The sequence below is a fragment of the Oryctolagus cuniculus genome, chromosome 13 (assembly GCF_964237555.1).
Source record: "Oryctolagus cuniculus chromosome 13, mOryCun1.1, whole genome shotgun sequence".
NCBI lineage: Eukaryota > Metazoa > Chordata > Mammalia > Lagomorpha > Leporidae > Oryctolagus > Oryctolagus cuniculus.
The window spans coordinates 41,576,520-41,864,877 of record NC_091444.1 but is presented as its reverse complement, the minus strand read 5'-3'; the positions used below and the strand labels follow the sequence as shown (position 1 = coordinate 41,864,877).

The following is a 288,358-nucleotide window of genomic DNA, read 5'->3' as shown; positions in this document are numbered from 1 at the left end:
TATCCCATGGAGGTCAAAGCCAATGCAATAATGAAGTAAAAAAAATAAACAAAATAAAATAGAAAATAATTAGAGGGGCTGGTGCAATGGCTTAGTAGGTTGACTCTCTGCCTGCAGCGCTGGTATCCCATATGGGCACCAGTACATGTCCTAGGTGCTCTTCTGATCCAGCTCTCTGATAATGGCCTGGGAAAACAGTGGAAGACATTCCAATTGGTTGGACCTCTGCACCTGCATGGGAGACCCATAAGAAGCTCCTGGATCCTGGTTCAGATCAGCGCAGTCTGGCCATTGTGGCCATTTGGGGAGTGAGCCAGTGGATCGAAGACCTCTCCCTCTCTCTCTCTCTCTCTCTCTCTGATTGTAACTCTGCCTCTCAAATAAATAAATCCTTCAAAATAATTGGGAAAAAAAGTCAAAATGAGTTATTCATGGGTAACAAGATTCATAGGTAATATATAAAATATCTATACATTTAGAATTCGTAAGTCAATGAATATCAGTTATTCACTGAAAACAAGATCAATATACAAAAAATTATAAAATTGGCTATTAGAAAATTTATTCTAAAACTTTTACTTTGAAGTCATTGTCATTTCCCAGAGCTACAAAAAAAAAAAAAAAAAAAAAAAAAAAAAAAAAACCTCCAAATACCTAGAAACAGATTCAGTGAAAGAGGTTCAAGTTCCTGTATTGAAAACTAGAAGGGGCTGGTGCTGTGGCGCAGTGGGTTAAAGCCCTGGCCTAAAGCACTGGCATCCCATATGGGTACCGGTTCTAGTCCCGGCTGCTGCACTCCCCATCCAGCTCTCTGCTATGGCCTGGGAAAACAATAGAAGATGGCCCAAGTCCTTGGGTCCCTCCACCCACATGGGAGACCTGGAAGAAGCTCCTGGCTCCTGGCTTCAGATCAGCGCAGCTCCTGCTGTTGCAGCCATCTGGGGAGTGAACCAGCAGATGGAAGACCTCTCATTCTGTAACTCTTTCAAATAAATAAAATAAATCTTTAAAAAAAATTACTGAGACAAAGCAGTAAATAAATGGGTGAACAAAAAATACTTAGATTTGAAGGCTCAATACTATCAAAAATCATTTCTTCCCAAATTGAGATTTCAGTTTGCCAAAATCGTAATCAAAGTCTCAAGTTTTTAATTTGTGAATTTGATAAGCTGATTTTTTAATTAATATGGAAAGTGAAAGGGATTGAAAGTAGTCAATTTCATCTTGAAATAGAAAAAAACAAATTTAGAGGATTTAATGTGTTGAACTTCAAGATCATTTGTAAAACTACAGTAATTATATCTGGTATTCATACAAGAATAGAAAGCTAAGAAAATGAAACAAAATAGTTCAGAAAGAGACACACTTGATTTTCAACAGACTATAATTAAATAAGAGGATAGTCTTGTTAATAAATAGTGTTTATTCATCTTTATTTGAAAATAATGGACCTTGGGCCAGAGTTGTGGCACAGCAGGTTAAATCATCTCCTGCAATGCCAGCATCCCATATGGGTGCCGTTTCCAGTCCTGAATGCGTTCTGAGGTGCATTAGCGGAGAGCTGGATTGGAAATAGAGCAGTGGGAGATGGCCCAAGTACCTGGGCCCCTGCACCCATGTGGGAGACCTGGGTAGAATTCTGGCTCCTGGCTTCTGCCCATTGTGGCCATTTAGGGAGTGAACAGAAAATAGATCTGTCTCTCCCTCTCTGTAACTGTGTCTTTCAAATAAATAAATCTTTTTTTTAAAAAAATGGAAAAGAAAATAATGAGCCTTAAATCCCACCTCCCTTCATACCCGACATTACTTCAAAATGAATAACAGACTCAATGTGAAAACTGTAAGCCTGCGGCGCCAGCACCCTGGGTTCTAGTCCCGGTTGGGGCTCTGGATTCTGTCCCGGTTGCTCCTCTTCCAGTCCAGCTCTCTGCTGTGGCCCGGGAAGGCAGTGGAGGATGGCCCAAGTGCTTGGGCCCCTGCACCCCATGGGAGACCAGGAGAAGCACTTGGCTCCTGCCTTTGCATCAGCGAGCTGTGCCAGCCACAGCAGCTATGTTGGGGGTGAACCAATGGAAAGAAGACCTTTCTCCTCTCTAACTCTGCCTGTCAAATAAAAAAAGAAAGAAAGAAAACTAAGCCTCTAGAAGTGAACATAGATAATATTTTGTCACTTGCAATAGTCAAAAGTTTTCTTAAAAGACCTACCCAATTTAATAGATTGATAAATTAGAGTTTTCTAAGAATTGCTCATCAAAAGAGAATACAAAGGCAATACAAAGACCAGAAAAAAAATGCCTGTGCTACATACATGATAAAAGATTTTTATCCAGAACATATAAACTCCTCTAAGTCAAAAAGAAAAAGGCAACCAAATTCAAAGATGGATGAGACTTGGATTGGTATTTCACAAAAACAGAAGCTCCATATGATCTATAAGCATTGAAATGGCATTCAACTTTATTAGCCATCAAGGAAATGCAAATTAAAACTACAATGAGATACCACTACACTTTTTTTTTTTTTTTTTTTTTTTTTGACAGGCAGAGTGGACAGGGGGAGAGAGAGACAGAGAGAAAGGTCTTCCTTTGCCGTTGGTTCACCCTCCAATGGCTATCGCGGCCGGCGCACCGCGCTGATCCGATGGCAGGAGCCAGGTGCTTCTCCTGGTCTCCCACACGGGTGCAGGGCCCAAGGACCTGGGCCATCCTCCACTGCACTCCCTGGCCACAGCAGAGAGCTGGCCTGAAAGGGGGCAACCGGGACAGAATCCAGTGCCCCGACCAGGACTAGAACCCGGTGTGCCAGCGCTGCAAGGTGGAGGATTAGCCTAGTGAGCCGCGGCACCAGCCCTACCACTACACTTTAATTCATTTTAGTTCAATCAAATGAACTAAAATGACTAATAATATAAAGTGTTGGCAACAATGAGGAAAACTAGAACTCACATATAGCTGATGGAAACATAATTTGATGGAATCCATTAGGAAAATCTATTCATCAATATTTAATGAAGTATATTCAACTATACTATGATTTAGCCATTTCCTTTGGGATTCACCAAAAGTCACATACAAAAACATTCAATGCAGTTTTCTTTATAATAACCCCAAGCTGGAAACAAAGATCTATTAACATATCCTCTGGTAAATAAGCTGTGTTAAGTATTCATACAATGGATAATTTCATATTAATGAGAAAAGATTAATTTGATGTACACAACTCATGGAAGAATTTCACAAATGTTATTTTGAGTGTGCAAAAGCCTGTTAGAAAAAAAGTGCATGTGATTCTAGTTATTTGAAAGTCAAGAACAGGCAACACTGATCTATGATGATAGAAGCCAGAAGAGTAGTTGCCTTCCCAAGTGGTACTGACTGGCTGAAGAGTGTTGCAGGAGCCTCCCAGGAGGGCTTTCCCCATCACTATCTGGGTATATACATGCACACAAATCCTTCCACTCCACCCTGAAGATTTAGCACTTTTCTGCACAAATTATCCCTTCTATAAGTGATCCACACACTGCTAACAACCGTGCATGGGGAAAGGTGGCATCAAGACTGAAGTGAGGCATCAAGAGGAAAATGGCAGTGCACTTGGCTTTGAGTTCTTCACATTACGTCTTCATAATCTGCAGTAAATTCAATCTGATGGTGAGTTCCTGCTCTAACCAATGTTACTAATTTTAATATCCACAACCTCAAGGATGTTCAGTTTTTCAACATTTGCTCCTCCTTCATGAATGGATTTTCTCTGTGTACTTTTTCATCCAGTAGATCTTTCCTGAACTATTCCTGTGTCAGATTCTGCTCTAGGCACCCATTGTATATCAGTAAATAATTTAAAAGAAAATTCCTGTTATTATACATGTTACATTCTATTTGGGGGCAATAGATAATCATAATAAGTAGATTGTATTGGAAGTTCTACAATAAATACAATGAGAAAATGCCGAAAGGGGTGAGGCAGAGTAGATGTGGAAATGTAAGAGGAAGGAGAAGAGACGCAGAAAGTAGAGGAAACACTGAGGGTATCACTGACGAGACTTTCTGGTGGGAGAAGATTCCAAGATTCATCAACCCAGCTGTTCAACAACGCCACCAAGCAACCGAGTTCTTTGCTTCTCCCTTTGCCTCATCCTATCTGCTTTGTGTTCTGGTGAATTCTCACCTAGTTGCCAGATGTCTACCATTGCTCACACCCAGTGGTGACTGCCTCCAGCAGACAAAGACAGAGATGCAGCGAGACAGTGCATCTTTTCCTATGCATCTCTTTTAAGGGGAAGGACGACTTTCCTGGAAGCTTCCCAGCTGATTTCCTTTCATGTTTCACTGGCTAGAACTGAGCAAAGTTCTAAACCTAAAGCAACTGTAGACAAAAAGAACTGAGTCTGGGGGAGGGGGTAACTTAGACTTATCAGAAGTTACAGTACATTGCCACCAAGGTCATCATTTCTAAGGAACGGACAACTAACGCAGGTAGGATTCTGTTAACAAGGCAGAAAGAAGAACTAAATGGAGCGTAGTCAGTAGGGAGACCCTCTACCACAGTCCCAGGTCAAGTTCTCTCCTGCTCAGAGCTTGATGTGGGATGTACCCTCCAGGGCACTCTCTTCTCAGGTTCTAACAAGGAGTATGCAGAAACAGGCATTTAACCCAGTGTCCCATATCAGTGCCTGGGTTCAATTCCTGGCTCTGGGAGGCAGCGATGATGACTCGAAAGCAAAATCCATGTATAGTATGCATTTCCCATGAGCTTTCTGAAGGTTTCCTCATACTTCATCATGCTAAAAACAATCATGCAAATGTAAACTAGCTGCAGGGGCTAAGAGATGGTTTGTGGGCAACTCTGCCTTCAAGAATCCCTTCTGAAACAAGCCTGTGTGCGTGTCTGGACAAGGAGAAATGTGAGGGAAACAGAGTATCTGGCTGTGCTGAAGGAATACTCAAACAGGAAAGATGCACCAAGGAAAACGAATAGCAGAGAAAAAAAAAAATAAGACACTTGCGCATGTGGGCCCGTGGCTTGACTGGCATTCCTTTCTCAGGCTTTCTAATTACCGACACCATGGTTTCCTGTTGTGTCTGAGTCAGTAATGGGCTTGCCCTCACAACCCTTTATGCTTCCTTGTTTTACGGTGGAGGTACCTGAAGTTTTTCAAAGATGAAGTTAACACCCAGAACCACACAATCTGACCATGGCAGTGCTTAGAAGCAAGGCCGGCTTGATACTTCTGTGACTCCCAGAGGTGCCAAGCCCTGAGAACACTCAAGGTCACCCACACTGTCCAAGATCCAATGGCCTTGCACAACACAGCACAGAAGACCAGGAGCCGTCTCAAGGCTGCCCACTTGCTGCCAGTATGGATTCCAGTGACTTACCTAAATGCCAAGTCCCTTTCATACTGAAAATCTTATTCTCAAGAATTTGTTGAACATTGCTGTAAATATTAAATAAAATATTAAAGATAAAACATTGTAACCACATATGGATACTTCAAAAGCTTCATGTGAAAATGGAATTAAAAGATAATGTGTACTTTCCACAAACTTTTTGAAGCCCTGGCATATTAATCAACAAAAATTTGTCCTCTCTGCTCACTTCTTGTCCATGAAGATCAAACAGGGAAAACACAGTACCTAGCAAACACTTCTATATGTGTACCAAATTTGTCCAAGCCCAGAGTCTAAAAAAAGTATACATTTTATGAAAAAAAAAATGCATGGCTCACTTCTAAATTATATATTTTTTAATGCATCAGGTTATATAATTTAAAACAAATCTCTAAGCATTAAAAACATTCTCTTCCATGAAAGCATTTTGATCTGATTATGACTAACAGTACAAATACTTTTTTCACTGTGTTCCAAGTCAGAATTACTACTAACCATCTCTATTGAAGAGTGCTAACTGCTTCTATCAGCACAATGGTTAGATTATGCAATGTTTTCTTTCCTGTCAATCGGTCTTCTTTTCTTGTTCACACTAACTGATGTTACATATTAAATCAACTGACTAATTCTAAATACTGTATGTGAAAAAGAAAAACTGAGCAAGTCCCAGCTGTTTCATTTAATTAAATTAAAAATTTTTGTCTATAAATACAGATACAATCTTATTAAAATGTAATAGGGGAATAGTATAATGTTGTGTCAACAATATACTGCTCTGGATAAACCAAACAAAACAGTGTGTCTTTTTACTGTCTACATTTGCTTATAGTCATATTTGCTTACTGCTATACTCTTTTTTTAAAGAAAAGATTTTTTTTTATCTGTTTTTTTATTTGAAAGGCAGAGTGACAGAGAGAGAGGGAAAGAGAGATCTTCCATCTATTAATTCACTCCCCAAATGACTACAATTCCCAGTGCTGAGCCAGGTTGGAGCAAGGAGCCTGGAATGCCATCTGGGTCTCCCTGAGAGGTGGCAGGGGCTGAGGTACTTGAACCATCGATCTGCTGCCTTCTAGGTGCATTAGCAGGAAGCTGAATTGGAAGCAGAATAGCCAAGGCTCATACTGATGTGGGCACCCCAAGTGAAGGCTTAACTCTCTGCCCCACTACATCCACCACTGAACTTTTTTATCTACTTTGATACTTTGTATCTACTTGTTTCTATAATTCTAAGAAAGTTGGTACTATCTTCTCATGTGAGAGGGTCCCACAATCCTAACAAATCCACAGCATTTTTTTAAAAAAGATTTATTTATTTGAAAGTCAGAGTTACAATGAGAGAGAGAGAGAGAGAGAGAGAGAGAGAGAGAGAGATAGGGGAGAGATCTTCGATCTACTGGTTTATGCTCCAAATGGCAAAACAACCAGGGCTGGACCAGGCTGAAGACAGGAGTTTTCTCCAAGGCTCCCCTGTGGGTGCAGGGGCCCAAGCACTTGGGCCATCCCCCACTGTTTTCCCAGGAACATCAACAGGAGCTGAATTGGAAGTGGAACAGCCAGGACTTGAACTAAAATCGGACAAGACTCCCTAAAATTTACACTGAAATTCACTAGAAATGCTATCCTCGGCGCCACATGTGCTACCGATTTCACCACGGGCTTATTACTAAATCCCCGATATTAATAAGCCCAAGAGGGTTCTTGCCTAATACTTAGAGAATTCTAAATACCGGCACAGATAAACGAGGCAGCATGGTACGTTTTAAGCTTTTATTTAGTGAGAAAGATGCACAGGAGAGTGAGAGCTTTATTTAAGAGAGAGAGGTAATTGGGGGTTCATACCAAGCACCAGGAACCAGCCACGTATAAGAGCATCTAGGCCAGGAAGCCTAGAGCACATGGCCCAAAGGCCATGCGCCCTCTAGGCACAGGGCTACAGCAAGCCCTTTCCTAGCAAGGGGGGGGGGGGGGCTTTTAACCCACTTCCAAAGAGGGTTAAAAGTGGCCCAGCTTTTAACCCACTTCCAAAGGGGAGTGGTTAATTAGCCTGATTGGCTGGTGGGCGCCCAGGTGTGGCCAGGTAGGGGCATGAGGCCACACAGGGGCGTGGCGAAGGCGTGGTCTTCCAGTTCACAAATCTGATCAATTTTAACCTGTATGCCTGCCTACTTCAGAACCATTACCATATGAGATGCTGATGCTGCGGATGACAGCTTAACCAGCTGTGCCACAGTGCTGACCCCACACAGTATTTTTTTTTTTTTTTTTGCAAAAGCTTAGAGCTTGGAGTCAACATGGTGGGCAGCTGTAAGGACAGAGGAGACTCCTACCACTCACCGGCTAGGTCACCTTGGAGCAGTTACTAGGACTCTATACTCTTCTCTTCACCCGCAAATTGGGCTGTTGTGAGCTTTCTGAATGTTGTGGATGAATTTCCTGGCTCAAAGTATTCAGTAAGTGGTAGATACAATCATAATGAGCAATTATCAGCTCACTTGCCTATCAGTAACTCAGTATTCTGATGAAAAAATCCTACTCTTACCAACTATGATGTATGTTGTGGGGTGGGGAATACTACCTCTCTTTAGGGGAGATGGTTCATGTCTCAGCCAGTTTTTCACCACAGAACACAGACTACTCATTAAGCAAGGGGGATTTATTTAGCAGTTTGGGGGGCTGCAAGTCCAAACAGCATGATGCATTCTGGCAAAATCCCTGTGGCAGATTGCAGGAGCACACACAGGGGAAGCCTTGCATCTCAAACTCTGAAGAAGAGAGAAAGGGAGGGGCAGGCTTTTGTTCTTTTAATTGCAACCCTGTTGAGAACTCCCCAAGGGTCACAAGACTCCTTTACATCTCCAATGACCTGAGGAATGCTCCCTGGGCCACACCTCTGAAAGAGCACCTACCAAAATAGCACTGCACCTGAGCCCTTGGGGGATACCCAAACACTATCTAACACAAAACAGAATGTAAAAATACTCATATACTATGCACTAGACAGAAAACTGACTATATTTTAAATACTCAAGCTCTCAAACTGAAAGGAGCAGCCGAGAGCCGCCATAAAATGGCCTTAATAAAACAGTCCTGGGAAATGGGGAGTAAACTAAGTTCACAGAGAAAGCAGATAGCTACTATCCAGAGATAAGGGCTACTACCCAGAGATAAGGGCTACTACCCAGAGATAAGGGCTACTACCCAGAGATAAGGGCGACAGAACATCCTGGTATGCACATAAGCCCCCTCCCCTGTGCTTGTTCAAGCTTAACAAAGAAACCATGAGGCACGTAGGGCACGTAGCCACCCCTTTCTGCTCTTCAAGGACAACCTCCCCTTGTCCAAGCTTAGACACGTAGGGCACGTAGCCCCCGTTTCTCCTCCTCCTCAACGACCTCCTCCCCTTGTAGTTACCCAATAAACTTACGCCACCCTATGGTATGTTAATTTTGTGGTTTTGCCCCTTAAAAGCTGTGTGAGATAGCTGCTCGGGGCTCCTCTCTGCCCCCGCTGCTTGCGGCAGCAAGAAGAGGGCCCATTTGCGCAAATGAAATAAAATTGCCTCCTGCCTTTTGCATCGTCTGGTCTGGAGTCTGTGTTTCTGGGGTCGTCACAAAAGGACACCGCTTTTGGGGTCCTACAAAACAATCTACCTTTTCATGCAACAGGGAAAATGTGGTGACAGTTTCTGGCAGATTCCTACCCAGGGGTTTCCGACCTTACTTACAAAGCTAAGAAACCACAAAAAGCATTGGGCTTTGCAAAAGCAGCAAAGAGACCTTATTTACATCTGTAGGTCTAGCAGCAAAGCTGGGACTCACCAGTGGTGTGTTGGATTGATATGCAATATAATACTTACTTGTCACCCACTACAATCTTCATTTACTGACAAAGGGGGATTTTGTGAACTGTTTTTTCTCTTCAACCCTGTGTTTTCCCCAGTTGTCATCAGTACATGCAATGTGGACTATAACCCCAGGATAAGAGATGAATATGGAAGGAAGGAAAGAACACACAAAGATGTAACTGAAGAGAGCTCCCAGACTCCAAACAACATGACATTGGGTGGCCCAAACCAACCTTCACTGGTGACAGTTGAGCTGGGTTGGTTGCAAGATTAGGTGAAAATTCTGGCACAGGTGCGGAAAAGATTGCCTTGGGCTGAAGGGTGCTGCCTCCCTCCTCATTTCCAGCCAAACCTGGAAGGGGTGGCTGCGGGAATTTCTACTCACTTGGAAGCAGGAATCAGGGAGGCCTTGGAGGTGACTCTTGCAGTGAGGAATCGAGGCCAGCTCATGCTGGCCCAGGAGCTAAATGTCTCAGGAGGACGCTGTGGAGAGGGTGAAGGTCAGCAGGAGGCACAGGATGCAGACCTTAGTTCAATATTGTTAAGAAGAAAAGGTACAATCACCTGGATGGGCAGGATCAGGGGTACCTACGAGCCAAAGCCAGTTAGCCCCACAGGGCTAAGACACAGGATGGAGGAACTTCCAAACAGCAGGCAGGAGGGGGACACCCAGAAAGAGGCCGAGGGGACCTGACAGAGCTTCGGTGGCACCCCCAGAACAGATAAAAGAGTAACAACTAGAGGGTAAGGCTCCCAGCCAGGCCCTAGTAAGAGGCACGGTGCAGGCTCACTAGGGCCAGGCGAGACTGACAAACAGGGAGGCCATGGTCTTCAAGGCCCAGGAGGCAAGAGGTCTATTACTTCTGGAATCAGCGCCCTGCCACCTAGACCTACAATATTCTAGGTGGTTCTCCCAGCTCAACTCTGCTTCTGTTTCACCAGCCTTTGTCCAAGGATGAGCGCAAGAGCTGCCATCTTCATGCCAGTGAGAAAGCACATCTTCTTCGCACCAGGCCCACCCTCCCTGAAGCTGAGTGAGCAAAGAACCAAGACAGATGCTGCCCTAGATGGTGTGCGTTTCCCATGGTGAGGAGCCTCAGACACCACATGTGTGGGTGCACCCCGAAGCCCCACTGAACAAGCAGGAGTGTTGGAAGAGGAGCGCCAGGGTGGCTGAGAAGCCTGTGTGTTCCAGAGTTCCAGGCGAGCTCTCTGGGGGTCAGTCAGCTCAGGCGCCGGGGACCTGTGCAGGAGCCCCCTCGGCACATGCTGAACAAGGTCCTCACGTGCCTCCTTGCCAGCACCTGAGAGCCCAATGAAGCGAGAGTATGTATGGTGGCACTGTGCCCACCAGGAATCGCAGCGACGGCCTATGGAGAGAGGATGGCCAGGCCTCCAAGTTGTAGAAAGGACACATGCCACCACAGTGCTGGAGTCTGGTGCCACCCACCGTCGTTTCTGGCCTGGACTGTTGCAGAAAGTGTCTTCGCTTGTGTCCTGGCTTCCAACCTTCCCCCCCACAGGCCCTCTGCAGCACACACACAGTGAGAACTTACTAAACTGCAGGTGGGATCGTGTCGCCATCCTGCTCAAGGTCACCCCCATTGGCTGCTTTGACGCCTCTTCACCCACTCACCCCCCAGTTGCTCTCCTACTTTATTTCTGGTAACACTTTGCAAAGCCACTCATATTCCAGCCACAACCATCTCCGAGGTTCCTCAAATCACCACGCTTGCTCCTGCCTCAGGGCCTTTGCCCTTGCTTTCCCTCCACTCAAAACTCTATCCAGCCATTCCAAGGTTCACCCATTATCTCTTTCATAGTTTTTCTCCTAAGTGTCAGCTTCTAAACAAGCCTACCCTTGACCACACAATCGAAAGTTTAACCTCTCCTCCCTTTCCCTCTCTCTGTCTCCCTCTCCTCCTCCCTTTCCCTCTCTCTCCCTCTCTCCTCCTCCCTTTCCCTCTCTCTGTCTCCCTCTCCTCCTCCCTTTCTCTTTCTCTCTCTCTCCCTCTCCTCCTCCCTTTCCCTCTCTCTCTCTCTCCCCCTCTCCTCCTCCCTTTCTCTCTCTCTCTCCTCCTCCCTTTGCCTCTCTCTCTCTCCCTCTCCTCCTCCCTTTCCCTCTCTCTCTCCCCCTCTCCTCCTCCCTTTCCCTCTCTCTCTCCTTCTTGTCCCTTTCCCTCTCTCTCTTCTTCTCCTCCCTTTCCCTCTCTCTCTCTCCCACTCCTCCCTTTCCCCTCCCTCTCCCTGTCCTCCTCCCTTTCCCTCTCTCTCTCTCTCTCTCCCCCTCTCCTCCTCCCTTTCCCTCTCTCTCTCTCTTCTTCTCCTCCCTTTCCCTCTCTCTCTCTCCCTCTCTTCCTCCCTTTCCCTCTCTCTCTCTCCCTCTCTTCCCCCCATTCCTTCTCTCTCTCTCTCCCTCTCCTCCTCCCTTTCTCTCTCTCTCTCTCTCCCCCACTTCACCTTTTAAATAAACAGGTAAGAGGCCTGCACCACGGCTCACCAGGCTAATCCTCCACCTGTGGTGCCAGCACACCTGGTTCTAGTCCTGGTCGGGTAGCCAGATTCTGTCCCGGTCACTCCTCTTCCAGTCCAGCTCTCTGCTGTGGCCCGGGAAGGCAGTGGAGGATGGCCCAAGTCCTTCGGCCCTGCACCCGCATGGGAGACCAGGAGAAGCACCTGGCTCCTGGCTTCAGATCAGCGCGGTGTGCCGGCCATAGCGGCCATTTTGGGGGTGAACCAACGGAAGGAAGACCTTTCTCTCTGTCTCTAACTCTGCCTGTCAAAAAAATAAATAAATAAAAAAATAAACAGATAAGAAAGAATCCAGGCCAGCGCCGCGGCTCAATAGGCTAATCCTTTGCCTTGTAGCGCCAGCACACCGGGTTCTAGTCCCGGTCGGGGTGCCGGATTCTGTCCCGGTTGCCCCTCTTCCAGGCCAGCTCTCTGCTGTGGCCCAGGAGTGCAGAGGAGAATGGCCCAAGTGCTTGGGCCCTGCACCCCGTGGGAGACCAGGAGAAGCACCTGGCTCCTGGCTTCAGAACAGCGCGGTGCGCCAGCCGCAGTGGCCATTGGAGGGTGAACCAACGGTAAAGGAAGACCTTTCTCTCTGTATCTGTCTCTCTCTCTCACTGTCCACTCTGCCTGTAAAAAAAAAAAAAAAGAAAGAAAGAAAGAAAAAGAATCCAGTGTCACTACCCGCCCCCAATTAAATTTAAAATAAAGACTTTGAGACTTATTCACACCATTAAGTGAGCAAACATTTGCACTGTGGTCATTCCAGGAGAAGAAAAAAGACATAGAAAACTTATTCAATGAAATAATTGCTGAAAAATTTCCAAATCTTGGGAAACATATAAGCATCTAGGTCCAGGAAACTTAAAGAACCTATAGCAAGTTAAACCAAAAGATTCTTTCCAGGGCGTATTGTACTCAAACTGTCATTAAAAAGAAAGTGCTCTGACCTCAGAATCAGCCCTTAAGTATTCTGGTCTGGCTAAAAAGCCCATGAGAGCATTTCAGGCATGGAAAGCCAAGACACTGTGGCAAAAAATGTTCTACATGAAAGATCTCTGTGAGTGAAACCCCAGCGGAAAGAAGGGGCCATCAAAGAAGGAGGTACTTTTCTCTGAAGGGAGGAGATAACTTCCACTTTGCTTATGGCCTTGTCTAAATACTGACAGAGCTTGTGGACTCAAAAGGCTTCCATGGCCTTGACAGTTCATGACAAGAGCCTTAAGTGATCACTGATGTCATAAATAAGACTGTCAATTGTTAAACCAACAACAGGAGTCACTGTGCACTTGCTCCGCATGTAGGACCTCTGTGCTTAATAAATTATACTATGAGAATGAACTATAAAACTCGTTTTCAAACAGTACTTTATACTTTGTGTGTCTGTGTGTGTGCAAACTGTAGAAAGTATAGAGTTGGTCTCTGTATATGAAGTTAATTAAAAATGAATCTTAGTGAAGAATGCGATGAGAGAAGGAGTAGGAGGTGAGATGGGAGTGGGGGTGGGAGGGTAGGTATGGGGGAAAGAACCACTATATTCCTAAAGCTGTACCTATAAAATTTGTATTCATTGAATAAAAGCTTTCTTTCTATTTATTTATTTGACAGAGTTAGACAGTGAGAGAGAGAGAGAGACAGAGAGAAAGGTGTTCCTTCCGTTGGTTCACCTCCCAAATGGCTGCTACACCGATCTGAAGCCTGGAGCCAGGTGATTCTTCCTGGTCTCCCACGCAGGTGCAGGTGCCCAAGCACTTGGGCCATCCTCCACTGCCCTCCCAGGCCACAGCAGAGAGCTGGACTGGAAAAGGAGCAACCAGGACTAGAACCCGGCGCCCATATGGGATGCTGGCACCGCAGGTGGAGGATTAACCAAGTGAACCACAGTGCCAGTCCCAAAAGCTTTAAAAATAAAAAAAGACCAAAAAAAAAAAAAAAGGCAAAGAGTTCTAACAGCAAGAGAAAAGCATCAAGGGCCTTGTAAGGGAATCCTCATTAGATGAATGGCAGACTGCTGGGCTTGACTCCAGCTGGCCAGCAGAGAATGGGACAGATGATTCAAAGTCCTGAGAGAAAAAATTCCAGTCAAGAATACTATATCCAGTAGAGGTATCCTTCATAAATGAAGATTTTCCATGTCAAAAACTGAAGGAATTCATCCCCACCAAACTAGCCCTATAAGAGACACTTAACAGGAGTCCCCACATTAGAAGTGGGGGGACAACTGCCATTGTTAAAATTTATGAAAGTATAAATATTAATATGAGAGAAGATACAGGAGAAAGGAGCAAAATCTAATGATTCATATTTTATTTTTACTTTTTATGTAGCTGATTTGCTATATATTTAGTTGGGATTTTTTTCACCTGTGTTAATTGGGACTATAGTTCTATAAAAAAACATAATATGTACTGGGGAAAAATTAAAGATTTTATTTATTTGAAAGTCAGAGTTACACAGAGAGAGGAGAGGCCAAGAGAGAGGTTTTCCATCCACTGATTCACTCCCCAAATGGCCACAACGGCTGGAGCTGCACCGATCTGAAGCCAGGAGCTTCTGCCTGGTTTCCCACATGGGTGCAGGGGCCCAAGCGCTTGGGCCATCTTCTACTGCTTTCCAAGGCCATAGCAGAGAGCTGGACTGGAAGAGGAGCAGCTGGGACTAGAACCGGCGCCTATATGGGATACCGGCGCTGCAGGCAGAGGATTAACCTACTGAGCCACAGCAATGGCCCCCATATTATGTTTTGATATTGGAGTTACGTTGATCTCTTAAAATGAGTTGGAGAGCATTTGATTCCTCTGCATTTTCTGAAAAAAGCATTATTGTGTTATTATTTTTTCTTCAAATATTTAGAATTCACCAGTGAAACTATTTAAGCATTCCCCAATGATAAATAAAGGATTTTTAAAGTTAACTTAATTTCTTAAATACATTTGGCAGGCACTATTCAAAATTTTTTTACTTTCCATGTCAATTATATGAATTTGTGTTTTTGAATAAATATGTACATTTCACTTAAATTAACAATACTGTTAGCATAAAGATGTTCAGCATTCATTAAAAAAAATTAGAACTATGCTACGTTGCAGTCACGTCACTACTGGGTATATATCCACAAGAAATGAAATCAGCCTGTCACCTGTTGCAAGACTAGTCCCAAGGACCAAGATATGGAATCAACCCAAGTGACTGTAAAGATATGAAGAAAATATGATGCATATGTAATGGAATACTACCCAACCATAAAACATTGAAATCTTGTCATTTGCAACAACATGGATAGAACCTAGGGGACATTATGTTAGGTAGGAATACCCTGGCACAGAAAGACAAACACTGCTTGATCAAATGTAAACTCTAAAAACCCGGATCTCATTGGAATGGAGAGTAGAGCAGTGGGTACTAGAGGGTGGGAAGGAGAGGTGGACACTGTGATTCAGTTCAATAGGAAGAACAAGTTCTGGTTTTCTACTGCAAATAAAATGGCTACACTTAACAATAATGCATTTTTCAAAATAGCTAGGAGAGGTTTTTTTTTTTTTTTTTTTTTTTTTTTTTTTTTTTTTTGACAGGCAGAGTGGACAGTGAGAGAGAGACAGAGAGAGAAAGGTCTTCCTTTTGCCGTTGGTTCACCCTCCAATGGCCGCCGCTGCAGCCAGCGCACCGCGCTGATCGATGGCAGGAGCCAGGATCCAGGTGCTTTTCCTGGTCTCCCATGGGGTGCAGGGCCCAAGCACCTGGGCCATCCTCCACTGCACTCCCTGGCCATAGCAGAGAGCTGGCCTGGAAGAGGGGCAACCGGGACAGAATCCGGTGCCCCGACCGGGACTAGAACCCGGTGTGCCGGTGCCGCAAGGTGGAGGATTAGCCTATTGAGCCACGGCGCCGGCTACTAGGAGAGGTTTTTTATGCTCTTATCACAAAAAATGTTTACGGTGATGGATATACTAAGTATTCTAATTTGATCATTATACAATGTATACATGTATCAGAATGTCACATTTTATCCTATAATTATATATGTATCAATTAAAATAGATAAATTTGTAAGTCAAGGAATTGGAAAGGGAATTGGAAAAAGTATAGTTTAAGTTGATAGTTGAGAAAAAATCATAAAACTATCCACAGAGCTGTGACTACATAATCAACTAGTTTTCTGAATGCTGGGTTCCTAGCAAAGGTTGCATAATGGCTTTCTATTAGGCCTATGATCTTTATTTGTATGTCAAAGAATAAATATAATTGAAATTATAGTATGAATACCAAAGGTACTATAAGAATGAAGAAACCTTCCCAGGCTGGATGGATCATTGGGACGACCAGAAGTTTCAAGCAGCCTTGCCTGCACATTTGACAGCTGGTCTTGGCTGCCAGCTGGGACCTCAGCTTAGGATACATCCAGGGTTCTCCGTTCTTTTCTAAGTGAACTTTACATAGCTGCTGATGCTTAGCCACAGCCCAGGAGTGGGATTCTAGAAAGGACTATTCCAAGAGGACAAGTCCCAAAGTGTTAAGTGCTGCTTGGCTTCACCTGTGTATCTGTTGATGTTCTCTTGGCCACGTTTAGACACACAAAAATCTCAGTCAGTGTGGGAGGGGGCTACACCTGGATGTGAGCACAGGCAGTACAGGTCACTGGGGTGAGTGACAGGTCACCACACCCATCTCAGAGGGAGTCTGCTTCATAAGCTCAAACTTACTGCTTAATCCACACATGAACTAATTCAGACGATCATTTCACAGGAACTAACTTTGCAAAAATCTAACTTATCAATGAAATTCAAAAACCACCTATGTACATGCACCCGGTCCTAGGGGTAGGATGGATCAACAAAACAAATTAGAGGTCTCTTGGGGAGCAAAGAACCACAAAAAAAAAAAAAAATGGAAACTGTTATCAAAAGGACATTTAAAGTAGGCTAAAAACGCCTGGTGTGTTAATCAGGACACCAAGTACATTTCCATCTCAATCACTTCGACTGACCTAAAAAGCCAATGTAATAGGCCCTTAGAATAATGCTAAAGAATCCAGATTTTACTTTCTATTTTATTTATTTATTTATTTATTTATTTGGTCAGGCAGAGTTAGAAAGTGAGAGAGAGAGACAGAGAGAAAGGTCTTCCTTCCATTGGTTCACCCCCCAAATGGCCGCTATGGTCGGTGCGCTGCACTGATCCGAAGCCAGGAGCCAGATTTTTCCTCCTGGTCTTCCATGCGGGTGTAGGGGCCCAGGCACTTGGGCCATCCTCCACTGCCTTCCCAGGCCACAGCAGAGAGCTGGACTGGAAGAGGAGCAACAGGGACAGAATCTGGCGCCCCAACCAGGACTAGGACCCGGGGTGCTGGTGCCACAGGTGAAGGATTAACCAAGTGAGCTGCGGCACCGGCCCAGATTTTACTTTCTAAACTTTTTTCTGAAAGACTTAATATGGTTCCAAGCAATTATTTCAAAACTAAATACCAACAAATTACCAAGGACACATCTTTCCCTAGTTTAATTTAGTGGTTTCTGGCTGAAATTCAAGGATACTGGCCTCAACAGTGAAATAGCCACATAATAACTCATAGCTGATTAGTCACCCTCATAGCTAATCACATTCAATTCTTGATGCTTCTTCTTAGCATCAGCTGTAGCAAGTGGTATTTTTGCACGACTCAAATTCATAAATGGACTGTACCCTATAAGGGCACAGAATTTGAAAAGAAGTGTTTGAAAACATCAGTATGGCATCATTCATCAGAAAGTTAGGAAAATATAGAAATACCATAGATGGAAAAATAGATCAACGATGAGGACCATGACTAGAGAGAGAGAAGGGCTGTATAAAAGCAGAGAGAAGGCCAATAGGACTTGGTTGGAGGATTGTGTTAGATATGGGGAAGGTGATTCCAGAGCGTTTATTTCAGGAATTAAGAAAATGGAAATTTAGGGAAAAATTATCCGGAATCAGATGGAAGGACTAGGATGATGAGCTATTTGTAGGATGTCTTCAATTTCAAGTGTATTTATTCATCTAACAGATATTCCTCTGAATTCTCACTATGTCATAGCCACTGTTCTAAGCTCTAGGCTCCAGTAGGGTCTAAGATAAGGCTTTTGTCCTTAGGGAGAATACATTCTACGGAGAGAAGTTGGCTACATTTATATCAGCAAAAAAGACCATTTCTAACAATAGTACATACAAAGGCTATGAAGAAAGCAAAATGAGGAAATGGTAAGAGAGGGAATGGGACTGAGAGGCGTTGGTCAGGAAATGTGACGCCTGACTAAGGAAGAAGCCAGCAGAGTGGAGTCTTGGAGGAAGGCATCCCAGGTCAAGGGAATGGCAGGTGGGAACACCCTGAAGGAGGCCCATGTTTGCCTACATGTGTGTAAATTATGCATTCATTCATTATTTTCATTTTGTTTGAAAGGCGGAGGGACAGAGGTAGATGAGAAGGAAGGGGTGGAAGGAGACACAGAGACAGAGATATAGAGACAGAGAGGGAACTTCCGTCCAGTAGTCCACTCCCCCAATGCCCATAATAGTGAGGGCTGGGTGAGGCTGAAGACAGGAGCCCAGGACTCCACCTGGGCCTCCGGACCCAAGCACTTGACTCATCAACTGCTGCTTTCTGGAATGCACATGATCAGGAAACTGGCTCAGAAGCAACAGAGCCAGGACTCGAACCAGGCACTGCAATATGGAAGATGGGTTCCCAATCATAACTTAACTGTTGTGCCCAACACTTGGCTCCAGGCTTATCTTTTTTTTTTTTTTAAAGATTTATTTATTTACTTGAAAGCCAGAATTACACAGAGAGAGGAGAGGCAGAGAGAGAGAGGTCTTCCATCTGCTGGGTCACTCCCCAATTGGCTGCAATGGCTGGTGCTGTGCCGATCTGATGCCAGGAGCCTCTTCTGGGTCTCCCACGCAGGTGCAGGGGCCCAAGGACTTGGGCCATCCTCTACTGCTTTCCCAGGCCATAGCAGAGAGCTGGACAGGAAGTGGATCAGCCGGGTCTTGAACCGGTGCCCATATGGGATGCTGGCACTTCAGGCCAGGGCATTAACTCGCTATGCCACAGCGCCAGTCCCTCCAGGCTTATCTTTCAATTCTACTTTCCCACAAACATTTTAAAGTCTCCCTCATCATACAGGGGTAGGATTTAGGTGAAAGGTTAGAATTAGAGATTTGTGACAGTTTAAACGCTCATGCATGCTTTCTCATAGACTATGCAGAGAACAGGAAGAACAAGCCAGGCAAAGGGGATATTCTACTGATAAACCAGCAGGATGGAGAGCCCTGTGATCAGAAACAAACAACAAGGGTCGGGATGGACACAAGTGGCCTGAAGCTGCACTGAGCAGGCCCTGGATCTCAGACTTTGTCCACCAGCGATGCCCATAGCAGGGCCTCGACTGTTGCATCGTCTAATCTGAAACCTTGAGATCATTTCTGAAAACTGAGGGGAAATTCCAGAGGCCTGAGTGATCCAGGAGAATGAGGGCCTGAAAAAGGCCTATCAATTTTTTGAAAGGAAACCTTGGCAACCATTGAAAATAGAATCATTAACATACCTATTAGAATGGACAAAATCCCTAACACCGACACCATCAAATGGTGGCTAGTACATGGAGCAACAGGAACTCTCATACACTGAGCGTGCAAAACGGTATAGCCACTTCGGAAGACAGTTCGGTGATTTCTTTCTTTTTTTTCTTTTCTTTTTTTTTTGGACAGAGTGGACAGAGAGAGAGAGAGAAAGGTCTTCCTTTTCCGTTGGTTCACCCTCCAATGGCTGCTGCGGCCGGCGCGCTGCAACCGGCACACTGCACTGATCCGAAGCCAGGAGCCAGGCATTTCCTCCTGATCTCCCATGCAGGTGCAGGGCCCAAGCACTTGGGCCATCCTCCACTACCCTCCAGGGCCACAGCAGAGAGCTGGCCTGGAAGAGGGGCAACTGGGACAGAATCCAGTGCCCCGACCAGGACTAGAACCCGGGGTGCCAGCACCACAGGCGGAGGATTAGCTTATTGAGCCGCGGCGCCAGCCCAGTTTGGTGATTTCTTACAAAACTGAAAATATCGGGGCTTGTGCTGTGGTGCAGCGGGTTAAAACCCTGGCCTGCAGCACTGGCATCCCATATGGGTGCCGGTTCGAGTCCCAGATGCTCTACTTCCAATCCAGCTCTCTGCTGTAACATGGGAAATCAGTGGAAGATGGCCCAAGTCCTTGGGCCCCTGCACTCACATGGGAGACCCAAAGGAAGCTCCTGGCTAATGGCTTCGGATCAGCTCGGATCTGGCTGCTGCGGTCATTTGGGGAGTAAACCAGAGGATGGAAGACCTCTCTCTCTCTCTCTCTACCTCTCTCTGTAACTGTCTTTCAAATAAATTAAAAAAAAAAAACCCTGAATATATCCTTGCCACATGATCCAGCAATCAGGTTTCTTAGTATTTACCCAAATATAGCAACAAAACTAATTGTATGATACTACAATGGTACATATATGCCTTCCATCATTGTCCAGGCTCATGGAGTATACAGCACTGAGTGTGAACCCTGATGCAAACTGACGATGGTGGTGACAATGGTGTGTCAGTACAGGTTCATCAATCCTAACACACGCGCCAATCTGGTGGGGGATGTTTGCATTAGGTGAGGTTGTATGCAGGTAGAAATAGGGAGTTATAGGAGAACTATCTATGCTTTTATCTCAGTTTTGCTATGAATCTAAAACCTAAATTTTATTAATTTTTAAAAAAGTAACATGAGTACAGTGGTACTGTAGAAGTAAATGAGGCCAGGACCCCAGCTGGAGCAATCAGTGCAATATGGATGGTTGTTGCTATCTGGTAACTAAACTCCATTCTACCAGTTTTCCAGACCAAATACCATGGCCCTGCTTTGATTCCTGTCTTCTCTCACTTCCCTCATCCAATCTATCAGCACATACTATTGGCTGTGCCTTCAAAATCTGGAAGCCACACACATCTCTCTATCCCCATGACCCAGCCCCTCGTCTTCCTACTTTTCTGCAGTAGTTTCCTAATGAGACCCCATATCGAGACCAGGAAGAAGCACGGGGCTCTTGGCTTCAGATCAGCGCAGCACGCCGGCCGTAGCAGCCATTTTGGGGGTGAACCAACAGGAAGGAAGACTTCTGTCTCTGTCTAACTCTGTCAAAAAAAAGAGAGAGACCCCCATGCCTCTCTGCTTTGAGTCCCTAGAATCTTCTCAATACAGTGAAGAACCTTAAAAATCAAACCAAGATGGAGTGACCTAAGCCAATACCATTAAAAACAAGAAGTTACCTTTGCCCCAAATAAAATTAAAGTTTAAAAATTATAGCCCTAAACTTTTTCCCCCAAAGCTAAAATTAGGTGCAGCTATAAAAATAAGGGACCCTATGCTTAGCTAGCTGCGACACTTGTGCCTGGCTGTGCTAAGACCTAACCCAGTTTGTATGCCTCCTAATACTCAAATAACGGTTTGGGAAGCGGGACGCTGCTCTCCCACCAGGGGAACAAAGGGAGCGAGACGTCATCCCCCTCAGGGTGAACAAGATGGCGCTGGCAGGGAAAGGAACTACTAAAGAAGTAAACAACAAAATGGCAACGAGGTGCATGCCTCCCCTGTGATCCCGTAGCTGATTGGATAGAAGACGCATACCCTTCACATGATCAGCTCGCGGATTGGACTGCTGTGCGCATGGACTCTATAGTGCTTTTGATTGGTTGCTGCGGGCATATAAACCATGTGGCTTTGTACTGGGGGCGCTCTCCGGACTCCCGAGTTCAGGAGGCCCGTCTGCTCAGACGCCAAATAAATCCTCTCGCTTTTGCATCAACTGGTCTGGACTCTGAGTCTTTGGGGTGTGCCTCTTGACGTGTTAGCATCCTCACTCTGAGGGTCTAACAACAGCAGCTGAGTGGTCCTGTGAAAATGTAAGCTGGGTTCTCTCAAAAGCTATATCTTTACTCCATATCTCCCAAAGGCTTCCCATCTCACTCAGTAAAACCAACATCCTACGTGGTTGAAAAGTCGCCTACTCTGGGCCTTCTCAGTCTCACCTCACCTCCTGGCCCTGCCCTAGCTCTGTCAATACCACTTCTCGGCTGCACCACCAGCCACTCACTGCGCATAGCCTGTGCTTCCAGCTCTTTCTGCCTACCACGCTCTCCCCTAGGATACCCACACGGCTCCCACCCTCATTTTCTCCAGACCTTAACACAATGCCTTGGAGTGGTGATGCCTTTCCTGTGTAAATGAGCAGCAACAGCGCTCCACCTCCACCAACCGCCAGGCAGACACTCGCCATCTCCCTTAACGAGTGTAATTTTCCTCCACAGCACTTCTTCCTGTTTGGCATTTTACGTTTATATGGTTTATTATTTTCATTGTTATTTATCATTTCTTCTCTAGAATGTAAAATTCCTGAGGTTAGGAACAATTATCAGCTCACTGCTGCATCCTTAGTGTATAGCATCGGACATCCCAGGCACCGGGAACTGTGTGTTGCGGAGTTAAGGAGCTTGTCAATAGAAGAAATTTCATATTTTTAAAAAGCAAATGTGAAAAAGAAACTGAAAAGTGAGAGATGGATGCTACGGGCGTATTTCCTAGAACAGTTGTTACCACATACTTCTAGAACAAGTGGCACATTCTACTTTTATTGATTAAGGTAGTTCTTACCACTTCTGACTATTGTGTCCTAGCTGATCAACCTGAATGTGTTCTTGCATTTACATTTGACTTTAAGCTCACTTGCTTAATGTAATCTTTATAAACTAAATTTGTTTTTAGGATATGTGGAGTTGATTATAAACTACAACAAATCCTGAATTGTAGGAGCTATTTGCCTCTCAGTTGGCTATGTCTAGACGCTTTTGCTTGCAAAAAAACCCCTTTACTTTCTCAAGGACTTGACCAGAAAACAATTGTCAAATTTATCAAATTCTGGTAAACTTTCCAAACTGCTTTTATCATCAGTTTACAGTCAAGCAGATTACAGACAGGCCAAGCAGATTTTTGCTAAGACTTCAATTTACTACCACTAAGACATTACAGCAAAACAAGAAATCACTGTCTTTTTTGCTCAAGGCTTTAAGAAAAATTGAAATAGCTTACATAACATTTACTGAGCAAACAGAAAAAAACTAGCATCTTATAGCTTTTAGTGCACATCAAAGAAAGAAAAACATCACTGCAATTAAGCAGAGCCACTGATATTTTCATTTTTATCTTTATTGTTAATACCATAGTTGATAATAAAAGGGGAAACTTGGAGTACTCCATTGAGCCACTTGAGAATGGGATTAGAATTCCAAATTTTGTGATAACCTTACACACACACACACACACACACACACTTGCAGTGGTAGCTAATTGGAATGCATTCACACATTACAACAGCAACTGTTTCCTGTCTCCGGTATTGTTATCATTGTTTTCAGTCCCTAAAACCATCTTGTTTAGCTAGAAAGTAGAATGAATTTGGAAACAAATGATCTGGGAACCTTCAGTGACAAAGAACATTAAGTGTTCAGCCTGCCTGTTGTGCTATGTAGCAACAAAACAGACAAGAGGCTAAAAGTTGTCTGTTACTGCAATCAAGAGCGTTCAAGGTTAAATCTCATTGTAGGTCTCCATGGCTGGTCTCTATGGGAACTGCAAAACACCAACACGACTTTGAACAGACTGTTCCCCTCACCAAACAGAACAAGCTACTTATAGCATGTTTGAGTTGGAGGAAATTTTTCATAGCTTCACTATTATTTATTGGCCCATTTTACTCTCATATTTCCTAAATCAGGGTTATGACTAATTAGCACTTCTGTCCATCCAGTCCTCGTACTAGAGCTGGAATCATTGGCATAGTACAATACGGTACCAGAAATAGTCAGACAAATGGTATATATTAGAAATCCTAGAAATAAGCCCCCAAGGCTGGCACTGTGGTGCTGCGGGTTAATGCCCTGGCCTGAAGCGCTGGCATCCCATATGGGTGCCGGTTCAAGACCCGGCTGCTCTACTTCTGATCTAGCTCTCTGCTACGGCCTGGGGAAGCAGAAGATGGCCCAAGTCCTTGGGCCCCTGCACCCACGTGGGAGACCCGGAAGAAGCTCCCGACTCCTGGCTTCGGATCTGCGCAGCTCCAGCCATTGCAGCCAATTGGGGAGTAAACCAGTGGATGGAAGACCTCTCTCTCTCTATCTCTTTCTCTCTCTCTGTAACTCTTTCAAATAAATAAATCTTTTTTTTTTTTTTTAAAAAGAAGCCCCAACATGTAGGTGTGTATGTACTTAATACATGGGTTTCAAATCAGAGGAAAGGACAAATTATTTAGTTTAGTGACAAACTGTATATATGAGAAAAAAAAAACAATTAGTTACATCACTACCTCATATCCTGTACTACAGTTTCTTATCCAAACGGATTCAAGGTCTTAAGAGTATTAGTGGGGCCGGCGCCGTGGCTCACTTGGTTAATCCTCTCCCTGCAGCACTGGCATCCCATATGGGTGCCAGTTCTAGTCCCGGTTACTCCTCTTCCAGTACAGCTCTCTGCTGTGGCCCAGGAAGGCAGTGGAGGATGGCCTAAGTGCTTGGGCCCTGCACCCGCATGGGAGACCAGGAGGAAGCACCTGGCTCCTGACTTGGGATTGGCACAGCGCCAGCCATGGTGGCCATTTGGGGAGTGAACCAACGGAAGGAAGACTTTTCTCTCTCTGTCTATAACTCTACCTGTCAAAAAAAATTATTGGTAAAGTTTCTAAGTGGTTGCTTATTTGGGCTTGGTATATGAAAAGATTTTCCAAGTATTATATAAAGTAGGAAAATGATAGCACTGATGCATAAAATTCTATCATTTCTGTATGTACAAAACCATAAGTAAACTAAAAAAGGAAATGAGGAACTGGAAAAAGCACACACATGTAGCTGACGAAGAATTTACATCCCTACCATACTCTAATAGGAAAATAGACTTAGCATTTAACAAGATACTCACTAATGAAACAGCTCAGTTTCCCACTTCAAAAATGGGGATAATTAGAGAGTTTAGCATTGGCCCCACAGTAAAATCTGCAATAAAAAAAAAACCTTAGTACTCTGTATATGTGCATAGCAGTGTATTCAAACAAACTCTCCTGGTTTACCTAGGAGAATTCTGAACAAAAACCCAGTATCCTGGGAAGCTGCTCAGTCCAGGGCGAACTAGCGCAGCTGGTCACTCTACTACACACATATACAGCAAAAGACTGGAAGAACGTGTGCCAAGGCCTTAATGATACTTAATTCCAGGGAGAAATTATAGACTACCTTTACTTTTTTATGCCTCATTGGATACTGTTTTAAATTTATGTGTTGGTTTTATGATAAGGAAAATATACCTTATTCAAACCTGACATTTTAAATGGAATACAGCTCTAGAATATTAGTATCTGTGAAAATCTTTTCCAGAATATAGACTGAGTCAAATTTTAGCAATTCATACTATATGAGAAAATCATCTGGACTGAAGACACAGGTATAAATTTGCCAGCACTGCAGAAATGCTCCCTGTGCCTATTTTCACGTTTTGGCAATTAGTGTGGGAAATACACCACAAATGGTTTAACCGAAGGCACTTATGCAGTTATATGAGCACACAATAGTTTTAGTGCCATCAGGAATAATTGGAGATTCTCCATGTATCTGTTTAATTCAATGGCGTTTGTGTTGTCATCATTTCAAAAACGCTAACTTACATGTTCAGACTATCCGTTGGTTGCCAGGATTATGTGATTGTGGGATGAAGTTGGCAGCATGAGAAATTTTGTGATTCATACTTAAATTGATGTTTTGAAGTTTTTACCCTTAACACTTGAAGTACTCCTCATTTATACTTTGACATATGTGTGTGCTGGGAGGGGGGGAGGCAATTCAAAAACTCTGGTGAGAACAAAAAGACTGTTCCATTATCCTTTCAGTAGCCTGGACTCATGGGAGCTACAAGCTGCATGGAAGACAGATGTGGAAGAGGAGGAAAACCATGAGGCAGCTCCCCCTCCACACAAATGTTCGTCAGCACAGTGGGATTGTCCTGCATCGTCCGACTTCATTCTGGCAAGTTGCGAATGGCTTGACTGGTCTTTCCAATTACTGTATTTGTGTATAATTCCACAAGAAATTTAGAATGTCTTAGTTAAGAGAAAAACACCATATTTTTTTTTGACAATGGAAGAATATAAGATTGTTAGACCTTCGGAGTGAGGATGCTAACACGTCGAGAGGCACAACCCAAAGACTCAGACTCCAGACCAGCTGATGCAAAAGCAAGAGGATTTATTCGGCGTCTGAGCAGACGGGCCTCCTGAACTCGGGAGTCCAGAGAACGCCCCCAGTACAAAGCCACACAGTTTATATACCCGCAGCGACCAATCAAAAGCACTATAGAGTCCATGCACACAGTAGTCCAATCCATGAGCTGATCATGGGAAGGGCACGAGTCTTCTATCCAATCAGCTACGGGATCACATGGGAGGCATGCACCTCATCGCCATTTTGTTGTTTACTTCTTTAGTAGTTCCTTTCCCTGCCAGCGCCATCTTGTTCACCCTGAGGGGGGACAACGTCTCGCTCCCTTTGTTCCCCTGGAGGGAGATCAGCGTCCCGCTTCCCACACCGTTATTTGAGTATTAGGAGGCATACAAACTGGGTTAGGTCTTAGCACAGCCAGGCACAAGTGTCGCAGCTAGCTAAGCATAGGGTCCCTTATTTTTATAGCTGCACCTAATTTTAGCTTTGGGGGAAAAAGTTTAGGGCTATAATTTTTTTTATCTTTTATTTAATGAATATAAATTTCCAAAGTACGACTCATGGGTTACAATGGCTCCCCCCCCCCATACCGTCCCTCCCACCCACAACCCTCCCCTTTCCCACTCCCTCTCCCCTTCCATTCACATCAAGATTCATTTTCGATTATCTTAATATACAGAAGATCAGCTTAGTATACCTTAAGTAAGGATTTCAACAGTTTGCTCCCACACAGAAACATAAAGTGAAAAATAATAGATGATTTTTTTTAAATGATGATGAAATCAGATCAGACCTATTGTCATGTTTAATCCCAGTGAGAGTCAAGTTGGGAATTGATAATTTCTTTCTTTTTTTTTTTTTTTTACAGAAGATCAGTTTAGTGTACATTAAGTAAAGATTTCAATCGTTTGCACCCCCATAGAAACACAAAGTGAAATATACTGTTTGAGTACTCGTTATAGCATTAAGCCTCAGTGTACAGCACATTAAGGACAGAGATCCTACATGAGGAGTAAGTGCACAGTGACTCCTGTTGTTGACTTTACAAATTGACACTCCTGTTTATGGCATCAGTAATCTCCCTATGCACCAGTCATGAGTTTCCAAGGCTATGGAAGCCCCTTGAGTTCTCCGACTCTTATCTTGTTTAGACACGGTCATAGTCAAAGTGGAGGTTCTCTCCTCCCTTCAGAGAAAGGCACCTCCCTCTTTGAAGACCTGTTCTTTCCACTGGGATCTCACTCACAGAGATCTTTTTGCCAGAGTGTCTTGGCTTTCCATGAAGGGCTATAATTTTTAAACTTTAATTTTTATTTGGGGCAAAGGTGACTTCTTGTTTTTAATGGTACTGGCTTAGGTCACTCCATCTTGGTTTGATTTTTAAGGTTCTTCAAGACAAGCTCTGATAATGTACCTCTGTTTCTTGAAGCAAAACTCCCCCCCCACTCCCCCCACACACCAGCCAGAACCCCCTAGGACAGAGATGTCACTGGGCCCTTAGCAGAAAGCCAGGCTCTCAGATTTAAATGACTCCCAGCATTACAAGAGCTCAAACTCAGCATGATTCCAGAGGCATTCAAAGTGCTTTTGAATCCAGCACAGATTTCAGCCCTTGCCATGTTATTGTCATTCCTCTCTCAAGACTTCTCTGCACTTATCAGTGGACAGTAACTGTGGAGCCCAAACCTAGCACCTGGGATCCCGTGACCACCACATCAGCGCTCCAACTTCGCCAGAGACAAAGGGTCTCCTCTTAGCCATGGCAGGGAATCAGAAACAAACGGAGATTTGGGCTTTATTGCTTTCCCAAGCCAAGTGGCACTCCAAAAAACAGCCCCCCTCTCTCAGCAAAAGCGCATCTCCTAGTTGTCTCTCCTTTCCTACTCCCTCATCCAAATCCCAACCCTTCCATCTGCAAGGGGGGATTTCTAAGAATCCACAAGAAGCGTCCTTTCACGTCCAGGGTTAGGATTTTTCCTGACGCCACCTGAGGCGTGTGCGCAACCTCAGCGTGGAGAAAAGGCAGCCGTGTGCTCACAGCCCTGCCCTGTGGCACCCACGGGAGTCCTCCGTGGCACACACGGGCTGACAGCAAGCGGCTCTGAAGGAATACAAGCAGGCACAGGGACCCACCAGCTTGCAAAACCTGTTCCCACGGGGACATGCTGGGGCTCACACCAACGTCCAGCGGCCAAGAGTAGGCCCAGGCCCAGTGGGCATGGCCAGCCGACCTCCAGGCCCAAAGCAGAGACCACGGAGTCACGATCTCCGGTTTCCCGAGTGTTGCAGCATGCCTGGAGCTTCCTTCCCTGCAATCCCAGATATTTCCTTCCTCCTAAGTCATGCAGTCATAAGACCCAACTGACTCCTCTAGTGGGCTTCTCCCCAAGCTTCCGCCTCTGCCTTCTCACACCTCAGAACTTCTCACGGGCTCCAAAGTGCTTGTGTTTAATGCTTTGGTCAAATCAAACAGATCATGTATTATGGGGATCTTGCCCATGCACTCAATTCCGCCAGTATCCAACAACCTCCAGCTCCGACTGCAAACAGCACAGCCACTCTGCTGTTAACTATGCCTCCTGCAGACCTGCCTGTGACCGAGGGAGTGGCCCACAGGGCTGCATTCTGAGTCACAGGCAGCGCCATGGCAGCAAGGAGGAAAATCCATTTCCCACTCAGGCTGCAAACAGCAAGTGAGTGCACCCACTACGGCTGTTTAAAACAATCGCAAAATACGTCAGTTGGACAAAGGGGGAACCCTGGCATTGTGGCTCAGCAAGTTAAGCTGCTAACTGCCACACTGGCATCCCATGAATAACTGCTGCTCCACTTATAATCCAGCTTCCTGCTTACGCACCTAGAAAAGCAGATGATGGCCCAAGTGCTTGGGCTCCTGCCACCCAAGTGGAAGACCTGGATGGAGTTCCTGGCTCCTGGCTTCAGCCTGGCCCAGCCCCAGCCATTGTGGCCATCTGGGGAGTGAACCAGTGAATGGAAGTTTCTCCCTCCCTTCCTCTCCGTCTCCCTCTCTTTCCTTCTCTCTTTTCCTCTCTTTACAACTCTGCCTTCAAATAAATAAATCATTTTGAGAAATGGACAAAAGGATCCTCATTGCCCACAGAGAACAAAGCCTGCAAGGAGAACCCAATCACAGTTTAATCTAGCAAAGAAAAGGGTATACAACACTGGTTTTAAAAGAATCATGGGGGCTGGTGCTGTGGTGCAGTAGGTTAATCCTCCACCTGCAGTGCCGGCATCCCATAGGGGCACCAGTTCTAGTCCTGGGTGCTCCTCTTTTGATCCAGCTCTCTGCTGTGGCCTGGGAAAGCAGTGGAAGATGGCCCAAGTGCTTGGACCCCTGCACCAACGTGGGAGACCAAGAAGTGCGTGGCTTCTGCCTTCTGATTGGCTCAGTGCCAGCCATTGCAGCCATGTGGGGAGTGAACCAGCGGATAGAAGACCTTTCTCTTACCATCTGTAACTCTACCTCTCAAATAGATAAACAAGATGTTTTAAAAAGAGAATCCATCATATTGTAGAATATATTGGGAGAAATAAAACCTTTTCCTAAAAATCAGCTGATAAAGATTCATCACTTCTGCACTCAGATTAATTACATAAGCAAAGACCAGTGACATTCTGTGCCTGGTTATATGGATTTTAGAAAGAGATAAGTAGCGGCGGAGGGGAACAGAGGTAAAGAGGGGGATAGAGTGAGAGACAGAAGAAGTCACAGCACAGCTTTTTACAGAACAAAGCCAAGGGCCTGGGAAAAGGATTCCCAACGACAGTCTCAAACCCACTCTGGTTATTGCTATTTTGTTCATGAATGAGGAAGAACTACAGATGGCTCTCACAACCCGCCATATGTTCCTTATAGTTTTGAGGGAGGAATCTGGAAAATCCACAGAGTCACACACAGCCCTCGTCGTTTCAGAGTCTTAGTTCAGTCCTTCTCACTGAATCTTCCTGTTTTGCTCTTGTAGCTCAGTCATTCTGAATAAATTACTTTGTTGCATCTGTCCCACCTCCAACCTGTGAGAGCTATGTAGGCCCTTCTTATTCATCAGGGACTCATTCTAAAGGCTCCGAGTTGCTCAGCCTATACATTTTATCTAAAATCATAGGAACCCCTGAGCCCATCACATTTATTTCTACTTTTGTAGATAGAGTACAGGAGTGATGAGCATCAGCATATTTTTAAAAAGGACTTATTTATTTGAAAGGCAGAGTTACAGAGAGAGAGGGAGAGATAGTTCTTTCATCTGCTGGTTCACTCCCCAAATAGCTACCCTGGTTGGGGTTTGTTAATGGGTTTTTAATTGTTAATGGGTTTTGTTAACTCCATCCAGATCTCCCACATGGGTGCAGAGCCCCAAGTACTTGGGCAATCTTCTGCTACTTTCTCAGGCACATTAGCAGGGAGTCGGATCAGAAGCAGGGCAACCGGACATGACCTGGCACTCATATGGGATGCTGCATCTCAGGTGGCAATTTAACACGCTGTGCCGCAGTGTTGGCCCCATTTGGCATACTTCATAGTGTGTTTATGGACTGATATTTAGACACCTTATTCCAAGGAAAAGACCAAATCAGATGCAACATGGTAGCCAAATGTATTTAGCACATTACTGTCCTCAAAGAATATATTTTTTTTAATTTGACAGGTAGAGTTATAGACAGTGAGAGAGAGAGGTTTTCCTTCTGTTGGTTCATTTCCCAAATGGCCGCTATGGCCGGTGCACTGCCCAAGCACCTAGGCCATCCTCCACTGCCCTCCAGGGCCACAGCAGAGAGCTGGACTGGAAGAGGAGCAACCGGGACTAGAACCCGGTGCCCATATGGGATGCCAGTGCTGCAGGCGGAGGATTAACCAAGTGAGCCACAGCACCAGCCCCCAGAACTAACAATTTTTAAGATGGAAGGAACAAGACAAAAATTATGAAAACTGATGCAATGATTACATAGCTCAGGACTGCTAGTAACAGATGAGAAGTCAAATGGAGACATCTCACTGGAATTAGATACTCTTCTCTTACATGAAGAAGTCAATTGTTCTCATTATGTCTTGCTGTATGTTTTGGGTCCAACCCCTTGACCTATTCCAGAACAGGAGTTTGGGTGCTAGGCATGAATCATGACTGTGGGGAGCAACTCAGACTAGACTGTTACTGGAATTAAGACTTATTCTATGCATCTGCTCTCCCACAATATGGCGCTGAGAAGGGATTAACAGCTTCTACACAGCTGCCTCCAGTTCAACCAATAAACAGCAGGACCTGCTCCTGATTGGAGGAGAGCAGCGTACTCAGCGTGTGGGTAGCAGAGTTGGGATTGGCAGAAGAGGACTATAAAGGAGGAGAGAGACAACATGCATGGGGAACATCTATCTGGAGGAACACCTGTGCAGCCCCCGAGAGAGCCAGCCGGCGGTGTGCCGCTCCCCCGCGGAAGTGGGGAAAGTGGCAGGGGGAACCGCCCTTCCATGGAGGTGGAAGGGTTGGTAGCCAACCCGGGAAGAACCAGCAGCAAACCTGGGGAGGGCCGAGCAGACGAAAGAACAATGCAGGGTCCTGTGTCGTTCCTCCGCGAAGAGGGGGAGTGACATAATGGTGCCGTGACTCGGATAGGAAACCTAGGCAGGGTTTAGTGTCATTCCTCCGTGAAGAGGGGGAGCGACATAATGGTGCCGTGACTCGGATTAGGAAACTTAGGAGGGAAGAAACAGGAAGAAGTGGGAAAATACCGGAGAGAGAGACTAGCAAAGAGCCTAGGGAAAAGCCGGATGGAAAAGGTGCCGGAAGAAGCTATTGAAAGCCTAGGCATAGACTCGGATACGGACTGTGGGAAAGAAGTTAGGATTGAAAGTGAAAGTGAAAGCAAGAAGAAACTTAGACTCGGATGCAGACTATGGCGGGGAAGCTAGGAGATTAAAAGTGAAAGTGAAAGCTAGAACAAACAGACTTGGATACGGACTGTGGGGAGAAGCCAGGAGAAATGAGAGGGGAATATTGTTGGAAGAAAAGTTAGGAAACATACCGGGTAGAGAAAAATATGTTAGGGAGGATGAAGCCACGGGGGCAGGCTGAGGCGGAGACATAAGCTAGCTTGGGATTCTTCAAGTCAGCCCGGGGAGCAAAAGACGAAAAGCTAAAACTAGAGGCGGACGTGTAAGCCAGGTTGGAATCCGTCAGATTAGCCCAGGGAGCAAAAGACGGGAAGCCAAACCGAAAGGCGCAGACGTGAGCTAGGTTGAATTCGCCAGGTTAGCCCGGGGAACTTAGACTGAATACCAGTGGCGGAAATGTGAGCTAGGCTGTGTGATTCGCGGAAGCCGCCGTGTGCAGAGAGAGCGTGTGGGGCACAAACGGGGAGAGCGCACGGGGTGCGAGTAGGAAACGCGGGGCTAGCACGAAGGCCGTGGTGCGGGCGCAAAGGGCGCAGAGACCGGGGAGCGCGCGGAGCCGGGAAGCAGCCTCGGGGCGGGCGCCGGGAAGCCGCGGGGATAAGAGAAACAGAAGTTTAGAAGTAAAATGAGAGAAATAGGAATGCTGGCAGATAGAAGTAAAATAGGAGAGATAGGAATGCCCGGAGGTAGAGAAATAGAGAAAAATAAGGCCTCCCCACAACATGGCAATGAGAGAGCTTGGATTCGGTCTGCCTGATTAGTAAGACGATAAGCACCTGCTGGCGGCTAGCAGCTTACCCGCTGCAGGTCACCGAAGACAGGCACGTTATCAACACCAATAAGTCTCCCCACAATACGGCAATGAGAAGGCTTGGATTCGGTTTGCCTGATTGGTAGGGCTTGTAAGCACCTGCAGGCAGTTCTAGCAGAGCAGAGCATGCGCTGCAGGGCACCGAACACAGGCATGCATCAGCGCCTAAAAACCTCCTCACAACATGGCGAAGAGAGGACCCGGATTCGGTTTGCCTGATTGGTAGGGCTTGTAAGCACCTGTGGGCAACTCTAGCAAGCAGAGCAGAGTGTGTGCCGTGGGGCACTGAAGACAGGTGCGTATCAACGCCAAAAATAAAAAGAAAGGGGGATCTGTGGGGAGCAACTCGGACTAGACTGTTACTGGAATTAAGACTTATTCTATGCATCTGCTCTCCCACAATATGGCGCTGGGAGAGGAGTAAACAGCTTCTACGCAGCTGCCTCTCGCCAACTTGAGTGATGACCTGCAGGAGCTGATCCTGCTCCTGATTGGAGGAGAGCAGCTTACTCGGCGTGTGGGTAGCAGAGTTGGGATTGGCAGAAGAGGACTATAAAGGAGGAGAGAGACAACATGCATGGGGAACATCTATCTGGAGGAACACCTGTGCAGCCCCTGAGAGAGCTGGCCGGCGGTGTGCCGCTCCCCCGCGGAAGTGGGGAAAGTGGCAGGGGGAACCGCCCTTCCATGGAGGTGGAAGGGTTGGTAGCCAACCCGGGAAGAACCAGCAGCAAACCCGGGGAGGGCCGAGCAGACGAAAGAACAATGCAGGGTCCTGTGTCATTCCTCCGCGAAGAGGGGGAGCAACACATGACGTCCTATCCTAGAAGGCTGGGCAGGGTGCTGGGAAAAACATAACTTGACCATTCTGACCCCTAAGCTGCAGCATCTCAAAGGAACTTAGGTCAGAACCCTGTGGAACAGCCAATGCAATCTCATCTGGGATTGGAGAAAGAGATGAGATAGAGAAAATCAGGGGCAAGAGAGGCCACCATCTAGAAGTCAAGGGAGCAGGGTAAGCGAAGAGACTTGAACCAGAGGTGGGCAGAGTCGGGGGACATTGTCCCAGTTAAAAAAATGGTACGCCATAGCTTTTGTTAATGAGGATTGCACTCTTGGGTCTTAGTGAATGAGTCATGGAAGAGGCTTGCACATGAACTTGGGTCTCACCTCCCATGGGATCAGATGCTTTACCACCAGGCAGGAAGGGTAGGCTGTATCGTCCCCTAGAACACTTCTGAGATGGGGGAAAGGTGTCCTCACCTCCTGCTCTGACCCAAACACTTCCCAGAGGCTGATGTTCCATACTGTGCCATTCCCAGAACCTCTTCCAACAGCCACTTTAGGAATTCAACATGGAGAAGGGAAGTCCGAATCTTGGACCAGTGTTAAATGGAATGCTCTGGGCTGTGAAGACCTTGAAGATAGCATCTATGGTCACCTTGGAGAGTTAGACAGAAACTGGTCTTCCAGCAGCCGCCTAGGGCAAAATGTGTCTGGAGGCGAGCCCAGATTCACAAACATCCCCCCCTCCCCCCACAACCCCCTCCCAGGGCTCAGGACCAGTCAGTGAACGCCTTATATGTATATGGTAAGAGCTTCCTTAATCCTGACCAGCTGTTTAGAGTAACATTGGTGCCAGGGATGGCAAGGGACCAGCAGGGGTGGGACAATGATTGATACCAAAGGGAGGGTTCTGGCCAGTGAACTACATGGTGAGTCATTACAATTGAATTCTGTTGCAAATACATAGAACATTTGAACATTGTCTTTTCAAGAGGAGGTGCTATTCTGGAGTTCTCACTTGGATGTGAATCGACACAATCCATATGGCTAACAATCTGTAGTCAGCAGGCAATGCACATGTGGACCCAGAGTTGGAAGGTCTAGAACATCTACTATTAGGTCTGATGACCGAATCTTCTGTGATGTTAAGACCACAGCCCAGTGGCCTCATCCTAGGGCAACCGATTCTGGTCAGGCACAGAGTTTCGGTGCATGCACGTTGTTAAAACTCAGCAAGCAACTGTGAGGCATAGCCAAGGAAGTGAACCACTGCTAGGAAAAAGAAAACTTCCTAGTTTCTAAAAGGAAAGAGGGAAACAAGCAGGAGGAAGGAAGGGAAAATAAGAATGGGAAAAAGAGCAAAATCACTTTTAAGAAATAAGAACAGCCCTTGTATAGATTGATGAGGAGCAGTTCACTTAGTTTTTTTATTCCATTCTTTTTCCTTTCTTTTTCTTTCTTGGACCAAACAGGAGAGGGAGGAGGTGGGTGGGAGCGTGATGCGGTGGGCAGAATTACTATGTTTCTAATGTTGTGTTTATGATACATACAAATAAGAAAAAGCTTCCAAAATTAGGATGCAAAACAAAGGTGAGTGTATTATACTAGGTGGTCTGATATTCTGTGGACAGTTGATTGGTGAACATGTTAGGAGGCCAGGTAACCTGTGGAGATGTTTAATGCTGAGGAAGCCTATGAAAGCAGAAGGCCTTGTTGACAGGCAGGGTGGCAGCTGTTGGTGCACCTGCACTGTGGGGCTAACAGCTATTTAGGTCTCACTTTAGAAGGGGAGAGAACAACTTCTAGTTTGTGCTAATTCCCGAAGAACACTATTATTGTCTCTCTTGGAAGAGAAGTGAGAGAACCACCATGTTGAAGATGCAATATGAATAATGTTTTAAAATATATAAGCCATCAGAGATAACCTTGTTCTGGTTGGCTTGACATAGCCAGATACATCTCCTGCTTCAAACTACAGATGGTCTCCCAACTTATGCTGGTTTGACTTAGGTTTCTTTGGCCTCACAGTGGTGGAAAAATGATATGTATTTCACAGAAATCATACTTCAAATTTTTAACCTGGATCCTGTCCCAGGCTAGGGATATGCAATGTGACCCTCTGTTGTGTTGGGGCAGCTCTGGTGGCAGCTCTCAGTCAGTCCAGTGATCATGAGAGTAAACAACCTACATATTATAATAAACTAGGACACATTGTAGGTTAGGTGTATTCAGTGTATTTTCAGTGTATAGTATTTTCAATTTATGATGGTCTTACCAGGATGTAATCCATCTTAGAGTCAAGAAACATCGTTATGTATTTCACTAAGTTAAATCAGGTTACATCATGAGGAGTAGGATCATTGCTCTTTTGACTGTACTTTAATAAACCAATAGTTTATAAATATTTTATATTGCAACAAGAGCAACCAGTGGAAACAATGGAAAAACCAGTTCAAACTGATAGCACTGGAAGGGCAGGGATGGAAGGAGTGGTGGATACCATGAAAAAGCAGAGACCTTTAAGAAGTGGGGCCACATGGCCGGTGCCGTGGCTCACTAGGCTAATCCTCCACCTGTGGAACTGGCACCCCGGGTTCTAGACCTGGTTGGGGTGCTGGATTCTGTCCCGGTTGCTCCTCTTCCAGTCCAGCTCTCTGCTGTGGCCCGGGAGTGCAGTGGAGGATGGCCCAAGTGCTTGGGCCCTGCACCCGCATGGGAGACCAAGAGGAAGCATCTGGCTCCTGGCTTCAGATCAGCGCAGCGCTCCAGCCATAGTGGCCATTTGGGGGGTGAACCAACGGAAGGAAGACCTTTCTGTCTCACCAACTGCCTGTTTAAAAATAAAAAGAAGTGGGGCCACAGAAAGTAATGTGTTGAAGACACTCAACTTCTGCTGCATGATTTACTTAGAGAAATAAAGGAAAAAAACCTTCACATCCATAATGGAGCCAGAGTACAAAGGGATTATTCACAACATTTCCTTTGCCAGTAACATATCCTGCCCATGAATATATTCTCCTTGGGACTTTGGATGGAAGAATAGATTGTCCATGGCTTTCCCCTTTGCTGACTGGTTTCCAGTAAGTAGATCATATTTCATATGAAGTTTTTGGTGCTGAATGGTCAGTTTGACTAGGAGGAAGAGGAGTTCCACTGGTTTAAGTACCTCTAAGAGGGTGAGTGGATCAGTCCATTGACATGTCCACTGCTTAGCAGCTTAACGAAAGGGCATACTGGATACAATGCCACCAAAAGTCTTTAAGGACTATACTTAATGTTCTGAATGACCCAGTGCTCAGCTGGGGTGGTGCCATGACACAGGCCAAGTATACAGGTTTGGGGTTGAGCCTTCTTGGCCAGTGCATGGCCACCCCACCCTCTTTCATGTCCTATCCTCTCTAACTTCCCTGACTGCTGCCAGGTTTGGTAAGGTTATTACACCTAAGCTATCTCTGTTCACCAAAGCTACAACGCCAAAGTTTTAGAGCCCAAAGACTTCCTGTGAGGGTGCCTCAGCAGCCCAGCTCCATTGGTCAAATGATCAGTATCAGTCAGAATAGAGGAGCACCCCAAGCAACAGAGATGGGCAAATGGGCACAAACAGTGAGTAAGGGGCTGTCATCCTTCACCCAGATCACAAAGGCATGGCTAGAAGAGCTAGATGCCAATGGCCAGAAAACTATAATAGCACCAAGCTGGCCAGAATGGTGTTCTTTCTGAGGATCACAGCGCGGGAAGAACTAGGAAGCCCAATAATGCCATGTGAGGGAACGGTCGCTGGAGTATGTTTTCCTAGGGCTCTGAAGGAGGGTGAAAGGACCAGTGGTGCTTCCCAGTGCATGGAACAAAGTGTGGGTTGTATCAGGGCAAGGGGAAGAATGCTCTCACACATAGTTACACCCGCACTGCTGGGGTATTTGCTTTAAAGCGCTTTAAAGCCTGTATCCCTGGCTTTGAGGAGGGAGAGTTGCCATGTTTTCACAGAAAACAAAATATATCTGGAAGAATTCTTAGTAGTACTATGGACCACATCCACCCTTATGAGTTTCACAGGAAGAGACACAAATGGGAGACAGACAATCGTGTTGGAGAATTTGGCAAGTGAATATGCCTGTGACTCAGTTCGGTGCAGTTTAAGTTACAGTTGTCTCCTTGAAAGTGATCCCCACATAGCCGGTAAACTCAGCCGTGGAGCAGGCAGGACTCCTACTGCTACTGAGGGAGGCATTTGGAGGGGTCTCCGGGGCTTGGAAGCAAGAGTTCAAACAGTGTCACTGAGCAAACCAAACCAGCTATTCATGGGGCTTATAAGACTGCAAAGGAAGGCTTAAGACAAGTGAGGCAAAGGACAGTATAATGGATCCCCCATCTGTGTTCTTGTGCGCGCTCTCTCTCCAGCAGATTGCAGATTCCAGAGAGCAAGGGCTTTGTCTTGTTCTGTTGCATATCCAATATATAACAACCTATGCTCAGTAACACTGCTGACTGAGGGACTGACTGATTAAAGTCAAAAGCAACCTTCCTCAAAGCCCTGACACGACATCCTGGTGGTTTAATAGGAATGAGATCTTGGGGTGTTGGTGGAGAGTAGAAACTGGAGTGTTTGGATTACTTTTTGAAACGAATTCATAAAATGGTCCCCGTCTATCTGCTTGTCCCTCTGGAAAGTGGAACTGGGGAATGGCACATTTATTTAGCACCCATACAAGGCTCAGGACCCCCTGGGAGAGGTACAGAGGCACAGTGGGGAGCATGCAAGTGATGCATCCATGACCACACTTTCCCTTCCTTGCTGAGTGAAGAGGCCGTGGGAGAGCTTGCCAAGCTGCTTAAGCTGCCTGAATTTTAACTCCCTTAGGAAAGACGCCACGTATCTCCACGTATCTCGTCCCTAGCACCTAGCATGCTGCCCGACACAGCGGTGAGCTCGGGGAATGCTTACGGGGTGCTTGTCATGCTTTCAGACAGATGGAATGGGGGACAATTTCAAGGAGCTCATGATAAGACGAAGCTAGAGTGAGCAAAGGTTACAATGAGAGGTCAGAATTCAGGGGAGAGTTTAGAGGAAAGGCAGACAATACCAATACAGGGAATAGCACGTGAAGAGGATCACTAGGAAATCGAGTGGGTGTAGGTAATGAGGCTACTCGGGGCAAGAGAGAGAACTAGCCCAACAGCGAGGACTTATCTTGCATGATATAGAATAACTGTGATATATATAACGTTATGGGGAACAAGAAATTAGGATTAGAGAAATTCAAAGAACATGGAAGGTAGACCTCTCAAGGACAAAGGAGCTTAGACACTACATTGTTTTTCACTGATGACAACCTGAGCAAGTGTCATAGTCACAACTAGTAATCTTTCAACCAGGGATTATCAACTGATAATATTTTTATATATATATATATTATATATATAAAATACCTTTAAATAATACCTACAATATAAGTATTTTATATAGCCACATTGCTCTTAAACTGGAATGTTGTAACTTAAGGACCTCACAAGTATATTTAAATTTTTTTGAGGGGCAGGCATTTGGCACAGTGGTTAAGATCCTGCTTGGGATGCCTGCATCCCATATAGGAGTGCAGGGTTCCAATCCAACTTCCTGCCAGTGCACACCCTTGATAGGCCAGGTGCTTGGGTTCCTGCTGCCCACATGGGAGTCCCTGACTTACTTCTGGGACCCTGGTGTTAGCTTGGCCCCATGGCAGCCACTGTGGGCATTTCAAGAATCAATCAGTGGATGAAAAATATTATCTTCCTGCCTTCTTTCTCTTTCTGCCTTTCAAAGAAAATCATTTTTTAGAATGGTTTTTGCCATCTTAAAACACAAATTGAATCATTTAGTACTTTCAAATGAAAAGTCCGTAAGTTACCATTTTGGATGTACAAAGAATTCTCTGGCTCTTCTCAGAAACCATCCAGCATACTCTAACAACTGTTCTATTGTTCTTGTAGGGCAATGAATCTTGCCCTTTCTGAAAACATAAATGCTTTGAGGAGCTGATGAGAGCTATGGACTCTCTCCCAAGAAAATTGTTTATATAATTCATTGCATTTTCATTGCAGATGCCTTTTAGTCATGCAAACAAAATATACAAAAAATGTATGTATCCTTATGTTTCTCATGGAAAAATGAATGTGTGCTTCCTGAAGTCAACTCTGAACTAAATTACAATTTCCATGAGAAGTGGAAATTTGTTTGCCTTGATAAGACAAAGTGACAAGGAGGCTTTTGTCACAGCAATATATGTTAAGGTCATAACCAGCATCTATTACATTTTGACTTTATGTGCTAAAACTTCCATCAAATGTAATTTTCTGTGGTAGCCAGTGAGACCCAAGTTCTGAAGCTTACTACATAGAAGAATCCAGGGTTGTTTCACCAGATTCCCCCCATCATTTCCTTTGCCCACAGAGTGACCTTAGGCAGATTATGAATCCTTAAAGTTGTCCCTGATGACAACACTAGATGAGTCATAAGCAGAGACTTTACAGCCTGTGATGTTAGAAGTCGGTGACTTTCTCATCCTCGGCTTGCTAGTGCTCCTGTCCGCCTCTTGGTCCTCTCTCATTCCATGCCCAAGTCCCTACCTATTTCCACCCATCAACAACCTTCCCTAGACCACTCTCACCATGGCCAGCAAAGGAGGACAGCAAGCCAAGTGTGAAGTCTGAACCACTCCCCCAGGAAGTGCCTTTCACGCTGGGGTTGGGCTTTGTGCTCTACTGTTCTGTTATTAAGGCTGCTGGGAGCAAACCAGGTAGGAACAAATATGATTGTCAAGAAGTCAGCCTATCAGAAAATGTGTTTCAAATTCCCCCAAACCCATAAAAATAGACTTTTGGAATGCAACCTGTTCACAACCCAGACTCTGCTTGCCTGTGTTATAATCAAACTCGACATGAGTTTCACCCTCTTTGATTTTGATAGAAGAGCGAGACAACTATATTGAATTCCTAAGGGAATATATTTTTGGCACACGTGATACAGAGAGATATAGTCATTATGTTGAAAGAAATAAAAGTGCTGGGGCCGGCGCTGTGGCGCAGCGGGTTAACACCCTGGCCTGAAGCGCTGGCATCCCTTATGGGTGCTGGTTCTAGTCCCGGCTGCTCCTCTTCCAATCCATCTCTCTGCTATGGCCTGGGAAAGCAGTAGAAGATGGCCTAAGTCCTTGGGCCCCTGCACCTGCATAGGAGACCCGGAAGAAACTCCTGATCGAATCAGCGCAGCTCCAGCCATTGCTGCCAATTGGGGAGTGAACCATCTTTCTCTCTGCCTCTCTGTGTAAATCTGACTTTCAAATAAATCTTAAAAAAAATTAAAGAAATAAAAATGCATGTTGCCACTACTGGACAACCCTCTGTTTTCTTAGTATTTTGTTTTAAGAGCACAGTAGAAATCTACCATTTTCACTATGCGTTTCTTCAGAGCCATCTGGGGCCAGCAGAGCTAATAGGGAAAATGAAAACATAATGGAATGTCTCAGATTAACGAGCTAACTCCTCTCCAGACTATCTTCCCAATTTGGTAAAAGTTGAGCCTGAGTGTGCTTCATCTCACTGTATTCTTGATTAGCCTTGGCCTTCTGTCCTGCATAAGCTAAGTCTCCATGAAACATTAAATTGGACATGGAAGGAATGTTCTCGGATGTTTGCACACTCTTAGGTAGAATGCAACCTCCCATGCATTTGGAAGTGCCAATCACATCACCGTTATTTTCACTCTTAGTTACTAGTCATTGAGAATGAAGTTGTGCTTTCAAATCTAGTGAGCAATGTGTAAGTTGAACACATGTAGGCTGACGTCTTCTCTCACATTATCATAATGTCCTTCAGCCCCAGTAAAAGCACAGACCTTCTCACAGCAAGTGCTCTGGGTTTGTGATGGCAAACCTCCAAAACAGTGTTGTTTGGCAAAAAGAGGGGTGTTTTTAGCAACAAAATCCAAGGGCATTGTTTGCTACACTCTGAAACCAGTGTATGGTGAGCCAATTAACTGAGCATCTGTTACATCTGGCCCGACTACTGACTCGCAGTCCTGATTGTCTTCACATGTGAAACGGAGGAGTCACTGGCTAGGCATATGGTAGTATATTTATTTCATTTTTTCAAGGAAGTAAGAGATTCACATTTATTTGCAAATGTTCTCTGAATATTTGAATTCCTTGCAATAATTTAGATTTAAAAAAAACTTTGTGGGGCTGGTTGTGTACCAGGTGAAGCCGCGGTCTGCAGTGCATCCCATTTGGGCACCAGTTCTAGTCTTGGCTGCTTCATTTCCAATCCAGCTCCCTGATAATGTGCCTGGGAAAGCAGCAGAGGATGACCTAATTACCTGGGCCCCTGAACCCATACGGGAAACCTGGAAGAAGCTCCTGGTTCTCGGCTTCAGCCTGGCCGAGCTCTGGCCATTGCTGCCATTTGGGAAATAAACCAGCGGATGGAAGACTGCTCTCTCTGCCTCTGCCTCTCTAAATACCTTTCAAATAAATAAATCTTTGAAAAAGAGAGATGGGGGTTTCACTGATTGACAAAGTTCTCAATCAGAACCAAAATTCTGTTGATAAAGCCTGCCCTCTTAAAAGAAAAATTGTGTGTGAAAATTAGTTTTTAAAAAATCCAATTATTTATTTAGAGTTTGTATGCCTAATACATAACCGATCGTTCTCAGGTTGAATGATTTTTCTGAAACTAAAAGTAACTTCAATGTGACTTATCCAATAATGATTTTTTTAAAAAAGATTTATTTGAAAGAGTTACAGAGAGGCAGAGATAGAGAGGTCTTCCATCTGCTGGTTCACTCCCCAGGTGGCAACAATGGCTGGAACCGGGTTGATACAAAGCCAAGAGCTTTTTCTGGGTCTCCCACATGGGTATAGGGGCCCAAGGACTTGGGCCATCTTCTACTGTGGCCATGTGGGACGCCGGCACTGCAGGAGGTGGCTTTACCGGCTACACCATAGTGCTGGTCCCCAGTAATGAATATTTACGACTCACCTCACTGAAAAGCCCAGAAGTGAGCAAGGAAGACGTTTGGTGTGGTCCAGCTACAACTCTTGCTCCATTTATGTGTACTCGTCTCAGTTCCGTCCTCTTGCATGCTAGCTGGCAGCGGCCATGAGGGTTATGTACTTCCCCCTTCCCACAAGAAAATACTCACATGCCACCAGTTCTAGTCCTGTGGCTATTTAAACCTAAACTGGAGCTATTTGCATGCCAGGCACTGATTGGTTTCTGCCCAGGGCACTAACCTTGTTTCTACCAATCACTGTGGCCAGAAGGATGACACATATTTTTTGGCTTATGACAAGCAGAGACTGCCCATGGAGTTGATAGTAGGTCTGTCTCACCTGAGCCACCTGGAGCCTCTGTAATGAGGGAAGGAGAAAAGAGGGGAAGAAGATCTTCAGGATAGAAATAGGAAAGGGAAGCGTCAGGTGCTATATGAGCAACCACTCAGAATCAACGGTACCATTTTCTTTTAAAAAATAACTACTTTTTAAAGAAGTTTGATAAGGATATGTTACTGATATTTTTTAAAGCAGCATCCATTTTTTAGAGTGGAAAGAGAAGGAAATAGGACAGGGTCTATCTACCTGACAGAGCACTTTTATCAATATTGTAGTGGTTAGACATCACAGTGCTCTGGAGTCTGAGCCCTTGGATTTAAATTGGCTCTCTACCACTTACTACGGGCATGGCATTGGATAAGTCAGGGGGTGTTTCTGGTTCTCGGTGAGGACAACAATGTGCCTACTTCATAAGGACCAAATTAAATCATCCACACAAATGTCTTGTAGAGTGCTAAGTGCTCCATGGTTGTTCCCAGATGTTGAAATGTGACTTCTCATGGGCAGGGATTTCACCTGCCTTACTCACTGCGATGGCCCCAGTGGCTGGTATTTAAGAGGTGGATGATAGACCCTGGCGTGAAGGATGAATGGTTTCCCTTTCCTCCATCTCTAACCCTCAAAGTGAGAGGAAAGAGTTAAGGAGAGCAGAGGGCCAGCACAGCTGGAGCAAGTTCTTGGTGCAAGGCCAGCACTAAAATCCAGGAGGGCCAGGCTTTGGAGCTGGAGATCTGCTCTGAGTGCTATTGGAACAGTGCAGCTGACAAGGTCTGGAGGAGAAGACATAGAAGTGTTTGTTAAATCCCACAGCATGGGCAGTTTTTCATTTATTTTTTTTATTTTATTTTTTTTTTTTTAAGCATGGGAAGCAAAGGATCGAGATGGATCATCTGGTGCAGTCACATAATCTTAAAATGAAAAATCTGGGTGTGTTTCTCTGTGGGAAAAGAGAGAAGAGGATTCAAAAGAAAAAAAAAACACAATAGAGGGTTTAATCCAAAACATCTAAAAGCAAATGTTGTTTTCAGGGACTCTTAGGGAGAAAGACTGAGTGCCAACGGGGAGAGGGAACTAACTGGAGCGGTATCAGATATGGGCGCCGCACCTCCATCTCTCACAGATGCAGCGGGACTCCCTCACTCAAGCAGGTCAGTGTGATCAATTTTCAGAAGCTCCCTGGCTCCCGCCAGTCTTCCTTATTTCCTGGGCTTCTGCCAACGTGCAGCAGAACTCTGACCGCCAGAATGGGTCCCGCTCAGCAAAGAAACGGCCACAGCAGCAACAACTCTGCTCCCAAGATCAAGCCATGGCCATTCTCTTCAGAACGTTCAGAGAGAGAAATATTACAGATAGGTCCCGTGGAAGGTACGACAGATAGGCAATGCAGCATTTGTGCTTTCAACATTTTACCATAACAATTTTAGATTTACAGAGGAATTGAAAAACATGGTAGTTGGTCCTGTAAGTCCATGGGTTCCACATCTGTGGATTTAACCAACCTCAGATTGAAAATGCAGGCTAAAAAATTTATGTCTGGGGGCTGGTGCTGTGGCATACATAGTAGGTTAAGCCTCCGCCTGTGGCACAGGTATCCCATATGGACGCAGGTTTGTGAGCCAGCTGCTCCTCTTCCAAACCACGTATCTGCTAATGGCCTGGGAAAACAGTGGAGAATGGCTCAAGTGCTTGGGCCCCTGAACCCACGTGGGAGACCCAAAAGAAGCTTCTGGCTCCTGCCTTTGGATCAGCCCAACTCCAACCAGTGCCCATGTGGGAAGCTGGCACCCTATGCTGAGGCTTAGCCTACCATGCCACATTGCCGAGCCTTATAAGTAAATCTTTATAAAGAAAAAATTTGTGTCTGAAGTGAGCATGTCTTGTCATTATCCTTCAGACAACACAGTCTAGCGGCATCTATACTATGTACTCTAGAGAGAGATGTTCAAAGCATCTGGGAAGGTAATGCAAATATGCCATTTTATATAAAGGACTTGGGCATCCCCAGAGTTGGGTATCCATGGGGTCCTGGAACCAACCCCACGACATTGAAGGTACCAGTAGCTTCCCCAAGTATCCTGCACCCAATATTCCCTGTTGTTAGTACCCTATGAGACATTTGGCGCATACATTTGCTATCATTAATTCACTATTACTGTCATTATTGCTAGTTAACACATCATTATGTACCAAAGCTCAGGCCTCATTCAGATGTCTTTGGTCTCTTTCCTGTTCTGACTCTGTCCCATTTTCCATGTCACATCTAATCACCAGGGTTCCTGACGGATTTTTTTGGACTTTGCTTATTTTTGATGACTTTGACAGTTTTGGGGAAGACTGGCCAGATATTTTGTAGAGTGTTTCTCAAATTGTGTTTGTCTGTTATGTTTCTTTCTCTCTCTCTCTCTCTCTCTCTTTTTTTTTTTTTTTTTGACAGGCAGAGTTAGACAATGAGAGAGAGAGACAGAGAGAAAGGTCTTCCTTCCGTTGGTTCACCCCCAAAGTGGCCGCTACAGCCGGCGCGCTAGACCAATCCAAAGCCGGGAGCCAGGTGCTTCTCCTGGTCTCCCATGGGGTGCAGGGCCCAAGCACTTGGGTCATCCTCCATTGCCCTCCCGGGCCACTGCAGAGAGCTGGACTGGAAGAGGAGCAACCGGGACAGAGTCTGGTGCCCCAACCAGGACTAGAACCCGAGGTGCCGGTGCCGCAGGTGGAGGATTAGCCAAGTGAGCTGCGGCGCCGGCCTGATATGTTTCTCTTGATTCCATCTGGGCTCCAGGTTTGGGAGAGGCAGACAGGAGATGTACAATACTAGTCCCACCACGATGTCTCCGGGTATGTGATTGACGTGACATCCCTAATGTTAATCTTTGTCACTTCACTGCCTTTCTCTCTGGAAGGAAGTCACCATGTAGCTCCATCTTCTTGAGGGAGAAGTAGCTACATAGATTTTTTTTTAATTCTTCTATATTGGGATTTGTCTCTTATTTATCAAAAATGTTTATTTGTTTTACTTGTTTAAAATAGAGACAGAGAGAAGGAGTATGAGAGAGATCTTCCATGTGCTGATTCACTTCCTAAATGCTCACAAGAGCCACAGCTAGGCCATGGAAACTGGGAGCCTGAAACTCCATCCAGGTCCCTCATGTAGAGGACTGGGGGGTCAACCATTGGAGCCATCACCTGCTGCCTCCCAGGGTATGCATTAGCAGGAAACTGGAGTCATGAGAAGAGCCAAGAATTGAACCCAAGCACTTTCATTATGGGATGCAGTTGTCCCAAGTAGCATCTTAATTGCTGTGCCAAATGCTCACACCTGTTTGTTTATTTATCTATTCAGTGGCTCATTTATATAAAGATGGACTTCTGGGTAATTATTTCATATTTCAGTTTATAACCCAGTACTACCTTTTATTATGAGCTCTTCCAGTTGACTCCTGCAACCCTTTGACATACCCCCACCAATGTGTTCCTTGGGCCCTCCTTTATTTTCTGCATTATAGGACACACTAGGTTACACTTGTCTGTTACCTGCCCCATCCCTAAAATAAGCCAGTTCTCCAAGGGCCCTGGTTCCTTTCATTTCAGAATGGTGTTAGAAACCAAGTTCTGGGTCCTGCTGTGCTTGCTGTTACTGGTATGTTGTTGCCCCTCGCTCTCAGAGGAGTAAGCTTCGATTTAAAACTGATGATGACTTTTCAGTCTGATGGTGGTGCCTTGCCCCAAGCCTAAGAAACAGAAACAAGAAATGGAAAAAGCTGATGGACATTGTGATTTACTCTCAGGTTTCACCACTTATCAGACATACAACCTCTTGCAAGTTGCTTAATCTCATCAAGCCAAGGACTCGTTTTGAAAATGGGAATAATTAAAAATATACTAAAAGTGACTATGTATAAGGGTAAAGTTAAGAAGCAAACCTATGACCGACAAATAGTAGTAACCACTTAGGAAAAAGGGTCACCCCCTCTTTCTGCACTTTAGACCTTTCATGTAAGAGAGAATTGCTTTGGGAAACATTTTTCTCCATATGTGAAATCCAATGCAGGGCCAGTGCTGTGGTGCAGTGGGTAAAGACTGCCTGCTGTGCTGGCATCCAATACAGGTGCTGGTTCGAGTCTTGGCAGTTCCACTTTTTTTTTTTTTGGACAGGCAGAGTTAGACAGTGAGAGAGAGAAAGAGACAGAGAGAAAGGTCTTCCTTCTGTTGGTTCACTCCCCAAATGGCCAATATGGCAGGCATGCTGCACCAATCCGAAGCCAGGAGCCAGGTGCCTCCTCTTGGTCTCCCATGCGGGTACAGGGCCAAGGACTTGGGCCATCCTCCACTGCCTTCCCAGGCCTCAGCAGAGAGCTGGACTGGAAGAGGAGCAACCGGGACAGAATCTGGCGCCCCGACCTGGATTAGAACCTAGTGTGCCGGCGCCACAGGTGGAGGATTAGCCTAGTGAGCCGCGGCACCAGCCAGCAGTTCCACTTTTGAACCAGCTCTCTGCTATGGTCTGGGAAAGCAATGGAAGCTGGCCCAAGTGTTTGGGCCCCTGCACCCACATGGGAGACCTGGAAGAAGCTCCTGGCTTTGGATTGGCACAGCTCCGGCCATTGCAGCCATCTGGGGAGTGAATCAGTGGATGGCAGACTTTCTCTTTCTCTCTCTCCCTCTGCCTCTGCCTCTGCATCTCTGAAACTCTGCCTTTCAAATAAATAAATCAATTTGTAAAAAATTAAAAAAAATTTTAAAAATCCAATGCAAAGTCAGTTGAATTATTGAGTTTCTCGCCTATTTCAAAGCAACTGTTGCACAATTTTATGTGGGTATATGGATATTTGAATTCAAAATATCTGAAGCTAAATTATTTTCATTAAACCAAGTCCTACATCAGATTCTCCAATTTCTTGTGGAAGCATGGTAACTCATTCAAATTATCCAGATTTAAACTTTTTAACTCTGGCAATGCCAACTGTATATTTCAGAAGAATACTTCTGCTGAGAACAACTAAAATATTCACAGTTCTACAATATTCTTAAAAGCATTGGAGCATTGGTAAGCCACTAAAGAATTGTAGGGACAATCTCTAAAAGAAAGGAGCTCAGAGTTAAGAGTAAATATTTGGAGCTATTTTTCCCTGGAAAAGTCTTCTTACACTTTGAATGAAGTGAAATCTTTGGAGGAGGTGGAGGTGGGGAGGGCTTGCAGAACCACAGAGAGAAAAACTGTAACCCTCGTCTTGCAGGGATTCGATGACAAACACCCTACACTTAGGTTGGAGACCTCCACAGGTCTATAATCTAAGGACAAATTAGAAATTACCTGGCTCTGCCAACAACTGAAGCCCAACTATCCCAATCTCTGTGCATTGATGAAATTCACTGGACTCAGTCAGAAATCAGTGTTTAACTCTCTGGATGAAGATCGCACCATTCTAAGCCTCAAATTACTGTATAAATGTTCATGTATGTATGAACTCTAACATTAAACATTTTTGTGAGAGGCACACATGACGCCCACACTAGACACAATAATAGGCACAACCTTTAGATAGCTCTGAAAATACTTAATGAAATAAAAACAATTCTGAGAATTTTGGTAGAAAACCAGAAACTATAAAAATGAAATAACCCATGGAAATTCTGTAACTTAAGGATGCAACAATCAAAATTTAGGACTTGATGGACTGACAACAAATTAGTCACAATTGTTATCAGCAGAACTGGGAGATCAATCAGAAAAAATATTGAGATTAAACATGTAGATTTGGGGCCGGTGTGCTGCAGTGGGTTAAGCTACTACCTGTGACACCATCATCCCACACTGGAGGGCTGGTTTGGGTCCTGGCTGCTCTGCTTCCATTCCAGATTCTTGTTTATGTGCCTGGGATGGCAGCAGAAGATGGCCGGGTATCAGGGCCCCTGCCACCCATGTGGGAGAACTGGACAGAATTTCTGGCTCCTGGCTTCTACCTGGCTTAGTCCTGGCTGTTTTTGCCATCTGGGGTGTGAACCAGAGGATGGGAGATCTCTCTGTCTCTCTTTCTCTGTCTTATACTCTCCCTTTTCTAATAAATGAATCTTTAACACACATTTCAAGTGATTAAAAAATTAACTTTAAAATGTGTAGTTGGGATTCATATTTGTTGAAAGAAACAATGAATAAATAAATCAACAAAATTAGGAAGGTAAGTGAGGTTGAGTGGGATATAGGCTTTGCATAGATGACAGGGAACTCTGATTTGGTGTCCACCAATAGTTAGGAAATATTAAGTATTGTTTTTATGAGAAACTCTCTTCTTTGCTTGCTCCCTCCCTCCCTCTCCTTTTCCTTCTCTCCTGTCTCTTTTTTTAAATTTTTTTAAAATTACACATAAGGATTTGCAAAGCCACTATAAGAAAACTCTTAATGTGAGAGAGACCAAGTCATTATTTGGAAACTTTTAAATGAAAAATACTGTAAGAGTCCATTTGTAAGGGTCATTTAAATTATTGTTAGGCTGAACCATTGTTCACGAGGAAGACTTACCATTCATGGAAAATCCCACACCCTTGATGGGCTCCCAGACGCTAGAGGGCAGTCGGAGACATCCTTGCAGCGCGACGCAGAGAGGAGTAAGCACAGCCACCAGCCTGGAGTTTGAAACACACTCACCCTGTCGCTCCACGTGCTAGGGCCTTCATCGCCCTCTTCCTCGGCGACTTTCCCAGCTCTTTGCGGGAGATGTTCGGTGTTCTCCTACAGTCTGGTAGCCTCCCCAGGGGCTGAATGAAGGATCCTGTGGTGTCCTCAGGAGGCCAGAGCCGCCTGCTACCCAGAATCTGCACCCATTGCTGCTGCTGCCTCAGCACTGTGCTCACAGGAGACCTCTGCTTTCAGTCCTGGCGATGGCAGGAGCCGGGAGAATGCCACTCTTCCCATTCTAAGTGCCCACTGTTCCAAGGACCACAGTGGCCCGGCGCCGCCTTCAACCCCAGTGGAGATTTAGAGGAAGAAAAAAGTCCCTTGAATATATTCCTATACCTCCGTTTTGCACTGGACTGAAACATGAGCCCTTGGGGAGTTGGGGTCCCCAATTCTTCCAGACTCTGCATTTATGACTAAGAAGGTGTGAGCTCCCTCATCCCTCCCCCCCCATCACCACCCAACTATCAGATCACTTCAGTCAACAGTCACTAAAACACCCACTCCATCAACCAATCAGATGTGTGTAGGTTTTCCAGGATTCTAGAGTGAGCGAACTGGCCCTAATTAACACCCGCAAATAATGCAAGTTCCTGAGCATAAGTTCAACTCCCCCAGGGGCTCAGAATCTCAGGAAGAGTTATCCCCAGTGCCAGTGCTCAGCAGTCACCTTCCCTTTAGAGGAAGGGTTGTTCTATTTGTTTTTATTTTTGTTCAAGGCAGAGCTGCTTTTAAAGGCTGATTCTAAAAAGAGATCAAGTTGGAGTCTGGTTCTGGCTAGTGGGAATTTTCCTTCGGCTGAACCGACTGCAGGCTGCACTTGAACTTCTGCCAGTACGGGGGCCAATGCCGCAGCACTTTTCACTTAGAAGTGGCTAATAAAATCATGACGGGAAATCATAAAAGAGAATTACAAACAAAATCATCAAAAAGGAAAAAAATAATTTTGCTATGATGAAATTCAGCCTCCAGGGACCAGAATAGAAAATTTGCAGACATAAGCTTATGTCAGCAGAGACACTTGAGGGATTTCAAAGTTGTTTCCGCTCAGTGAGTTTAAGAAACCAGTTTCTACCAATTGGTTGCTTTTACTACTGCAGGAAACCTGAGGACAGTTGGACAAAAGAAAAATCTGCAATCACCCAAAATACAAAAGACTGAGGAACTACCTTCCCATTCTGGCGCATTTATTTTAAAATAAATTTATTTTTATTTATTTTTAAAGGGGCTTTAAGAACACATTACTTTCACATTTGCTCATTCTATGAATGGCTTAGTGAGCATACTGAAAGTGTGGTTATCTTAATGAAATAATCATGTCAGTACTCTCATACCTCTTGATTTTTATTTTTTTATTTTTTTTTAACTTTTATTTAATGAATATAAATTTCCAAAGTACGGCTTATGGATTACAATGGCTTCCCCCCCATAACGTCCCTCCCACCCCATACCTCTTGATTTTAAGGGATAGTCATAGTTATTCATTTAGTGAAACCGATGAAATCATAATCAGAAAAATAATTGGCCATTAAGTCATAAATATATTTCATTAACAAGTATGTGCTCACTGCTTCAATGCAGTGAATTCTGTGAATCCCTATTTTTAAGTATTTTGCACATGTCTACAGCGCAGGGATAATTTTTTTCCTGTGGTGTTCTTTACTTGTTTATTTTTGGAACGTGGGGCCAAATCTGTTCCATCTTTGACCTTTGGGTTCTTTTCTTTTTCTTTTTAGGGAAACAGCCATGTGTACCTTTCCCAGTATGAAACATACACACACACTTGCATGCACGATAAACACTGCCCAGACTGGCTTTTCTGACAGATAAATCAGTGCTTGTAGTTCTTTAAAATGTCAAGCTTCTCATCCGGCATGAGACCTGTCACTGTCCATGTGTTTCTCTGATGATACCCCAGATCTTACTGATTGGCAGGCTTCCCAAATGTCAGGAGTGCTGAAATGTACAAGACACCCGTTCAGACTCACCCCTTCCCTGCAATGACCAGAACCGGAGTGGGGGTTGTGTGTGTGTGTGTTTCTGGCTGTTTGGAAGATTTGCTACTCTCCCAGGCACGTGGCCTCCCAGAGAAGCCAAAGAGCCTTGAGTTCATTGCTTTTCTCCACTCTTAGGATACCAAGGTGCCACCAGATGTTTCCCCATGCTTTTTAGAAAAGTACACCGCTGCTTTATGCTACCACTCCAGTGCTGCTCACAGGCATGACCAAGAATAGTTTAGCGCATCTAGAAAAGTGACTTCTCCTTATTATCATAGCTTAAAAAAGTATTCTGTATAGACTGAACAGCATGAGAAACCAGCAACTGACAGGCCTGGGTACAACTGTAGCAATTACTTGCTCTGTGAGCATGCACCTCCTTGCCTATTAATGTCTTTGCATGTAAAGTGAAAATATGAAGACTATACAAAGGTTTAAGTCAAGAATAAATCACGACTATATCCAATCATGTGACAATAAGTAGAATTCTTTTCCCCTTACCTAGCCTATCTTGGACAAAAAGAATAAAAAGCTAAGGAATACGTCAGAGAAGCAAGCAGTGGGGAAAAACACCATGTACGCTGGAACTGGGCTGTCCTGTGAGAATCAAAGCATAGTGTAACACGAGGGACACTCAAAAGCTTGTGGAAAATGGAATTGAAAGGTAAGTTTAGTTTGATGTAAGAAAATGTTTGAGGGGTTATCCCAGTGGTGTACCAGGCTAAGCCTCCGCCTGCAGTGCTGGCATCCTATGTGGGCACTGGTTTATGTCCTGGCAGCTCCTCTTCCGATCCAGTTCTCTGCTACGACCTGGGAAAGCAGTAGAAGATGGCCCAAGTGCTTGGGCTATTGCACCCACGTGGGAGACCTGGAAGAAGCTCCTGGCTCCTAGCTTTGGATTGGCCCAACTCTGGCTGTTGCAACCATTTAGGGAGTCAATTCATGGATGGAAGACCTTTCTCTCTACCTCTCTTTCTCTATCTGTAGCTCTGCCTTTCAAATAAATAAATAAATAAATCTTTAAAACAGTGTTTGAAATCCATGCAGTTTCCATAACGCACATTTCCATTTTATATGAATGGATTTCAATGTTTATTTGCACCAGAATAAGCTTATCTTTTGGTTGCATTTTCTAAGAGCGTTTTGAAGTGCCCTCGTGCACAGCTGGTTTTGTCCAGTCAGTCATGATATGGGTCAGGATCGTGTCTAGGGTCACGCCATTGCTTTCTACCTACGTAGACATTTCACATAAACCTGTGGCTTGCCTGCAGTATGATAACTTCCCCAATTGCAAGCATGCCATGTCAGGAAATGATTGACTTGTTCTTCCCTAGCCTCAGCGTCCCTGACAGCTCCAAGCATTCCCACGTGTAGGCCACATGTGCATCCTGCATTGGAACATACAGCGGAGACCCTCACTTTCATTAACAATTGCCACCTGATGCGAGTAGCGGACCGTGTGCTCCATACAGATGGACTTTTGGACTGGGATAGAAAGTCTTAGATCATCTACTCTTCAGTCCTTATCTGGGAAAGAGTGATCCAGTTAGGAAATTATCCAGACGTGATGATTTGCCAGGGAAGCTTCTGATAAGTTATTTATTTTTAGTATTTTTATGGGAACAAGACGAGTGAAGACATCAAGTTCAAATCAGTCTACCAAGTGGGTTCTGATGTAAGGGAAATGAGAAAGCCTGGCTTTTTGGTACTGATCCCAGGCTAGTAACACACAGTCCACAGGGCCAGCATCTCATCCACCCCCACTTCCCAAACCTGCTCACCCTGCCCCCACTGCGGCTTGTCATCCTTGTCTTCGGAGTAGAAGCTTCACACTCACTGCAGGCTCTTTCCTCTGTCACCGTGCTGGCCCACCGCCCTGTCTCTTACTTTTCCCACCTCCCCTTCCTTCCTTCCGATGACCAGATTGGGTCTTGATGACCCAATGCATTGAGGCAAACAGGTTCTTTGCTTTCTCTTCCTTTCAACAAGTAGCTTCCCACTGCCATCTCGGCCACCCTGGCCGTGAAACTTGAATCCCTGTGGGCTTGTCCTGTCTCTGCTCTAGAACTGGCTTCCTTTGTCTCCCTAAACGTTCTTCTCATTAAGACTCCGCCAGAGAGCCATCCAGCCCCATTTCTCACCACTCCCTAACCAATCCCTTTTATTCCATTCAATCCCAGCCTTTGTGTCTTTAATACTTTCCTTCCACCTCTCCTACCACAATTCCCAAGTCTGAGCCTCCTGTTCAAATTCCTGCTAAGTGTACATCTGCCACTAAAACACCTTAGAACACCTGGGAACCTGGGGACGCAAAGATAACAGCTTTACCCTGCCTGCGACTTTCACCTTCCAGCCAAGCTGTGCATTTAGAGCAAAACCCTCGCCCTACATGGATCATGGCTTGAGGTGGCACTGGCGAGACCCAGCTGGTCCTGGAGATGCGATGGCAAAAGAAATCCAGGCAGCCGGAACAGGCGCCGGGCGCCAAGCCGCCCGGGAGGCTCCGGTGTCCCGGGAGTGGCCAGCTCCGGCCCGCAGCCCGGGGACCCGCCGCTAGGAGGCGCCGCGAGCTCGCCAGCCCCGCGCCCGCTGCGGGAGGAGGGCGAGCGCGCGGATCCCCTGGGCCAGCCCCCCGAGCCGGCGGGACGGGCTGGCGGGAGCAGACGCGGGGACTGTCACTGAGGACGCGCCGCACACACCGGCCCCGGGACCGTCTGGGGACCGCCAGACGCCATCCTCGTCTTTTGCCCCATCGGGCTTCTCAGCTGCCGGTCCCCGGTGATCAGTCGCCGGAGGCGCAGGGCAATGTCTGCCGGGGAGCGCCGCCGTCCCAGAGGGAGACTGGCGCAGCGGCTCGCGAGCCTCTGGTGCTTCTCGGCCGCGCTGGGGATGCTGTGGTCCCCCGCCTCGCAGGCGTTCAACTTGGACGTGGAGAAGCTCACGGTGTACGGAGGCCCCGAGGGCAGCTACTTCGGCTACGCTGTGGACTTCCACATACCTGACGCTCGCACGTAAGTCACTCGGCCGCGGGAAGCCGCGCGCGTGGGCGAACCGGCTCGCAGGTCTGGTACCTGCCCCTCTGCCAGCAGCCGGATGGCAGTGGCGGTCTGGCATTCCAAGTCCCTTCCCGCTCCCGCCCCCAGCCCCCTCGCATGTTGCATGTGCCTTGCAAACTTTGAACTGGAGACAAGCCACTTGCATGGAACGCGGAGTCCGGGCAGCTCCCGGGCACAAAGACCGGTGCTTCCTACAAAGCAGAGAAAGGGAACCAATCGACCCGAGCTGTTAGCAAGGACCCCGATATCTGTTGGCCCACGGTGTGGGCTACAAGCAGCCGGGTTCCGTCCTCTGCGACCCCTTGCCCCCCTCCTGTCATCTCGCTGTAGCCACAGAGCTCCACCTAGAGAGGAGTTGGGGCTGTTGGCACCCTCTCCGAGACCAGGTTTCCAAGAGGAAATTAGGTTTGACAGTCTCCTCTCGGTAGATGGGCTGCTGCCTGCCACCCCCGCTCTCGTCTCAGCTCGCAGGCCGCCGCTGAGGCTGGCTGGCGTGCGCGCCGTGCGGTGATCTCCCCGCGAGTGACCTTCTGCAACCCCTTTCGCAGAGCCAGCGTCTTGGTGGGGGCGCCCAAAGCCAACACCAGCCAGCCCGACATCGTGGAAGGGGGAGCCGTCTATTACTGCCCTTGGCCGGCCGAGGGGGCTGCGCAGTGCAAGCAGATACCGTTCGACACCACCAGTAAGTGATGTTTGTCGCTCCGGACTGTGCGCCCTGGTTGGAAGGAACCAGAGCCGTACTGGAGTCACCTCCCCCTTTCTTTGTGCCTGTGCTGTGGGCTGCCCAGATCCCTAGAGAAATCCGCTCTTTCAACTCCGGGCGAAGGCGAGGGAAACCTTTAGTGTGCCTTGGGGAAGGGAGCATGCTCCTGTTTGGTCCGTGTGTGCTTGATGCATCCCGGGAACTTCTGTTGCCTTTCTGTCTGGAGATCAGGGCGAGCGGACGCTCCGCAGGAGTAGAAAAATGACACCGTCACTGACTACGGAGAGCCTTTGGTTGCTTTCCCAGGATAAACCTAGGAAAAGAGTGGTCCTTGGCGCTTGCTGTGCCCACACTCCAGAGGGAGACCCAGACATCACTCCATGGTGCTGTTTAATTCTTTACAGAAAGAAAGAATTTTCTTTCAAAATATTGGACATTGGATGCAAACTAGTACAGGCAGAGTGTGGATGGGTTACATTGATTTCTAAAATCCCCAGACAGATGTTTCTTATTTAATTAAAGGGAAAATACATTTTAAACAGTTCAGTCTGGTTATGTTTCCTCTGGTGTTTTCTCTTTGGGTCCTGAGAAAATAATTTAAATGTAATGCTTTCAAAAACATTAACACTGAGTGTTTTAATCTATAGCATGAAAACTTTAGGAACTTAAAAGGTATGCATTATTGGAGAACAAATAATCTTTTCTCAGAACAATGTGAGTATGCCAGCTCAAATAATGGCCTTTGATGGGCAACCCATTTACAATGCCTTTTTTTTTTTAATTTTTTAATTTTTTTTTTTTTTTGACAGGCAGAGTGGACAGTGAGAGAGAGACAGAGAGAAAGGTCTTCCTTTGCCGTTGGTTCACCCTCCAATGGCCGCCGCGGCCAGCGCGATGTGACCGGCGCACCGCGCTGATCCGATGGCAGGAGCCAGGAGCCAGGTGCTTTTCCTGGTCTCCCATGGGGTGCAGGGCCCAAGCACCTGGGCCATCCTCCACTGCACTCTCGGGCCACAGCAGAGAGCTGGCCTGGAAGAGGGGCAACCGGGACAGAATCCGGCGCCCCGACCGGGACTAGAACCCGGTGTGCCGGCGCCGCTAGGCGGAGGATTAGCCTAGTGAGCCGCGGCGCCGGCCTTACAATGCCTTTTAAGCACCACTAATTTTACAACATTGTACTCGATTTCTTTGTATTTTAATTATTGTGATATTAGCATTTACGTATCCATTTCTGCAGAGTTCGATGAAGGCTAGGTGATATCTACCTGTTACTTTGTCCTTTTATGTTAAAAATAAAATAATTTCAGTTTTATGCATATGTAAATCATTTCAAAGAAAAAGTCCTATGCCAACCTTCCTTGATTTATGAACAACTTAGGAAAATATTTGATAAAAGCATTTGAAAATGCTCCTTATGTCTGTCTATATGTGCTCACAATAGTCTACTCACCATTCTTTGAAATAAGTCAGTTATTTTCCACCAATTTTTAGTATCGGTAATTGGAAAAATTATACTTTTTGATGTTTATTTGTGACAAGTTTTAAGTAGTTGTTTATATCAGGATTTGAGATGCCTTCAAGTTACTGCTCTCTAGTTTCAGATAAACTTTCCAAATCAGAAGTTATGCATTTAAGCATAAAATTCCTTCCATTTAAATTATTCATGTCTAACTCATTTGCATTGTAAAAATACTTTAAATTCAGACCTTGAGAAATAAAGGTATTGGATGTACGTTACGGAAAGGAGCATTTATATTTTGAGACATACTTGATGTGTTTTCAGCAAGAAGCTGACCATAACATGGAAGTGAATTTAATAACCTTCTAGGACATGTCTGTCATCTATCAAACCAAGGCCTGGTTAGTGTATTTTTTTCCTTGATAAAAGAAGAATCACTGGTGGTACAGGGAAGTTGCATCTGAGTACCTTTGTAAGTACTGGTCCTGGTGAATGTCTTGGCTCAGCAGATAGAAGCCACAGTGATACAGATAGAAATAGGAACTTTTGAAAAGCAACCACACCTAACCCCAAGTTTCCAACGTTAAACTGTAGTAGGTTGCATTTTCCAAAGCTCATTTTAAAGCAATTGTTTGAAGCTTTGAATTCACTTTCCCATAGAGAACTAATGCTGAAAAATTGTGCTTTGGTTTCCAGAGTAGCCCACAGGAATGCACTTAACCCTTATTGTAGTGGAACGATATTTCCAATGAAACATCAGGGAACAAACTAGTGCAATTTTGCCTGTTAAATAAATGGGAAAATAACGTCGAGGCACGCTGATTGTGAGTTGCAGAAAGACGAGGGCCTCTTTCGTGCCTGTTCTGAGGAAGGCAGATGTGTGCCTCTGAGGGCTCTCGAGGGGGATGGGGCTGGCTCGACACTGTCTTACTTTTAAGTGTACCAGGTTTCTCCCGATAGGTGTGTGAACCCAGCCTACTGTTTGCTTATCAAGCGTGATCACAGTCATTTAAGCCTTCGTCGATGGAAGCAAGCAAGGGAAGAAAGAGGGAGGGGAATGAATGGTCCTGAGATTTCTGAGCAGGAAACTTTTCTAAAATGCAAGGCAGCAGAGGCTGCAATTTGCCAGGAAGGAGTGGTCCAGACTCGTGGATTTATTTAGAAGATGAGACTGGCTGGGAAAAGAAAGTTCCTCTTGTCAGCCATCAGGGGGTACTGTGGGTCCAGAAACTTTGTTTAGGACTAGGACTGGCCTGGAAATGGGTGGGGAAAGGAGCCAGAGGCCCCCCAGCTCCAGTGCTTGCTCCTCATCCAGTGGGTGCTGAGGACCCTCCTTCGCCTGTGCCCGTGACCTTGTGCAGGTGCCCCCAGACAGCGGAATAGGCAGTAGCTGCCATTTGCTAAGAAGGTACAGCAGAAGCCAGTGTAGCTATTTCTCATTTGTGTGTCTGATTTGTGAGCAGAGTGGACTCAGGTGGGAGCAGGCAGCATGGCTGCCTCTGGGTCCTGCAGTCAGCGCTGCCAGATGGATTGTATTTATTGATCACTACTGTGTATCAATCATTTTATGGACGTTGTTTCTAATCCATAGCAAAAACAATGATGTAAAACTCACTGCATGCAGAAGGAAACCAGCCTCCAAAACTGTGCCCAAGCCCGCAGCCTGGTCAGCATTGCAGACAGGATTGGAACGGAGGCCTGCTGTGCTCCAAAGCCCGACTCTTGTCTCTGTCTTCCTTCCAGCAATGGGGAGAGGACTGGTCCTCGTGGAGAGCAAGTTCAGGATCACGAAGGGTTCCCACGGAGCCCTGAAAGGCACTGTTTGCCTTTCTGTGTCTCCTGTTCCCCCACCCCAGTGTTAGCTTCGTATGTGCCAAAGACAGCCACCCTGCAGAGAGGAGCCAGAAGGGAAGAGCAGCTTTGGTTGAAGGGCTGTAGGCATCAGGGGTGTGGAAGCGGCTCCTGTCTTGGCAGGAACTGCGGGTCGGAAATGCTTCTGGTTTTCTGAGGCTCCCTGCAGGATGAGAGGCCCCCCTCACATCCCCCAGTTAGCTGCCCCTGAGTTACTCTCTGCCCTTTGCCAGAAATCGACGACTGCCCCACACAAGGGAAAAAGATGTCTTTGCCGGATGAGGTGGTGGCTCGGAGTGCCGGACACCCACACACTAACATCCACGCACCTGGGTGCTGTGTCAGGCGTGAGTGCGTGCCTGCTGTAAAGGTACCTGCGACTCTCCCTGTCTACTTTTAGATCTGAATTCATCCTAAGTAAATTTGACTTTTTTTTTATATTTATAAAGCTTACTTATTTGAAAGGCAGAGTTACAGAAAGGGAGACAGAGAGAGAATGATTTTCCATCTGCTGGCTCACTCCCCAATTGGCTGCCATGGCAGGGCTGGGCCAGGCTGAAGCCATCAGCCCAGAGCTCGCCCGGGGTCTCCAAGTGGGTGGCAGGGGCCCAAGCACTCAGGCCATTCTCCACTGCCTTCCCAGGTGCATTAGCAGGAAGCTGGAGCAGAAATGGAGCATCAGGCTGGCGCCGCGGCTCACTAGGCTAATCCTCCGCCTTGCGGCGCCGGCACACCGGGTTCTAGTCCCTGTCAGGGCACCAGATTCTGTCCCGGTTGCCCCTCTTCCAGGCCAGCTCTCTGCTGTAGCCTGGGAGTGCAGTGGAGGATGGCCCAAGTGTTTGGGCCCTGCACCCCATGGGAGACCAGGAGAAGCACCTGGCTCCTGCCATCAGATCAGCGCGGTGCGCCGGCCGCGGCGGCCATTGGAGGGTGAACCAACGGCAAAGGAAGACCTTTCTCTCTGTCTCTCTCACTGTCCACTCTGCCTGTTAAAAAAAAAAAAAAGAAAAGAAAAGAAACGGAGCATCAGGGATTCCAGCTAGCACTCATGTGGGCTGTTGGTGTCATAGGTAGCAGCTTATCCACTGCACCACAGTGCCAGCCCGAAATCGGACCTCTGAATGAAGTTCTTTCATCCTCTGCAGGACCCTGGGATATCTAATAGTGTTCTGCTGTAGTAACCCACCACGTTTCTCAACCTAGACACAGAGGGAGATTGGCATGTAATCTAGTTACTGAACCCAATTGTGATCCTGGACCTCAATTATTTTTTAAATGCTTTTTTTTTTTAATTAAGCTACCTTCCAGAGTTTTTTTTTCATTAAATAATCATTATTCATTTTTCTTCTATCAGGTCAAATAACTTAGATTTTTTTTTCTTTTGCTACTTCTCACGATAAATGCAAGGACAGAGGAAGCGTAGGCTAGCCCAGCACTTCAAATGCCTGAATACCATTCAACTCTGTGGTCCTTTCAAGTCCAGAAAAGGAAACTTGAGGGACACATATGGTGGGGGGGAGGGGCAAAGAGCAGATAATTTTCCTGCTCTGTACAAAATCAAGTGGTTCCAAAAAAAAAAAAAAAAAGGCTTCTCTCCTCTCCCTTCTGTCTTTCCCTCTTACTTCAACAGCATACAATTTTCCCCATCACTAAATTGACTTCTTTCACTTCTGCCTCAGGAACTCTCTCAAGTACGTCCCCAAGTCTTAACTTAAAACATCACATCTGCCAAACCCAAGCCTCTCGTTGCCCAGTCTACTTCAAGGTTCATTTCTTCTTTTTCCTACATTTTTTCCAAATCAATGTGTGGCTTAAATAAGGATTGTCAGATTAAACCCTCTCTGCCAAAGCGGAGGATGAATGAAACAGGGGAACAGCCAGCTCACCTGTGGAATCATGAAAGGGCGAACTGGAGCAACAAGAACAGGAACGGAGTACGCAGATCTCTGTTTCCCATACTGTGTAAATGAAAGGAGGGAGATAAGGGCATGTGCTAATTGGTGATGATCATCCTGCTGGCACTAACAGTAACAGAGAGACATACAGCTGGGAACCACTCACAATTAGGGACCCACATGAAAAGGGAACAGGAAGAGGTGGGTGGTGCCATTGAGATTTGGAAGTCATCTGCCTGGCCTTAATTTAGTATTTTTTTTTTTTAAGCACAAAAAACTTTTATAAATGGAGGACCATTCGGTTAGGATATTTCAAAGCTCCAGAATGGCAAGATTTTTGTCAGAATCGTGTTTCAGCCTGGAGACCAGAAGAAGCCTTTGTTTTGGGGGCTCTGTTTTATTTTGTGTTGAGTGAACCCACAATAAGAAGCAGCTTCAGGCGTCTGGCTCTGGGACTGGACTGGCACAGGGTGTTTTGTGTGTGATAGTGTTGGGTTGGGCGTGTCCCTTTTCTCATGTGAGAGTTGTGAAACATATTGGTCACATAAGTCTTACTGTGCTAACTTCCCCAGAAAGGAATCCGTTTTTGTTCAGGAACAAAGAAAAGAAAAAAAAAAATGTAGGTTAGAGCTCCCCAAGTCAATGCTGGAGGACTTAACACATATATAGCAGTCAGGGACAGCAGAAAGCTGGGCTGCCATGGGTTCAATTGGAAGTAGACAAAGGAAGAAGGAAATCCAAAGATAACCTACTCCTTATAAGAATTAATAATGCCATAAAAATGCCATAATCAGATTAAGGTTTGCTACTCATGAAAAAATACACACATACACAGTCACACACACACACAAGGGAACTTTAAAATGTTCATGGAAAATGGAATTAAAAGCTACATTAAAACTTTGGTGCAAAAAGAATTGAAAACCATGCATACAAAGGGGTCTTGTAGGGGTGGTCACTGTGGTACAGTGGCTTAAAGCTGCCACTTGGGAGGTCCATGTCCCATACTGGCGTGCCAGTTTGAGTCTTGGCCCCTCTGCTTCCAATCCAGCTTCCTGCTAACGCCCCTGGGAGGCAGTGGATAATGACTCAAGGACTTGGGTTCCTGCCACTCAATGTTGGAGACTTGAAAGGAGATCTGGACATTGGCCTGGCCTGGGCCCTTCTGGCTGTTACTATTAGGAGCATTTGGAGAGTGAACCAGCTTGATGGAAAAATCTCTCTCTCTCTCTCTCTCTGCCTTTCAAATAAATAAATACATCTTTTTTTAAAAAAAAAGACATCATAGAAATTGCATATGATGGGAAAATTATGCATGGATTTCAAAAATTTTTGCACCAAAATAAATCTACGTTTTCATCCCATTTTTCCATAGACTTTTTGCAGTCCGATTGCGTGTATTACTAGGGAACTTCCTCTGCTAAGGGCTGCTCCCAGTGAGCCGTCAAGGGTGCTTTAGGTGGATGCCATCTTTTCTGGAGCGATTCCCTTCAGCCACTATGCCCGGTTACACTGGCCTGGCGGAGGCAGCCACCTTTCCTGAATCTCTATGGGCTCAGACTCCCACATGACGAGCGCAAGTCAGCCCTGATGTGAGAAGGGAGGAGGCAGCGGTCCCTACCACACATAGCAACCAAGGAAGCAGTTAGAAAAAAGGAAGTCCTTGAAACTCCAGCTAGAAATGGGAAACAGATCTGCTGTATGGCTAGTGGAGTAGTAGGAACATTAGGCGCCTGTTGCTTAATCTGCAAAATTCTTTCAAGAAGCTAGAAGTCTGTGTGAGGGAACAGCCGTGCAGGTCCTTGGCAGGAATACCTCGTGCAGCGGCTGCAGCCTTCTGCGAGCATTGTCTGACACGGTCCTGAAGTTATTCTGAAGTTAATCTAAGGGACCTTTGAGCTGACCGGTTGAGAGGTACACACTGCAGCTTTACTTGCTGTGTATAGAGAGGCTCTGCTCATGTTGATGACAACAGCTCCTGACCCTGCCGAGAGCTCAACTCAGGGGTACCCTGCCTGCCCCATCCATATCCAGGAACATGGAGACTAGAGGCAGATGCATCAAAGGCTAACTGATTGTATTCCAAGGACCCATTCATTCTCGGACCAGCAAGCATGCTTAGGACATTTACAATTAACGCTTCAGTTTAAGTACATATTATCAAAATGTGTTTATTGCACAAACTATATTTGCAGAATGAAACATTAAAATTGATTTCAAATAGTGTCAATTCTAGGGTATGTTAGAAGGATATTTAAGATATGAAAGCAAATTGTGATTCATTGGCAGGTGATTTAAACTCCAAACATTCTACCAATACAGCCATCGCAGGCTGCTGTGGGATTTGGGTGGGCAGCTCTCAGACAGAGGCCACCAGACATTCTGGAAGGAGCAGACCTCAACCTCAACCACACAGAAAGGCCAGGACTTGGACTACAAATATGTCGGGGATCACCGCAGGGCTCTGCTGAATGAGAGACTTCTCTAAATACATAAACATTGATGGAAGTGGTCTTTGCTCTTTTGATGATATTAGAAAAAATAAGACATAGGTTTGAGAAAGTAAGTATAGAAATAACTGCTGGGCACTGGAGGAGGGGGGATTGACTCTAGAGGAGTTTGGGGGGTGATGGACTCTGTGTGCTGATTGTGGGGGTGGATACTTGACTGTACTGAAATGTATTCATCAAAACCCATACAACTATATATCACAGAGTGAATTTTTCTGTAAACAAAAAACACTCTGCCCCCATGAATGGTACCAAAACCCTTACAGAAAATGCAAGAGAGCTGTATATTTGATAGGATTCAATTTGGTTTTGTGGCCATTGCTATGTACATGGCGGGCATTCAGTTCTTAGCACTATGGGTACGTCTGCTCTGATTACACCTGGAAGTGCAAGGGCACCTATTAATCCTGAAGAGTGTAGTATACTGCCTCTAGATGAGGCTGAATGATTAGATCATTGTGTCAGAGGTACTGTATCATTCCATCAATTTAGAGACCTTTGTTCAGAATGGGTTTGGTGAGAGGACTGTGAACTCAAAGATGTTGAGTCAGAATGCATCCGTGCAATCAAGCGCCATGCTTATCTAATTCCCTTACCCTTAGGAAATGTAGGCCTAGGACCCCTCCCCTGAGGGCCACTAAACTAGAGATGTCACTTCAAACAGACGGTTGTAGTTGTCCAGATTAGTACAAGCACCCTACAGGACACTGCTTGTTAACATTAGGTCGATGTTCCTCCTCGCTTGTCCTGTTTGATCCAGGAAGGCCTCTGTGTTAATCTGCCCTTATTTCCAGGACATGACAAGGGCAGAAGAGAGAGGGCACACTGAGGCATTCTGGGTAGGTAAGAAATAGGCACGAGGTCATGGGCCCAAGGTGGGTGGGGACGTGGTGTATGTGATGGGCGCTTGCTGGGTTTGAGGGATGCACTGTTTACTGTGATATACTATGATAAGTGGAAAGTCATGTAAGCAGGGTGGCAAGAGGGGCTGCCTTAGACTGCGTACGTCATGGGAGGTGACAACAGAGACAGCTGAAAAGGAGCCAAGACTTGGCTATTGAAGGTTGGCTTCCACTGCCACACCTGGGGGGAGATTCTGTGGATCGTACTGGGTCTGTGCTTAAGATTTCCTAATACTTATTTTCATGAACTTTTTGAAGACCCCTAATATGCATGGGTTTCAAAAGTTTTGCACCAAAATAAACTTATTCTTTAATGCCGTGTTTCATGAACTTGTTGAAGTACCCTCCTATTTCTGGATATTCATTCTACAGTTGCTGCAGATCTATTTCTGGAAGAAAACAGGCATAACATTTAAAAACTGTGGTGTTTTGAATAGCTTAAATACATATGGGTTAGGGCTTAAACCACACAAACATTATGTGACCATAAAAATGAAGTCTACAAGGAATCAGTATAGGAAGACACTTTTGTTTGTTAAGGGAAAGTCATAGTGTTTAAGATTATGTCTATGGCTTTTGGAGTGTATAAAAAGGGAGACACAATGAGAGGTCATTTTTGGGAAATGTGATTAAAACTGTATTTCCCCCCTCCTTTTGCTAATACATTTTTTCTTGTCTTCAAACCGTGAAAAGGTGTTTATTGATGACCAGGAAAAATAATGATAAAAATAAACATGGAAAACATTCTAGGTGAGATAACTGGATGCACTGAGTGATGTGAAGATGCACAACGAACGCTCACAATGAACGCTCTGTATTGGAGAAAGACCATCTCAGTTGCTCCCACGTTGTCTTGGGTGTTAGCAGAAGGGTGGCTTGGAAATGTGTTCCTTTGTGTGTGGGTGCTTGTGTTTCAAAGTACTGAAGACCAAGGATATTTTCACTAATAAGAATATGTGTAAAAACAAAATGCAGTTGTGGGTCTCACCTGTTTTTCATTCTGGGTTGTCTTTAAATCAATAGAAATATGAGAGTACTTCAAAAAGCTAAAAAATTTTGAAATCCATGCACAGTTTTTTCATAATATGCATTTCCACGAACTTTCTGAAGACCCTGGGTATATAGGATTTCAAACAATTTTTACAGCAAAACAAACTTATCATTTAATCCCACTTCCCTGAACCCCTTTGAAATACCTGCATAGGCTTCATAGTCTGACGTGTCAGGTTCTATAGCCTTTTGGAACAAGAAAGGTGGTTTTGTGAGTAGAACTGCTTTTGAAAATGGGAAAGACAAGCCAGAGGAAGTTAATTCACAATCTTTCTAAATAGTGGCCCATTCACAGAACATGTTATAAAAGACCATTGGAGAAAATCAGAGTGGCTGTAGTTCCAATAACCCTGTGAACCTTAGAAAATGGAAGGCATTTGACAGAGTCGAAATAGCCAGGTAAACTCATGAAGCAGGATTCAGTTTTACAACGTGAGTTGATATTTTGTTCTTAATCTGTTACATATAGTAAGGCTTTTCTCCCTTTAAAACATCCTCAGTGTGTCAAGGACGAGCTATAAAATCTGGAGCATTTCTTTGAGGGCACATTCTTCTTCTACTCAGTCTCGAGTAAGGTGTGTCTGTATTCTGTAGGCTTACACAACTTTTTAACCTACGTTAGGAGTGCTTCAACATACTTGTGAACAATACTGGTTGAGCACACAAGAGTGAGAAGTCAGCATGGGGTACGAGGGGACTGACAAAGTAGACTGGAGCAGCTGATTCCAAAATCTCCTTACATGAGTCTTTGGAGTGAGTACAGAAAAATGAGTTTCCACGAAAAATGAATTTGAAAATGGCGGAATTCACTTTGCTTCTGTGAGAGTCACAGTGCATATTCTCTTAGGAAAGGCAGTAAGAATTCATGAACTAAAGAAATCTACTAGTGTCACAGAATAGGACATTCATAACTTCTCCTCACCTTTATTAGTCTGAAGCATGCCCAGGTATTGCTGTAGACAGAGACGATCCCCAGCCTCTAGCTTAGCGCAACCACGGCTTATTTGCTCACGGCGTGTGTTCAATGTGAGTTGATGGGGAGGCTCTGCCTCTTCAAGCCACCCACGGACCCAGAACCACTGAGGCTCCTGATTGAGACAAGTATCCAAGATCACCCTAACCCTAATCAGAAAGGGGATGTGGCAGATTGCACACTCGATTCAGTCAGATTGACATTCATTTCCTAGGCCAAAGGAAGCCTAGGAAGTTGGTGATGCCAACTTAATTAAATAACAAGTGTTACCCACACCTGTCAAAATGCTATCTATAGGCCGGCGCCTTGGCTCAATAGGCTAATCCTCCGCCTGCAATGCCGGCACACTGGGTTCTAGTCCCGGTCGGGGAGCCGGATTCTGTCCTGGCTGCCCCTCTTCCAGGCCAGCTCTCTCTGTGGCCAGGGAGTGCAGTGGAGGATGGCCCAAGTGCTTGGGCCCTGCACCCCATGGGAGACCAGGATAAGAATCTGACTCCTGCCATCGGATCAGCGCAGTGCACCGGCCACAGCGCGCCAGCTGCAGCAGCCATTGGGGAACCAATGGAAAAGGAAGACCTTTCTCTCTGTCTCTCTCTCTCTCACTGTCCACTCTGACTGTCAAATAAATAAATAAACTTTTTTAAAAAAGCAAAAAAAATTGCTATCTATAGCCCATAAAAGAGCATGACAATTGGAGTAAGGTGTTTCTGTCAACAGATTGGAAGACATGAGTGGGACGTTTGTACCCACCATCAGTCCCCAACCTGTTCCACGCTGTCCCTGTCCTCTACCACAGGTATCATCTCCAAGGCTGGGTGCCTGCCTCCTGTCACCCCGGCTCCACAGTGACTTGCAGTTGTATCATCCAGACTTTTGCCCTGGAGTCATGAGTTAACCTTCATACACTCTAACTTATAAGAATATTGCATAAGGGAAACAGTACAGTTAAAAATAAAGCCTTAGTGTTAGCAGACAGGAAGCTTAAGTCTCAGTGACTAGTGTTAGTGACTTCTATCAGGAGATAGTTCTAGCACTGGAGTATGGCCAAGAACAAAGCCCAAGACCTTGCCCTTGTGGGGTTTATAGTGAGCAGCCAGTGACAAGCTGAAAAACCAATAAGGTAAGATGGAGGTACAGAGAGTGGTGTGTGTGTGTATGTATTCACATTTATTTTAAACTAGGTAAGGCTTTAGATTTCCATTGCTGCTAATACAGACTACCACACACTTAGTAGTTTTATATAACTTGATGACCCAACCAGTTCTGGAAGCCAACGTCTGTAATCTGTCTCCCTGGGCAGCTCTGTTCCTTTTGGAAACCCTGGGGGAACTGCTTCTTCTCCTTTTCTAGCTTCTGCAGCTACTCACGTGCCTTGGCTCCTGGACCTTTTCCATTTTCAAATCGAGCAAATCTGGGCTGAATCCTCCCCCTGCTTCCTCTCTGTTTCTGCCTTCTTCGCCCACTTAAAAGCACCCGTGTTACATTAGGCCCACCTGCAGAGCCCAGGTTAATCTCCCTATTTTAAGGTCAACTGATTGGCAGCCTTCATCCACCTGCAAACTTAATTCCTCTTTGCTGTGTGACCTACTTACAGGTTTCAGAGGTTATGATGTAGGTCTTTTGGGTGCTCACAGTGGGTGCACCTACCACAGGTGCACAAAGAAGGTCTCATTGAGGAGGTGATATCTGAGCAAGGGCTTAAATTTGACGAGGGAAGGAATCCCAAAATCTCCAGGGAGGAGTGTTCTAGGATGTAAGAAAGTCTGCAGATGACACTGTGCTTGGGCTACAGCTAAAGTCCATTAGGCTACAGGGAAGTGAGTCAGGGAAAAGGGGACAGAAAATTGGGCAAGGGAGCAAGATATAGGATTATAAGAATGTCTTATAATGTAAGATGTAAGATTATCTAGTACTTTAATGTCCAGAGTCAGGATTTGGGATTTTATTCTAAGAGTGATGGGCAGAAAATGTTGGTCTTTGAGTAGACAAGTCACATTATTTACATCATGTTTCCAGAAGGCTCATTTCAGCTTCTGTAGGAATAGTTGACTGTAGGAAAACCAAAACAGGAGCAAGGAGGCTATGAAGGATCTCATTCCCCTTGTCCAGTGAAAAAGAAGTACAGACTTGAATTCTGTGACAGGCAGGAGGGCTGAGAAATGGTTGGAGTTTGGATTTATTTGAAACTACATGTAGTAGGATATAAGCATGGATGAGATGAAGAGCGTGTAAGAAAGAGGAAATTTTGACCTGAGTTATTAGAGGAATGGCATTGAGACAGGGAACAGTGGGAAAGGAGGAAACATCAAAGAGTTGAATGCAGATATGTGTAATGTGAGATGCTTCTTAGACATCCAAGTGGGTGTCAAATGAGCACTTGGATAAATAAACCCAGCACTCAGGCAAAATGTCTGAAGATTTAAATTTGGAATAAGTGTGTAGAAGACATTTAAGGCCATGGCTCAGGGAGTGAGTGTTGGGTGAAGAGGAGAGAAGCAGTCAGAAGATCAGATAAGTGATGAGATCAAGGTTGAGATCAAGTCTTGAAGCACTCTGACCTTTAGGGAAATAGAGGACAGTTGAGGACAATGTGTGACAAAACACCAAGGGGGAGTGGCCAATTAGGTTCAAGAAAAGGCATGAAGCCTATGAAGAAAATCTGATGAAGTATAGTGAAACTCGGACTGAAATTCGGACATTTGATTTGGCAACTGAAAAAAGGGGTGGCAGTGGAATATGTCAGGAGCAAATGGAGATGGCGGTCTGGAGGCAGCGGGCATTGTGGCCACTTTTTTTTCTAGGAGTTTTCCTATAAATGGGACCAGATCAATGTAACAGCCAACAAGATACTCTGCCGGTTTCTAGTCTAATAGGAATGCTCACGGTGAAAGGGGACAATGATGAGTGAGAGGTGCGCATGCAGGTGCAGCTTCTTGCATGGGTGAGAATGGATGGGACCCTTGCATACGATGGGGGAAGTTGTAAGGGAATCTGAGTGAAGGTTGGCAAGTTTGTTGGGAGGAGCAAGAAAGAGATCCTTTTTCATGTTATTTATTTTGTCTGTGAAATGAGAAGCAAGGTTGTCAGCTGAGAGTGCAGGAGGGTGAGTAGAGGAGAAAGCTGGGGGAAACAAGTGCGAACTGTCGTGGCAGAATGGCAGAACAAATTGGACAATACACAGGAATGAATACGCTTTTACCTTGGCTTGTCCAACACCATTGTCCTATCTGTTGAGGGTACAATTTCTTTTAGGAAAGTATTTATTTACTTAATGTGAGAGACAAAGACAGACAGACAGAGGGCTGGGCCAGCCTGAAACCTGGAGCTTGGAACACCACCCAGGTCTCCCACATGGGTGGCAGGAGCCCAACAGCTGAGCCATCACATGCTGTCTCTCAAGGTCTGCATTAGCAAGAAGCTGGAATCAGGACTGGAGCCAGGACTCAAATTCAGGCACTGTGACATGCGCTGTTGGCATCTCAAGCAGTGTCTTAGCTGCTAGGCAAGGTCAGATTTCAAGATTTAAGATCTCATAGAGAATGATTTCTTCTGAAGTACTAATCTTCCAAAAGGATGAGCTGCAGACATAGAGTTTGAATTCTGCAGTGCCTAGTGCATATAGAACCACAGTATGAACTGTTTTGCTTGTAAATGGCTGAGACCCTTTCTACTACAAGAGATGTGGGATCCTGGGGAATACACAACCATACGACAGGAGGGAGTGTAAATATATCTTCAAGGGCTATTGGGAGACAAGGTTACACAGCCTTCATCCTACATCCAATCATATCCTGTATCCAAAAGTGTTCCTTTGAGGTCATATTGAAGAAATTTGTGTCAGTTACCCAGCTTCCTGAGATTCCAATGCTGAGAGGTTTTCATTACTTCTTGAAGCAAATCAATGACTGGGCACTAAACAGAATCATGCCGTGCTCCTGACAATGGGCAGGTGACATCTAAGCCCTGTGGAGAACTCTCAGTTCCCCAGCTGTGCCTGTGACCAAGATGCGTGATCCTAGGTGTTATTCCAGGTGTGAGAAAATCTAGAGATAAGAAAAAGACATGAAAATTCAGGGAGCTGAAAGAAAAGCTCTATGGTTGGGAATGACTAGAGTGATCTTGGCAAGGCCAGCATTCTTAGAGCCAGATTTTGCCTTTAATAAAGAACTCTGGCTTCAGGATGGAGACTGGATTTAAAGTGGCAAGCCTGGAGCAGAATCTGGCTTGGCTAATAGGCCACCATTATGTTAAGTAAAAATAGTGAACAAAACAGACATTGTCTCTGACATTACAGGAATCAAGCCGGATGGAAGACTAGTACCTGACAGTAATTTTTAAAATTTTTACCTATTTATTCTCATTATATTTGAAAGACACCCCAAATACCCACGACAGCCAAGACTTGGTGAGGCTGAAACCAGGAGCTCACAATTCAGTCTGGGTCTCCTACATGGGTGGCAAGGAGCCAAGCACCTGAGCTATCCCCTGCTGCCTCCCAGGGTGCATCCTGGCAGGAAGTTGGATTGAAAGCTGAGTAGCCAGGACTTGAACTGGGCACTTCAGTATGAGATTTGGGCATCTTTTTTTATTTTATTTTATTTTTTGACAGGCAGAGTGGACAGTGAGAGAGAGAGAGAGAAAGGTCTTCCTTTGCTGTTGGTTCACCCTCCAATGGCTGCCGCAGCCGGCACTGGCAGGAGCCAGGTGCCTCTCCTGGTCTCCCATGGGGTGCAGGGCCCAAGTACTTGGGCCCTCCTCCACTGCACTCCTGGGCCACAGCAGAGAGCTGGCCTGGACGAGGGGCAACCGGGACAGAATCCGGCGCCCCGACCGGGACTAGAACCCAGTGTGCCAATGCCACAATGTGGAGGATTAGCCTAGTGAGCCGCGGCGCCGGCCAAGATTTGGGCATCTTAAATGTGTCTTAACCACTGCACCAAACACTTGCACCATGCCCAGCAGCTTTTTTCCCATCATAAATGCTGTAAGAGGAGAAAAGTGAAGAAGGTTTTAGGTGTGCAAAAGCAGGACTCCTATGTGTGTCTGAAGGAGGTGCTTGTTGTGTGTCAGGGACGGCTCTTCAGAGAGGACAGTACTAAGAGGTCAGAACTGAAGAGTGCTGTGTGTGTGTGTATGTATGCATGCACATGTGTGTGTGTCTCTCTGGGATGAGCAGGAGAGAGAGAACACTGTTCTAGCCAATGTGGATGCAGAGGCATGAGTCACAGAGGATGAGGTCACAGCGGATGTCTCAATCAATACAACCCAACTGCGGACAACTCTGTGCCATCCTTGAGAGGTTTGACTTCATCCTAATCTGCCACAGATGGCTTCCCATGTCCATTGGAGAGACAAGCCTTTCCTTGATCCTCTCCCTGCACCATGTAAGTTAGCGTGATACCCCAAAACCCACTGGCCTCGTACCAGCAGAAATCCATATTTCAGGACAAACCCTACATCAGATCTTAGTCAAGTTACACATGGAAAAACATATTAAGTAATAGTATATGATGTAGCAAACTCATTAATTTTTTATTACTAAACAAACCTCCAAAGAACACTGGTTAGGCACAGTCATGATTCAAAACAGGAAGTTAGAAACATGATCTTTGTTCTGGGGAAGACCATCTAGACATGGAAATAATTATAGCAGGAAATTTATATTCTCATCCAGAGCAGGAAAACTGTGTAATAGGAAAACTGTAATACAGTCTATTGCTTTTCTACACCTGTATTTAAGAGCATTACTCTTAGGGCCAGCGCCGCGGCTCACTAGGCTAATCCTCCACCTGCGGCGCCAGTACTCTAGGTTCTAGTCCCAGTTGGGGTGCCAGTTCTGTCCCGGTTGCTCCTCTTCCAGGCCAGCTCTCTGCTGTGGCCTGGGAGTGCAGTGGAGGATGGCCCAAGTCCTTGGGCCCTGCACCCTCATGGGAGACCAGGAGAAGCACCTGGCTCCTGGCTCCTGGCTCCGGATCAGCGCAGCGTGCCACCCATAGCGGCCATTTTGGGGGTGAACCAACGGTAAATGAAGACCTTTCTCTCTCTCTTCACTGTCTAACTCTGCCTGTCAAAAAAAAAAAAAAAAAAAAAAAGAGCATTACTTTTAAAACTCTAAAGGCATACATTAAGCTCCTTTACATTAATTAATATGTTGTTATATATGAAATGGAACATTTAAATAGTGCTATGAGCAAGCAATTTAAAAGAAAAGCCTTGTGATTTCTATAAGATAATAGCTTATTTTTCTAAGAACAAGAGGAATGAACTAGAAGTCTCTTAAATTCTGAATGGCTACATGAGTTTACCAAACTCAACAGCAGCCATGTCTAGGGAGTTGGATTCTAATAAAATTTCACTTGCTACATTCTATAATTCTCTATACAAATTTTGTTATTTTGTATTACCTAAAAAAATGAAAACAATAATCTGAAAGAATTTGTGAAAAAGAAAAAAAAAAGAGCTTTGAGCACTACATTTGGGAATAGAGTTTTAAGGAAGTGACTTAGCAAACAAGGAAGAGCCTCACAAGAGAAATGTCTGAGAGAAGGGCTTGGGGTGACAGGACCGGGGACAGAGGGAAGTCACCTCCCGGAAAGGGAAGCCCTGCCCTGGACGCCAGGCTCAGGCTCAAGGTCCTCACGCGTGTGTGTCGGGACATTTAGATTGGACCTAATTACAAGAAAATTATGTAGTGTGTGTGCATGCAACTATTTGTATACAGTAGGCATACATGCTACAGATCCCAAATCCCAGTTATATAGAAATCATTTAATCAGAATAATACATTTTGAACATAATAAGGAAAAAATGAATTGGTAGGTTATTTTCTTAAGTACCTGAAGGTTCGCAAGAGTAGGAAGACTACAGAGGTGTTCTTTCCTGGTGCTTGCCAATGGCTTTGGAGTATGGGGAGTCAAACAATTAGGAATTTAATTTTCCATGATATAAAAATCAGCCCAGTTTTTTTCCTCAGGTTTGTTTCTTCTAGACAAGGAACACTCTGGCCACAGCTGTCTTATTTTGAATTTTACATATGAGTATTCTCTGTCCTCAGATACATTGTCTCTACTAGGTGTAATTTTTACAGCAGAGATGTGACTGTGGTATAGATTATGAACAAACATTTCAAGATTTCTTCTGCCCTTTCCTGATGGGTAGTGTCTGCACAGCTCCTGCAGCAGTTTTAACGAAGTCCTGAGGGGGATGGACTTGGTGTTTGAAGGTGATAGGGAAACCTACTGTTTTCCAGTTCAAGGTTGAAAGCTTTATGACTAGTTTTCAAAAACTTACCCTGACTGCCAAAATGTTTGGTCACACCTGTGTTGGTGTGACTCGTCTTCCCCCTCTCCCACGGTGATCCATCTTCACTTATAATTCTTCCCAGTTTACTAAGCTACAAGATTAGAAAAATCTGTTTGTAGCCCATATGTGCACCATAGCTTACATTCCCTGATGTCTGCTCTGAAATGCATTTTCCTGTGAATCAAGAAACTCAAAGCTAGCAGGCTCACCAGCCACTGGGATATCTACCCGGATTGCCCGGAGACCAAAGCTGCCAGTTTCAGGGAGATGGCTTCACAGCCCAGAAACAGAGGATGCACCCACTTAATTTTATTGCTTCTACCTCATCTAAATTTCCCAGGTTGGTTCATAGATCTTTTGGTATCTCAGGTTTTCTATTTTTCAGATCACAGATGTAACAATGATTACAGTAAAAATTCAAAAAAAAAGATTAAAAAAACACTGGAGCATATATACTGTCTACTTTCAAGATAACCATCATCCACAGTTTAGTGTCTAAACACACACACACACACCTGTACACAGAATGTTTGACTTTTAAATAAAAATGGGGTCCTACTGAACAATGTACCCTAGATAAAGTTCTGAACAAATAGATGGGAGCTTGCTCATTCATTCAACAGATGCTTAGTGAAGACCTACTGTGTGCCAGGCTCAGTTCTAGAAGAGGGAAGTAAAGAGGTGAAGCAGAGGGCATGTCTGTTCATGGAATTCATGTGCATTTGCAAAGGAATAGTTAGTAAGCATGCAAATTAATACTGTCTGCTCTGAATGCATGATAGGTGCTATGAAAATGGGCAATGAGAGAAGGAATGACAGAGAGTAGACTGACGTGGCCGTTCGGGGACTGCGTCTCTGAAGGAACATTCTTGAAGGAGCCGTCCAGGCAGCGGGCAGTGTGAAAGCAATGGCCAGACAGAGAAAGCTGGGCATGTCTGCAGCCCAGGCATCATGGGAAGGCGGGAGAGGCCAGATCCCATTGGCCACTGAGATCATGTCAGGAGTTATTGTTGCAGAGGCGGAACTACAAATCCCTGAGAAAAGAGATGGCTCGTTGGAACCACTGGCTTGAAACAAGATATCTCTGCCGTATTATATACAATAAATTCCAGATGCACAACAATCCTCATAGTTACAAGATGAGGGAAAAAAAACTGGGAGAATATACTTGCATCATATATATGGAAAAAAGAATCAATGCCCAAAACATGTGATGAATTCTTACTAATTAATGAAATGAATAATCAAATGAAAAATGAGCAAAGGATAGAGATCGACAGTTCAGAGAAGAAAATAAGCGAGGGTCCATCAGCATGAAAGATGATCAGACTTGCTAAAAGCCAAGGGAATGTAAATGAAGCAGAGTGAGATACCATTTTGTACTCACTGGGGTTGGGAAAAACTCCTCCAGTAACAAGTGCTGATGGTTCCTCTGTCGTGTTCTGAGGTGGGCGTGGGCAGGGACACCTTGGAGTTCAGCTGGGGTATCTGATGATTGGATATGCTCTTTCTCTGACCCAGAAATGTCATTTCTAATCCACTACAGAGAGAATCCTTGTATCTATGCAGATGGACATGGAGATGCTATGCTCAGAGCTAGTAGAAAATCAAAAAACCTAAAGTTTCATACTTAAATGGAGTAAATAAAGTTTTATTTATTAATTTGAAAAGCAGAATAACAGAGAGAGAGAGAGAGAGCACACACTTCGATCTGCAGTTTGACTTCCCAAATGGCCAAATGGCTGGGGCTGGGCCAGAGCACAACAGGAACCTGGAACTCCATCCAGCTACCCCTTTGTGAGTGGCAGGATCCCCAAGCACTTGGGCCATCTTCTGCTGCTTTCCCAGGTGCATTAACAGGGAGCTGGATCAGAAGCAGAGCAGCCAGCCCCAGAATAGATGAATAAAAATTGGTGATTATTCAGTGGGTTACGATATGCAGGAATTAAAAAGGATGAACCAGGCCGGTGCCGCGGCTCACTAGGCTAATTCTCCGCTTTGCAGTGCCAGCATACCGGGTTCTAGTCCCAGTCGGGGCGCCGGATTCTGTCCCGGTTGCCCCTCTTCCAGGCCAGCTCTCTGCTGTGGCCAGGGAGTGCAGTGGAGGATGGCCCAAGTGCTTGGGCCCTGCACCCCATGGGAGACCAGGAGAAGCACCTGGCTCCTGCCATCGGATCAGCGCAGTGCGCCGGCGCAGAGTGCCAGCCGCGGCGGCCATTGGAGGGTGAACCAACGGCAAAGGAAGACCTTTCTCTCTCTCTCTCTCTCTCTTACTGTCCACTCTGCCTGTCAAAAAATAAAAAAAAAAAAAAATAAAAAAATAAAAAAGGATGAACCAGATCTATGTGTCTGTTCATCCATTCACTGACACATTCATTTAGGTTCCTATACATCGATGTATTTATCTAGTTAGTTGGCTGGTTAGCTAGCTGTCTATAGATTTCTCTTGAAAACATAAACAATTAAACATAAAACACAAGTACAGACTGCTACGTACTAATGCCATTTATTTTTAGTTAAAAGGAACAGACTAAAGCGTATGCTGTCATTTGTTGGCAAACTACAACTAAATCTGGTCTGCCTCCTGTTTTTGTACAGCCTATATGCTAAAAGTTGTTTTTACATTTTTAAATGGCTAGAAAAAATTTTTAAAGAATGATGTTTCATGACACATGAGAATTAAATGAAACTCAAATTTCTGTGTCTACAAACACAATTTTATGGGAACACAGCCCAGCCTGTTTTTTTTTAACATACAGACTGCAGGCTGCTTTTGCTACAAGGGCAGCATTGAGTGGTTATGACAAAAAGTCCACAGAAACTGCAAAGTCGCACACAGTCGTTATTTGGTCCTCTACAGAGGAGTTTGGCATTCCTCTACTCCATACTGTTTGTAGATGTTATTTTTAGATTATCAGAAGCACACACAGTGCATTTATTTGGTGGCAAAGTGAAAGGGATTGGTACTGGGGATAGATAACAGATAGACATGTTTGTGAATGTGAAAAAACTTCACCGTTGTCAGCCTGTCCAGTGCGAATGCAAGTGTTGGTTATATTAAGTCTTTGTACTTTTTAAAAATCATCAGAAAAAAGCTAAAAATGGATTTCTTAGTATATTTTACTATGAATATTTAAGTTGTTCCAGTTTTTGATACCATTAACAATAGAGCAGTATCTTCACATTGGGTCCTTATGTTGGTATTTCCTAAGAGAATTTTTCAGTGAAAAGAAAATGTATGTGTAAGATTTTGATCCAGGACTCCCAATGGCCATTTCAAATACTGCGTGGAATTCTTACCTTGAACACAGAATGAATATGGCTATTGTTTGACAGGTAGGTAACAAATGTGAGATCATTATTATGTTAATTTGCGGCTCATGCCATCTCCCTGAATTTAAAGGCTACAGGATTTATTTCTACCTGCCATGCCTGTTCAAGTCCTTAAATTTTTTCTGTGGAACTTTAGCCTTTTTCTTAGTGATTTCAGAGCTCTTTCATAGTATTAAACATTGATCCTGTTCTTGAACATTTTCTTAATTGGAATTCTATTTATTTATTAACTTTGTTAATGGTCTGCAATCACCATGAAGTTCTTCTAGCTTCAGGCTTTGTTTTCTGTGTAGTTTGTGATACACTCAGGAGGGAGCTGCTGAGACATCTAACAGGATCCACCTTCTCCCAGCCCATGGGGCCTGGGAAGAGCTCTGTTTGGGTGGCTGTGCCCCAGGTACCCTGCTGCCTTCCTGCTGCCCCAGAGGACACGTGGTCCGCTTCAAATGTCACTCCCATCAGTGCATCCATCAGGATTTGGGTCTGGATTGGAAAACAGAAGCCGAATGAGGGATGAATTCCCTACAGAGGCTTGGGAAAAGCAGGAATGGGAAGGTCAAGGAAGTTGCTGGCTAGGGACCAAGGAAACTGGAAGTCTGGGCTTCGCAGGACTTCAGCTCAGCACCACAGGCATGATTTTTCTGGAGATCTCTGGGAGCTGCTGGCAACATCATATCTGTCACGCCTGAGCCCAGAGGGCAGCCTGCAGTTACCACCAGAAAAAAAAAAAAAATGGCTTCTCTCTCTTTCCCTCTCCCAGATCTCCCATGAGCCTCTTGTTCATCCAGAATCCTGCTCAGAGGAGAGCCTGGAGGATGTGGTTCTCAGGTTTTCTGCCCTTGGCATACAGAGGAGTGCTTAGCGGGGCAGAAGTGGTGCTGGAGGTCACTTTCAGTAGAGGTCAGATCAAGGTCAATCAAACATCCTGCTGTGCAACATGAGACACTGTGCTCACTTGCAACACATCAAGGAATCTTGTTCGGAAATTAGGGAAATGGCACCTTCACAGGCAACCCAATTCCATCTTAGTTGACATTTCATCAACTTATAATGTCAGATTTACAGTCAGAGAGTTTATTTAAAAAAAAAAAAACCAGAATGGTAAAAAGATGATTTTTTTTTTTTTTACTTGTAAGATCAATGAAAAGATTATGCACCTAGACTGGAATCATCTCTGTCAGACCTGGGATTAGTCATCTGTTGTGTACCTGGGACTAGATTTGGAACTAACAAAGTCCATTCATTTGTACTCTTGGCTCAGAAGAAATTTGCTGCTGAAATACAACCCACAGTTCACACTTTCAGTCTGTTTTTTACCCAGTCCAACCCATATTGGCAGAAAACATGCATCAGGAGCCATTTTATCTAGCGAGGCAAGACCCAGCTTGGAATTGGTATTGTTTTCCCCATAATTCATTGCCTTCCTCAGAGAAGCTTGCTTTTCTAAAATTCTTCTGGAATCTCCTTTGACCGTGTGGGAATTTTTGAGGTGCCAGTGTTCTTCTTTCCAGCAATTTAGAAATCCCACAGCGACCGCAGCACTTTTCTCTTGTGGTTGATCAAAGCCACATTGATCGTCTCGTGAGGTGTCACTCATTTCATTCCCAAGTGCTACAAATCACAAATAACACATTATTCTTGTGTTTCTGTGGCATTCTCTCCAATTCTTAGGCTAAGATGACTTTCCAGGTTTCCAATTACAAGATTTTCTTTTTTTAAAGTTATGGACGTTTAGGGGAAGGCATTGTGGCACAGTAGGTTAAGCCTATCAGAATGCCTGGTTTGGGTCCCAACACTCTGCTTCCAATCCAGCTTCCCACTAGTACGCCTGGGAGGCAGCAGGTGATGGGGCAGGTGCTTGGGTCCCTACTCCATGCTGGGAGACTAGGATAGTTTCTGACTCCGGTCTTCTGCACTGTCCAGCCCTGAATGTTGTGGTCATTTGGGGAGTGAACCAGCGGATGGAACTTTCTGTCCCCCACCCCTTTCTCTCTGTCACTCTGCTCTCACATTAAGAGATCTTAAAAAAAAAAAGAAAGAAATGAATAAAGTCCTGGCCTTCAGTTGCACTGTGGGATTTCTGCAGAATGTGCCCTCCCAGTTTGTAAGGAGCATTCAGTTTATCTCATGTGGCCTCAGTGACTTTACGATCACCTGTGGATGGGATTGAGGAAAAGTATTCTCCGCCTCACTTTTACAGAAAAAAATTAAGCTCCAGAAGATTAATTCAGTTGCCCAAGGTCATTTAGTCAGTGATGGTGACTTTGGCTCTGAGTTCTATAATTAAGCTCCTAGACACAAATAGAAATGTTTATATTTTCCAGAGCAAGCTGTAAGATGCTCTAATTCTTTGCCAGTTATATGCACTTTGGGTGAGGATTTCCAGAGCTTTTTTTTTTCCTAAAAATAAATTCCAGAAATATCAAAACCATAAGATTTTTAAGAAGAAAATTTGGGGGCTTGTGCTGTGTCGTGGCAGGTAAAGCCGCTGCCTGCAGAGTTGGCATCCCATATGGGCACTAGTTTAAGTCACAGCTGCTCCACCTCCGATCCAGCTCTCTGCTATGGCGTATGAAAGTAGTAAAAGATGGCCCAAGTCCTTGGGCCCCTGCATCTGTGTGGGACCCAGAAGAAGCTCCTGGCTCCTGGCTTCAGATTGGCCCAGCTCTGGCCGTTGTGGCCATCTGGGGAGTAACCAGTGGATGGAAGACCTCTTTCTCTCTCTCTCTGCCTCTCTGTAAATCTGCCTTTCAAATAAATAAATAAATCTTTAAAAAAAGAAGAAAATTCATGATTTCTGCCACTGTGTCAAAATGTACATTTTAGGTTAAGATTAAATATATATAATTTGTTCTTCTATAAAAATTCGGTCATCTAAAGTAAACTCAATTGAAGGTTTAATTACATATTTATTTTGGATTTACTTATTAGGAGTTAAAAGTTCATTTTGTCAGGTACTTATTATAGTTAAGAAAGGAAATAAAATTCATATCCAAGGAAACATACAAATAAGATGTCCCAGTACAAATATCTGTAGAAATTCCTTCACTATTACTGACATAGCACAGGTTAGAACTGTGCAGTTAGAACCAGAAGGAAATAAGAGTGATAGAAAAGATATATGCATTTTCTTAAGGCCTAAAATTTAAAAAATAATGTATACTTGAATATTGCTTGGGGCCAGCGCTGTGGCACAATAGGTTAATCCTCTGCCTGCAGCACCAGCATCCCATATGGGCACCAGTTCTAGTACCAACTGTTCCTCTTCTGATCTAGCTCTCTGCTATGGCCCGGGAAAGCAGTGGAAGATGGCCCAAGTCCTTGGATCCCTGCACCAGTGTAGGAGGCCAGGAAGAAGCACCTGGCTCCTGGCTTCGGATCAGCTCAGCTCCAGCCATTGCGGCCATTTGGGGAGTGAAACAATGGAGGGAAGACCTTTCTCTCTGTCTCTCCCTCTCACTGTCTGTAACTCTACCTTTCAAATAAATAAATAAAAAAAAGAAAAGAAAATTGCTAAGAGAACAGATTTTAAATGTTTTTAACTGCACATAGGAAGAAAGATAATTATGTTAAGAGATGAATATCTTAATTGACTTGATTGCATCATTTTACAGTTTATACATATGGTAAAACATGTTAACATCATAAAGATATACAATTTGTATTTGTCAGTTGAAACCTATTTGTATACATGTGAATTTCTCTTGATAAGTTTGAGGAGGACATTTAAATAAATGCAAAATGGCAACATATTTGAACATAACATTTCTAAAATTTTTTTTAAAAAGTTTTATTTTATTTGAAAGGCAAAGTTACAGAGAGGCAGAGGCAGAGAGATGGGGGGAGAGAGAGAGAGAGAAATAGAAAGAGAGAAAGAGAGGTCTTCCATCTGCTGGTTCACTCCCCAGATGGCTACAACTGCCGATGCTGTGCTGATTCGAAGCAAAGAGCCAGGAACTTCTGGGTCTCCCACGTGGGTAGCACAGGGGCCAAGGACTTGGTCATCTTCTACTGCTTTCTCAGGCCATAGCAGAGAGCTGGATCGGAAGAGGAGCAGTTGGTACTAGAACTGGTGCCCATATGGGATGCTGGTGCTGCAGGCAGAGGATTAACCTATTGCGCCACAGCGCTGGCCCCAAGCAATATTCAAGTATACATTATTTTCTAAATTTTATTTTTATGTATTTATTTGACATGCACACACACACACACACACAGATAGTGAGAGAGAGAGAGAGAGAGAGAGAGAGAGAGAGAGAGAGCCCTCATGCACTGGTTCACTCTTCTAATGCCTACAGTGGCTGGGGATAGGCTGCAGCCAAAGCCAGGAGCCAGGAATGCAATACAGGTCTCCCTTGTGGATAGCAGGAACTAAATTGCATGAGCCAAACCTTTGTCTTCTGAATTAACAGGAAGCTAGAGTCAGGAGCAAAACCAGGAACTGAACGCAGGCACTCCCATGTGGGACGCATGCACCCTAACCAGCATCTTCGACAGCTGCTTCCTATTATCATGTATTGTCACCATGTGATGCAATAGGTCTCCAGAACTTAGTTCTCCAAATGGAAATGTTGTGCCTTTCTGACCAGCACCTCCTGGTCTTCCACCCCTACCTCCCGGCAACCCTGTAAGCACCTTCTGCTGTGTTCCCATGAGATCAGCTTTCTTAGAATCAAACAAGTGAGATCAACGCAGTATTTGTCTTTCTGTGCCTGGCTTATTTCACTTAGCACCGTGTCCCTCAGGTTTATCTCTGCTGTTGCAAATTACAGAATTTCCTCGTTTTTTAAGGCTAACTCCTATTCCATGTCGTATGTATACCGCGTTTCCTGTATTCATTCATCCTCTGATGGACACTTCAGATGAGCCCATATCTCGGGCTGCCGTGAACATGGAACCTGAGATACCTCTTCAGCATACTAAGCTCGCTTCCTTTGGGTATATAACCAGAAGTGGGATTGCTGCAGCATGTGTTGGTTCTATTTTTAGATTTTGAAGAACTTTTATACTATTTCCCATGATGGCTGTACTAGTTTACATTTCCAAGAGTGTGCAAAGGTTCTTTTTCTTCTCATTCTTCTCAATACTTATTATCTTTTTGATAACAGCTCTTCTAATAGATGTGAAGTGATATCTTATAGCAGTTCCAATTTGCATTTTTCTGATGATGAGTTATGTGGAATTTCTTTCCCCATATATCTGTTGTCCATTTGTGTGTCTTCTATTGAAAAATACCTATTAAGGTCCTTTGCACAGTTTTTAATTAGGTTATTTGTTTTCTTGCTGTTGAGTTTTTGAGTTCCTTATATATTTTATATATTAAAATATTTATCAGATGTTTAATTTGGAAGCATTTCCTCTTACTCCATATGTAGCCTTTTTCATTTGTTGATATTTTTCTTTGCTGTGCAAAAGCATTTTAAATTGAAGTAATCTCACTTGTATATCTTTGCTGTTGTTGTCTTTGCTTTTGGGGTTATATCTGAAAAGTTTTTGCCAAGACTAACAAACACCAAAAGCTTTTTCCTTTTGTTTTGTTTTCTAGTGCTTTTTTTTTTTTTTTTAATTTGACAGGCAGAGTCAGACAGTGAGAGAAAGAGACAGAGAGAAAGGTCTTCCTTCCATTGGTTCACCCCCAAAATGGCCAGAAGCCAGGAGCCAGGTGCTTCCTTCTGGTCTCCCATGTGTGTGCAGGGGCCCAAGCACCTGGGCCATCCTCCAGTGCCTTCCCAGGCCACAGCAGAGAGCTGGACTGGAAGAAGAGCAACCGGAACTAGAAACTGGTACCCATATGGGATGCCGGCGCCACAGGCGGAGGATTAACCAAGTGAGCCATGGCGCTGGCCCCTCTAGTACTCTTAAAGTTTCCAGTCTTATGTCTTTAATCCATTTTGTGATGCTTTTGGTATGCTGAGAGAAATAAGAATCCAATTCCATTCTTCTGCAGGTGGATGTCCAGTTTTCCTAACCTCATTTATTGGAAAGACTGTTCTCTGCCGCTGTGTGTTGTTGGTACCTTACTGGAAGTTCAGTAGACTGTAAGCTGTGCATTCATCTCTGGGTAGTCTTTTCTGTTCCACTGGTCAAGGTGTTTTTGTGTTCTTTTTATTGTTATGTGTTTGTGGTATATTGTATTTTGGAGTCAGATAGTGGTGATGCTTCCACCTTTGTTATTTTAGCTCAGAATTGCTCTAGATATTTCTCTATTAATATAAATTTTAGAATTTTCTATTTTTCTGAAAAATAACTGGAATTTTCATAGATTGCATTAAACCCGTGGATTGCTTTGGGTAGCATGGACAGTTTATCAATGTAAATTCTTCCAGTCCATTAATCTGGGGTATCTTTTCATTTACTTATGTTTCTTTCATAGTGTTTTAGGTTTCACATTTTTGGCTAAATTTATTCCTCAGTATTTTTTCATGTTTTTATAAATGGGGTTGCTTTCCTGATTTCTATACCAGGTAGTTTGTTGTTCCTGGACAGAAACAGTGCTGAATTTTGCATATTAATTTTGTATCCTTCAGTTTTACTGAATTATTTTTTCCAACAATTTTTTTTGTTAGAGTTTACAATGTGAAAATCAATCATGTCATCTGCAAAAAAAAATTAGAGCCAATTTAACTTCTTCCTTCTCAGTTTGGATGCCTTTTATATTTCCTTGGGACTTTCAATAATATGTTGAATAGAAGTGGTGATAGTGGGCATCCTTTTCTCATTCCAGATCTTAGAGGAACATATTTCATTTTTCACAACCACGTATGATGACAGCTGTGGGCTTGTGATATATGGTATTTACTGTAGTTAGATATTTTACTTCTATATCAAGCTTGTTGAGTTTTGCTTTTGTTTGTTTGATTTTTAAAGACTTATTTAAAAGTCAGAGCTACAGAGAGAGAGAGTGAAAGACATAGAGAGAGGTTTTCCATCTGCTGGTTCATTCCTCAAATGGCCACAACGGCTGGGGCTGGGGCAGACCTAAGCCATGGACCAGGAGCTTCTTCTAGGTCTCCCATGTGGGTGCAGGGGCCCAAGGACTTGGGCCATCTTCTACTGCTTCCACGGGCACATTAGCAGGGAACTGGAATGGAAGTGGGGCAGCCAGGACACGAACCAGCACCCATATAGGATGCTGGCATGGCAGTCGGCAGCTTAACCTGCTACACCATGACACCGGCCCTTGGGTTCTGTTTTTTATAGTGAAAGGTATGAATTTTTTAAGATGTTTCTTCTGCAACTGTTGAGATGATGATGACATTTTGGCCCATGTTTTTGTGTAAATTTTGTCGTTCTGTTAATGTGGTGTATTATGTTGACTGATCTTTTGCCTATGTTGAATCATCCCTGCTTCCCACAGGTAGATCCCACTTGTTCTTGCTGAGTAATCCTTTTAATGTGCTGTTGAATTCAGATTGCTGGTCTCTGCTTATCAGAGCTATGGGCCTGGATATTGGAAACTATCTTTGCTTTTTATGTCCTTGTCTAGTTTTGGTGTCAGAATGATGCTGGCTGTTGGAAGAACTCCATACAGTTAGATTTTTACAAGGTGTTTACAGAGGATTGGTATTAATTCCTCATGTAGTTTACTGTATGGATTTATTGCTATGTATTTCAATTGGCAACCATATTGACAACTTATTTATAACTCATATCCTCCTTGTCAGACAACAGAAAGATCAGAGTTAATGGATCCAAAGAACCTATCGAGTTTAAGTCGAATCAGTGGTTTGGAGCGACGGTGAAGGCACACAAGGGGAAGGTGGTGGTGAGTACGACTGTGTCCTGTAGTGCAACTGAGCAGTGCCACGTGTGCCGAAATGTTCTAAAGCCGATTTTCAGAAAAATTCATTCATATAAGAGTAGGTTAGACTTCCATAGATTAGCATATCGGCATTTTAAAAGAAATGGCTTAAAATTAAAGAATTGATTTTTAGTTGTTCAAAGATATAGAAAATAAAGCTTGTTTTCCAGATCAGTTACTTTCAAATATTTCAAAAATCACAAAGAAAGAAAAGTAAAAGGTAATCTACAGAAGTGAAATTGACAGTTTGTGATGTGATGATTTTTAATAGCTCTGTCTAAACTATTGAGGAACCATGTTTTTTTTTTTTTTTCTCTTCATACTATTTGTTTAACTCTTTACTTAGTGTAAGGTTAATCTTATGAGTATAAAGTAAACTGAAAATAGATATTTGTAAAAAATAAAAATGGGAATAGGAAAGGGAAGAGGAAGAAGGGTAAGAGTGTGGGCAGGAGGGAGAGTAGGGTGAGAAGTATCTCTATGTGCCTGAATCTGTATATAGGAAGTATATGAAATTTGTATACCTTAAATAAAATTTTTAAAAAATAAATGAAACAAAAAGCTAAATCTTAAAGAGGCAAATACTTTATTACGAAAGATAACTTAAAATACTGACTAAAATTTGATCAGAAGGAAAGGACTATTAACTCTAAGGATGCTTTAAAAGTTAAACTACTGTGGTATCATGATCCTTTCAGAAATAAAGGAAATGTTTTCTTCAATAATTAAAAAAAAATGGCTGGGGCATCCCATATCAGAATGCTAGTTCAAGTCCCACCTGCTCCACTTCTGATCCAGCTCCCTGCTAATGTGCCTAGGAAGTCAGTGGAAGATGGCCCACGTGCTTGGGCCCCTGCCACTCACAAGGGAGAGCAGGATGGAATTCGTGATTCCAGGCTTCATCCTAACCCAGCCCCAACAACTGTGGCCATTTGGGGAAAGCATGAGAGATCCCCCTTCCTCTCCTTCTCTCTTTGTCTCCATCTCTCCCTCTGCCACTGTCTTTCAAACAAATTTTAAATATTTAATTTATAAAACCTGTTAAATGCATGATTCTTTGTGTTCATTTAATACCTTCAAGACACTCTCAAATAGGTTTATTGCAGTCTTTAAGTCCTGTGGCTTTATACATAATTAGATCCTCTTGTTCTAAGCAGTGACATGTGTCTAAATGATTGAGAAATAAATGACTAGTCAGTGTTCTGGAAGGTTCTTTTTCTTTCTTTTTTTTTCCCACTGTTTGGGGACTGTCTTAACCTATTGGCTTTGATTTCCTTAAAATAATAAAGAAATAACTTTGGCTTTTAGGATTTGTTTAAATCTATTTGGAGTATGATTTAATAAGTATCTAAAGGAAATGCCTGGCTTTATTTAGTCTATGTTTAACCCCCCTTTTCAAAAAAATTTTTTGACATAAAACAGGTAATGTATAAAATATAGATAGCTCCCTCTGGTTAGAAACATTTACAGTATATTCCCTGTAGAACTGCATTTACATTAATGCAGTTTTCACATTTGAGAATTAGTAAGAACTTTTCTATCCTGTTGTGGTAAATGACAAGGGAATTAGTATTGAAAAACAAGCCCTATATATTAACTCTTTGGGATTAAAAAGTCTTTTGAGTGAAATATTAATTCTTTCAAATTTTAAAAATTTATAGCATATCATTGTTGCACATTTAATATTTGTAAAAATACTTTAAAAATTGAGAATAAAATAATTGAATTTTGTTCATAATAATAATGGCAAGATTTTGAAATGCTTACATTTTCTAAATTGTACAATGAGAAATAGGATGATATAAAGGATATTACTGTGGTCCTTTCATGACTTTGTGATCAGATCTTATAACATGGCTAAAATAAACATAAGATGCTATCTTTTACCTTCAGGTTTACCATGAATTGAAAGTATTAAATAAAAAATAAAGCAAGAAAGATAGATAAGAGGGGAATTTGTCCAGGTTAAATTCGTTTAAAAAAGTAATACAAATTCAGTGATAAACGAGGCGAATCCACAAAACTGATGTTTACAAATTTGATTGCATCCTTTGATTTGAAAGTCCTCTTTTTATAAAGCAACAATTACACAAAGAAAGGAGCTAGTCCTCAATGTCAGACATCACACTGAATCCTTCATTGTTTGAATTATCATTGGTTTTTATGTAGGTCCAACTTTTTTGAAACAAGAAAAGAAAATATGAGTTCATTGCTTTTAAGGAAGTATTTTCTTTTGCTAGGTTACTTGAATTTAAAATTATATGAGGCTTGTCATTAATTGTATATGTTTAATTTTGTAAATTCTATGGTATAATTATGTCATTGTGGGAGCTAAAATTAAAAAAGAGCAGAAAATGAAAAAAAACACCTGTATCAGTATTGCTATACATACAGTTTTTTTAAAAAATATTTATTTATTTATTTGAAAGTCAGAGTTACACAGAGAGAGTAGAGGCAGAGAGAGAGGGGGGTCTTCCATCCGATGGTTCACTTCCCAATTGGCCACAATGGCTGGAGCTGTGCCGATCCGAATCCCGGAGCCAGGAGTTTCTTCCAGGTCTCCCACGTGAGTGCAGGGGCCCAAGGACCTGGGCCATCTTCTACTGCTTTTCCAGGCCATAGCAGAGAGCTTGATCAGAAGAGGAGCAGCCGGTACTAGAACTGGCGCCCATAAAGGATTTCAAGCACTTCAGGCCCAGGCGTTAACCCACAGCACCACAGCGCCAGCCCCCTATACGTATAGTTTTGTCAAACTTTGTTTTATATCATTATCAATCCAATTTTAAGAATGACATACTATAGTTTTAATGATCTGTGATTATTTTAAAATTTACTGTATATGAATGAAATGGTTATATTTTCATTTGCTTCTTGAATATAGCCCTCATCTATATTCCTGCTGAACTAGGGTCTTTTTACTTGTTGAATTCCTTATTTGTGGAGCATTAAGCCTTTGATTTAATTTGTAAATTAAAAATATGCTATCTCAAAAATTAGAAAAGACAAGGAAGGCAGGGAGGCAGGGAGGCAGGAAAGAAGAGTGAAGGGGTAAGGTGGTATAATTATGTTAGAATTATGTCTGTGAGCTAAAGTGACTCTGTTCTCTTTGTATTAATATCACATTAACATGAGAATTATGTTGTAGTAGTTATCATGCATTTGCTGTGAACCCTGAGGCTCTAATTTATTAATAAATTGCTTAAATAAAAAAAGAAACAAAACAACAACAACAAAAAATCCAGGCTTTGGAAGTTTGATGTATTCTGACTACCAGTAATCATTAGCCTGCAAGAGGCTGATTAGTAAACCTACTAATTTAACATAGTTGTCATGAATTTAGGTATACTATTCAATCATTCAAACCAAACTGCATAATGAGAAAACTGCATCAAAAAAAATGTTACTGTCCTTGCTGTTTCCTAGGCCTGTGCTCCTTTATATCACTGGCGAACTCTCAAGTCGACACCAGAAAAGGATCCAGTTGGCACCTGCTATGTAGCCATTCAGAATTTCAGTGCCTACGCCGAGTACTCTCCTTGCCGGAACAGTAAGTTACTTCTATTCCTCAGAGCTGAACTTTAGCCCTTGTAGACAGCAATGCAGATAAGCGCAGAATGCCACTGGTGCGTAATAGCATCACAGGAAATAAGTGATAAAGATTTTTGACAGCCTTATGGTGAGTCTTCATGTGACAACAGACCAGGCCTCTTCTGCGGAGCTCCTCTGTGTCTTTAGATATCTGTGGTGGGATTGATTGGTTTCTTTAGGCCTGAAGCCGTCAATAGCTACTCAGAATCACTCTGCACTGGAGAATGCTGACCACCTGCTTTACTCAGTGGCAGGCGTGGTGTTAAGGTGGCGTGTCCTGGCTGGGGATATATGTGCACTAAGCTTTCTCTGGCCTCTGTTCTCGAAGGCTGTTGCTTTCCTGGGCAGCTGTGTCATGCAATACCTGCATGGTTGGCTTTTCTGCTTCAGGTGTTTAACTCCCCTCCCCCCAACCCAAAACACTGGAAACCTACAGTCCACATCTCTAGTAGTTCTAGAATCTTCTGGCAAAGCATCCTTTCCAGCAGCCCTGTGAGTGCCATCTTTGGAACATTGCTATATGATTAATTCCCCTGGTGGCAAACCCAAGAACTTTGGGATAACATGATTAATTGATTGATCCATTTACTCTGAATCCTTTTTGTCCACCCTTCCAATTTCCTATGGGTTAGACAGATTACGAGAATCTGTGGACAAGCAATCGATAGGTCTTCATTCTGATTCTTAATAATTCATAAGATCACATTAGGGGGAGACATATCCTTAACAAGACCATCCTAGTGTCTCATTTCAAGATAGTTTTTTTTTTTTAAATGCAATCCCAAATCAGTTTCATTCCTAAAACTGTAAGTAAATATTCCCCACTTTGTAAGAATATTTTTAAAATTCAAGATTAACTGAGGTAAGACAATGGGCAAATATGAAGTAAAACAGTGAAAGTTAAGGAGGGATCAGCATATTAGAGGGTTAACAAAGAGGCCACTGAGATAAAGAACTGTAAGTGAAGCATTTTAACTCTGATGGTTTGGGCCGGAAGTTTCTGGCAAGAAGATTATGACTTTCTGTTTAAAAATACTGAAATAAATCAGACATTTCTTCACATTACAACAGTTGTCAGCTGAATGAATTATCTATGAAATAAGGGTTTTATTTTAAACAGCTTTAAACATGGCGGATCTTTGTAGATAATGAGATGATTATTCATTTAACACGTGCCTGTTGAGCACTAATGACTCTGTGTCTAGGAAATTCTGCAAAGAGCACGAGAATACAAGTCCCTGTGCTCAAGGCAGTGACTTCTAGGCGGAAAGACAAACAGATGGATAAAGAAGTCTGTGATACCATGTCAGGGAGTGAAGAGAGCCACAAATAACAATATAGCAAGACAAGAGAAGAGGCAGAAGCCAGGGCCTGGGTCAGGAGCGTAGGGAGTGCTTTTAGACAGGGTGTTAGGCAGGGATTCCTTTAGCAAGTGAGGTAAGGAGGGGAACAGCTTCCTGGGCACGTGAACAGCCAGTAAGAGGCATAGTTTGTATCATGTTCCATTCAAGTGCAGTGCCCCTGGGTTGGGTAAGAGACCAGCATTATATGCTAACGATAAAATTCAGCTAACAGCTAAAATCCAAAAGTTACTCAGAAAACTAATGGATGAGCTGAGATTCACCAGTGAACCTGTTTTCTCAGCATTTGCACTGGTCTATACCACAGTTTTCATGATTTGCTAATGCCGCTCTGCCACAACAGCGAACCATCATGAACACAAAGACAAACCCATCCTTCACCCGCTCTGCCTCCCAGAGTGTCACGTTCTTCCAGCTAGCATCAAGAAAGATCGTTATAAAACCCATCACTGCTTCTTGCTCTGCCTTTTGGCCTGACAGGGGCAGGATGTGAGAGCTCAGATGAAAAGACAGCACATGGAATCTTGACGAGTGGGGCAAAAGTTTCCGTGTGAGTTGGAACCATTGTCTAAACATGTAAATCTTCGGTCTCCCATCTTGAGTTACCTGGGCATATTATGATGGCAAAGAATCTACTGTTTATTCTTCTAAATACAGGAGCAGCTCAGCCCCTGGTAAAAATAGAGCTCGTATTGAATTGCAGAATAGCTAAGGAAATTGCCAAGAATTCTTCCAGGGCTAGTGCACAGCCACAGCGCTCACATCCTCATGGCCTTCCCGTTCACACTTGGACTTCTTCCGCCTCACATCAGCCAACAGGCAGATTTCCTGTCATGGCTGAGAAGTTCACAGTTCATTAACACAAAGCCAGCTTGTTCATGAGCATATGGCCCATGTCACAGAACAGAGACTTCAGTGATACGACTGTCCAAAGGGAATTTAAAGAAGCTTCATGTTCATTCTGCACCACGAAACCCTTCCACTGATCCTGTGAGTAGGACGGGAGTGCACCTGCTCATTCGTATTAGTGAGGAGCCTGTGGCTCTTCTGGTCATTCATGATTCAGGTGGGGATGGGTCGCACACACCCTTTCCTTTGTCTTCGGGAGCCAGCAGACAGCAGTGTGTGATCAGCATGCTTCCCAGGATTTGAGTTCACTCTGGGACGTGACTGCCAAGTTCACGGACCCTCTGTCGTTCTGGAAAGGAAGTGCTCTTCAGCTCTCGTATATTATGATTCAACAAGAAAAAACTGCTAAGGGGGTGAACCTCACTCTCTGCTATGATTGCTACCAGTATTTGAAGCTGGTTGTGAAGTGAATTGTGTGAAAAATAATATTCTCAGTGAAAAATTTTTATTTACCCTTTTCAGTTTTCTGTTTTAAAGCAAAATTATTTCAAAGAATGGTCATTTTTTTTCCATTTTGAGTAATTGAAAAGATTAAAAACAAAAACCGAGTTGATTTTTGAAAGTTTTTAAAGATATATGCATTTAAAAGTACATGTCTTAAATATCACATAGTAATATTCATATGTTTCTGGATGCATATAAATATTTATACCCATGAACTTCTAGAAAACTCATCCCTAGACATTTGAGGTTATATAGATGAGCTTTTAGGGGGCTTTATAGGATTCATAACCATAAACCACAAAATATAGTTGTAAAAGAAATAACTAATTGTGTTAAAATAGTGTATGAAGTAGAAAAATATTTTAAAAAATAAAGAAAGCATCTGGAAAGAATTGATGACAATGCTAAAATTAGCAAAGTACTGACAAAAGAAAAGAAAAAAAAAACAAAGCCTCACAGAAGACATTCTAGAGAAAGCTGGAAAGGACAGATCCATTTCAGGAGTTTCTGAAACCAGCCATGCTCAGCCTGCAATTGTTCCTTATGATGGTGTATATTTCCTTTCAGTCCTTCTTACTTTAATTTCCATTCAGGAATTTCTTGATAAGGTAGGAGCAATTATTTGCATATTCATATTTAACTGTGAGGGTGATTTAAAACATTTGTGGATGTTTATAGCCCTTATCTATACTCTTGAGCAACAGTGGTTTTTCTCTGTACTACTTGTTGTATTCTTTGTTTAGTGGAGGGTTAAGCTTCTGATTATAAAGAAAACTGAAAATATGTCATTGTAAGAATTAAAAGAAAAATATGAAAAGAAGGGAGGGCAGGATTGAGGGAGGGAGGAGAGAGTAGGGTGGGAAGAATCATTATGCTTTTAAAACAGTATATATGAAACTTGTTCCCTTTTTTATAAATCAAAAATTTAAAAAAATAAGTCTAGGAGGGCTGGTGCCACAACTCAATAGGCTAATCCTCTGCCTGCGGCGCCAGCACACCAGGTTCTAGTCCCAGTCGGGGCACCGGATCCTGTCCCGGTTGCCCCTCTTTCAGTCCAGCTCTCTGCTGTGGCCTGGAGTGCAGTGGAGGATGGCCCAAGTCCTTGGGCTCGGCACCTGCATGAGAGACCAGGAAAAGCACCTGGCTCCTGGCTTTGGATCAGCGCGGTGTGCTGGCCACACCACACTGGCTGCAGCAGCCATTGGAGGGTGAACCAACGGTAAAGGAAGACCTTTTTCTCTCTCTCTCTCACTGTCCACTCTGCCTGTCAAAAAAAAAAAAAAAAGTCTAGGGGTGGATTTGTGGTACAGGCCATTAAGCTGCCCCTTAGGACACCTGCATCCCATATTAGAGAGCCTGATTAGAGAGAGTCCCTCTTGCTCTGCTTCCGCTCCTGCTCCCTGCTAATGTGCCTGGCAGGCAGCAGCTGAGCCTTGAAGGGCAGAGTTAGAGAGAGAGAGGGAGAGAGAGTAAGAGACAGAGAGAGATCTTCCATCCACTGGTTCACTCCATGAAGCCGTGAGCTTCATTCAGGTCTCCCACATGAGTGTAGGGGCCTAAGGACTTGGGGCATCTTCCACTGCTTTCCCAGGTGCCTTAATAGGGAGCTGGATCAGAAGCAGAACAACCAGGAATTGAACCGACATCCATATGGGATGCTAGCGCTGTAGTTGGTGACTCAACCCATTATGCCACAACAACAGCACACCAGTCCCGGTTTTTACAGGCATTGGGAGACTGAACCAGCAGATGGAATATCTTAATCTCCCTCTCTCCCCGACACTCTGACTTTCAAATAGATAAGTAAATCTAAAACAAAATCTTAAATAATTTTGGTTGCGAAAAATCTTGAAATCTATGCTTTAAGGGGTCTCCAAAAAGTTCATGGAAAGTGTATACTCTGAAAAACAATGCATGATTTCAAAAGCCTTTTGCACTCAAATAAACTTACTAATTTCATTTTTGAAGTCCTCTCATAGGTAATTATTGAAATTCTCTCTACTTATCTATGTTTTAGCTATAATTTAAACAATGGAAATGTGTTTCATATAGCACTTTAGAGGTTGTAGATTTATTTATTTGAGAGGCAGAGTTACAGAGAGAGAGAGGGAGAGACAGAGGGGTCTTCCATTACTGGTTTGTTCCCCAAATGGGTGCGGTAGGCTGGAACTGGGCCAGTATGGAGCCAGGAGCCTCCTCTGGGTCCCCCTTGTGGGTGCAGGGGCCCAAGCACTCGAGCCACCTTAGTAGCTTTCCCAGACCATCAGCAGGGAGCTGGATCTGAGGAGGAGCAGCTGGGACGTGAACCTGTTTCCTCATGGGATGCTGGCAGTGCAGGCAGAGGTTTAAGCTACTATGCCACAGCGCCAGCCCCCTGTCGAAATTACTTTAAAGGATAAGTTATACGCATTAAAATCATGATTCTAATGCACTGGAGATTTTTGAGAACAATATTCTGTGAATTCACCTGCTGGCCGGCATAGAGTTTACAAACCTGCACTGTACAATGAGATCTTACTGGACATCCAGCTAGTGAGTTAAATTGAACAAGACAGAAAATAAACCATTTCTAGAGAGTTTTCTCTTCTGTGAACACCAGCATTGCAATCTCAATCCCTTTGAGATTCACTGCAACCAGCAATGCAGTTTCCCAATTTACCTAACTTATCATAATGGAATAATTTACAGTTCACTTCCTGTTAAAAAGCACAGAAATGGAAATCCTGGTTGGCACCCAGCAGAAAGCATCGCACAGGCGGTCTTGTTTAGCTCCCCTTCTCCAGGGCATGGAATGTTAGGAATGGAAATTTGCCTGCTTTCTCTCGGACTGAGTGGGGGGAGCATGGCAGCCACTGCCATGTGGGGATGTGGAACAATGAAAGGTTTTATTTCTTCATGAACATGAGTTGTAAAACTAAATATAAAAAGCCAGAGACACGTGGTCCTGTTGATCTTACCATAGAATCACAGTGATATTTGTGATTAGGAAATAGAAAGATGTTTAATAGAGTTCTTAGAATGAATTTTTTAAAAATATATAAAATATATTGATGTTTTAATATATAAATCTATAGAGATAACGGAATACCTTGACTTGGTCATTAAAATATATCTTGGGAATGATGACATCATAACATTTATATATTTTGATCAACCCAGGCAACGCTGATCCTGAAGGCCAGGGTTACTGCCAAGCAGGATTTAGTCTGGATTTTTATAAGGTAAATTATTTTAGTCTTGTAGCTTCTAAAATGTAATGTTTGATTCTTTTTACAATCCTATGCCTCTCATTCCCACACCCCCAAACAACAACCAAAGAACTTTTAGACACATATTCATCATCATATCTGACAACTTTACATCTTTTTGTTTGCTCTTAATTTCTTTTCTTTCCAAGTAACCTATGTGCATGACAACCTTATCAGTCCAGAAGTACACGCGATGAAAAGCAACAGTCTTTCTTTCTACCCTTTGTAGCAACCATTCTCACATGAAAATCGCCAAAACACAGTAAAAAAAAAAAAAAAAGCCCATGGGCTGGCGCTGTGACATAGTTGGTAAAGCCACCACCTGCAGTGGCAGCATCCCATGTGGGTGCTGGTTCAAGCCCTGGCTGCTCCACTTCCGATCCAGCTCTCTGCTATGGCCTGGGTAGGCAGTGGAAGATGGCATAAGTCCTTGTGCCCCTGCACTTATGTGGGAGACCTGGAAGAAGCTCCTGGCTCCTAGCTTCGGATTGGCACAGCTCCAGCCATAATGGTCAATTGGGGAGTGAACCGGCTCTCTCTCTCTCTCTCTAACTCTTTCAAATAAATAAATGTTTTTTAAAAAGTCTGTTTCTAAAAAATCATAAGAACCTACAAATTGTTTGCTCTCTTGACTTAATGCACCAATGAGATTTAATATTTGGATTAAAATTCGCATATCCTCTTATAAAATTAAAAACAGAGATGTCCAGTATGTGTATAATGGACCAAGACTCCATGGTTTTGAAAACAGTATAGAAAAATTTCATAGACATCTGAACTGTTTTATTGTCTATCATGGCATTTTTTTAATCATGGCTGTTTTGTTTGTTGCCTCTGCATGTTCAAGATGTAGAGTACAGATGGTGGGGTTGTAAGTAGATGGGGAAAGTTTTCTATTTTCTAGTCTGGAGTTTTCATTCTTCCTTCTGAGAATGAGGGCAACTTGCAGATGTCTGAAAAAAAGAGCTATTACTATGGCATTGAAAGAAATTAAAACAGAATTTTTCTTTTTATCACCAAGGTTCAAAAAACCAGATCTGCCACATGGCACCATATTAAACATGTAGCTATTTCGCTTACCAGAGGTAGTGCCAAAAAACTGAATTTATATATTCTCAAAGGAGAGGGTTCTACTTAATTGAGTTAATTTAAAATTACTTGATACACTAAATAATTGAAAGTTAAGAATAGGAAAGAAAATGACCTGCAGGCCTCATATATAAGGGCCTCTTTGAAGAATCTCTTTTTTATGTGTAACAAATTGTTAGAGCAGTGCTTATTATTAACCATGATCTATCATCCTTTACAAAATGTCAACATTTCTTTTCAATTGTTACTGGTATTCTTTCTGTTTTGCAGAATGGAGACCTCATAGTAGGAGGACCTGGAAGTTTCTACTGGCAAGGTATGTTCTATTGGCAGGAGAGGAAGCAGAAGTAAATTGAGATGTTCACTTTTTATTCTGTGAATGGTATAGCCCCATTCATAGTTTCTGGGATAGAGCATCCTTTCAATCTGCAGCTTGTTATATGAATGGTATTTGAAAATCCTCTTGCAACTGAAGTCATTTCTCCACCAACAACTTATTGAGGCTGTACCAGTCCTTGTACCAGATGCCACAGATACAGTAGTGAATCAAAATAGGGTTCCTATCTGGGTAGAGATATAGGCAGTGACAGAATATTCACCTGAGAACCTGAGAAATGTCAAGCAGGACGCACACTCCAATGGAAGGGAATGTCGTGATGGTGCCATGAGACCCTGGGGGTCCTCTCCACAGTGGCAGTGCACAGGTGTGCTGGAATACCATCTGTGCCTTGCCATGAACATAGAGGCACATGCACAGAGAGGATGGCTTCTTCTAAGGCTTACGATGGCATGGCTTAGGCCAGCAGCAGCCCAGGAGTGCAGAGCCAGTGGGATGAAGGGAAGTCAGGGTGACCAGAGTTAAGAGAACCTGGGAACAGCTGGATCAGTGGTATGGAGTGGCCTTACCTGCCACACAGGGCTTTCAGGTCAGGGTAGACAGTTTTGTCTTTATTCCACAAACAGTGGGAAACTGCTATGGATTTCTCAGGATTTAAGTGGATGCTGTTAGCTAGAGTAAGAAGGAGTTATCTGTCCTAAGGGTAATGGAAACCATTAGGAAAATGTAGCCATGGATGCTATGATCAAACGCTGGGGGCCAGCATTGTGGCACAGATGGTTAAGCCACAGTCTGCTTGCTGGCGTCCCATATCAGATTGCCAGTGCATGTCCCAGCTGCTCTGCTTCTGATCCAGTGTCCTCCTAATGCACCTGGGAAGGCAGCACAGGATGGCCAGGGTGCTCAGGCCTTTGCCACCCACATGAGAGACTTGGATGGAGTTCCTGACTCCTGGCTTCAACCTGGCTCAACCCTGGTCGTTGTAGCCATTTGTGAAGGGAATCAGCAGGTGGAGAATTCTCTCTCCACACCACTGCTTCAAGTAAATAAATAAATCTTAAAAAAAAAAAAGAGACCGCTCCGGCTGCAAATGGAAAATGGATTGGAAATTGGCCAAGGTGAAATATCAAAAAGCTAGTTATGAGATTGTAAACTAAATAAGGCCAAGGAGCTATAAGGCTCAGGTAACAATGTTTCCTTCATAGGGTGGTGATGGCACAGATTTTAAAAGAGGAGAAATCTGAGACACTCTTTAGAGGCAAAATAAGCAGCCTAAGTGGTGGACTGACTACTTGGGCAGGCGTAAGGGGAAGGTGTCAAGGCTGTGTTTCTGACTTTTGCCCCCGAATGGATGTAACTGGGTTGCACTGAGATAGAGGACACTGGGTTTGGGGTGCGCTGGTTAGAGATGGTGAGCTGGCTTTTGATTATGTTGGGTATGGAAATGTTTGAGCTATCCAATAGCTCCAGCGTAAATATTTAGATGTATTGGCCTGTGCTCAGAGAAGATACCCAGGTTGAAATACTTTTATTTTTTTTAATTTTTTTTTTTTATTTTTTTTTGACAGGCAGAGTGGACAGTGAGAGAGAGAGACAGAGAGAAAGGTCTTCCTTTTGCCGTTGGTTCACCCTCCAATGGCCGCCGCGGCCGGTGCACCGCGCTGATCCGATGGCAGGAGCCAGGAGCCAGGTGCTTTTCCTGGTCTCCCATGGGGTGCAGGGCCCAAGCACCTGGGCCATCCTCCACTGCACTCCCTGGCCACAGCAGAGGGCTGGCCTGGAAGAGGGGCAACCAGGACAGAATCCGGCGCCCCGACCGGGACTAGAACCCGGTGTGCCGGCGCCGCTAGGCGGAGGATTAGCCTATTGAGCCGCGGCGCCGGCCTCCCAGGTTGAAATACAAATTCACATCACATGCGTATTGGTGATAAATGAAGCCCTGGGTATGGATGGTACCTATACAGAGAAGACAGATTGCATGTTGGCTGTTAGGTTTAGGATAGTGGTAGAAGAAAATCTGACACCTATGAATAATTGAGGGAGACTTTTTTTTCCAATGGAATAGACTTGATTGGGTTTAGAAGTCATTAGGAAAGGCCAAAAGAGATGGATTCATGATAAAATTTTATATGAATTTACTGTTAAGCTTAATTCATGTGTAAACAATTATCAACATCAAATACTTAACATTTTATATCTAAAATTACATTGCAAAGTGAAAATATATTGCATACAACAGATGATATAAAATTTAAAAAATGTTTTAAAATGTGTCCTTTAATTCATTTGGCTAATTTAATGTATTTCATTCCTTTCTTTATATTGTAAAAAAAAATTCCTATACAAATGATTTGCTGAAAATGATCCATGCCAAGGGCATGTAGAAGCACTTGACTGAGATGTAGTTGTATACTTTAAAAGTCCATCCCAACTTAAGATTGTAATGTCAGGGGCCAGCGCTGTGGCATAGGGGTAAAGCTGCTGCTTGTCATGCTGGCATCCCATATGGGCACCTGTTCAAGTCCTGGCTGCTCCACTTCCGATCCAGCTCTCTGCTATGGCCTGGGAAAGCAGTAGAAGATGGCCCAAGTCCTTGGGCCCCTGAACCCACATGAGAGATGTGGAAGAAGCTCCTGTCTCCTGATCAGCACAGCTCTGGCCATTGTGGCCATCTGGGGAGTGGGCCAGCAGATGGAAGACCCCTGTCTCTCTCTCTCTCTCTCTTTCTCTCTCTGCAACTCTGCCTTTCAAATAAAATATAATAAATATTTTTAAAAAGATTGTAATGTTTATAGATAAAATTGAAGGAGACAACCAAAGGCTCTGGGTGTGTATGTGTGTGTGTGTGTGGTGTGTATGGGGTATTTATCTTTAATCCAGAGAAAATTAGCCAATTCTGCTGACATTATTCATGGACTCCTATGTAAACACCATTGTCTTAGTATTGAAACAATTATTTCAGTCTCAATCACTTGAAAATATTTATGACCTGGTTGGACAGTTTTACTCCTTTTTGGACTTTAAACAGACTATGGGAATTATGTGAATTCCCAAAGAATAATTTGTCTTTAAAATTAACATTAAATGTTTAAACAGTTTTCTCTCCAAGTATGAGATCATGCTGTTGCCTCAGATGCCCTTTATAAATATGGGAATGCATAGAAATTGCAGCAGAAAATTGCTGGCTGCCTTTTAGAGACTTATCACCCTGATAAAATCATATTCTGAGATTTCTGAGATTAGCCAAAGTGCTTACATCAGTGTTGTGGCAATGGTTCTTTCTGCTGAAATTGCGGATCTCAGTGGACCTGGCTGCCTCCCATTATAACAGTTTTATGTTTTTCTTCAATATATTTTAGTAGCACAAGTAAGTGGCTCAAAGACTATGGAATACCTTTGTTTAATTTAGCTGATATATTTATAGTCTATTACTTGGATAAGTGATTTAGATTTAATATAGCATCCATACTTTTCTTTCTTTTTTAAAGATTTATTTATTTGAAAGGAAGAGCCATAGAAAGGCAGAGGCAGAGGCAGAGGCAGAGAGAAATGGATCCTCCATTAACTGGTTCACTCCCCAAATAGCTGCAATGGCCGGAGCTGGGCTGATCCGAAACCAGGAGCCAAGAGCTTCTTCCGGGTCTCCCACATGGGTGCAGGGGCCCAAGGACCTGGGCCATCTCCACAGCTTTCCCAGGTGCACCAGCAGAAAGCTGGATTGGAAGCAGAGCAGCCAGGACTTGAACCAGTCTGCATATGGGATGCCTGCACTGCAGGTGGTGGCTTTACCCACCATGCCCCAGCCCCACCCCCAAGATTTAATGTGGCATCCATACTTTTCTTTTTTTTTTCTTTTTTCTTTTTTTTTGACAGGCAGAGTGGACAGTGAGAGAGAGAGACAGAGAGAAAGGTCTTCCTTTTGCCGTTGGTTCACCCTCCAATGGCCGCCGCGGCCGGTGCACCGCGCTGATCCGATGGCAGGAGCCAGGAGCCAGGTGCTTTTCCTGGTCTCCCCTGGGGTGCAGGGCCCAAGCACCTGGGCCATCCTCCACTGCACTCCCTGGCCACGGCAGAGAGCTGGCCTGGAAGAGGGGCAACCAGGACAGAATCCGGCGCCCCAACCGGGACTAGAACCCGGTGTGCCGGTGCCGCTAGGCGGAGGATTAGCCTAGTGAGCCGCGGCACCGGCCATGCATCCATACTTTTCAAAAACACAGTTTTGTAGGAATGCCAAGGTGACCTTGCTTGTCACACCAGCTGCCCAACAAGCAAAACCAGGTGACCTTAGAGAACACATTCGAGCTCTGGCCTTCAGCTTCCCCACCTACAAGATGCCATGTTTGGCTAGATGGTCTTAAAATTTCCTTCTACCTAGAAGATTCTAGATTTTCTTGTAAAATCACATAAATTTTGTCTATGTCTCCACTCTTAGATTCCTTTATCAGTTGGAGAAGATAGAACTAGGCATGCTTAGTGCAGCAGGAACATAGATAAAATACTCTTATTAATCTGCGGTCTCCTACCCAGCTGTAACCAACCCTCGCAGGCAGTTCTTGTGGCAGGCAGGAAAATCCACCATCATACATGCAAGCAAGTCCATGAAAGCTTTCAAGGGACTGTGTGTCTTTCTGCTTTTGCGGGGGCTGGGGGAGGGGGGAGTGCTGCCTCTTGAATTCATTCAGTTAATGAATTAATCCGTTTAAACACAGGTCAGGTGATCACTGCCAGTATTGCAGATATCATTGCAAATTACTCATTCAAGGATATTCTACGGAAACTGGCTGGAGAAAAGCAGACAGAAGTGGCTCCAGCTTCCTACGATGATAGTTACCTTGGTAAGCGCCACTGCTCAAGATATTCATGGTTTCTCAAAAGACAAGCATGTTAAGTGTAGATGCAAATGTTGTTCCTGACTAGTGTGATGTTATTTGGCATCTTATAAAAATGTTCTCTTCTTATTAGAGTGGTCTCTTCATCTGAAGTAGGACTGGTTTTTCAGCCTTGATGCATAACCTACATAATTAGAGCAGCTATTTCATAGGTGCCCCAAGTCTCCCCCACATAAAATATTTTGCTGATGTAGACCCTATGTATTAGCGAGGTTGCTACCAGTGCTACAGGAGCAACATATGGGCAGCCCTTTGCAGTTTCTAGGGCTGCAGCCAAAGACTTTCAATTTCTAGAATATCCTGAAAATGCACCGTGTGCAAACACACGACCTCATTTCATCAATAGTCTTTCCCACCGTTAGTATCACGGTGGCATTTTGATTGCTTGGTGAATTTGAAAAAAAAAAAAAAAGTAGTGGTTGTGTTTTGTATGTTTTGTGATTATAGCTGAGACCTCACTTTTAGAGCTAAGTGAAACTTGTGGAAAACGATCATGAAAGGAGTTGGAAGATCTTGCTGGTGATCAGAAAAAGCAAGTCCTGAGCACCAAGCGTGTCTTTCAGAGGATCCCACCTGATCATGATGAAGAGCAGGCAGCTCTTAGAATGTCAGGCCCTGTCCCTGCACTGAGCAGATGGATTATGAAGACTTCATGCTTGAAAATGGACCTCAGACTATGATTTTATTTCCATGCTCCTACTTAGGAGCAATCGTAACAGATCAATCATGCTTCCCGGGTTTAGCATGAAAGTTTTGAAATTGTTGGGATTAATTTTCTTCTTGAAAGAATCCTTAAGTTTTATTTTATAATGTTTGTAGAGACTTCTAGACAAAGAAATTCTATGGTAATTCTTTCATTTTCTTCTAGATAGAGCTCATTTGTTAAGTCATCAAGTGTGACCCATCCGCTCCTTTTTTTCAAACAGGATACTCAGTTGCTGCTGGGGAATTCACCGGAGACTCTCAGCAAGGTGAGAGGATCATTGATCTTATGTCACTTACAAAGCAGGAAGGAAAGTTAAAAGGACATTAACAAAGTCCTTTTCTAAATGTGCTTTTCTTTGTTATACAGAATGCAAATAAATGTGACGCCAGAATGTATAGGTTCATATTTTGTAGAAAAAATTACACTTGGTACAAATTTTAAATGCGAAGAGTTTCATTAAAAACTAATCTTTATAAAATCTATTTACGGGGCCGGTGCTGTGGCACAGAGGGTTAAGCCCCATTTGCAGTGCTGGCATCCCGAATGGGCACCAGTTCGAGTCCCAGCTGCTCCACTACCAATCCAGCTCCCTGCTAACGGACTGGGAAAAGCAGCAGCAGATGGCTCAAGTGCTTACCACGCCCTCCCCACCTCTGCACCCACATGGGAGACTCAGATTAAATTCCTGGCTTTGGCCTGGCCCACCCCCAGCTGTTGTGGCCATCTGGAGAGTGAACCAGGGGATGAAAGATACCTTTTTATGACTCTCCCTCTCTCTCTATAATTCTTTCAAATAGGTAAATAAATAAATCTTTAAAAAAATCTATTTAAAACAATTTAAAAAATTAGGGTAGCAGTCCAATGTCATGAGTGAAAATATAGAGATGATTAAATGACTTCAGCAAAAGCCATGCTACTGGTGACAGATGAAATTTGGTAAATCGAGATTTATTTTCTTTCTTTAATTTCATACTGAACAGATCTAAAACTATATTCTCTCCAATCCCAATGCAAATTTCAACTTTTTTTTTTTTTCTCCCTGTAAACATGCTCAAACCCCAAATAACAGATTGATCCCTATTCTCAGATATGCCCCTGCTCTCTTGTCTTCTGTACTTTGGCTGTCGTCTCTGTTTTCAATCCTCCGATTCTGTGTCCATCCTCATCTTCAGAGATCAAATGCTTCTTTCCCCTTTGGAGGCCAATTTCAAATGTCATCTTCTCCAGAACCCCTTCTTCAGTGTCTTTTTGTGAACTCCTGTGTCATCTCATGTTTCCTCTTTCCTGAGGCCTTTACCAATTCCTCACCTGGCAAACTGTTGTGTGCTTGCTGCGTGCCAGGCTCTGTTAGGTGGGGAGCGTGCAGGGTAACCAATGGTCCTTAATATCAGAGTTTACAGTCTACCGGGGCTGACAGACCTTAAGCAATGCACCAAAATGTCTAAATAAAATTGGGGGCGGGGGCAGATGTTTGGCACAGTGATTATGACATCCCTCCAGATACCCACATCTCATAGAAGAGTGCCTGGCTTTGAGTCCTGGTTCCCTTCTAAATTCTGGGTTCCTGCCAATGCAATCCCAGGAGGCAACGCCAAGGAGTAAATGTAATCAAGTTATGCTTGTGATAAAAAGAGAGAAAGAAGAAGGAAGGGAAGGGAAGGAAAAGGAGCCAGGAGTCACACTGGCTTCTCAAGTCAGTTGTGTTGGGATGTGAGTGGGGAAGAGTGGTGTCATGTGTAGTCCTTTTGGGTTCATGTCCGGCTCCTGGAAGGCGAGATCTACGCATTGTTCGTATTTATCTCTTGCACAAAGGTAGATGGCATTTTACTCATAATAGACTGATAGAAGGCATCTCGATAGAAATAGTTGAATCTGTAGGCTCACCATCTTCCACACAGGCTCAGGTTTTGGCCTCACTGGCTCCATTCCTCAGGATATGGCAATCTCTCTGATTCGCACTTTCTTATCTTTGACTAACATGAACACTGCCTGACTCACAATATTGTCCTAATCACTGAAATGATCATGAAATGCTTATCATTTAAGCAGTAGCTTTTACTTTATAGTGATATTTATCAGATGAGTTGGATTACATCATCCATCAAGAGTTGCCATTTTCTGACTTCTTTCATATCAACATTAACTGCTTTTCACTAATATAAGTGTTTTAACTAATTCACAAATAATTAAGAATAGATGAAATATTGCATTACTTGGAATCATTATAGGTCTTTTAATGGTTTCATGTTGACAAAATATGCAAAGTAGAAATTTATAAAGAATTTTTTTGCAGTTCATTAGAGGTTGAAAATAATCAGGATTTATTTCTTTAAAAGAACTTTTTCTTTTAAATATGAGCCAATTATTTTAATTGTGGGAGGGGAAAGGGAAATAGAGAAACACTTCTATCTACTGGTTCATTTCTCAAGTGCCCATGATGGCTAGGGCTGGGGTTGGCCAAAGCCAGGAGCCAGGATCTGCGTCTCTCTTGTGAGTGGCAGGAAATTGACACTTGAGCCACCGCCACTGCCTCCCAGAGTCTGCATTAGCAGGCAGCTGGAGTTTGGAGCTGGAACATCAAACCCAGGCACTCCACCCGTATAAGAATAGTCATCTTAACTGTGGTCTTAGCCACTAGGCTAAATGCCCATACCAAGCTAATTCTTTAAGGACCTCTTTTTCCATAACCTTTTCTTTGAGCAGTGTATTGTAGTGCTTAAGGAGCCTAGACTTCAGGGGCCAGCATTGTGGCATAGTCAGTTGGGCCCCCGCCTGCAATGCCAGCGTCCCATATGGGCACCAGTTTGAGTCTCAGCTGCTCTACTTCTGATCCAGCTCCATTCCAACGTGCCTTGGAAATCAGCAGAGGGTGGCCCAAGTGCTTGGGTCCTTGCCACCCATGTGGAAGACCTAGATGAAGCTCCCGGCTCCTGGTTCTGGCCTGTCCCAACCCCACCCCAGCCATTGTGGCAATTTGGGGAGTGAACCAGCAGATGGAAGATTTCCTTTTCTCTGTCTCTCCCTATCTCTCTGTAGGTCTGCCTTCCAGATAAATAAACAAATCTTAAAAAAAAAAAAATAGAGCATAGATTTCAGAGCCTCTTGGGTTTAAATCCTGATTAAATCAATTTTAGAGGATTTTATTTGAGAGATAGAATTACAGACAGAGAGAGGGAGAGGCAGAGAGAAAGGTCTTTCATCTTCTGGTTCATTCTCCAAATGGCTGCAATGGTTGGAGTTGGGCTGATCCAAAGCTAGGAGCCAGGAGCTTCTTTTGGGTCTCCCATGCAGGTGCAGTGGCTCAAGTACTTGTGCCATCTTCTACTGCTTTCCCAGGCCACAGCAGAGAGCTGGATAACAAAAGGAGCATCCAGGACACAAACTGGTGCCCCAATGGGATGCTGACACTGCAGGCAGAGGCTTAGCCTACAACGCCACAGCACAGGCCCACCCTGATTAAATCTTGATGCCAGTATCTACTAGCTTTGTGAACCTGGAAAAATTAGCCAACATCTGCATTTCCTTATTCTTCATCTACCTCACAGGTAGACCTTATAGTCTCATCTGCTTCATAGAATGCTTCTGAGGGTTAAATGAGTTGATTCTCTGTATTCAGAAAACAGTGCAGTACCTAATAAGCAGTAGGTACTGTTAGCTGTAAGAAGAAACAACCATTGAGTTAGGAGCCATCAGAGAGAGAATTGAATAGCAGGTACCTTTTTAAAAATATCAAATCTTACACTCACTCACTTAGAAAATAATAGTGATTTTCCATGGGATATCAGAAATATCTAGAAAGTAGCTCCACATTTTAAGTGACCTGAGAATATCTAAAGTAAGGACGTTGTCAAAAAAGACCCTCATGATTAATTCATTAGATCACTAAAACCTCCAGTGCTGTGCTTCTCCTGCTTGCTTAGACAAGAGGGAGAGAGAATTCTCTGACAAAGAGCAAGCAGCTTAGAAACCTCCACTGAGGAATCATTACTGTGCCATCATTGCACTGCGAAGTGGTACACTGATGGGCTTCACTGGATTTGAAGCCTTAGTTCCATAACTGTCTTCCAATTTTCCATGTGTTCCTGACTCATAAAACGTCGAAAGCCTGTGTTCTCGTGTTTGAGTCGGCGGTGGTGAGCTCCGTTCCCGGGACGTGAGCAGGCCCTACCCTGCTGCAGGAACATGACGGGGCCCGGAGGGAAGAACATGGGCTCTTCTGCCAGTTCTCAGCTTCTCCCACCCAACAACTCTGAGCTTGACTGTGACGACACTGTCTAACCTTCAGTTTCCACATATGTCAAAATCAGACATTAGCGCTGGGGCTGGCATTGTGGCACAGCAGGTTAAGCCACTGACTCTGGTGTCCCATATGAGAGCTCCCTGCTAATGCACAGGGGAGAGCAGTGGGAGACGGCTCAAGTACCTGGGCCTCTGCCACCCACAGGGGAGACCTGGAGGGAGCTCCCAGCTCCTGGCTTCAGCCTGGCCTTATAACTCTGCCTTTCTTTTTTTTTTTTTTTTTTTTTTTTTTACAGGCAGAGTGGAGAGTGAGAGAGAGGTCTTCCTTTTTTTGCCATTGGTTCACCCTCCAATGGCCGCCGCGGCCGGCACTGCACCGATCCAAAGCCAGGAGCCAGATGCTTCTCCTGGTCTCCCATGGGGTGCAGGGCCCAAGGACCTGGGCCATCCTCCACTGCACTCCCGGGCCATAGCAGAGAGCTTGCCTGGAAGAGGGGCAACCGGGACAGAATCCGGCGCCCCGACCAGGACTAGAACCCAGTGTGTTGGCGCCGCAAGGCAGAGGATTAGCCTACTGAGCCACAGCGCCGGCCACTCTGCCTTTCAAATAAATAAAATACATCTTTACAAAAATATACCAATGCCTTTGTACAGGTTAAAGGAAGGAAATGCTAAAAAGCACATAGTATATTGGTAGTGGATGGAATACGTTCAGTAATTCAGCCTTCTTTCTGCTTCTTGCTAATGGGGTTGATGTCCAAGTTATATATTTCCAGGTCAGAATCTAAATTTTTCCCGACTGTATTGTTGATATTAAGAAACCATGAGTTATTGGAATAGACTTAAGAAAACTCTTTTTTTTTCTTCCAAGTGAAAACTTTTATGGTTGAGTGATAGTTCTAACTTGCCCTGGACCCCAAGCAATTAAACTGTCCTGATCATTTACAAAAGACTATGAACATCATTAATCAACATTACATTTAATAACTTCTTAGTGTTGTGGTCACCTGAGGTTGCAGACTGCAAAGTTACCATGTGATGTCTAAATGTCTGTGGGATGCAAGAAGTAGTGGTTGCCATGCATTTCAAATGGCAATAATCCCCCTGGATCTGTCCTAGCCAACAGGCCTGACCCTGAAATCAGGCAACTCCATTATATCTGATTGTGGTTTCCATTCTGCGTCAGAAGATTTTAATTCAAACTCAGAGAAAAGCGTATTGAAAACTGGGCAGTGGACTACCACTCTGGCTGCTTCCCGGGCAAGCTAGCCAGATGGCTAATTTGTTCTGAACCTGGTTTTACTTATTTATTAAGATTTGTTAATTTATTTTAAAAGCAGAATTATAGAAAGAGAGGGAGAGACACAGAGAGAGATCATCCATCTGCTGGTTCACTTCCCCAATGGCTGTACCTCCCCAGATGGCTGGAACTGGGCTGATCTGAAGCCAGAAGCCAGGAAATTCATCTGGGTCTCCACACAGATGCAGGGGCCCAAGCACTTGGGCCATCCTCTGCTGCTTTTCCCAGGCACGTTAGCAGAGAGCTGGATGGGAAGTGGAGCAGCTGGCATTTGAACCAGCACCCATACGGGATGCTGACACCACAGGTGGCGGCACAACCCACTACACCACAGCACTCTTCAGTTCTTGCTTCCCCGTCTCATATAGTTGATTTTTCCCTCTCTCCTTCATCCTTCCCATCACTGTAGAAGCAAGTATTGTTTCTCCCTTTTTAAAAGGAATCTCTTCTTCCGCTTCTCCCTCCAGCACTTTTCTCTGCCCGTGTACTCCGTGGACCATTCCTTGGCTCCCTTCCCTGGAGCCCACTGCTGTTGGACTGTGCCTTGCCTCTCCAAACCTCTCTGGCCAAGCGCACCAGTGGCCTTCACGTAGCTCATTTTCCTTTACAATTAGGAGCCTTGATTCTTCACTTGACCCCAGCAGCTTTCTTTTCTTAAAACAAACAAACAAACTTACTGGGCATGCGAGATAGCCTATCCCAGTTCGTTTTCCAAATGTCCTCCATTGCTCATTTGGCCCCAGGATATCCAGGTCTCCCACCTGGGTGGCAAGGACCCAACTGCTGGAACCCTCACTGCTCCCTCCAGGGTCTGTGTGAATGGGAACTGGGGACCAGGAGCTGCATGGAGCATTGAATCCCTGTACCCCAGTGCAGGGCACAGGCATCGTGTCTGCCGCCTAAGTGGCCACCTCATGGAAGATCTTTCATTCCCTTGCCCTCACGGGTATGTCCCTTGCTAAATGCCTGGCCTGTTTGTTTACTGTTGAAGTTCCCTCCTGGTAATCTCATTCAGTTTTGTATATTTCTTTAGCTTAGACTAAATTCCAAGTCCATGTATTCAGCTTTCTACTTAACTCTTGCACTTGAATAGCTCTCTCAAATTTAATGTACTTCTAACTGAATGTCTGCTCTTCCCACCAAAATAGGAGGGCTTTGCAGAAAGTGCAGGGAAAATCTGTGCACAAATAAAACAGTACATGGATTTCAAAAAGTGTTTGCCCTAAAATGAATGGCCTTTCACCCCATTTTCCGTGAACTTGAGGTGTCCTCATGTGCTCTTCCCTCTCTCATCACCAGGGCAGTATAAATGGCAAGGCCGTGTTCCAAGTTGCTCAAGCCAAAAACCTGGGAAGTCAGTTTGGGACTGTGCTTTCTCTCAAACAGCGTATCCACGCCAACAGCAATTCTGCTAACTAAACTTGCAACATCCAACCAGAATCTGACCACTTCTCCCCTTCATCCCAGCGTCTGATCCAAGCTCCATCATCTCTCACCTACAACTACTGTAACAGCTTCTGTGCTGGTCTCCAAGCTCTCACCCTGCCCTCTCACAGTCTGTCATAAATTCAGCAGCCAAAATATTCTTTTAGACACAGAAGTCAAATCATGTAACTTCTTTGCTCTCAGTGATTTGCCAACCCACCAGCCTATAGTCCAAGTGTTCACAGTGACCTAAAAGGCCCTAATTATTTGGCCTCTGCTTGATCTGACCTCATCTCCTGCTACTTTACCCTGATGCCCTCTACCCAAACCACCCTCGATATTCCTTGAATACTGCAGATATATTACTACCTCAGGGCCTTTGCACATGCTGTTCCCTGTAGCCAGGAAGTACAGCTTCCAGATACCCACAGTATGTACTGCCTTCTTTCTTGGTCTTTCCTCCAGTGTTATCTCTCCCTAAGGTTGTCCCTGGCTGCCGCCTCAGTAAATTACAGTTCCCTCCTCAGCACTCCCTAGAAGTAGTTTACTGCTTCGCTTTTTTCACTACACTTAAGCTCTTCTATATTGCCATTTAATTGACTCTTTGTTTTTTCATTATTAACTGCTCCTCTCCACCGGATGATGCTCCGTGAGAATGGAGACTTTTGTCTGTTATGTTCATTGTCGTATCCGCCGGTCATCTATAACTATTCCCTACTGAAACATCCGGCCTCTGGCCCGAAGTGACTCCCCGTGGTTGTGAACGCTGAAAGCAAACACCCAGCTCTGCTGGAGCACAGCCGATACACTTCATGCTAGAGTTTGTGCGGTCCCTAGAGCAGCGCTATTGGAGGGCATTTGAATGGAAATCTCTTCAGCCTCTTCTGGCCTTTGTACTAAATTTTAAACCCTAACAAATGAAAAGATTCAGATTTAGGGTCTGGTGCCGTGGCATAGTAGGGTATGTCTCTGTCTCTGCCTGTGGTGCCGGCATCTCATATGGGTGTTGGTTCGAGTCCCAGCTGCTCCTCTTCCAGTTCAGTTCCCTGCTGATGGCCTGGGAAAGCAGAAGATGGCCCAAGTGCTTTGACCTCTGCACCTGTATGGGAGACTTGGAAGAAGCTTCTGGCTCCTTTGGATCAGCCCAGCTCCTGCTGTTGGACCATTTAGGGAGTGACCCAGCAGATGGAAGACCTCTCTGTCTGTCTCTCTCTCTTTCTGTCTTTAACTCTGCCTCTCAAGTAAATAAATACATCTTTAAAAATGTAGATGTAGAGAAATGAGAGCTTCAATGACTTTATTAATCAGCTCTCAATCCCCACATTACAGGTGATTGGGGAAAACTGGATTCAAGAACTCAGCTCAGGGAGACGGCAGACTAGGACCAGAACCACCGGTTTTCTGACCCTGGAGCTGGGCCCCTGACTGTTGGGCTACGTCCCCGTCTGTGGGGAGCAATCCGGACTAGACTGAGTTACTGGAATTAAGACTTATTCTAGGAGCCGGCGCCGTGGCTCAATAGGCTAATCCTCCACCTTGCGGCGCCGGCACACCGGGTTCTAGTCCCGGTCGGGGCGCCGGATTCTGTCCCGGTTGCCCCTCTTCCAGGCCAGCTCTCTGCTATGGCCAGGGAGTGCAGTGGAGGATGGCCCAGGTGCTTGGGCCCTGCACCCCATGGGAGACCAGGAAAAGCACCTGGATCCTGGCTCCTGCCATCGGATCAGCGCGGTGCGCCGGCTGCAGCGGCGACCATTGGAGGGTGAACCAACGGCAAAGGAAGACCTTTCTCTCTCTGTCTCTCTCTCACTGTCCACTCTGCCTATCAAAAAAAAAAAAAAAAGACTTATTCTATGCATCTGCTCTCCCACAATATGGCGCTGGGAGAGAAGTAAACAGCTTCTGCATAGCTGCCTCCAGTTCAACCAATAAACTGTAGGACTTGCTCCTGATTGGAGGAGAGCAGCGTACTCGGCGTGTGGGCAGCCGAGTTGGGATTGGCAGAGAAGGACTATAAAGGAGGAGAGAGACGGCATGCACCAGGAACATCTAAGGGGAACATCTAGCTGAAGGAACACCTGTGCAACCCCCGAGAAAGCCGGCCGGCGGTGTGCCGCTCCCCTGCAGAAGTGGGGAATGTTCCCCACTTCCAGGGGGAACTGCCCTTCCACGGAGGTGGAAGGGATAGTAGCCAACCCGGGAAGAACCAGCAGCAAACCCGGGGAGGGCCGAGCAGACGAAAGAACAGCGCAGGGTTTAGTGTCGCTCCTCCACGAAGAGGGGGAGCGACATAATGGTGCCGTGACTCGGATAGGAAGCCTAGGCAGGGTTTAGTGTCATTCCTCCACGAAGAGGGGGAGCGACATAATGGTGCCGTGACTCGGATATGAAGCCTAGGCAGGGTTTAGTGTCGCTCCTCCACGAAGAGGGGGAGCGACATAATGGTGCCGTGACTCGGATAGGAAACCTAGGACGGATAGGAAACCTAGGAGGGAAGAAACGGGAAGAACTGGGAAAATATCGGAGAGAGAGACTAGCAAACAGCCTAGGGAAAAGCCGGACGAAAAGGGTGCCGGAAGAAGCTATTGAAAGCCTAGGCATAGACTCGGATACGGACTACGGGGGGGAAGCTGGGAGAAATCTCTAAGGTCGAAAGCGAAAGTGAAAGCTAGAACAAACAGACTCGGACGCGGACTGTGGGGAGAGGCCAGGAGAAATGAGGGAGGAGTATTGTTGGAGGAAAGCTTGGGGAAACATACCGGGTAGAGAAAAATGTTAGGGAAATTGAAGCCGCGGGGGGCAGGCCGAGGTGGATACGAAAGCCACTTTGGGATTCTCAAGTTAGCCCGGGAATAGGGGGCGAAAAGTTAAAACCAGAAGCTGAAACGTAAGCCTGGTTGGGATCCGTCTGATTAGCCCGGGGAGCAAAGGACGGGAAGCCAAACCGTGGGGCGGAGACGTAAGCTGGGTTGAATTCGCCAGGCTAGCCCGGGGAACTTAGATTGAATGCTAGTGGCGGTCACGTAAGCTACGCTGTGTGACTCGCGGAGGCTGCCGCGCGCAGACAGAGCGTGCGGGGCTCAAGTACATAGGGAACGCGGGGCTGGCGCGAGGCCATGGTTCAGACGCGAAAGGGTTAAGTGTGAGACCGCGGAGTGTGCGCGCAAAGCCTAGCCGCGCAAAGCCGAGCCGCGCAGATGAGAGAGACGCGGGCTGAAGCGGCTCAGCCGGAAAGCCGCCGAGAAGTAGCCTCGGGGCGGAGCCTGCCAGCAGGGCGAGGCGCCGGGAAGCTGCGGGGATAAGAGAAACAGAAGTTTAGAAGTAAGATGAGAGAAATAGGAATGCTGGAAGATAGAAGTAAAATGGGAGAAATAGGAATGCCCGGAGATAGAGAAATAGAGAAGTAAGGCCTCCCCACAGCATGGCAATGAGAGAGCTTGGATTTGGTCTGCCTGATTAAGGCGGTAAGCACCAGCAAGCAGCTCGACCAGAGTATGAGCTGCAGGTCACCGAAGATAGGCATGAACCAACACTAATAAGTCTCCCCCACAATACGGCAATGAGAAAGCTTGGGTTCGGTCTGCCTGATTAAGGCGGTAAGCGCCAGCAGGCGGCTCGACCAGAGTGTGAGCCGCAGGTCACCGAACACAGGCACGCATCAGCGCCTAAAAACCTCCTCACAACATGGCGAAGAGAGGACCCGGATTCGGTTTGCCTGATTGATAGGACTTTTAAGAACCTGTGGCAACTCTAGCAAGCAGAGCAGAGTGTGTGCCACGGGGCACCGAAGACAGGCGCGTATCAACGCCAAAAATAAAAAGAAAGGGGGATCTGTGGGGAGCAATCCGGACTAGACTGAGTTACTGGAATTAAGACTTATTCTATGCATCTGCTCTCCCACAATATGGCTCTGGGAGAGAAGTAAACAGCTTCTGCACAGCTGCCTCCAGTTCAACCAATAAACTGTAGGACTTGCTCCTGATTGGAGGAGAGCAGCGTACTCGGCGTGTGGGCAGCCGAGTTGGGATTGGCAGAGAAGGACTATAAAGGAGGAGAGAGACGGCATGCACCAGGAACATCTAAGGGGAACATCTAGCTGAAGGAACACCTGTGCAACCCCCGAGAAAGCCGGCCGGCGGTGTGCCGCTCCCCTGCGGAAGTGGGGAATGTGGCCAGGGGGAACTGCCCTTCCACGGAGGTGGAAGGGATAGTAGCCAACCCGGGAAGAACCAGCAGCAAACCCGGGGAGGGCCGAGCAGACGAAAGAACAGCGCAGGGTTTAGTGTCGCTCCTCCACGAAGAGGGGGAGCGACACCCGTCCCCCAGACTTGTCTGCTCCTTTCCCTGGGCACTCTTGGCTGCCAGGCTGCCCCTAGAGCTTCTGCTGGCAAACAGTTCTGGGAACCCAGCCTCTTGTAACTTCTGACGCACCAAGTCATTTGTAACGTTATGTGACAGGAGCGGTACTTTTTATACTAGTACAAAAGATGTTACCAGAAGATCCCCATCTGCCTCTCTCTGTCTCTCTCTCTCCCTTTCAGATAAATAAACAAAAAATGTTTTTTGACAGGCAGAGTTAGACAGTGAGAGAGACAGAGAGAAAGGTCTTCCTTCCGTTGGTTCACCCCCTAAATGGCCGCTACGGCCGGCGCGCTGCGCTGATCTGAAGTCAGGAGCCAGGTGCTTCTCCTGGTCTCCCATGGGGTGCAGGGCCCAAGCACCTGGGCCATCCTCCACTGCACTCCCAGGCCACAGCAGAGAGCTGGACAGGAAGAGGGGCAACCGGGACAGAATCCAGCGCCCCGACCGGGACTAGAACCCGGGGTGCCGGCACCGCAGGCAGAGGAGTAGCCTAGTGAGCCGCGGCACCGGCCAATAAACAAAAATTTTTAAAGATGTCACCCTGGTGAAAGCTATACATATCAGAGTAAGATTTAATACACAAATCTCATGCAGACCCGAGAAGCCAGACTGACGTTCTGGAGAAAGGCATGCGTACTGGGAGGGAAGACTGGTAAACCTCAGAATAGAACTTTTGTTCTTCAGTTTCCTGTTGTCTACAGAGGCCTAAAAGCTAATGAGAAAGTAAATGAAAAACCCTGACTCCAAACTTCCAACTCTCTCTGTGGTGGTTACTCATTTAAAAGGCAGTCCTTACCACATACTTGTTATATGGCTTCTGAAAACTTATATAATATGCATAAATAATTATATAAACATAAAATTATGCATATGAAATACATATACAGTTCCCCTTATAAATGACTATTTTTATCCACAGAGTTGGTTGCTGGAGTTCCCAGAGGAGCGCAGAATTTTGGATATGTGAGTATTGGGAATGCGTTCTAGGGTGCTTTCAATTTCAGGCAACTTTGAAGTTTTTAGAGGTTTTCTCTAATAGTGAGCTCCTCCTAGTGATTCACGCTCAGTAAAACGGAAGGAAGCCATATGAGGTTAGCTCTGGTCTGATCCATGCGCAGGCTCAGCTACGTTATGAGTAAGACCTGTGCAAAATGAAAACGCAGGACGCCCTGTAACAATTATTGAAGCCTGCTGGACAGCGACAGCAGAGAATTCCACCAAAGGTGAGGCCCACCAGGCACTAGGCTCTGTCCGGCTGCACAGGTCCCACAGCTGGGAAGGCAGCCCTGCCTCTGTGCGTCATCTAGGACTCACATGGAGGAGGCCACTGTCACGAGGAACACTTTAGGAAGAGGGGTCTTCAAAAAGCCTGTGGAAAAATGGAAGCAAATGGTAAGTTTGCATTAGCACAGATAATTTTTGAAACCCATGCAGTTTTTTCATAATATTCATGTTCCATGGACTTTTTGAAGGCCCTGGATTTTAATTTTTTTACACCAAAATAAATTTAAGTTGCATTTCCCATGAACTACTTGAAACACATTCATGTCTCATGTGGCAGAAAATTTTTTAAGAAATCAGTTGTTATTTCAGTGGTGTCTGAGTGAAATGATCACCAGCTGGGTGGTTTAAACAAAAGCTGCTATTCTCCCACAGTCCCGTAGGCTAGAAGTCTGAAATCAAGGTATAATGGGGCATGCTCCCTGGAATGCCCCGAGGGAAGGGTTCCCCTTGGCTTGTTCAGCTGCCAGTGGCTCCTGGCCCTTCTAGGCTGTGGCAGTGTCAGTTCCACCTCTGTTTCTGTCGCCACAGGGGTTCTCTCCTGCTTCTGTGGGACCACTCACTGGATTGAGGGCTACCTGCGATGAGCTCATCTTAAGATCCTTATCGAGTTTCATCTGCAAAGATCCTAGTTCCAAAATAAGGGCACATGCTGAGGTTCTGGGTAGGCATGAAGGTAGGGGAGACACTGTCCAAGCCATTAGTAGGAGCTAGGACAAATGACTACCATGAAATTAGGAAAAGAACATAGATAGACTGTATAAAAAGAAAAACTTTTATTTCAAATAATGTTTGTCTTCTCACAAACATCTAAAAAACTTAACGTTTATGGGATTGGCTGGTTAGAATTATAAGGGATGTTATTGCTTTATGGATGGCATTTCTAAATTGCATTTTGTGAAAAAGAGCTATAATTATTCATTGTAATAATAACTAAAGGACAAAAATAGACAGATAAAAATCCTGATGAAATAAATTAACTAACCAACAGGTTAATTTCTGTCGGCATTCCTAAATTCAACTTTTACTTTCCCACTTGAGAATAATAAGCATGCATTTAGTTTTGAAAGCATCCCAGGCTTATGTACAAACAAAACATTTGATCAACTTTTTCCCCAGGTCATTCTTATGGGTTTGCATTTTATTTTATATAGCTAACCATTTGTCACTCTTCATAAACATTTTTGAACGATGCAAATTGTAATTTGAAAAAAGGCTCTAATTCTCTATCAAATGATATCCCTGTACAATTTGTGTGATTTCAGGTTTCAATCATTAACTCTACAGATATGACTTTTATTCACAATTTCACTGGTGAACAGGTAAATACACCTTATTTTATTTTAAATGTTTATTTGTTTTACTTTATTTGAAGACAGTGGGGGGTGGAGATCTCTTTCATCTGTTGGTTCACTCCCCACAACATGCCCCTAACAGTCATGGCTGGGCCAGACCAAAGACAGGAGCTGGAACTCAATGCAGGCTTCCCAGATGGGTGGCAGGGATTCAAGTACGTGGACCATCATCTCCCCATCATCTGCTGCCTGTCAGAATGTGTCCCAGCAGGAAGCAGAAGCAAAGGAGTGGGAACGCAAAGCAGCACTCTGATGTGGCGTGCGGGCCCCCACGTGGTGATGACCACTGCGGCAGACACCCATCCAAAGACATTTTAATAGGGAACAATTAATGTCACTCTGCCTCCCTTCCTCTCTGTCACTACAGCCTTCCTCTGAGCCACAGTGTTTTGTGGAGTCCTGGCAAGCTATTGGCCCCTTCCTCCTAGTGACTAGATACTAGTCTAGATAGCTTCTTGCTGTCATTCCCTGGGGTCCTATAGTTAAAGGGTCAATTGTCTGAACATCGGACACTGCCGCCCTCCTGACCTGATGTGATCTAGGCCACATATCATCTGTCACCCTGGATTGTCCTATGACTTGGTGAAATGCATCAGACTGCTTTTATCACTGGATGTGGCACCGTCCTGCCAGCTAAGGGAGCCAGTGTGGGTTGCGTTTCTCTGTTCAACTGACTCTGTCTCCTCCCCACCATCCCAAGTTGCTGGGGTTCCCTAGCAAGACTCACACTTGAACCTGGCCAAGTGACACCTTGACTTTCTGGAGATCATGGTTTAAAATCCTCAACTCTTAGCTAAAGATATGAATTTTAGGCAATAGGTTTGTCCAAAAAAAGAAAAAACACCAAACTTTGACTAGCAGTATTTTTAAATGAATACAAAGCATTATTGGCATTTTTGGATTTTGCCAGAATTTGGGACTATAGTCTGTCTATTACTCTGAAATGCTCAACAAAGCATTTCACAGTCTCATGGCACTCCTAGGAAGATGGATGGATTTATAAATTTTGAGTGATTCCTAAAGTGTGGGACTTAGTGATCTAATTAATCCCCACAAGATTTCTCCTTTGTTCAGGTCAGTTTTTGTATATTTTTAATCATTTGATTTTTTAAAAAAATTGTGAAATTTGGTCATTCTGTAACTTTTTTTCTCAGTAGCACCTACTTCTGGGATCCTGAACCTTGTGCAGGCCACACACGCCACATAATAAAGTCATTACATATGGAGAAGGCACTTGCCTAGCAGTTAAGACACTAGTTAAGATGCCTGTAACCCACACAGTACTATTTGGGTTCTACTCCCCTCTCGGGATGTACACGCTGGATGGCTCAAGTAATTGGTTCCTGCCACCCACCCCACGTAAGAGACCTGGATAGTTTCTTGCTCCTAGTTTCAGCCCTGATGCATTGCAGTCACTTTACAAGTAAAGTAGCAGATGGGAGCTTTCTCTTCTTCCCTCTCAAATAAATATATTTTTAACAAAGAATTCCCATGTATGTCCTTAGAATAGAGAAAAGATGAGGAGTCAAGTGATTGTGCACCACTTGGTAACTTAGCTGATCCCTCTGCAAACAGCGTCTGGCACCTGGGACCTCCATTGGCACGAACACTGGTCAGGCAGTGCAGATGGAAGAGTGGACAAATCCCATCTGCCTTCTGTGGAGCACACTCTCTTGTGGCTTGTGTGCTGGTTGTTGGTAGATGACAGGAGCTCAAACACTGGATAGCAGACTATGGAAACAACATTGGCAAGCTAACGCTATGGGCCAGATTTTAAAAGATGATAAATCCTGTAAACATAGTTGAAAAAAATAAAAACTTCAGAGAAAAAGAAAACGTGGGAAGACGATAGTGCACTTACTTAACTCCTGGAAAACATTTAGGAGCGTTTGTTGCCTACAAGTTCAATGTAAATCGGTACTGAGATACGGGTTCCCCCCAAGTTAAGATGATTTTCACCCTTCAGTAATGTGAAGAGCCCGAAGTAGAAAATATAAATCTGACTTAATACCTCTGTGGGTGCATTGTGACTGTCATCTACCCGTAGGTTCCACAGGTGATATCTTTAAGAAGCAGGGCCTGAGAGGGTGAGCCCCGTGAAAATATATTCTTATGAGACTTCATCTGGAAGTGGAATTATTTATTCTGTGAGATACAAGGTTGCAGGACAAGGTGAGATGAGGGCCTGGAGGCTATGGAAGGGCCACATGTAGCAAAGAACCTTCTAATAGTTGCACTACCAATTCAATAGGCTGATTGTTGAACGTCTCCAGAGGATGTCCAAGCAGATGTCAGGGTTACTGTGGGGACAGTAACTTGTTGGGTCAGGAGTTAGACTAAATGACTTATCCAGAAGTCTGTGGATTCAAACACAAAAATGTACCTCAATGAGATTAATCTTTCAAGAGTAATTGAAACGGAACTATAAAAATGACTTGGGGAGCATAAAATATGTCATCTTACGGTTTGCCTTTGCAGATGGCATCGTATTTTGGATACACCGTTGTAGTGTCAGATGTTAACAATGACGGGTAAGTTTATAAGACCTTCCTCACTCACTGTATATTCTATTCACCCATAAAGATGTTATCGTTTTCCTTCACAAAATACATCCTTCCGGGCTCCTGCTACAATATAGAGGCTCTCTTGTTTAGCTTTTTTTTTGGTTCAGGACAAGAGGGTACATCTATTAAAGAATTCTCTGTCATCCTGTTTTATGGCTTCACTGAGATTTTCTACATCTGCCACTTCTAGAAGAGGACATTTTATTCAGTTTTATTTTTAATTTTATGAAGTGAATAGTCCTTGACCATTCCAAATCAATAGCTATGGAGGAATTTGTTCATCTGTCTCCCTTCTTTCCCCTGGGGGATGATACATTCATAAAACATTTGACATAAATGGATTTTTTTTCCTCCTGACACTGCTTTAACCAGTGTGCTGGTAACACTCCTGGAGAAGATTAAATAGCAGTATGTTTCGTTACACTGAGATGAAACTACAGTTGAGTTTGGGCCAAGCAGGGTGATAAATTATGTTTCACCATTGTTACTTCAAAATAAATTATCATTGAGCACCTGCCGGGTAAATGAATGAATCAAATAAGAAAGTCATTAGGTGGAGATGTAGTGATTGGCCATCCAACAAATACTGTGTTGCATATGTGCCGGGCGTTGTCATCCATGCCCAGAATACTGTGCAAAGGTGAGTAAGACAGACTGGGTCTCTGCCCTTCTGGAGCTCACATTTTCATAGAAAGCAACTTTCTGAAGAATCCTTATGATGTTCCTGAATGCAGGCTGAGCACTTTAGATACACCCTGGTAATTTCCTTTATGTATTGAGCTGTGGAACATAACTGGAGATAAATTTATTAACTTGTGTACCTTTTAGAAAACATCCTTTATTTTTTTTCATGTGTTCCTCGAGCATGTATATATTTCATTTATTTCTTGAGCATCTGCTATGCACCAGTCCTAGGTGCTGAGAAGGAAAAAAAAAGGGCAAGAGCCAAAAGCAACAAGGTGTCCTTTGGTAGGTGAGTGGATAAATAACCAGTGACACATCCAGACAAAGAGGTGGTTTTTTCAGCACTAAAAAGTAAGGAGATATCAAGCCATGAACAACATGGAGAGGCCTTAACTGCCTACCACTAAGTCAAAGAGCCAGTCTGTAAAGGCCACATACTATATGGTCCCAAGCATATTACACATTGGAAAAGACAAAACTGTGGAAACAGGAAAATGCTCCATGTATGCCAGGAGTTCTGGGGGAGGGAAAGAGGGATTAATACAAAGAGCAAAGAGGAATTTTTGCTGTGACACTATTGTATAAGATATCGTACTAAGTGGATATATGGAATCACACATTTATTTACATTCACCAAGAGTGACCTCAGCATAAGCTATACTCTTTGGTTGAGAATGAATGATGAGTGAATGCAGGTTAGCAGATCGCACCAAATGCACTACCCTGGAGGATGCCATGGTAGGACAGGCTGGCAGGAAGGGAAAAGGTGAGAACTGCGTCTTTTCTGCTCAAATACACTTGCAATCTACAACTGCCTTAAAAAGTAAAAAGTCTATTAATTAAAAATAGAAACAAGGGTTGGCATTGTGGCATAGTGGGTAAAGCTGCCACCTGTGACACCAGCATCCCATATGGATGCTGGTTCAAGTCCTGGCTGCTCCACTTCCAATCCAGCTTTCTGCTAATGTACCTGGGAAAACAGTGGAAGATAGCCCAGGTCCTTGGGTCCCCTGCACCCACATGGGAGACTTGGAAAAAGCTCCTGGCTTCCGGCTTCGGACCAACCCTGCCCTGGCCATTGAGGTTATTTGGAGAATGAACCAGCGGACAGAAGTCCACTGTCTGTCTGTGTAACTCTGCCTTTCAAATGAATAAATCTTTTACAAATAATTAAAATAAAAAAGAATATATAGAGAGAATATTAGCAAGGATTCAACTTTAAATCAGGTAAGTTGGAAAGCCTCAGGAGTAAGATTACAGTTGAGGAAACACCTAGAGAAACGAGGAGAGAAGCCATGATGCTGCGTTGGGGAGGAGTGCTCCCAATAGAACAGCCGGTGCCCAGAGGTGGAAGCTCCCTGCGTATCTGAGGCAAAGCCAAGAGGTGCGATGAGTGAGCTGTGGGGCGTGGGATGGTGCAGGTGCAGAGGCCACCAAGCCACCACACAGTGCCTCACAGGCCCTGCTGTGGGGCACGTGAGTCTATCTCCAAGAAGGACACCGTGTCCTGTGTGTTGTGGAGGATGGAGCCTGCCTAGACTGGGTCCTTGTATGTAACCTCTGCCCATCTGGTTTTCTGGGAGTCTGGTGTCAAATGCCAGGGGAGCAAAGACTGTGGACCAAAAGCCTGCAGTGGGGGATACAGGAGTAGTTGTACTCTGGGTGTATTTTGAAGGTTTAGGTGAGCACCCATATTATCCTGGGAAGCAGTTGACTTAAAATGAAATCGCCAGGGCAGGCCTTTAATCTCACAGTTAATTTGCTAGTTAAGATGCCTGCTTCCCAAAGTCCATGCGTTTGAGTCCCAGCTCTGACTGTTCCCTCCAGCTTCCTGCTAACGCAGGCTCAGGGAGGCAGCAGTGCTGGCTTAGGTCGTTGGGTCCCTGCTACACGCTGAATTGATTTCCCAGCTCCCAGCTTCAGCCCCATCCCAGCTACATCCATTGTGGTCACTTAAATAGTGAACCAGAAACCACAGTGTTTCTCTCCCTCTCATTCCCTCTCTAGTAAATAAATAAAATTTCCTTAATCTCCTTCAGTTATCTTAGTAACCATAAGAATCAACATGCAAGATTCCCAACTTAGATGCAATATAATCAAGGCTTTTTAGAAAGAAAAGCTTGAAGCTAAAACATAGGCTGCCATTTAGAATCTTCAGGCTCACTCTACAGTGAAAACATGCCTTTTACATATGCATGGACACATGGACACATGGACACATGCATGTACTCATTGACACGTATTCGTGGACACATGGACACATATACATGCACACATGGACACATATGCATGGACACATGGGCACATGCATGGACACATGGATATAGATGCATGGACATGTATGTGTGGATTCATGGACACATATGCACGCACACATGACCACCTCAATAAGCCGTCAGACAACAAACTCAAGGGCCATTTGGTTTAGGCTCCTCACAGGCCCCAGATCCACTCCATCAGTCATTCCCATTTGCAAATCCTCACAACTTTTTCCAGGCTTTACAATATGCCCTGTAGGGCACTCTTTCCTTCCTGGAAATAAGCTTATTCTCATCTGCAGCAGAGTTTTGTGACAGTGTTTATAGTACATGTTTTTGTCATGTCAAGAAAATAAGACTTTCAAGAAAAGGAATCCGTTGGCTTCCTGATGATCAAAAGGATATGGTAAAAGACACAGGAATTTTCAAATGATGATTTGTTCTCTTGATGTTCTTAAAAATTGCAATGCATAGAATTTCTTTTATAGTAGGTAGTATTTTCTGATTACTTTAGACTGCTTTAAAATGCCTGCTAACTTAATATTTCCATTCTTAAAACTGAAGTGCCCATAAGAGTCCTGGTGTCTATGTAATTTGCTGTTTTTAATTACTTAGATGCTATGAAAAGTTAAGGTTCCTATTATAAATAAGTATACTCTTGGAGCAATTGAGATTGATGAAAGAAAAGATCCAGATAAAGACATATAATGCAAGTGAAATCTGAGACTATAATAATGGTGATAGGTATATATTCTATATATATATGAATATCACCATTATATATATATTATATATATATCCTTAAGAAAATCACTTGACTAGGTGATTATTCATGGATCAGAAGTGAGGACTCCCCCCCCCAACACACACATACAGAATTCAACCAGACTTTCTCTATGCAACAAAAGTAAAATCCCTACAACTGCAGCAAAATCTAAGTCCATGGTTGAGGGTGGCATGGAGACAGTGTGATTAAGCACAGAAACCAGGGAAGCAAATTGGTGGACATTCTTCCTAGTTGGTTTCTTTTCTTTTTTTTTTTTTTTTTTGCAAAAGCTTATACCCAGTGTGCACATGCTGGTTGGTGGTTGATACTGTCAACCCTGTGACAGTTTTGAAAATATAAACAAACTGACAAAACTAACTTGGGTTTAGTTATGTTAAGACAGCCAGTACTGCAAACTCTGTCAATATAAACTTTGTTAGGAATTTCAGAAGAAGCTTGTCAGCCACTAGTGGAGAAGTGGAGGTGATATTTTTCATTTTGTGCCTAAGCAAGCAAACCTGGTTGGTTGGTTGGTTTTTTCCTTTTGGCTTCTTTTGTTTTTTTCCTCTTCACAGGCATTTATTAAGAATACGCTTCTTTTGCAGTATTTTGAAAAGTTATACTTACAAACCACTTGCATTTTCTGAATTGCAATTGACAGGTTAGACTATTTTCCTCATGATTCAGATATTAATATATTTAAAAGGTAGCCATGTCTTCCACAATCACTATTGAGTCATTAGGCTCTAAAGGGAACAATGGCCCCTGGGAAGCACTGTTTCATATGGAGACAGAGAAAGAGAGAGGCACATATTTTCCTCCCTGTCTTCAAACCAATAAAATAATTAGAATTTAAAGATAAGACATTGGCCGGTGCCACGGCTCACTAGGCTAATCCTCCGCCTGTGGCGCTGTGCCTCCGCCTGTGGCGCTGGCACTCCAGGTTCTAGTCCCAGTTGGGGCACCAGTTCTGTCCTGGTTGCTCCTCTTCCAGTCCAGCTCTCTGCTGTGGCCCGGGAAGGCAGTGGAGGATGGCCCAAGTGCTTGGGCCCTGCACCCGCATGGGAGACCAGGAAGAAGCACCTGGCTCCTGGCTTCGGATTGGTGCAGCGCGCCGGCCATAGTGGCCATTAGGGGGGTGAACCAATGGAAAAAGGAAGACCTTTCTCTCTCTAACTGCCTGTCAAAGAAAAAAAAAAAAAAGACATCAACATGACCCAAATGGCAAAGTTACTTTTAGTAAAAGCCACATGATTAATACTATTTTTCAAACATTGCTCATTTTTTAAATTAAAATATACATTCAATATCTCTCTCTATAGACATTTCTCTATGTCAGTCTGTATGTGTGTATAATAAATATGTAAACACATTCACAGAATAGCATCCAGCCTGCTGCTTATTAGAAGGTGAATGAAAAGCATTTTTACTAATATATATTTTTAAATACTGAATTGGACATAATAAAAACAGGATTTGACAGATTGTGAAATAGCTTAATGGCACACATACCCTACAGCAGTGAGTTTTCACCATTGTTGCCTCCCAGTGAGAGCACGCACACACACACAATTGAAGCCAAAGTTTTACAGAACAATATTTACCCTTATTTTGTACAGTGCATTCATTCTATTTGCTATTATTACATTATATTTCATTAAAATAAATTGGTGGTTGAGACTAATTAAATTGATTTCATAATCCAGTAATGGGTTGCAAATCAAGATTTTTAAAACACCATCCTAAACAATAGTATACAGTCTGATTTTTAAGTGATATTGCTAATATAAAATAATATTTATACTAATATTCTACAAGGCACATTCTAACAACTGAATTTAAAACAGCTATTGTGTCTCAACTCCATGGGAACATAATGATGAACTGAGAACAAACGCTTCTTTTTCTTTGCAGTTCAGCACATCTAGGGGCCTGTATTTACGTGTCTCGGGATGTGTATCTCTGAGAAAATAAGCAATGCTGCAGATTACTCCTAGAATCCAAGCATCCCATGGATGTGCTGGACTTTCCCAATGAAAAACCCATTTCCAGAACTCGCTGGTCTCAGTGAGAGATGTATTGAGCCCATTGTGTCGGTGCCCTGTCAGATTCACACCCTCAGGGGCCAATTACGTGGCCCTGTTCCTTCTCCATGAGAATAGAAAATGTCCCTACTAAGCTCTGCAGCAGGAAACCACGAACTTTAGATGCCTTACTTCGAGGCTGCCAGGCAGCCACACACACAGCTAAGTGTCACAAGTGCCTCTTGTGTTGTCATGCCGACAGCAACAATAACAGAAACCGAGGTACCTGGGTCTCTTCCAAGGTGAGGCCAGGGCCTGCAGCGCCCACAGCTGCCATCTCCTATCGGCTGGGAGCACCACAGGTGGACGAGCCGCGGGAACTGTTTTAAGTAAACATATTTGGGACATTTTTTAGCAAGACCTAAATTTAGCAAGCCAACTTACGTTTTGGAATCTGAGACCAAAATAATAGCCATTCCTCAGGTCTGTCTATCCCACAGTCCCCAGGTCCTGTGACAGTCTGGTCAATCAAAACTGGCTCCAGGTGCTTTCCCATATGTTTTGCCTCTTGCTGTGGGCAGACACCTGAGAGCATAGTCTCACAGGAGCTCTGGGCTCCAGACTATCCCAGAGTCACTTTCCACCCTGTTTCTGGCTTCCGCAATGTGGGAGAGAGAGAATGCATGTGTTTTTTTTTTTTTTTTAACAGGAACTTCTGTTTGCTTTGCTATAATACGTAAAAATATTGTATATTGTCTTCAACAGCTAATCCAATACTTTTATAATACTTATCATTTATTAAATACTACTGTTATATGAGAATATAACTTTTTTTAAAGATTTATTTTATTTGTTTGAAAGACAGAGTTACAGAGAGGTAGAGACAGAGACAGGTCTTCCATCCGCTGGTTCACTCCCCAGATGGCCACAATGGCCAGAACTGCACTGATCCAAAGCCAGGAGCTAGGAGATTCATCCAGGTCTCCCACAAGTCCTTGGGCCCTTTACTACTGCTTTCCCAGGTCATAGCTGAGAGCTGGATCCGAAGCGTAGCAGCTGGAACTCAAACCAGCGTCCATGTGGGATGCTGGTGCTTCAGGCCATGGCATTAACCCACTGTGCCACAGCGCTGGCTCTGAGAATATAACTTCTTAATTATGGCCTAGTCAATTATTAGAAGATCTAAGTTTTAAATGGAGATCAGTATGATGCCAAATTTGTTTTTCTCATCTTACCTTGTTTTGATAATCAATAGAATTTGTTTTTAGAGCAGGTTTAGGCTAACTGAACTGACCAGGAAGTGCAGAGTCCCCGTATGCTCTCCCTTCCCTTCCCACCTTAAATTCCCCACAGTTTCATCATCTTGCTTTGTGTGGTACATTTGTTACACTGGTGAACCCATTGTTTATTATCATCAACAAAAGATCCTAGTTTACATTAAACACTCTTTGTGTTACAGCCTTCTATGTTTTCTTCCAAGTGCACAGTAGCATGTGGTCACCATCACAGTAATATCCAGCACAGTTACACGGTCCTAAAAATCCCCTGTGTCTCTCCTACTCACGTCCCTCCCATCTCCCTGGCAGCCACTGCTATCTTTACGGTTTCCATTGTTCACCCTTTGCAGGATGTCCTATAGTTGGAGTCAGGTATGAGGTAGCCTTTTCATGCTGGCTTCATGCACTTAACAATAGGCACTTAAGTTCCCTCCAACTTGTTCCTTGTTTTGAGACCTCATTTCTTCTCAGTGTTGGATAATATTCCTTTGTGTGGCTTTCTTTATCCATGCACCAACTGAAAGACATCTTGATTGCACCTAAGTTTTGGCAATTGTGCTGTAATCGATGGGTGCAGGTTTTTGTGTAGACACAAGTTTTAAATTCCTTTGGGTAACTACAAAGGAGCATAATTGTGGTCATATGTAGTAGGATCATGTTAGCTCTGTAACAAACTCCTACATTGTCTTCCAAAGTGGCCATGTCTTTTTCCATCCCCACCTGCAATGAATGAGAAATTCCTGTTGTTCTTTGTTCTCCGCAGAATTTGATGACAGCATTTTGAATTTTTGCTTCTAGGAGACTTAGGGTAGCAGCTCTTTGTTTTAATTTGCAGTTCTTAATGATGGGTGGCATCGAGCCTTTTTTCATGTTCTCCATTGCTATCTCCAGCTTCTTTGATGAAATGTCTATGCAGATCTTTAATTGACTTGTTTTCTTATTGTTCTTGTAAATCATATGTATATAGATTATAACAAGAATATATAGTATTGGCCGGCGCTGCGGCTCACTTGGCTAATCCTCCGCCTTCGGCGCCAGCACCCGCCAGTTCTAGTTCCGGTTGGGGTGCCAGATTCTGTCCTGGTTGCTCCTCTTCCAGTCCAGTTCTCTGCTGTGGCCTGGGAGTGCAGTGGAGGATGGCCCAGGTGCTTGGGCCCTGCACCTGCATGCCAGACCAGGAGGAAACATCTGGCTCCTGGCTTCGGATCAGCGCAGCACGCCAGTCGTAGCAGCCATTGGGGGTGAACCAATGGCAAAGGAAGACCTTTCTCTCTGTCTCTCTCTCTGTCTAAATCTGCCTGTCTAAAAAAAATATATATGTATATATATATGTAAAGTATTAAATATTAGGAATCTTCAAAAAGTTCGTGGAAATGCATATTACGAAAAGCCTATGCACAGATTTCTAAAATATTTGCCCTCAAACTTACTTTTTAATTCTGTTTCTCATACACTTCTTGAAGTGCCCTTGCAATATTGTATAGATCAGCACTAGCATCTATACTTTATCGTTATTTGCTTATACTGTTGGGGTCTTAAGGCTTATTCTTTGTATATTTATGTATTTTACTTTTCCAATTAAATGTGTTGGATCCCCCTGGCACCAAGCCCACCTGGAACACTTGGTGCCCCTAAACTCTACGCAAGGCACTTGCCCCCACTCAGACCCCCACCCCCGACCCCGGGCATCAGCTTCCTCTAGACCCATCCAGGGCTGTTGCTGTCTCCTCCACGCAACCTTCCTGAGTTCTCTTACCCAGCTTAGTCACGGTCTGCGACCTCCAGCATTAATTTGCATCTCATATTATTTTCCCCAGATTGCCTTGTTTGCAGTTATATGAGTAGTAATGTAATATCACTTGTACATTGATTAATTAGGGACTAATTTGTTGACCTAATAGTTATTAGTGTATTCTTTAAATTGCTTATCACCATATATTAAACATAGTAGGTTCACAGGGTGTTTGTTGACTGAGGCTAAGAAGTAGCTGTTAGAGGGACACTGCTGGGAAGACAGGAAGTCAGAGAGGACAGCGTTACCCACAAGCTCAGGATGTCCTGCAGATGGCTCGAATCTTCAAGGAAGCTTCCTGCTCTCAGTAACCATTCGTATCTGATCCCTTCCTTTTGATATGAATGACATTAAAAATACATATCATATGCCACATATGCTATATTAATATGTATTTATGTCATCAATACATAAATTGATTTTATTCCATTTTGTTATATTTCAATATATCTACTGTATTAATACAGTATTCATCATCATGTATTGATGATACATAATGCTTAAATTATGTTAATGATAATATTTTAGTGGCCATCCGACTTTGCACATTTCAGCATATTACCTGACCTACATAGTCATAAAACTGGTATTTCTGTTTCAAATGGCACCTCATGTTATTATACCTGCCAGAATGGGGGGAGGGGGGTCTTCAGACACATTTCATTTTTATAGATCAAATTAGGTATTTTGGTTGGTGTGATTTAACATTTTTAAAGTAAACATCAAATAACTCAGAAGTCTCATGTTTTCTGTTCTATTCCTCTTCATGCCTACCTGGCTCTGTAAAGGAAATATCTTTAACCATCTTTCGCCATTCATATAAAGTAAGTTTTGAAATAGTCAAAAAAATCACTTAAACTGCAGCAGTACACAATTCGATTTGTTTAAGAAAGATTTAGAACAGTTTGACAAAGCACTGTTTGCAGCAAAACTGATACACACATATATTTCTCTTTTTTAACCACTTTAAAATTTTTTTCCTAGTGGTTATGTCTTCATTTGTGAATACTTTTCTTAGCCTTAAATTTTTTAACTGTAAAAATTATTAGTTCCCTACTGTAATCTACCAACACTAAAAGTGACTGAATTTTCACTTGAGATGAAAATTTTGTTTTTGATCTCTCTAGCTGGGATCATTCACCTCTTCAGCCTCTTTTTATTGTTTAAATAGAGGAAGCAAGGAGGAAAGATATAGATGAAATTTACTTTAAGCCTTACACCCATAAAGCTACATATTTTAATGAAGTTATATAAATGTGGATAAACTGATTGACTTTTAGAAAAATCTGCTTAGGCCTTGTTGATACATTTTCCTTATGTGTAACTGACTTCTGGAAATGCACTAAGAAGCTGAGAAGGGTGAAATGTCTGTGGTTTTCTTAAAGCAGTCTTTGTAACATAGTTAAAAAGTTCATTGTGATAATTGAACAAGTCTTATTTCTTAGAGCATTCTGTTTCATAGACACAAGGCCATGAAAGGAATAGGAATATTATAAAGCAACCCCTAGAAAACAAAAAATATACTGTACTTATCTAGTTGATTACAAACACACCCAAAAGAATCTCACCTGTGCCAACGTGCTGCCTTCTGTGTTCCCTGCAGACTGGATGACATACTGATTGGGGCGCCTCTCTTTATGGAGCGTGAATTTGAGAGCAACCCCAGAGAAGTCGGGCAGGTCCACCTGTACTTGCAAGTGAGCGCGCTCTTCTTCCGAGACCCGCAGATCCTCACCGGCACCGAGATTTTCGGGAGGTTCGGGAGTGCGGTAGCGCACTTGGGGGACCTCAACCAAGATGGATACAATGGTAACTTAAACTGATGTGGGGAAGTCATTTATGTGTCGTAATTCCGTATTACTGTCACCTGAAGGGAACAATGGACATCTTTCTGCATTTACAACGCTGTGTGGGGTACCGTGGTTGTGACTTTTTTTTTTTTTTTTTTTTTTTTTGACAGGCAGAGTGGACAGTGAGAGAGAGAGACAGAGAGAAAGGTCTTCCTTTTGCTGTTGGTTCACTCTCCAATGGCCGCCGCGGCCAGCACGCTGCGGCCGGCGCACCGTGCTGATCTGAAGGCAGGAGCCAGGTGCTTCTCCTGGTCTCCCATGGGGTGCAGGGCCCAAGCACTTGGGCCATCCTCCACTGCACTCCCTGGCCTGGAAGGGGGGCAAGCGGGACAGAATCCGGCGCCCCGACAGGAACTAGAACCGGTGTGCCGGTGCCACTAGGTAGAGGATTAGCCTATTGAGCCACGGCGCAGGCTGTGAGTGATTTTTAATCTCAGGCAACATTAACTCATTATAGGGTGGTTGATTTAGGATGTTCTCAGTAGTGATGACAAATATTTTTAAAATGGATGTTAAGATTTGGGGATGTGAAAAGAGCTAGAGAACCTTCTAGAGTCAAGACAAATTGTGGGGAGCAACTCAGACTAGACTAAGTTACTGGAATTAAGACTTATTCTATGCATCTGCTTTCCCACAATATGGTGCTGAGAAGGGAAACAGCTTCTACACAGCTGCCTCCAGTTCAACCAATAAACAGCAGGACCTGCTCCTGATTGAAGGAGAGCAGCGTACTCGGCGTGTGGGTAGCAGAGTTGGGATTGGTGGAAGAGGACTATAAAGGAGGAGAGAGACAACATGCACCAGGAACATCTAAGAGGAACATCTATCTGAAGGAACATCTGTGCAGCCCCTGAGAGAGCCGGCCGGTGGTGTGCCGCTCCCCTGCGGAAGTGGGGAATGTGGCCAGGGGGAACCACCCTTCCACGGAGGTGGAAGGGACGGCAGCCAACCCGGGAAGAACCAGCAGCAAACCCAGGGAGGGCCGAGCAGACAAAAGAACAACGCAGGGTCCAGTGTCGTTCCTCCATGAAGAGGGGGAGCGACATAATGGTGCCGTGACTCGGATATGAAGCCTAGGCAGGGTTTAGTGTCGTTCCTCCACGAAGAAGGGGAGCGACACAAATAAATACACTTTGATATATCGGCACACATAATGCCTTCTGATTAACCACCATACTCAATGGATAAGTTGTGCTGAATTTTCATGTCCATAAAATTGTTTGGAAGGAATTTTACTATTTGTAATAAAGTAGTATTAAAGTCGTTTAGGCTTGTGGTTCTTCAAGTTAGGTATTCTAACTACGCTCTTCCTAGAAAAACATGCGTGTTCCCACAAAATTTTGCATGCATTTTTGGAATCTTTAAGTTAAGAATCAAGATACATTATGTTTCTTGATTCAAGAATTGTTATTTTTTGCCCAGAGCAGTCACCTCAGAATAGTGTTCATAGCACCTTTGGCAAGTGTTATTGTCTTCACATAATTCCTAAAAAAAATAATTCTTAGCAATGCCTGTTAGTAACTTCTAAAGCACCTTAAAACCTAAGTCCATTAAGTTTACCCTTAACTGACTTGCCACTTTCCCAAACTGCCCCAATGAAATAAATAATACCAAATTCTGTGGACTTGTCTTTTTCATCCTATATTCTTCTATTTGCCTCTTCTCTCAAACCCTGAATAATGCAAGTGTTTGGGTCCCTGCCACCCATATGGAAGACCCGGAGGAGCCTCCTGGTTTCGGCCTGGCCCAGCCCTGGCTGTTGTCACCATCTGAGGAATGAACCAGTGGATGGAAGATCTCTCTCTCTCTTTCTCTCTCCCTCTCTCTGTAACTCTTTCAAATAAATAAATAAATAAATTTTGTAGGAAAAAAAAAAGAGCTAAATGAAGGACTTTTAATATCATAAGAGCGGTTTGTAGCCTTGTTAGGCCTGGATATTCCTGAATAGAAAGTAGGTAAAAATCTGAGAATAATCAGAGGATGAATATAAAGTCACTGACTTCATGACCATGAAGAAAATGCTCCTTTCTACTGACTGTGTGGCAATATCTCTACTTTCTACAACAACCTGAGTTTTCAGGTCATTTGTCTTTACCTCTTGGATGAAAGTAGATTCATCATCCTAATGTCCTGAGAGTTGAGTCATCATTTATTCAGTCTGATCCACAGACCTACTACGAACAATGAGAAATAAAGGACAAATGAGAGTACCAACTGTAGTCTACCCTGGGAAGCTCTTAGTGTTTTGTGTTGCTAGAATTCTTCTCCAAATACAATTCAGTGTGAATTTTTCTTATTTAGAACAATCCTGACAATCTAATGTGCAGAAGGTAAATGGTGTTTTTGAATCATCATCAGTTACTATGGGTCTGAATTCGTCACCAGGTATCCTCAACTCAACCAGAAAGTAGGTCTTGCATAGCTGATAAGACTAGGTACTCATGAAAGGACAGCACGTTTTCTTTTCTTTTTTTTTTATTCCTTTTTTGAAAACAAGAAACTCCCAGGTCCCCTACAAAGGTCCCTCACTGATCTACCTACTGATCTACCTACAAAGGTCCCTCTACTGATCTAAGCTTTGAAGTGACTCTTCCCGGCACTGAGTTCCCATTTGCATTGTCCTCCGGCTGTTGACTGTTCTTTAACTAGACCACACTCCTTCCACCTTTGGGCCTTTGCTGCCCTCACTTCTGGGCTTCACATGGTTGGTTCCTTCTTGTCCCTAGATTTCAATTTAAATGGCAGTCACTTTGCCTTTCTACTTCATACAAAAAAAAAATCTGTCATACCAACATTTTTAAGATTCTGTACATAGCATTTATTGCTTGATGCCTTCTTGATTTTTTCCTCTACTCAAATGATCTATTACCTGCACTAGAATATATACTTCTAAAAGTAGGAGTTCTGAGTTTCTGATTCACTGTTGTACACACTGCACCAGGCATGTGGTAGGTACTCAGTATGTACTCATTGGCTGGAAAAGAAGACAACAAATAATTTAGTGTTGCTGTAGAACTCAAGAATTTTCATGGAAAAACATAAGAACTTTGTTCTTTATGATATTTTTTATTTCAAAAACATTCTTCTTTATTTTTTTAAAAAAGTGCGTTTATCTGTCTCTGTTTGTAGACATTGCCATCGGTGTGCCTTTTGCCGGCAAGGACCAAAGAGGCAAAGTGCTGATTTACAATGGGAACAAGGAAGGCTTAAACACCAAGCCTTCCCAAACTCTGCAAGGAGTATGGGCCTCGCAGGCTATCCCTTCAGGATTTGGCTTTTCTTTACGTGGTGATTCAGACATAGACAAAAATGATTACCCAGGTAAGTTTCCTTTCTTTCCCCACAGGACAGTCCACTTCCTAGAAAAAGTCCATTCTCTGGAAAATGCATCTTGCCTACACAGTTCTCTACTGAGACCAAGGCTAAGCTTGAATGTGGCACGGGGGACTGGGGTTTCTGGTATGATTCCTTCATATAATTTGAAGGAAGACAAAACAAACACACCCTTTCTTGTGAAGAGACAATATTAGTAAAGTAGGATGACTTCCAACAATATTAGCAAAGGAAGCTGGCTCCCAATAATATTAGCAAAGTAAGATGGCTTCCAAAGCTGCCTTGGACATAAAATTTGTCAACTTTGCAGCCCAGATTTTCATTGGAAACCCCTTAGTAGTTTGGTCTCCATTAACAAAGAAAGCTTGCATCAGACCCTTGTCTAAGGCAATTCATCTGTAATTCCCTGTTGAGCTCATAGTTCCCATTAATTAATGTCTGAGCCTCAACATTTTTGTCATAAAGCTCATGTTTTAGAACATACATATTTCCAGTCACATTCTGGGGTTTTTCAAAGATAGACAGGATATTTTTAAGTGGAGAAAAAAGAATGGGTTCATGATCTGAATCATAAACTATTCTTGATTGCTTAATTCATGTTGAGAATGCATGAAGATCCATAAAGAAAAGATAGATAGTTCATGCTTTCTGCATGCTATATGGAAACAGGAATTTGCCTTAAAGGATTATTTCAGCAATCAGGGCTTTTAGTGGAGAACATTAGCCTTCTTAGTTTTATGGTTCAATTTTCACTTTTATGTTGGTGATTCCAAGATGAATTTAATAAATACTTAGAAGTCATTAATAGATAACTGACAGTTTCAACTCTTTATTAAAACCTTGTCTCTTTCTACCAGCTCCTCCCTAATTGGGAAGTTTCCATATGTAGAACTTTCGCTGGTTTGGGGCAACTGTCCAATAACCTGACTGCCTAAATATACATCATTAATTTCAATCCATTGGCTTTCTCTTCTCCTCTGGGTTTAAGCCAAAGAATACCAAAACATATTCTTCTAACTATGCCAGAAACCTTTCATGGCGCTAACACAGACATCAGAGGGGACTTAAATCAGCTGTGGTACTGTAGAGTATACTAACGCTTTCTACCTGCAGCAGTTTTAAGAGCATTTGAATAAATTTATTTTCTTAAATAATTTTAAAGTAGCCTAATCAATGATGGCTAGTTGATTATTGGGGGGGAGGGTCTTATACATAATATATCCTAATTTTAAATAAATTAAAGATCTAGGCTCTTTATGTGACTCCTACCCCCAAAATATGCTAGAGTGATTAATGAAACTCAACTTTTGGGTTGCACATTTAGATAAACAGTGAATTCAGAAAGTTATTGCTATTCATCATGCTTGTCATAGGCTTCCTTTTCCCACTCTAAGTACCAGGGAGCTTGACAGACCCAATGATTGTGCCTTTCAGAAGACCAAGAAAGTAAAGGTTGCAGCAATCACATAGCCAGTCTATTGACCTCCTGTGTAGGTAAAAATGTCCCAGATAAGAGTAATATAAAACAACTTCTCTCAAGGAATGTGAGAGTACTTCAAAATTAGAAGACAATGGAATTAAAAGATGTTTATATTGTTGCCAAAAATTACTGAAATCTGTACCTGAGGGGTGTTCAAAAACTACATGAAATGAGTATTATGGAAAAAAAAAAAAACTATGCATGGCTTTAACCTTTTTTGCACCAAAATAAACTAATCTTTCCATCCCATTTTTTCCTAATCTTTTTGAAGTATCCTTTTATTCCCTTTATGGAGGAATAAAAGAAGGAAGACAAGGAAGAAAAGCTAAAACAAGTTCAATGTTACTAATCGATCATGTGTCAATTATATCTTATTCATCCCCATTTTTATAATATGAAAAAGTTAATTTGAGGCCATGTACTAATCAATTTTATTTGCTGAGACTGATCCAATTTATAGTAATCAATCACATTAATACAGTGTACCCATCTGTCTCTAAATGTTCTGACTAAGGCAGGACTATTAATGGGACTTAGTTGAATTCCTATTCTTGAAGAGAGTCTTGAGGCCTTTTAGTAGACCTGAGTTCTGTTCCCAAGTCTGCCTCTCAAACAGGAATATAGATATGTAGTGATTCATGGTCCTATAATATTTTTCCCTGATCCCCACTTCTTGCAAAAAGAATGCCATGCAAAGAATTTTGCATTTTGACACCAACACCTGGGCTCTATGGAGAAAACTGCTTTATAGGCAGATGACTAGAGTCTCTTACCCAGAAGACCAGATTTGAAGTTTGTAGGCATAGTTCAACAATCAGACATGCAACATTGCTCATTTTTTTCTGTATATGAATTCCACTTTGCTCTCAACCCTCCATTTCTACCATGATGGGAAACTTTAATCTAGCAATCACTTCTAGATGCAGACTTAGCCTCATTTGAGTGAATAAGTAAATATTCATCGTATTCAAGACTCTTCCTCCTCCTTCTGTGGCCATTTTCCAAGCAGTGGAGCAGAGGGGAGTACACCTGGTATCCAGGGGTCAGAAGGGAACAGGTAGCTCAAGTGTGTCCTGTGTTAATATTGGCCTCTGGCTGCTGAGTGACTTGGTCATAGAGGTGTTGCTCGAGCTTCTGTGGCTAATCCCATAGTTCCAAGTAGTGACCTCTACTCAGAAGTTCCCTGTGTGCCAGGCCTCCCTTTTCCTGTCGTAGCCTTCTCTGGCCCACCTTTAGCAAGTGCCCCCGGGCAACTGTTGGGACTCAGATACTTACAGGCTGGGGTCTTCAGGTTTCTGGGAGGCTGTCAGGCTCCTCCACCTGGATCCTGCAGTCGTTTCTAGTTGTCACTCAGGCATCTGGTTCTAGCACATAACAGGGTTGTCATCTTCTGAGGCTTTGCCTGAGCGGTGGAGAAAGCCCTCGTTTTCCCCGAGGATAACTGTGTAGCCTGCTTTGCAGACCCAGCTTCATTTTATAAACTCTATGCGCTAGTCCTCTGTGGTTTGTCTTGTGATTTCCCAATCCAGTACTTTTTGGAACTTCAGAAGAAAAATAATTTTCTTTCTTTCACATCAAAAGACATTTGCTTTCAGATTCTAAGGCCTTCTTGAGTTTCAAAACCCATTCGACAATTGGCTTCTTCCTTGTAGGACGTCATCCTTAATCAGCACCCGTTCTCAACCTTGGCTGCACATTAAAATCACCTGGGGAGATTGAAAAATTCCCCATGCTCAGGTCCAGTTCAATCAGACGAATGCAGTCGGAATGTCTGGGCATGGACTCTGACTACAGGGGTTTGTTAAAGTGACAGGGTGATTCCAGTCGCCTGCAACCACGTTGGGAACTCGTCCCCCAGAACTGTCTTCCCCACCTTCCTGTGCATTCAGATCACCGGGCCATCTTTTGAAAGCAAAGCTCCTGATCCAGGCAGCCAGGTGCATGGGGCAGGATGCCTTTTTTCCAACAAGCTTCCAGGTGCTGCTAGTGTAGTGTTCACAACGCACCCTGCAATGAGTTTGAGAATCAGGAGCAATGGTTCTGAAACTGCGTGTACATGCCAGTCACCTGCTGAGCTTGATGCTGAAGTGGAACACATGGCAATCCTCCAAGATGTTATGACCAGCTCTGGGATGGGACTCAGGTATCTGGGATTTTACCCAGGGCCCTGCTTTGGGGAACACTACCTGGGTCTTTGGGGCTCCCACATCTACAGCAATCAGATGTGCATTTTACTTTTTCGGCAAAAATCTTTTAGATAAGCGGAGACATTTCTTTTACCCTTTACCAGGGTATCACACTGACTGGCATCACTCTCTTCTCCAGGTGGCCATTGTGGTGCTTGGGCACACCACATGCAGTGGTCTCATCTGGGGAAACTAAGGAAAGCCCAGTGGAAAATGTTGAATTTTCATGCATTTCCTGAAGGTCACTTGTGTGTTTAAAGATGCCTTATGGTGGCGGGCAGAGTTTGGCCTAATGAGACAGCACTTGGGATACCCACATTCCATAGCAGAGAGACTGGGTTTGAGTCCTAGGTCCACTCCCCATTGCAGCTCCCTGCCAATTCACACCCTGGGAACAGCAGATGGTGGCTCAGATTCTTGAGTTCCTGTCCCCCAGATTGAGCTGTCAGCTCCAGTTCCCAGCTTCCAGCTACAGCTTGGACCAGCCCCAGCTATTGCAGGCATCTGGGGAGTGAACCAGAAGATGGGAGACTGCTTTCTGTCTTATTCTCTCAAATATTTAAGACGATCAATAACTGACTTTCATTTAAAATACATCAGCACATTTGTTAAGAATTAACCTAACCTGAAGCATGAAGAGAGTTTTCATAATCAGCTTACAGGAATATCTCAAGGGAACCCAAGGGCAGGCACTCTTCAGTCTCTGGAGGAGGCTGGGACCTGAGATTGTCAGAATCAACCTTTCTCTCCCCTCCCCGCTTTCTCTGAGCATGTGGTGGACTTTCTGCCTCACAGCTCCAGGATTTACATAATGCAGTTGTGGTGAGTGTGTCCTATTAGATCCCCACTATGGCCACCCTGTAAGAGGAAATAGCGATCACAGTTTTAAAGAAGGAGGAAAATCATTTAAGGGAAAATGTAGCTTTATTTTAAAAACAAAATACTAAAAATGAACCTAAATTTGCTCAGTCCAAGCGAATCTAAATTTTCTTGGTCTTTGAGTAGCAAGATCTACAAAACAGGAATAAGACCTTCCTTCATTTAGTCAAAAAGCATGCATTAACTTCTCCTAAGTAATAAAAATTGTGCGGGAGGCTGGGGATTTGGTGGTGAACAAGGTGGACAAGCCACCTCCTCCACAGAGCCACATTCTAGGTGAGAAAGACGGTTAAGCCGAAATGACAGCAAAGTGTGAGTGTTGCCTCATTCGATAAAGTAGAGCTTGCTGTGTTAGCCAGCAGGAAGGAAGCCCATTCCTGTCTGTGGAAGACCTCTAAGCTGACCTTGTACACAACTGAGAAGCCTATAACTGTAGGGTGGTACAGATGGAGGAACAGCAGGTGTGCAAGCCCTGAGCTAAAAAGAAGGCAAGGCCTCCAAGGACAGCTGAGAAACATTCTGAATTGTCTGGTCGGTAGGCAGAGAGTGAGGTTGGAGATGGGAGTGGGATAGAAGGAAGGGCCACTTTTGCTTTGGCCTCTATAATTACGAGAAAGAGTAGGCAGTTTGGAAGTGTCATGTGGCTTCGATGTGGAGAAAGGACTGGCAGGGCGCCCTCCCAGGGTAACTTGGTTTCAGATGACAGTGAACTGAGATTCAGATAGTGGCAGTAGGGATGCAGGGCAGTGGATGGATATGAGAGCTTTGGGGAGTGGAAACCAGTTGGCTTTAGTGACTATTGTTATTTGTGGGCAGGCGGTAAGAATGAAGGGGCAGGAGGCGTCTGAAAGACTTACAGTGTGCGGGCTTCCGTGGCTGGCTGGCTGGCAAGGCCATGCACTGAAACAGGAAGTGCTTTGGAAGAGCAGACCTGTAGGGAAAATGATGATTTTTAAACATCTGGAGCCTGAGATACCTTCACCCGCCCAGGGGGATGAGGTGCGCATGGCTGGGTGGGATACTCCATGCAGTGGGAGATACGTGGCCCCACCAGGGCTCCAGGCACTGAGGGGGCAGCTGCCCTTGACACCAGCCCGTGGGGTGATTTGGATTCAGTAAGATTTCCCCGTTGTGATTTGTCATCTGTACTCGTTGCTCAAGGCTTTGCGAACCCTCTTAACGTGCTCAGCATCTTTTTTCTCAATTCCACCAAATTCTGTTTGAGATACGAAAGATGGGTTGGAGTCTTTGCACTGAGCTGATAGATAACCCTTTTTGTCTCTTGGCTAGTTTTTTAGCTTTCTCCAGGAAATCCATTAGGATATAGGAGTTTGCAAATTTATGAAATGCTTACTGGAGCCTTTTAAATGAAAATCTTCTGGAATAGATTAATAGAATTGTATCAATCAGCATTTCATCACTATCACAAATACCTGAGAGAAGCTGCTTAGGAAGGAAGTTTATTTTGGTTCCTGGTGTTGGAGGTTCATGGTGCAAGATCAGGCAGGCTCCAATGGTTTGGGTGTCTGGGGAGGCTGGGGAAGGCTCACCGGGTAAGACAGGAGGCAGAGAGAGCAGCTGGGCCTGACTCAGGCTTTGTAACCAACTCTCCTCCAACATCTACCTTCCCAGGGCATGCTCCACTAACCTACGACCTTAGCCTTACCTCCTACGCACCATAATTGCATCATCTCCACCCTCAGAAACATGATCTTACCACTCTGGGGTTTTAACCTGTGCATGAATTGGGAGCCAAATCATATTCAAGCTATAGAAATAATGCTGGAAAAAATTCATACATGGTTACCGAGATTATGCTTGTAAATTTTCAACACATTTTATGAGGAAAATATTATTAGCCTTTAGAAACTTTGTAATCATTTGGTCTTAATTAAATGTATTACAGAAGAAAATGTACAGGCTCTGGAGCTCCACAGACAAGCCCCACCAGTTGCCCTGATTACTTCCAGAACCTGAGCTAATTCTCCAGCCAGCGCTGCTGCCAATGATGTACACACAAGTTTTACCCAGCCAAGGGGCAAGTGGAGGCAGCTTTGTATTATAAGGGGGTTCTCTCCATTTGGGAAGGGGGAAAAGTAGCTTTTCAGACTCCCACCTGGACATGCAGGCTCTCAGGGGCCTGTTCCAGGACTTCCATTCTAAATAGATCAGAAGCAAAAATCCCAAACTTTGTTACTTGATCTACCTGGTCACCTGCGCAATTTATGAAAAAAAAAAAAAATGGGAAAGACAACAGATTTGAAATTCTGAATTGAAACAAGTCAAGCTCCCTGGAATGGAAGACACCTGGCAAAGTGTGTTTACCAGTTTGATGGGGTACCACGGGGTTGATTTTCCCATTCTTGAGATGAACAGTCTCTCCTCATTTTATGCACTTAGCACTTAGCAGCTAATCTCAAAGCTGAGCGAGCACCTGTTAGCTTCCCTTGGTCTTCATTGCCTACTGTACAGCCTTTCTGGAAGCCTGTTATAAAACCTGCCTATCATTTTGCAAGGGCACACACCTTGCCCCACTCACAGACAGCAAGGAGCACTCTCTGCATGTTGTTAACACGACCTGGCTGTCTTTTATGGAGAGACTGAGTAGTGCTGATGGTGTTAGTTTAAGTACACTTGCTATATGCATTATAGCCATTTCATCCTCCAAACAGACTAAAAATAAAGTTTGCGCAGTACCTGAGTAACCAAAAGCACAGACATGTAAAAGGTAGTTTGATTTCTGTTTACTCCTTTCACACGATCTCAGCTAACTGCATGTTACAGATGTTCTGCATTTCATCAGAAACACTCAGTCTTCTTGTCTTTGGAAGGAGGAAAGCTAGCAGAGAGCAGGCAGGGGGTCAATTATATTGTTAACATTCTTGCAATTATAGTAATGACTACTACTGATGATTGAGTCCAAAGCATGCTAGGCACCACATAGAAGATAAATACATGTTCCCCCACCAGCCAACCAAACCATTGGAGCCTGTCTGATCTTGAATTGTAATTTCATTGAAATATTATTTTGGAATCTCATGCATAAACACATATGCTTGCACACATACAAGGGTCCTTCAAAAATTCATGGAAAATAGAATTAAAAGATACACTTATTTTGGTGCAAAAAACTACACATGTGTAGCTTTTTCATAAACAGTATTCTCTGTGAACTTTTTGAAGTACCTTCCTATATGTGTGTCCACAGCAGGGGAGTGTAAAAGGTAGGATTCAATGGTACTCCATTTCTGTTTCCTGGGAGACATCACACCAATATAAAAATAAACCTATTAGGGTTAGCAGAGTGGCCGTGAGCCAAGGAAGGGGAATCAGACTGCCCCAATTTGGATTCCCATCCAACACTGATTAGCTTGACACTCCACAAGTTATTTGATTGCTTTGAGCTTCCACGCCTGTATCTGCACTAGGGTGATGACAATGAGAATCTAAGGAATTGAAAAAAAATGTGCAAAGGAAAACTAGACAAAACTTGGTAATGATTAGCTGTGATGGGAGATAGTAGTGAGGGGAATAAGGAATGACTGGAATTTTGATCCAGAGTACCCAAGAAAAGTACAGATCAATGGATAGACAGGGGAAGATTTAGTTATAGAAATATAGAAATAACTGGGGCTGGCAGTTAAGCTTCAGTCTATAGTGCCAGCATCTCATATGGGCATGGATTCAAGTCCTGGCTGCCCGCTTCCAGTCCAGCTCCCTGATAGTGGACTGGGAAAGCCGTGGAAGACAGCCTAAGTGCTTGGGCCCTTGTACCCATATGGGAGACCTGGAAGACACTCCTGGCTCCTGGCTCCTGGCTTCGGCCTTGCCCAGCCCCAGCCATTGCGGCCATTTGGGGAGTGAATCAGTGGGTAGAAGATCTTTCTCTCACTCTCTCAGTCTCTCTGTCTCTCCCTCTGGCTCTATAATTCTGACTTATAAGTAAATAAATCTTTAAAAATATATATAAATAATGTATGGAATAATCTAACATCTAGAATAAACTCAGGGTTTTTTTATTTCATGTTAATTTTTGTCACCAGTGCACAGACATAAAAAGGAGTCATAGTATTTTAATTTCTAGCGACAAAATTATTTTTTCTTTTCAAGGCATAGATATGTTCAGATTTCTACTTTGGTGCTCGTTGGAAAGCTAGGATTAACTAGAGAATATCTTATGTATACTAATTGAGTGAAAGCATTTCAGAGGGGAAACAGCTGGGATAGAAAGGAATCCTGAAATTCAGTGGTCAAGACTAATCCTCTTATACAAGATTGTACAACAACACCATCTGCTAAACGCGTAGCCCAGACACGAGAGGATGAAGTAGGGGAGTCCAGATTTTGCTGAGGAGCAGAAATCTTACAGGCAGTAAAAACTGGAGGAAAACATGGGCCTAACGCCAAGACTATCATCGTCTCGTTCAGGCCCCTAATATATGATGATTATATCATGGAGCTATTTCAGACGATTATGCTCAATGAAACAAAGTGGCCTAGCATCTGTTTTAATGAGTGGGGTCTGTGTGTGTGTGCATGCCCATGTATAGTGTAAGCAAACAAATGAGCACAAGAAAACCTACATGTGAGCAGAATTAAAGGGGTAACTTTCGCGAAAGGCAGTAATGCACTTTAATGAAACTTTGAGCTCCTTGAAATTGTTCATTTGAATTTTAGTTGAACTAAGTTCAAATCATATAGTCAAAGTTTATTTTGATTTCTCAAACTGCTATTCACATTTGTATGAAAAGCAAAACATTATGTCTTATTGAGCAAGATTTTCATAACTTCATTATAAACACATTAGAAATTAGAGTATTATATTTCTTGTAGGAATACCTTGTGCATTTAAATTGCTTGAATTAATTCAACTGAAAGAGTTCTGAGACTTGAATTGTGTAGTGTCGTAGAGTGGAAGTAAAACAGAGTGGAGACTCAAAGAACCACATTTCTAGAACCGGTTTTCCTAAATGTGATTTCAGTAACTCAGCCCCTCTGGGCTTGCTTTTCTCACCTGAGGGTGAAATGAGCAGATTGGTTCTCCAAGGGTCTTTTTTTTTTTTTTTTTTTTTTTTTTTTTTTTTTTTTTTTGACAGGCAGAGTTAGACAGTGAGAGAGAGAGACAGAGAGAAAGGTCTTCCTGTCGTTGGTTCACCCCCAAATGGCCGCTATGGCCAGTGCGCTGTGCTGATCCGATGCCAGGAGCCAGGTGCTTCTCCTGGTCTCCCATGTGGGTGCAGGGCCCAAGCACTTGGGCCATCCTCCACTGCACTCCCTGGCCATAGCAGAGAGCTGGCCTGGAAGAGGGTAACTGGGACAGAATCTGGTGCCCCAACCGGGACTAGAACCCGGTGTGCCAGTACCGCAGGTGGAGGATTAGCCAAGTGAGCCACGGCACCGGCCCAAGGGTCTTTTTTACTCAGATTTCTTTGATTCTCTAATCCCAGAGCTAGATTTACTGCCTCTCCAGATTGCTCTCTAACACCAGTTAGATTCTTGAAGACCTATTTTTTTTTTTATGTTAAATGATGCAAGGCTTTTGCCCTAAGTTTCTTGTTGAAAATAATTTCAGGCTCACAGAAAAAGTGCAAATTCACAATTCACCTCTAAGTTGCATCTTACACCATAGTACAATGAACTATTAAGTAATTGATAGAAGTTCTAGAGAATGTGACCCTTTGTCCTTCCAACATTCTTTTCTTCAGTCCAGAAGCCGACATCACAGTTAGTCATCATATTTTCATAGTTTCTTCCGATCTGTGACAGTCTGTTGGACTTAATTTACTGTCACATCTGTGACACTTTTGAAGAGTATTGGTCAGACATTTGAAGAATGCCCTTGAGTTTATATTTGTCTGCTGTTTGCTCATGATTGACTGCAGTTGTGTACTTTTGGCAAGAATTACACACACGCCATGCTATTCCCTTTTCAGTGCGTCATAACCAGAGGTACAGGATAACTATTCTCCTGTTTGCACTTCATCACTTGCTTAAGATATCCAGGTTTGCCCACTCTAAAATTACTATTTTTCTCCCTTTTAAAATAAAGATTTATTTATATATTTATTTATTTGAAAGGCAGAGTGACAGAGAGAATGAGGGAGATCTTCCAGCTGGTGATTCACTCCCCCAAACCCCCCCAGCAGCCAGGACAGGTGCAGACTGAAGCCAGGAGCCAGGAAGTCCATCCAAGTTCATCTCCCACCTGGGTGGCAGGAGCCCCAGTCCAGAGGCCATCATCTGCTGCCTTCCCAGGCACATTTACCAGGAGCTGGAGCAGAAGCAGAACAGCTGGGACTCCAATATGGGATTCTGGCGTCCCAAGTGGTGGCTTAGCCCACAGCACAATGGCCACCCCTATTTTTTTGCCCCTTTTAAAAATAAGTATTTTTGGAGAGATGTTTTCAGACTATGTAAATATCCTGTTTCTCATACTCTTGCCCGCTGATCTTAGTGGCCATGGATGAGTCTCGCATGCAACAGTTACTCCTGTCTACTTGTGATTTTTCTATCCTCATCATGCCCTCTCCATTTAATTGTAATTTTAATGTAAGAAAAAAAATCTCTTAATTTATTTATTGGCATGCACTCTTGGATTTTGTTTCACTTTATGGGTTATAACCCATTACTATATTTAATTTTGTTGTTGAAAAATTTCCAGTATTTGGTGACTGGGGCTGCCTTCTGGTGGGCTCCAAGGTTCTTTTGAAATTTCCCATCCTCTTATGAACATTTCCTTACTTTCTAACACCACTACACATTCCAGGTTTATCTTTTATTTTCCCTGCTCCAGCCCTGGAGTCATTCTTCACAGAAGCTGTGCATTTTTGTTTGTTTTCTTAAAGGTATATTTTGAAAGTTAAATTAGATGGTACGTATAAAGCAGGTAGCTCTGGGAATAGTATCTACTTTCAGTTCATTAAATAATAGCTCCAAATGATATATTGATACTACATTGACATAACCCATGCCCTTAAGAGGCAAAATAATCATGGACATAGAGAGCATCCAACAATTAACAAGGTGGAGCTAATAATAAGAGGTTTAATAAGGTTAAAAACAAGGGGCGGACACTTGACCTAGCAATTAAGACACCTATGTAGATGCCCATAGCCCATACTGGAGAGCTAGATTCGATCCCCCACTCTGGCTCCTGATTCCAGCTTCCTGCTAATGCATACTCTGCGAAGCAGCCATAATGTGTGAAGCAGTTGGGTCCCTGCCACCCACATGGGAGACCTGGGTTGAACTCCTGGCTCCCAGCTTCAGCTCCTGAGCTCTTGGGAGCATTTAGGGAGTGAACCAGCAGGTGGGATATTGCTCTCTGTTTCTCCCTCTCTCTATAAGGAAGCTTCATGGGGGAAGTCAGTTAAGCAGGATCCTAAGATACAGGAAGGACTGTACATGAGTCAGTGGAGAAGGCATCCCAGAAGAGGGACACAGCACGAGCAGAGGCAGGGATGTCATGGGAAGTGTTCCTCCACAACTAAAAAAACCACTAAGGGGCTTCCCAAGTGGGTGCATTGAAGGAATAGGTGATACAGTGGCAAAAGGTTCTATGTGTTTTGATCATAGCCTGTGCCATATAATTTCCTATTCTTGGAGTCTTCATTTTGTCCAGGGATACAGCATTATGAATTAATTACTTGACTCATAGTGTATGAGTGAGGAAAAGGGGACTGACACATTTATAAGGCTAAACAGTACAGCCAGGTTTTTAAAGAATTTGGCCTAAGCAATAAACTTCTGCTTCCATTTTATGTAATGAAAATGTTGCCTACTTTGCCTTGGCTAGTATGCATTGCACAATTTTTCAATTTATTTTGTGATCATGCTAAGAAATGAATTCTACACATAAACTAAAGAAAATGCTTTCTATCTTTTTTTTTTTTTTTTTTTGACAGGCAGAGTGGACAGTGAGAGAGAGAGACAGAGAGAAAGGTCTTCCTTTGCCGTTGGTTCACCCTCCAATGGCCGCCGTGGCCGGCGCGCTGCGGCCGGCGCACCGCGCTGATCCGATGGCAGGAGCCAGGAGCCAGGTGCTTTTCCTGGTCTCCCATGGGGTGCAGGGCCCAAGCACCTGTGCCATCCTCCACTGCACTCCCTGGCCACAGCAGAGAGCTGGCCTGGAAGAGGGGCAACCGGGACAGAATCCGGCGCCCCGACCGGGACTAGAACCCGGTGTGCCGGCGCCGCTAGGCAGAGGATTAGCCTAGTGAGCCATGGCGCCGGCCTGCTTTCTATCTTTTAAAAGCAGGCAATTTCAGAGATTATTTGGTCCAAGCTGGTGACAGCATAAAAGTAGACAGGTAACAGTATATTGAGGAGATATAACAAAAGCCTGAAATAGCATGTTAAATAAGTGGCGCCCCACTAGGAAAACAGTGGAAGAAGTGTGTTTTATATTTCAGAATGACACCCCAAGAACCCCTGTTTTTAGTGGTGAGCAGAATGAGTTGTAATGAGAATGTAAGTTGAGTTTGAAAGCCATTAAATCATCCCAGGGTGAAGGTAGTGCACTTCACTGGCCAGGGTGAGCACAGCACTACTGCAGGGCGGCTGGAGGCGGCCGGGAGGACGGACCCTCAGCTCCTGGGGAGGATGAGCACCTGGGTGACTCGCCAGCCTCCCGTGCATCAGAGGCCTGGTGTCTGCAGCCTGCAAATGCACCTTCACAGTCGGAGGTGTGCTGGGGGATGTTCAACCACCAGATCTGCAGGAAAAAAAGAAAGAAAGAAAAAGCCCACGTTCACAGCATTTACCAGTTTCCATGGTGTGAATATCTCCACCATGGCTGGTATCAAGCGGGACTCTCAAGCGTGTTAAGAGTTACAGGATCCCTTGGGGCCGTCGCTGTGGCAGAGTAGGTTAATGCCCTGGCCTGAAGCACCAGCATCCTATATGGGCTCTGGTTCCAGTCCCAGCTGCTCCACTTCCGATCCAGCTCTCTGCTGTGGCCTGGAAAAGCAGTGGAGGATGGCCCAGGTCTTTGGGCCCCTGCACTTGCATGGGAGACTTGGAAGAAGCTCTGGCTCCTGGGTTCGGATCAGTGCAGCTCCGGCCATTGCGGCCATCTAGGGAGTGAACCAGTGGATGGAAGACCTCTCTCTGTCTCTAAATAAATAAAATAAATCTTAAAAAAATAAATAAATAAAAAAAGTTACAGGATCCCTATAGGCACACTGAGGTGAACCTGATACGTCCTCCTACTGCTGCTCAGTCACTCACAAATCCACTGTCTCATTGTTGACATGTGTTTTCAGGGAGGAATTTGAATCTGTGAATTTGTCTTCTCATTCAGGAATTCACAGATCCAGATCAGCAAAGACTGCGATCTATGCTCCCTACTGGATTTATGAGAGAACACAACCAAGATTAGCTACAGCCATTTTCAAGTCCAAGAACATACAGAATGACTTTTTTTCTTACTTCAGCCTTAGGTTAGGATGTTAAAGCTCAGGAGCTGTCATATTGCTAAGACATATATTCCTGTTTTGTTTATTCTGGTGTGAAGACCTGTGAGTCCCTCCATCTGCCTCACCCCTGGTTCACCTTTGAAGAGGCAGCCATTATTTAAAAATTGTCCCTTCTATCCAAAGCTGTATCAGTGACCTTAAAAATGAAGAACTTCCTCACATGCCTGAAGTGCAGCCTTCCACCCACCTGAATTAGGTACTAGGATTAAACCCTTCACAAATAATAAATACCTCACCCCAAATCTGTCATAGAGCAGAGTTAAGTTATATACCACCTGTAGGCAGTAAATACTCATATGACATATTTTCTTCACTAGATAAAAGAAGTCTAACTCTGGCTATTACATTTACATGCATATGCTCCACGTCGTCTGTCAGTTTACGTTTGAACCATTCTCCTTCCACATACTCATAGACGCTGACTTCTTTCTGAAGCCAACACACCATTAATTATGATAGAATTTCATTTGTACTTGATCTTGCTTGTGAACATCTAGTTAATGAAAAACCTTGCTGTCTTGTCTTGGTGTCTGATCATGGGGGTGGGAGGAGTGGGGTGTGGAAGAACTGGAGTCCACTGCCTTGTACTTAAAACCTCATGTGATTTCTGCCCTTTCACTGCACATTCTTTGTATAAGTCATTGTTAATTTACCACTGTTCACTCTGAAGGCCATAGTTTAGTGTAATTCGCTTGATGCTTCCCTTCTGTCTCAAAGACTTTGCACATGCTGGCCATTTTCCCAGAAATTCACTTCCCACTTAGGAACTCAGGTGAAATGTCACTTCCTCAGGAAGCTTTACTGCCTGTTGTCCTTTTTCTAAAAACATTGATCTCAGATGGAAATGACAGACGTGGGAATATTCGACAAATGTCCCTTTCACCCCACTAGACTGGACACTGTATTGGTCGACGTTAGGACTGGATTTGGTTTTGGTCATCTTGGAATTCTAGTGCTCAAAGCAATGACTAACACAAAAGACACTTGGTAAATATTGAATGAATGATGTGAATATATGAATGAATGGATAAAGTAATTTCTTCACAGATACACACCTTTGCATATAAACAGTTGCCCTCCTCTCTGTTTATCTTACCATTTCTGTCAAACTCTACTAAAACCCAGCAAACTATTTCATCCCGGTGCAGAATGAGAATGGAAATGCAAGTAGAGGCCGGCGCTGCGGCTCACTAGGCTAATCCTCTGCCTTGCAGCGCCGGCACACTGGGTTCTAGTCCCTGTCAGGGCGCCGGATTCTGTCCCGGTTGCCCCTCTTCCAAGCCAGCCCTCTGCTGTGGCCCGGGAGTGCAGTGGAGGATGGCCCAAGTGCTTGGGCCCTGCACCCCATGGGAGACCAGGATAAGTACCTGGCTCCTGCCATCGGATCAGTGCAGTGCACCGGCAGCAGCGCGTCAGCCGCGGCGGCCATTGGAGGGTGAACCAACGGCACAAGGAAGACCTTTCTCTCTGTCTCTCTCTCTCACTGTCCACTCTGCCTGTCAAAAATTAAAAAAAAAAAATGCAAGTAGAAATGATTATGTCCTTTTTAAAAATGATGTATGCATGTATGCATGTATGCATGTATGTATGTATGTATTTAAAAGGCAGGGCAACAGAGAGAGAGAAAGAGAAAGTCATTTTCCATCTGCTGGTTCACTCCCCAAATGGCTGCAACAGCCAGAGTGGGCCAGGCTGCAGCCAGGAGCGAAAAACTCCATCTGGATCTTCCACATGGGCAGCAGGAGCCTCAGCACTTGAGCAGTTATCCATTGCCTTCCCAGGCCCATTAGCAGGAAACTGAATGGGAAGCAGAAGAGCTGGGACTTGAACCAGCACTCCAATATGGGATGTCGGCCTTGCGAGCCTTGCTTAACCTATTGTGCCACAATGTAAGCCCCAGTGATAATTTCCTTTGAAGTAAAATTTGGCATTCCTCTCCTGAGATCACAACAGGCCTCACTCAAATAGGCCCATTCTTGGTAAGCATTAAATGCTTATCCCTAGTTGTATCCTCACTGGACATTTAGATTACCAATTGCTCTTCAAGTGGCTAGGCCAGGAGAATCAGTAGCTAGCATGACAGAAAGAGCACCAAACCAGGAGTCAGGGGACCCATGTTCTCCTTTCTTCACCTATCATGAACCAGCCTTGTAGCCCTGGGCATACATCCATCTCTTAGCCTTAACTTATCCAGCCATAAAAGAAAGGCAATCACACCAGTCCCCCAGTACCCAAGGTTGTTGAGTAAGCAATTTGCAAACTTTAAATGTACAAACTTATACTACACCATCAATTATTCTTATTTTTTAACTCCATTGACCAAATGGAAGTGGGGAGAATGGAAACAAGTTCTAAGTGTCAAGTCCAGGTTCTTTGCCCCGAACCTTAGCCCTGTATCATAAAGTGATGACTTAGGTAATCCATGTCTAAAGCTACCTGTGAGATGATGGATTGAACGTTTTCTTTTTTTTTTATCTTTTATTTAATGAATATAAATTTCCAAAGTACGACTCATGGGTTACAATGGCTTCCCCCCCAATACCGTCCCTCCCACCCACAACCCTCCCCTTTCCTACTCCCTCTCCCCTTCCATTCACATCAAGATTCATTTTCGATTATCTTAATATACAGAAGATCAGCTTAGTATACCTTAAGTAAGGATTTCAACAGTTTGCTCCCACACAGAAACATAAAGTGAAAAATAATAGATGATTTTTTTTAAATGATGATGAAATCAGATCAGACCTATTGTCATGTTTAATCCCAGTGAGAGTCAAGTTGGGAATTGATAATTTCTTTCTTTTTTTTTTTTTTTACAGAAGATCAGTTTAGTGTACATTAAGTAAAGATTTCAATCGTTTGCACCCCCATAGAAACACAAAGTGAAATATACTGTTTGAGTACTCGTTATAGCATTAAGCCTCAGTGTACAGCACATTAAGGACAGAGATCCTACATGAGGAGTAAGTGCACAGTGACTCCTGTTGTTGACTTTACAAATTGACACTCCTGTTTATGGCATCAGTAATCTCCCTATGCACCAGTCATGAGTTTCCAAGGCTATGGAAGCCCCTTGAGTTCTCCGACTCTTATCTTGTTTAGACACGGTCATAGTCAAAGTGGAGGTGGATTGAACGTTTTCAAAATAACTAGTACATCACAAAATCCTCATCTGTCCTCCTTATTTGCAGACATTGTTCATGGGATGCTTTTCTTTCTACGTGGTAGACATTTCATATCTTCTTAACATTTTTTCTGTGTTGACATTAAGGGATGGTTACTCAACACGGTCAGTCCTGGGAGAAGTTCATGGGATGGTGAGCACACAATAGGAAGCCTGAAATCTGCCAAGTCTCAGACTAACCATGCACAAGGGGTGGCTTCTTTGGGTGATGCTCGGCTCCTCTCATCCTCAGCGCCCTCTCCTTTCTGTCCCTGAGGCCTGCTGCCCACCCGCTGCAGCAACTTTGCTGTTCCCTTTTCTCAAGTGTGTGGTGGCGAAGGATCTCATGACCTTATTCTCATCAGGATATGACTGATCCAGAAGTAGGTCCCACCCCTGGATTCAGTAGTCCTGGCCTTGGCATGGGCAGGGAAGGGTCTGTTTGCTCCCCTACTGCTGCCTACAGTCCAGTTAGGGCAGGACTTGGCTCATGGTGAATGTTCAACAAACAGTTGTGGAGTTTGGGTGGGCTACCATAGCCTGGGTGACTCAAACAGCAAGAGATGTATTCTCACCCACCGTTCTTTAGGCTGGGAGTCCAGGATCAATGTGTCTTCAAAGTTAGTTTCTTCCAAGGCCTCTCTCCTTGGCTTCACATGGTTGTCGTCTCTCTATGTCCTCACCTTGTATTCTAATTTTCTTTTATAAAAACACCAGTCCTGGGGCCAGCACTGTGGCATAGCAGGTAAAGCCACTGCCTACAGAGCCAGCATCCCATGTGGGCGCTGGTTTGAGTCCCAGCTGCTCCACTTCCAATCCAGCTCTCTGCTATGGCCTGGGAAAGCAATGGAAGATGGCCCAAGTGCTTGTGCCCCTGAACCTGCATGGGAGACCCAGAAGAAGCTCCTGGCTTTGGATGGCATAGCTCCGGCCATTGCGGCCATCTGGGGAGTGAGCCAGTGGATGAAAGATCTCTCTCTCTCTTTCTCTCCCCCCGCCCCTCAGCCTTTGCCTCTCTGTAACTCTGCCTTTCAAATAAATAAATAAATCTTTTTTTTAAAAAAAGCATACCAGTCCTAGGGTACTGGGGCCCATCCATATCACCTTATTTTAAATTAATTACCTTGTTAAAGACTGTCCTCAAATACAGTCACATTGTGAGGTCCTGGGACTTAGGGCTTCAACATAGGACTTCGGAAGAGGGGCACAGTTCAGCCCATAAAACTTCCAAAAGGTGTTTTGTTTTGTTTGTTTGTTTGTTTGTTTTTGACAGGCAGAGTGGACAGAAAGAGAGAGACAGAGAGAAAGGTCTTCCTTTGCCGTTGGTTCACCCTCCAATGGCCACCGCGGCCGGCGCACCGCGCTGATCTGAAGCCAGGAGCCAGGTGCTTCTCCTGGTCTCCCATGCAGGTGAAGGGCCAAGTACTTGGGCCATCCTCCACTGCACTCCCTAGCCACAGCAGAGAGCTGGCCTGGAAGAGGGGCAACTGGGACAGAATCCGGCGCTCCGACCGGGACTAGAACCTGGTGTGCTGGCGCCGCAGGCAGAGGATTAGCTTATTGAGCCACGGTGCCGGCCCAAAAGGTTTTAATGATAGGATTTATCAGACTGCATGTGAGGGAAGTGTCAGCAGGCTTTTCTGGAGACTGGGAACTCACTCCCAGCAGGCAACCACTTGGAAGGGACACTGGTCTTGAAGAAACAGACCACTCCAGGACTGCTTGTGACCGCATGGATGCCGGCACATTCTGTGTCAGCATGGCTACCACAGGGATCACATGAAATGCCTTTGATACAGTTACATGGAAGGCAATCAGTGGAGCCTCAAACTAGAGCAAGGGGAGAGGTGGTTCTTGCAGTCACAGGAGGCTAATATATAGAAAACTATTTTCATAAGGCAGACTCATCGTTTGATATTTCACTCATGTCTTGTGAGGTTTTTTTTTAAAAGGAAAATAAACCCTTAGTAAATTAGAATGTTGCAACCTAATACCAAGTTCCAACTCATAAATGTTTTTCTTCAGAGTTCATTTGGAAGCATTTCAGACAGATTGTTAGGATTATTACTTTCTGGGATAAAATCATGCACTTTTCAAAAAACATTTCTTCCTCAACTCATAACCTTCTTCTCAGTAACATTTTGCATGTACAATAAAAAAAGCAAGGAAGAAAGGCAGCCTCTATTTTTAGGTTAATACTTTTGCCAAGCTCAAGGAGACTTATCTAAATGTCGGCTTACCACAGACATGAGCTGTTTGTCTAGTGCCCAACATTTAAGCCAATTCCATAACCCACTTACAAGTGGATATGGCCAAATTTGCATCCAACATTTAACACAGTATCTCTAATCCTCTCGTTCCTTTTATTATCATCGTTGTATGGAAGCAAGAAAGTGGTTCCAAGTAAGCAAGTCTACCTGATGGCCCTCATTCATCTCTGAAATACTTTTGGGGGAGTGGGCATTACCTGGAGGAGTTTCTGTGAATTGAGAGCAGTGGGCAATGCCAAGGCAGGGGCCAGGAGTCCATGGGGCTGAGTCATGGTAGTGAGGTACTGGGTCTAATGAAAGTCCTCTTAAAAATCATGGGAAAAAGGAGTTAAAAGATAATGTGCATTTCCCATGAACATTTGGAAGACCCCTCATGTATCCAGGGCCAGTAAAGCAGGAAGAAACCTTGGGTGTTCCTTAGCAGACATGGCTGTGGTTTGACTTTGCCCCCAACTCATGGAGCATTTGAAAACCTCACAGTCATAAATGAGGGGTACTAAGCATGTGGAAACTTAATCCATTAATGCTGTGTAGAGGGGGGATTTAATGGAGGGCCGTAAGGTCATTGGGGGTGTGGCCTCAGAAAGCAATTCCCATGTGAGTTCCTGAGTTCTGGCAAGACGGCTGTTATGAGCCCGTCTCTGCTTCCTGGCTCACCATGGGATCCTCCTCCACACGTGCTCCATCATCCACCAGGGGCCTCTGCTCAGAACCAAAACCTCCACCATGCCTTTTGGATGTTGAACCTCTTTTCTGGATAAAGGTAGGCTGCTCAGGTTTTTTGCTACATTATGAAAAAGCTGACCAATAAAAGAGGCAAGAGCCTGTACGAGCAAAGCTGAGTTAAGACAAAAAGGAAAGTCCCAGGATGTCCATGAGAGCTTGTGAAGCAGTCGTCTGACGCCAGCAAATCCCACTGAGCCCTTGGTTTTGTCATCTGGAGGACCTTGGAACTTTACCAGTGCGTGACCATACCACCCTGCTTGTATCCCATCTCAGCTGATCTCAGCAGCTAAGCAAAGTCACACCTGGTTAGTACTTCCCTAGAGATTTGGCAGTGACTTGTCCCAGGTTGTTCAGAAGCCACTAGCAAAGTGAACTGAGATTCAGCACTCCTAGTTTCCCACCCTCCATTCAGTAATTTTCCACTTGACATACAACACTACCTTTAAAAGGACACTTCAGAAATTTTAGAGATATTCAACAAGGGACAAGGTACAAATCGAAACTGACCCACAAAAACATTTATAGAAATGAGTATGGTGACTTTCTAAAAAGTGAATAAAACTCAGGCCTCCCTTAGCTGTCAAGGGACACAGGGAATTGACATGGGAACATCTGGACTAACGGAGCTATTCCTCTATCTTGTTTGTGCCAGTGGTTCCATGCCTGGAATAATTTATCGTAGCTCTTAGATCTATACACTAAAAAGGGTGAAACTCATTATGGTAAAATATACCTTCATTAAAAATGATTTTTAAATAGAGAAAAATAGTATGTAGTTATCTCCTTGGAGGCAGTGTGGTCAGCAGGTAACAATATGTGGTCAGTATCCAGACGGGGTTTAAAACTTGACCTGACCACTTCCTATATTTAGCTTCCCTGAAGTTCATTTTTTCTCATTTTAAAATGGGGATAATAAAAATATCTTCTTCAAGAGATTGTTATAAAGATTAAAGCATGTGTAGTTGTCTCCCCTGTGTGTGCCAAGACTCCCAGTAGACTCCTGAGACTGCAGCTAATACTGAACCCTATACAAGGATACTTCAAAAACCTCACAGAAAAATAGAACTGGAAGAAAAATTTATTTTGGTACCAAAAATTTTTAAATCCATACATATTATTTTTTTTGACAGATAGAGTTATAGACAGTGAGAGAGAGACAGAGACAGAAAGAAAGGTTTTCCTTCCGTTGGTTCACTCCTCAAATGGCCGCTACGGCCAGCACTGTGCCGATCCGAAGCCAGGAGCCAGGTGCTTCTTCCTGGTCTCCCAAGCGGGTGCAGGGCCCAAGCACTTGGGCCATCCTCCACTGCCCTCCCAGGCCACAGCAGAGAGCTGGACTGGAAGAGGAGCAGCCGGGACTAGAACCCGGCGCCCCAGGTGGAGGATTAACCAGGTGAGCCACAGCGCTGGCCCCCATACATAGTTTTTTTCATAATTTGTAATTCTCATGCACTTGAACATTTTTTAATTAATTTTTTTATTTGAAAGGCAGACAGAACGAGAGTTCTCCTGTCTGCTGGTTTACTCCACAGATGCCCAAACAGCCAGTAGAGAGCCAGGAGGAAACCAGGAGCTGGGAACTCTGTCAAGGTCTCCCACATTGGTGACAGGGACACAAATAAGTGGGACATCACCTGCTGAATCCCAGGGTGCACATTAGCAGGGAACTGGAACGGCGAGTGTAGCCGGGACTCAAAGACCAGCACTCTGATACGGGATGCAGGCATCCCAAGTGGTGTATTAACCACTTTTCCTACTACCTGTCCCCCATGCACTTTTTGAAGACCTATCATATGCATAGATTTCAAATTTTTTAAACCAAAATAAACTTACCACCTTTTAATTCTATTTCCCATAAACTTTTTGAAGTACCATCATAAAGACTATTTTCCCTATATATAGATACTTATGGTAAAATTTAACTTATAAATTGGGCAAGGAAGAGATGAACAACTAATAATAAAGTACAACAATTATAACAATGTCCTATAATAAAAGTTATGTGAATGTGGTCTCTCTCAAATAATCTTATTGTGCTGTACTCATTCTTGTGATGGTGAGATGATGCAATGCTGGTGTGATGAAATGAAGTGAGATGAAGTAGGCACTGTAGCATAGCACTAGACTACTACAGAAGTGTTACTTGGACACAAACACTGCTGTACCATGACAGCTGATGGGACAGCAGAGAAGACTACGAAGTGACTAAGGGGTGGGTAGCATATACAGCCAGGACACACTGGAGAAAGGGATGATTCACACCCTGGGCAAGACAGCAATACAGTCCAAGATTTCATCATGCTACTCAGGATAGTGCACTATTTAAAATTGGTGAGTTGTTTATATATCTACAAATGTGGATATATATTATATATATAAATAATGTTTTTTAGATCAATGGTTGAGTGTAGGTTACCTGAAGGCAACCAAAAGTAGAACTGATGATAACGAGAGACTACTGTAATTATGTTTAAAATGAATAGAATGCTAGGTTTGTTTTTCTTTTCTTTTATTCATCTTTGCCCAATTGTTGATAAATTTCTAGAAATACAAATGCTAAGTGAAAGGTATGCATATCTACAAACCATGTTCCCAAAAAATCACGCTAATTTCAATTTCCACACACAAAGCGTAGGAATGATTTCCTGGTCCTCCATTCTCTATCCAACACTGCCTTCCATTAATCTTTTCATCTTTTCTAATTTGAAATGTTAAAAATATTATTTAATTGTTTCTTTCATTAGTATTCCTTTGATGACTAGTGAAGTTGAATTTCTTTTTCAGCTATTTGTTGGCCATAGGTATTTATTTTTATGTGAACTGCCTGTTTATAATAATTCTATTAGAATGTTGTAGTCTTATTAATTTGTATGAATTGGCTAATTAATATTAATTAATATTTATTTTTCACTAGTTGCCAGAGACATTCTCCTAAACTTTGAAAAATATTGACATTCAACCAAGCATATACATTGTAAATATTTTTCCCTCTTTTATTTTTCTTTCAGCTTTGCTCAGGGTTTTTTGATAAAGAATTTAAATTTTAAAATTCCTTTGTGACTGTTGCTTTTCTTGGTCATGCTTACTCCTTTTTGAGTAACTGTAATCTTTTCATACAACCATAATTTCTACATTGCCATGTTTCTTATTTATTTGAAAGTTCATTATGGTAATTCTCATTGTCCAGAATCAGTAAGTTTTTTAAAATAGTAAATTTTTAAAAATTGATAGGAAAAGGCAGTATCTGATGGCATTTTCAGAAAGAAACTTCAGCATGTTGGGCATATTTCTCAAAGAGAGGAGAGAGTGACAGGTGAGAAGGCGGCACCCAGTGAAAGGTGACAGATGAGAAGGACTGACTCAGCATATGCCGGCAGGGGCTTGAGGGCCAGAGACTTCCACGGGGTGACTCTGGGTGTCCTTTAACACTGTAGCTGCTGCTCCTCTTGTCTTCCTCTTCTTGTGTCCCCAACTCCTGGAAGTTTCCATGGACTTTGCCCTCATGCTTCCTGTCCACCTAACCCAAACCTGATGCTTGGAAATACAACTTCTTCCAGCTCTAAAATGTCCTTCCGAGATCTGTGAAATCAGACTCTGCAGTCCAAACAGCCCTTTGAAGCCTTTCCTCTTTGTTCTGCCTCGTTCATAAAACCACAGCTTTCGCAGAGTAAAGCTCAAAGCCCAGGTGCAATACATCTCCCATGAATCACATCTTTAGGGATTTGTTTTCCCCTTGTCAATTGATCCTGCATTCATGTTAATATATCCCTGCTTTGTTTTCTTAAAGGACTCAATTGTTCCATCAAAAGAAAATAAACTGTGTTTCTCCGGCAATGTGAGGCACTAACAAAGACCTCCAACATTTTGAGAACATTTTTTGATCGAGGGAAAAGAATCAATTTCAGTGGCCAGTTATTCCAGGAACAGAGAAAAAAAATCAGCTGAAATTTTCATTTGTTTACTTTCAGATCTGCCTTTAAGACATATCCAGAAGAAAGGAAAGTAAACATTACAGAATGTTTCAGGACCTGTCATGTCAAAGGAAGAGAGACACTTCCCATAGTTAGGAATGCGAATATCAGCACCAAAATTGCTTTGTTTCAGGATATCATTTAAATTTCTAAGATGGAATTATCTAATTGTTCAAAAGAATGATTTCTGCATGTATAGATACATATATATGTATATAGCAAATATACACACAAACATTTATATGCATGTGTACATGATACTTCAAAAAGTTCATGGAAAATGGGATTTTTTTAAATGATTCATTCATTTATTTGAAAGGCAGACAAAAAGAAAGAGAGAGAATCAGAGATTTCCATTTGCTGGTTCACTCCTCAAGTATCTGCAATGGCCAGGGCTGGGCCAGGCCAAAGAAGGAACCTGGAACTCCATCCAGTCTCCCATGTGGATGGCTTCTGCTGCTTACCAAGGTGCATTAGCAGGGAGCTGAATCAGAAATGGAGTAGCTGGGACTCAAACTGGTGCTCATATGGGATGCTGGCATCTCAGGTAGCAGCTTAACCCACTGCACCACAATGCTGACCCCAGAAAGTGGAATTAAAAGATAACTTTTAAAAAAATATTTGTTTCTATTTGAAAGGCAGAGTTAGAGGGGAAAGAGAGAGCGAGGTCTTCCATCTACTAGTTCACTCCCCCAAATGGCCGCAATGAGCAGGGCTGGGCCAGGCCTAAACCAGGAGCCAGGAGCTTCCTCCAGGTCTGCCACAGGGACAGCAGGGGCCCAGGGACTTTGGGCCATCTTCTGGTACTTTTCCCAGGTGTATTGTTAGGGAGCTGGGTTGGAAGTAGAGCAGCCAGGACTTGAACCAGCACCCAAATGTGATAAGGGCATTGCAGGCAGTGGCTTAACCCACTATATATCTTGCTGCAAAAAATTGAAATCCATGCATATTTTTATAATGCACACTTTCCATAAACTTCTTGGAGACCTCTCATATATATGGAACATATCTCACACACACACACACACACATACAAAGAGACTACATGGTGCTTTTCAAAACCAATCACATATTTTAGAAAGATAAATTTGTTAGAAATACAAATCACCAAAGCTGTTCTCCTCCCCTAGAGAAATCTGACCATTTTAATGTCCTCAGCATAAATGCACCTGGCTCTTTTCCAGCAGGCACAATACCAAGGTAGTGTCTCAAAGACAAACATACTTTTGTGGTAGATAACTGTTTTCCTGGCCTCTGAATAGCTGTGGTCACATTCTCGTGACGAAAATTGAGGCCTATTTTGCCAGTTATTCTATCTTTCCAGAGTAGGAAAATTCCTACCCTAAGGCACAGGAATTAAAGTTCCTAAAGGAAATCTCTTCTTTATTGCCATTAGGAGGGTGCCCCTGCCTCAGATTCTCACCTTTAATGACAAGCTAGCTGTGATGGGACCTCTACATTACTTTCTAGAATCTGGAGTGTGTGTGTGTGTATGTGTGTGTGTGTGTTTGTCTCCCAACACCCTTAAGTGTACATGAATAGATACAACAGAATTTAACCATGGGTTACACCAACCTGTCTTAAAGACTCCCTCATTCTCGTCAATTCTCCCATCTTGAGTTTGTCATGTTACTTATTCCGCCGTAATGAAGTATTGATGAAATCTCTGCTCTTTATCTGGCACTATGCCTGTTACTATGCATGCAAAGATTCTTTCTTCACTTACTCCTGCCCATACTATCATGCACTATTTGAGATGCATAAACTGAAGATTGCGCCATGGGAAGGCTTACAATCTTCTTTTCTTTTCTTTGCAATTTTCAGAGGCAGTTCTTAAAATGCATCTCTTATTTATGCAATTCATCTTGGGTGTATCAATATTTCACCTTATTTGAAGCCAAGAACAAAGCACACAATTCCCCTTGAATCATTTTTTGTAACAAAGCTGCCTAATCTGGTGTCATGTCAACAGCCGTGCATTGAGGCCAAGGGCCACCTGTGTGACACTTGTCTAAAATGGAGTCCTATGATTACATGGGAAGAATGGGGTTCACGCTTCTTCATATCAGTAGCTTTTTTTCCTTGACATAGTAAAAATGTACTGATAACTAGATGGGACAAATATATCAAAGAATATATGTGAAAATAGATGCAAAAGTTGAAATTCTGATATAATTATCAGAATTAATTTTTTTAGTTTTAAAAATTGATAGAAACTTTGGCATCTGGCTTCAAAGATTAAAACCCTTGGAAAAGAGTGTTTTATTTTGTGAGTTGGCCTAGTTGTAGCTCCTTTCTCACTGTTTAATTTCACTAATACAGAGCTCTTTATATATCTGTGTTTGACTTGAACTTAGCATATATATCATTTAAATATGGAGTTTTGGAGTCAAATCCTGAGCCTGTTACGTAAATCCAATTCTTTATAAAGCAGAAGACATCTGACTGTAGTTTTGACACTGCACATGTTTGAGTACATGTTTTAGAAATTTTAGTGCAAATTATTGTGTCAGTTTGGGTTGTTCCAGAACAAATATTAAGTTAAGGATTAGAAAACAATGTATTTGGCGTTCAAGCTGTGGCACAGTAGGTTAATCCTCCATCTGTGGTGTGGGCTTCCCATATGGATACCGGTTCTAGTCCCGGCTGCTCCTCTTCCCATCCAGCTCTCTGCTATGGCCTGGGAAAGCAGAAGATGGCCCAAACACTTGGGTCCCTGCACTCATGTGGGAGACCCGGAGGAAGTTCCTGGCTCCTGGCTCAGCTCCAGCCATTGCGGCTGTGTCTTTCCCTCTAACTGTCTGTGACTTTACCTCTCAAATAAATGAAATCTTAAAAAAGAGAGAGAGAGAGAGAGAGAAAAGAAAACAGCATATTTGAGAAAAGATTCCAAGTAAAACTATTAATTGGTGGAGGAAGAGACATGGAATGGAAGAAGATAAAGGTTTTCATCCAGCTGGTGGCCACTGTGGGCAACCAGGGCTCCTGTCTGGCTGGGGAAGTTAGGGAGACAGAGAACAAGCTTCAGTGTTACCACTGGAGTGGGAGGAAGCTGTGCTCCTTATTGTCCAGTTCTCATACATGATTGTCCAGGGGCCATTATCAAGGGACACTAGGTCCTCAGGAGAAGACTTGTAGGTGCTGAGGTCATGGCCATGTTGGCATGAACTGCAAAGATGAGCGTCAAGAGAACATGGCCGTGACTCAGCTTCCTCTGTAAAGTACATTGACCCATTTCTCTAGCCCGTTTTCTGTACGGAGAGACCAAAGAAGATTCCACTCACTCTTTTTTGTTTGAGTTCTTCTATTTTTTGTTCTCCTGTGTTCACTTCTGTTTTATTACAACTATCCAATTTTAGTCCCCATGTTGTAAGTGTTCTGTGCTCCTTATTTTCATTAAGTTTGGTTTTCTTGCACTTCATTTTTACTCTGTAGACTTTCCCATTGCCTTTTTTATTTGTGTTTGATTGATTCTTGTAGGAATGACTCTTGTAAATAAGACTAAGAAAGTCGATGTTTTTACCTATAGGAGGAGTGGAAAATGCAAAAATGGTATGCATGGATTTCAACTGTTTGCCCCAAAAAAATTTACCTTGTTTATCCCATTTTTCATGAACATTTTGAAATCACCCTCCTGTTACCCAACCATTGGCTGGTTGTGAGCTCTATTGCTGTTACCAGCTCCACCCTTTCACTACTTGTGTGAACTTGATTAAATTTATAGTTCAGCTTTGTAAGCCTCATTTATGTGCAAAATTGTGCTAATAATAGAAACTTTGTAATTTCTTGTTGGAAATCACAGTAAGTCAGAGTAATTTTTGACATACAGTAAATGTTCCATATGTGCCATTCATTATTGCTGGTGTTGCTATTTGAGATCATTATAATGATATACAAGGGTTCTTCAAACATCTATGGAAAATACATGAAGTCCTTTTATTTCATTTTTCCACAAACCATTTGAAGTTCCCTGATACTACTGACTGCTCTGCCCAAAGTATTCAGCAAGTATACCATTTGTCATGAGCAAATGTTATGTCATGATGACAATCAGAATGTCCCACTTGAGAGTAATAATCATTTTCTCATAGGATTATTATTTTTATATACGAATTTCATGTATTTCCTACAGATTCAGGATAATTTCTACCCTACCCTCTTGCCCACTCATGTTCCCACCCTTCTTCCTCCTCCCTGTCCTATTCCCATTCTTATTTTTTACAAAGATCTATTTTTAGTTAAATTTATACTTGTAAGATTAACCCTATACTAAGTAAAGAGTTCAACAAACAGTATGAAGAAAAAAAACACTGTTCCTCAATAGTCAAGACAAGGGCTATTCAAAGTCATCACATCTCCAAGTGTCAATTTCATTCTTACAGATTACCTTTTAGGTACTCTATTAGTTACCACAAATCAGGGAAAACATATGGTATTTGTCTTTTTGAGACTGGCTTATTTCACTAAGTATAATGGCTTCCAGTTGCATCCATGTTGTTGCATCCATGTTGGTAAGAGAGTTAGTTATAAGACAAGGTGTGTAGTGAGCCTGGTACCCAGGAGACACCAAGCACATGCCTTGTCCTTCTTCCTTTCCTTGTGATATCTGCCTTAAATCTAGTGTAGTATGAAAGGTGATTTTATGAAGAATTCCTTATGTATTTCTAGAAATCTGGCCTTCCTAAGTGTGGAAGGAGTTGAGATGTGCTGATGTTCATGTCTTGCTGAGCTGATTAAGATGAAGCTCCACTATTCTTTCTGAAATGTCTTAGGAAAGCTGTGACTTACTATTTTTTTTTTTTTGGCTTCTCACTGTACAGTTCAGGATGCTATATGTGTGACATGTGATTATGAGCTTAATATGAGGGTGAATATCCTTTATCCAAAAATGCTTGTGGCCAGAAATCTTTCAGATTATTTTCAGAGTTTGGAATATGAGGGCACTTCAAAATATCCATGGAAAAATAGAATTAAAAGATGTTTGTTTTAGAACAAAAAAAAAAATCCCCCTGAAATCCATGCATATGAAGTGTGCCTAAAGTTCATAGAAAAACATATTATGAAAAAATATGCATGCATTTTTAAAAACTGCACCAAAATAAACATTTTAACTCCACTTTTTCATTAGCCTTTTGAACCACTTCCATATTTGCATATATATAATACCTTAAGGATGTGATCCAAGTCTAAACACAAAATTCTTCGATGCTTTATATATACCTCACTCACATAGCCTGAAGACAATGTTGTATAATATATGTAGTAATTTTGTGCATGAAACAGTTTCACGATGTATGACCTTCCACTTTGTGGTGGTGTGCTGATTCTCAAAATGTTTGATTTTGAAGCATTTCAGATTCAGAGTTTTGAATTGGGGATGCTCAGCTTATGGGTTGTTTCCATAAAATATGTGGATATGTTTTGTGTTTTCGTCTTTTTCAGATTTAATTGTGGGAGCATTTGGAAGAGGAAAAGTAGCAGTTTACAGGTATGTAGTTGGTGATATGTAGATGTTCTCCTAATTGCTTTAAATGCATTGCTTTTAAGTTGTTAGCTTTGCCTTAAAGAGCATATTTCAACTATTTATTCTGGAGAATATTTAGATGCTCTTTTTAAAGTCTGGAAGTATTTTTACTCTCAATTTTTAATCTTTCTTCCATTCTGTATCTTTATTCTTATACTTCATGACCAAAATTCCAGCCCCTACTAACATAGCATCAAAGAAGATAAGAAATTCAGCAGAACTTATTAAATGACCCACTTTTTGGATGTTATTGTATTTGGCTTCTTCTTTCTTTGGAAATACATTGAAATGTGTACCTGTACAGAAGGGATGCAGAGTGGGAGAATCTTACTATTTACCCTGGCTTCTTCTTCTTTTTAAAAAGATTTATTTATTTATTTATTTATTTGAGAGGCAGAGTTACAAGAGATAGGAAGAGACAGAAAGAGATCTTTCATCCACTAGTTCACTCCCCAAATGGCTGCAACGGCTGGAGCTGAGCTGACCCAAAGCCAGGAACAAAGAGCTTCTTCCAGGTCTCCCACATGGGTACAGGGCCCCAAGCACTTGGGTCATCCTTCACTGCTTTCCCTGTCATTAGCATGGAGCTGAATTGGAGGTGGAGCAGCCAGGACTCGAATCGATGCTCATATGGGATGCTGGTGCCACAGGCAGAGGCTTAACCTCCTACACACAGCGCTGGCCCAATCCTGGCTTCTGTAATCAAGTATGGACACTAAGTTAGGGAATAGAACACATCATGAGTTGGATAGCCTCCAGGAAACAAATACTAAACAGCAATTCAAATGCAACAAATCTGGATTCAAAGCCTAGCCATTCACTGCTTTGTAAAGTTGGGCAAGTTCCTGTGACTGAGCCTCAGATTTTTCATCTGTCACTTGAGGACAACAATAGTTATTTTATCAGGTTACTTTTATTTAAAGGATCCAGGAAGGAAGTGCAGGAAGGTACATGGAAGAGTAACTGGTCTGATACGTGATGCTCAAAAATGTTAGGCTCTATTTAAAAAAATATATAGGGGGAGTTTGGCACAGCAGTTAAAATGTTGCTTGGGACACCCTCATCCCATACAGGAGCACCTGGGTTCTAGTTCCAGCTCTGCTTCCTCTCCAGCTTCCTGCTAATGCACACCCTGGGAGGCAGCAGGTGATGACTCAAGTAAATAGGTCCCTGCCACCCTCATGGAAGACCCAGATGAAACCTGTAATCCTGGCTTCAACCTAGCCCAGCCCCAGCTGTTGTGGGCATTTGGGGAATGAATCAGGGGATGGGAGATCTCTCTCCCTCTCTCTCTCTCTTTCTCACTGGCTCTGCCCCTTAAATAAAAAGAAGTAAATAAATAACACTGTAAAAATACATTTTTATAGGAGCTCAAGATACTACGTCAAGGTTATCAAGACAAAAGGCAAAACACATACCTAGCTGTCCTGGGAATGTAATGCTAATGTACTCAGCTCCCAGAGAGAACCTAAGAATTTTCTTCTTCATCAGTCCCAGGACACACTCAAAGAGGATTAATTTAGACCCGCTGTTCCTCACTTTAGGTTCTAGAGAGTCAGATGGTTGAAATTCCCAAGTCTCTGGAATATGGGGCTTGGGTTTGTGCTGGGCATGAAAGTGAGCCGCTAGGAGCTGCTGAAGCAAAACTGAGTCCCTAGGCGCCGAACAAGCCATTGCCTTTGTGCCAGGGCCATGTTTTTAAGGGCTGCTTCCAGCCAATGACTGGGCACACAAGGACATTTATGCAAGACTATGTTTGCAGACAAGAAACTCCTCTCATGGACGGCATAGGCTCACGGACATCGCTTTGTCCTGGCTCAAACTTTCTTACCCAGTCCAAGAACCTCTAGCCTTCCACCCCCACCCCACCATTTTCTCTTATGTATTTGCCCCAATAAGTCACTTGCATGTCTAGTCCCATTTTATCATCTGCTTTCCCAAGAACTGGAGCTAATATAATATTAACAAAGCTTAGATATATCACACTGAAGATCTTAAAACTCCCAATATGGTAACTTTGTGGTAATCACTAAATTGTTCCGAGTACGGCATTCAACAACATTCTGCTCCAAGACAGACCTTCCTACGGTCGAGGGAGACTTGTGCAACATGGCGTCGTTGCATGCTTTTTGGAAAATTTGGCTCCCAGCTCTCCTCCCTTAAAGCCAAACTTTTAAAATTGCTTGGCTTCTTTTCCTTCGTTATTTAGTCTCTTGTCCCTATCCTCACCTGGGTGGCTGGACTGGCGCTTCCTCTATATCAGTCTTTCTCCTCAATTTTGGCCTCATTAGAATCCTGTGGAGGACTTGCTTCACATTCCAATGCTTGGCCCTTACCCTGAGGTTCTGGTTCAGCTGGTGCATGCCGGGGCCTAGCATAGGATTTGTTTCAAAGCACCACAGGTGGTTACGTTATACAGTCAGGATCGAGAAACTTCTCTGGATGAAGCACAGGATCATCCTGGAAATCCACCTTCAAGTGTTGAGCCCAAAGCTCAGTTAGGAAATTACCAGTGTGGCCGGTGCCGTGGCTCAATAGGCTAATCCTATGCCTGCGGCGCCGGCACACCAGGTTCTAGTCCCAGTCAGGGCACCGGATCCTGTCCCAGTTGCCCCTCTTCCAGGCCAGCTCTCTGCTGTGGCCCGGGAGTGCAGTGGAGGATGGCCCAAGTGCTTGGGCCCTGCACCCCATGGGAGACCAGGAGAAGCACCTGGCTCCTGCCTTCAGATCAGTGTGGTGCACCGGCAGCAGCGCGCCGGCCGCGGCGGCCATTGGAGGGTGAACCAACAGCAAAAGGAAGACCTTTCTCTCTCTCTCTCTCTCTCTCTCTCACTGTCCACTCTGCCTGTCAAAAAAAAAAAAAGAAAGAAAATTACCAATGTGGCAACAAAACAAAACCTAGAAAATTCAAGGACAGACATAAGTAGCTACGCAATGAAGTATGTCCTCAAATATGGATATAGCTATTCTAGCAGGTTGCCGCACAGTGTCTCCCAGCAATATTGTCACCACAGGTTGAGCCCACTCCACAAAGGCAGGTGTGTGAATGTGACCATGCTTGCCAGACCCATGCATTCTTCTTTTGTGTTCATGTGCAACCAGACCTGTTTAGAGGTAGGTAGTGGAGTGAGGTGCCCCCCTGTTCATTCAGTGAACACAAGGCATGACACAAAAGCTGGGAACGTTGGCTCTGGCCCCTGGAACTGGTTGCTCCCTGTTCATGTGGTTCATTCAAACCTGGGTTTTCTCCCCACAGAGCAAGGCCAGTTGTGACTGTGGATGCTCACCTTCTGCTGCACCCAATGATTATCAATCTTGAAAATAAAACTTGCCAGATTCCAGACTCTATGACCTCGGTGGCCTGGTGAGTTGGTCCAGTGTTGCTCAAACTTTAGTGCACGCTCACATCACCTGGATATCTTGTGAAAAAGGCAGATTAGGGTCCAGAAATTCTGGAGTGGGGCCTGCAACTTTGCATTTCTAGAAAAAACTCCCAGAGGATGCTGCTGCTAGCCTGTGGACCAAGTTGGAGTAGCAAGGAGTTAGTCTTTTGAGAGAATCTATGACACGATGCTAGTCTTTGGCTGCCGACTTAGCTCATGAAGACTGCCTCTCCAAGCTGTAGGCTCCTTAATCTCCCTCTCTCATCTGCAGGCTTCAGTCTTCTAAAATGAGAAGCATAAAAACATTGGGGGACATTCCAAGTGAAACAAGTCTTAGAGATCTCTTTTAGATTCTTGGCACACTACAATAAATGTTAACCAAACAAATAGAGCAAAATACTTTGACTTTTGCATTTGAATGTGCTTATGGATACCACTTGGTAGACACATAAAATATCCTCTTTTTTTGATAAAAAAAGAAAGAACTTGGATTAAATGATCCAGTTTCCTTGCCAAAAACAGATATCAGTTTTGTAACTTATCACGTGCAACCAGACAGAAGGAAAACATTATAAAAAGAAACTTTTGTGTCCTAAACTGTGTTTTCATGGCACTGCTGTCACCATCAGCTGTGGAATTACAATTCCTGTGCCTCGTTTAGAACACGTCTTAGACAGCCTCTGAAAGGCTTGCTTCTGAATTCTGTCATCTGAAGGAAGCCCAACGTGGAACTGGACCGTAACACAAGTCAAGAAAATACCACCTAGTTTCTCAGTATGCAAGAACTCAAGGGTCAGAAGTCATTATATTGGGTAATGCCATTAGGATATGGCCTCTGAAAAATCAACAAATCCTTGGGGCATTTGAGGTTTCCCCTCATTTTCCAGATGTGGTTTAACACAGACAGTATGTTCAGTTCCTGAGAATGTCAGAAGCCAGAAAAAGCCAGCCTTGACCCAAAAGAAGCTATTTCCAGCCAACTATAGCATGTTGCTGAGGGCACTAAGACCAGAGTTCACATCACAGTCAGAGCTTTTGAGGTTGGAGGGTGGGCAGTAAGGAGAACCCTGAAGAATTCTTTGAAAACATCCTGGTGCTGGGAGCCCCCAGACTGGGGAGCTATGTCCTGTCCTTTAATTGCTTTTGGAAGTTGTAGATGGGAAATGCCCTCAGCACATTTTTAAATGACTTAAAACCATAAAATCGTATAATGAAAACCTGATCTGAGAAAATATGTGGACTAGCCAGTAATTCTTCTTCCAATGGCATGATTAAGTGAACATCAAATGAACTGTGAGTGCTACTTGACCACGAGTCTTAAAACCTTAGTATTCCCCCAAATAGACGTCTGCCCACACCTTCATAACTGAGCGGACTTCTAGACTAAATTCTCTCAAGTATACCTGGCCCACTCTGGTACAAAATGTTGTTCTTTTAAACTAGATAATTTTTTCTAAGGAATTTTACTTTTACAGACACTTTTGTAAGATTTAAGTGATTTTAACAGATTATGGCATCTGGTTTTGTGGAAAGAACATTATTTTTCAAGAAAAAATTGGCTTTCTTTTTCCTTGTTTCATTAAATTGTATTATGGAGACAAAATACAATCTGTCATATACACAAATGCATATATTCCTTTGCTGTTATTTATTTGATTCTATGATGTACATTTTCTGAAAGATGTTTTATTTTCACATGCAAAAGTTTCGAATGGCGCCTCAGAGTATTAGAAGACAGAAAGCTAGCTCAGGGAGGATGTGTTTTCTGGTTCTTTTAAAATTATTATTCTAGAAATTTAACTTAGTTTTTTTTTTCCAAAATGATTGAAAGAATCTTGTTGATTTTCTTTGCTGTTCTTTTTTTGCCTGTATTTGAAATAGCCTCATATTGTACATCTATAAGCAATAATATAAACTTGACTGGGCAAAAATTCTTCACTGCCATCAATACAAATTTCCGTGTCTTTCAAACAGCTGTGTAGCCTTATAAAGTATCTGCCAATGGCATTTTTAATTGGAAAAGAGCTACCTCAGTAAATGTTAATTGGTTACCTAACCAATAAGAACAAACTGTTTAGTAGAAATTTTCATTTTATAAATGTAAAAGTCAGTAACTGTGTCAGAAATGAAAGCAGGTACAAATGAGTTTAGGTAAAATTTGCTATCTGCAGTCATTGAAACAGGACTGAATTGGTAAGAATGGATAACAAGGGAGCAGGCATTTGGCCTAGTGCTCAGGAGACCCGCATCCCACATCTGAGCGCCTGAGTTCGAGTCCCAGCTCTGGCTCCTGACTCCAGCTTCCTGCTGATGCAGACCCAGGGAGCGGTGGTGGTGGCTCAGATAGTTAAGATCCGGCTATGCAGGAGGAAACAGGTGTTCCCTACTCCCAGATTCAGCCCTGTCCCAGTCCTGGCCATTGCAGGCATTTGGGGAGTGAACTAGCAGGAGACAGGAATGTGTTTTCTTTTTCTCTCTTCTCTCTCTCTTCCCTCTGTCTCTCCCTCTGCACCATATTATCTGTGGCTCAAGTAAATAAAATTAAAAAAAAATTTTTGTTCAAAGAACAATGAATCCCTTTGTACTTTTAAATCATGTTTCACATCTAGCTCATTCCCTATCCATCATGCATACCTATGAGCACATCATAAGCTCATTATTCCAACTGTATGGGGGCTGCAGCTAGTGTTAGAGTCCTGCTCTCTGATCTTGGTAGAAGCTCTATTCACAGTTTCATTTACAGCTTATGTGATGAGAGGTGTGGGTTATTTAATGATGATTTGTCCCAATCATATGTATTCAGAGACTAATTATGGACCACATTGAATGATACCATAAATTCCAGTTTGAAATTTTAATTCAGATTTAATAATAGTTCACAGCTTTCCTGAAAACCCATGTGTACTTTGTAATTAAGTATAGATCTGCAAGTAGACCTAATTCTGTGCTATATAGGACACATGATATATGTTTATATATAATATATATGTTCTTCTAAAATCAGTCTGAATATCAGTCCATTACTATAAAATGTAGAGATTTTCTTTTTATACTCTTGGGAACTTATGACTTGACAAACTGTTTTCTGCTAACGATATCTATAAACTGGCAAGTTTAAATTGGACTACCATTATCAAGAATCTTGTAAGTGGTAGCAGTTCTATGAAACTTGTATAAAGAGAGGCAAAGTCACCAGTTGCCAGTGATATTGAGGTAACAGGAAGGGGAAACAAAGAAATCTAGATTTACACTGACATATTATTCATAAATTAAGAGTAATCCTTCACTGATAATAACATCACTTATCAAATGCCTTCTCACAAAAGTTCATTTTCATACTTTTATTTCTGTTGCAAACATTTCGAATTGTTTGTATTAGAGAAGTTATTGTACTTAAATTTTAATTTATATGTGGTGCTAATTTTGTTACAAACAGGAACTTATAAAAGCAAGTGAGCTTTGCTAGGTAGTGTAATGAAGAATTAAAAAAAAAAGGGGGGGGGTCAATGGATGATTTTCACACAGCTAAATAATCCCAAACAAGTTGGATACAGAAAAATTCCATGTTTGGAAGCCTGCTCTACTACAAAATTTAAAGATATGATTAGCTAATCATCACTCTTAAATAATTCTAATTGAAGCACAAGTGGATTGGATTTGTGATTTCCTTGGGGAAGTGCTATAAACACTCATAATGGCATAGGCAGCTCAGGAAAGTTCTGGCTTAATGGTATGTGGCAAATTATATGCCCTGAAGGGAGACACGGATGGCAGTCATGGTAGACAGATGAATCCCAGATGTGACATGTCTTCATTATGTTTGACACGGGAAGCTGCCACATAACTAAAGTATGATTAGGGATCATTTACTCCTTTAGAATTCTGTAGAAGTATCAGATCATACTATAGATGTATCAGTCAAAACCTCAAGATCATCATTAAATCATACTTAAGTATTTTCTTATTTTTCTACTTTCTTACAAATTTGAAAAGACTCCATCTTTAATACTGTTAGGGCTTGGAATTTTTCAGGAGATAGGTGAGAACATTCAGTCAGGTGACGCAGAGTCAGTCGGCCATTTCTCATCCCCTCCATGGCTGCAGACCAGGGTCGAGTACAGGTCATCATACCAGCCACAGTAGGCATTGCCTTGCATTGTGGGTAGGGCGAGGTTCAAAGCAAAACTAGAAAGTGTCCCTGAGGGCATCTACCCTCCCTAACTTTCTCCATACCCCACACTGTGTCTACCCAGCTTGCCACAGCACCTTTTCAGCTCCTGTTTTCTTTCTCCCCCCAATCTCTTTCACTGTCTCTACCTTTAACTCCACACCCTTTAGCACGACTTCCGTAACTGTCCCCACCCATGAACCAAGCAAGCCTCCCCTCCTCCAAATTCCCCGTCTCTCTTGATGCTGCAGCCACATTGAATTTCTTTAAATTTCTCAAGTGGGAACACATCCTCACTCCTCTCCAGGCTTTCCTGCTAGTATTACCTTGCAATGCTGCCTAATTCTTCATTCCCCAGCACACGGAGATATGTGGAGATATATGTTTATTGAATAAAGGCAGCAAGTACTCAATTGATTACAAGTTAAATCAGGTTATTTCTAGTCCTTTCCAGTTATCACCTTGCTATATAATAATGCCATAATGGGAGATTATATGTGAAATTACATGTATAGAGAAAAAATAATATATTTATTTTACCTGGGATGAGGAAAAGGAAGATTTCTACTGCAGAGTCAAAGCTATTAACCAATTAATTTTTGACTATTATTTTTCCATAGCTTTGCTTTAAGAGTGTGTGCATCTGTAACAGGCCAGAGTATTTCAAATATCATAGGTGAGCATGTTTTACTTTTAATTTGTTTTCCACTTTCCAAGTGGGATTTTATTTTTTCTTTTTTAAGGAATTTGTGAATACAATATCCCTATACCATATTAAGAAAATTCAATGTAAGCATTTCTCCAAACAGACATTAGAAAACCAAAGAATCCATTGTCAACACCAAGATTTCTATTATGTATATGGAAACGGCTATATATAAAATATGACTTCAATAATTAGTATTGGCCGGCGCCACAGCTCAATAGGCTAATCCCCCGCCTTGCGGCGCCGGCACACCGGATTCTAGTCCCGGTCGGGGCGCCGGATTCTGTCCTGGTTGCCCCTCTTCCAGGCCAGCTCTCTGCTGTGGCCAGGGAGTGCAGTGGAGGATGGCCCAAGTACTTGGGCCCTGCACCCCATAGGAGACCAGGATAAGTACCTGACTCCTGCCATTGGATCAGTGCGGTGCGCCAGCCGCAGCGGCCATTGGAGGGTGAACCAACGGCAAGGGAAGACCTTTCTCTCTGTCTCTCTCTCTCACTGTCCACTCTGCCTGTCAAAAAAAAAAATAATAATTAGTATTAATAGTATATGTAAAAACAGATATAAATATCTGAAAAAGTGACAATGTGCATAAAAGCATTTCAAAACAATTTTAACTCTGGGAATACTCTACAAGACTTTTGTAGCTCATGCATAAGGGGTCTTCAAAGTGTTCATGGAAATGCTTAGCATGAAAAAATTATGCACCAACGCAAACATATTTTAACTCCACTTTTCTATGAGCTTTTCAAAGTACTCTCATATTGTGTTTGATCCCAAATATGAAACACCAGTTTCCCGAATAAACAACGGAAACAGGGGAATCACCTCTCTGGTAGATCACTGTGTTCATGAATGCGTTTCTCTCCTGATTACATTTTGTGATCTCTGTCCTTTAGCCCTGACGGCCGAGGTGCACTTAGATTCTCTGAAACAAAAAGGCGCCATTAAAAGAACACTCTTCCTGGAGAACCATCAGCCCCATCTCATCTTCCCTCTTGTGGTAAACCGGCAGAAATCCCTCCACTGCCAGGACTTCATCGTTTACCTTCGAGTAAGTGCTGCCGAAATGTCTGTTCTGACATCTCACGTCCAGATCCAAGATTCCAACCATTTTTCTCCATTTAACCATCATATTTGTCCACGTTAGATCCCAGTCTATTTTCATTTTCTTAGGAGGGAACTTTATTTTAAGGGCGAATGCTTTCTTTTTGACCCTGACTTCCTAATGACATGTTGTTACTAATTCCAAAGGTTTCTTTTTGTTTAGAACAAAATCTTGATAATAGCACTCAACTCAGGTGGTTTTCATTTCTTACTGCCTTCCCCCTAAAACATAAAAGTCCAACACAATTTATTTGAATTTTTATCCTATGTGAGTATGTCTTGTTAGATTTTATCAATGCACAGTTCAGAGCCAACTCAGGAAACCATTTAGGCATTCAAAGCTTTTATTGAAAATAATTTATACTTATCTTTTTAAAGGTATTTTTACAGTAATTCTAAAACCTACCATGAAACTTAAAAAGCCAAAATATTTATCACACAATTTCCATCCTTGCTAGTTGTTATGTAGTAATCACTCATTCTGACTTCTTGTCCTCCTTTAAGGGGTGTAGTTAGCAAGGGGACCTCTGGGAAGCCCCAAGGTTCACAGCGCTCGTGAAAATTTGCATACGTGACCCTGTGTCTTCACATGACCCTGACTGGCACACAGTGAAGGGTGACGTGCCCACTGCTAGGTGCTCCTCCCACCCGTCTTCATTTTTAAACATGAAGGTGTTCTGAAGTTTGTGCAAGCAACCGCTGACAGAGATGAGTCAGGAAGAGATTAGGATGTTGTCTTCCCCTAAACCTACAAATCCTGGCAACCTCCTGAAAACAAAAGTCCTAACTCATCATGGTTTGCATGACGTCTATGGCATAGAAATAGTCTTTTACTTTGTGCATTAACCAATTCTGTGTGAGCTGGTGAAGGTCTGAAGAACCTGAAGACTGCTCTAGAAGCATCTCTCAGTGAAGCCACGGCTGTAGAGGGGTTTATGATGGAACACGGATGAATTACACCAGCTACATCACGTACATCAGCATGCTTTCCAGCCTGCTGCAAGGACCATGACGCCTTCGTCCCCTTTCGGGGACGACAGTCACACGTCGCCCACTTTTGCAGCCTATCACCTTGCAGCCCATTCATGGAGCTTCTCTTTAGTCTGTGATTATTTTTCCTAGGATGAAACTGAGTTCCGAGATAAGTTATCGCCAATCAATATTAATTTGAATTACAGTTTGGATGAATCTGCCTTTACGGATGGTCTGGACGTGAAACCAATATTGAACTACTATAGGGAGAACAGTGTCAGTGAACAGGTACGTTCCTCGATGGGCTGGGACAGCGCTCGGAGGGGCTGGGAGTGCTCTCGGGACCTCCAGACCAAAAGCCACCTCCTTTTGCTCTCATTCCTGCACACAGACATGCAACATTCGGGATTTCCTCCCGGTGTGTTTCCTGAACCTCTGCAGCGCTGTGTTTCCAGAAGCCCTTTCTTTCCCTTGTGCAGCTGAGGTTTAATTGGTTCAAAGTGTGGCTGATGGAAGCGGCACAGGCTGTAATCCCAAAACCTTGCCAGAGAGCTAGATTCTTTACAGACATGTCAGAATGAGCTGGAGACGGGCTGTTCTGTAAACAAGCCTGCGCTGAGAGGCACGGTGCGACTTAGGGCTTACAGCTGGGGAGAGGCACGCGTAGTGAGACCAGAGGCTTGGTGTCATGGGTGGGATTCTCTGGGATTTTCAAGCGAAAGGGTGTGATTGGCGTTTTCCCAGATGATTCCTGATGTGTGTTTGTGTAACACAGGCTCACATCCTGGTGGACTGTGGAGAAGACAATCTGTGTATTCCCGACTTGAAGCTGGCAGCTCGACCGTAAGTTTCAACAGATAAGCGTGAGCATTATAGCTAATGGAGCTAGCTCAGGTATTCATCTGAAGCTTCCCTGCAGCACGTAGACACTCCACCACCGCCAGAAAACACGCCACGTGGCATTCTTGAGCTCGCCTACTCTTCCGGTCAGCCTGTGGTTTGGGCCATCGCTTTATCATTGGTGTCAAGTGACACACCCTAAGGTTTTGTCTAGGCCGGTTCATCTTTCAACAACAGAGGGAAAACATGTTCTTGTTAGGAGTGAACTTATCTGTGGGGAGGCTCAGGTTGTATTTATTTGCTTCAGTCAAGTGGGCCAAGGGTACAGACAGGCTGCTTCCATCAAACCTTCAATAAGCTCATTTCACACCAGCCCATGACCCCAGGGCATCCTTGTAACTATCGAAGCAAAATTAACTTTATTTCACCAAAAAGGGGCGGGGGGACCTTAAAGGCACTCTGTGGAGTAAAGGTGTCACAAACCAAGTAAGAATCAAGTGGCTCTCCCAGCTGTCAGCAGTGGAGCCTGTTCTCCAGCACTGGCTGCTGCTGCGTTACCCCAGGACGGAAATTGGCCAGGGATGCAAAACATCCTGTCGTGGATGAAGCAGACCTGTGCTCCTTCCCCTGGCGGGAGCTCTCACTGCCAGTGTTCAGGATCTGCTTGGTAACCTCTTAAAGGGAATTTGTCCAAACTGCATAATTTAACAAGTAACCAAGGAAATAGCTTTGAGTCCAGGTCCAAGTGGAAGGGGCACTTCCAAATGTTGCTTTGATTTGGAGTTCCAGTGAATTAAGTTTCCTCCAAATCCTCCGTGAGCCGTTCAGGACCTAATTTTGTCAGCCTCTCTCTTCCCTCCTATCCACTTTGCACTGTTGCCCCCTCTTGGCTCTGAACCAGCTCTCTTCCTTTGTTCCCATGACCTGTTTTCTTCCTAACGGAGGTGTTTGGCGACATGCTGGAGTTGGCTCATTCTGGCTTTCCAAGCAATGTTAAATTTGCAGAAATCTTGCTGGGGTATTGTTAAGAATGTTTGTAGCTTGCAGTCAACCACGGTGGGAGGGTTTATAGCATTGGAATCAGCAAGTGCTCTAAGGTGATGCTCTTTGTGGAGCCTTGGTTGGTAAACACCTGCCAGCACCCTGCTCCATCTCTCCCTGCCCTTCCCATCCAGACATGGTTCTCTGACTTTTCTCACCACCCCTTCACGGTGATCCACCGTTTTTGTCATAGTCTTGTTCTCACCATTTTTCCTTCTTTTCCACCTACACAGATTCTTAAATAAGATGTTCAAGGAGGCAGAGAAGTTAGCTAATAATTATTTTTAAACTGCATTTTTAGAGATAAGCATCAGGTAATCATTGGAGATGAAAATCACCTTATGCTCATAATCAATGCAAGAAACGAAGGGGAAGGAGCCTATGAAGCCGAGCTCTTTGTAATGATACCAGAAGAGGCAGATTACGTGGGGATTGAACGCAACAACAAGGTAATGCATGCAAATTATTTGAAGCAAAGAGTTGGAAAAGATTTTTGAAGTCAAGTAGGGCCACATTAGCTGAGCGTTTCTTAACAAAATGATGTATTACTTTGTTAAATCCTAATAACAGTTAACCCATAGGGGGATGGGCTTACTCAGGATTGATGACTCCTCCTCCCCGCCCCACTTTGGCCCCACTGCAAGATCAACTGGCCCAAGACTGAGATCTGAAGTAAGGCAAAGAACAAACCTGGTTGACAGTGGCGGTTTATCAGTGTGATCAGTCAGCTAAATTCCCAGGCTAACTCCTTATCCTCACTGGCTTTCCAAGCCTTGCTTTGAGTTCCTTTAAGTTGCAAGCAGGTCACAGGAGGCCTGGTTTTCATTATTGGTTAGGGAAGAAGGTCCAGCCAATCCCTGCTGAGCACTGATAATAGCCTGGACAGGCACTGGAGAGAAAACAAGTTCATTTTTCTTCCTGCTTGGTCCACCTTGTCAGGACTGTGGCCAGCACAAGCCTGGTCTTCCTCATTTGCCAGTTCTCAACGCCACTGTTTACTGAAATGACACGGCTGCTGTTTATAATCTTCCCTTTGCTCTCCGAACATGACTCTTGCAACTGCAAGCATCCTTGGGTTCCACACTATTCTTAATGACTTGCTCTAGAAAACCATTATGAACACATTACAGGACAACAGAGGGCGTAGCTCAGTGTTGGAAAGCCACAGGCTCACAATTCAGTGTAGAGAGCAAGTTTCTCCTTGCTTTCATTGGTCCCGGTGCTCTTTAAATGTTTGCTAATGGATTTGTTCATTTAACTACAATTTATTAAACATCTATGAGCTTTCAAATATTGCATCCTTAGGGGAGCTTACACATTCTGGAGCTTGAATAATTTAATGAAAACAAATTCCTCTAAAAAGATACTAACTGTTGTGATGTTGGCATTTTTAAGACTTTCAAAAACAGCAGGAATATTAAATTCTCTAGTCATACTTCTTTTTTTTTATTGTTGAATGATCTTCGCAGTTTAAAAAAAAGGATGAGTAACAAACAAGTATCTTTGCAGTCATTTAAAATCGTTATGAATTTTCTATTGAAGAAATTTATCAAAAAAATCTGAACTCATCAATGTGTCCATTAAATGTGATTAGACTTTTGTATGTCAACCATATCCCAACAAAATACTTTCTAAGAAACAGTCCCCAAATGTTCTAACTGTTCCATGTCAGCAGAGAGTTGGAAAAAAGGGAAATTATTCCAACTTTTTTCAAGAATGTTTACAGCTTCCTAGCCTGTTTTCTTCTTCTTTTTTTTTCTTATTTCAAACATGAAAATCAATTCATGCCTTGATTTCCCAGTGAATTGACTGTAATCATCCCTTTTACTTAGTTCTGTATGTGATTTTTATACTCCTCAGTTCCCTGTTAAAGTCACTTCCAGGTATTTTTAAAATGAGAACAAACAATACACACGATTTATAAAAGTGGTCCTTAGTGCTATTCTGCATTAAAAAAGTCATCTCATAATAAAATCTCCACAAGCAAAAAAGTAAGAAAGAAAAACATCACCTACAAATACTTACATGCAAATAATAAACAACTCAAAAGTGAAGCTCAAGTGTGTTGTTTTTAAAAATGGTCCAGGACTCCACTCATATTTTTATTTCAATTCCCTTCGTGTCACTCCACCCCTGACTTCATTAAACAAAGCATGTATTCTAGAGTGTTCTTTTAGCAAAACATCCAGTGCAGTGTTCACTTTGTTGCATGGAAAGCATGGGTGAGCACTTATCCTTCTATCTTTGGCTATAAACATTACGACAGACATTATCCATAATCTCAAAGGAGCCCTTCATGAATTTTCCCGCCATCAGTTTCCCTTGGGCAGACTTAACCTTACATGACCAAGCCACATTCTGATTTCTTCTTTGTGTTGTAATCAGTTTGAGATTTGTGCACATTGTTTATTTAAAATCAGTTCAAATGATGTTTAAAGCTTAGTTTCTTTCAAGAGGACACGTATTGAAACTCTGCAAGTTCGGCTGTCACTCTGTTGAGAGCATTTGTCTTGACAATGCTGTTATGTCTTGCAGAAGGTGTGGATACTCAGCATCCCTCTCTCTAGAAACGTTCATGGCAACAACTTGATATTTGCCTTTGGTGACCTTTCTCCTAAACTGCATAGGAATAAAGGCCTGAGTGCTTTGGTAGTAGTATTATAAAACATACATAGCACCAAGTTTACCACGTTAGCCATTTTGAGTGTGCAGTTTAGTGTTGTTAAATACATTCACAGTGCTGTGCAGCCATCACCATCATCCACCACCAGAACTTCCCATCATCTCACACTGAAACTCTGCACCCTCCTGTCCCCCTCTGCCCAGGCCCTGGGAGCTGCTGTTCTTCTGACTCTATGAATTGGCTCCAGAGGGACCTCATATGCATCTCCATCTGGACACCTCCCTTCATCTCTCCTTCAGCAAGTCCGGGGACTAGACTTTTCATCTCGCCACATTTGAACTCACCCCCCGCCCCCGCCTTTCCTGTCTAGGAGAATGGCGCCAGCACCCACCTTTAGAAAAAGCCTGACTTCAGTCCCAAAACTGAGGTCCACATCCTTCTCCCCACTTAACTGCCACTGCCGCCGCCTTCAGCCAGGCGGGCCCAGTCTTCTCCCAGGTTGTGGCAGAAGTCTCCCAGCTCCTCTCCAGCCTCCCTGTGTGGCGTCCCTTCCCCTCAGAGCACAGCAGACTTCCCTTCTGAAATGCAAGCCTGACCAGGTCACTCCCTTGCTTAAAACCCTCACTAGCTCCGCTTTGCTTTTGGGATCAGATCCAAATCCTTGGGATAACTCAGGAGTCCCTTAGTGCATCACCCCGCTCACCTCCTAGCCTCATTGCTACTGCTTGGTCTTTCCTTTTCCTCCACACCTTAAATTCCAGCAGGACTGACTTTCTTTTCCGTTCGCAGAACTCGTATCCACTCTGGCCGCAAACAGCTTTCTCTGGCTGTTCCTTCTCCCTGACTCCCTCACTCTACTTCTGTTCCTCTCCATCTTGCTTACTTCGTTCTTCTTATTCTTCAGGTGGTAATAATCACTGAGCCTTCTTGCATTTACTGAACAGTTGCTATGGGCTGGGTACTGCCCTGAGCTCTTGCATGCACTTAATTTACTTAGTCCTTATAACATTCTCCATTAGGGAGAAATCGCTGTCATTAACCTCATTTTATAGATAAGGAGAAATTAAGTTGCACACCCATTGCTACACAGCTATTATGTAGCAGAACCAAGATTGAAACCTTGGCATTATGTTGAAGCCCCTGTTCTTAACCACTGATCTACACTACCTGAGCAACTTAGCTGCCACTTCCTCCAGGATGCCTTCCCTGATGGCTTACATCTGTATGTATGTCCTGTATGCACTTCAATATTTATTCCCCTATCATTAAACAAACCACACTATACTGTAATGTGTTTCCAGGCTTGATACAATTGCTTGTGATTATAATTGTTACAGTTGTTATAACACTTGGGAATCCAGTGAGGACAAGGGACTTATTTAGGGGCCTGGTGAATAGCAGGGCCACAGTAAATATTTTGAGTGACTGAATAAATGAATGAATAAACACTCCAAGAGCTATAAATGGATTAGAACAAGAATGTCCCTGGATTCGCTGAGGCAAATAATCTACAAATATCTCGAAAAACAATCACTGTGTCTCTTATCACAGAGAGGAAGTAAAGGTTAAAAAAAGAAAAAGGGTGAAGGGGATGTGGGTAGGAGAAAAGATCTTTGATGTCACTGAACTATTTCTAGAAAGCTGTAAAAATGTACATTTAACTTTTAGCTTTTAGGTAAGCCCAGAATACTTACCATATAACTAAATCTTTGAATTCTAATCAAGGGGACAGATGGGCACTTCTGAACACTTTTGCTGGTGCTTTTTTTTTCCTGTTTTCTTGGTGAAGTTAATCATTTCAACACAATACATCTCTGTATAATGAGGGTTAATTGTGGGTCCTTAGACACTGAATACGAGCTAACCCTTCCTTTGTGAAAAGAAAAAGATTACCAGCTGTGGGGCAATAGGCTCCTGTCTATGAGATAACTCCCAGGTCATCCGTGGCACTGGGGAGGGAGGTATGTATGAAGTGGTGCCTGCAAATATCTGACATCCGTTAGAAGACGACTCCCAATGAGCAGCCTGCCTGGGTGACTGAGGGAGAGGACATCATGGTCCCATGCGTGTGTGCTCCTCCTCAGGAAGGAGAGGAGCTGCCTGGCTCCTTCTCCCCCCTCTCCCCCCCGCCACCTGTCACTGTTACTGAAGTAAACAGAAATGAATGGAGGGTCCTGTCTGAGACTTTAACTAGAAAAATTTGTTATTTCCTTATATAAAACTTCAATAGGGCTGATGGGTGGGTGTGTCAGCATACTGGGAACCGTCTTTCCAGTCACAAGGGCAGAAATTCCCAGATGGTGGCTCCTTGGTGAAAATCCCTATGTTGCAAGTTCATCTTTGGGGTGAGAGTGACAAGATAATACTGAAGATACTTTAGGAGTTAGAGGGGAATAATGAGAGTGTATAAGATGCTATCACGGCCGGCGCCGCGGCTCACTAGGCTAATCCTCCGCCTTGCGGCGCCGGCACACTAGGTTCTAGTCCCAGTCGGGGCGCTGGATTCTGTCCCGGTTGCCCCTCTTCCAGGCCAGCTCTCTGCTGTGGCCCGGGAGTGCAGTGGAGGATGGCCCAAGTGCTTGTGCCCTGCACCCCATGGGAGACCAGGAGAAGCACCTGAGTCCTGCCATCGGATCAGCGAGGTGCGCCAGCCGCAGCGTGCCAGCCGCAGTGTGCCAGCCGCAGCAGCCATTGGGGGGTGAACCAACGGCAAAGGAAGACCTTTCTCTCTGTTTCTCTCTCACTGTCCACTCTGTCCACTCTGCCTGTCAAAAAAAAAAAAAAAAAAAAAAAAAAGATGCTATCACTAAATGCAGAGCAGGACCACAGAACCATCAGGCTGTGAAGCATGGAGAGAAAACCGGGGCGGCCAACAAGTGGTGGCTTTCTAGGCAGCTGAGAGCAGCTCTGGGACATGAGGTGGAGCTGGGAGCAGAGGGCGGCAGTGCAAAGACAACCCTGCTTCACGTCCCCTCCCACCAGCCCAACCTTGAGACCTTGGCAGTCTGTGGCTCCAACACCCCTGCAACCCTGGGTTTGTGCAGCTACAGGCAGAAGAGGAAACAGGGAAGGAAGGAGATTGGAAGCACTGGTTAAACAGGAGAGCGTCTTCCCTCGACATCTTAGGTGTTTTGGTGGATTGAGGAACCTGCATGGCCTCATCTCCAGAGGGGACCGTGTTGTGCGGAAATCTGTGCTCAAGGCAACTCTCTTGGGCTTTTGAGACCATCAGGACATGTTTTTGCCCTTTTGTTTCCCCAAGGTTAGCACAAGGAATGAGTTTGTTTCCTCCTCTTTTAATTGTTTCTGATCTTCACGTCCAGAGTTGAACACTGACATTAGTGGAAATGGTGTAGAAAATGTTCACATAAAAGCTGCCCTTTTCTTCCCCAGTGAGCGCCAACGATGTATTTGCCAACCCCACGTGTCTTCCTAAAATGTCACTTTTTTCTCAAGTTTCTCTTCGGAGCTCAGGGTCACACATCAACGTCTGTGCACCGTAACACGCACAGGTGTGTGAAGTTCAGGGATGCTCCCGGGCCCCCTGTGCTGCTCTCTGACAGGACAGAATTTACTCTGACCCCTGAACTGCGTGCTGGTTCTTTCTCTTTTATAGGGATTGCGGCCACTGAGCTGTGAGTACAAAATGGACAACGTGACCAGGATGGTGGTGTGTGACCTTGGGAACCCTATGGTGGCTGGAACAAATGTAAGGAAAACAAAGTATTTGCTGATTTCCATTTCATTGATTTTAACAGAAAACTAATGGAAAGCTCCCCAATTAGCACTCCGTCACTCAGCTCACAGCAGCTAAAACAAATTAGGCAGGATATCCCCAGGGTGAGGGCATTTAGCGTGAGGACCCGCATTGAGTGAATCAACTCAGGTGGCAAACACACAGAAAAGCAGTTGCCCAGGCTATCTTTTTAGACACAACTCCTATGTGACTGAATTGCAACGAATCTATGAAGAATTCTTTTTACAGCAGATATTTTTTATCAAAGCTTACTAAAGATTTTTTCTTTGAATTAACAAAGAAACACGTGGAAGTAGACTTTAAAATAACTTAATAGGACAAAGATTTTTAGCCAAGAAACCCACATTAACTTTTATTTCCAATATATCTCCTGAATGAATATCATTCATAATATTTTCATATTAAAATATTACTGTAATTCAGGGTTTCTATTTATTTATTTTCACTTTTTTATTTGAAAGGCAGAGACACAGAGAGAGATCCTCCACCTGCTGGTTCACTCTCCAAATGCCTGCAATAGCCAGGTCTGCAGAGGGCTAAGGCCAGGACCCAGGAATTCCTCCAGGTCTCCCACAAGGATAGCAGAGACTAAAATACTTGAACTGTCACCTAGTGCCTCCCTAGGTTTGCATTAGCAGGAAGCTGGATTGGAAGCAGAGCTAAGATTTGAACCCAGGCACGCTGATATAGGACACAGGCATCCCAAGGAACAGTTTAACTAACCTGCCAAATGCCACCCCTATAATCCAATTTTTTAATCAGGTTTACAGAGTCTGTATTTTCTATTATCTCACTTAACTAACAAAAGAGAAAATTGTTAGTAGCAAGGGAAAGAAGAGGTTAACAGTGATTTCTGGCATGCTTGTAAAAGAACGGAAGTTGTTTTCCTCCTCCTACTACTTCTTCCTTTTATTTCCAGGTTTAGGAACTTTCCATTCAGGATTATTTATGGATAATAAATTTTATGCAATTACAGTTTAAGTATACACATAATTATCACAGTGGTGATTATTTTATGAAGTCATAAATCAGAAAAAAGTCTGCAATATGAAATACCACTTAATTAAATCTTACATAAATTATACATATGTCTAATTAAAACTAATTGTTGGGAGTATTTAGCCTAGTGGTTAAAGTGCCTGCGTCCCACACTGGAGTGTCAGGGTTCGATTCCTGGCTCAGGCTTCAGATTCCAGCTCCGTCTAATGCAGACCCTGGGAAGCATGGCAGTAGCTCAAGTGACTGGGTTCCTGCCGCCCACATGAGAGACCTGGATTGCAGTCCTGGCTCCCAGCTTCAGCCCCAACCCACCCAGTGCTCTTACGTATGTTTGGGAAATGAACTAGTGGATGGGAGCTCCCTCTGTCTGTCCATTCCTCTATCTGTCTGTCTCTGACTCTATGTTGTCCTCCTGCCTCTTACATAAATAAAAAGGTTGTAATTTAAAGAGAAATGTTTATGATTATTAAAGATATAAACTGTCTGAAAAAAAATCATGAAAAGTTGTAGTTGCACAGGTTTGTATCAGACCAACTTTCCAAAGTGTATTCCAAAGGGTGCTAATCCCTTGGCTAGCCTTTAAAAGGGAGTGCTGTGGTCCCCACTGAGTATCACATCTTCCCTGGGAGCCCCAGGTACACATTTGCATTTTTAAGATGCCAGTAAATAAAACTTTCAGCCCAATGTTTCACACATTTTCTTGAGCATTTCAAACTTTTTCTCAATATCTATTCCCAATATATAGTTTAGGATACTATGCTAGAATAATATTTGCTTTTACACTATACTGTTGCATTGATTTGGGATATTTAAAAGATGTGTCAAACTATTGTCTAGTACACAGTCATTTCATGGCTCAAAAACTAAATAATTATTTAATGAAAGTGAAATTCCTGTACCAGATAGTTACTGGTTACCATGGATTGACTGTCCTCTGTGTTACAACCACATCACTAGAGAAGGGGTGTTCTTTATGCTACTTTACTCAATTTTCAAAACCCTCCGAGTCATCTATTTCACCCATTTTGTGGATGAGGAAGCGGAGGCTCAGAGAAGTCACTTCTTTGCCCAAAGCCACGCCCACACTGACAATGAAGGAGAGAGCCAGGACTCAAACCAAGCCTGACCGCAAAGCCCAGTTCTGTCCAGCTTGCAAAATTGCAAGAGGTACTTGGATAAAAATCAATGAGTAACAGATGAGACTTTAAAACGAAGCCATGAAAGATAGACTAAGATGTCTAAATTGAGATATTCAAACATTTTTCATTATAATCCTTTTATCTAGGAGCTAATAAATCCCTTTGCAAGGTCTCAAAAATCCGACCACCTAATTTGCTGTAAAGAGGTTTATCTAAGGCCAAAGTGAAATGAATTGACATAGTATGGACAGGGTTAGCAAATGTAAGTGACCAACCTCTCATTCCTTTTTAAGTATTAAAAGTGTTAAATCTAGACTAGAAAACATCTAAGATCATCCATAACCAAGGATAACTTTGGAACAAAAACTTGCCACCAGTGTCATTCACGGTAGAGACTGAAAATGGCAGTGTGGTCTTAACCACAATGTGTTTATGTGGGGGATGTCAGTCTATGTTACCAGCAAATTGTCTGTAGAAGTCAGAGAAGTAAATTGTTTATCTTCATTTATCTCTGAAGTCTATAGTAGAAGAAACCTAATAGCTTTCTTATCTCACCCTTAATGCCCTTAAACACATCAAATTTTATTGCATTCTGTTTTGTTATAAAACAGTTTGATTTATTTACTTCTTCATTTGTTCTTTAAAAAGAATACTCTCAGTGAGTTGTAGTAAAATTCCAAATGGGAGAACTATCCTCAGTATTTTAAAAGCACCATAATTGCCAGGAACATTTATCCCAGTCCAAATGTCTTCATTTTTTTAAAAAAATATTCAATATAATATTTGGAAACTTTAATTCTGATTTGCAAATAGTAAAGTCATTTTATATGGTATCAAATTTTTTTAGCCAATAAGAATCATAACAAGTTGCAAATGTTCTCAAACAGCACAATGAAAAAATGATGTGCCAACTCTAGACTCAGTGCCCAGCGATCTGGTGGTTAGCGCACAGGGGCCTTCACCAAGTATGACACTGTGTATTGTGTCTTCATTACCGGTTGGATTGTTCTGTCATGAAGAGCAACAATAGGTAGCTTCCATTGCAACATAGTAAGATTCTCATCACTAGAAGTGTGCAAAAGGGGACACACTCTCATCATTCTTCCCACAATTCTGAATGTACCCCTTCTGCATGCCTGGTACTAAGCTAAAGTCTGACAGTATAAAGATGAAAATACACAAGTTCCATGCCCATTCATGAGAAGCTCAAAATTAGCAATATAAACAGCGAGATGGGAGAATAACCGAGGAGGAGGTAACATGAAGGGAAGAAAACTTGTACCTGGCGCAGCCTATGTGATCAGAGGATGGATGGCAGGAGGTGTTTCTTGTCCTGAACTCTGAAGCTTAAGTAGCAGTTCTGTAAGGAGAAAAGAAAGGAAAAGTTAAAAATCTTCCGACGAATGGAGAAGAGAATGTGCAGATGTCTACAGAGCATTGCACATTTGGGCTTCTAAAGGAATTCCCCATTCCTAGGGCAGAAGGGTGCATGTGCTTTATGGGTAAGACACATCCAGGGTTGAATCCAGCTTTTATACCTTGACCCAGTCACGCTGAAATGGGAAAATACCATGGAGGGCTGTTGGGAGCCGGGCAGTAATAGGAGTCATGGGAAGCCACTGGTCCAGTTCCTGGCTCATAGCCCGTTTAGCAAGGGCTAGTGAAATGATGAGTTGTGAGTGTGGTTCATGACTAACATGATCATTCATGATGCGCTCATTATTGCTGGTCCCTGTGAACATGAGTTTTCCTGGTTTCAGTCTCAGAGTGTATAGTGGCTGAGCACAGATTCTGGAGTCAGCTTCAGGGATTTACATTCCAGCTGATTTGCTGTGCACCTGGAGCAAGGCACTTACTCCCCTAATCTCCAGACTGCTACTCAACTGTAAAATGTCAAGAGAAGCAGAGCCTACCTCAGAGTGCTTGTGATTACGTGAGATAATGCACAGAAAAGCTCAGCACAGTACTTGGAAGAGCAAGTGATGTAAGCGTACATACGTACCAGTGATGATTTATGCCCTTATGTTACCACTGTCTTCTTCTCCATATTCTTATATACTTTCAAATTATGAAAACTCTAAGAACACTTTTTATGATTTAGTAAATAAAGGGATGAAAAACAGTTCATCCAACCATAACTTTAACCTACCTATCATCTACTATTCTGGGATATTTTCTTACAGTAGCTCTCCTCTCCTGTTCAATCATTGTTCCATTAATAGACTCTTGAAGTCCTAGCTAAAGCACTTTGCACACTGAACTTTGTAGCCTCAAGTCTTCACCAATCATTAGTGCATTAGCAGCGTTTTCCACGTTGTTGATTCACTTCAGAGCTATCATTTCTATGATGACGTGAACACACAGAAAAGAAAGACAGCATAGTTTTCTGAATCACTTTTCTCTCATACATTTGGTTGGTTTTCAGTTTAGCACATAAGGAAGGGTGACAGGAGATGAGGGAACCAAAACACAGATTCTCCTTATGGGCCGTCCTCTTGGCTCTAGGCCACCCAGGGGTAGAAGCAGAAAAAACCTTTAGGAATTGCTTAGGGAAGATTTTTACGCTGGGTATAGTGTCCCTCCTGTGTACTGACTTTGTGTCTTGTGGTTGCTTTTGTTTTAGTATTCTCTGGGCCTCCGATTTGCAGTTCCGCGTCTTGAGAAAACAAACGTGAGCATTAACTTCGATCTCCAAATCAGAAGGTTAGAGCTTTCAATGCCGCCTTGTCAACAGCACTCAGGAGCAGGGAGATCCGTAGTGAACTGAAAGCCACTTGTCCAACTCTTTCTTTCGAAATCAAAACCCAGACTCTTAGAGCCCGTGTATGTTTTTGTCTTTGTAAACCAGTTCAGTGTTTTCCATCTTTTTGGTTTTGAGATTATGTTCTGTCGAGCAAGCTATGGGGGAGTCCGATTTTGTCCCGTGCACTGACTCCTCTCTCCCCACCTGTTCCTCGTTTGGAGGTACCTGCCATTTTCCTCTCCCACCCCAGCCACACCCCAGGCTCCCAGCTGCTGTCAGTAATCCCTGAGAACAAAACCTCTGCCCCCAAATGCGTGGAGTTTGCCCTTTCAGTCTTACAGTTGCCTGGATTTTCATGAGTGACTGGGTCTCTGTTGCTTCACTGGGAGCGCCGTGGCCATGGCAGCATGCAGGGGGAGATGGCGCCATCTGAGGAGACTTCTAAGAGTTCATGGAGAATGCCATGAAAGGGTGTTTCTTCTGCTGCAAAATGGTGTTTGACATGCGTGCACGGTGTTTTCGTGACTCACATTTTGCAGGAACTTTTTCTGAAGATCACGTGTGTTGTGGGGCAGGGCCTCCCCTAGCAGCTATAGACTGAACCCTGTAGGTGGCTGCTTCCCCTTCCTGAGGCTGACCCTGTTTAAGGATTCCACAGCAGCTTCAGCCTTTCGCTGTCTCTTCTGTTTGTCCCTGTGTGGTGGAACATAATTGTTCAGGAGCAGGAAGGCCTGCAGGGCAGTGCCCTGGGCTTCCCAGCTGTGGGCTTCAACCCATTAGCCAGGGATGGAATCAATTTAATTACCGTAGACCCATATGAAGACAAAGAAGAATTGAATGGGATGTAATATTCATATAATGTGTAATTAATTAGTGTTGTTGGAGAAACATAGATAAATGTAAATTTGTGTAACAAGATGCCCTGTGAGATGGACATATTTTTTATGGTCTATAGATCACAAAGCTTGAGAAACTCCAATACAGATGTACCTTCTCCCATGCCTATATTCCTTACTCCCAGTTGGTATCACTAAACTCCAAGGACAAAATCCCTTCCAAAAAAAAAAGTATAGACTTTGCATTTGCAAAATTGATATCTCCTAAATTTTCAAGAATGAATGAGACATGCATTCACCAATTTGGGGCTAATCTCTAAATTTCCCTTAATATTTTGCAGAAATAAGGGTCATTAGAATATGGTAACTTTTAGAATAAATACTGTGTCACAGATGACATTTTAATATTCACATCAATAAATGGTTTAGAATGGGGTGGGCTTTGGGGCACAGAGGGTTAAGCCATTGCCTGGGATGCCCACATCCCATACGAGATTGCTGGTTAAAGACCTGGCTCCTCCATTTCCAGTCCAGCTTTTTGCCCATGCACCTAGGCAGGCAGTGGATGCTGGCCCAGTACTTGGATCTCTGCCCCCGATGTGGGAGACCCATTTGGAGTTCTTGGCTCCTGGCTTGGCCCAGCTCCAGCTGTTGCAGGTGTTTAGGTAGTGAAGAGCAGATGGATGATTTCTCCTGTCTGTGTCATTCTGTCTTTCAAATGACTAAATATTTTTAAAAGGTCTAGAATATTTAAAATGTATTTTAACTTTTAAAATATATATTAAATCATTTTAATTATTTTTATTTATTTAATTATGTTTTAAAATTATGTATATATACATAAGTATGTGTATATGTATATACATATATGTGTGTGTGTGTGTGTGTGTGTGTATTCTGTAAGAATGTAGCAGATTTTTTCAAATGAGACCTGTGTCACAAACCATTCCTCCAGACTTTGTGATACATTTCTAGGGTGGAAGGTTTTCTAACTCACCTTCCTTGTCTTTCCTGACCTTAATTAGATCTTTCTAAAATTTGACTCAGATATTTCCTGCTGAATCTTAGAAATTTTTTCTATTTTATACAAATTAGTGATAGAATGAATTCATCTCTAATAGTTCCTCTCCATAAATATTTGAAAGGCATAGAGGGCATGACATCTCAAATGATTCAGGTAGTCCTAAATATTTTTGAAATGAAAATATTTAGTTCATATTTTGAAGTTTTCAGAAAAAAAAAAAAAAAACAAGAACACATCATAGTAAAGGATCACCATCACTCCAGCCTGAAGTTTCTAGTGTCTGTGTCACTTGGGGAAAACACATCTCTCTTAAAATGTAACCACCTTTAATTAGAAAGTCTGGCACCAACATGCAAAATAAATGCATTGATATTTCCTGTTTAGTCTTGCTTGCAGTTACAAATAAGAGAATGGATACAACTAGTAGTGCATTCAGGAGGCCAAGGACACTAGATAATCTTCTGAATGCCTTCCCCAAATCCATCATTTACATGAGTTCAGAAATGAAGTTCTGAGGGCAAATAAAAATGGAGACTTTTTAATCATCTTCCTTCATACTAAAAAATTAGTCATGATTATATTCCATTTCTTCCCATAGTTGTTTTAACAGTATTCTAAAAGAACATCAAAGCACAAAAATTCAGGAAGGACTGGAACATACGTAAAACATCAAATTCCCAAAATGCACATTTTAGAGATGAAAAAGATAGAATATTTTAAAATACTTCTATGACTCAAATGCTAAGGTATTTGAGAGGTAGGCATTTATCTACATGTTTTATTGGCAGACTCCAAAGATTTAAATAAGTATTTACACGGATGGTTTTGCATTCAGTTTAAATGCTTTTAAACCAAAAATAAGTTAAATCAAATTATCTGAAGTCTAACAGCCAGATCTTGACCACCCTTTACCCCATTTGATGCCCTGTTCCACAAACAAACCTCAAGAGCGAAATAGGCTTTATAAATTAAGAAACATAAAATATTTCCTGTGATAAATGTTTGCATTAGGTGGTCTCTCTGTGCCCTAGGTCTATCTGATGTAAACAACTTCCTCCCTGGGTAGATGGGCTTTGCAGTTCTCACACACAACCAGATCTTGGTGACTGTCCTTGAAGTTGCTTCCTTGGCAGTGGTAAAATGAACACTGGATTGTCTCTGTTGGCATCCCAAAGACTACAGGGAATAATGGGAACACCAGGAATAGGAAACAGTAAGGAAAAAGAGAAGTAGCATCAGAGTAATGAAGTGGGAAACATGTTCAGCCTCAGCACATGACACAGGGGTTAGATGCAGAGAGGAAATTCATCATTGCTTGCGTAGAGTTAGCCCCGACAGTATGAATAGCTCAGCATCCAGCAGGGTGATGGATTGCTTGTTTGAACGGGGCAGCGGTGCTAGTGAGGGAGGTGTCCTTCCAGGAAAGAGGTCAGGGAAGCTTCTAAGGTGTACATCAAGCCTGGTTCCTTTCCTAACAGGAGATTTTGTCCATGCCACTGGCAGGCAGTAGTGAGTGTGACAAGCCTGTGTGACAGGTTGATCCTGATTGGTCAATCAGAAGTTCTGAATTCTTGAGACTGCCACTATTCTCCATGCTACATTTCAAAAACCTAGCATCAATCTCAGCTTTAAAAAATGATTTATGTCTTTACACATCTTTAAGGTGTTGAGAGTACTAACACTTGTGTTATTTAAGACACTCGGAAACAAAACCCAATAGAATTTTGCAATAACTTAAATCAAACTTTTTTTTTCATGATTCTAATTTCCAGTGCTGCAAAGCTGTAGTGACCTAGAAATAAAACTGTTTGGTTAATCTGTGGAAAAATTGTATTTAAATTTCTAAACTGAAGAGTTACCCATATCATTTCCATCACCATAAAATCTGTAGCAAGTACGATTTAGTTGACTTCGTATTGGCTTTGATTTGGAATCCTGCCTTTGAAAAAAAAGAAAGCTTTTTAGCTGCTGATCCTCCACAATGTGATAATAACAAATGCCTTGGAGAGTGGGGCTCACACGTTGGAGAGCAAGTCCCTGCAGCGCAGGCACAAGGTTAGCAGTGGTGCCCATTCCGGGAGACGAGCCTGGGGTCAGCCTGTTTACATCCACAATGTATGTTTGCAATGTATATACGATCAACTTAGATGTTTTAAAAGCAGTATGTGAACAATTCAGTCTCTGCCTTTTTTTTTTTTTTTTTTTTTTTTTTTTTGACAGGCAGAGTGGACAGAGAGAGAGAGACAGAGAGAAAGGTCTTCCTTTTGCCATTGGTTCACCCTCCAATGGCTGCCGCGGCCAGCGCGCTGCGGCCAGCGCACCGCGCCTATCCAAAGGCAGGAGCCAGGTGCTTCTCCTGGTCTCCCATGGGGTGCAGGGCCCAAGCACTTGGGCCATCCTCCACTGCACTCCCCGGCCACAGCAGAGAGCTGGCCTGGAAGAGGGGCAACCAGGACAGAATCCGGCGCCCCGACCGGGACTAGAACCCAGTGTGCTGACGCTGCAGGCGGATGATTAGCCAAGTGAGCCAGGGCGCCGCCCCTCTGCCTTCTTTCAAAGCATTCTTCTATCATATAGCCTTTCCAGTTCCTGCTTTTGGAACATCTTGCAAGCTGGTGGAACCTACCCCACTAGCATCGTCACAGGATTTGAGCTTGCTTGGCGAGTTCGGGAGAGGGTCAGTGATGAAGAAACAGGAGGCTTTCCCTCCTTCCGCAGACTTGACTGTAAACGTGGCCCCACCAGCGGTGATGTGGCCACATCTCAGGTTCCTAGAAGTCACCTAATGCTCTGGACGACATCAATGAGAGCACAGTAGGGCAATGAATGCTGAGAGAGCTGCATCTGAAACTCAGTGACTGGTTGAGCCTCTACTGGGGCCAGGTTTCATGTGCCTGACAGCACGGACTGCTTAACACATGCATTTTTAAAAAGTTAAGCTTCCTATCTAATTATATTTGCTCGAGTGAAATAACTGTGCCCTTGTCAAAGAAAGCACGCAGGAAGCAGGCCTCCACCTTCCCGCTTGATGTCTTTCTCAGGCTCCTGGATCCTCTCCTGTTACCTGCTCTTGAACTGCCCAGCTTCCTTGGGTCTTGCCTCCTCCCACCATCGGCTGAGCTTCTAATTCATTCCCCACTCCTTGCCCTGGTCAGCCAGTGACTATGAAGTGAATGTACACATATTTTAATAGCAATCCAAGAAATAAACTGTAAGGAACATAAGAATGCTGCCAAAACAATGTATGGTATTATGCATTCCAGAGCCAAATGCAGATACTTTTTCGATTATGTGCCGCTCTGGATTATTGATGCCAGTTCCCCTCTTGATTAGCGTGGAAAATCAGGAGTTGACTGTGCTGTCATTTCCTATTTGATGGGCAGCGAACATGATGCACAGCGATGTTAAGGAATTTGTCCAAGGTGGAAGTTGGAAAATGAACTCAGTGCAAGGTCTCTTTAGTTTAGCCATCAAAACAACAACAACAAAAATGTGTTGGCTGCTCTAGGTATCCGTTGTATTTCCAGATGAAATGGAAGGTTGCTTTGTTACCACTGATCATAAAGGTTCTTAGCATTCCCTGTACCAATGCTTATGATTCTGTAGAATAAATATACCACTGCTTTGTGAGTGATCAGGTTAGCTGTGTATGGCACTCTTGTGATATATGGAATGTATTGTGATAATATATATTGTGATAAAACCTCTGAGTTTATTTAAAGTATTTAAATTACTTGTCATTGTCTTTTAGTTCCAACAAGGACAATCCAGACAGCAATCTTGTGAGTTTGCAAATCAACATCACTGCTATAGCTCAAGTAGAAATAAGAGGGTAAGTAATATAAACAAGGGATTGTGGTAGCATAAAAAAGATTCCTGTATGTGAAGAATTGCAACATACTAGTATAAACTAGACGGACTTTTCCTAACGCATAAGAGGTCATAGTTCACTTTGTTTATCAATTTTTATTCTTTTCTACTCAACATTAGCTTCCATTGTAAAGAGAGTAAACCCTGTAAAATGAATTAATTCTTTCTTCCCCAAACTGCCAGTTCAATAATCAAACCATAAGAAGCCAGATGAAATAGACAACCATGATTGCCTGAAAAAATCTCACTCCTCCAGTGATTATTTAGCATAATGACAATTTAGCCCTCACTGTACCACAATCTGAATTTAATAAGAGGCTGACTCTTAGATGTGTGGGCCAATGGAATCCACATTTTCTATCTTGTTCCTTCGGCCCTATTGTTTGAGGAAGGTGCCAGTAAGCAATCAGATGAGAGACAGGAAAAAAGTGGTCAAGGAAAAAGGGTTGGAATGACTACCAGCTGGAAAGTCCATGCCTGGGAGGGGAAAGAAATGAGAAAAGGATTGCATGTAGTTCTTATCTTGCACAAATGTGGACTTCTGGGATGCTGTTAGTACAATTCTGGTTTTTCCAGTACAATCAAGGACTTGGCTAAAAATGTCTACTGGTGTTTCGGACCAAATATCCTTGGGGTTCCAGAAGTCCTGGTTCCGTTCCTTTCCCATAGGGCTTGAGTGGCTCACGTTCCTCCATGACCACAACTGGATTTCCACATGCAGGGCTGCTGTCACTATGGGCTCCCTTACCCATCCCGATGCTCTCCCTGGGGCCCTGCCCTGCTGTCCTGGAGCCCCGGAAGCTTCCCCTACTGGACTAAAAAAATAAGAAGAATGCCTCACATCTGGTGTTTTCAATGTGCTCCCTCATGTAATCAATCCTTGTGCAAGTGCAAGAACTGTGGCCCAGAGAGTTGCAGATTACACGGCTAGAAAACAGGGAACTATAAAGTAAATAGAACTGCTTCCTGTCTGCAGACTCCTGCTCAGAAGTGATCATGCCATCTGCCATGAGATCGTCTTTTGATCCTTATCCACTTAAAATTTCACATATGCATCTGTGATTTTTTTTATTCAAACAAGTATTTTTGAGATTCATTTATTTTAGTGCATGTGCCTGTAGTTCATTCAGTTTAATGACAGGAGAGAATTACAGGGGCTGGTGCTGTGGTGTAGGGGGTAAAGCCACCGCCTGCAGTGCCTGCATCCCTTATGGGCGCTGGCTCGAGACCTGGCTGTTCTGCTTCCGATCCAGCTCTCTGCTATGGCCTGGGAAAGCGGTAGAAGATGGCCCAAGACCTTGGGCCCCTGTACCTGCGTGGGAGACCCAGAAGAAGCTTCTGGCTCCTGGGTTTGGATCAGTACAGGTCCGGCCATTGCAGCTGTTACTAAAAAATACCAAACTCTTTTTCAAAATAGTTATGCCAAATTACTCTTCTGTGAGAAGTAGGTGGGTTTCCATTGCTCTGCATTATCTACTAACTCTCAAAATCCAGTTTTTAAGTTTGATCCAGTTTGATGGATAAGAATTAGTGTGTTTGATTTTCACTTCTCTAAATCCTAAATGAGATTAAACAGCTTTATAAAATACATTTGTTGACTCTGCATTCTTCCTAATTGGGAAAAATTTCACTTTTTATTTTTTGTACATACTTTACTGACAGGATTGGCTTTTTCTTATTAGTACATAGAAGTTCTTTTATATTCTAGTATTTAGACAGTAAACCAATATTAATTACTCACATTGCAAATATCTTTTCATAGCTCACAGAGTTTGAAGAGCTTTTTTTTTATTTTTTAAGTCAGGTTTAGGCTGGATGTTGGCATCCCATACTGGAGTGCTAGTTGAAGTCCCAGCTGCTCTGATTCCAATCCAGGTCCCTGCTAATGTGACTGGAAGACAGCCCAAGAACTTGAATTCCTGCCACCCACTGTACAGACCCAGATGGAATTCCTGGCTGCTGGCTTCGGCCTGGCCCAGACTTGGTTATTGCAGCCTTTGGGGAAGTGAACCAAATGGCGCATGCGCTCTCTCTCTCTCTTCCCCCCCATCCCCTCTCTGTTTCTGTCAATCTGCCTTTCAAATAAATAAATCAATTTTAAGGTCAGGTTTATTGAGGGATATATTACATTAAATAAAATTCACCTTTTGAGATGTCCAGTTTGAAGAGTGATGATACCACAGGAATATTCAGCAGAGAGCAGTAGCCTCACCCTAAGTAATTACTTGGGGCTCCTTTGTAGTGAACCCTTCTACCACCCCAGACTCCAGCGACCCTGATCTACTTTCTGTCACTGAAGTTTTGCCTTCTCCAGGACATCATCTTCCAGTTTTCCTTTGCTTAGTGGCTAGTGATGCTGGGCATCTCTTCAGTGCTACATCGTCATCAGTATCTCTTTTCAGGTGAAGTGTCTTTCAAATCTTACTATTGGACTTTTGTCTTTATATGATAAAGGTTCTTTCATAATCTGCTTATGAAATGATTTATCAGATATGCATCTTCCCACTATTTTCTTCCAGTTAATGGTCTAAATGTTTTGTATTTTCTTAATTGTGCTGTTGAAAGAGCAAATGTCTAAAATTTTGATGAAATTCAATTAATCTTTTATGGTGTGTGCATTGTTTGTCCTAAGGAATATTTGCCTTTCCAGTGTTACAAAGATTTTCTCCTATGTTTTCTTCAGGAAATTTTATAATTTTGGGTTTTACATTTAGGTCAAGATTAATTTTAATTTTTTTTGACAGGCAGAGTGGACAGAGAGAGAGAGACAGAGAGAAAGGTCTTCCTTTGCCGTTGGTTCACCCTCCAATGGCCGCCACGGCCGGCGCACCGCGCTGATCCGATGGCAGGAGCCAGGTACTTCTCCTGGTCTCCCATGGGGTGCAGGGCCCAAGCACCCGGGCCATCTTCCACTGCACTCCCGGGCCACAGCAGAGAACTGGCCTGGAAGAGGGGCAACCGGGACAGAATCTGGCGCCCCAACCGGGACTAGAACCTGGTGTGCCGGCGCCGCTAGGCGGAGGATTAGCCTAGTGAGCCATGGCGCCAGCCTAGGTCAAGATTAATTTTAAATTACATTTTATATTTCGTGTTGAGGTAAGAGCCTGTGTTCATTTTGCTGTGCCATTTGAGGAAAAGACGACCATTTTCCTCACTGAATTCCTTTGATACTGTTGTTGAAAAACCAGTTGCTCATATCTGAAAGTTAATTTCTTGATTTCCTATCCTGCTTTGGGGATCTATATGTACAAATCTTGAAATGCAGAGGTGTATCCGAGATACAAACTCACAAGCTGTAGTAGCTATTTTGTTTGTTGATTTCCTATGTAATTATTATGTTGTCTGTGGATGAAGACACTTTGTGTTTCTTGCTTTCCAATCTATGTGTGCAAAAGTTTGGCCCGCTAGAATGTTAGACCACCCTCACTTCTGCACCAACTGCAGCTTCAAGTGGTTCTCAAAATCAACACCAGCCAAAAATTCACAAGAACGACTTGCAGAAGCCACTGAACACTATTATACTCACAGTTACAGTTTACTACACAGAAAAGATTCAGAGTACGATCAGCCAAGGGAAGTGGTACATAAGGTGGAATACAGAGACTTGCCAAAAACAGGGCTTCCGCTGAGATCTGCTGTGATGTTAGGACATGCTGTGTTCCTGGTGTGGATGTGTGACGATATCTATAGCCTGCACCAACTAGGGAAGCTCCTGCCCGCCTTGGTGCTCACTGGGGCTCCGTTGCACCAGCATGACTGATTATCAGTCCATATAACTGATCTTACTTTCCAGCGTGGATGCTGTGATGGACCGAAGGTCCCGTCCCGAAGCGCGCCGTCCGTCTCTCTGGGGTGGACAACGCCAACCTTAAATCATATTGTTAGAATATCTACTGTGACCCAAGACCCCAGGCCAACAAAGGCATTCCTAACAGGCATAAAGTTCTGAGAGCTTGGAGAATATGCCCCCAGAAAGCGGAGACAAAAGCAAGGCCTCTTCTTGGGAAAGGTTAAATTATTTGTTATACATACTTAACATTTCTTGTTCTTATTTATTTTTCTTGCCTTATTGCATGGACTAGGACTGCCAATGCCAGACTGACTAGAAATGGTGAGAGCAGAGATCTTTGCCTTGTTTTCAATCTCAACATCATTTAATCTTTTACCATTAAGTTTAGTGTTCACTACAGGGTGTTTGCAGATGTCCATTGTCAAGTTAAGAGTGTTCCCTTTTATTTCTAGTTTTCTTGAGAACTTAACATAATTATGTGTTCAGTTTTGACAAATACTTTTTTCTGTGCCTATGAACATGATTGAGTAGTTTTCCCTCTTTTGTCCATTAAAATGGTCAATGGATTAATTTTTGGTTTTGAATTTCAAGCCAAACTTTCATTCTGGATAAGAAGCATAGCTAGTCATGACGATTATCCTTTTTGTACATTCTGGTATTCCATTTGCTAAAATTTTGTTTGTGACTTTGGAGTCTGTTTATAAGAAGTATTGATTGGTGGTTTTCTTACAATGTCCTTTTCTGCTTTGGGTGCCTGAAGAATACTGGCCCCATAAAATAAGCTGGGAGCATTTCTCCCTGTGCTCTATGCTCTGGGAACGTTTGTGTAGAATTGATCTCACCTCTTCCTTAAATATTTGGTTAAATTCACCAGTGAAGCTGTCTGAGTCTGGAGTTTGGGGGATGTTTTTATAGGAAGGTCATTAGGTAGAAGGCTCTTCATATTATCTATTTCTACTCTATTGGGCTTTAGTAGTTTTTCATTCAAGAAATTTGTCTGTTTCATCTAAGTTGTGTGTAGGACCATAAATCATAATGTTAATAATGTTTTCTCATTTTCCTTTTAACATCTATAGAAGATTTCTAATGATATCCCCTCCATTGTTTTGCTACTGACAATTTGTATCTTTCCTTTTTTTTCTGATCAGTTTATTGAGAGGTTAGTGATGTTTTTGTTCAAAGAAACAGTTTTTGGTATAATTCCTTTTTTGTTCTTTTTCTTTTTTACTTTTGTTTTTGTTATCTATTCCATTGGTTTTGTCTTTTCTTATTTTTTTAATCTCCCTCCTTCTTTCCTTATGTACATTTTTCTCTAATAGTTGTTTTAACAGCATTCCCAAATGTTGATCTGTTGGGTTTTCATTATGACTCAGTTCAAAATATCTTCTAATTTCCTTTGTGGGTTATACTTTAAATCATAAGTTGACTCAGGGTAAGTGACTTATTTGATTTACAGATCTTTGGAGCTAATATAGATGTTTTATTTTTATTGATTTCTAATTTCATTCCGCTATCTCTATCTTGATGAGAAAAACACTGCTTTAAAAAAAAACTGAAGAAGAAAACACAGCATTTTTTTTCATCATCTTATTTTTAAATGTTTTTAAAATTTGCAACTAAATGTGCATACGCTTTTGTTTCTTTCTTTAAGCTTGGTTTATCACAGTTTTGTTAACCAAAAATAAGTTGGAACTGTTTCTTAACTCCAAAACATACTCAAAATTGGGAAATGTTTTTATTCAATAAGACGTAATTCAGCTCATGGCAGCTAAGGGCTTACTCTGTTTATATTTTCACATATTCATTTTATGAGATTCATATTTTGAAATGTATTTCTGCCATCATAATAGAAAAGAAAGAAATATCTGTTTTTGCCAATAAGCAAAACAGATTATTAAAATGGTGTTTCTCATGTGGGTGCAATTATTTTAATTGCTAGATTAATGCTCAACAATTGACCACAGTTTATTCTCTAAGACAGTGTTAAAGCTCTTTTTGGCCATTTTACAGGATATAACTCTTTCCTCCAAATATGTAGCAAAAATACTGACTGCCAGATTTAATCCTGCAAAGAACAGCTACTATGTTGAAAATTCTGCATGTACAGTCTTTAGGAAAATCTCCTTGAGTCAATTGTATTTATTCAAGTTCTTATGACATACTACGTTACACAATTTATTTTTATTTTCTGTTGTTTCAAAGTTTTTCAAAAGCTAAAGTGGGTTCATTTATTTGAGTGGACAAAAATAGTAAGAATCGTTTCATCAGTTTCAAAGCTAGACAACATCAAAATTGTCCTTAAACAGATTTACATGCCATTTTCTGATACATATGATCACTTTAGCATAGTTCGTTATTTTCTATTAGAAGTAAATTTGGCCACAAGAGGCAACACCACATGTATTCAGCATAGCAAAATGGCAGCCTTTCTAAAAGAATCAGGATTTGTATTAAGAGAGACTGCAATCATGACCAACCAAGCTCTTCATAGGATACCATCTACATCAGGTGCAACCAACATTCTTCCAATATGTGATAAAGGGGAGGTGTTGATTTAGGGTTAAGAGGATGTAGAAACAAGGTTAGGAAAATAGGGTTCACACAATGCTGCCAAATCCTCAGATTTGAACTTCCTGATATAAAACAGACTTTTAACTTACCGAAAGCTCAATCTCTTTATTCCAGAAAGATGAAAATTTAAGTTGATACAAAATCTATATATGATGTTTCTAATGGCTTTATCTGCAACAGCCAAAACCCGAAAATAACACAGACCTCCTTCAGTGATGAATGCTTAATTAACATTCACATCCATACCACAGAATATCATGCAACAACAACAACAACAAAAGGAATGAACTACTGACAAATGCAACAAACTAGATGGATCCTCAGAGAAGTATGCAGAGTACGAAGTCAGTCCCCAAAAAGATTACACACTGCTGAAATAACAGTTATAGAAATGGAGACGAGAGTAATGGTTGCTAAGAATTAAGGACAGAATGGGGCACAGGGAAGTGAGTGTAGCTAAAAAGGGGATTTTTGGGTTATAGAAATATTCTGCACCTTGACTATCTATGTCAGCAGTCTTATTGTAATATTACATACAATATCACATTTTGGTTTTGTAAAATGTTATCATTGGGGAAAACTGACTAGAAGGTACTTAGCATCTCTATGTGATTTCTTATGACTACATGTGAATCTACAATTATCTCAAAATCAAGTTCATTTTTTTAAAAAATGACTCCCTTGGCCAGCACCGCGGCTCACTAGGCTAATCCTCTGCCTAGCGGCGCCGGCACACCAGGTTCTAGTCCCGGTCAGGGCGCCGGATTCTGTCCCGGTTGCCCCTCTTCCAGGCCAGCTCTCTGCTGTGGCCCGGAGTGCAGTGGAGGATGGCCCGGCCCAGGTGCTTGAGTCCTGCACCCGCATGAGAGACCAGGAGAAGCACCTGGCTCCTGCCATCGGATCAGCGCGGTGTGCCGGCCGTGGCGGCCATTGGAGGGTGAACCAACGGCAAAGGAAGACCTTTCTCTCTGTCTCTCTCACTGTCCACTCTGCCTGTCAAAAAAAAAAAAAAAAAAAAAAAAGACTCTCTTGCTTCCCCCAAACTCCCTTCCTAAAGCCTGTGGCTAGCTAGCATTGACAGGACCCCCATCTTCTAACCCGAGGGTCTATGACCCTTGCCTTAGGATGGGAGACTATTCAGTAAGGATCTGAGATTACTGCACTGGGTTCACTGGGTTTTCCCACAGAGCAAAGCAGTTGATCATGTTCTTCTTTGCTTGCCTTTTTTTTTTTTTTTTTTTTTTTTTTTTTTTTTTACAGCAGGCAGGCAGAGTTAGACAGTGAGAGAGACAGAGTAAGGTCTTCCTTCCATTGGTTCACCACCCAAGTGGCTGCTACGGCCGGCACGCTGCTGCGCCATCGATCTGAAGCCAGGAGCCAGGTGCTTCCTCCTGCTCTCCCATGCAGATGCAGGGCTACAGCAGAGAGCTGGACTGGAAGAGGAGCAACTGGGACAGAATCTGGCACCCGGACCGGGACTAGACCCCCGGGTGCCGGCACCACAGGTGGAGGATTAGCCTAGTGAGCCGCGGCGCTGGCCACGCATCTTTCTTTCTAAGACACTCCCTTTGAACTCGGTGAACAGTATTTCGCTGATTTTGTTGGGAGCCATTCTTTGTCATGGATTCTCCAGATGTGACTAAGTCTGCAACGGGGCAGTAACTGCATTTTGTGAGTCATACTTTTTGAATGATTTTGGCATGCCCTGTGCCAGATTGGAAATTTTTTTCATGGATTCCTATTTCATTTTTTGTTACAGTTCCGCATCAGGAAGTTTCAGCGGTGTTTACTAAGTATCACCAGAGTTTAGGGGCCCCGAATGCCATTACACATCAGTAGTAGAGTACATGGTACTTAGAAACCTGAGCACTAACCCTCACTAGAAGCTCCGCACTGTTTCCCTGTTCACCAGTTTTCCTTTCGTGTGTAAAAGGAAGTGTTTTGAACACACTGTCTACATACTATCTGTTAAAGTCTGAAGATTTATGATTCTGTACTCTTGGGGGATTTATGACCAGTCCTAAAGGACTGATGATCACAAGAACAAAATTTTTCAAAGAAAATGTTTTCAGCTCTTTGTTCTGTGTTCTCTGTGTTAAACCAAAAAAACACAGTTCAGTGCTGTGGTGCCAGGCTGAGAACTAAGTAAAGCTTTGGGTCATGCAGCCATTGAGACACTCAGGACTGGGAGTCCAAGGCCTCTGGACTTCGCTGTGATGAAAGCAACCTGCCATATGCTATGCCCTTCTCATGGGCCACCTGCGTCAGTCCCTGCATTTGAGTTGAACATCATGCAGTCAAATCAAGGAGGAAAAAGGGAACATGGCAGAATGTCAAGCAGCTAGGGAGGGAGAGAATTTAGAGATGTCAGCCCAGCAAAGTTGTGCCTTGCCCTTTGTATGGAAGAATTGCGCGTCAAAATGTAGGCCAAAGGCTTTGCAAGTGAGCAACATTCCTGGGTTGTCAGTTTTTAAAATGTACTTTTCCCACCCACCTCTGGAAAACAACACAGCCATGTTAACTCTGACCAAAAGCTTGTGAGATGTTTTCTAATCACTTGCAATGTACAACCTGAAGAGGTGATCGTAGTTTTCCAGAAGAAGAAATAGAGAAATGTAGACATTAAATTACTTGTTCTAGGGTCAGAATTTAACCTAATAAATTTTGCTGTCTGCTTTAGAAAAAGATTACCCAGGAGATGAGATAGAAAATAGTGTTTGAAGTTGCCAGAGGCTGTGGTATTTATCAGATGCCCTTAAAAAGGCATGTGAGGCCTCTGATTGCCCAAAAAAGATGTTTTCTGCTGAAATTGCTTTTAGCTGAAGGTATAGGAATCCTTTTCAAAATGACTTTCACCTAAAAACTGATAGAAATCATTGTTTTTTGAGAATTATCCATTTCAAGAGTTTATATAAATGACAGTTTGATTTGTAATCAGCTTTTCTTATGCAGTAATTTCATGTATTATATGTCATCCATCCAATTCTAACTTTCTAGGTGTAAGTTGAAGGGAAAAATACTCATATGTCAAGTTAATATCCTAGCTACTTGGTTAATATCCTACCTGCTCCCTCTCTTTCTCTCCATAAGACAAGTCTAGAACTCAGTTACACTTCATTTTGTTTTGGCTCAGGATCTGGCCTTGTGAAAGGCTTGACTGCGTTAATGGGAAACCAAAGAAGGCTAGGAAGGAAGAATGAATATACAGGGGTCACTTTCTACTCTGAAGTCCAACCAGAAGCTTCATTTCTTCACAATCGAACATGTAACTCATCAGAATCCTAGATTTTTCCACAAAAAAAGTCCCATTTCTTCACATATCTTAAAGCAGGGATTATACAACCTGTCCACATACATTCCTACACCCACAGGCAGTCCTACGCGTATGCACGTGCATACACACACACACACACACACAAGGATAGATGGATGGATACGTTTATAATACATGGTCAATTTTTTTGTCTCAAGAGTGGGCTCGGTTCTGCCCCCTAGTGTCTAAGAGATGAAATGCTCTGGAGGGCAGTCATTTAGAGCCTGCAACAGGTGTTTCAGACCCTTCACTATCACTTTCATTATTTTGCTTTAGCAAAACAGCATCACTTCCAGCATTTTTTCCATGTCGCCTCATCTTCTGAAATAAATTGGGCATCAGTTCAGACTAGTACAATATTCTTTACATGGGCCATCCTCAGCAATTAACACAACGTTCTCTGTTGCAGAGTCTCCCACCCTCCGCAGATCATCTTGCCCATTCATAACTGGGAACCTGAAGAGGAGCCTCACAAAGAGGAGGAAGTTGGACCACTGGTGGAACATATTTATGAGGTAGCCATTGTCCATGTGGAAGCTGTGTTAGGGGATTACTGCTATGCTGTCCCCTACTGAACTCCAAATGATATGTTTTAAGACACCAGTCCAAGCTCTGAGCTTTATATGCCGGCTAGATTTGTGCGATTATGTATCATATTGCAATGATTTCTGTTTCCTGTTAAGTAACTGCAGATATGGTCACTTGCTCCTCAGTTTATCTTGCTATGTTCTTTTTTTTAAATGTTTTTTATTTCCTGTCTTTTTAGTATTTAGACAGTCTAAGCAAAAAATGGCCAGCTCCCTAGACTTCATTTCTTCCTACATTTTCAGATTTCCTTAAAACCCTCCCATCTCTTAAACTGAAGGTCACCAACCAGAAAGTCCAGCCAGAAAATTTTATGAATTACTCAGTATTGTGCCAAAAAATGCATATATAGTATGTGAAATAGGGGGCCAGTAGACATGTAAGAATAAATTTACCTTTTATTCAAATAATCAGAATTAGGAATGAATGACTTATTCTGAGCCTGAAATAGTTCATTGATCAATAAAATATTTTCCAGAAGCAAACCAGCAACAGATGAAAAAGACCCAATGTTCCTTTCCAAATTTAAATGTTAAATTGTGCATAGGGAAAAGTTATTGACATCTCCTGAAACACTTGTATTTTTCAGTTAGAAACCAATACATAGTAATTGGTGAGTTTGGTAATTGTTGACGTTTTCATTTTTTTTTTTTAAATAAAGTCACTGTTGTCAGCACAGCACAGTTATTCCTATTCATTTCAAAGGGATCAGGAGTGGAACCTTGGTAAAACAATGGTCCGAGGCATTTTGTGTTTGAAGATCTTTCGATGAATTTCTATGTTCCTTTCCTACACAACTCATAGGACCCTTCTAATAATTCTGCTTATGACTTCACTCAAGCTACCAAGGACATGAATAGCATTCTTTAGGGTTAACAATAAAACCATTTCAAAACTGATGAGCTGTTTACATCCACAGAGAGGAAGTCTCAACTCCTGGGCCATGTTCACAGAAAAACCTCCACCATCTGCCAACCTGCAGTGCAGTTTCGGAAGCCCCATCCAAAGCTGGATCAAAGCTTTGCCTTAAGCTCGTCTGATAGCAAAAACGATAACACAGTCCCAAATCACTGGGATTATGAACCTCACTGGGGGGAAACAAACTGTCGAATAATTTATTAAAGTTTGTGTGTGCTGTTCCTGCTCAAGAATACTGAGACTTTATAAAGTTGGAAAAAAAATCGGACTCAATCATTCCCAGGGCAACCCTGCTTCTAATCTTAGCATCAGTGGATCATAAAAGTTTAGGGTAATTACCAGTCATGCCGAAAGCAATCATCAAATGCTTCCTACATATTAATGTCATGTCTCAAAATAATGTCAGGAATGTCATGCTTTTGGAAAATGTGAATTAATAGGCCACCTAATAAGCAAAAACAATTATATATTGGTTTATGGATCATTATAATTACCAGAACTGTAGGGAGAAAAAAAAAAAAAAAGAAGATCCCTGCCAACTTTGAAGTGAGTTTTTAAAAACTACAATAAATTTAAATGCGGTTAGTGTTTTGGGCAAGCTGTTTTGTGTCCCCTGAATGTGAGATTCTTGTGTGAAAAATGTCCATCTCTTTATGAGATGTGGCCTTTCTTTCCTTGAGATTTGTTGATGAGAACAGAAGGGGCCCAGCTTTGTCGCGCGCACTCAGAGTGAACTGTGCAGAGCGCAGACCAGCTTTGGCACTTGATGGATGGCCATTTCTCCAGAGGGTGAAAGAGAGTGCATCGCATATGGTTGCAATTGACAAGTCAGTAGTCAGGCAAGAGGAGGCAGATTCAACGTAAAGGGAAAAAAGCCCTAAGTCTTAAAATCATATAATTAAAATTGTATTTCTTGTACTACTCTTAATATGCATTCACAGTAAATATGACAGTTATTAGACATGGTTAATATGGACTTCACTAGGAAATCCACTCTAAGAACTTCACAAATTAAAGAGTTCTCTAAATGCCTGCACACAATACTTTTAGATCTCTTGTCTGTGTAAATTCTTTCCTATTTTCCGCAGCCATAGTCATAGTCTTAAAGGCAGCAATATGTTTTTAGAATGGATACAGAGTAAATGGAGTTTGATGTCATCTCCCTCTCTTGTGCTGTGCTAGTTTAGAGTGTGTCGTTTGCTTGCAGCTGCACAATATTGGACCGAGCACCATCAGTGACACCATCCTGGAGGTGGGCTGGCCGTTCTCTGCGCGGGATGAGTTTCTTCTCTATATTTTCCATATTCAAACTCTGGGACCTCTGAGGTGTCAAACAAATCCTGATATCAACCCACAGGATATAAAGGTAGGAGTGTGGTCTAACTAGTAGCTTTTTTTTTTTTTTTTTTTTTTATGGTAAAGAAAAAATAAAAACAATAGCTTGTTCACCAGGAAGAAAAAAAAAAAAAAAAAGCAAGGGGCAGGCAGTTGACCAGAAAGAAGAAATGCCTGAATCCCATACTGGAGTTCCTGGGTTCAAGGCCGGAATCTAGCTCTTGACTCCAGCTTCCTGCTAAGGCAGACCCTGGGAGGCAGCAGTGATGGCTCAAGTAGTTGGGTTCCTGCTACCTGTATGGGGGACCTGGATTGAATTCCCCGCTCTTGGCTTCATCCTGGCCCAGCCCCAGAATTTAGAGGTATCTGGGGAATGAACCAGATGGGAACCATCTCTCTCTCTCTTTCCTCCTGTTTCTTTCCCTCTCAAATAAAAAAAAAAAAAATTAAGCAAAATAATTATGTTACTTCAAACATCATTGATTAGACCTTTTCTTTTAGTTTTATATTTAAAATATCAAATCTAATTTAAAATATCACTGCTAGTAAAATTAAATTTCTCAGAGTGTTATTGCTTGTAGTTGTGGTGATCTTCCATTTATGTAGCCCATTTCAATATGTACTTTTTATACAAGAGCATTCAAAAAGTTTATGGAAAAGTGGAATTGACAGTACAAATTCTCCATGAACCTTTTGGATTCCTATATATGGTTCTACTAGAAATGCAACTGAACCAAAATCATAAATAGACATGTCATGTTTTTAAGCATTGGTATAAAATGCTATTTTTAAAACCTTTTTGGTATATTGCCAAAAACATGAGGATCTTTGCCAAAATGGGCTCTTCCAGCTGTTGCCAATAGCAAGTGGTGAAATGTAAGAATATGCCAAAGGCCATCTCAATGCCTGAGAAGTCCTAGACTGGAACGTTCAGGACCCCATTCTTTTGTGAACCTTACGGAGAAGCCCAGAACACTGCTACTCAAACTCTTAAATCCATCTGCATCTCAAGGCAGGTGGGGAGGGGGTGGTAGCTGTTAAAATGCAAGGTCCAAGGAGGGGCCTGAGACCCTGCCTCTGTGCAAGACCTCACCTCCTGTCCATGTGCCTGGTCTGCTGTCCACATAGTCATTCACAAGGAGCTCAAATGTCCAAGGAACTGATCCTATTCAGAGGAAAATGTACACTTGGCTTGGGTTCCCCCTGGGAAGGAAATTAATTAATTACCATAGCTCTTGGAAATGTCACATTTGTATGAAAACAAAGACAAAAGCTTGTTGATCAGATGTCATCCTCGGAGGGGAACTGCTTTCCAGAAGGGAGGTTTCCCAGGAGCTGCAAGGGCACCGGGTCTCTGTTGGGCATGGTGCCAGCAAGACTTCCTGAGACAGACACAGTCCCCAGCACGCACATCTGCCCCTGCCCCTGGCTAGTGGCACTGGGTCATCACATGCTGAAAGGCTCTGTTCACAGGGAGGAAGACTCAGATGGGGCTCAACAGTAGAGGACTTACAGGGCAACAAACCTCCTTCTTCATGGGAAAACCATAAGGAAGGCCACTTGCATTATACAATATTACTTAAAATACTTCCTTCTTGGACTTTTTCCCCCCATTTCCTCTTTCTTTGGTTCTTATTAAGATGCTTTTAATATCTTCGAGGATAGCAGCTTGTTAGAAAATAACATCTTCAAATGTTAATGTATAACATTTAAACTTAAAACTTTCCCATGTCCTGTCCTGTATCTAACATATACTAGAGATATAAATACATACACTGCATCTGACCTGTAGCACAGATTCTTGCAGCCCATGGTTATGCACAAGGTTTCTGACTCTCATGAATGCAATGTTTAGTTTGTATCTGACACTATTTATATGTATTTGTATATATTATATAACTTGTTTAATGTGCACCAAGTTGGTTGTAATTTATTTGTTTCTTTGAGGCAATTTAACAATCATTTACAGTGATGGGACAGTTCTAATAGATAATTTGCCTTAAGACCTGACAGATTCATGCTAACCCAGGGGGTCATATATAGTAAGCACCTGGCTAAGTGTGCCCTGCTACCCAGTTATACTTTTTTTTTTTTTTGTATTTTTTTTTTTTTTGACAGGCAGAGTGGACAGTGAGAGAGAGAAACAGAGAGAAAGGTCTTCCTTTGCCGTTGGTTCACCCTCCAATTGCCACCGCGGCCAGCGTGCTGCGCTGATCCGATGGCAGGAGCCAGGTGCTTCTCCTGGTCTCCCGTGGGGTGCAGGGCCCAAGGACTTGGGCCATCCTCCACTGCACTCCCTGGCCACAGCAAAGAGCTGGCCTGGAAGAGGGGCAACCAGGACAGAATCCGGTGCCCTGACCAGGACTAGAACCCGGTGTGCCAGCGCCGCAAGGCAGAGGATTAGCCTAGTGAGCTGCGGCGCCGGCGAACCCAGTTATACTTTTAATACTTGTGATACACATTGATTAAAAATCTGTCCAGAGCTAGTAATTTTTGGAAAAGATTTGTGTACTTGAAAGGCAGAGTGACAGAGAGAGAGGGAGATAAACTGATTCACTCCCCCAAATGCCTGCAACAGCTTAGGCTGGGCCAGGCAGAAGCCAGGAGCCAGGAACTCCATCCATGTCTCCCAGATCGGTGACAGGGGTCCATGTACTTGAGCCAGCTTCAGCTGCCTTCTTGGGCTCATTGGCAGGAAGCTGTGTCAGAAGCAGAGCAGCTGGGACTCAAACCTGTGCTTTATTTTTATTTATTTATTTTTTTTGACAGAGTGGACAGTGAGAGAGAGACAGAGAAAAAGGTCTTCCTTTGCCGTTGGTTCACCCTCCAATGGCTGCAGCCAGCGCATCGCATTGATCCGAAGCCAGGAGCCAGGTGCTTTTCCTGGTCTCCCATGGGGTGCAGGGCCCAAGCACCTGGGCCATCCTCCACTGCACTCCCTGGCCACAGCAGAGAGCTGGCCTGGAAGAGGGGCAACCAGGACAGAATCCGGCGCCCCGACCGGGACTAGAACCCGGTGTGCCGGTGCCGCAAGGTGGAGGATTAGCCTAGTGAGCCGCGGCGCCGGCCTCAAACCTGTGCTTTAATATGAGATGCTTGCATCAGCACTGGCAGCTTAACCCACTGTGTCATAATACTAGTCCCAGGCTAGTAATTTTTAAAATGTGATCTAATTATGTACATTTCCTAAAACTCTCCACCTATGGAAATTGTAAGATTTGACTGCAATAGGAAGTAAAAATGCCCTGAAACTAATAAAAGTTTGTAACTTCTGAGTTCATTGGAAAGTTGAAAGATTCTACTTTAAGATTCTCAAAGTACCTTAACCATGTCCCAGAGAACACAAAAGAAACTTTATCAACAGATTTTAAAAATCGACAATTAGTATTTTTACATCAGAGTCTATAAACAATTAAGAATACCTGAAGGGGCTGGAGCTGTGGTGTAACAGGCTTAAGCCTCGACCTGTGGTGCCCACATCCATGTGGGTGCCAGTTGGAGTCCTGGCTGCTCCACTTCCGATCCAGCTCTCTGCTGTGGCCTGGGAAAGCAGTGGAAGATGGCCCAAGTCCTTGGGCCCCTGCACCTGTGTGGGAGACCTGGAAGAAGCTCCTGCCTCCTGGCTTTGGATCGGCCCAGCTCCGGCTGTCACAGACATTTGGGGAGCAAACCAGCAGTTGGAAGACCTCTGTCTCTGCCTCTCAAATAAATAAATAAATCTTTTTTTTTAAAAAAAGGAACATTAAAAAAGTCCTGGAAAATAATTTTCTTTAAAAATATCCAATAATCCCTAGTGGGGGCTGGCATTGTGGCATAGGGGAAGGCGAGCAGCCGCCAGCTTTGTGCTCTGGGACTTCCAGCATCTGGAGCCCTGCGCAAAACCAAACTTATCTCCTGTCTAGATCACTCATTCTCAGGTTGTAATACCAGCAAATGGACGAAGGCAGGTCCGTTCCACACTCCCTTCACGAGGAGAGTGATGGGCAGGGAGAGCCTTTGAAGCATCCGCATCCCGAGCCGTCCGTGTTCTACCAGGCCTTCTCTGAGAAGCCCCAGGCCCTGCCCACCACGGCCTGGCGCAGGGGAACTTCCTGAAGTTGTGGGATCTGTCCCCCCACCACATGTTCCTCTTCCACTCTTCTACTGATTTCCTTTCGGTCAGATCTCTCTCATGGTCAGATAGGCTTTTTCTGCCAACTCCCTCCCTGGGGCATTCTCATTTTTGCCCCCTTACAATCAGAAGACATCTCCCTTCATGGCCTCTTCCCAACCCCCTCACACACTGCTAAGGAAGCTTACTGATAAGACAAAATTCCAAATTTCCCTAGATGCATCCATTCCAAGGAGCCAGTGCCTCTAACACTAAGGCCTTCAAAATATCCCCTGCATCCCTACAGTTGCCTCAGACTCGGCTATCTCCATCTAAGTAAACCAATTTCCACCTAAATACCAGCATTCGACGTAAAGGGCTTAACACACTGGGTTTGTTTTTGTTTTTAAATTACTCATCTGGCAAGAGTCCTGGGTATTATTATTCTTTATTACAAATACACAGTTTTATGGCATGAAAGTCATACTGAGGATTAAGTAGGTTTTTTTGCGGACTGGCTTGAGAACTCAACCACCATTTCAAACATCATTTCTAAGGAGAAATGCGTTCTGAATGCCAAGCATCTAGCCTGCAATACAGCCCCACTACAAATAGAACGTGCCTTCCAAATGCAACAGAAGCCTCCAATTTCAGTAAATGAGGTACAGTTTTCCAGGCTATGTCCTCAGAGTCTGAGGAGGGGACTGCCTTAGTCAGCCACCACCACGACCATTCTGCTACCTGCGGCTTCTTTAGGAAACGGTGGCCAAAAGCTGTCACTGACAACCACCACCTCACTCGCTGCCCAGATACAGGGCGGTGGTGACCAAACTTGGGCAGGGAAAGAGGCACACACACACACAGGTATTGCTAGAAATCAGTGCCTTTCTTCAGTACCCATACCTGCTTCTTGTCAGTTTTCGCGAGATGTACTCAGCCCGGTTTGTCGATGTTCAAATCTCAGAGGCTGGGGGTTCAGGAACAGCAGAGTGAGCCGCACAACCCCTCATCTCCCCATTCGAGGAAACCAAGCTCCCAGGGAAGTCAGCACAGGACGCGGAAGTGCCAGGCTTGTCTCCTACCTGCACTTTTGCCTCCAGGTGGAGCGGTTGCTGAGTTGGAGCTTCTGCTCCAAGATGGCTTCCCCTCCATCAAGTACGTGCACCTGTCTTCTATAGCCTGCGGGATGTAAGCAGACGCCAGCTTCCTGGGCTGGGTCAGAGGGCACAGTTTCCACTCATTCTCCCATCGAAAAGGTTTTGAAACATCAACTGTCTGCAGCATTTGAACCAATCCATGCCATCTAATTTGTTCCAGATCCTTCTTGGAATAAAATTTGAGAGCTGAGTGCAATATTGCTCAACTCTTCTAAAGGCAGTACAATAAGGATTTCAAACTATCAATTTTCTTATTTTGCTGGGCTTGGGTTTGGAGGGTCCTTCAAACAAGCTATGATCTTTAGATAAGATGAGGTTGAAAATGTAAACCCTACTCAAACCTAACGTTTCATAAAAAGCAAAAGTTTTTTTTTTTTTTTTTAATTGGCATGATTTTGTGCTAAACAGCCCAGTGTGAGATGCTGAGCGTACAGGCTATGGAATGTGGGCTGGGACCTCAAAGAAGACAACAAACGGGGTACTCAGATGCAACCTGTGCTAAGATCATGGGACAGAATTCTGGGCCTCCGTTCAGGAAACAAGAATCCTGAGGTTAAAATGAACAAGACTAGACTGGGAAGAGCTGAACACGAGAGCAACCAACCCTGTGTGTAAAATCTGTCTCTGGAGCCACGGAAAGCAGGAGGTCGCCGCCGAGAGCCAGCCTCTTGAACAAGACCAGTCCCACAGGAAGCACAAATTACAACCAGAGAGCACAAATGGGAAAAGCAGAAACACGGAACCAGCTCATTCGTCAAGGGTTGCAGTCCTGCAGGCCGGTTTTTAAGATCCACGGGCACGCAGACAGTGGCTTGGCTTGGCAAATTTGCATAGTTTCGTCTTATCCCTGAGAGTTTTTTCTTCTGTCATAACTGCCTCTGGTTGCTGGATCTCATTACTCAGGGTGTGGGGACACTCGTTATGCCTAGAACTGCAGCTCCTCTTACACACACACACACACACACACACACACACACACCTGTAAAATCAAGACATAACAAGGAAGAAAATCATTTAGTATGTCTTTCCTATTAACTGTTGATTTCTTCTTCATTCTTTTAGGAACTGTTACTTACCCCTTTAATGCTCAAACTTCTGCTATGAACTTTCCTTCCAGAAAAAAACAACCCCAGTCTTCCTATTTCAGAAGCTCTGACCAGGAGAACAGTAGCTGATACTAATTTTCTTCCTTTCCGGTGGTGATGCTTTAGTGACAACTTGCACGGGCTCCTGAACTTGGCCTTTCCGTCCTGCCAGATGTGGCTGTCTCTTACAGGGATGCGCCCTTGGAGGAATTTCATTCATCTTTTCCTCTTCTCTGTGAGATGGCTTTTTTTTTTTTTTTTTTTTTTTTTTGGACAGGCAGAGTGGACAGTGAGAGAGACAGAGAGAAAGGTCTTCCTTTTCCATTGGTTCACCCTCCAATGGCCGCCGCGGCCAGCGCGCTGTGGCCGGTGCACCGCGCTGATCCAAAGCCTGGAGCCTGGTGCTTCTCCTGGTCTCCCATGGGGTGCAGGGCCCAAGCACTTGGGCCATCCTCCACTGCACTCCCTGGCCACACAGAGAGCTGGCCTGGAAGAGGGGCAACCGGGACAGAATTCGGCGCCCCGACCAGGACTAGAACCCGGTGTGCCAGTGCCGCAGGTGGAGGATTAGCCTATTGAGCCCTGGTGCCAGCCTCTGTGAGATGGCCTTTCAGGTGCCCATTATTTTTTTCTTAAAAAGTAAATGCACTGTGTCCAGAAACTAAGGAAAGCAGAAACATCCCCATAGAGTGAGCTGATTCTTTTAGTTGTGCCTTGCATGAACATTTCAAGAAGTTTACCAAAAAAAAAAAAAAAAAGTGGGTTTTTTTCCTCTACCCACAAATCCTTAACATTTATGTCTTAAAGAAAATTACATGGTACACTGACCCCCTGGGCTTTTCTCCACTTAGATTTAATTATAGACAAAGAAGCACATAGGAATAGTTCCCGTTTCTTGTGTGCTGGGAATACCTGAAATCCAGAGAGAAATTACACACAAGAAAAAGATGGTATGCATTGCTTTTGTTTGGGTACATGTTGCCCTTTATCTTATTTAATCCAGCCTTTTTGTGCAAACGCTGTATTTCCAACTGTATTGCACATCCTGTCTGCACAGTATCCTTTTAATCCATAAATTTAAACCTAAACCAAGTAAAGAGTTTGGTGGAGAGTTATGAAAATAGAAAACTCCTGTTGGGTTCAACTTCTGAGTAGCAGCTGGAGAAAGAAACATATTTACTAACAATTATATCCTTATTGCAGAAAGAATGTGTCTGTTGTTCTGAAGATGATGGCTTGGTGTTCAGCACCAGCTTCTCCCAGCATTTAACAAATCGTGCTCTGAACTGAGTGTCTGCCTTACAAGAGTGCTCAGAGGTCAGCCTCCTGACCTGCCCCTCTAATGATTTCAGATTCGGCAAAAAAATGACCTGTAGGTTCATGGCCAGTCTAAAAAAATAGACTTCCAGTGTAGTTTACATTTCTTGGATAATTTCTTACTTGTTATTTTTTGTTTTGGTTTTTGAAAAAATTGCTGGGATGCCATCTGAGAAAACTCACTTGCCAGCTATTTGATGACTTTTTGACTGCGCTGTTTAAAAGGCAGCATTCCTCTATTTGTAAACCTGTGTTGCCAAAAGAAAGAACCAGGTTCTGTCAACCCCCTGCTTCATGATGCACTTCTTGCCTAGCTTGGAGTAATCCGGTGTTCCACTGAGAGACCACTTAGATACACCCAATGGGTGGGCTCTCTGCTTGGACACAGTCCACATCTGTGGAGAGCTCACAGGAACTGGAGAATTTTCTTCTCTTTGGACTATTGTTTTATTTTACTATTACTGCTACTACTTCTAATAATAATAGGCTGTGACTTGGGAAAAAGGTATCACTCCCAAGTTCATTCCAATACCTTTTTTTTTGTAGTTTGGTTAACTACATGAGCTTCTGTCATCTAATTATCAGCAACTTATTAAAGAAACCTCCAAGTGAAAACAACAAGTGCATACAAAAGGTGCATGCCAGGAAACACCCAGGAGATGATGGTTTCCACCATCAATCTGTGCAAGCTCAGCTCTCCACCTCGTGCCAGGAAGACTTCTCTCAGGTGCTCCCTCATTACACATCCTTAGCACTTGTTGGCTCTCCTCCTTACTGGGCTCCGGCTTGCCGTTGTCCTGGGATGTTTCCGCTTTGCCCTCTGGCTGCTCCGCCCCTGGAATGTTCCACTCAGCATCCTTGTCACCTGCAAGTCACTGTTTTCATACCCTTCTCACTCTGTGTTTCCATTAGACTTTTCCTTCCTTGGTATGAGCACTTTCCCTGAGACAGTTAACCTGCCCCACTCTCTAGACTGCCACCATATCTTCTTCCTGCCAAGCCTGGAGTCCATGAGGAGTGGCTCAAAATACCCTTAGCCTCCCCCTTTCAACAGCCTTCCAAGCCCCTGCCCGGAAAATGTCGGTCATGCACAGGTCCACGGTCCGGCTTCTCCACCCCTTGGCTGGATGGCGCCATTCATTGCTTGTGGATGGTGGAAAGCACTTCTGGGGAAGTCTCCTGATCTGATGATCTCTTCTCGCCTCCCCTTGTTGGCCTCTCCTTGCACCTCCTATCCACTCTCTCCAACATCACTGTTAGAGAAAACCTGCAAATACGAGAATCTTCAAATGATGCAATTCCCTCTCTAATCCCCTCCCCGCCCCACCTGCCTTCTGATCACCTCTCTCCATCCTCAACTCCCTCCCAACGCTTTCAGAGGAAGGAGCGTTCTTCCTCCAGCGCCAAGTGTGGCTTTGCTACATCAAGTGTCCTGTTTCCTGGATCTTCAGTCTCTTCCTCTCCCTGAGTTGCCTCCTTGGGTCCCATGAAGGTCTTCAAATTTCCTCCATCTTTGTAATCGATAGGAAGCAAAATAACTTGGCCCTATATTCTCTGCCAACAATGGGCCCCTTCCCCCCTTCCATTTATAGTCAAACTGTACTTGCTATCCCTACTGCCTTATTTCTCATTTATTCTTTTTCTCTTGTAACTTTTAAATTTAAATTTTCATATTTAAAAATGCCAAACATCCATCATAAGAATATACAAGGCAATACATACAGAAGAAAAGTTTAAAACTTTAAATCTCTAGTGTGTTACCACCAATTTAGTGTTATGTTTTCTATTTATGCATCAATTTATTTTTCCTCTTCACCCATGAGTACTGTGTGCTGCCAATAGATAAGTCTTCTCTTTCAAAATCCAAACACCATTATCCTACCTAAAAATAAATGGACAAAACATCTTGCTATCATGAAATCTCTATCACTGGAAACACTTTAATGACTACTCTTCTAGAGTTTTTTCTATTTATACTTATGCAATGTAATTATATAACAAGTTTTAATAAAAAATACAAGTTAACATATATGCTATTACATAAGCTGTCTTTTCTCCTTACTAATATCTTACATCTTTCTAAATTAAAATATAGCTTTATATTATCACTTTAAAAATGTCCATTAATCTTTTGTATTAATATAATTTATTTAACCAGTAACCTGTACAATATGCCCACAAAGTTTTAGGTTACTGCCTTTCTCTCTATCATAAGTAACATTAAAATTGTTTCTAATGTTCTTTATCTAGAAGACAAGATACATTGATCCGTGAACCATGGACAGTTATAAGGAATGATAACAAAGACATGATCATAAGTTTTCAAATAAGTGCTCATTTACCCAAACCATTCACTCTCCAGTTGCTGCAATTCAATTTTCACCTCTACCAATCCCCTATGTAGAAAAGAACATCCATAATGTCTGTTTTTGAAGAAAAAAAATCTTATTTATTATTTATTCAGGTGTATGTGGAGAGCAGAGAGAAAGAGAGACCTAGAAATATAGAAACAGTGCTTCCATCCCCTGGTTCACTCCCCAGATGCCTGCCAGAGCCAGGACTGTGCCGGCCAAAGCCAGGAGCCAGCAACACTCAATCCTGGTCTCCTGTGTGGATGGCAGGGACCCAACCACCAGAATCAGCATCTGCGGCCTCCCAGGGTACCTTTTAGCCAGGAGCTGGAATCGGAAGCAGAGCCAGGTCGAGAACACAGCAGTGAGCTATGGGGTGCAGGCATCTCGAGCGGCGTATTAGCCACAGTGCCAAACGCCTGCCCCATGCACAATGTCTTGAAAGACAAATTCGGTGAATACTTTTGGTCCTCGCCCTTCTTTTCTCCCCTGCAGGATTTGGTGCTCTTGATCACTCCTTTATCTTCCCGATGTTCTGTTCCTTGGGCTTTCCCGGATCAGCTCCTACATCTGATTTCCCATCTGAGTTTTCCTTGCTGCATCCTCTTCCTCTGCCTGCTTGCTGATAGTTCCTGGGAGCTTAGCCGTGACTCTCTGCTGCTCATTTTACGTTTTCTCTTTGGGCAGCTCAGACCAGTGAGCAGGCAGCTGTGGCTCAGCCTGAAAGGCACTGAGACAGAGGCTCGGGGAGCCAGCTGGGCAGTTGAGGAGGGGCGAGCTGTTCTGCAAGTAAGCAGGGAAGCTGAGGGTGAGGGGCTCCTGGTGAGAGCTGGAGAGCACGGAGAGCCCTGTGCGTGCCGGGGTAGGGAGTGTGGACTCGGTCTGTTTGTCCGGGCCCTTAGGACACACTGAATGCTATCATTCCTTCTTTTGTCCTACACCCTCGACTGCAATGTATGAATTTCTTTTCTCATCACAGGGAGATGAATGTACCATCATTGCTACCGTGTCTATTCAGGGAGCCTGTGAAAGAACACTTACCCCTCAGCACGGGAATGGTGGGGAGGGGTGCGGGGAGGGCGCAAAATTAGAGTTCTATATTCAATTGGTCCAAAATGAGGAATGTGAACAGGGTATTAGATGTGATTTGCTGGAACTCTCAAAGTATTTATTCAACCATCAGTGGTACCCAACGTGGAGCCTGAGGTAAAATCATCAGTTCTAGAACACTTGCAAAAGAAACGTGGGCCTGAAAACAAGCTCAGGACAGCACAGAGTGCATAATGCACGCCTTGGAGAAGTCTTTTCATTCGGAAACGGTTGTCTCCTGAGGGAGCCTTCTCCAGAGCACAGGGTGGGGGCTCAGCCGTGCACACACTGGGTTCTCCACCAACGGAGCTGTTTCCCCATGGCCGGCCCCTCACTTTTCTACACTTTGTTTAAAGATTTATTTTATTTATTTGAAAGACAGAGTTACAGAGAGAGGTAGAGACAGAGAGAGAGGTCTTCCAAACACTGGTTCCACTCCTCAGATGGCTGCAATGGCCAGAGATGCACTGATCCAAAACCAGGAGCCAGGAGCTTCCTCCAGGTCTCCCACGTGGGTGCAGGGACCCAAGGACTTGGGCCATCTTCTACTGCTTTCCCAGGCCATAGCAGAGAGCTGGATCAGAAGAGGAGCAGCCGGGACTAGAACCGGCACCCACATGGGATGCTGGCACTTCAGGCCAGGGCGTTAATCCACTGCGCCACAGTGTGGGCCCCTCTCTGTACACATTCTAACCAGCCCCACTACAGAGAGAGGGGAAAGCAATATAGAGAGAATGATAACTCAGGCCTGAAAAGGCAGCTCCATGTTTCCTATCCTTAAGGGAAAATTACTTCTCCTTAAAACCTTATCCTTGTAAGATGAACTTCCCAGGATGCATTTCCCGTACTTCATGAATTCCAGGGACAGGGTGGTGGTAAGGAGTGTCCCTCGTCAGTGCAGGTCCCTGTGCTGTTGATCATGCTGCAGGGACATCACAGCCTGTCTGAATTCTCAAGGGAATCCAATGCACTTGGACTCAAACTGCCTGCAGGGCAAGACTAGTGAAAAGGCAGCAGCTCTGTATGCCATTGTATGTGACTCCTGCCTTCTGTTTGCAGCCCGCTGCCTCCCCAGAGGACACTGCTGAGATTAGCGCCTTCCTGCGAAACTCCACCATTCCTCACCTTGTCAGGAAGAGGGATGTGCCCATGGCCCAGCTCCACAGACAGGCCCCCGCCAAAGTCCTGGTGAGTCATTCCCGTGTGCGCAGCACCGCAGGGGAGGGTCGGGTTGGACACACTTCCCAGGGGTAGGTGCTTCTCACTTCCGGTGTTGTTCTCAGTCTCCTCCAAGGCTCAGATGTGCCCAGCCTTTCCTGGCAGTGCACACTGTGAGAAAGCAGAGTCCCTTTTCCTGGAGCACTGAAGAGCACTTGCAGTGTAACCTCCCCAGTCGTCTAAGCCTGCAGTGCGGCCACTCACAGAAATGATGATGCAAACATCACATGTGACCTTTCACCCCTTTCAGAAACATACGGCTTCCATTGTTTGCTGGTCCACAGACTTTGGGCTGGTGCACCTTGGACAGGCGCCATCCTTCCAATGGGCCCAGGAAATGGTGCACATGTCCCTGAATCTCACAGTCCTCCACTTGTCCAGACAGGCAAGAATGGTGTGTTGAGGTCTCCTGGCCAACCCCCCGGCAAGTCAGAGCACTGAGCGCTGAGTAATTCTGGAAGACTGAGCCTAGCCTGCCCTCGCATTCCTGAGTCAGTGTTTTGGTATCGTTCTACTCAGACCAATGCCATTTACAGAGCTGTGTCACCTCTCTAAATATTTATCCCTTTCCCTGACAATATTGCAAAGGCTCAACGTGAGTGTTAAGGTTCAGTTCATCTGTGTTCTACAGACCAGCTCCATAAACAATTAGGAAGCTACAACCACACTCCTAACAGGTCACCTGCAAACCCAAGAACCACATGAAATGGCACCCAGAAACCTGGGGCGGGGACACACTGAGAACTCTGTGCCCCAGCACTGGGGCTGGGGTCAGCGGCCCAGCAGGTACTTCCTGCCCCAAGGCCACGGTGCAAGAGCTCAATCCAAAACGTTTTCTCACGTGGTGATGCCAAATCCAGAGCCACAACCCCAGCCAACAGGTATCCATTCCAAGAGGCAAACCGGAGGGAGCGACCTTGGGGAAACAGCACAGTATGGAAAGGAAGGCGGTGGCACCGCTGCGAGAACACCCTTAGCCAAGGAGGGCGACGCTGCTGTTTTTCCAGGGCAGCAGTCGCTGCGCTCCGTGAGTTGGGAGCCATCAAACACCCAAGCCCGTGCTGCTTTCTTGCTCTGTATATCCTGCGTTCATCCCAGAAATGTGGGATTGCTTCCAGGCTCGTCCAGGGACACCGTGCTCTGGCCTCTGGGACACTGTCTTGTTCCACTTGTCTACCAAGTGGAAAGCCAGCGGGACAGGTGGTGTGTGTGTTTGGGTTTGCTGAGCATTTTTGTCCTCCAGGCTGCAGCTCAGTGCCTGGTTCATTTGTGGACTGACTATGTGGATGATGCAGTGAATGAACTCATCAAGCTGCCTCCTAATAAGTTCCTAGAGTCACCTGCAGGCTGCCTGTGGTGCCCCAGCTGACATGTTCTTAATCTTCCTCCCTGACCCTAATGTTCTAAATCTTAAATCCAATTCTAAGCAAATGACATATTGCAAGCATTTTAAAAAATAGTGTTGAGGCTGACTGGATTCACGAGCCCACCCACCTGCTGAAGTCAGATACCATGGCTGTTGCAGTCATCTACAAGGAATAAAATTACTCTAGCCAGTTATGACGCTGAAATGATTTGAGATGGGTACAGGAACAGATCTATGCCGGAGAAACGGAATCCCTGGTTTTAGTATTTGTATGACTGAAAGGAGTAATAATAAGCTTAATTTACAAAAGAGGAGAATTGAGAGTTGGAAGGGATTGACAGAACATAAAATGCAAAATGATGATAGGAGCGAATGTTAACAATCACTTCCCCCTTTACTAAAGCAGAGGACTCAAAGAGTATCAATAGCATTCCACTCTTAGTTCAATTAATGGAAGGAGGTGTGTGGGGGTGAGGCAGAGGCAGGGAAGTTCTAATAAAAGAGGTCATACCCAGGAAAGATAGATGAAATGGGCGGATCTAGGCAGTCACAGAGCAGCCATGAAGTCATCTGCCTCACGCTAAAGAGGCACTAGGAGAGAAGAGTGCTTCATTCTGCTTCATAATCCATGGGCTTGGTACACAGTTCCAAGATCCAGATGAACACCCTCTGCCCACAGGCCCCGCCTTTCCCTGAGTGCCGAGCTCAGCTCACTTCGCCCACAGGCTCCAGTTTGAGTCATCAGATGATACAGAAAAGCGTGTAAATTTTGAGGAAGACAGATGGGATAGTTATTGGGGAAGTGGGGAAGTCCAAAATGGACTTTCCTTCTATTCTTGCACTTCTGTACCTTCTTGAATTGATTTATTAGGAAAACAAGGAGGGAGGATAGACACTGAGCCTACAGTGAAGACATTTCCCTACGATGCCCATGTGCCCTGTCGGAGTCCATGCATTTGATTCTCTGTGATGGCTCCTGACTGTATGCCCTGCTAATGCAGATGCTAGGAAGCAGGTGATGGCTTCCTGCCACCCACATGGGAGACCTGGATTGAGTTCCCAACTCAGGCCGTTATAGACCTTTGAGGAGAGAACCAGTGAGTGGGAACTCGTGTGTGTGTGAGTGTGTGTGTGTGTGTCTCAAATAAAGCATGAGAGCTTTAAAAAAACTTTAAAAAATATTTTTAAAACTCTGATAATACTAATCATTTATTTCAGTCCAATCAAAGAAGATAATGCCGCATGGCATTAATCATTGCCTGAACGTTCTAAACATGTTGCCCGCCCCATGGCTCACCTCTGCCTAGTGATAGGAAAGAGCCACCCAAAGAGAGGATGTTAGGGTGAAATAGACACAAATTTCAGTTCTGCATCTCATGGATATGGCTTTCAGGAATTAGAGTTTGAGTGTGCGAAGATGAGTAACTTCTGCAGATGGAGGCAGCAATGGTTACACAACAAGGTGAATGTATTGAATGCCCCTGATCTTTACTCTTAAAATGGTTTTATTGGTTTTTAAAAATGAATTTTGTCTTAAACAGTCTTTGACATTCACCTATGTAATTATGTAAAAAAAAAAGAGTTCAAACATAGAAATAGAAAAGTATAATCAAATCTAACTTAATCAGTTACATTTAAATCAAGTAAGGAGTGCTTCTTATGACAGAAGCCTGTAAAAATCTATGACAATTGGCAGATTATGATTCAAGTAACTGTAACTTTTATGACATAAAATATTTTCAAAACATGAGTATTAATTTATCTTCAATAAATTAATAAAAGTCTGCACATTATTATTTTTAAAGGCTCCTAAGGAACTATAGATCAGAAAACAATAATTGACATCTATCAGATTGAAAAGCCCGCAGAAGAACCAGTGTGCAAACCCATGTATAAGTGACAATTTGAGGAATCAAGATTCAGATATGTCTTTCAACCTCCACTTCAGTGTGTGTCTCATGAGTACAGTAAGGTAGTAGAGATCAATGACTAAAGTTGTTTTGAAATTATCACACTTGGATTTTAGGATTTTTTTTTTTACTTTCATTGTTTCTCAATTGAATGTTTTTGACATAATTTTTCTCCTCTTACTACTACAGAACCTTATTTTTCCGCAGATGATGCCAAGGCAATCGTTGATTTCCATATCTGACTTTCACTCAGATTTTATTTGCTTTCTCTCTCACTGGTTAAAAAATGCAAATCAAATGCCTCCCCATGTCCTCAAGTCAAAACAACTCTGGAAAGAGAGTGATTATGCAGAGTTTATTCTAAAATCAAAAGCTAAATAAGACCTCCTACAGTTTTTGTTTAGTTAAAAACAACTTACTGAATCACATTTCTGATTAGGAATTTGAAAGTGCCAAAAGCCAGCATCCTGTGTCAGGATCATAATTTCCAATTTGCATAGGAAAAATTTGTATCTGTAGCACTGAAAGATAATTCCTCCTCTGCCTAAGAATATCCCTGTCCTTCTGTCCTGGGGCCCTGCTCTTTGCCGTTGCCACCTCCATCCTCTCCTCTGCAGACTTTCCTCTTTGTCCCTGCGGGTTTACGGAGGCCTTCTCTTCCTTAACTGCTCTTCAGCATTTGACCCCATTGGCCACTTCTTGAAACTGACACATCCCTTGGCTTCCCCAGAAAACATTCTCCTGCTTCTCTTCCCACCCTTGGCCAGCCCCTTCTAGAATTTCTCATGCACTCCTCTTCTACCCACCAGTAAGTGGTCCTGCATATCTGGATTCATCTTCACCTTCCATCTTCTCTCCCCTTGACTTTGCTCTCTTCAAGGAAATTCCTTGCATGTGATCCTATCCCAGTCATTCCATCTCAGCCCTCCCTTACTGCACTCAAGATTGATTCCTCTGGATATCTGGTAGCCACCCCAGACCCAGAATACCTTTGCTCTTTGCTCCATTACCCCTCTCCCAAATGTGTCTTGTCCTGAACCTCAAAGCTCAGAAATACCAGCACCCATCCATCCAGTTCCAACCCAAAGATCTCCCTTCACCCTCCTCTTCCCTCATCCCAAAGTCCCATTAGTCACCACCAAGTAGCTATTCTACTCATTAAGCTCTAAAACTCACCCTCCTCTTTCCTTTCCCACTGTCTCAGTTCAGGCTCTCAGCATTCCTCTCTTGGCCTCTTAGCTCTAATCATCTTCATGCCCATCACTCCCCTGTATCCACTCCTCTGGACACACCATCTGTCTCCCTAGAACACTGACTTGGTCAGACTCCTAGATTTAGTCACCAGGCCCCCTGGTGACTTCTGAAAAAAACTCTCGGCTGCTTAGCACAAATGGGAAGATTCTTCTCTCCCTAGACTTTCTCTCTTTCCTGTCTGATTTCCATCTGTCTATCCCACCTCCTCATACCCTGCCCTCCCCTCCCCTGAGGACACCCTCAGGAAAGGGCGTTGTACAGGAGAACTGTGCCAGTCAGGCCATCCTGGCTGACAACGCTCAGTCTTCAAACCTCAGTCCATGCATCACCTGCTCCAGAATCTGCCAGCAGAGCCGACTACCAGGAGGTTAGCTGTTTCCCAGCTCCCCCCGTTGGCCTCAGGAAGATGGGATTTCCAGTGTCAGTGTGCAGTGTCATTCATGAAACACAGGCAAACATAACACTCCTCACAAGTGCCAGGAACTGCATAGCTTTGAGAATTCTTTTTATTTTTTATTCATATAAAGAGAACAGATATCATGTATTTCATAGAATTCTAAAAAGATAACTACACTTCCAGCTCTCCCCCTACCCCCTTTCATTTTTTCCTTTCATGTTTGTAATAACACACTTTGAATTTACTTTATATTCACAGTCTTAACAGGCACCTCAGTACCCAACTCTAGTTATCCAGAATAGCCCAGTCACCTGTATTTGGAAATGTCACAGAGAAATCTAGTCTTACAGGAATTTAGCAGATATTTATTAGCAATCACTTTGTCTTTAGAGAATTCCGAGGTTCTAGAAAAAAGTCCCCATGGTAATGTGTTCTTCAGGTTATTTTGTAGCTTGGGTTATTCATTGAAGTGAACTGCCTCAACCAACTACATCACATAGTAGCCAGGAAACTGGCTTTTACGGAGCACGTATATCCAGTGTCTGGAAACTGAGACATGAAAAATGAGTAGGCATGGTCCACAAGATAAACTCAGATCAGTGAGGGGAGTACACTTGGAGAAGTGTTTTGTGTATGGCACACAGAAAATGCTTTGTAAGGTGTTACTTCATTCCAAACTGCGATCCAACTGGAAAATACAGTTTGACAGGCAGAATGTCACCAACTTTTCTAGGACCATGGAATCACATATTAAAGGTTATCCATTATAATCTGGGAAACCCTACAGACTGGCTTAAAAACCCTACAGACTCACGACTGGAACTCAAGGAAGGACCTGTTTGGCAATCAGGTCGTAATTTGGACAAAGAGAAGAAAGCTTTGGACAAGTGTGTATCAGCAGGTCAATGACATTGGGTCTTTGCGATAATAGGTTTAGGACCCTTCCTCTGCAGCCCTTTCCAGACTGCTCTATTTGGCATCAGGTATCGTGAATGTCTTTAGGAATCTCCCAGAGTTCTGAGAAAGTGAAACAGAACCTTTCATTTACTGCTGCAGGAAGATGGTTTCGGGTTCTTAGGAAAGCGCTTACATTGTAAGCTGTTCTTTATGTTCTACTTTATCTCTATATTACCCCAAAGCTGATGCATGATTACCACTGAACTATACTTTCTCTTGATTACTTCAGTGTATTTGTTCTCCGTAATTTGTTGATAAGGCAGTAATTCCTGGGGAAATAGAATGTAAGTAAGTAGATTTTAGTGTTGATTCTCTACCACAATTCAAAGTCACTGATGTGCTGTTGCCACCGCTGTTGTTTTTTGCAGAACTGCACAAATATTGAGTGTTTGCAGATCTCCTGTGCGGTAGGACGACTGGAAGGGGGAGAAAGTGCAGTCCTGAAGGTGCGATCACGATTATGGGCTCAGACGTTCCTCCAGGTAATAAAGCACACAGAACTCCCACGCGCCACTCACAGGGCACGTCTTAACAGCTCATCAGGAAGTTTCTTTTTTTCCTAAAGGATCTTATTTTTACTTTATTATTTTTTAAATTTAAGTTACACAATTTTTAATCTTTTGTAAAGTTAAATGTTGGTGTGAGTGTTCAGCCTAGTGATGAAGACCCAGGTTAAGACACCTGTGCCCCCTATCAGAATGCGTGGGTTCATTGCCTGGCTCTGGCTCCTGACTTGAGCTTCTTACCAGTGCAGACTGGGAGTCAACAGTGAAGGCTCCAGTACTTTGGTTCCTGCCACCCACGTGGGAGACCTGATTATAATCCTGGCTCCCAGTTTTGGCCCCAGCTGGGAGCTGTTGAAGACATTTGAGGAGTGAACCAGCAGTTAAAAATTCTTTCACTATCCCTCTCTCTTTTTGTATCTCAAATAAATTTAATATTTTTCATTTTTTAAATTAAAAAGCTTTAAAAATTTTTAAAAATATTTATTTATTTACTTGAAAGTCAGAGTTAAAGAGAGGCAGAGGCAGAGGGGGGGGGGAGGTTTTCATCTGCTGGTTCACTCCCCCAGATGGCTGCAACAGCTGGAACTGTGCCCATCCAAAGCCAGGAGCTTCTTCCAGGTCTCTCAAGGAGCCCAAGGACTTGGAGCATCTTCCACTGCTTTCCCAGGCCACAGCAGAGAGCTGGATCAGAAGTGGAGGAGGTGGGACTTGAACTGGCGCCCATGTGGGATGCCAGCACTGCAGGCAGCGACTTTACCCACTACACCACAGCACCAGCCACAGCTTTAAATATTTTAAAGTAAATTTCTGTAGGGAAGTTGAGCCAAGATCAGTTGATCAACTTTCCCGGCAGGTGAGGACAATTTAGATATCTGAAGTCCCCAGGATCTGAGTCAAACATGTTTAGCTCACTGCTGTACATTCAGTGCCAGGCATGGAGTAATTCCTTAGTTAACTATTAGTCAGTGGGAAAGCAATTCAAACCATGTGTTCAGAAAAGTAAAAATAGAAATCAGTTTGGAAGGGAAATGAGAAATTGTTCTAGAAAGTTCCTCCTGTCAAGTGGTTCTGCCACCAGTGCTTCAATGAGGACTGCCTCTCAGTATGATTCATATAGTGCTGAGTGCTTTGCCTCATCTGTCCTGTGGCATCCCACCCTGTGGATAATTCGATCATTCATTGTGTGCAGCATCTTAAAAGTTGAAAATCTCTTGTACTAAGAAAATGAAAATTTCATTTTGAAAAGAACATTTCTTTAGGCATTACCATTATTGTAGCCTTATTATGTGTGGAGGATTTTTTTGGAAAGACTAAATTTAAACTTCTACCATGTCTGTGCATATGTCAACTAGAAAATGCATTTGCTTCATTGTGCCATAAAAACCAAATGGTAAAATCTTTTTAAGTGTGGCTGCTATAAATATATAAATTTGCATCTCTAGATTTTCATGTTTTCTTGATTAAAAATACTTCTATAATCTCACTTAATTTTGTTTCTAAAATAAACACAAGGAAAATTGAAGAAAAGATTGTTCTGTAGGTTTTTTTTTTTTTAACCCCAGCAGCACTAACATTTTAGCCTACAGAGTTCTTGGTCAGAAGTCATCATGTGCATTATGGAATGTTTAGTAGTAGCCTGTCCTCTCCTCAGTGGACGCCAGCAGCAGCCCTATCCCAGTTGTGACAACCAAAAATGTCTCCAAATATTGTTAATATCCCATTGGGGTCAAACTGTCCCCAGTTTTGAGCCATTGACTTAAGAATAAGCACCCAATTTATTTGATCCTTTTTGCTTTTTTTTTTTTATCCAATTATTGATTCGTTTATTCACTCAGATATTTATGGGTCACCTGCTCTGTGCTTCTGGTTACAGGTGAGTCAGCATGAGTAAAGCAGACACAGAGCTCCTTTACAGAGCCACAGTCTCAGCAGAGGGGTCAGAAAATGAGCAGATAAACAGATGCGGAAGATCTGTTGAAACAGAGATGAGTACCTGGAAGAAAGTGAGTCAGGGTAGTGGGATAAGCAGTCGGGAAGTGGGCTGCTTCTGTAGGCAGGGAGGTGACCTGGAGCTGAGCTCCACATCATGGGAAGCCCCACGGGCAGAGTCCCAGACAGAACAAGCAGCAGTGCCAAGCCTCTGAGGCCACACACTTTTGACATGCTCAAAAGAACAATGAAGACCAGCCTGTGTCGCCACAGAGGTGGCGGAGGAATACCAAGGAATTATACACCACGGCAAGGAGTCTGGATTTTAGTCTAAGTGCCATGGACAGCCACTGAGGAAATTAGTCTACAAAGACATGTGAATAAATAAACTGATGCGTAGGCTCACAAGAGAATGCTATCCAGAAATAAAAAGGAAAGAATTAGATATGCATTAACATAGATGAGTCTCAGGAACATAATGCTGATTTCAAAGGGCAAGTAAAGATGATTGAATCACATAAAATTCAAAAGCAGGCAAAACTTTATAGAGACAAATGAAATCAAAGCAGAACATTTAGCGGGGCAGTAAGTAGCCTCTTGGGGTGTTCCCAGTCAGGGAGGAGCACGGAGGGTGTCACTTTAGGCAGCCGTAGGCATGCAGATGTTCTCATCGTGTGTAACAAATGGTGACATCTACATGTTCAATAAAACAGCTGTTACAGGGTGGTACTGCGAGCACCGAGATGGCTGGGAAATTTGTGCAGTAGTCCCAAAGGATATAATGGTGGATTAAACTGGGGTGGAAGCCGGCGCCGCGGCTCACTAGGCTAATCCTCCACCTTGCGGCGCCGGCACACCGGGTTCTAGTCCCAGTCAGGGCGCCGGATTCTGTCCCGGTTGCCCCTCTTCCAGGCCAGCTCTCTGCTGTGGCCAGGGAGTGCAGTGGAGGATGGCCCAAGTGCTTGGGCCCTGCACCCCATGGGAGACCAGGAGAAGTACCTGGCTCCTGCCATCGGATCGGCACGGTGCGCTGGTTGCAGCGCGCCGGCTGCGGCGGCCATTGGAGGGTGAACCAACGCAAAGGAAGACCTTTCTCTCTGTCTCTCTCTCTCACTGTCCACTCTGCCTGTCCAAAAAAAAAAAAAAAAAAAAAAAAACTGGGGTGGGACAGTGGAGTAAGGGAGATGAGCTGAGTCAGCATTTATTTTGAAGGGCAAACCTATGTTGAATCTATTGTGAGAAACTGAGGGAAAGGGAAGAATCAAGAATGACTCCATTGTTTTTTGCTTAGATAGTTTCGGGAGAGGAAACCAAGAGTTCTTCACAGTCCTACAGTTCTGATTCTGTTACCTCCTGCTGTGTAGCAAATTTCTCTGCAACCTAGCAGCTTAGAGCAACATGCATTCATCCCATCACTCTGAGAATGAGGAATCGGGCTGTAGCTTGGCTGGGGGTTCTGGTTCACATCTCTCCTGGGGTTACAGTTGAGAGGGCGGTGGGTCTGCAGAACACCTCACAAAGGGGAGTGCGGTACTTGCTGTCAGCAGGCCTGTGTGGCCCTCTCCATGGCGAGGCTTGGTGTCCTCACACAGCCACTAGCTTCCTCCAAGCAGGCAAGCCAGGAGAGAGCAAAGTGGCAACTGTGACCTTGGAAGTCACGTTCTGCCATTTCCAGTTTCCTATTGCTTATGCACCTCAGCCCTGTATGGGAGCAGCCCACACAAGGGTGTGTGTACCTGGAGGCAGGAATCACCAGGCGGGGGCCATGATGCACTAACCACAGATGCACTAACCAATTATTTGATTTCCCTCTTTTAGAGGAAGTTTATCTCAAAGCAAACACTATAAATCCCATTTTTCTCTGGTTGGATTAAAACTAGCAAGAAAGTATATTATAATCAATAAATTATAGTTTCCTAAGGCCAATGTCATAAACTATCACAAACTGATTGTCTTAAAAAGACAGAAATTTATTCTCTCACAATTCCAAAGGCCAAAAGTCCAAAACCAAGGTGTTGGTTCCTTCTGGAGATTTGAAGGGAGAGACCATCCCACACCTGCCTCTTACCTTCCTGTATTTGCTTGTAATCCTTGGCATTCACTGGTTTTTCCATACTTCTGTCTCTCCTCCCTCTTTCTGATCTATGTCCTTGTGTCTTATCCTTTCCTGTCTCTTTGAAGGGCACTTTCATTGAGGTCAGAGCATAATCTATTCACAGTATAAACTCATCTCAAACCCTACCTTAATTACACCTGCAAAGACTCTTATTCCAAATAAGGTCAGATTCTAAAATTCTGCAGAGACATGGAGTTGGGCAGGACATGATTTCAACCCACTAAAATCAACATTGCATGCCCACTCTATTCCATTTTGCCACAGTATTGTTGTGTATTTTTTTAATCTAATAGATATGCTTCTTAAAACACTTCACTCTCCTTAGTAATATCTGGGGAAGTACCCTGAGTTTCAGATGTTTATGTTATGACTCCGTTTTCTTTCTGTTCACTACTTACTTTTTTCATCTATTCTCAGACACATCATCACTAATCTTGGGCAAAATTTTGAACCAGAACCAAGTGAGTGTAGAAGCTTCAGAAGTTCTGGTAAATATTGGCAAACGTTTATTTGTGAACATATGGGTGAGAATGTTTTTGGATTTTATATCCACCCATTCACATGTGAAGCTGCCTGTTAGGAAAGTGGCATGTAAAAAACTACAGACTCACAGTAAAATGAAGTTCTGGGAGTGACGATGTGACTTACATTAGAATCTGTAGTCTCTGTCTTTGTTGACTACCAAGTCAGGAAGCAGGAGCTTTGTTCCACTCCTGGCTGTCTGTGTTCAAGGCACCTAACTTTCAATTTCTTCATCTGTGAAATGAAGAAGATGGACTGAGTTCTCCTTTTGTATCTAAAAATTTGCAGATTCTATGAGCAATTCACATGGATCCTCTCCTAATGGGTTATTTATGATGTTTGTTCTGCTTAGCTAAACTTAGCAATAACCCAGAATGCTTTATTAATAGCCTTCTTTTGTACTGTGTTGACACTTTGGTTGACTCAAAACAGACTATGTCTAAATGGTTCTCTAAACTTAAGCAAGTCAGCCAACCTTTCTAAAGACGCCTGTCTCTCTACAAATAGCCAGGTTTGTATTGAGAAATTACTGTGTACTTAAGCAGCATGGTAAATGCTTATATATGAACTATTCATGTAATTCATATAGCAGCTCCATGAGATATGTACTGTTATTATAAACTGCATTTTTAGAGAGGAGCAAACTAAGACACAGAGGTTAAATGGTCTCCCTACGGTCACATAGACAATCTTTGAGTGTTTGTCCTATGTATACTACAATGCTATATTGCTGGAGGAGAGATTACCATATGACAACTGCCTACTGTAGATTTTATATCATAATCACTATAGTAGACATTGCTAGACTGTAAACTATATTACAGGTTATTATACTATAAAGATATTCTAAAATATTATATATTAAACCTTTACAACTCTTCAAGCACGTATAAGCTACATGACATGCTATTTCAGAATCCAGTAAGAACATTTCATAATTCTTGGGTTATATTGCCCAGTAGAGTAGTATTATCTGGATGTGGCTAAAGTATTTAAATGTAAAGAAAATTAGAAGTTCATTTCCTCATCTCCATTAATCACACTTCACAGCTCATGGCCACTCCATGAGACTGTACAAAGAGCATTTCCATCATTCAAGAAAGTTCTATTTGACGCCATGTTTTATAACTTGAGGGAAGTTTATTCCCCTTCAAAATTGCAGGATGAGATGGTATAGTTGATTTTCATATCTATGAATATAGACCTAGATTGTGTTTTATGTTAGCTTCCTGACTTTCATTATATCCCTTCAGAAAGTTAAGACGCCTCCATTTGCCTTGTGACAATGTCATTTGCCACCTCAAAAGGCCAAACCTTTATCAAGAATCCACTTTACACTAACTATAATATTACAGATTTGAATAAACACAACAGCCTCCGCTCTCTGACTAGTCAGCAAAGACAGGCACAGTGATGTGCTTTTCAGACCAAGGGGCAAAATGCATTGGCTTTATTTCAAAACTCAGATATTAGCATGTACCATCCAAGTAAACTTTTGGATTCAGAACTGCTAGATATTTAACCCACTGAAATTCTGCTATAGGCAATGAAAAAGAAAAAAGACAAAGAAACTTGTGGGGTTATGCTAGGAGTTTTTTTGTTTTTGCTTTTGGAGAAGAAAGGAGAAAGCATCCCTCACATGCATGCATGGGCTTCTTATGGGCAGGAAGAATGTTTTGTCTTGTATCTTCTGCCCGTCCTGTGCAGCAACTGGCCCCTGCCACTGCTCATGACAGTTGCAATGGATGAAACAGCTAAGACCAAATGCTAGGCTGAGCTGGTTCACACGTCTTATGTATTCGGAGTGAAACCAGCCAAACTAACCAACAAACAAAATTGCAAATTATCCCTCTTGACCTAAAAGAAGCAGATATTCTGGAAGTGTAAGTTACGATGCTGGAGAAGATATGCAAGAGGCAACTTGTGATGCCTGGAGACGCTGGCATTGCCAGCTTGGCAAAACACAGCTGGATCCGGGGCTGCTCTGCTTCTAACACTTGTGCGCCACCAGCTCATTTCCAGAAAGAGTCTTCAGTCAGGAGCTGTGGCTGCCGTTTGTTGTGAAATCGGGCTTTTCTCCTGCATCCTTGCCACCTCATCCTGCTCTCAAACCACAGGCTTTCTAGCTTAATGAGGTTAGCAATGACTTTGTGCATTTCAGGATGAGAGGAGCAGTTCTGAACAGGTTTCCCCACCTCTCTCCAACTGTATTCCTCCAGATTGAGATAACAGCAAGGTTTCCAAACTTAGAAGAGAAATTGAGTGTTTCAAGGTTGCAAAAACTTGGGCTGCTGCTCCCCGCTGAGCCACACCCAAATCCAATTCTTTTCAGTCCAATGAGGCAGATGGTTCAGGATCAGAGGACAGAGATATCCAGAGGCTCAAGTTGGTGACTACCACTAGTAGGTCTTCCTAGCATTGCTTCCAGTCTCTTCCAAAAGTGAGATGGCTTCAGAAGTCTGAGCAATGCCAGACACATCTCCTCAAAGCTGGCACACTGTATTTAGACCTAGTGGAGGGGACATGCTGATTAAAAGGAATGTTGCCTACAACCCACAGCCACACGCCTTAGATACAACCAGGGCACAGCTTCAAAGGGATGGCGTTTTGGTTTCTTTTCTTTCTTCTGTTGAAGCAGAGTCATAGGACCTTCGGTGGCATCCAGTCATAACCCTGTTACCTCACTTGTGACGAGTTCATTGATCAAAGCTAACTTCAAATCCCTTCCCAGTTGGAGGACATAAGGGGCAGATTATTGTTTTGTAATTGACATACACAGAAGAAGCCAGAATGCACTCCAGAGAGTGTGTTGCAAAGAGGCCTTGCAAACTATCCTACAAATGAGCATAATTTGTCTTCCAGTAATGCTCCACACAGATACTTATGTGAGTGTAATTTACTTTATAGTCTGTTCATTCTCTTGACTTCTAAGGAAAGCTTTAAAAAATTACATAAAAATTTTAGATGGTTTCCTGAAGGCTTTCATGAAATTTGCCACATTCAGATTTATTTATTTATTTATTTATTTATTTTTTGACAGGCAGAGTGGACATTCAGAGAGAGAGACAGAGAGAAAGGTCTTCCTTCGCCGTTGGTTCACCCTCCAATGGCCTCCACGGCCGGTGTGCTGCGGCTGGCGCACCGCGCCAATCCAATGGCAGGAGCCAGGTACTTATCCTGGTCTCCCATGGGGTGCAGGGCCCAAGGACTTGGGCCATCCTCCACTGCACTCCCTGGCCACAGCAGAGAGTTGGCCTGGAAGAGGGGCAACTGGGACAGAATCTGGCGCCCCGACAGGGACTAGAACCCGGTGTGCCAGGGCCGCAAGGTGGAGGATCAGCCTAGTGAGCTGCGGCGCCGGCCCCACGTTCAGATTTTTAAAAAACAAATGGGCTATTGCGGCGCCAGCACACCGGGATCTAGTCCCGGTCGGGGCACCGGATTCTGTCCCGGTTGCCCCTCTTCCAGGCCAGCTCTCTGCTGTAGCCAGGGAGTGCAGTGGAGGATGGCCCAAGTGCTTGGGCCCTGCACCCCATGGGAGACCAGGAGAAGCACCTGGCTCCTGCCTTTGGATCAACGTGGTGCGCCGGCCGCAGTGCACCAGCCACGGCGGCCATTGGAGGGTGAACCAATGGCAAAAGGAAGACCTTTCTCTCTGTCTCTCTCTCTCACTGTCCACTCTGCCTGTCAAAAAAAAAAAAAAAAATGGGCTAAGGAAAAACTTACTTTAATTGTGTGGGAATGAGAATCCAATTTTCAGTCTCCCCAATAACTACCTTAATCTTTTAATGTTTTGTTATTTAGTTTGCATGCATTTATTAGCATTATAGTTTCGTCAAAGACTGAACAACAAAAATTTTTGTCATTTTAATATCTTAAAAAAGTTATACATTTGAAAATTGTGCCTGGACTTTTCAAATTAAATTTCTATATTCATATATAGCCTAGGCCTCCCTAGAATGCCAGTTTTCCTAACTACACAGCCTTCCTGAAGAGCCAGAAGGAAGCCTCAACTATTTGCATTCCATCAATTTGCTTTGGGTCCCCCTGCATTTTGGCTCTTGTTAGCTAAAGGTCGGGAGAGGAGTGTCTTGTATTCCCAAGCCCACACATTCTAAATGATAACTACACATTCCTCCCACCACTCAGAGCGTCACCTCCTACTGAAATGAGGGAGAACAACTTTTCAGTGAAGCAGGACTCACATCTCACAACACTGCGGTCAAGGGGGAAATTATTATTTTAGCCTGCATGCTTCAGTTCAGTGAATAACAATTTTCTGGCAGTAAATCAATAGAGTGAATATTGGATCTTCATTTGCTCTTAAAGAAGACCCAGTGTGTCTGGAAGAAGTCACAGTAATTGAGGGACTTTTAAAACAGTTAAATGCTCATATTTAGCACACCTAGAGACAAAACAGAACAACTTGCATCTATATTTTGAAGGCCATCTCAGAAAAAGAGTCACTTGCAGAGATACCAAAGAGTGGCAGAACTCATTGCAGGTTTACCCACCCTTAACCAAAATTTCTGTATTTCTAGTGTCTGCTTATTTCAGTCTTGGAGGACATTGCCAGAGAAAAGTACATAATTGCTGTCTCTCCTCACTCAACTCTCTCCTGCAGAATATATTGTGGAGCTGGTAAGCTCCAAACACAAAGATGGGGAAATAAAAAGGCTAGTTGCTTGGTTTGATTGGTTTATGCCATGTATGTGTAACAATATTGCACTGTACCCCATCAAAGCATGTAAGTATTACATGTTAATCAAAATTTTGAAATAATTGTAAAAGGGCAAAAATAAAAATCTATGTACCCCATAAAAATGTACAAGTATTATATATTAGTTGAAAATAATTTTTAAAAGAGTAAGAAATTAATTTTATCACACAATTCAGAGGGAGGTAAACATTTTCTGCTTTCCTAAGCCAGGCTAGGATGTCTGCAGTTCTTGGCTGACAAGACTTGCTTGCAGTATGTTGGCTTCTGTCTATATGGTGAACATGCAAATTGGTCAGAACAAGATTTTAGTTAGGTTAATCCTAAATGATCATCCTGTTCTGCGATTCGTACTTGAGATAGAAATCTCTTTCCAGTGGAAAAATTTATCATTAGTTGTTTAGATTTTGTCACCCCAGAAGGCTTGGTTTCTGGGGAATGTTGAGCGTACAACGTGGGCTCATAAAATGAACATGTGCTTATTCAACAGCCAGGAGGTAAGAGACAGAGTGCCCTTGACTGCCAGGCACTGGCAGGTGTTTCACCAACTCAGAAGCCTCATCTCTGCATTAGTCACCACCTCTGTCATTTTTATGAGTATGCTAACCATAAGCAAATCGTTGTGCAGAACAGAGGCAGCCATGGTGGGAAAGGTGGGGATGCCAGAGAGGCAGGGCATTTGCTGAGGACTAGCAGTCAGCCGGGGTGGGTGCAGGGGTAGGACATGGTCAAGGGCTACGAACTCCAGCTGCCTTTCCACTCTTAAGCTGACTACAATATGGTAGTGATTGTGTTTACATGAGTCAATTGCTATATGGAAGAGGAAGGTTTTTCAAAAAAAAATAAGACTAATATAGTTGCTTTTTAAAGGGCAAAACGGGAAGCACTGAACATTGAACATGGAATTAATATTATGACTTCGCCTGTAGTTGCATAGTCTAATGCCCCTTGCCTTTCTCGTGCAGAGTAGCTTTGACACCAATCCAACTGATCATAATCCAACTGATCATAGTCTAGTAACTCACTTTTCCCATTCCTTAGAGCACCAGAGCATTTCTTTTTTAAAGAAAAGGATAGCTTTTTTTTTTCTTCTGAAAAAGCATAGAAGAAATGTTGCTTTTGGAGACTAACTCTAACACAAGGAACAGACTGCCTGTGAGCTGTGAGGTTTAGGGGCTATCTGCCAACCACTCAATCTGCTCAGGCCCCAGGCTGTGGCTGGATTAGGTGCTAGAGCAGACAGTGTGTCGATATCCCCTTATCATGAACTGCAGGCCTCAGTTTATCTCTCTCCCTTCTCTTATACCTTCCTGAGCTTCCTAATCTAGTCAAGGGAGAGAAAAATGTTGCACTTAATAGTTGAAATAATTAAACTTTTTGTAGATTTTTTTGTCAAATAATCAAACCATTAGATGTATTCATTCACTGTCCACCCTTGTGGTCAGTCAACCAGTATGAAGCCCTCCCAGGCACATTGTTCCAGGTGCCATGGAAGAACCTTATATTTCATGATAGATGCCTTGTATTTTTGTATCATCTGATTGCAGAGAAAGGTAATAGAGAAAAATAAGGCACACAGACACGTCAAACTTCCTGAACACACATGACAAGCACAGGCTCATTGCGGAGAGCTGAGAATCAACTGAGATGAATCCTAGGTGTGTCTGCTACTCAGCAAAGACTGTGGTTTGGAAACCACTGGGAACCACGGTGAAGATTGGTGATGAATGGAAAATGTGAGGAATCAAAGCACAGCCAAGAGCCAAGGAGTAGAGGAAAGAAGAGAAAGAAAGGTCCCTCGGAGAAGCACGTTTCTCCACGCTGTACCTTCTAAAGTTCAGATCTCATCACATGCACCCAGGACCTTTGAGAAAAGCAGGACGTGTAAGATCAAAGCTCTCATGCAGAGCTGCTGCAGAGATGCAGCTCTCTGATCTGTGTCCCAAAGATGTGACTTCAAGAATAGGAATATGATTTTCTATCTTTTTTTTATTGAACTTGGAGACTAAAGACAACTTCTTCATGACTACACATGCATCTGTGTATGTCGTTATGATGTGTACACACAGAATCTCATGACTCGAATTTCTCTGTGTCTACTGGTGAGCATGGAAAGGAAATTAGATTGAAATCACCAAGTGCACATCAGATCTTATGAGCGACGATGTCCAAATTTTATAAGAACAGTTCTCAAATAAATTCTCAATTAAAATAGAAATGCCAGGAGAGAAGATAATATCAGAACAATGACAAGCATAAAAGAATTTTTCCAGGGGTCAGTGTTGTCTTGTGGCAGGTTAAGCTGCCTTCAATGCCAGCATCCTATATTAGCAGCACTTGGAGTCTTGGCCTCTCTGCTTCCGATCTAGTGCCCTGCCAATGTGCCAGGGAAAGCAGCAGAAGATGGCCTGAATCCTTGGGTCCCTGACACCCATACAGGAGATTCGGATGGAGTTCCAGGCTCCTGGCTTCAGACTGGCCCAGTCCCAGCTGTTGTGGCAATTTGGAGAGTGAAACAGTAGGGTGGAAGATTTTCTATTTCCCTCTCAGTTCATTCAAGAACAAACTAAATGATGAGGACTAGTGCTGAAAAGTTTTGTCAAAAACCGTGTGGCTCTGGAGCAGTGGTTCTGAGTGGGGTGATTCTGCTCCCCGGGGCCATTTGGCAATGGCTAGAGACATGTTTGATTGTCACAAGTGCAGAAGGGGCTGTCCAGAGGGGGTTCTAATCATTCCACAGTGCACAGGACAGACCCCAAATGCTAATGGTGCCAAGGCTGAGAAACCCAGCTCTGGGTCTTCTGTATAAAACGCAATCTGAGGAATTTCTTTATAACTTAGTGCCACTCTCCCTTTTAAACTATTTCCCTCTATCAGATAAGAATTTTGTAAGCCACCACGCCTCCTGTTGTCTTTCTAACAGAAATTATAATAATGCTATCCTTGCTCCTTCTGATGAGTCTGATTTTCTAATTTTATTTTAATCTATTGTATGCAAGTCTCTTATTAATAAGACAAGTTTTCTTTAGAACTAGAAAGCGGTGAATGGTTGGTTGAATGGATGGACAGACTGATGAATGGATGGGGGAATAGGTTGCTGGGGAAATAGGAGGATAGGGGATGGATAACTGGGAAAATTCAAAAGGAAAAAGAGAAGGACATTTTTGCCTCAGAAATGGGAAACATTGGAAACAACTGGGTAGCTGTCAGTGACACTGCAACAGCTGTGGAAGGGGTGTATTTCAATGATGGTTTTTACTTTCAGAGGAAAAACGACCCCTATGCTCTTGCATCCCTGGTGTCCTTTGAAGTTCAGAAGATGCCATATAAAGATCAGCCGGCGAAACTCCCTGAAGGAAGAACAGCCGTGAGTATCTCAGCCACATGGAGGCACAAATACTGGAAACGGCGCTTAGCGTCAGCACTGCCTGGAGACACACGTCCCTCTCACAGGACCATTTTCTTATTTCAGTCTGAACACTTCCTACTGCCTGTCGATCTGGGTGTTCACTTTTGTATCTCCACCCCCCCCCCCAACGTATGGAACCAGAAATACCATTTTTTAATGAAGCCATTTTGCTACAGAGAAGTCAGGTTGCAATGATTGCAATGGGGAAATCAGACTCTGATTTTAGGTGAGTGAAGAGGGGAGGAAAGAATGTCTCCTGGGGAGAGTTCACCATGGACCCTGGCTTTTATTGGTCCTGTTTCCTTTCTGTGGCAAGAGCCATAATTCTGATCTGGGAAAAATAAAAGAATACATCATGCACTTCAGATGAATGAAACATCAGGTGTCAAACCTGAGGCTGTTAAACATCACCGACTCCCAAGTATCGGTCGCAGAACAACCCCTGTCATCCTCAGCAAGGGGGCGAGGCCATGCAGAGGAGAGGAGAGAATGAGTGGGAGGGGACCTGTAGGCCCTGGCACCAAAGCTCTGCCTCTCCAGTTATCTGTAAGGTGATCGGAGACCTCTGGACAAGAGTGTGCTCTGAAAACCAATATGCACACAACTTCAACCTTCACCTCATGGCCATTCCATGTGCATTTACAATGCTCAATTTAAACTCTTGGTCCTCAGGGACTTGTTACTCAGAATGTGATTTGCAGACTAGCAGTTGGCCTCACATGGGAGCTCCTTAGAACTGCAGGCAGGAAGAGACCTGAGCCTCACTCTGCATGTCACCAGAGCACTTATTCTTCAGGGTGTCCCCAAGTAGAGGGCATACGTTTATACTGCTAGTGTCTCTTCTCAGAACCCTGTCTTTTCATTGTAAGATTTCATCTTTTTAGCTGAATCTACTTTGATGAGTAATTGCACTGAAATTAATGCATTGATGAGTGATGCGCAAGCTGAGCATGCTACTGTCATCACTTACGCAAGTTTAAGACTACAGCCATGTAAACCACCCCCTTCCTGTGTGGACTGAGCAGACTTTGCAGCCGTGCTGTCAAAGCCCTCACGCGAGAATTCGCCAGTGGAGCCAGGGGTTGCGTGCATCTCGTCGGGGCAGGTAGCCGGGAGGAAAACCTGAGGCTCTGCAGTTAGAAGCCCCTGGGCCTCAACCTGGCTGCGCTCGCTGGCATCACAGCATCTTTGGGAAGTCGCTTTACTTTTCCCAGGCTGATGGGATTAAGCCGAGTGATAAAATCACGTAGATACTCCTGAAGCTCTAGCATTGTACCCAGAACAAGTCAGGCTCAAGTCTCATCTAAATGTGGAGTGTCTTCCCCCTTCTCTGGCTGAGTTCAGAAAACCCACATTTGAAATGATAGTGAAGGCTCACACAGGCGAAAGATTTTAAAACAAGCACCATGGCTTCCTTTCTCATTCACTTCCACGAGATGGCTGCTGGAGGTTGGATTTATGTTCAACTCAGAAAGCAGAGGCCGAGGGATTTTAATAGAGAACGTTCATCCAGAGGGGTTCAAAGGCTCGGGGCTCACAGGGAGATAGGCGCGCTTGTCTTTTCTGAGCACATGTTCCATAACAGAAACACATGTCGTGGTCCATTCCATTGACAGCACTGCGTCTCTCCATGCTGCCTACAGGTGACAGCCTGCTGTTCTCAGCTCATCTCAAAAGGTCCACACAAGGATCCAATATATGCTTCCCTCATCCGGCCACCCTGTTACTGCACTGGGGAAAAGGGCTTGTTATCTGATGTAGGTGATTTACTACACAGTTTCTGCTAAAGGTTATTGAAAAAACGTTTGGGAATGGAAGCGCTTTCCAGTCTGCCAATGTCTGATTAACTGGAGCAGATCTTGCGAGTATGAAGGGAGCGGTGTACCCAAGGGAAGCAGTCTTTCTGGGGCTTGATTTGAGAGAACTCTGGTTGGAGCCGGTAGACTGTTTTTTCCAGAGTTCTTCTCAAAGGTCTTGTCATTCTCTGGAAACACGCTCCGCACAAGAGCCCTGCTCTACAGGCGTAGAGTCCATTGGATTAGGTAGTTTGAGGAACATCACAGCTTCAGTCTGCACTGGGGAAAGTCTCTTGGTTTCTTGCTTTGTAAGGAAATTAAATACAATTTGCTTATTTTCCTGGTCTCTTCTTGGAATGATTAGTTTGTGCTCCCTCTTCAATGTGGTCAAAATCCAGTCATTTCGTGGAGCCTAAGTAGATTTATATATGGAAGAAAACAGCCGTCCTCATCTGCACAGTGTCTGTGTTGGTACCAAATGAATTCCTCATGTGTCGAGGCACCTGTGCTGCTCAGAGGTGAGGGGAAGGCTGTATAACTCACAGGCATGAAACTAAACCAGAATCATGACAGCATGCAAAAAAAAAAAAAAAAATCAGTTATTTGAACATTGGTTCGGCTCACTGATAAACTTTGGCATGTGCATCTCATGCAACCAATGTCCAGTTGTACAATTTACCTTTAGAGGAGAATATCAGTCTGGTGGATTTCCAAAGGCAATTATTATATTTTATGAAAATCTTAATTTTTAAACTCATCCATAGACATTTAAATCACTTGATTTTCAGAATTGTTAGCAAAACTTAGCACCTGCAAGAGGAGTTCTTAATTAAATAATTATTTTGGAGTATAAACTTACCATGCGGACTGACTACTTTTCTCATGGGGCTGTTTCAATAGTAACCTGTATGCTCAGTTGGCCCACTTTGTGCTATTATTTTGTTCCAAATGGCATGGTGGGTAGAGTGTCCTGGCGCATTTATTTAAAGCACTCTTCTGACCCCACTGAAGTATGTTTGCACAAGATTTTGTGATACATAAATACAGATGTCAGCATTAATTACAGTTGTAAATACAACAGAGCCTTTTCCTTTCACCTTGGTATTTTTTTGGTCAAAATACATGAAAACATAGCATAAATGTCAATGGTAAAATATAGACATACTAAAGATTTATTTATGGCTTTTCAACCATAATAAAGAACAATAAGATTTACGACATAATGAAGGTAAAATTAAATGTTCCCTATTCGGATCACTTTAAGAAAATCTAAACCGCTTACAGTTTATGGTTCTCACTTCCTAAAATTGCAGATAATTATAATAAGTGGATTGTTAAAGTTTTATGCTGTTTTTTAAAATAGCTACAAATTTATCATAAACAAAAATGTATTAAAAGAGTTTGTTGCTGAGTTGGCAGACAATTGGATTTTTCTCCCTGAATTTTAAGTTCTTCAGTTACTCGCTGTCACCCTCCTTTCTTAAAGCAGTTGAGATATCTGATCACATGCTGCATCCTGAAAGTTAACTTTAGTTCTAAACAGACTCCAGCTTTTGCCTCGGTCACAGACTCTTAGGACACAGGACTCGGTTGATTCAGCATTCTCCTCACTGTGTGAGAGCGTAGAGGACGAGCTGGAGCTGCAGGAGCCCACACGGTAGTTAAATGTGGCCAGTGCAACCAGAGAATGGAGTTGGTAGTTTGATTCCATTTTAACTCACTTAAACGTAAACTGAAAAAACGAAGCAGTATAAAGGAGTTTCAAAAAGCCCATGAAGTGTTCGATTTACCTTTTCATTTCATTTCTCTACAACTTTGGAAGCCCCCTCATAGAAGGTGTTTTTCCCATTAAACACCTTCATTGTTTTCATAGGGCTACATTTCACTTTAACCATTGAAAATAGCAATTATATGTTGAAGTGATCATTGTCTTTTTAGTATTTTATTTCAGAATAGTTTAGAATTTAAAAAACAGAAGTTATGAAGCAGTAACACAAAATTCCTTTATAACTCACCATTCTGCTCCCTCTATTAACTCTCACATTCATAGATTGGTCACGATTAATGAACCACAGCCAGCTTCTACTATCTTTGTTATCCAAACTCCCTCTTTCCCTCCCATCCCTCCTCATCTTAGTAATCAACATTCTGTCTTCAGCTGTAATAATTGCTTTATCACTCATAAGTAATAGTTTATTAATAATATATAATTAAATGATGAAATAGTTGTGTCATAATAGGTAACAGTTGAAGTTTAAGGTTAATATTAGTGTCCCCACTTTTTATTCTTTTTAACGTGGTTGCTAGCAATTTAATTGCATGCTAATTAAAGTGAACTACATGCTAAGCACATACCAGCTGCATACTAAGCACATGTCAGTCACATGTGAAATATATGCTAAGCACTCACCAACCACATTTTAAACTTGTGCCAATTATATGCCCACTGCATCTAGGCACATGGCAAGTACATGCTAATTACATACCAAACATGCCAAGCAATGCAATTTCATGGCAACTTCATGCTGAGTACATGTCAATCGCATGTGAAATGCAAACTAAGCAATGGCAATCATGTGTGAACTACCCACTAAACAAGGCCAGTAAAGTGATCTGCATAGTAAGCAATGTGAACTACATATTAAAGTCATGCTAATTGCATGTCAAGTATTGATAGCCACGTGGTAGTTACATGTGAGATACATGATAAGTACATAAAAATCCCATGACAACTCCATGCTAAAAGCATGAGAGATTTATGCAAGTGGCAGTGCACACATACAAACTACATGTGAATCATGTCATCTACATGCCAACTCCAACAGAAAATTCAAGTAGTTACATGTGAATGACACTGATTACACCTGAATTACATCCAATTACATGCTGACATAAGCACATGCCAACTTCATGCTATATATACACACATTGCATGCTAAGTATATGCTGGCTACATACTAGCACCTGCTGACCACATGCAATATACATACCAAGAACATGACAATTATATGTTAAACACATGGAAACAACATGTGAGTTATATACAAGACACATACCAACTACATGTTAAGAACATACAAACTGCATTGCGTGGCAGCATTGCAAGAGAATTTCATGTCATATACATGCCAATCCCATTAGAAAATGTGAATGATACTGAATCCAAACTACATCCCAATCACATGCTAAACACATGTGAGTTATATATTGATGTATCAACTACATGTCAAGTACATTGGTGATCACATGTGGACTACCAAGCAACACAAACTACATGCTAATCATATACCAATCACATGCTAAGCACATATCATTTGTGAGATGCATGCTGAGCATATGCTAAGCACATGCCAATTCATGCAAAATATCTAAGCATATGTAAGCCACATGCCAACTACATACTGAAAGTATTGAGCCACATGCAAGTGGCAGCATGTGCATGTGAACTGAATGAGAATTTTGTGTCATCTACATGTCAACTCCAAAGAAAAATGAAAAACTATTAACACTAAATCTGAACTACATGGCAACTGCATGTTATATACATGCTTTTTACATGTTACGGCTATGTCAACATGTTAGGTACATGCTAAGCACCTGCAAGTTTATGCTAAATGCATGCCAACTACATTCTATGCATGCTAGTCACACATGAGCTACATGCCAGGCACATGTAATCTGTCAGTTATATGATAAATGCCAATCACATGCTAACTGTGTGATAGGTGCATGCCAATATATGGTAACTCCTTGCATGTTAACATGTGTATATTAGTGTCAGCACATTCATGCAAACTACATGTGATAAAACAAAAATGAAAAAGTAAAAAGTAAAATAAATGTGAACTCTTGCAAATGAAACATGCCATTCACATGAGAATTACATATTAGTTATACATAGACTACATGATACCTGCAAGTGAAATATATACTGTTACATGTGAATCACACTAATGATATCTGAAATATATGCCTAGTATGTCCAAACTACATGCAAACTACAACCAGTTACCTGATAAGTACATGCAAAAGGCAGCCATTAGGTGCAAAGTACATGCCACTTATCTACTAAGTACATGCTATTTATATGTGATCTACATGCCAACTACAGGCAAAATAAATGCAGACAACTGTAACATGTGAATGACATTTACTCTTAGCTATGTGCCAATTACATGCAAGCTACTCTCTAGGTACATGGATCTTTAGTGCATGTTAAATACTAACTACATACCAATTACATGGAAGGCCCATGCAAACAGTGGTTAGCTCATGCAAACTACATTCAATAACATGTGAACTGCATGCCAACTACAAGTGAAATAAATGTGGACAGCTGTTACATGTAAATGACACTGACTACATTTGAGCTACATGCTAAGCACATGCAAACCACAGCTAGTACATGCACACTACAGGCCAATTACAAATGATATGAAAGCCTGGAAGATAATCGTGGAGCTGGAGAATCGAGTGAAGCAGATCTTCATGTCTGCTGCATAGAGGAAATGGACTGGTATGGAAGGGGAATGAAAACCAGGGCAAGCTGAGAAGTGCAGGAGCAGCATGCACAAATCTGCTTAGAAAGATAGAATTTTAAAAGGAGCTCGGATTCCATCCTCTCCTAAGGAGTGGGCAGAATTGTGGCCCCAGAGTTCTTGAGCATGTGAATCATGATTCTTTCAACAAACACACTTAAAACTAGGAACACTTAGACCAACTTGGTAGAGGCAATGCTTTCTACTATGTTAAAACCAGATTTGCCTGCCATAGTGAATTATGTCTGGATCCAAGAATATTTGTATTTCTCTTCTCTTTGACAAAAAGTTTTAGTAGCGTGACTGAGTCTCTTCCTGGTTTTTCTGGGAGGTCTGCAGCTTCCTTGCTCTCTGTGTCTCCAAAGACCCCCCCCCCCCAAAAAAAAAAAAAAAAACAACACTCACAAGCAATAGAAGTGCTTCCTCTACCACATGGGAGGGCAGGATTGCTCCGTAGAGCATGAGTGCACAGTCTGGTTGGGAAGGTCTTCTCTTCCAAACTGTCTTGCAACACTGAGTGTTCCAGTCCCCTGTGCTTGCCTTAATTTTGCATCTGAAAACTGGATTTAGGACTGGACGCATCTCCAACACAGCAGGACAATTATAGGGCCACTTTCGGCACTGCAGCTTCAGGCATAAAACACAAGCTGGCTAGCCTGCCTCTCTGCTGCCCTTCCTTGATACATATGCATAAGGAGACTGTGTACTGACGCTGATTAGTGATGTGCACCATCTAGTCCCTCTGAGACTCTTTTTTCTCATCTGTAAACTGAGGGAGTTACAGGATTTCTAACCCCTTGCACATCCAGCAGTGCATGGTTGTTCATAAACTCACCTCCCAGTGAAGCTGAGTTCACAGCAACATGTGGACAGACCTGGTGTTCTTTAGAGTCTACTTGTGGACGTTGTTGCCATAAAAAGTCTAGCCCAGGGGCCAGCATCGTGCCATAGCAGGTAAAGCCACCCTAGCATCCCATATGGGTGACAGTTCATGTCCTGGCTGCTCCACTTCCAATCCAGCTCCCTGCTAATGTGCCTGGGAAAGCAGCAGAAGATGGCCTAAGTGCTTGGGACCCCTGCACCCCACGTGGGAGCCCCGGATGATATCCTCAGCTCCTAGCTTTGGCCTGGTCCAGCCCTGGCTGTTGTGGTCATCTGGGGAATGAACCAGCAGATGGGAGATTCTCATTCTCTCTCTCTCTCCCCCTGCTTCCTCATTTTGTGTAATTATTTCAAATAAAAAAAAAAACATCTTTAGAAAAAAGCCCAACCCAATTTAAGACTCTTCCTATACACGTTGTTGATTCTTGGCCCACCTGGTTCTACTCTGGGGTACTGTGGTTATGAGCCAGCCACCCAACAAGAGTCTGTCATGAGGCATTCGCCAGTGTGCCAGGCCTGGGAAGTGCTTGTTTCCAAGTGCTGTAACCTCTCCAGTCTCCCCTGGGATGATTTTGTTATGTGGGTCCTTGCAGAACTATTCTGAGTATTATACTGATAACTACTGTTTCATTTTACTCATTTGCTTTATTTATTTTCCGTTTCAGATTAAGACGTCCGTTATTTGGGCAACCCCAAATGTCTCCTTCTCAATCCCACTCTGGGTAATAATACTAGCAATACTTCTTGGATTGTTGGTTCTGGCCATTTTAACCTTAGCTTTATGGAAGGTAAGTTGATTTACTTTATTTCCTTTTGGACTGGAAATAAGGGTATTTAAAAGGGTATTTTGGGGGTTTAAATAGACAATGCTGGAAGCGGCCAGCACCGCGGCTCACTAGGCTAATCCTCCACCTTGTGGCGCCGGCACACCAGGTTCTAGTCCCGGTCGGGGCGCCGGATTCTGTCCCGGTTGCCCCTCTTCCAGGCCAGCTCTCTGCTGTGGCCAGGGAGTGCAGTGGAGGATGGCCTAACTGCTTGGGCCCTGCACCCGCATGGGAGACCAGGATAAGCACCGGGCTCCTGCCTTCGGAGCAGCGCAATGTGCTGGCCACAGTGCGCCAGCAGCGCCAGCCATTGGAGGGTGAACCAACGGCAAAAGGAAGACCTTTCTCTCTCTCTCTCACTGTCCACTCTGCCTATCAAAAAATAAATAAATAAATAAATAAAAATAAAAATACAATGCTGGAGGCAAGATTTGGATTTTTTGAACAGTGTGAAGGACATAAAGAGAAAATTGTGTCTTGTTTGCTTTGGCTTACTTAATATGCTTGTGTAGCTGACATTTAAGATGATCGATGGTGTTTAATGTTGCTTTCATCTTAAGATTTCTTTTTAAAAATGAGTTAAGATTTCTTATAAATAAATATGGAATAAGACTTTCTTAACTAAAACCTGTGATTCTCTTTTCAATATACTTGGAGTGATAATGTTATGAGTTTTGTTTTTCTTTTTCAATCAACCCAGATCTTAAGTTTTTTATTGACATGGGCCTACCATCGATCCCTTGAGATTTATCTTTGTAAGTGTCGCTCCCCCTCTTCATGGAGGAACGACACAGGACCCTGCGCTGTTCTTTCGTCTGCTCGGCCCTCCCCGGGTTTGCTGCTGGTTTTTCCCGGGTTGGCTACTGTCCCTTCCACCTCCGTGGAAGGGCGGTTCCCCCTGGCCACTTTCCCCACTTCCGCGGGGGAGCGGCACACCGCCAGCCGGCTCTCTTGGGGGCTGCACAGGTGTTCCCCTTAGATGTTCCCCTTAGATGTTCCTGGTGCATGCCGTCTCTCTCCTCCTTTATAGTCCTCCTCTGCCAATCCCAACTCGGCTGCCCACACGCCGAGTACGCTGCTCTCCTCCAATCAGGAGCAAGTCCTACAGTTTATTGGCTGAACTGGAGGCAGCTGTGTAGAAGCTGTTTTCTTCTCTCCCAGCGCCATATTGTGGGAGAGCAGATGCACAGAACAAGTCTTAATTCCAGTAACTTAGTCTAGTCCGAGTTGCTCCCCACAGTAAGCACTACACAGATATAATTAATATAGGTCAATTCTGATTTTTTTATTCCAACCATCAATTAGACTGAATTGATCATACATGTTAGAATATTACTGCACTTATTTCTTGCCACTTAGCTTTTTCCATTAGGAAGCCTTAACTCACTCTAACTTACTTTTTAATCAATTTTTATTGAGGTTCATTCTAAAGTCTATGAGAATTAATTTCTGCTGCAATAACCTACACAACTGCCAAGTTTCCCAGAGCCTTCCATTCCCAAACTAGAATGTCATAATTACATGACCAGTCACATCTTACTCACTATTGTCATGATTCTCCAAAAACATAGTATATTTTCATTTTAAAACAAAATAGAGAAGCAGCCATTTAGCCTAGCAGTTAAGACACCTGCATCCCACATCACAGTCTCTGCCTTCTGACTCCAATTTCTTGCCAGTGCAGATGCTGGGAAGAAGTGGATTCAAGTAACTGGGTTCCTGCCAGTTCCTGGTCTCCATGGGAGACCTAGATTATGTTCCTCATTCCTGGCTTCAGCCTAGACCAACCCCAGCCATTGCGGGCATTTGGAGGTGCAACAGATGGGAGTTTGTTCACTAGATCGTTCTCTCTGCCTCTCAAACCATTTTAAATTTAAAATACAGTATGTGGATCTATACCAGCTCTCTGCTGTGGCCCGGGAAGGCAGTGGAGGATGGCCAAAGTGCTTGGGCACTGCACCTGCATGGGAGACCAGGAGGAAGCACCTGGCTCCTGGCTTCAGATCAGCGCAGTGCGGCAGCCATGGCATCCATTTGGGGGGTGAACCAACAGAAGGAAGACCTTTCTCTCTGTCTCTCTCTCACTAACTCTGCCTGTCAAAAAAAAAAAGAAAGGAAAACCTTAGGTCTAAGTTAAACAATAGCTTTTTTGATCACTATCGGCAGGGTTTTGTTTCTTTGTCTGTTTTGACATCCTGAGCCCACACTGTATTTAATACCCTTAGAAATAGATTTTATGTTATCCTGTTATTTAAATTCACTGTTCTTACCATGACCATAAGATGCAATCGTGGCTGGTGCTGTGGCTCAATAGGCTAATCCTCCACCTGCGGTGCCAGTACACCGGGTTATAGTCCCGGTTGCCCCTCTTCCAGGCCAGCTCTCTGCTGTGGCCAGGGAGTGCAGTGGAGGATGGCCCAAGTGCTTGGCCCCTGCACCCCATGGGAGACCAGGAGAAGCACCTGGCTCCTGGCTTCGGATCAGCGCGGTGCACCGGCTGCAGCTCGCCGGCCGCGGCGGCCATTGGAGGGTAAACCAGCTGTAAAGGAAGACCTTTCTCCCTATCTCTCTCTCTCACTGTCCACTCTGCCTGTAAAAAAAAAAAAAAAAAAAAAAAAAAAAAAAAAAGATACAATCGTATGTGCCAAGTGACAGACAATGTTCTTCCAGCCCTGTGACACAAAGATGACTTGATTGCATAGCCAAACTGAGTGCATTGGGCTTCCAACCTGAGAAACAATAGATAGAAATTGAGGTTTCAGGTTTCTAGGAAAAGTTGGCAAAACACTAACTCGAAATTTGGAATGAGGAAAATTCTAGAATCCCTTCTTCCCTTAGCTGCTGGTTAATCTTTGGAGCGTCACTCAGTTGTCTGTGTCTGCCTAATTCTGGAGTTGAGACAGCAAACCAAATTGTCCCGACTACACTGCACTTTCCACCAAGTGCAGAGAGAGGGGCAGGCATCTCCCCACTTCTTCCCACGCTCCATCCCCAGGTAGCCAGAAGCTACCTTCAGGGGGCAATGTCCCCCTCCTCCCATCCTGGTCAGCAGTCAGTACTGCTGCCAGCTCCCCAAACAGGCCCAGGGAAGCAGAGCGGGATTGGGACACTCTGCAGTGATCCCAGGGTAGTCTCCCCGGGAGGTGATTTGAGACAGGGACGTTCCCCTACAGTAATTCCTCTCTACAGGCTACCAACGCACTGCGGGTCCGTCTGCATTGGGAGAACTGGGTGGACCATTTCTGCAGAGGTCCCGACTCCTTGCAGATTCAATGAAGTGTATGTTTCTTCAAATGAGGGGTTTCGCGAGCCACGCTGTGGCTGGGTTTTATAGCCCTCTGATCTATTTTGTAGTGTGGATTCTTCGACAGAGCAAGGCCGCCTCAGGATGATATGACCGACCGGGAACAGCTGACAAGTGACAAGACCCCAGAGGCATGACAAGGACCAACACAATTTCAAAGAACTCAAATACTGGTCCAGCTCAAAGACAAGAAAGAATATCAGGGTTCAATAAAGGATGTCCTGTACCTGCCCATGACCTTGGAAATGGAGAGGCCCCTGAAATCGTCCCTTCGTCTGCAGTGTGCTTTGGAGAAGTTGTCAGGGGCCCCAGGGAACCCTTTGAGAAACGAGTGGCCAACACGGCACCAACAATCAGCAGTTGTGGACGATTTCTTTCGCCCTCTTCACTCTGTGCTTGGCAGACACCTTGACGTGGCGATGGGCTCTTAGGCTGCTGTCCAAGTGAATCCAACGTCAGTTACATAGATGAGATGTCTGAATTACTCTTGAACTGAGAAGGTGAACTCAGACCGCCCAACACTACTGTATCAAGTGGAACGTCGGCCACCTGCCTGTGGCAGAGAAGCCTTTCTAATGGCACTGTGGCGGGGGGGGGGGGGGGGCAGCAACAGGTTGTTGGTGCTGTGAAATACTGGTGAAGCCACAGAGACAGCTTGCAAGTGGGGATAAACATGCATTTCTTTCTTCCCCATCCCTCCCTGTTGAGTATGCAGTCAGCGAGAGGATGTGGAAATGGACATTGGGTTAGCTCCTTTTCAAAGCCACTCACTCAGTTTCCTCCCAAGATAACCACTTTGTGGGTAACTCACTTAACAAGCTTCCTCAGAATCATGCAAATTGGTGTCAGGAGTCAATTTTATTTCATACCTTGCAGCTTTCCAGTTGAAATTACTTTTTAGTCACACTATTCAGGAATTCACATCTGCTTAAACTAACTTTGAAAAGCATTACTTCTATATTTCCTTTTACATATTCATAAAAGTCTTTGCATTGACTTGGTTAATACATGAATGTCAAGATACTCTCCACTCCGTGTGGTGGTTAAAATTTCCTGAGCTCATTAACATTTAAAAAGCCATTTAACAATACGGATAAACATTGTTTTTCATTATTCATAAGAAGCAATGCCAATATTTAGCTTGAGATTATTTTCTCTGCTAATGAGGATGGGAATATAAAGTTATGCAGGGGGGAGGCAACTCTACAAAGCTGGTTCCTAAGGATTTTCTTTAAAATTTCTCATTCCAGCATATTGCTCATTTTTACTGCTAATGCTTATATTACATAAATTTGGAGAATACTCTTTTATTTAAGCTATTTCTCATCCTCTTGAATTTAACCATCAAGGAGAATGGATGTTTAAAACTCTTGTAAATAATCCATATTCATGTATAATATCATCAGTTTTGAAGTAAAATTGACCAGTTAAATTCATAGTCTGACAATTTTGTATCCTTTTTATAATAATGAAATATTGCTATGGAAAAGAAATGAACAAATTTTTATGTGCAATATTTTATAAACCTATATATCTGAGACATGTTTACACTGGCATTAGTTACTTTTAATTAATACCTTAGGAAGATTACATATGATAGAAGCTGACCAAAATCCATACGTTTACACAGCAGCTGAAAAAAATTGTGTCCCAATTTCAACAATCACACGTTATCTGAAGGATGAGCCACACTCACAGGCACTACATTTTACACCAGGCCTTAACCTGGAGGAAAGCCATGGGGCTCCAGCTGCAGAACTTGGTTGGGAAGCAAATAAAAGGCACATGGCAGAACACGCTGTTGCCATCCTTCTTCTTGCTGCTTGTGAACGAAATCCTGCCGTGGGGGGAGGGACAGTTTGTTGTCTGTGAGGAACCGAGCAGTCTGTGTACTCGACACTGGCTGAGCAGTGTGCTCTCGCCTCAGAGTGTTTGAGGATCCTACACTGGCCGCTGGGGTCCTCACAGTTAATCCTGTGGGTGGACTTGACTTTGACAGTAGGCAGCCATCTGTAGCTCTCTGCCCCAGTCAGTGCCTTAATTCTTATTGTTGTGCCTGACGTTGACCAGTAGAAGGATAAGCTTCTTGGGATGTGGGGTCACAAAAGGTCCCCTAAGAAAAGCACTCCTTGCCTTTAAGGTAACATTTGTGAAGGACCATGGCCCTCTTGAGCTATTCCCTCTTGGGGAACCTTCTTGCTGCCAAAGGCCATGTGGATATTTATGACATCATCCACGGGCCACACGAAACCAGCGATTACAAGTTCCCCTGCTACAGATGTACTGAACTTTGAGTCCCACCTGCAGTTGCCTTGGCAGAGCCAGACCAAATGGTTTCTTAGGCCTCCCTGGTAGATCCAACAGAGGGCCCTGCAGAACTGGTTGCTATGGACACCCAGAGGCAACATGAGATGCCACGAGGCAGCCTGAGACTGGATCGGAGCCCAGCACCGGGGCTTTAAGGAAATTTGGCCTTCCTACCCTCTCTACCGAGAGTGGTCTCCCCCTAGACAGGGTGGGCACCCTGACTTGCTTGCAGGTGCTGCTACTTATGGCCTGTCACACGAGTGCACAGGATGGCCCTCTGTGCCTTATATGTGGAGACAAGTGAAGGGAGGGAGCAAAGTGGGGCCAGGCAGAGCCCTAGGTGACCAGCTCCTCAGCGTGCCCTCAGCAGAGGCCACCCCAACAATGCACTGCACATTCTGCTTCTCATTACAGCACTGCCAATAGCGTCCATAATTCACAATGGGCTGTGCTCCTCTTTCAGTCTATCTGTGTTTCTCTTCAAAGAATTCCTCTTTTGAATTCTTGCAGCTGGTTTTTAAGACACAGGAAGAATGGGAAAATTGAGTTTTATAAACTTGGAGATTTTTATACAGTAATTAATATGTGCTAGTTACCACTGAAATCCCTCTTAGAAATTCAACTCTTGTTTTATTTAAGTATATGTGTAGATATCTGTGAAGATTTTCATGTACTTACTTACCTTGTCACTAATAAAATTAAAAATTAAAGACACAATAGCTTATCTATGGTTTTTTTTTCATGTGCAAAAAGTTTCCCATAATGAAGACATCAAAATTTTCCACCTTTCAACCTTGATTCTTTATTATAAAAACATTTAACTTTGGAAGAAATTTGAAAGAGCATAACTTCAATGCTCCTTGGGATGATGAGAATGTATCTCTGCTTACATCACAGCAATGGTTACACAACTCCGAGTACACGAAAATTTATCGAGTTGTGAAATTTCAATAGGTGAGTTTTATAGCATGTGAATTATATCTTAATAAAGAGGTTAGGGGCAGGCATTTGGCCTACAGCCAAGATGCCCATTGGGATGCTCCACTACTGATTCCAACTTCCTGCTCATGCGTACCCTAGGAAGCAGCAGATGGCTGTGGCCAAGCACATGGGAGACCTGGATTTGATCTCCCAACTCCCAGCTTCAGTCTAGTCCAGCCCAGGCCTTTGCAGGCATTTGGAACTGATAGGATCAATCTCTCTCTCCCTGCCCCATTCCGCTTTTATTTTCAAAAGCATAAGTATTTAAAGTCACTTTTAGTACTTTCACTCTTATACAACCAATTTCTCCATGTTGCCTTTCAAAGTGTGTCCATTCTTCTATTTTAGCTCCTTTATGGAGACTTCTCTTGCATCTTTGGCTAACTTCAGAGTCCTCCTGTCCTCCAACAGTGCTTTGTAAATGACTACAATTTCCATTTATTTTTCACAACCATATTTCAGCATGACTGACCCTCACTGAGAGCAGAAACCCTATCTTTTCATCTGTTTCCTATAACAAGCAGCATTTTAGAGTGAAGGAATGGATAGGGAATCTGTGCACAGTAATAATCATGGTGAACACACACCTGTGTGATCCACGTTCATCACGAAGCACTAGAGGACACACAGACGTGCCTACATCTTCCTACTTGCAATGCTATCACAGGTTGAACATTGCTAATCTGAAAATCCAAAATGCTCCAAAATTAAAAACTTTTTTGGGTGCCAACATGATGCCACAAGTGAAAGATACCATACCTAACCTCATGTAACAGGTCACAGTCAAAACACAGGTGCACTAAAAATGTTATATGAAATTACCATCAGCTTATGTGTATATTAAATATATAGAACATAGATGAGTTTTGTATTTAGGATCCCATCCCCAAAATATCTCATATTTATACAAGTAATCCAAAATCAGAAAGAAACTGAAATCCAAAACACTTCTGGCTCCAAGCATTTTGGATACGGACAATATCTGTGTAATAGTTACCAATGTTCTATTTAACTGGTGAACCATAATTTGTTTAAATCTCTCCTCTTGCCGGTGCCGCAGCTCACTAGGCTAATCCTCCGCCTTGCGGCGCCAGCACACCGGGTTCTAGTCCCGGTCGGGGCGCCGGATTCTGTCCCGGTTGCCCCTCTTCCAGGCCAGCTCTCTGCTGTGGCCAGGAAGTGCAGTGGAGGATGGCCCAGGTGCTTGGGCCCTGCACCCCATGGGAGACCAGGAAAAGCACCTGGCTCCTGGCTCCTGCCATCGGATCAGCGTGGTGCGCCGGCCGCAGCACGCCGGCCGCGGCGGCCATTGGAGAGTGAACCAACGGCAAAGGAAGACCTTTCTCTCTCTCTCTCTCTCTCACTGTCCACTCTGCCTGTCAAAATAAAAAAAAATTTAAAAAAAGCATTAAGTTGATTATTTTCATATATGGGGGTTCTTTTTGTTTATTCCAATGAATGAACTTTTTAAAAGAGTTATTTATTTGAAAGGCAATAATACAGAGAGCAAGAAAGGAAGAGAGAGGGAGAGAGACATTTTCCACCTGCAGGTTCACTCCCCAAGTGACCTGGGTTAGGCCAAGCTGAAGCCAGGGGCTTCACCTGATTCTCCCATGTGGATGGCAGGGGCCCAAGCACTTAGGGCAATTTGCATTGCTTTTCCAGGTGCATTAGCAGGGAGCTGGATCTTAAATGGAGCAACCAGGATTTGAACCAATGCCAATATGGGATGCCAGCCTCACAAGCTACAACTTAACCCACTGTGCAGCATCAGCCTCATCAATGAGTAAACTTAGCAAAAGATTTATTGGTCAAGTTATATGAAGATTTTTGTAGCTCTTGAAAACATGTTTTTCATAAGGAGACTCAATCACTTAATTTAGCATTTCCTTTACACTTTTTTTTTTTTTTTGACAGGCAGAGTGGACAGTGAGAGAGAGAGACAGAGAGAAAGGTCTTCCTTTGCCGTTGGTTCACCCTCCAATGGTCGCCACGGCCGGCGCGCTGCGGCCGGCGCACCACGCTGATCCGATGGCAGGAGCCAGGAGCCAGGTGCTTTTCCTGGTCTCCCATGGGGTGCAGGGCCCAAGCACTTGAGCCATCCTCCACTGCACTCCCTGGCCACAGCAGAGGGCTGGCCTGGAAGAGGGGCAACCGGGACAGAATCCGGCGCCCGACCGGGACTAGAACCCGGTGTGCCAGCACCGCTAGGCGGAGGATTAGCCTAGTGAGCCGCGGCGCCGGCCTTTACACTTATTTTTAAAGTTTAGTGTCTTAATTTATATGCCATTAGAATTCAGTAAATTTAATGTACACGTTTAATTTTGAACTCTAGACATTCAATATAGATTAGTTTATTGGCCATACCACATAAGATACTTAAATACTTGCTGCTTCTCTGACTGGCATTCATGAGTTTCATTGAGAAGAATCCATTTCTTGGGGATTTCCTGGAGCCTAGAGCAAGCAGTAGGTGAAATCCTTCTCTTCATGATATATAGCACTCACACTTCAAAACCTAAACATATCTAAAGACTTATGTTGGTCCAAAGGTGCCTGTGTATGCCGGAAGAACATATGAAAAACTGTTGTACCTGAGTGAGTACAAACAAACGGGCACCACACATTAACAAAATCTGATGGTGGAGAGAGGGCCATGACCTAAAGAACTCTTGACACCAAAGCTCAAATGACAGGGTTTATAAAGGCAAAACCCATAAGGATGGGAGGGGAATACATGGTTGCTAGAATCCGGGAGAATACACGGTTACTAGGGTCAAGCTGACCTAAGGCCTATGGGAAACTAATACCAATTACAGTCTTGACAATAGACAAAGTACAATCTTAACATTAATCCAGGTGTAGCTTATCTGTTTTATTTTTTTTATTTTTTTTATTTTTATTTTTTGACAGGCAGAGTGGACAGTGAGAGAGAGAGACAGAGAGAAAGGTCTTCCTTTGCCGTTGGTTCACCCTCCAATGGCCGCAGCGCGCTGCGGCCGGCACACCGCGCTGATCGGATGGCAGGAGCCAGGAGCCAGGTGCTTTTCCTGGTCTCCCATGGGGTGCAGGGCCCTACCTTATTGTCTTAGTTGTAGACCGTGGTTAGTTTCAAACCAGAGTCTCACAGTGGGGGGTGCTTTCTCAAGATGAACTCTTGGGTGCTCTAAAATGGAGTCCCTCTTGTCAGGGTGTCACTTCAAAACCAAATGTAAGCTTCAGTGATATTTGGTCCTGAAGATCAAAGCACTCAACCTGGTATATTTTGTCAGAGGCAATACTGAAGGATCCATCCTAGGTCAGTGTCACCGGTTAAGGCCTGTGCATACTTGTGGTGAGGAAACAGGGGAAATTTTACCATGTATCACATAGTAGTAAAATGTTCTGTATTTATATGATCAAGGTGGCAGCTAAGCCTTCTCAACAAATACTTTTTTTAATGATTTTTATTTATTTATTTATTTATTTGAGAGGTAGTGTTACAGAAAGAGGCAGAGAGAGAGAGGTCTTCCATTCACTGGTTCACACTCTAGATGGCCTCAATGGCCGGAGCTAAGCCGATCCGAAGTCAGGAGCCAGGAGCTTCTTCTGGGTCTCCCATTGGGTACAGGGGCCCAAACACTTGGGTCATCTTCCACTGCCTGCCCAGGCCACAGCAGAGAGCTGGATCAGAAGAGGGGCAGCCAGGATATGAACTGGTGCCCATATGGGATTCCAGCACCACAGGTGGAAACTTAGCCCACTAAGCCACAGTGCCGGCCCAACAAATTCTCTTGATATCTTTGCCACCTCCTCTTGTTTTATATGTAGACACTTAACCGTATCAGTAATTTCCAAATATTGAGTTGAGATTTGGGTGCCTAGACTGGGCAAAATTGGAGAAGGGTCACTCCTCCCAGATTTCCCTGATAAGGTAGAATTCTCTTCTGTATTTTACACTTTTATGAAATTCACACAACCCTCATATGGTACCCCTATAGCAAAGAACATCCTGGTGACCTCAGAAAGAGATAAAACATGAAAACTTTTGATTGACACTAAATGCTAAGCTGGTACCTCCCCAAGGTCTGATGCTCCTTTCCACAAATGTAACAGACCTCCTTCAGAACTCTGATTACATTAAGTGATTGATCCCTTTAACGTGAGAAGTTTAAGGCACTGACATTTTAGACTCATTTGGGAGTTTAGCAAAACCATAATTCACCCCAGTGATGCTTTGATAGATGGCGAGTTCAGAATGACTGGCATGGGGCCAGTGCTGTGGTGAAGCAGGTTAAGCCACTATTTGTGATGTGGACATCCCATACTGGAGTACCAGTTCAATTCTCAGGCGCTCTGCTTCCAATCCAGCTCCCTACTAACACACCCAGGGACAGCAGCAGCAGATCGACCAAGCAGCTGGGCCCCTGCCACCTATATATATGGAGTTACATGCTCCTGATTTCAACTTGACATAGCCCTGGATGTTGGGGCCATTTGTGGAGAGAACCAGCAGACGGAACATCTCTCTCTCTCTCTCTCCCTGAAACTCTGCTTTTCAAATAAATAAATAGATAAAAATCTTTATAACAACAACAACAAAAAAAATGACCAGCATGCATAGGGTATAACTCTTCTTCCATTTAAATTCTCCTCACCCCAGCCCCCACAATACCATCTGACTGACATGCTGCCTTGGAAATTGTTTATGAGCAAATTCTTTGTTATTTATGATTCTTGACCAAAATCCAAATGGAAATGTAGCCTGATGCCAGGTCTCTTGACAATAAAAAGTCTTGAATTTAACTTCTACTGGCGCCATGAAATGACAAGACCGGAATGTTCTTACCATCTCAGTGCATTGCTTATTTTGGTTGTGCACCGTGTTGTAGAAACAATCAAGTCATCAGAAAATTGCCCAGCTCTCCAATCATCAGGTGCGATTTTTTTTTAAAGCAGTAAATGTAGACTTCTTTGGTTTTAGTTTTAGATGCTAGTTTTCATTCTCTCAATTGTAGCATAAATAAATACTTCCAATTTTTCTTTCTTTAAGGATTTTTAAAACTCCTAATTCCCTGCAGTATTAGTTTCCTAGTACCATGAACTACAGGTCTTAAAACAGCAGAAATGCATTTTCACTGTGTTGGAGAAAATTCAGAAATTCAAATTCAAGGTCTTGGCAAGGCCATGCTCCCAGTGTAGATGCCAGGTGAGCACCATTTTCCATACCTCTCTCCCAGCCTCTGATAATCTCAAGTGCTTCTTGGCTTGTAAATGCATCACACCAAAGTGCCCTCTTCACACGGCATTCTCCTTAGGTGTCCTAGCATCTCCTCTGTCACCACTGTGTGACTCTACCAGTGGTTCCCCTCTTAATCAGAACAACAATCATATCATGGTCTGCATAACACTGAATTAGTGGGAAGCAGAAAGAAAGTCCTTGACTTTGGGTCATAGGGCTTGATCCCTAGCAACATTGGTCCACACCAAGAAGGTACTGGTTAAATCTGCAATGACCCACAACTGAGGGGGAAAAAAAAAACAAAGGTAAGTAGCATTCTCTGAGCACATGTTATATGCGATGCTAGGCCACATACCTGTGATAGGAGGAGGGAGTTTACCCAAGAAAAGAAGGCAGGTCCCTCTGTGCCACAGATGGGAGTGAAAAATGCCTGTCTGTGACATTGGAGCTCCCAGTTGAGCAAAAGCCCAGAGTAAGCGCTGGTAAGCTAACCTCTCTCACACTGCTCCACCCACTGGCTCTTCCCACCATCTTCCTTCCAGGAGAAGGACACTGAATATATTCCTTCAGCCAATGGTCTCTCAGCCCACGCTGGGGTTCAGGAGTTGTTCTCAGCCCAGGAGCCCTAGGCTCAGCTTCATTTACCAAGAATTTCATAATTGAAAAATGCCTCACCCAGACCATGTCAAGAATGCCAGAGAGATCTGGGGTCGTTGAACCAAAAGAAGGGAATATCTAGGGGCAATATTGACTCTAAGAATCTTAAAGACTATTATGAGGAAGAAGAAGGAAAAGTAGGAAGGAGTTGAGGGTGGATTAATAAAAGTACCAAGGGATGCTGACATTGTGGCGTAGCAGGTAAAGCTGCTGCCTGCGATGCCAACATCTCACACGGGCATTGGTTTGAGTCCTGGCTACTCTACCTCTGATCCTGTTCCCTGCTAATGTGCCTAGAAAGCAGCAAAGGATGCTCCAAGTAATTGTGCTCCTGCATCCATGTGAGAAACCTGGAAGAAGCTCCTGGCCCCTGGCTTTGGATAGACCTAGCTCTGGCTGTCGCATCTTTTAGTAAGTGAACCAGTGGATGGAAGACCTTTTTATTTCTCTCTCTCTTTCTCTCTCTCTCTCTCTCTCTTCCCCTCCCTCCCTTTCAAATAAGTAAATCTTTTCTTAAAAATTACAAGCGATGACAATGAAAATGGAAATATATGACATAGTCACTGTGTACCAAGTCCCCCACTATGTGCTTTATGTGCCTTTCTTGGTTTACTCCTCACCAAACACGGGATAGATACTTTCAAAGAAAACCTTATTCTGATGTGTGTTAAAGCAATAAAGCAGACTTGGTTCAGGACCCTCACAACAGGTGTAGGGACAACCATGGTGGGGTTTTGTGGTAGAGGAAATGGGGCTCAGTTTTGAATTCAGCAAGGAAAAGTGAGGATTGGTGGCCAAGGAACAGGGTGGAGGCCAAGTATGGAAAATTCCTAAGAGACAACATCAGGAGTAAGGGAGATTTTGACCATGGGGCTCAGATAATCCCTGGAGGATGGCAGAGGATTGTTGAGGTTGATTAGTTCTGAGAGGAGGAGCGCGGTGGGGGCAAGAGGCGCGGAGTCACCACACAGACCCTGGGAGTCGGGTGAAAGCAGGCCAGAGACGAGCAGCTCACAGACTCATTTATTTCAGCTGGTACAGCAGCTTAAATAGCCAAGGCAGCCAATCTGGTCAAGGGGTGGTCTATGCCCTAACCAATCACAGCCTGTTGCTAGGCAGGCTCTGTTGCCAGGTGGGTTCGAAGCCATTCCTGAGTAACTGATGCTTGCCAGTGGCCACCTTGGCATGGCCTTCTCATTCCACCACATAGGATGAGCACATTGATCAGATATGGAGAATCTGGAAACAATGTATTTTGAATCACTTTCATTACACCAAAGAAGCTACTTGTTAGAAGCCTACATGGTGGAACAAAATTTAATTTGCCAAATCAAAAATTCTAGAGTGAATGTTTTGCCTGGCTAGTAAGATGTTAGCTAGGACACTCACATCCCACATCCAAGGACTTTGGTTTAACTGGTGGCCCTGGCTCCTGATTCCAGCTTCCTGATGATGCAGAGCCTGGGAAGCAGCAGGTGATGACTCAGCTGGGTTCTTGACACCCAAGCGGAGACCTGCACTGAGTTGTTGGCTTCCAGGTTTGGCCTGATCCAACCCCAGCCATTGCAGACATTTGGGAAATGGAACTGCAAATGGGAACTCTCCTTTCTCTCTCGTTCTGTGTATGTGTGTGTCTGCCCCTAAAATTTAAAAAATAATAAATGTAGACTTTTGTTTCATTTTAGAAAATCTCAAACAAATATGCTACCATGGCCTCAAATAATTGCTGTTTAATAATCTAATATTTTATTTTTATATTTTAGAAACCAAAAATAATAAAGTATTAACCCTAAAAAATAAAATTCCAAAGTAATCTCCAAACTAACTACAAGAACAGTTCTGCTAACTGCATTCATCTCAATTCCTATGTAATTCAGATTATGTTATGTTGAGATGCTATTCGTTTTTTTAAATCAAGATACAGTATATATAATTTGAAGACTAAATCTCTCCTAACTCAATCCCTGTAGGATTGAGACTGGTAGATGGAAAAAGTCCTTTTTGGCTTAAACTCTGGGTCTAGGAAAGGTAAGGGATAGGTGCTATGGTAGAGCAGGTAAAGCTGCCGCCTACAGTGCCGGCATCCCGTTTGGGCACCAGTTCAAATCCTGGCTGCCCAGCTTATGATCCAGCTCCCTGTTAATGTACCTGGGAAAGCAGCAGAAGATGGTCCAAGTACGTGGCCATGTGGGATAGCCAGATGAAGCTCCTGGCTCCTATCTTTGGACTGGCCCAGCCCTGGTCATTGTGGCCATTTGGGAAGTGAATTAGCAGATGGAAGACCTCTCTATATATCCCTCTCTCTGTGTAACTCTTCCTATCAAATAAATAAATACATTTTTTTTAAAAAAAAAGGAAAGGTAATGAATAATGCTGTTACTTTGCTAGATGTTGTGATGAGAAGCTGTCTTGGGGCTGACAACATTTCACTTGGGATGGATAGAAAGAGAGGGAAATACAGCAAGTAGTTTTGTTTCTCTTTCTGTGTTTAGACCACACTGTCTTCAAGATTTAATATTTACCACTAGGGGCTGGGAGGGATGTGTGTGAAGAGTGTGTGTGTGTGTGTGTGTGTGTGTGTAAGAGAGAGCATGCAAAAGAGAATACATGTCTGCAGAGAAACTGTGTGCCTGTGTAGGAGAAAAAGAGAGAGACTGTGTGAGAGAGTGCAAGAGAATGTGTGTGTGTGAGTGTGTAAGAGGAGGTGTATGTGCAAGAGAATTTTGTGTATATGAGAGAAAGACGTGTGTGTAAGGCAGAGACAATGTGTGTGAGAGAGAGAATTGTGAGGGAGGGAGGGAGGGAGGAAGGGGGAGGGACAATGTGTGTGTGTAAGACAGGGAAAGAATATGCACGCGAGCATGTGAGAGAGAATGTCTGTGGGATAGCCAGAGAGAATGGGAGAGAAAGAGCGAGAAAGAAACATGTGTGTTACAGTGACAGCAAGGGAGCACTGTGTTTGAAAGAGGTAGAGAGTGTGTCAGAGACAGCATATGAGAGAGAATGTGTGTGCGTAAGAGAGAGCAAAGATACTATGAGACAAAGAACAAGAGAACGTGTATGTGAAAGAATGTGAGCAAGAGATCATGTGTGTTTGAGAGACAAAGAGCAAGAGAGAAAATGCACACGAGCGAGAGGGCAACAAGGAATGTGTATATGAAAGAGTGAAAGTGTGTGAGGAAGAGAGGTCATTTGTAAGAAATAGCGAGAGAGATGTGTGTGGCTGTGTAAGGGCAAGAGAGAATTGTGCATGAGAGAGATGGAGAGAAAACGTACGTGTTTCAGAGAGTGAGAGAGGGGCCAGCATTGTGGCACAGCAGGTTAAGCCACTGTCTGTGATGCCGGCATCCCATATAGGCACTGGTTTGAGTCTCGGCTGCTCTACTTCTGATCCAGTTTCTTGCTAATGTGCCTGGGAAGGAAGCAGAAGATGGCCCAAGTGCTTGGACTCCTGTCACTCACATGAGAAACATAGATGGAGTTCTAGGCTCCTGGCTTCAGATTTTCCCAGCCCAGGCCATTGTGGCCATTTATAGAATGAACCAGCAGATGGAACATCTCTCTCTCTCACTCTCTCTCTCTCTCTCTCTGTCTCTCAAATAAATGTATAGATAAATCTTTTTTAAAAATGAATCTTTTTTAAGAAATACACCTAAAATGAACAGGATAATTTTACCATGCACTCTGAATGTATAAACTTTGTGAGTCTTACTAGGTGTCCAAGTGGAAATGTTGAATGGGCAGTTGGATGGTAGATGAGCCTGTGGGCATATTGAAGGTACAGAAGTGGAGCCTGCATCACAGAGACTGCATCTGGACCCATGGACCTGCACAGGTGGGTGATCTAGAGAGAGTGTAGACATCAAGCAAGAGGGCCAGGGATGGGACGTTGTTTTATACCTTTGTCAAACCAGTGGCTGAGAATGTTATGCTACTGGAGTTTTAACAGTCTGTGATGACTTCGAGATTTCCTGAAAAAGGTCATCTTTCCATTTGATTACTGTTTACAGCCCTTGCCTATATTTATGCTAAGTACTTTTTGTTTTTAACTTTTTGAACTATTTTATTAAGGGGAGCACTAAGTCCTTGACTATAATGTAAAATAAAAATGTTATCACAAAAACTAAAGACAGAAATAGAGATGGAGGAAGGGAATAGCATTGTATTCTCAGACTTGTGTCTAGGAGCTATATGGAATCTGTTAAAAACTAAGGATTAATTTTAAAAAGAGAGAAGGAAACCACAGAAGAGACCAGGGAGGAAAGTGAGCAAAAAGTGAATGTGGTGAAGAAACAGCCAGAGGAAGACTGTTTCCAAAAGGGTGACGTGGCCAGCTAAGCTGAATACTGTGTGGAACTGGGGATGAGCAATAAAAGATGGCCATTGGCTTTGGCCGCAAGATCCCAGGCAGTGCTGGGGGAGTGGGGAAAGTGGAGTGACGGCTGCAGACAACTCTTGGGGAGTTTTCATGTAAGAACCTTGAGCATCGAAAGATTTTGCCATCCGAGGGGGCCTGGAACCAAGTCCTCATGGATGCTGAGGGACAACTGTATTTCCCAGAAAGCAGGAGGAGTTTGTGCCCAGCTTCCAAGATTCAAAGATGCTACTTGCTCTCTCTTTTGAGGAAATGCCTCAGACATCGCCCCTTTGAACTTAATCACAGATCCACATAGGAAACACTTCTGGGAACCAAACTTACTTGTAAATAAGAGAGTTTCTCTAAACGATTCTCTCTCATCAAACCTGAAGAAGAGTTTAAGGCCGGCGCCGCGGCTCACTAGGCTAATCCTCCGCCTTGCGGCGCCAGCACACTGGGTTCTAGTCCCGGTCGGGGCGCCGGATTCTGTCCCGGTTACACCTCTTCCAGTCCAGCTCTCTGCTGTGGCCAGGGAGTGCAGTGGAGGATGGCCCAAGTGCTTGGGCCCTGCACCCCATGGGAGACCAGGGTAAGTACCTGGCTCCTGCCTTCGGATCAGCATGGTACGCCAGCCGCAGCGCGCAGGCCGCGGCGGCCATTGGAGGGTGAACCAACGGCAAAGGAAGGCCTTTCTCTCTGTCTCTCTCTCACTATCCACTCTGCCTGTAAAAAAAAAAAAAAAAAGAGGAAGAGTTTAAAACATTTTGTCATTTTTTTCCCCCTCTGAGCAAGTTGGGACAGTGATTTGTATCACAGATCAGGTTTTTTGTTTGTTTGTTTTTGTTTTTCTTGATAGGCAGAGTGGACAGTGAGAGAAGAGAGAGAAAAAGGTCTTCCTTTTCCGTTGGTTCACCCTCCAATGGCCGCCGCGGCCGGCACGCTGCGGCCGGCGCACCGCGCTGATCCGATGGCAGGAGCCAGGTACTTCTCCTGGTCTCCCATGGGGTGCAGGGCCCAAGCACTTGGGCCATCCTCCACTGCACCCCCTGGCCACAGCAGAGAGCTGGCCTGGAAGAGGGGCAACCGGGACAGAATCCGGCACCCCAACCGGGACTAGAACCCGGTGTGCTGGAGCCGCAAAGCGGAGGATTAGCCTAGTGAGCCGCGGCGCTGGCCACAGATCAGGTTTTAGCATAAACAAAATGCTATTTTATACTCAGATGGAATTCCCCATTTCAGGATGATTTCGTATGCCAGAACTATTTTTTTTTATTAGTCAGGTGGTGTAGGTAGACAGGTAAGAGAATATGACATTTTCTCTGATGATTTTAACAAAGATATGAGGGCTTGGAGATCGTTTTGGGTGGGAACACTCTAGGGTTAGTCATGGTCCTTCCATGACGTCAGCCTGGATGACAGAGCAGGTGTCAGAAAGGAACAGATACATGAAGACCCGTTTTCAAGCCATTTGAAGGAGGCACTCCACAAAACCTTATCCGAAGCTCTGGTCGTGTCCGCTATTGTACTGCTGAGCAAACTTCAGTTTCCCTAAGACCTCGCAGTTGAACAGCATCTGCCTGGTCAATAAATGTAGGGCAAAAAGTAGTTTAACAGCATAAATAAACTGCTACATTTCCTCTCCGAAAACACATTGTTTTCTTCCTCTCCCAGTAAAACTCACAACCATTCAAACACACACACATTTTCACGCTGAAGCGAAATGGCTGCGCCAGCGAGGCCCTAGGACTATCCTCCCAGCTGCTTCCCAGCTCACAACTTAACTCTCTCCAGATGGAACCCATCACTCCTTCTCCCTCCTCATAATTTTTGTCTTGAGTAAAACAACTCAAAGAGAGTTTTCTTTTCCCTCCTGTGAACTCTAAAGCGGGAGACACCAAGCTGCGGCTGCAGTGACGAACACTGGGAAGACACGGTTTCTGTCTCGCCCTTGGATGTCCGTATAAGGGCAGTGGGCTCTCCCTGAATGCAGACGGGTCAAAAGGACCAGACTTAAAGAGTAAGATCAGTCATATCCAAGGAAAAGCTTGGTTCTTACAGAGATGAGGGATGCGTGGCCCATGGGCTGCTTGAGGCCCACGGGAGCATCTTGGTCTGGCCCTTCCAAGGCAACTGCAGGCAAGACTCAAAATTCAATAAATGTACAGCAGATCACATTTTAAGTTGATAATTTTATATAGCCCACAAATGATGTTATAAATAAATATCCAAATGAACCCACTCCAAATAGGACAATTCACTTGTCATGACTCCCTCTCACAGAGGGGGAGACCATGCTTAGATGGGTTCATTCACGTGGGGATAACTGGGTGATTTCAAGAACCAGAGGCCTGATGACTGCTATGTGACTGACTGTGTGTGAAGAATCCTCGTGGATCTGTCCACTTATCCCCAACATGCTTTACAGTGCTCGATACATATATGGTAGTGCAGTTACTTCATTGTACCGAAATCGCAACCTACGGAACTCACGAGTGGCTTCCTGTTTCTCTGTGAGGGATCCCTCCTCTGATATTTATTAGGAAGAATGTTGTCAAGACTCTGCACACGAGGGAGTGGGTGGGGGAGAGGAGGCAGTCTCTTTCCGGCTCCCAGGTCACCACAGGCCCTTGTTCCCGCTGGGAATTCTTGACCATGCTGCCTCAGTGGGATGCTGCCGCCTTCAGTCAGCTATGGTGCAGGTGAGGCTTCAGGGCAAGCCACACTTCCCCTGATTTCCCCTGCATCATTATCCCCAGAGGCATTGCTGTGGGGTCACGAGTGGATTCTGAATTCGGGCCCCCACTCTTGCAGGCAAGCCCTATATTAAAAAATTATGTAAGTATATGAATTTAGGTGTATGTATGTATGATGTATCCACGTTCCTGTGAGCCTGCAGGTTGGCAGGAGGTCATCTCACCTTCCCTGGCTTCTGTAGAAGTGGTTCTGCTGCTTGTGTCACTCACCCTCCTCCTGGGTCAAGGAGCATCACCCTGGTCTGTCCACATGGTGATGAGAGAGGTGAAAGAGGTCAACTGCTGTCATGCCTGTGCCTTTTCCATATGTTTGCATCTCACCTGTGCACAGCCCACTGGCTGGAGCACATCACGTGGCTGGACTCACAAGCAAGGGTCAGGGGAAGACAAGTGCTATTGGCTGTGGCCAAGGGCAGAGGAGAATGGGGCCGTTAGGGAGTGTCCTGCTGAAGGGCATATGGAATCCCATGACGTGGGTCACCGGCAGCACCACAATGGAGGAGGACAGGCAGCGTGGCCTCCACGCTGAATATTACTTCCTCATTGTCCGTGCAAGGTGCACCCTGAGGTGAGCGCTTCAGAGGGATTTCTGTTCTTCCCTGCTCCCCTGGGGTCACCTCTGTTGCTCTGTAAACCTTCCCTTTGCTAATCGCTGTGTTGCCTGAAGGAAACTCCCACCCCTCTCAGCAAGACTTCTCGGCATGCTGCTTCCCCAAGCACTGCCCTCCTCTACCACCAAGCGCCCAGGCTGCTAGAATGTTCCTGGATGCTGCATTTTCACTCCCCGAGTACAGCCCCTGTGCAGTCTCTCCACAGTGTCCATTATAGATTCTCCTGCTTAGCCACACACGTTGTCTTTCTCACTCTCCTTCTTACTCCCACATTCCTTCTCTCTTTCATGCACAACTCTTTCTCTCTCTTTTAAAGGTTTATTTACTCAGGGGCCAGCATTCTGGCATAGCGGGCTAAGCTGCTGCCTATCATACCGGCTTCCTATGAGGGCTCCAGTTTGCATCCCAGCTGCTCTGCATCCATGTAGGAGACCTGGATGAAGCTCCTGGCCCCTGACTTTGGCCCCGGCTGTCACAGCCATTTGGGTAGTGAACCAGCAGATGGAGGATCTCTCTCTTGTAACACTTTCAAATAAAATAAATATATTTTTGTCATCTGCACCTCCCTTGTCCCTTATGCAAATAGTAAAGACCATACCATTGAGGATTCAGCAAGTAAATCTGTGTTTTGCATATACTAAAAGTTTAATAAATATCTGTTAACTTAATAAATCCTTTTGTAGAAAAGGATGACATCAATAAGGCAAATATTATATGATTCCACTTATATGAGGCACCTACAGAAATCAAACTGAAATAGGCAAAAAAAGAAAATGGTGGTTCCCAGGGGCTGGGGAGCAGGTGGCTGGATGGGGAAGCAGCATTTAACAGTTTTAGAATTTCAGCTGAGTATAATGGAAGAGTTCTGGAAGTTGGTAGTGGTGATGGTTGCACACAACGTGAAAGTACTTAATGCCATTGAACTAATGATACAGTCTGTGTTATGTAATATTTATCACAATAAATAAAAGAATAGCTTCATCAATATGGAAAATCAGTGAGGCAAACCTCTCCACTGATCATATCTGTAAGTGTCACATTTATAGCTACACAGTAGCCACAGTGTTCATACTTTGGCCAGTTCATAATCAAGATGAATTTTGACCCAATGGTTATAACAATGGCTTGCCACAAAAGTGGAATCAGCAAAATGGTCAAGGTGTTTAAGTTCCTCAACAAACTGCTAGAATTATTCTAAGTTAGTATTAGATTAACTGGTATCTATTTTTATGTTAAATTCTTCAAACACTCAATATTTTTTCTGTTTTGTCAACTATTTTTCTTCATTTGTTGCTAATTTTGTGTGTGCGTATGTACTTTACACATGTTGTTGGATCCTTTTGCTCTTCTGAATCATGCCAACTCAAATAATTCATCTAGTAGGCATGTGCAACTTTGGCTCTTTTCTCATCATTTTCTTGTGTTTTTGCTTCTAATTCCTTTCAATCACAATTGTATGCCTTTCCTCACACACTTTTTTTTTAATATTGTATTTATTTGAAAGGCAGAGTTGGGGTGGAGGGAGACAGAGAGAGAAATCTTCCATCTGTTGGTTCACTCCCCAAATGGCTGCAATGGCAGAGCTGGGCCAGTCCAAAGCCAGGAGCCAGGAGCTTCTTCCAGGCCTCCCACATGGGTGCAGGGGTCCTTGGATTTGAGCCATCTCCCCCTGCTTTCCCAGGTGCACCAGCAGGCAGCTAGATCAGAAGTAGAGCAGCCAGGACTCTAACCAGTGCCCATATGGGATGCCAGTGCTGCAGGCAGTGGCTTTACCAACTATACCACAGTGCCAGCCTTGTCACACATGTTTTAAATAGAGCCATCAGTTTTGCAGATTGAACATGCCAGGGTTAATAATGTCCCAAAACACCTGAAAGCGAGTCACAAGCACAGTAACCACAACTAGACCAATGATCATGTCTAGACTAACACCGTCTATTGAGCAGGAGTGAGTCCACACACTCTAGAAAGCAGACTGGCAGCCTAAGAGCCACAGTACAGCCTGTAGGCATGACTCCTATTGTGCATTTAGGATATGACCCACACAGTTTTTATTATTGTTGAAATCTGAATATAAGTGCAAAGCTTTGAAGGTTTTTTATGAATATCCAGATTTCTGGCCTCTTTTGAAAGTCAAAGGATCAGCACCAAGTGTCTACATTCTGCAGCAACAAGCACTAGTCCTGAGTGACTGGGGCACTGCCAGACAGACTTAGGCCATCTGGTCAACCATAGTACCACACCCCCACCCCCAGCCAATATAGTGCATTACCCACCTGGCCTTAGTAAGTTCAGCCCTTGAGAAACAGGGAAGCCTTCAATCTAAGCTGAAGCCTCAGAAGAGAGGCTTCCACACAAACAGAAATCTTTGTTCTTTAATACTGAATAACTCATTAGCAAGATATGCCTCAATTTAAAAATCTACTGAGCAGACACTTGGTACAGTAGATAAACCATAGCTGGGGATGTTCATATTCCATATCAGAGTGTCTAGGTTCTGGTCCCAACTGCTCTCTAGTCTGACTTCCTGCTAATGCACACCCTGGGAGGCAGCAGTTGATGGCTCCAGTGGTTAAGTCCCTGCCACCTATGTGGGAGACCCGGACTGAATCCTTAGCTCCTGGCTTCAGCCAGGCTGTTGTAGGCATTTGTGGAGAGAACCAGTGGACAGGACATGTCTGTCTGTCTCTCTCTACTATTCAAATAAATGTTTTAAGTTCACTGTTATGTAGAAAATAAAGTTGATGAGTTTTTAAGAAATAGATTAAATAAAGATAAACCACAAGAAATCCAAGTGAAAATTTCTAATGAAGACAAATCACTAAACAAAGGTTATCATATATTTAAAACGACTTCCTAGTAATAATTAAGACTTGTAGTAGCGAATGTTTTCAAATAGTAAAGAGTTTCAGGATCTTCTGTGTCTATACATATAGATATACAGTTTCTATCACTCTCCTATGCTTCCTCACTAAAAACATGGTGATAGAATTGGGAAAAAATCCAGTTTAGGCACAAAGGAATTTTTTGGCTCATGGAACACACTCAGGTATGTCCATCCTTTAACTAATGACTATGACCAAACACAGATCTCCAACTGGTCACATCTGAATCACATGCACACATCTGGTCTGAAGGAGGAAACTGACTTTACCCAAAGTCCAGGAACAGAGGGTTGAGAAAGGGAGTACCTAGAGCAGAGTCAGGAATACTAGTAGCAGGAGACAGGTGAATATCAACAAATACCTGCCAACTAGGGGGATTATTATTATTACATCTATAACAAATTATCAAAGTTAATGGCTTTAAACAACACGAATTTGTGTTCCATTTCTGTAGGTTATAAGTCCAAAATGGGTCTCACCAGGCTAAAATCAAGGTACCAGCAAGACTGTGTTCCTTCTGGAAGCTCCATAGGAAATTTGTTCCCTTGCCTTTGCTAGCTTCCAGGAAATGGCCCTTTCCTGCATTTTCAACTCCAGCAGCACAGAACCTTCCAGTCTCTCTGATCCTGACCTCTCCCTGTTTCCCTCTGTCATTTTAAAAGTTTTTATTCCTACATTGGGCCCATAACTCAGGATAATTCCTTAATTTATTTTTTAGTGATTTTATTAATTTATTTGAGAGGTAGAGTTATAGACAGAGGGAGAGACAGAGAGAAAGGTCTTCCATCCGCTGGTTCACTCTCCAAATGGCCGCAATGGCCGGAGCTGGGCCCATCTGAAGCCAGGAGCCAGGAGCCAGGAGCTTCTTCCTGGTCTCCCACGTGGGTGCAGGGCCCAAGGACTTGGGCCATCTTCCACTGCTTTCCCAGGCCATAGCAGAGAGCTGGATCGGAAGAGGCACAGCTGGGAGTAGAACCAGCGCCCACATGGGATGCCGGTGCTGCAGGCAGAGGTTTAGCCCACTATGCCACAGTGCCTGCCCCTAATTCCTTACTTTAAAATCAGTGGAGAGGCAGATTTTTGGCCTAGTGGTTAAGATGCTTGCATCCCACGTTGGAAAACCTAGGTTCAAGTGCTGGCTCCACTTCCAATTCCAGCTTCCTGCTAATGCAGACTCTGGGAGGCAGCAGGGAATGGCTCAAGTAGTGGGACCCCTGCCACCTATATGGGAGACCAGGATTGTCTTCTCAGTTCCCTGTTTCGGCCTGGCCCAGCCCCAACCGCTGGAGCGTGAACTAGCAGAAAGCAGGTCTCTCTTTCTCTCTCTCTCTCTCTGTGTCTCTGCCTCTCAAATAAAAAATTCTCAAAAAATAGGCAAAATTCTGAAAATAAAAATAAGAGCAGATAGATCAGCATAAAGATAAGTCCCCTTGACATGTAACAACATAATCACAGGCTCCTTGGATACAGACATGAACCCAAGGGGTAGGGGGCTGTGACTTTGCCACAGAATCCTCCTCTGTAATTTCGAGGCGACCCTACACTTTGCTCAGAACTTCATTCCTCAGAGTTCTTTGTTCTAAGTCCTTGCTCATGAATTCGTTTGTTTATTCATTTAATAAATAGCCATTAAGTAATTACCAGAGGCCTACTACTGTTTAAATGCTGAACACACAATGTTAAACAAGATATTCCCCTTCTTTCAGAGTTTACAGTGTCATGGATGAACAAAATATAAATGAGCTAATCAGTAAGCAATATTTAAGTACTTAACTCATCTATTTCTATAGAGGTTTTTGTCTCCAAATAATTTTCAAAAATATTGGCTATATCTTACAAATTCTACTGTTTGTTTTCCTAACTTAACTCGATGTCCATCTTCCCTCTTGGTAGTCAGGGCACTATAGGGAGGAGATGGCCTTCACCAAACCTGGTGGGTGTGAGAGCAGCCCTTCGTGCCTAGAGTCCCAGCTGAAACGGATTTCATGGAACAGAAACAGGTGGTCCTGATTCTTCACATAAATCTTTAAAGAACAACACCTCCCAGGGCCCCCAGACCCTGCCAGAGCAGCAGTTCAAGGGTACTTACATTTACATTTTATTCATAGCTAACATCATGGAGACTGACTTAGTAGAAAATACCATGGGGTCAGCGTTGTGGCTCATCGGGTTAAGTCTCTCCCTGGGGCGTCAGCATCCCATATGGGCACCATTTCATGTCCCAGCTGCTCCACTTCCGATCCAGCTCTCTGCTATGGCCTGAGAAAGCAGTGGAAGAGGGCCCATGTGCTTGAGCCCCTGCACCTACTTGGGAGATCAGAAAAAACTCCTGGCTCCTGGCTTCAGTTCTGCTAAGTTCCCGCAGTTGCGGCTGTTTGGGAAGTGAACCAGAGAATGAAAGAATCTGTTCTCTCGCTCTCTCATTTTCTCTCTCTCCCCCCCCACCCTCCCTCCCTCCATCTCTAACTCTGACTCTAAAATAAATAAATAGATAAATCTTAAAAAAAAGAAAATACCAAATGGCTCAGAACAAATTAGATAGGAGGAAGGGGACAGCGTCCCTAAATGAATGAAGGACAAGCAGGTAATAATCACAGTGATGGAGAATGGATTTCTACTTTTAAATATTATTTGTCTGTAATATACCATTACATAGAGAATTACATTTCTAATTCAGTCATTTTTTTTTTGAAAGTCATAGTTACGTAGAAAGAAGAGGAGGCAGTGAGAGAGAGAGAGGTCTTCTATCCACTGGTTCACTCCCCAAATGTCTGCAACACCCAGAGCTGCGCCAATCCGAAGCCAGGAGCCAGGAGCCTCTTCCAGGTCTCCCACATGGTTCAGGGGCCCAAGGACTTGGGCCATCTTCTACTGCTTCCCCAGGCCATAGCAGAGAGCTGGATCAGAAGTGGAGCAGCTGGGACTTCAACCAGCACCCATATGGGTTGTCGGCACTGCAGGTAGCAGCTTTACCCGCTTATGCCACAGCGTCGGCCCCTCTAATTCAGTCTTTCTACTCATGCCCAAGTCTATGGTATGGTGTTCATATTTATAAAAGATGGGTTTAAAGTGGCAATGTTCACACAGTTATCATGGGGTCATTGTAAAGGAGTGTAGCACTCGGAACTCATCTCAGGACTCAGGCCAAAGGTTCTGTATACAGTCACTAAAAATTCTTCTAATATTTCTGTAGCTCAAGCCACATTTTATCCTTGTTATCTCACAAGAATCATAGGTCCCTTAAAAACATGACCTGGAAAAAATCCTTTTAATTATGTGTTGACAGCAGCACCATCCACTCCCTCCCTCCCTAGTACACTTTCCTCCTCCAACAGAAAAACACAAATATTCATCCTGGAGGATGCTTTCATACTCCAACACATGAGCACAGCCTTAAATCTCAACCAAGTTCCTTACATTGCTGAAACAACCAGTTAGCTTTCTCTCAGCATGAATGAGAAAATATGAGCGGCCAGGAACTATAGACTTTATCCAATATGTTGCTCAGTAACTCATAGATTTGGGACAAGAGTGCTTTCCTCCTAACTAAAACTTTGTAGTCTTACATTTTAATTCATTTCATTTCAATTGCTTTATTAATCAAAGGCCCAGCTAGACATTTATAGGACTTACAAAGGATTGAACTGACAAGTGGTAAAAGAAGAATTATTATTATTTTTTTTTTGACAGGCAGAGTGGACAGTGTGTGAGAGAGACAGAAAGGTCTTCCTTTGCCGTTGGTTCACCCTCCAATGGCCACCGCGGCCGGCGCACCGCGCTGATCCGATGGCAGGAGCCAGGTGCTTCTCCCGGTCTCCCATGTGGGTGCAGGGCCCAAGGACTTGGGCCATCCTCTACTGCACTCCTTGGCCACAGCAGAGAGCTGGCCTGGAAGAGGGGCAACCGGGACAGAATCCAGCGCCCCGACCGGGACTAGAACCTGGTGTGCTGGCGCCGCAGGCGGAGGATTAGCCTATTGAGCTGCAGCACCGGCCCAAGAAGAATTATTTATAGAGGGTAAACCTTTGGTTGTTAAGGGAAAGAGAAAGCAAATGAAGACATGGACTTCTCTGTCTTTAATCCCATCTCCTGCTCTCACACCAATGTGTCTCACTGACCAGACCCAAAGAGGCCATGGGGCAAGCAACACTGGGCAGTTGCAGGCCTGAGAGGTCACTTCCAGGCACACAGCACGGAGCGTGTGTGAGGGGTGATGGGCCAATGCCAGAGCCACCCGTGGCCTCCACACCAGTGACTTTCCCTCCTGTGGAGAAGGCCTCCTCCAGGAAAGTCCTGAAATCCAGAGGCTCAGAAAAGAAACACCAATGAGCTCTATTCTTATGTGAACTTCCTCATTATAAAATACTGCGCACAGTTGAAAAATGAGCAGCATATAGGAAAATACTTGCAACAGATAACAATAAAAACTGCTTCCTAAAATGTTCACCATGTGCCAGATGCTGATCTAATGTGTCCTCACCCACTTAATCCTACAAGGGTGTGACATAGGCACCACGATTATCCTTCGCATTTTTCAGGCCGGGAAATAGAGAAAGGTCAAGTAATTTGGCCAGGACCACACAGTTAGCAAGTGGTCCAGCCAGGATTAGAACCAAGGCAGCCTGGCTTCTGGGACTATGCTCATAACCTTGTACTCTACACTGCCGCTCAGGCTTTCGAATGCTAGCTGAAGCAGACAATGCCTTTATACCCACAATTCCTAAAGGAATCCCAAAAGGAATATGAAAAAATAAAGAACTTAGTAGAAAAATCAGCAAAGGCCCTTAGTAAGCAATTCACATAAAAGAAGATTTAAATGACCAAAAACATCAAAGCCTCACTAGTAATTAAGTACATGCAAAATTTCTTAAGGAGATGCCATTTGTTTTTACTCAGTACATCAGCAAAAATTAAAAGATTGTAATTTTGTATTGGCAAGAGAATTTTTTTTTCATAGAGTGTGAGTTGGAATACAAATGGGTAGTTTTGTGTGGTAATATATACTAAAGGGTTAAATATCCCTTAACTTATGACTCAGCAGTACTTGTTGACTGAGATCTAGTCTACAGAACTATGTGCAGAGGTAAACCAAAATATCTCTGCAATATAACATCAATTAGTATTGATATTTTTTAAAGATTTTATTTATTTGAGAGGTAGAGTTAGAGACAGTGAGAGGGAGAGACAGAGAGCTGGTTCACTCCCCAAATGGCTGCAACGGCTGGTGCTGCGCCGATCCAAAGCCAGGAGCCAGGAGCTTCTTCAGGGTTTCCCATGAAAGTGCAGGGGCCCAAGCACTTGGGCCATCTTCTACTGCTTTCCTACAGCAGAGAGCTGGATCGGAAGAGGAGTAGCCAGGACTAGAACCGGCGTCCATATGGGATGCCAGCGCCGCAGGCAGAGACTGAACCCACTGTGCCACTGTGCCACAGTGCCATCTTGGACTCATTCTTGTTAGGAAGAAAGAGGACGTTACTTAGTGAAGGTCCAGATTCACAGCATCACTCTCTCAGTGCAGCTCTGAGATGTGAATTTGGTCTGACCATGGTATTAACACCATTCTGACTTCGGAAGTCTTTATGTGGGGCATACATTCTGTTTCCCATGGGCCCCCTCATTTCGAATGGTCTTAAATCCTGCTGCTGCTTTTATTTATGATATCTGCCTAAATGCTTCTGCATCTGCAATGCCCAATTCAGTCCTCAGTATATAGCCACAAGGGATCTTAATGTTTTTCAAATACTTGGATTAAATGTAAAGAAACAGCATACAACTTTCAACCGAAGAGAGATTTCACCATCCCATCTGTGACAATCTTTAATAGTGAGATTTTAAACTATGCTTTGGATGATGTTTGTTTAAACTTTCATCAACAGTAGGCATTAAAATGTTATTGAGAGTCCAAGAGCATGATGCTCTAACTTTGTGTACTGGCATCGCCTGGAGTGCATGTAAAAGTGCAGACTTCTGGGGTCAGCACTGTGGCATAGTGGGTAAAGCCATTGACTGCAGTGCCAGTATCCCATATGGGTGCTGGCTGTGGCCCAGAAAAGAAGTAGAAGATGGCCCAAGTCCTCTGGTCCTTGCACCCACTTGGGAGACCTGGAAGGAGCTCCTAGCTCCTGGCTTTGGATCGGCCCAGCTCTGGCCATTGAAGCCATTTGGGGAGTGAACCAGTGGATGGAAGACCTCTCTTTCTCTCTCTTTCTCTCTCTCTGCAACTCTGCCTTTCAACTTTCAAATAAATAAATCAGAGGAAAAGGAGGAGGAGGAGGGGGTAGAGAAGGAGGAAGAGAAATGCAGACTTCTGGGGCCACCCCACCTAACCCCACCCCTGAGATTCATTAGGTAATAATGCTAAGTCAGGGAAATGTTAGACCACATTTCAAGAAATAATATTTTAGTTAATACTTAAGGGGTGCCCATTAATCCCACAACTCCCTTCCCATGGTGGGACCCACAGCAACTCACAGTCTATATTTGGTGGAGCTATGCTCCAGCCATAATGGATCAGCATGGGGGAGGATGGCTGCTTCAAGTTGGGTCTATCAGAATCTCCATTCCAAGGGATTGAACTTGGAATTCAGTGATGCTAATAATCTCTACTTACAATCACATTGAAAGGATAGTGAGAACCCACAATTCCGGGAAGGCCATTTGCCACCTCGCATATACCAAAGCAAAGAAAGTCAAAGCTTTAAGGAAAAGAAGCCACAGTGCTAAGAAAAGCAAAGGTGAGAGATGGTGCAATCCTGTAGTAGGGTGAGGTAACTTCTGCAACACCCCCAAACTTCAGCAACTGTAAGAGAACTGGACGTCCGCTTCCTAGCAGTCTACCCAGGGCTCCTTGGTCTGGTGGCTCTCTTCAGCAGCTTGCCTGTAAGCCATGCCCAGCACCGAATTCCTTTCATCTTGTGGCTCTGCTCTCCTATAGATCTCTGGGCCTTTCCATTCAGTCAGTGGACACGATAAGAAATCAGTAGGAACCTTTCATGGCCCAGGTGTGGGAGCAGCATATACACTCTATCAGACAGAAATCAGCCACACAGCCCTTTTTTTTTTTTTTTAATTTATTTTTTTGACAGGCAGAGTGGAAAGTGAGAGAGACAGAGAGAAAGGTCTTCCTTTGCCATTGGTTCGCCCTCAAATGGCTGCTGCAGCCGGCGCACCGCGCTGATCCGATGGCAGGAGCCAGGTACTTCTCCTGGTCTCCCATGGGGTGCAGGGCCCAAGCACTTGGGCCATCCTCCACTGCACTCCTGGGCCACAGCAGAGAGCTGGCCTGGAAGAGGGGCAACCGGGACAGAATCTGGCACCCCGACCGGGACTAGAACCCGGTGTGCTGGCACCGCAGGCGGAGGATTAGCCTATTGAGCCACAGCGCCGGCCCACACAGCCCTTTTAACTACAAGGGATGCCAGGGCCTGTGGTCCAGCTACAGTACCCAAAAGAAAAATGAAGTTCGGTAGACAGAGCAACCTGCTACAAGCTCCAAAGAGAGGGAATATAAAAGAACAAATGCCAGGCTATTCTCAAAAAAAAAGAAAAAAGGAAAATAAAAGTTGGCAAGGACATGGAGAAATTAGAATCTTGTGCACCACTGGGCTTCCTACACTGGGTTACTAACCATGCTTTCATGGCTTTGCAAGTGCTCTTCTCCTGCCTGGAACACCTTTCTAATTCCCTCTGTTCATCTGGCCTACTTCTGCTTCTTCATGGAGAGCCCTTGACATCATCTCATCGTCTCTGGAAAGCCTCTGGCGACTCCTCCTGGCCCCGGGATTAACCGGAGTTAGCTGCTGCTCTGCTGCCGTCTCCCCACAGATGCTCGCTCCTCCACGTGCCCAGCTGTCAGCCCTTATGGTGGGACTCTGTGTTTGCCTCCTGTCACCAGAGCCTATTACTGAGCCCTGGCATGTCTGGGCTCAACACACGTCTTGTGCTTACCATGAAGGGACTGTCATAGCTTCCCAGAATTTGTAACAAAGACAAGATGCCAGTTTAAAAACAAAACAAAGCAAAAAAGAAACACCAGACGCACACTGATGTGTTCATTGCATACCAAATCTCATTATTTTGATTTGAGAAGATCAATTTTTTTGGACTATTAATGGTCAAGCAAGATATTTTCCCATACTAGAAGAGTTAAAACTGAAAGATTCAATTTTTCCTTTCCCGAAGGACTGATTGTATTCAAGAATGCAGACACAGAAAATAATAGAATACAATTGGAAGCTAATGAAGTTCTTATTTTTACTCACCCTGGCCATGCTTCTACATGGGAGTAAATCTGTTTACATCTATAGAAGGAAAAATCTGTGTTTCATTTTGTAAACTCAGAGCAAGAATCAGCTGCCTGAAGACATCCTGCCACTGTCACAGCATTTTAGGGAAATTCTATGGATTGCCAATTCAGATGAAACTATCACTCTTTCCTAAGAAAGAGAAATTGTGCCCTGCTCATAACCTGACAAGTCACCTACGAAAGCTGAGGCGGGAGCTGATTTGTTCCTAATTCCCAGGACAGAGTCATGCAAGCTCTATTTATAGGTTAAATCTGGTCAGCACAAAAATGCACAATAACAAAAGATGGCTGCAGCCCAAGGAGATAACCAACTTCAAGGAAAACCATTGCTCACTAGGAAAGCACAGGCCACAGGAGATTTAGACCAAGACTTGCCTCCGTGGAATTTGACCTGTGTAACCGTCCCCCTCCTTGCCCAGCAGCTCTGTAGCAGGGCTTCCTCCCAGGCTTAATCCAAACCTCACTTGCTGCTTTTCCTGACCTGTTTCTGGCCGATGGTATTTTGGGGGACTGGACTGAGTTAAGATAGCTAGGCAGTGTCAGCAGCTAGAAACACAGTCGTGTGAAGGGAGACTTGGTGAACCCAAGGGCTCTTTCTTCAAGGAATGGTAGAGATGGGACCCATAGAAGGTGCTGGGTGAGGTCCTCCTCTTGGCCCTAAAAATGCTATAAGGCTTGCACAGCATGAATAAACAACACCTCATTTCACACAGTGTTCTAGTCACCAGCATTCGTGTTTGCAATCCATCATTTCCTACATTCTTATTTTACGAATAATACAGCAGTTTCAGGATACTAACTTTATGAGTGTGGAAATTTTCCTTTTGTAGGGAGCATGGAGTACTGAGTATAAGACTGAGTGAGAGCAGAGGTCAGTCCTCTCGTGCTTTTGCTGGCCCTCCCTCATCACCACCTTCGCTCTGCGCTGTCAGCACCCCTCAGAAGGTGCATAGCTAACCCAAGAACCTTCACTGTGACAGGGCGCCCAGATTTCCACAGCCCCACCTCACCCCACCCTCCCTTGCAGAGAACCACACTAGCACTGAGACCCCAGGACGCTGCACGTGTCCTGAGATCTGAGCCTTGAGAACTTCTGGAAAAGTACAGCAATCCAGAGCATCTGTGTCTGCTCTTGTCTCCGGCATACCTAAAACCCAGGCATCTCCTAAGACTGTGGATGGCTGTGAATCCTTTCCTCACTCTGGAGATCAGGCCGTAGCTCTAGGGAAATTACAGAGAATAAGATTGTTGAGGCTGACTTGACAGATAGCAAAACAGACTGTCAGGCAACATCCACTAAAATAGTACAGCAGTCATATGCAAATAGAGAGGTAGATCTACAAAAAAGAAGGAAGAATCCAAGAAAGGGATACACAAAAAATACAGACACACACACACATAAATACACATGCACACAGAGACACATGCATACACATACACAGAGATACACATATACACACACACTTGCTCCTACATATATATGCATATACTCACACATACACACATGCATACACATATACATATGCACACTGAATTTATTATATGATGCAAATATTTTACATTGATTATTTATGGAGAAAGGACTGTTATCCAATACTATTGAAAAATAATGGACTATCAGTTTGGCAGAAAAGTGAAGATTGCTATATAACATTTTTTAAGATTTATTTATCTGAAAGGCAAAGAGAGAGTGAGAGAGAAAGAAAGAAATTGATTTTCTATCTGTTGCCTCAGTCCCCAAATGCTGCAAGCCAGGAAACTGGAATTCTACCTAGGTCTCCCACATGAATGGCAGAGGCTCAACTACTTGGGCCATCTTCCACTGCTTTCTCAGGTACATTAGCAGGAAGCTGGATTAGAAGCAGTGCAGCCAGGACTCAAACTGGTGCTCTGATATGGGATGCCCATGTCAGTAACAGTGGCTTAACCCAATGCACCACAATGTGGGCTTCCTATCTATCTTTTTTTAAAAAAAATTTTATTTATGTATTTGAGATGTAGAGTTACAGACAGAGAGAGGGAGAGATGGAGAGAGGGAGAGAGGTCTTCCATCTGTTGGTTTACTCCCCAAATGGCTGCAATTGCTGGAGCTGCGCAGATCCGGAGCCAGGAGCCAGGAGCTTCTTCCCGGTCTCCCATGCGGGTTCAGGGCCCCAAGCACTTGGGCCGTCTTCCACTGCTTTCCCAGGCCACAGGCAGAAAGCTGGATCAGAAAAGGAGCAGCTGGGACATGAACCAGCACCCATACAGGATGACAGTGCTGCAGGCAGAGGCTAAGCCTACTATGGCACAGTACTGGCCCATAAATATCTTTTATATCCTTTGTCCAAATAAGTTCTGAGTAGATTGAGGCGTAAATATTTTTTAAAATATTTGAAAAAATAGAAGGCAATCTCTGACAATCCTACCATGAGAGACGCCTTTTTAGGTATGAAAAGATTGCTCAGATTTTGCAAGAGACAGATTTGGTAGTACAGAAGTTGTAAACTTAACAATGGCCAAAAAAGATATCACGTAAGTTTAAAGTTCAATAACAAGTCAAGAAACACATTTGCAATGCATCTTTTTAAAGGTGAACGTAATGGCCTCTTACAAATTAATATGGGAAAGAGAAATTCCTCACTGGAAAATGGGTGAAAAACAAAGAGGTAATTCACAAGGGTAGAAGTGCAGATACCACAAAAAGCTACTAGAGATCCAAGAAAGTCCAATTGAAGAACAGTGACGTACCAGAGTTCACCTATCGGAGTGGCAGAGACTAAGCAGAGTGATACTGTGCAGAGTTGACCAGCTGGAGGAAGAGATCCTTCCATCCACTGGTGGGAGTGGAAATGATGCCCATTCCTCCAGGGCAGGCTGGCTGCGGGTATCTGAATTCACGTACATACTTCACCTGAGCAGAAATTCTGCTGCTGGGAATTTGTCCTGGAAAAACAGCCAGGAAGGGGAGATGAAGACACAGCATAGTGTGGGAGGGGAGCACAGACACCCAACAGACCCTTGGGGACCATGGAGCACAGAGAAGGGTCAGGCAGATGTCCAAGAGGAGGAGCTGCTGGAGGTGATCTCTAGAGATGGGTGGAAGGAGGGAAGGGGAGGGATGGGAGGACAGAGAGTGGGCAAGAGAGAATTTTATGCATTTGCTGACAAAAGCTGGGGCAGGACTCACGTGAGAATTGTGCAGGGAAAGTGCTGGAGAGAAACACAGTCACAAGAATATTAATGATGGCTACTAATAATTCTCACTTTCTGAATGAGGAAATGCAAATTTGGTTACACGGCTCAGGTTAACGTAGCTGTTCACACGACTTGAAACAAAAAAGCTGGGACTGAGGCCAGAACTGTGGCGAAGTGGGTAAATCCACTGCCTGCAGTGCCGGCATCCCATATGGGCGCTGGTTCTACTCCCAATTGCTCCTCTTCCGATCTAGCTCTCTGCTATGGCCTGGGATAGCAGTAGAAGATGGCCCAAGTCCTTGGGCCCCTGCACCCACGTGGGAGACCTGGAAGAAGCTCCTGGCTTCGAATCAGCGAAGCTCCAGCCATTGCAGCCAATTGGGGAGTGAACCAGCAGATGCCAAGACCTCTCTCTCTCTCTCTGCCTCTCCTTCTCTCTCTTTCTCTATTTATACTTTCAAATAAATAAATAAATCTTACAAAAAAGCTGGAACTTTAGTCTAGGACCATCTATGGAGCCCAGGCCACGGTCAGGAATTTCAACTCTGTTGGGGCAGCCATGGGCTACTGTGGAAGGCATGCAGTGGTGTGGAGAGGGGATTGGGGGCAGCCAGGGCAGGAAAGGGGAAATCAGTTAGGAGCTGATTGCAGGAAGACAGATAGACTTGGAAAGATGAAGCAGAGTGAACACTGCTGAGTTTGAAAGATTATCAGGAAATAAAATCCCTAGGACTTGGGACTCTGTTGTGTGCAGTATAGAAGAAACAGAAAGGTCAGGGTGACCACTGATTTGTAGCTGACATCACAGGATGGGGGAGTGCTACCATCCAAAGACTGGCCAAGTGCCTCCTGAACACACTTTAGGTTCACCCCTTTGCTCTCATTCTTGCCTTCTGAGAAACATCATCCCCACTTGACTTCAAGGTGAAATCTCATCCATCCTCAAACCTCTCTCGCGAAGTCTTTTCAGAAAACTCTCCCTCTACCCCCTCAGACTGTGCAGCCAGGGCCATCATTCTGTCGTTGTCTCGTATTTGCTTACATCTGTCTGATGGGTAATCAGCTCTGTAGATATCTTCCTTTCTGCTCTTGTTGGCCTCCTGGGAGCAAGGCCATGTAGCCATACCTGTACCTCCATTCCACACGTTCTGCAGTCCCAATGGAGTCTCCTGTGCATGGCAGACATCTCAATAGTGGACACAAAGAAAAATAGCTCTATCACCCCCATCCAATCTTAGATTTTGCTTTCTCAGCATTTACCAAATATCTAAATGTTTCTTGTTCTGGAAGAACCCAGGAGTTGGAAGGAAGTTTTGGAATGCCTGCAGGAGAGTCTCTTAATCCTTAACTAGCTGATAACAACGCGGGAAACTATTTTAAGGAAAACAGTGATGAAACAGTAGGATACCATTACCACTTCCTTGTTGTACCGAACAGAACATTTTGAGAGTAATTTCCAGTGGAATGTCCTCCAAGTCTATATAAATAGTCATGGTCAGCTTGGTGAAAGTGTGTTTCCAAGATGAACTGATAAGCTAAGCGAGATAAAGGAGGTCAAGTGGACAAGATGAATTGAGTGGTACTTTTATACACATAGTTTGAGCGTTTTTCCAGAAAGCTGCAGGAGCTCATTCTATCAGTCTACCTTATTTTAGGGAGCATAATGTAAAATAACAAATTAGAAAAGATAAATAAATTAGGGAAGCTAAAATATTTTCAGAGCTAAAATATTTCAACTCTACAAGAGCTCAGCTAAGAACATATTAACACAAGAAATAAGCCATTCCTTGGTAACAACGAGTCAACCCAACGCCCTCAGTGCCTAGGGAGATGGCCACACACCACAGATAAATAATTTGATTCATTTGAAGTTGCTAATGGGTAGTGATTTTTGCATTACTTCTTCTGGGGAGCACTGATATTTTTCCTAGAGCCTTCTGAAATAGAATGGTTTAATTCAAAGGAATGGTACAAATGACAAGAACTTTATGTCTATTACAAGTGTGCAGCGGAAAAAGTCACCTCATCCTTCCATGCCAAGGTCACCACTGGGAAAGTGAAAGGGAAGTGCTACCCTCTTCCCTGTAATCAAAGCAATTACAGCCACAACAAAATCCATGTCTCAGCTCCTTTGTAAACTTAGTGCTAAGCGTTACCCCACAGCTCTACCTGGCTTCTCTCCTTCTTATGTTTAGGAGTCAAAATAAATGCTGCCGGGGAAGGCAGTTGTCCTCCCAGTTAAGACATTGCTAGGGACTTAGGCATCCCATATAGGAGTTCAAGTGCTAGCTCTTTTCCAGTCAGCTTCCTGCTAATGTGCACCCTGGGAAGTCACCATGTTGGCTTAAGTAGTTGAGTCCCTGCTACCCACTTGAGAGAACCAGACTGAGTTCCAGGTTACTGGGTTTGGCCTGACCCAGCCCTGGCTGCTGCAAGCATTTGGGGAATGAACTAGTAGATAGTATATCAGTGTGTTGTGTGTGTGTGTATGTGTGTGTGCTTATGTGTGTTTCTGCCTTTCAAACAAATAAAATGAATAAATAATTTAAGTAAATAGATGTTTCTAACCCCCAGACTAGATTAAAAAAAAATCTAGGCCCTTTCACAAAATCCAGTACCTCCCCCTCCCTGCCACAACAGCACTCATCATTCTATGTACAACAGCTATCTGCTTTGTCTTAACTATCATACTGAAACTTTTTGTAGTCAAAATTGCTGCCTTCCTTATATCCTTCCATATACCCAGAACCCAGCCCTAAAGAATAGAGAAGTTTGTTTTTAATCCTAAGGAACTAATGACCCCATTTTCAAGGACAAGGTGAATGTCTCAAAATGCACGTGCTGGTAGGGACCCAGTGATGACAATCAGGCACACACTCATTGAGCACTGCTGTAAAAGGCACCACTGGAGAAGCTGTAGGAAGGTAAAAGGTGTGTAAAACTCATGTTCTACCTTTAAGGAACTTAAAATAATGAGGTGAGAACAATAACCCTTCCTCAAACATGGCTGAGCCAAAAGCACATTTTGAAGATCTGTGTGTGTGTGTCCTGGACGCAAGGGGAGTTGGCCAATTCCTTCTTGATTTTCTAACTCAGTTTACTGAACATTCCATTGGAAGTGTCACCCTGGCCCCAGTGTCAACGACCTACGACCAAGTAGTTTCCTGCTGCAAGGACGTCACCCAGAGGAGACCTAACTGAGGAGTGTGTTTTTGCTACTCAACACTGCGAGGCGTTAACACAGCAGGCCCATGTGCATGGGACCAGGCCGAAAGGGGGCTGAGGAAGTCGGGTGGGAGGTGTGCAGTCTTTGCTGGTGTGTGTGATATCAGCCAAATGGAGAGCATCTGGGTCCTGTCAGGGTTTCCCAGAGATCATCTCTGTCTAACTGCAGCGCGAGCAAATTAAGATTGATAAATTGTATGGCTCCTTCTGGCTTTAAAGATCCCAGATGCTCTGCTAAATTAATGGTTGCTCTATCTCCACTCAATCTGACACCAAAACAGAACCTTGAAAACATACCAGACCCCCCTCTCCAACCTTCTGAGCACACCCAGGGCAGCCCGGCTTCCTTCAGCCTGGATTCCAGCGTGCAAACTCTTGTAGTGCCTCTGTGTGTGTGCATGTATGTGTGTGTACCCACGCACACACATGGATTTTCAGATGAGAACTTACTACCACAGGGCATGTGGGCACATAGCCTTGACCAACAAACTTACATCTATTGCTCAACTTGCCAATACTTCCTTAAACACTAAACTGCCTACTACAGAAAAGTTCTGAGGAAGAGGAGTTCATTTCTGTTATTTGGAAACTATCATTTTACACAAATACAACATGCGTCTAATAATACCTATGATTGTTCTGTTCAGTTCTCTACTTGGTGGAGGGCATGTTTTGTTTGTATCAGTGAAAAACAATCAAACATAGCTTCAGGGACAGTATTTGGGGCACTTAGCTAAAGCTATTGTCTTTCCGTGAGGTTGCAGAGCTGAAATACAATTGATAAATGGCCTTTTGATGTTCACTCAGCTATCCCCAAGCATGCAGCTCCAAATGCGGTATCTTTATAACAATGTTTCCTTTAGAATGGAGCTAACTAAAATAAAATATCTCCCCCCCCCGGGGGGGGGCACCACTGTGGCATAGTGGGTAAGGCCGCTGCCTGCAGTGTTGCATCCCATACCGGAGCCGGTTCAAGTCCCAGCTGCTCCTCTTCAATCCAGCTCTCTGCTAGGGCCTGGGAAAGCAGTTGAAGATGGCCCAAGTCCTTGGGTTCCTGCACTGGCTTGGGAGACCCAGAAGAGGCTCCTGGCTCCTGGCTTCAGATAGGCACAGCTCCAGCCATTGCGACCATCTGGGGAGTGAACCAGTAGATGGAAGACCTTTCTCTCTCTGCCTCTCCTTCTCTCTGTGTGTAACTCTTTCAAATAAATAAATAAATCTTAAAAAAAAGCAAATATCTCGAATGAAGGACATGAAACTTAGGAAGGCACCAAAGTCACTAAGGAATGTCCTACAATACATTCACAGGGCATTGATTCATCCACTTCCATATTTTCTTTTTGATAAAGGCACTAAAAGGAATTAGACAGATTTTGTCTTCTATAATGTCATCTTCAATGTGTAAAATGACCCTAAGCATTCATAAAATCTTTGTCAAGAATCTGAATGACTGCAAGTAATGATTGTACACCCAAGCCCTTCCTAGCAAGGCAGGCAGTTCCCAAATCCAAGACCTCCCGCATGGGATCCACATTGCCTTCCTCAACTGCTTGTCATCTGACTTTCAAAGTCCTCCCATTTCCAGAGCCCAATGATAATATCAGCAAACCAACCTTCGCCCATTCATCATTCATTCATTTATTCATTCAACCATTCAACAAGTATTTATGGAGTTCTTACATGCTGGAATACATTGATGAAGAATGAACCTGTAGCTCTCAAAATGTGGAGCATGGACCAGGAGCATCAATATTACCTGAGATTGTGCCAGAAATGCAGTCTTGGAGGTTTTACCTCAGAGTTAATTGCACTCTAAACTGTGGGAGTGGGACCTCGGCAGTCTGTTTTTTAACAAGCACTACAGGCAGTAATGATGCACAATCAACTTAGAAAACCACTAACAAGGACTAAGGCCCCACCTTCAGAGTGTATGCTCTGGTAGGAGAGACGGGCAATAAAGATCCTAGAAGTGCACAATATGATGTCAGGCAATGATCAATGCCGTTTTCTTAAAAAGCAAATCAAAGAAATAGAGAAAGAGTAATGGGGCACTCTTTCAGATAAGGCAGTCAGCAAAGGAAAGGCCTCCCTGAGGAGATGACACCAGAGCAGAGCAGTGAACAGAGTAGGAGAGGAAACCATGTGGCTGTCTGGCTCTGCGTCATAACCCTGTATTCTGTCTCCCTTCAGAGTCTGCAGATAAATATTAGACCACACTGGAGAGGAGTCTGCCCTACCAGCCTTCACAGAATGGGAATTTCATTCCTGGGGAAAAGTAAAAATTGAGTATCTTCTCCAAACCCCTAAGTTTCGAAGTCGGAAGAGAGCAAAATAACCAAGAGGTTCAGTTACCAAATGAAATAGAGCTAAGAGCAAACCTCTTGACAGCCAGGATTATGAAAAGGCAGACTGAGCTGCCAAGACAGAGGAATACTTTCCTGAAGGAAAGATGACTGCCCAATACTCATGGATCAAGTGTGGTTCTGGCGGGAGGGCAGCCTGAACATGATGACAACGGCAGGTCACATTTGTTCCCAGGATTGTAGACATCTGCTATGTCTCCTTTTCCAGTGATTATTAGGAAAACTTCAAGCATATGCAAAGATCAGAAGGATCACCACACATAGACTCGTCACCCAGAATCCAAATCTGTGAACATTTTGCCATTCTTGTTGTATCTAAATATTGAGTAAATAGATAAATAGCTGGCGCCGCGGCTCACTAGGCTAATCCTCCGCCTTGCGGCGCCAGCACACCGGGTTCTAGTCCCGGTCGGGGCGCCGGATTCTGTCCCAGATGCCCCTCTTCCAGGCCAGCTCTCTGCTGTGGCCAGGGAGTGCAGTGGAGGATGGCCCAAGTCCTTGGGCCCTGCACCCCATGAGAGACCAGGAGAAGTACCTGGCTCCTGCCATTGGATCAGCGCGGTGCGCCGGCCGCAGTGCACCGGCCAAGGCGGCCATTGGAGGGTGAACCAATGGCAAAGGAAGACCTTTCTCTCTGTCTCTCTCTCTCACTGTCCACTTTGCCTGTCAAAAAAAAAAAAATTTATTTGAGATGCAGAGCTACAGAGAAAAGGAAAAATAGAGAAAAAGGTCTTTCATCCCCCGATTCACTCCCCAGATAACCGCAATGGCCGGAGCCAATCTAAAGCCAGGAGCCAGGAGCTTCTTCCAGGTCTCCCATGTGAGTACAGGGGCCCAAGCACTTGGGCTATCTTCTACTGCTATCCCAGGCCATAGCAAAGAGCTGTATTGGAAGATGAGCCGCCAGGACAAGAACCTGTGCCCATATGAGATGCCAGCCCTGTCTACTATGCCACAGCACAACAGTGCCAGCCTTGACCTCTCACACTGTGTAAGACAAAGAGGTCAAAGGGGTGACGACGATAGCTCAAATAACTAAGAATACTGTTTTATTCCGATCCTTTTCAGAAGTGATTTTATTGTAAGTTTAACCTGAGGTAATGAAAACTATACAGGCAGAAGCTATTGATCCCAGTGTTTAGCAGAAAAAAAAAATCAACCTCCTTGGAATTGCTGTAATTTCTACCCTAATTCATTGACTCTCTCCCCATTTAAGATTTTGCATGGCTCGACAAGAAACTGAAGCTAAGTGTGGATAATTTAAATACTTCATATATCACTTAGCCTAGTTGGCATTTAACCCAAGTAGTATTCTCAATAGCAAATGTAATTTAGAGACATAATTGCCATGGTTGTTGAACACCTTTGGCCACTACTCTAATGATCCCTCAACAGAAAGCAGGCTTAATTTTTAACACCGAATTTCCGCTTTGCAGTCTTCTCCGAAATACACTACTCACGTGAGATAAACAGTATTTATCAAGACTGTGCAATTCCAGACAGCCTGTGAGATAATTTTTGTAATAATTCTAGTAACTACTCAGACTGCTCCCAGCAATGTTCTTAGCGTCTTACAATAACTTGGATGTTCTCCAAGGCCCACCACTGGCTTTTGAAAAATAATTCTATTTGCAATTACTCAAATCGTCTATGAAACGTTTTCAGCATCTTTCTGGGGAAGTGGAATATCCACCGACAATGGCCAAAATGGTATACCTTCCACTTCTCAAGCTCAGAAGAATCCAGCTGAGCTCTTGCTCCCAGCCAGGATCAGAGGAGCTGCCTCCTACGGAGCCATTTAATTAACTCTCTCCAGGAAACAAGGAGGTTAACAAGGAGACTTTGTGTCTCTGTATACCACCGTCAGTTGTTCTGTGAAGGGAATGATCCTTCAGCTTTGGTTTCATGGGGTCTCTTCCTGTCCCAGGCTCTCAGCACAAAGGTCATCACAAATGGCATTTTCTGTTGCCCACTGTTCAAAGCGTTAAATAACTGGAAGGGATTGATGAGAGCCCAGCGTCCAAACTGTTACACTGAGTCACTAAGACCAGCTTCTCCTTCCACTCCATGCCCCTGACCTGCCCACAGAAGCCACTGGCTTTCCTGTCTCAGCCTCAGGGTGTCCAGAGACCAGTTACCTCTGGGTGTCATATGATATTTAAAAAGGAGTAAAGAAGGGGACAGGATTTAAAACGACACCAACTTAAATATGCAGGGGATTCCCACTGTCCACCCCTTGCCCAACTGCCGAAGGCTTATCTCCTGGCCTATGGGGCATTTTTACTCAAATTTCAGACCCTAGCCTCTTTTTCTTCTGAAATGGCTCCAAACTCTGGTCCCTTTCATGCCTGAGCAAGTCTGAGGAGGGACCCAGATCAGGGAAAGAACGTCATTTCACTTTCCCATGTCTTTAAAGCACTCTACGGTAAGTGCTACAGAGGCCCTCGGCCATCAGTGCATCCAAGAAGCAGCAGCAGATCTGCACTCCCATGAGACAGGCATGGAAGAGGGTCGGCACCTGGCATGGCCACAGTTGCTGGAGCCAAAAAGGAGTGGTTAGAAAGTAGAACATTCCCTACTCCAAAGACAGCATTCCTTTCTGCGGGTTCTACAGCAACGCCACCACTGGGCATTCTCACTCACTCACTCTACCCCTCTCCTCTTTTTTTTTTTTTTTTTTTTGGACAGGCAGAGTGGACAGTGAGAGAGAGAGAGAAAAAGGTCTTCCTTTTCCGTTGGTTCACCCCCCAATGGCTGCTGCGGCCAGCACACCGCGATGATCCGAAGCCAGGAGCCACGTGCTTCTCCTGATTTCCCATGCAGGTGCAGGGCCCAAGCACTTGGGCCATCCTCCACTGCACTCCCTGGCCACAGCAGAGAGCTGCACTGGAAGAGGAGCAACCGGGACAGAATCCAGCGCCCCAACCGGGACTAGAACCTGGGGCGCCGGCGCCGCAGGCAGATTAGCCTATCAAGCCGCGGCGCTAGCCCCCTCTCCTCTCATTTTCACTTTATGGCGACTTCATTCAGATTTCTCTACAACCTTGTTTCTCTGCTCACTTACATGTTTCTTGGTGATTCACAATGGCTACCCTCATCAGCACTTGAGTCTACATTATCTTTCAGCTCAACTTCCTGCAGTAACAAATTTGGTCTCTGTTCCCCAGTGACAAATTTCTGACACATATCCACTCGTGACCCATTATCTGTACCCAATACAACAGGGCCATACATTATTAGAATCGTCCTAAGGATGGAACAAATTCTCTATAAAGAGGATGAGAAGAATCATTGACTTGTAATTGAATAAGAATTATTGAAATCTCAAAACTACAAATAGAACTACTGTATGATCCAGCAATCCCACTACTCAGTAGATATCCAATGGAAATGGAATCATCATACCAAGGATATACCTGCACTCCCATTTTTACTGCAGTTCTATTCACAGTAGCCAAGATATGGAATCAAGTAAGGTGTCCATAGACAGATAAATTAATAAATTGTGGTACATATATGCAATAGGATACTACTCAGCTGTAAAATGATGAAATCCTGAATTTGTGGCAACACGAATGGCAAGGGAGGACATCATGTGAAAGACAGGTATTCTGGAGCAGTTGTAAAGGTATTAATGTTTTGTCCAGAAGTATGAAGAAAGTTTAAAAAGTCAGTCTGAGAAAGGATATTCTAAAGAATGAAATAGAAAGATTATAAATTTTGCTCTGCTGATAGATATCCCAGGTTGAACCAACACATTTCTCCTTGAAACATTATGATCAATTTAAATGTCTTTAAATTTTCCCAAATTCACTGTAAGTCAACCAAAATATGAATGTTATATAGCCATTCATATTATTTATAAAGTATTTTTTAAATTTTTTGTTGTTTATTTGACAGATAGAATTAGACGGTGAAAGAGAGAGAGAGAGAGAGAGAGAGAGAGAGAGAAAGGTCTTCCTTCCGTTGGTTCACCCCCCAAATGGCCACTATGGCTGGAACTACACTGATCCGAAGCCAGGAGCTAGATGCTTCCTTCTGGTCTCCCACGCGGGTGCAGGACCCAAGCACTTGGACCATCCTCCACTGCCCTCCAGGCCACAGAAGAGAGCTGGACTGGAAGAGGAGCAACCAGGACTGGAACCTGGTACCCATGTGGGATGCCGGCACCGCAGGCAGAGGATTAACCAAGTGAGCCACACGCCAGCCCCAATTTATAAAGTATTACAGCATGAGAAAGACCTATGAAAGCATATGTAAAAAAATCAGGATTCATATTTTATGTATAAAATTATGCTACATATAAATGCATATATAGAAATATAAAATACAATATAGTCAGTATAAAGTGCATAAAAATCAATGCATAGAAAAAACTAAGGAAATTGCTGAATAGTTAAGAATTTGATGGTTGGATGAATTCTGAGTAATGTTTTCCTTTTTTTTATTTTCTAAATTAACTAGAAGTTATAAATTTTTATCATCAGAAACACAAAGTTTGTTTTTCTAAAAGAAAAGCAAGATTTATTTAAGTCAGAAGCCTCCAACAAAGTTCATTTGTAAAGAGTTCTGGCCTAGCAATGTGCATTTGGCCTGGCAGTTAAGATGCTGAGTTGATGCTTACATCCCATATTAGAGCGCCTGAGATCCAGTTTTAGTTCTGCTCCCAATTTCAGCTTCTTGCTAATGCACATCTTGGGGGTTACCAGGTGATCCCTGCTACCCTTGTGGGAGATCCAGACTGAGTTCTCAGCTCTCAATTTCAGTCTGGCCCAGCCCAGGCCTTTAAATCATTTAGGGAGTGAACCATTGAATGGGAGCACGCACATGAACTCACTTGTGCGCTCTCTCGCTCACTCTCTCTCTCTCACACACACACACATTCACTCTCTGTCTCTCTGCTTCTCAAATAAATAAAATACAAAAATAAATTTTAAAAAACCAGTTATGGCCTAGCACACAACCATGTTAGTGCCACTGGCTCCATGGAGAGAGCACTGGAGAAGGAGTTTCTCTAAGAACCTGAATGTTCTAAAGAGAAAAACCAGCTCTACCACTGCAGCCTTGCCCAGCGCTGAAAGCCACACAGCCCCATGTACGCCAGTCTTCACTGCACGGGGAGAAGGCTGGCACACGGATCTTCATAGCTCCATCCAGTCCCGCAGCAGATTGTACTGCTGCCGTGGATACTAGATTGAATGAGTGCTGAGGTGAGGACAATGCCTCTTACAAATCTCCAACAACAGGAAGTGTAACTGACCAAGGGGTCCAGCTGCATGATCTGAGAAATCCATGGCCACACTTGCATCAAGGCCACGTCTCTAATGAGTTGATCCTAGCCGATGACTGAGCACAACATGGCACACCAGGCACCAAGGGCTTTTCTCTGAGATGTGGGACCTGACTTGGGCTCAGGGACTCCCCAGCGGCCTTGCTGAACCTCCTGTGACCTGCAGCAGTCCTGGATGGTCCCACCCAACCTTCCTTCCCTGACCCCTTCATGCTGGCTCAGATTTGCTCAGCGGTGTGACGGCCGCTCAGTTCTTCCCGACTCCCACGGTGTTTCTCCCAGACGGGGTCCCCAAGACAGATCTTCACACGTTACTCTCAGCACCTTCTCCAAGGACCCAGCCTGTGGGCAATTCCACAGAGTACAGCTGTGCCTTCAGAGATTGAGGAGGACCTCAGAGAACCTGGAAACCCAGCTGATGGCTGTTGTTTTCTTCCTTTGTAAAGAGACACATCCCATATCCAAAAGTCTGGATCTGAGTGCCTGGGTTCGAGTCCCACCTCTGCTTCCAATTCCAGATTCCTGCTAAAGCACAGAGTAGGTGTACTTGAGTCCCAGCCACCAACAAGAGAGACCTGGGTTCAAGACTCCTGACTTCGGCCTGGCCGAGTCCTGGC

At 43.7% G+C, this 288,358-nt stretch overlaps 1 protein-coding gene across 1 annotated transcript; it reads left to right on the top strand.

Annotated features, from left to right (window-relative positions):
• The first annotated feature begins 54,143 nt into the window (after positions 1-54,143).
• ITGA8 (integrin subunit alpha 8) lies at positions 54,144-248,633 on the top strand. The gene is made up of 30 exons (XM_002717427.5): positions 54,144-54,581; positions 55,175-55,308; positions 84,269-84,369; positions 87,829-87,952; positions 93,867-93,928; positions 95,315-95,360; positions 100,091-100,216; positions 101,197-101,241; positions 113,219-113,262; positions 114,846-114,902; positions 117,414-117,466; positions 127,904-128,109; positions 131,280-131,471; positions 161,077-161,122; positions 164,415-164,522; positions 169,330-169,385; positions 170,312-170,466; positions 171,642-171,779; positions 172,267-172,334; positions 173,674-173,821; positions 179,612-179,704; positions 184,514-184,593; positions 190,245-190,325; positions 200,447-200,552; positions 202,748-202,906; positions 215,024-215,152; positions 221,435-221,548; positions 234,122-234,223; positions 242,147-242,269; positions 245,660-248,633. Exons 1-30 carry the CDS (start codon positions 54,376-54,378, stop codon positions 245,744-245,746), a joined length of 3,189 nt encoding a protein of 1,062 aa, XP_002717473.2. The 5' UTR covers positions 54,144-54,375; the 3' UTR covers positions 245,747-248,633.
• The last annotated feature ends 39,725 nt before the right edge of the window (positions 248,634-288,358 follow it).

Excerpts from the sequence above, each read along its gene's own strand:
- ITGA8 (XM_002717427.5), top strand. The coding sequence starts at position 54,376 with ATGTCTGCCGGGGAGCGCCGCCGTCCCAGAGGGAGACTGGCGCAGCGG. Across the intron at positions 84,370-87,828 it reads CACACAAGGGGAAGGTGGTG|GCCTGTGCTCCTTTATATCA; the intron begins GTGAGTACGACT and ends GCTGTTTCCTAG. Across the intron at positions 131,472-161,076 it reads AGACAAAAATGATTACCCAG|ATTTAATTGTGGGAGCATTT; the intron begins GTAAGTTTCCTT and ends CGTCTTTTTCAG.